The following is a 288,358-nucleotide window of genomic DNA, read 5'->3' on the forward strand; positions in this document are numbered from 1 at the left end:
AAGACATCCTCCCTGATCCTTAACTGTGGTCAGGAGGAGTGTAGGTTTCTGCTCCAATCTGCTTCTGGAGGAGCCCCCTCCTCCCACTGGCTATTTATTGAGAAGTCTCATAAATAAGGGGGTTAAAATCCCTGCTCTATTCCGTCTCCAGACATCTCTACAACATTTTATGTTGTGCATGCTTTAAAAGTACAGAATCTTGGTTCTTTTGGAGTCATCGAGCTTTACAAGCTGAAATAATTGCATCAAGTAGCAAGAAACATTGCAAATGTTGCTAAATGTGCTGTTGTTCTGGTAGTGTCCAGGTAGTGTCCTGTCACTGCCTGGAGGCGATTTCGGTGAGCCTGTGCAAAGTGAGCTGCAGAAGGAAGCAGGCAAGGCAATGAGAACAGGATACTGTGTGCAGTGTTCACTGGTTGAGACCCTGGCATGTGGAAAGGTGACTGGGTGATAAAACCCCTCTGCAAACATGAGGGTGCTTTGTGGACTCCAGTGTCATGGAGGACAGTTAACACCACTGACAGGGCAGATTTATATTAGATAGGGGGGAGAAATTCTTTACTCAGTGGGTAGTTAGCTATGATGATGGGATGCCCTATTCCTGAAGGTGCTCAAGGCCAGGTTGGATGAGGCTCTGCACAGTCTGAGCTGGTGGGTGGCAAGCAACTGATTGGAACTGGATGAGCTTTAAGATCCCTTCCAACCCAACCCTTCTATGATTCTATGGCCACTGCGGCCCCAGCCCTCATGTGGTGCCAGGTTTTGAGGAAATTTTAACAGCAGAAACAGGGGAATGCATCACAAGAGGACTGTAAATATCATTTTAAATTAACTGGCTATTCTACAGAGGAGACTTTGTGCAGCGCTGCAAAACATGGAACAAAGTTCAGCCTGTCCCTGTTACAAAACTCCAAATTTCCCTTTCCTCAATGCAATGCTAGCAAACAGATGTGCTCTGTGCCTCCTATTTATGCGCTCCGAAGAAATTAACACCCCGTTAAGCTGCACAATGCAGCACATTTATTTTTATTTCACTGTACTGCTGCTTTTCAGTGTTACTCTGAACTATTTCATACTGGAATCAAATCCAAGCTAACACCAAGGACTGATTAAGTCAGTGGCCTAGAAGGCAATTTATTTTATGCAGCAGAAATAGAACCTATGTTTTAAGATAAAGCAGTTCCGAAGCTGCAAAGTCCAGGATTTGATACAGGTCCATGAGAGAAAGGACAGAGGGAGAAGATTTAACTGCCAAGTACCTGAATCCGGGGCTGTGATTTGTCTGCAGATCCATTTTAAGGCAATAAACAGCTATATTTATATCTCTTGAATGTGCCTATTATTTCAAGATCTCACCCAAATGAGTGCAAGTGACATGACAAAGCAGCACTGTAGGGAGCCAGAAATGTATAAAAAGCAATGGATCCATTATAGATGCAGTCTCGGGTGAGCTCAGTCTATTTTTAATCATTTTAATAATGCAGCTGATTTGCTGCATCAAGGAGAGAAGTTGAAGGGGGATCCCAGCAAGCTGAATAATGGTCCCATGTGACTCAGTGGCATCTGGACATCTCTGGTCACATGCATAGAACAGCAGTCTTGGCATCAATATGGGAGCCTTACCCAGCAGGTCACCTTCAGAAATTGAAGGGCCCAAAGGCAAATGGGTGATGCTTTAGTGAAGTGAAGGGAGATACTAGAATCATAGAATGGCTTGAGTCAGAAAGATCATCCAGGTCCAATCCCTCTGCAATGGACAGGGTTTCCAACTACTAGATCAAACACTAGATTAGGTTTTGCAGTCTGGCCTTGAATATCTCTGGGGATGTGGCATCCACAACCTCTGTGGACAAAATCATGTGGGACATTGAATGGTGAAGCTGAGAGAAGTAGAATTAGAAAAGGGGCATTTTCTTGGTGTTTTTACATGAATTGTTTTGCATAAATTGCTGTCCTGGAGGCAGATTTGAGTACACATGAGAGTCTTGATTTCTTCAGGTTTTCCTTGACCACTGCTCTCTTTCTGTGGCTGAAACAGCCCAGTCCCATGTGAGCACCACTCGCTCAGCTTGCCTGTGCAGAAGATGAAAGGACACCATTGTCATCCATCTTCGGTGCCTTGTTTGTCCTTGGGGGAAGTCAGAGAGAAAAGCTGAGGTTTCCCCTTTCCCAGAGTGGCCTTCAAATGAGAGTGGATGTGAGAAGGACAGGAGACAGATGCCTTCCAGCCAAAGGATGTCTTTCAGGGCACTCAGATCATGAAAATAAAACAATGCCTTTGCTTCAGAGAGTGGTGTGGGCCACCTAGGGAAAGGGGGACCACCCAGCAAGAAGAGAGCAGCAGTCATACCCAGGAAGGAGATGGGATGCTGGTTGAATACAGCAATAGTAAAACAGAAATTATAACTGTGATTTTTAAACACAAAAGCCGGGAGCTGCATGGCACCTGGGACTCTTCAGAGGCAGTGTGATCCCAGACTCCATTTCACTGACACTGACCTCGCTTCATAAAATAAACAGATATATCCATGCTCAAGGCTGTAAAAGGACTGGAGTGAGTCCTGATGCTAAACCTGCCAGGGCAGCTCGACTCCAGTTATCTTTTTATTTCTTCTTAATACCTCAGGGCTGCTGGTGTTTCCCATGTGGGGACTTTCTTATCAAAACGTTTATCTTGTTGTCGTGTGGAAGAGACATTTTTTCTGCATTATGGAGTTATATCAATCCCACTGCGGGCAGGAGGTCAGGAATGGGACACCCACACTCATTCTTCAACTGATGGTGCTGGCCAGCCCTGGCCTGGCAAAGCCGTCCACTGCAAGAAATAACTTCTCCATCCTATTTAGTGAGAGGATGGACAGAATCAACATAACTGCAAGTCATTTGTTCCATGGAGTTCCATTGCTCTAGGAAAAAGAGAAGACTTTATAAATAAAGGTGCATAAATCCCTCTTCAGAAATTATTTATTTTTTAAACTAGCATACATGCTGCGAGAGAGACAGGCAGCTCTTGGTCAGTAAATCACAATTGTAAGTTGCTTAAGTTATCTATTGATCATCAGCGAAACACCGCTTCTACCACATGAGTATGCATATACCTCCCATGCAAGCTCATCAGTAATATCTAAATATCTGGCATCATCATGGAGCCTGTGACAATGTTATATTTTTGGGGTTGAAGGTCTTCATGGAGAACTCTTCTTTTCAGAGAAGAGCTTTCAGTTGCAAGACTACAGTTGCTCATGTTAAACCTCACTCACTCACTCACCATCATTCCATAGACCTCCTTCACTTATCCTTCAAGTATTTTGCTTTCCCAGACCATAGTTCATCTTGCTTACTTAATAATTTCTTTATATGGGCCTCTTTTTTTAGTTCTCTCTTTTTATTTTTTTAACTTTGAATCATAGTTATTGCCCTTCCTTGAGTTTTCTCTATCAGCACTATATTATTTCTGGAGAAAAGGGATCGGTAGATACTCTTCAAGATGTGAGTGAACCCTGATTTTATTCAGAGTCATGATAATATTCCCTATTCTGCTTGCCCCTTGGTAACTGTTAATATTTAATTTGCTTATTCCACCACTACTGAGCAATGAACTGACATTTCATAGAACTACTATAATCTCAATATCTTTCTCCTGAGTGAGCCCAGAACCCATAATTTTATACGTGAAGTTCAGTACATTTTTCCTGCTGTGAACATTACTTCAAGTTTGGCTACATTAAATTTAATTTGCTGCTTTATTGCTCATTCACTTAGACTCATCATGCCTTGCAGCAGGCCTTTGTCCTTGAATATCATCGTATCACCTGAAAATTGTGCTCCCTCATTGCTCACATAAAGAAGCATGCATTCCATCTCAGATGCCTGCAGAAACTCAAAAGGACATGTCCTTCTTGCCTTAATTGCAAGATTTGAGGTTCACAGGAATCCTATTCTGGAGATACTGAATCATAGAATAACAGAGTCGTTAGGGTCAGAAAAGACCACTAAGATCATCTAGTCCAACCATCAAATCATAGACCATAAGATCATAAGATCATCTAGTTCAATCATCTAGTCCAACCATCAAATCAAAGACCATAAGATCATCTAGTTCAACCATCATATTCAGAGCTAGATTCCTTCTTCGCATGAATTTGTTGCATTTCACCCTGGACATGGCTTTGAGGTTGGACCAGAAGCTTTGAGGTTGGACCAGAACCCTTTGATGTAGCATTAGGTTAATATGTTCATCGAAAAAATTATCACCCAGGCCTTCAGCTGATACTGAAAACTACTGAAGGATGAGATTGACTTACAGCTCCCTGAACCATGATGAAGGCAGATGGTAGCACTCTTGGCCCACTAGAAGGTCCTATGATTCACCATCAGCCAGAGACGCAGAGAATTACTGCAGTCCTCTTGGAGGAGTCAGGTGATGAGTTCCTATGCCCTGGGTTTTGTGTTGGAGGAAAGCTGAACCTGGAAGGAGGGTCTCAGAAGTTTGATGTTTCCATGTCTTCCAAGTTGACCAAGAGGACAAGACCCCTGTCTTAATCCTCCCTAAAAAGAATAGATTCATGCTTTGTTGGAGCAGAGCTATTATTTTCTCTGAAGAGAACACAGAAAAAAAAAATCTGTAAAAGACCAAAAGGACATTTTCAAAATCTCACCTTATTTAAAATAGAGTTCAAAAAGTTCCTTAGTTTTCAGGTAGAAACATGGTTTATCTGAGTGCAGCTGACTTTCCATTGCATACTTCTACCATGGGCTGGGAAAGACTATGCCCCGAAGGGGTTTTCACTCACATTTATCATACACATTCATAGCCCACATTTACTGGGGTCTTGTACCCTTGCTAAATCAATGGAAGTGATCCTGGTTCCCTTCTCTGGTTGGTTACATGACCGAAGTGCACTTCTTGCCACATGTAAAAATAATCTGCCTGTTCTCAGACTTTTCAGTTCCATTCTTTGGAAGCTGGGCCAGTCCAAGCACAACATACTGGGACTAATTAGGCTCAGATCTGTTCTTAACCCTTTCTTGTCTGTTTCTGGCTTTGCCCACTGAACTTCCCCCTTTCGGGTTAGCATCCCTGTTTGTAAGCCATATTTTGAGCTATCAATAGCAGAGTGGCTTCTTCCTACCATCATCAACCACACCGTCCCTGATATTTTCATAAGAAAAAAATTCTTGGACACAGTGTGTCCCTGCCAAATGTTTCATCCTTGAAAAAATTTTGAAAGTTTTTTGAAAAATCTCATTTTAGCAAAAATATTCCAGAAGTCTTCACTTTTCTGCTTTTTTTCTGATATCTTATTCCCAAAAGGCAGAAGAAAATTAGGAAGGAAGTAAGGGGAATGATGTGGGTGTAGAAGAACATCCTGTTCTGCAGAAATACATTGGTGTGTTGTCAGATGGATACTCTGCTTTAAATAGAAGAGGTCTCATTCTTGCAAAGGCCAACATAATAAATTCTCAGCCATTAGCAAAGATAGAAATAATGGTTTAATGAAAACATTGTTTGCGTTTACTGTATTAAAGAGTTGACCAAGTTAGAACATCTCACTATTATGTGCAATCTCAGTTTTATGTACCTATAATACACATGCACAGAAGGTTTATGAATAATCCCTGGGGAACTCAGTTAAATTCTTTTTTTTTTTTTTTTTTTTTTTTTTTTTGTATTTCAGTGGCTATTTCCATAAAAGAGGTTATTTGGGGTAAGCTAGGTTAAACTGAGAGTTGGAAGAGAGTCAACAGAATAAGATGTCCTTATTCTTTGTTGTGTGTGAAATTTCTGTTTAGAACCAGATTTATGCTTCTTATTCTTACTACCCACTACAACAAGGAGTCATACTCTTTTTTTTCCTCATCTTCTCCACATTTTCTGCAATTTAGAATGTTGCCATATTGTGTTTTATTCTGAATCTGAAGCTTTTAGTCACAATGTACCCTGCAGTCTAGGACTTTGGGAAATTCCACAGAAAGCAAATTTTTCAACCTACAGTATTTTCTCCACATTTCTGATCATCACTAAAGATGCTTAATACTCATCAGCAAAATTGCTATGCTGAATATTAAGAGTGCAAGAGCTTAAGAGCTTGTATATTTCAGAGATAATCATCTGTCTGATATTTACTTATGTGATAATGGAAATCACAGGCCACATAAATCTTAGTCTGGATGACAATCTGCAAACTCCTTCTACCTCCCTGTCAGCACCACTGGAGCACGTGCTGCCTTTAGTGCCACGTGCTTCTGGATTGGCAATCAAGGAAGCCATTCTTTGTCTTCCAAAGTCATTTTCTTGTGCCTGACACTGTGTTCACCATTGGTTTTGAAATATTAAAATTAATCTTTCTGGAGAGAAAAATGAGCCTGTGTTGGTATCAAAGAATCTGTCTCGTGCACACAGTGTTCTGACCCTGGATGACATCTCCTGTTTATTTCTGTGACCAATGCAACACAGATACAGGGGTAGTCAAGGGATCCCACAGAAAAAGATATTTAATCTCATACTTCAGTGTTTAACACAGAGCCATTGTGCAATCAATGATGGGTGTGTGAAGGGGAGAAGTGATCACTCATTTCTCAGTTCCAGTAAAGTTCTTGTGATCAGACTGGTTGGACAGTAGTGTCAGTTATAGGCAGATAAATACATAATTCAGTCTTAGTGGACCTCTGTTAACTCATATTCACACAGCTTGAGCACTGCTTGTTGTGGAGCAGAGATGGGGGAACTGTTAAATTACAGCCAAGAGTTCTTGTACGCAGCAGGCTCTTGTGTAAGCTGTAGAAGCTTCCTGGGAATTCTGAATTTCCACAGGTCAGAGGAGGTAAAAGTTTACCAGCAGTCAGGTCTTCTTCTGCAAATATTTTCCAGAGTGCAGAGCACTGTGAAATTCTGTCTTTGGGAAAATCCACATGGCCCCTTGCATGCTAGTTTACCCATCATTGTACTACAGCCCTGGAGTTAGTCTAGTCTTTGCTAGTATTAGACTGGGTGATCTTACTGGTCTTTCCAACTTTAATGACTCTCTGATTACAGTTCCGCAAGTTTTAGCCACCTCTAATGTCACTCTCCCAACATATTTCACACTCATTAAAACATCCCTCTGCTCTGACTGGTGAATACAGACACTTTGTCAAATTTTTAATGAAAGGGTGGCACATGCATGATGACCTGTCTTGCTCTGCAGCAGGCACGTGTCCTGTGATGGGTTTATTTCTGGAGCGACCAACCTATTATCTGATGCAGGGTCTTGTGCGGATGAGAGCTGGTCCATCTGGAAAATGAATTACGTGCTCTTCTTTGCTATTGGAACCATCCATCATATCATGTCCCAAATGGTCTGTCATGTTGTTGTCTAGTAAAACTCTGCCATCAAAGGCAGCTACTGTTTGGATGCTGATGCTAGATGTTTGAAAATGTGGTTTCAGCTATAACTCTAGGGACATTTAGTTCGAATTTATGACTTGAGGTCCCTCTAAGCTCTGTCAACTCCATCCATCTAACGCCATTATAAATAATACTGATCTTCAGTTTCTGAAACCTATAGGGCAGCCTTCTGTGGGTTGTTCGGATTTTTTTCCTGATGTCTAGATAAATATCACATGCACAATTTCACTCTGAGATTTCATACTGCGAGCTCTTATTAAACAAATATAAAAGACTTTGGCAGAGTAATGAGGACACCACGGTGAAACCATAGTTTGGTGAAACTGGCCCTGTCTAGGATCCTCAGAAATTTCAGCACTGTTTCTTATCATACCAAGTCTTCCAGTCCTTTTTTTTTTTTTTTTTCAGTTTCTGTTCTGTTTGGTTACAGTCCATTATTAATGAAAATCCTTGAAGTATTCCTGCTTGATTTAGCTTCAATGGGATCCAGATCCATCCATACCTTACTGCTACACAAAGTACAATGCGAGCTGCAGCCAAGAAATGCTCAGCAACCAGCAATGTCACCATTCCTCCATTGAATTAAGTAGGAGCAGATGTGTGCAGAGAGACCAAGTACTTAGGATCAGGCTTTACACTTCCCACAAATATATAAAAAGAAGGATCTTGCCCTGAGAAGAGCTTGGCAACTTATATGGGGATGCTGCAGAGCTGAGGGGCTGAGCAGTGTGAGGACATATCACAGGGGTGCCAGGAGTTCACAGGGTCCAACCCTGTAGGATTATGTGAGGTTATTCCCCTCTGTACACAACCCCAGCGGTCACCCCAGCACTTACTGTAGCTGATGCCTTGGGGAGTGGGTAAGGGAATCTATTAATACCCTTAAGAAAAAATTAGCGTCCAAACAACTTTTGTTGCCTTGTTTTTTACACGTCTGTGCTCTCCCCTGTCACTTGCTACAGAGCAGAGCCTGATATGCTCTGACAAAGAGCTATTGATGGTGTGCTTGTGTGAATTGGCCCAGTGCTGGTCACAGCCAACTTCTGCAGGACCTGCTGCCCCTGCTCTACAATACGCTCCAGTGTGCTGAGCCATTTGTAAAAGGTCAGAAATGAACAGAGAAATGGACTGGAGTCAAAAACAAGTAGTCCTATAAATATCAGTCATCGTCAAAAGCGGTTTATTCCATTCCTCCCCTCTCTCTCCCTCTGTGTGTCTCTCCCTCCCTCTGTTGTGGTTTCCCAGATATAACTCCATGATTCTGACTGTGAAGCTCTGAAAGGGAAGCAGCACACACACATTGCAGCTTCTGCTTCCATTTTGCACACATGGAATAATCCTCAGTCCAGCAAGCAGGACTGACAGCCGGCACTGAGTGCAGACATCATCTGCGTTCAGATGCTGTGTTTTGATTGCTTGGGTTTTCTTTATCTGTGTGAAACTCATTTGCTGCAGCTTAAGAATTAGCTTTGGCTGCAGACAGCTTGGATTGAGACTCCTGAGGGCTCTTCTCTGACTTCACAATGACTTTAGCAGCTAAATTAGAGGATATCGAAGTGACGCTGGAGCACCTACTAATGGATGTGTTCGTAAGTAAGCTGTGATTTCCTATTTAAAGCAGGATGCTAGCAATCCAGAAGGCAGTATACACAGTTAGTGGTGTATGCTAGGGTTGCATTGGTTTAATTCCTTCCTATCTCCTGATTAACAGTGTATCCAGCACTATCAGCCTTGTGGTACAGCAAAGCCTCTGCTGTAAGTGGCAACATGTAAGCTGGAACAGCGTGACTTCAGAACAGGATATACTTTGAACTGGTTTTGTGTATCATCTGCAGTGTTGATGAAGCACATGCAGCGGGGGAGAGTTTGGGTCAGAACAGTTTGAGGAGTAAAAGGTGACAGAGCTGTTAAGCTATGTAACTGCTTAGCATCAAGTGCCTTTTGCTTGTGGATTTTGATAGTTGTGAGGTTATGGTCTCTTAGTAGTTTGAGTTTTGGGTTAGCTAGAGATGAAGGAAAAAGCATAAGTGTTTTCAAAACATAAGGGTTGTTCCTCCTGGCTGTGTCACACACTTTAAAGTACTTTAAAAAATCTAGAATTGCTTCTTTGAAATCATTACAGTTCCTTAAAAATTTTAAAACATTTCAGAACAGACTCCTGATGTTTCAAACACAACTTGGTGTACTTTGCCATAGCTGGAGACAGCTATGTTTTGGAAGTTTGGGGGGTTTTGTGGGAGAAGGACGATGATGACAGGATTGTCAGGCAATTTACTTCTTTCAGGAAAGGTCACGCCAAAGTAATCTATGCATTTTGTGAATTCAAGTTGCTAAAAAATAAGATGGCAAGTGACATTCTGAATTTTCAGAAGAGCTCATTTAGTCATCCTTTAAATGAAATGCTTCGGATTTCAAGGTCTACTGATAAGGAATCTCAGGCATCCACCACGAAAGCAAAGAGCAGGAGAGCTTGCTGGCTTTACATCCTGTGGTGCTGTTAGTAAGGTGCCCATCTGTGCTGGAGGAGAAAGGGATCCAAGCTGCTCTGTGCTGCCATGTACACACAGCCCTTTGGGGGGTGCCCTATCCCCTTTCCTACAGGTTGCTGAGATGAGGGTAGAGGAAATACCTGGGGGTTGTCCTGTCAAAGCCTTTTTGTTGGGGTTGAAATACTAAAATGCTCTCAGGGCAGTAAGATGTGAATAAATCTAAAACCTATTACTTTTGTGGGTTCAACTGCTTTCCTCTGCTATGGATATCAAGCATTTTAGAGAAAAACCTGATCTAAACCCCTGTTCACAGAAAAACTGGGCTGTAAAACCCAGTGGCAAGCAAAGGCACAATGTCTGCACCTCATGACAGCAGCACACTGCAAACGTTACTCTGTGAGGGAAGGAGACAGGGCTTTCTTTGGGCTATGCTTGCAGAAAAAGCTTGGCACCATTAGGCTTTTTGTGCTATTTGTAGTTTGGCATCACTTTGTCAAGCTGAGTGCTTGAAGCTGAGGAGACGGAGAGCCCCCTCCTCCTTGAGGTAGGTGCCACTGAACAGTGGGTGATTAAAGGGGTTTTATCACTCTGAGCAGTACCTGAGAGACTGCCAGGATTTAGGAACCCAGGGATGTCTGAGTTGTCTGAGGCCAGTGTGAGCCAAAGCTGCATTCCTACAGGCATATGGTTGTGTTTGAAGGGCAGGAAAGGCCTCCTGCTCTGCTGGGAGCCACCAAGGAAATCAAAGGGAATCATTCTTTCTCTAGCTTTTTATGTCCCATTATTGCACAAAATTTTGGAACTGTATCTAGCCTTTGTCCATTCTTATGTCCATGTCTCACTTCCATCCAAGTGTCTTTCTTTTGGTGGAGATTTTTAGTTTTGTTTCATTTTTTCTTTCAGTGAAGGTACAATGGACAAAATAAAATATGGGCTAAATCATAAAATCAGAGAATTGTTTGAAGGGAGCTTTTAAAGATCATCTAGTTCAAGTCCCCTGCAATGAACAAGGATGCCTACAGTTGGATTAGGTGCTCAGAGCCCTGTGCAGTGTGGTCTTGAATGTCTCCAGGGACGGGACATTCACCATCTCTCTGGGAAACCTGTTCCAGTACTTCAGTACTCTTACGGTAGAAAACACTTTCCTTATATCCAATCTCAATCTCTCATCTTTTAGTTTTAAATTATTCCCTTTCCTCGTACCCTTATGATGAGTCTGTCCCCTTCTTTGCTGTAGCCCCCCCTTAGATACTGAAAGGCCAAAATTCTTCACAGCTGCAAGTGGCCTTGGTCCATGAAATGAATGTCTGTTTTCTCAGGTTGTTTTGAGCTAATCTCTCAAATGTGTGATTCCAGAAACCCAATGACACTTCCCCAGCTGGGACATTGCAGTCACAGCTAAAACTGTTATGAAGGGACATGTGTGTGCCATGTGCTGTGCAGTGCCATGCCGTATCAGACCGCCAGCTGGCTCTGGAAGAGCTGTGTGTCTGTACAGCATTGTGAAGGGACACAGAGCAGCAGTGTGGGCTCTGTGCTTCCTCTCCCCTCTTCTTCCTCTGTAGAGACTGATGCCTTAACATTCAGTGTTGATAGCCCTTCTGGACCTCACGGCTCACTATCAGGGCTGTGAATCTAATCCAGACTACATGCAAATCGAGGAAATAACTATTCCCTGATAAGCAATCAAGTTTTCTACTGGCTGGATTCTTCTAAAATCTAGCTACTACCTAAGAACTAAAACAGAAAGAATTCTGGATAACTGAGACCAAATATCCCAAACGGAGAATCATTCTGTCAGGCATGATTTTCAGGCTTTACTCATACACTGCCTTGCCTTGTGGCTATGCTTGATCTTAAACCACCTGCCCATTGAATGGTGATAAAAATAATATATACAGCTCAGTATGAAGCAAGGGAAAATATAAAGCTGTTATAAAGCACTGTAGTCGCTACGTTTGTCGGAGGTTGTTAACCTATTGCCAAGCAGTTTGCCATTACCAGCAAGACTGATATTTGTTTTAGGAGCATGGGGCCAGACCAACAGGGTTGAACAGGCTACAGGCAGGTAGGCTGCCAGGTGACGGGACCCTCCTGGAAATGATCTCAACAGTTGCTCCAGCCCATGCATCCTCATCCATGTCAGGTTTATTGCTGAATGAGCAATCTATCATTGTAATGTTCCTCTTCCAAGTTTCTGATGCCTTCCATTGCTCCAAACCAAACAATTACTTATAAAAGTGGGAATCTGTGGTCTGCAGAGCCTTGTCATGTCTTTTTTTCCTATGAAGATACCTAGTTTTAATGAATGTTGGACTGCAGAACCAGTGATCTACTCCCAGACCAGTGGACCCTGACAGAGCCTGCTTTAACATCTTGTACCAAGCCAGCAAGCCCACTGTATCAGAACAAAGAGAGAAAGGCTACAGTAGATAACAAATGAGAGGCAAGCATTTGTTTCTAGAGAAAAAGCCCTTGCTCGTCTCAGGCTATCCCACCTTGATGCCATTTGTTTTCAGTAGGAATATCAACTGAAGAAATGTTTGGCCAGTTTTTCTCTGGACAAGGATTTTAGTTAACTGATCCTGCAAGAGCTCATCTGGAGTGAATTTAACTGTGTGTGTGTGTGTGTGTGAAGATTTGCATCCCCATGGCATGAGCTGCCACTTTCCTCCAGGACATCCTGTACTTGCCACGTTGTCAGCTTGCTATCAGAAAAGCTGCTGTTGTTACACATAATGCTTCCTTTCCCCCATTATCAAAAAGTGTTGGAAAGCTTTTCTGATCCCTATGAGACAAGATAAAAGGGAAGCCTCTGACATGACATTTCTTAATTAGCTGTCATCACCAGTGGGCTGCTACCAAGCTGCTGGGTGAGCTGGGACTTGGCTGCCTCTGCAAACACAGAGAGGGAGAAGGAGCCAAAGCAGGGAAGCCATGTGGCAACAGACCCAGCAGAACCTTCGGGTATGCAATGTATAGAGACACCTACAGCTAGATCAGCTTCTCAATGCCTTCTTCACATCTGTCTTTAATAGACAGAGCAGTTGTCCACAGGGTACTTGCCCTGACCTGGAAGTCTGGGACGGGGCGCATAATGCACCCCCTGTGATCCAAGCAGAGACGGTCAGAGATCTTCTCCTCCATCTGAACTGCCACAAGTCCATGGGGCCAGATAGGATTCACCCAAGGGTGCTGAGGGAGCTGGCAGAGGTGATTGCTGAGCCACTTTCTGCCATCTATCAGAATTCCTGGTTATCTGGAGAGGTCCCACAAGATTGGAGGCTTGCCGATGTGACTCCCATCTACAAGAAAGGCCGTAAGGAAGACCTGGGGAACTACAGGCCTGTCAGCCTCGGTATCAGGGAAAGTTATGGAGCAGATGATCTTGAGGGAAATCACACGACACGTGCATGGCAATAAAGGGATCAGACCCAGCCAGCACGGGTTCACCAGGGGCAGGTCGTGCTTGTCCAACCTCATCTCCTTCTATGACTGGGTGACCAGACAGGTAGATGTGGGAAAGGCTGTTGATGTAGTCTACCTGGACTTCAGCAAGGCCTTCGACACGGTCTCCCACAGTATTCTCCTGAGCAAACTGGCAGCCCGTGGTGTGGACAGGTTCACTCTTCTCTGGGTGGAGAACTGGCTGGAGGGCCGTGCCCAGAGGGCAGTGGTTAATGGAGTTAAGTCCAGCTGGCGTCCTGTTATGAGTGGTGTCCCCCAAGGGTCAGTTTTGGGGCCCATCTTGTTTAATATCTTTATTGATGACCTAGACAAGGGAATTGAGTGTACCCTCAGTAAGTTTGCGGATGACACCAAGTTGGGAGGATGTGTCAAACTGCCTGAGGGTAGGGAGGCCCTTCAGAGAGATTTCGATAGGCTGAACAGCTGGGCTGAGCTCAATGGGATGAGGTTCAATAAGACCAAGTGCCGGGTCCTGCACTTTGGCCACAATAACTCCATGCAATGCTATAGGCTTGGGGCAGAATGGCTTGAAGAATGTAGAGAGGAAAAGGACCTGGGGGTGTTGGTTGATGCTCGGCTTAACATGAGCCGGCAGTGTGCCCAGGTGGCCAAGAAGGCCAACGGCATCCTGACCTGTATTAGAAATAGTGTAGCCAGCAGGAGCAGGGAGGTGATCATCCCCCTGTACTCAGCTCTGGTACGGCCGCACCTCGAGTACTGTGTTCAGTTTTGGGCCCCTCACTACAAGAAGGACATTGAGGCCCTGGAGCGTGTTCAGAGAAGGGCAACAAAACTGGTGAGGGGTCTGGAGCACAAGTCTTATGAGGAGTGGCTGAGGGAGCTGGGATTGTTTAGTCTGGAGAAGAGGAGGCTCAGAGGAGACCTTATTGCACTCTACCACTTCCTGAAGGGGGGTTGTGGTGAGGAGGGGGTAGGCCTCTTCTCCCTGATAAATAACGACAGGACGAGAGGGAATGGCCACAAGTTGCGCCTGGGAAGATTTAGATTAGACCTGAGGAAACATTTTTTTTCTGAAAGAGTGGTCAGGCACTGGAATGGCCTGCCTAGGGAGGTGGTTGAGGCACCATCCCTAGCGCTGTTCAAGAAGCGTTTAGATGAGGTGCTAAGGGATTTGATTTAGTAGTTGGGTAGAGATAGTGATAGGAGGATGGTTGGACTAGATGATCTTGTAGGTCCTTTCCAACCTTATGAACCTATGAACCTATGAATCAGGGTGCTCAAAACCCATTCCAGCCTGACACTGAATGTCTCCAGGGATAGCACAGCCACCACATTTCTGGATGATCTGTTCCAGTACTTCACTACCCTTATTGTAAACATTTTTTTCTTATACTCAAATAAATCTCCTCTCTTTTAGTTTGAAGCCATTTCCCCTTGCCCTATCACAACAGACTCTGCTAGAGGGTTTGTCCCCCTCTTTCTTATAGCACCCCCTCAATGAATACAAATCTGTATAAATACATATCTGTATAAATGCATATATATAAATGATATATATACATACGTGTCCTTAAATGTGCAGGAGCCTATCTGATGCAAGTGACATTTATGAGGGCTTCCTTACATGTGACAGGGCCGTGGTTACTTTGCTTTAGGTGAACGTAGCAGTCAGGGTTGAAAGAAAACAACAGATTAGCCGTGCTCCAGTCTCCTTCATCATCCTGAGAAACAGCTGCTCTTCTCCCTTCCCACACTGCCAAGTCCTGCCAGAGTTAGCAGCCAAATAACAAGGACATGAAACGTAATCTCTGTTTGTAATATCATAACTTAGTTAGAGAAACTCAGAGGAAAGTGCCTGGGATGCTGCACATACTTTTGCTCATTCTTCTGTCAGCTAGTTAAGAGTCCAAACCAATCTATAGATGACTCTTTTAAGTGGCAGGCATCAAACTCTAACCTTGAAGACTTCAAAATGAGGGTCAGCTCCCTTGACCAGGCAGTGGCACAAGGGGGCAAGGCTCTACGAATACCTTGGCACTCCAAGGCAGACCAGGCCACCTTGTTCCCATAAGGATTTGAAGTGATGCCCATGTTTTGCAGCCCCTGAAGCTGAACTATCAATGGAGGAACATTTAAGTACCTGACATTCATTAATAATAAAGAAGTGACAACAAAAGCTCCCATAATAAGGTACAACTCTTTTTCTCATCATTTTGCAGACAGGAAAACTGAGACAAAAGGGATATGAAGAAAACTGAAAAGCACCATCCCACGTAAAAAAAAAAAAGAGTAGAGATCTGACTTTTGTCATTCCTGCATGGTGATTTATTCCATTCTGACTATAATACTTAAACACAGCAGCTGAATAATCCACACTCATCAATGTTTAGGATGCAGATCTCCAGTGCCAAGAGTGAAGCATACCTTTGCATCTACTCCTGAAACACTCTGGCATACATAAATTTTATTCTTGGTCCATTCTTTCAGCAGTCACACCATTAACCTAGTTATTTTCTCACACCATCAATATTGATAAACAATAGCCATTCTCATGGTCAATATGGGCAATCTATGGAAAAGAAGGTTAATTTGCAGGGTGTAAAAGATGGTTGGGTGTAATAAATGGTTGTGATGAATTTGTTTCAAACACTAAGTGCACTCCGCATGCTACATTTTTCATCCTTACTGTGATCAAACAAACATGCTTGAAGTTACTACTGAGTCCTAGTATCTGAGCTATATTCATTTTAATAACTAATGCAATAATAAGACATTATCAACATGTAAAGTGATCCATTAACCTCTACAGCAGCAGTGAATTGTGAGACTTTGCTAGGCTGCTAGAACTTGCTAATCAAAAAGCAAGAAGCAAGTTGTACTTCAAGAAGTCACAAATCATGAATACATGAATAACGAAAACCTGTGAGTGCTAAACTCACCTCCTGCAGTATGATAGGTATTTCTCTCTCAAAAAAAGGAGAATTCTCCAGTTTACCCTCAGCATGTGGTTTACAGGGGTTAGGAAGCCTGAATATTGCCAGTAGAGTGAGTAGAAGCAGAATTAGGTACCCTAACCTACACTCACAGTTGAGGATTGTCAGCAGTACTGTGACATGAAAGATATCCAATTAGGTGACTATTCATGAGATTTTGTTTAGAGAGACGCTTCTGAAAATGAGAACATAAAAATGATCATAACAGGTCTCTCCAGTGAATCACCAATCTAGTATTGTGTTGGGCAGCAGACAAAATCAGGTGCCTACAGAAGAATGGAATAACAGGGCAAATATGATCTTCGAGCTACCAGTTCTCTGCATTCAGGGGTTTCCTGACCCAGAAGTGGTGTCTTTGGATTCTTATTCTATTTTATGAATTTGTTGAGAAAATTTTTTAACCTAATGGAGGGACCTGAGTGCAATGAAGAGTTCTGGAGCAGAATAGCCACAGTGTTGTGCTGCAGTCCTGTGCACAGTGCACTCAATTACAGATAACTCCTAACCTCCCTCATGTGATTCAGGTCATACTGTTGACCCTCAGAAAGTCTTTCTGGAGCAGAAGAGCTTTGTGGTGAAGTCCAGGTAGAAAATAGAGAATGAAGATCTGGGGAAAGTGTGGGAATGCCAACAAGGATGATAGTAAAGGCACAGTAAATAAATACAGCACCACTTCTAAAAACTGGGAGAAGTGGACCAAAGGTGGACATTTACTAAGCATATTCTATAGCCAGTGAGGACACACGGACACTTAGATATCATCCACCACCTTCCATGCAGGCAGCTAGAGTAGGCTTGGTGCCTCAAACCTTGCAGGTACCCAATTCTTTTCACTGATGACAAAAGAAATGCAGATGACAAGCTCAAGTGAAGGCAGCCAAAGTTAGAGGAGGTAGATGCCACTCCAGATGTTCCATACAACTGAGGTTGAGTGTTGATACAGCTTGGTAGGCAGAGGAGAGCTGAAGCAAAAAAAATACAAGCTGATAAGAATTACAAAGAGAGACCCAAGGCAGAAGATCCAGAAAGCCAGACAAACTTTTCACATTTCTTCATTAGTGTGCATAACTCTACACAAAACAGAACACAATAAATTCTTTTTGTATTTTGCCAGTGTTAGCAGTTCCTCCAGTTTTCTGCAAACACAGTTTTGTCCTCACTTAGAGGAAAATCATCTAAATTCTGTACCTGTGAGATCTCAGTTACAAAGAAAATCTGCCTGAGAGGCTGCTTACCAGTTCTGACAAGGCTTAAAAAACTCCAAATGTCTCTCAGGAGTCTTCTATTTCCCTTCTTCCTTTAGGGATGTGATGGCCTCTCTGCTACCAGTGTGGCTTTCTGGACTTAGGGCACTGTAACTCTCCTTCCTTTACATCCACTTTCTTGCAATACATAAGCATTAATCAAAACAGTATAACAAAGATGGAGTTTGAAAAGAGAAAAAATTACACAGCTCAAAGAAGCATTTATCTTCACCGTGTTTGACATAGTCCAGATGTCTTGTATCCTGTTTAAAGCTTACATTAACTCAAAGCTGAGTACCTTCAATGCCATTCTGAGCAAACCCTAATTTCTTTAGGAACTGAAGCAAGCTGGCAGTCCTGAGTACTACACAAAAAATAACTCACTAAAATTTTAGAGCTTGGTACTGAGAATGCACTGAGTATACTCCAGTTCCTTTCTAGTTGCCAGGATTTGCAAGATCCCAGATATCTTACAGAAATGTTACAGTCACATCCCAATTGAGTGCATGACTGCTGTCCTACACATCTCATTCAGCCTTTGCTACACATGCAAGATGTGGGAATGTGGTGCTGCTGCCAAATAGCTCCTCTTTTGTTTATATAAGCTCTGGAAATCAGAGGCAGCCTCTCCAATCTATTGGTGATGTTTACAGGGGCGTGTCTCAAGGGCAGTGGGGTCAGGCAAGTTCCCTCCCTAATTAATTACTTTATCTCTGAGTTATGTGGGAAAAGAATCAGCTTACCGACACACCAAAACTCAGGGGAAATGTCCTTCCATCGAGCTGAGGCCTCATTTGCCCTCTGCTGCTGTTCTTTTGGTCAGAAATTGCCAGCAGCCCATCCTTCAGGATGCAGAGGATGGATCATTTTCCCCAGTAAGGAACATGAGGAGGAGAGCAGGAGGTGGGACAGAGGCAGCTTCTCAAGCAGTAAGGGGAGAGGTGGGAGCAGATTGTTTTGCCCCTTTCCTGAAGACAGTTTCTGGAGTGTCCACATCTAGGCTTTAACTTTCACTAGAAGCCATGCCCACCTCAGCCTCTTTCAAGCAGATTTGAACACAGTTCTCTGTTTGGAGATATGTTCTCCTTTCTGAAGTCTGTCAAAACAGACTCCAACCTGCCAGACAAAATTGTTTTCTCAAAGACACGTAATCAGTGAGTTCCCAAAAGTGATTCCTCCTGAGGCTCCACGGGCACACCACATCCATTCCCTCTGTACTCAGCACCAGGGAGGCCAGACCTCAGTACTGTGCTCAGTTTTGGGTGTCTCACTACAGGGAAGACGTGGAAGACCTGGAGCATGTTTGGAGAAGGGAAGCAAAGCTGTGAGAGGTCTGGAGCAGAATTCTTAGAGGGAGTGGATGAGGGAACTGGATGAAGAGGACACTCGGGACATACTGTATCACACTCTACAACCACCTGAAAAGAAGCTGGGGTAAAGCAGGGGCTGGCCTCTGCTCATGGGTAGCAGTGAGATAATTGCCTTAAGCAGAACCAGGGAAGGTTCTGGTTGGATATCACAAAAAGCCTCATACAAGTGGTGAGGCATTGGCACAGGCTGCCTAGGGAGGTGGTAGAGTCACTGTCCCTGGGGGTGTTCAAGAAACATTTAAATGTGACACTGAGGAACATAGTGGACAATACTGGTGGTAGGTGAACAGTTGGACTAGATGACCTTAGAGGTCTTTTCCAACCTTAATGATTCTATGACTATAGTAGATATCAGAGATGAACTTCTGAGTCATGAGTTCATGTACCCACAAGTGCCATGCTGCAGTGCTTCTTATCCAGGGTATGGGGAGGTGTGAGGGGCTTTGTGCCCACTGGCCTTGCTGCACACAGAGGAAACCCATGGCTTTCTGTGGCTGGGAACCACAAGCAGCCCCTCTCACCTTAGCAGGCTTCTGGGTTATTTCCAGCCCTGATGGAAAAAGCTGATACAGGAAGGGAACACACCTGCTGTGTTTTTCCACATTTCTTCCCAGACTAGAGTGGTATATAAATCATGATATCTTTCTCTGAAACAATGTGTAAGACTGTGTTTTTCTGTATTTTTGTTGTTTTAATTTAAGACAAGCTGGGTTTGCAATGACAACCAGTGCTTATCTTGCACTCTCAAAGTGGCCGTTTCCTTTAGAGTCTGATTCTGGGTGCAGTGAAACACCAGAGCATTGCCCTGTTGTCATTGTCTTTCAGTTCTCTGCCATGCCCCAACATTCTCAGGAGATTTTCTTGCAGTGAGAAGAAATTCCACCGAGATTAATAGGAGCTGTTGAAGAGCTCAAATACAAGTGGCTTCCTTATAGGGACCCCAGGGAAGAATTTGGCTTTGCTATGGATAGAAACCATGGACATCATCCAGGACAGAATATACTGTCAGAAGCTGCAGTTACCAATGTTCTCCTCTTATTCTGTTGGCATACTTATATCTTCATGGAGTAGAGCTCTAAAGGGGTTATTTTTGTACTGAATGACTTTTCTGATTTACAAAGAAGTATCTAGTTGATAGATCTGATAAGATAGAGCACTTCAGTCTGTGTCACTGCTGTCACTGATTTCCATTTGCCAGTCTTGCTGGGCAGACACTGAAACTTGACTCTTCCACTGCAAAAGAAAGACACACTTTGCATGAGTAAACAAGTTTTCTCTCCTTTTTATTGAAAGAGAGAGAAAAAGATCTAGTCTAAATAGCAATGTATTGGAATGTAGTTTCCTCTGATGCATTGTTACCACAAACCACTGCTCCTGGCAGCATGCAATTAGTACTGAAAAACATCCACTGCTTTAAAGAGTTTCATCTTTCAGCAGTTAGTAAATATAGCATGCCTCTGTTGAGGGTCTGTGGTGACAAGGCCAGGATGTTTCCTTGCAATAATTTGGCTTTGATTTCCTACTATGCTGTTCAGAGATTGTTTCTGAAGTCAAACACAGCTGAATGGAGCCTCAGTGATGAGTATGGTCATCTCAATCTGCCCCTGCAGTCAAACAAGAAGGGAGATTTTGGCAAGAAAAATTCAGTACTGGATGAGCTGAAGTACCCTTGGGCGTGCCTATATTTAGTACCTTAGTTCATACCCAGCTTCTAGCCTTTTAATCACACTGTGTGTGTTAGTTCACTTCCAGCATCTCATCTACAATCAACTCTTTCTCCAGTAAGCAAACTCTAAAAGAAGCTTAGGTAATAAATCTCTTTCAGGACCCAGTGCAACATGAAGGTTTGAATCCCTGTACCCAGCTGGTCATCCAACACTATCACGGCCACCTGTGTAGCAGCCCTGGGTCTTCCCTCTTCCCCATGTCCTCAAGTTGCATTCCAGGGCAAATAGGACTTCAGAATCAAACACGAAAAATACAACAGGACCACCTTCACATCACTTTGGTACTTGGTCTGAAAAGCTCAGGCAGAAAAAAGAACTGAGGGTTTCTAACAGCAGTAGAGACCACAGGGAGCCCAAGGAGAGCTATTAGTTTATGTGGCTTTAAGGAGAACACGGTCAAGACTGAATTTCCCAAAATACTATCTTCCAATTACGCTGCATCCCTGTGAAACGTGGTCTTCAGAGATAACTTTACATTACCTATTCTATAGGAAATCTACCGATCTAATCATAATAGAGTACCCTGTATACCTGCCAGCAAATGTACCTTGAACAACTTTAAAAATAACACCAATGTTCACGCTTCCAAATGTTTCCCACAATTCTGATTACGCTAGTTTGGCTTCCTGCTTCCACAGTTGTGTCAACTGGGAAGTGAGGAATGACACAGAAGAAAGTGTCACAGGTTTGAGGCCTCCAGTTTTATGTATTTATGTAGAAAATACCCATAGGATTTTGCCCGGAGTGCAGTAGAGGAGGTGAGGTAGAGGTCAGGCCAGTGGTACATTATGCAGAGATCTTGTTGGAGCTGACTTCAGTATCATACATATGGATAGACTTCTATTTCTCAAATGCTCCAGAAGTTCCCTACAAAGATGAATATTTGTGTTACTATTCATCTGCCTCGAGCAATATGCAGATTTTCATTTCATTTACAAGACCTAAAAACCTACAGAAAAAAAAATGTAGGTTGTGCAAATGACTCCCTCATGAAGTAAATACGTCCATATGCTGCTTCATACAGTTACTATGATATTGCCTGCTTCTTGTCCCAGTATCATAGAGCCTGGTGGGCATTCATGTTATGGATATTTATCTCCTCTAGTGGATAAAGATCTATGCATAATGCTGACCTTTCTAACAGTTGAATCATCGAAGGATAGAATCATTAAGGTTGGAAAAGACCTCTAAGATCATCCAGTCCAACCCAACTAACCATGTCTGTCCCTCAGTGCCACATCTGCACTTTTCTTGAACACTTCCAGGGATTGTGATTCGACCAGTGCCCCAGGCAGCCTGTGCCAATGCCTCACCAAACCTGCTTACAGGAGGCCCTGCTTACAGGAATATGAGTGCTTCTGGGAAAGGGTCTGGTGTGAAAAAGAGTTCCCCAGCCTACCAGTGGATCCCTAGTGGCTCTGCTGGTACGAGCAAGGGCTCCCTGTGACCAGCTGAGAAATGTCAAGTACCTCATTCTTAAATAATCTGTGAGAGAGTAGGGGGGTTAACATTCATTTAAAAACTGCAAGAAGCAAAGACTGTAACTCTGTACCTATTCCATACAAAGAATCTATATAAGTCAGTCATGCCTAAGATATTTCCATCTTTTCCTGTCCCTCTCTTTCTCTTTGGCAAGAGCCATATGGAACTAATTATGAACAAAGGCCGATTGTTTTAATATTTAGAGTTTCCCACATCAAGCTGCTGTTTTTTTTCCTTGGCTGGTTTTAATGTATGTGCATATGTTGAGCAGATACAGAGTTCCTCTTCTCTTTTCTAAACAGTTGCTTTAATGTCATGTCCCCAACACCTTCATCCTCACTTTTGGACCTCAATCAAAACAAAGAATTTTTAGCTTTGCATTAAAATGAGAACAGTACATGGAGGAAGGGGTTGGCTCCGTAGCTGAGCAGAGTTTGGTCTCCTAGCTAGACAGCTCCAGATAACCCTAACGCAATTATTTCTAAGCATACACACAAGTTGTAGACAGCACTGAGCAGGTTTCACTGACATTTATATGTATAGAGGGGAACATGAGGGGCAATGTGTGGTCTCTGCACTTAACGCATGTGCTGCGCGTACCATACCCAGCACACAGCTTAACCCCTGAGTGTCTGTGTTTAACCGAACAGCCCAGAGGCTCTGTTAAAGCCCAACTGCTCTGTGTTTGTGCTTTCCAACCTCTCAGAGAGGGGAATATCTGAACGTAGGATTTAACATTAATCTCGGCACCAGATGGTGATACACCAGATATTCTTTTTAAGGTGAACATGTGATCTACTGTACAGCAAACCAGAGGGGTCTGCAGTCACATGACAAAATGTATAATAATTCTGATAGATCTTTGATGAGACAACTGACCTGGTTACCATCTGTAGCAACAAGAAGCAAGCTTGACATTTTTGGAACATTCTCCCCAGAAGCTTAATTCTTCCACCTCTGTGGCACAGCAATCCTGCTTAGCAAACCACACTGAGAAACAGAAGGAAGCTAAAGATACGCTGCTCGAAGCATGTTGTTAAGGTTACGAGACTTGGGCTTTCCTTTCCTTTCTTTTTTTTTTACCCTCCTCCCCCCCCCCCCCTTTTCTTTCAAACAAACCACATCTTGACTCATACGGTCTGATGTGAAAACCCGCTCAGCTATTTGATATTTGGGAAATCTCAATGAGCCTGTAAGTTATTTCCAAGGAAGCCTGTGTGTGTGCCGTGATCTCCCTCTCTTTTACACACACACATTCTAGTTAGCTCTGCACTATGGTAGTACAGACAGCTGTGACTCCGGGTAGGACCCGAAGACTTTTGTTCAAAATACCATATGGATCACTGAGGAGACGCAGTGTGGAGAGGGTAAGCTGTGATTTCTTTGTACTGAATGCATGCCCAGAGAATGAGGAGGGTGCCATGTGATAGCAATTGTCTGCACTGCCAATAGTCAGAACTAATAGGGGTTATGCCACAGCATGCAGAAATTACTGCTAGTGGGACCTGTGTGGGGATGTATGGGAACCAGCACTGGTCAGAGGCTGCGTGGTAATTTAGGGCATTAATTGATGCCAGCAGGAATAGTATGATAACATGAAGTCATTAAAACTAGTCAGAGGCTCTGAGATGATCTTTGGAGGTAATTGCTGCAGAAGAGAATTCTTTCTGATGATCAGTACTCGAGACAGTGTGATGGCGTATGGCAGTAACAACCAGTGGGGAGTAAATTATAATGTCAAATATCACCAGTAGAAAGCTCGGGGCAATGCAGAAAGGCACTGTGCGAGTGAACATAGATGCAGAAACCCCCCAGGTTTGTCCCAGTAGAGATATACAACAAGGTGACATAGTGCAGGATGAGTGGTATAGTGTATGATGTGTCACTCCAGCTGGTGCCAGGCGGTGTCACAGTGGGGCTGGCACTACCTGCTTGGCCAAGTGCTGCTGTCACTGGGAAGGAGCACGGTGGGTGTGAGCAGAGTGCTGGACAAGATGAGGGACCCTCCGTCCCGCATCTGGTGGCAGAAGTTCTGCAAGAGCAGAGCAACTCCAAGGTGCTCTGTGCAGAATGTTGGAAACCTCCAACTGAGGTGCCTGTTCTGCTGAAAAGCAATTTTGTGGCAGCCAAAGCCACCTATGAGCTTACTCTGCATTTGGTGCGTGCATCATTCAAAAAAATTACATGGTTTGCAGTATTTAAAAAAAAAATCCCTTTTACTTTTTCTTTCAGTTGCATGAATGTCTTGATTTTTTTAAAGGAATCTAAAAAGAAATTCTCAGCATTTCATTGCAGGTCAAAAGCTGTTTCAGTTGCATGCAAAACCTTTCCTTAATTCTTCTTTTTATGGGAGGGAAAGCAGAATCACTTTGAGTCAACATGAAACATATTTTCTTTGCCTTTCCAGTCTGTCAAGCAAACCGAAAATAATCAATTACTCACACAGCTTTGGTCTTCTATTGTTTGATTGTTGTTTGTTGCTCCGGAACACATTCAGAAATGTTCCTCCTGGTAAATTTGGGCTTTGCAGTTCAAGATGATGATTCTGAGAGGGGTCAGGGCAGGCTGTCCTGCCTGAAGGCTCAACCTTCCTTGGGAACAGGGTTTTATTTATGTTTCCCTGTACCCAGACCTGTTGTAACTAACACTGGCCAGGGTTTGCTGCCCCACAGAGGCACTGCTTTTGCTGTCCCAGATAAACAGATACAGATCAGTGTTATCTGACTTGGATGATGCTCTCGCAAGCATGGGGAGCCAGAGTATCTGCTTTCTTCTCCAAAGGGGCTTCTCATGGAGTGCAAGCTTTCTACTGCTCTGAGGTCAGCATCCTCAAGCTTCCTCCTTCACTGCCTGGAGGGGCTTCCAGCATCAGAGACAATGCAGGGATGTTGGAGGCTGAGTGTGCCCACATGCAGACCAGACTCAAGATGTCAAGGGCAAAGTTCAGGATGGACATTAGGAAGAATTTCTTCTTGAAGGACCTGGCCAGTCATTGGAGCAGGCTTTTCAAAGAGGTGGTGGAGTTCCTATTCATGGAGATATTTAGGAGGCATGTGGATGAGGCATTCAGGGACATGGTTTAGTGTTGGGACTCTGGAGGTTGTGAAGATGCTTGGACTTGTTCTTGAAGATCTTGAAGCATGCAGGATTCTCTAATTCAAAGGTACTCTATCTGAGACCAATGAGCCTGGAGAAAAGTCTTATAACAGTGTGGAAATGAGGAAATATACTGGATATGGAGAGAGCTGCCCACAGTGATCCGTCTGAGCAACAGCTGCCCACATCCTCTGGCTTGACCATGAGCATTAGTTTTCTCACTAAGAGTTATGAAAGAGAGCAGTACAATCACAGGTTACATTTGAGACAGCCCCATGGTAGGGATTACAGGAAACCATGGAAATACCTGTAAGAAAAGGTGTTGAAAAAGGTCATTAGTTATATAGCAGGCAAAAGCAAGAACGGACTGCAAACTGCACACTACCATAGTTGTGGCTTGTATGATAGCCATGCATGCAACATGCACACACTGTGGGGGAGAAACACACATTTTTATATTTATGGGTATTTGGATGCAGCTATATGTAAATAACAGAATTATAGACTGATAGAATGGCTTAGGTTGGAAGGGACCTTAAAGATCATCCAGTTTCAACCCCCTGCTATGGACTGGTTGCCACCCACTGGATCAGGCTGACCAGGGTCCCATCCAGCCTGGCCCTGAATGCCTCCATGAATGGGGAATCCACATTGTGCATGGATATGGGTATAGGAAGTGAGAAATATTAATCACAAGTGATAAAAAATGGGCAAAACTCATAACTCATGTAGTGGACAGCACACACTGACATGTATCAACTCATTGCTTATCTTAACTGTGTTTTATGAATGGGAAGGATCAGTGTGCTATTGATACCAGTGCTGTATCTCATATCATACACAGAGGTTTTGAGTTGGCTGGAACCTTATCGGCAAAAGCAGGGGCACAGTGGGTGGGTGTGCAGAGGCACATAGCCCCAGTTCAGAGACCAGCTGCTGTCAGAAAGTTTTGTGTTGTTTTATTTTCACTCACATTCACAGTTTATTTCTCTCCTTCCCACTCTCTGACCTAAGACTGAAATGGTTTAGACTTCTTGTCAGGCAAATATTGAAGCGTTCCTTTGAGTTCTGCTAGGGAATTTGTATGCTAGGGAGGTTTTTTGTAGTCAACCTCATTAAAGTCTGGCATTAAGCTCCCAACAAATAGAGTCCTCTGTTTCGGGGTACTGAAGCCACACAGAACCTATGTTTCCAAGCTCAGAGTCCAATGATATACCACTAAATGTGTTAACTAAGATAAAATTGAGCTATGTCCCTTGGAGCGCAGCAGAAGCTGGTGTCAGGACTGAGACAAAGGCTGGGTTCACCTATGTCATTATGGATGTCAATGGAAGACATCCCCATCTTGGCCAGCACCTCAGGGATCATTGCAGAAGATGCAGTGGTTACCTGACCACCTATGTTTGCTTGAATTAACTACTCCTTAAAACTCCAAGTAGCTCTCCTTTAGTCTGCATTTACATGGACTCTGTGGTCAGAAGGGGACACCCCAAACTGCTGACAAAGACCTCATCCCTCACACACTGTTTCTTTATACAGAGCCTTCCCCACAAGATCATCCATCCCCGACTTTCCTTCCTCCACCAGTAAACATGCACGTTAAATATGTAGTCCTTTCTCCCTTTGCATTATTAATGTGAGACCGTTTATGCCTGCAAGCTATCTTTATTACATCCATGTGCTGCGGATGTGTGTGAGAGGAAGATGAATGGAGTCCTGCTAATGCCTAACAAATGCCTGGTACCATTCAGAGATCTCTGTCTGCTGTTGCAAGGCATTGGCAAAGACGAGCACATACTTATTCCCTCTCTCAAGACTTCGCTGGCTATTTTCCAGCCATGGAAATGTTTCTCACCAGAAACTCAAGGCATTGTTTTTAAAGTTAGAAAGCTGAGAGAAAACACACAGCTTTCTTGCATTAAGAAAGAACAAGTCTGCCCTCTCTTCTGCCTCCAAGGCTCAAAGGAAGGTACAGACACTATGCAAAAAGGAAGGCCATCTCCAGACTAAATGAAGTGCTGTGAGAAACAAACCAAGATGGGCATGGTATGGCTAGATAAGTTGTTTTAAATTAGGACTTGAAGTCTGTACCTTAGCTTTTTAAGTTCCATGTCTCAGCAGTAGTCTATCAAAAGCCCTATGCCCAGTGATGTTAATAGATGTTTGCATCTTAGCAAGACTTCAATCTCAATCATTTTTTTTTTGTTTCTTGTGCCCCCTGGAGAAGGTAAAGTAAGATAGAAAAGCACCCAGAGCCCCAAACCGGAACTCTACATATATGCACATCTACTCCAGCACATATCTCGGACTGGTATTTACCTGTGACTCTTCTACACCAAATTGGTATCCATGAACAATCATTCATATCATGACTTTGAAACAGATCAAGCGGAGATAAATTTGTAATTGGATATTTACTGCCATAGAAAACAGATGGCAGAAGACAAAGCTCCCATGTTCTTATCCCAAGCTGCAAGCATGTTAAGAATGTAGCAGGAAACGTCATTCCTCCTATAAATAAATTTCTCTTGAGAAGAGAGAACCCAGGGTTAAAAAAAATCAGTCTATCAGCTCTTCAGGCCAAGTCTGAGGCAGGATTTCCCACGCTGTTCTGCAGCTTATGGCGACCTTTGTTTTCAGCAAGAGAATAGGATGCCTTCAAGCAAACCCAGCAATAGAGTTGGGGCACGTATTGCTACTGCACAAATTATTACTGAGTTATTGATTTCCTTTCTCTACTGGACAAAGTATAATTCAGCCTTTGCCTTGTGTTATTAATCATTTTCCAGTGTGCATTTAAGAGCAAAGTGGTTGGAAACCTCTCACAGCCAGGGCTGTAGTGAGGTCTGTAACAGGGTGGAATAAGGCAGTCCTCACAGTTTTCATGACAGAGTGGTCTTCATTTGATAATTCTCTCACACATAAATCTGAGTAATGCTGTGAATGCTCTCTCTGACACAACAACGAAGCAGCAAGGGCTCCAGGGGAAGTTGATCTTCCCAGTTCATGCTGCCTGTTTGCTGACTTGTACACTGGCATGCAGGTTCTGCTGACCTTTGTTTCTGTGACATTTTTCAGATGTGCCTCTTACCTTGGCATCATTACTACCAATCTGGTGGACTGTCAAGGTGAGAGCAGAGTTACTCAGATACTGTGTGTAATGGAAGAGAAATAGATAACTGAGTGTAGAGAAGTTGCCCAAGAGAGAAGAGAGACCTTGAAGCAAGGAACTCCTGTTGTCTTAGCTTTTTCTGCAGGTTACTCAAGTCTCAAAATGATGAATTCAATGTACAAACTTGGACCAATAGAAACATAAGAAGCAACATTCATAGGCACAGTTCATTTGTGATGAATTAATCACCACATATAGATAAATAATTGTGTGTCAAAATATAAAAACTGAATAAGAGAATAAGCTTAAGTAGCAAAACTGTCACCTGTATAATGCTCTGATATAATCATATGTGACTGCCAAAACATCAATTTTATCTGCTTCATCTGAGCTTTATCTTTTCTGACCTGTTCACAAGTATTTGGGGGGAATTGGTTTAATTTGAACTCTACCTAGACAGACAAATGCTTGGCACACCCTCTTGGGTGTCTGGAAGTTGTAATATTTTCTGACACTTCTAAGAGGTGTAACAAATCAAAACAGACTTTTCATGAAATGGATCAGGAGCTGTGCCAGACTTTATCCTCCCAAAATCTATTCAGGTTAACAGTGCAAGAGGTGAGAGCACAGCAGAGGTTAATAGATAGTGACTAGTGAACTCCACTGAGTTGGGAACCAGGATACTGCTTAAATGGGCTTTCAAATGGCTGGAGCTCAATTGAATTATCAGAAGTGCTCGAGGTCTGGAGACCTCATGAGCAGAGTCTCTTCTGTGAAATATCCAGTACTTTGTAATCTTATTTTAAATAGAAAATTAAGAGGTTTTTTCATTACATCTTGGCATTTGTTGCCTTTATGTTGACCAGACCCTCGGAGAGCAATGTCAGGCTGGGGGACAAGAGCAGCCCAGGCAACAGGAGTCAGAGCCAGAAATGAGCTGAAAGTTTTTGAGCTGGGTGAAGGGGGAGGGAGGTTGTATGAATTCAGTTACATGAATTTGGAACAGGAGAACTGCTCAGCCATCCAGCTAACAGTCCTGAGCAGGACTTTCTTGGCAACTAGTACCATGCCTGGATCACATGGCTCACCAAGAGCCCAGAGCTCAGGAGATGTGATGCTTTAGCAACAAACCAGGTTGCCTCAAGGTAGTGTTTCACAGCCCAAAGAGCAGGAATTTACAACTTCATTGTTTCAATCTTTTCTGAGAGCATCAAAGAAATGGTGACTTTTCATTCTACCAACAGATGTGTATGAACGATTCTTACACTTCAATTCTTTTTGTTGACCAAAATATCAAACTCTCCAAATTGCACAGGCAAGGAGTGCAATTAGGCTCTGTTTTCCAACAATATCCCATGAAAAACTTTTGAAAAGATAATGGGCTGTAAGTGATGTATTTTAGTCACCCTTGCACACTCTACAATCCAGCTGTACTGGATGTATTTAGAAGGTGTAATGAGGGTCGTGCAGGCTTTGGAATAGGTGAGCCACTTTCTTAACAGAGGTTGAAAATCATCTCAGCTTCCAGCATTGCCACTGTTTCCACTTTGCTAATTCCCAGTAGATGACTTACAGTATGTATTTTGGAGAAGCTCATCTAAAATATATTTAGTGCGAGAGTTTATATTCAGGTTTGCTGGTTTGTATTCCCCATGCTAATTGCTTTCAGCTTGTAATTTCATCCAGCCTACTTTTACAAGTTTATCACATACAACTATACTATTTTTTTACTATAACTGTAGCTCTCATTAGTAGAAGGAAAAAAAAAAGAGAGAGAGAGTAATATGTGTCTCTTGATGACAACTCATCCTCATATCTTCAAAACCAAATTAAGATGGGATGAATTGCTGTCTGTGTTGACAGCCGTCTTGCATTAACTTTAGAGGAAACGAAGCCTTCTCCAGTTAGAGAAGATGAACACCAGCTACTATTTCTGCATTACATTCTTACTCCTGGAGATCATTTGCAGATGTGGCGTCCAGGCTAGTCCAGCATCTCTTTTCCCCAGAACAGAGCTCAATGCTGTTACTGTCACCCGAAAGCAGAGCCCAGAGATCCTAATATTTGCAAATACCACCAAGAAAATCGTTCAAGTCTCATGTGGTGGTCAGGGTATTGCAAGAGGGAAGTTTGGCCATCCCAGGCCACTCTTTTAAGTGATTCCTTATACGCATCATATCACATATTATAAGGGCTCTATTAACTATTCTTCACCAGAGCTGTACAAGACCCAGACAGTACTTTTGTTCCTGATTGGCAGCCAGAATGCTCCCAGAGCAAGATCCAAGTTGAACTGTAGACACTATATCTGAGTGTGTTCCAAACAGGTCAATCTTCAGGGCTCCTGATAGCTGGAGCTGCACATCCGCGCTCCATCTCCTACATCTCTCCACCCAGCCCATGCTGCAAACCACACCAAGGACTGAGACAAGGCTTTCCAATTTTCATAATTTCCACACAGAATTGTTGGAAAGCTTCCTTTTTCTATCCTGGGCTTTGCTGTCATGCAGCCATCTAATATCTTCCTGTAAACTTTTAAATGCACCAATAGTGGCAGTTTCCTGCAGATGAAAAGGGATTTACTTCAGTTACAGCAAGAGGGAACGTGGCCAAGAAGAGTCATAAAAACAGAGGACGTTGATTTTTAAAAGCACAGTCAATGCAGTTACGTTAGTGCATTCCAACGCATTTAATCAGCCACTGGAGAGCAGTTGAAATGGCCTTGGGGCTGACATCCAGCTTCTGGGGTTGCTGTCAGGGAATAGATAAGTAGGCTGATGCCAAGTGATAACCTGGCCCCTTTTCTTTCAAACCAGTCGCAGCTGTGCTGCCCAGATTCAGGGTTGCAGCAGCATTTTGAATTTTTTTCACTCCTGAACTTTGCTTAAGTTAATAACAGAGTTATTAGTTAAGTTAGTTAACAAAGTTGTTAGTTAAGTTAGTAACAGAGTCTGCTATCCAACCTTGTTCGGAAGTGAAAATGCTAAAAGATTCAGGACAAGGGTATAGTCAGCGTGAATGCTTTTCTGTGAGGGCTGAGAGATGCTGTGTGGCCTCAGCACCCCTTACAAAGCAAAGCACTGATATTTTCTCTGAAGCCAACCACATCCCTTGCCCAAGAGTCATAGAATTATGGAATCATAGAATGGCTTGGATTGGAGGGGACCTTAAAGATTGAATTCTAACCCCTGCCATGGGCTGTTTGCCCCCCAGCAGACCAGGCTGCCCAAGGACCCATTCAGTCTGGCACTGAACACCTCTATGGATGAGGAATCCACAGCTTCTGTGAGCAGCCTGAGCCAGTGCCCTCCATAGAGAGGCTCAGTGTGAAAAGATTCTGCTACAAAGGAAAGAAGCAAAACTTTCCTGAAAGTCGTCATCTTTTAAAGAAATGCCAAATGAAAGCTATGGATCCAGAAACACTGAATCACTTGGAGATGGATCAGGCATCTTCTGCAGCCTCAGATGTGACACCATGCTCCTGCATGCAGGCCCTCTCCCATGAGGTCAGTGAGGCCAGGACAGGCTGTAGGACTGACCTCAAATTCCCCAGGCACCAGGCTCTAAGAAACCCTTAATTGTTTGTGTTTTGTAACTATTGCCCATCAGAGAGTCAGTGACCATCTCTCCCCCTCAGCTTCTAGCTTGCAAAGCCAAGAAGTGCTCGCATAAAAAGGCCCATGTTCTTTTATCCTGGAATGAACTGATCACGTCCGGTCAGATGGGGACGGAGCCCAGAATACCATCGACGTGGGCTTTTCTTTCCCATGACAGCTTCCCCAGTCAGAGCCTGAGTAAACATGAGATCATCAGCAATTTATAATTGCTGGGATTTATGACTCTTCTGATCATGGTCTTATACAAGCAATAATATGTTTTCATTATTGTTATTCTGTGCCGTCTTAACCACTCTTGACCACTTTATTTTGAAATCAGAATCTGGAAGCTTGTTCCCTTCCAAGGTGGTGCTTCTTGTCTGGCTGGACCACTGCCCTGAGCATTGTTGATTTTGGTGGTGTTCAGATGTAAATCTTCCCATTCCTCTCACTGCTCAAAATAAGAGCCCTACTGACAGAGCCACAGTGTACTTGAGACATACCTCCATTCCACTTTGGACTTAGGCAGTAGTTTAATAGAGATGTTCTCACAGCTGAGTACCCTGTTTCACATCCTTTCCACTATGGTGCACAGTAATCCCAAGAACTATACCTGAGACTGTAAGGGGCTCAGAATGGTGATCTGTGAGGTCCCTTCCAACCTGAGCCATTCTATGATTCTAGGATAAGTAAGAGTAGCAGAGTTTTTGCTCTCTATCCTCTGGTTTTGCCTGAGCAATGGCTTGGAGAAGTGCTGATGCTGCTCTAGATTATACTGAAGTCTAGGTAAATGCCCCTTCAAGAACCACCATGGTGGAAAGGTGTACTTCTCTATTCTCCTTCAGAATCCTTCAGTAACCCCAATGAGATCAATCAGGACCAGATTTGTCTTGAAACGCCAGTTTCACATCTTGGCTCTGCAAAAATTTTCCTCTGCTTTGGGAGGCTGTGGCATGACTTTGTTCACTGCTGTCTGTGATAAGGATGAACCCTAATTTGTAACCCTCCTGTCAGGACCCTTCAGAGGTTGTGGATCATTGCCAGAATGGCTCATTGAGTGCAATGGACACACACTGCCAATACATTTGTCCCAATTGTCTGTGGGGTAAAGGTAGTCATGCAGGGACCAAGAGCAGCTTACCATTAGAAAAACGGAGGGAGTGTTTAAGATGGTGAACATCAAGAGCCATGAGTGCAGATCAAAAATCTTTCAGCCCTGTGGGAGCTTCCTGCAAGAGCAGGGATCATGCTGTGATGGAATTGCTGAGTTGCACAGGGTGTGCTGTGCCTGACCTACAGGAGAAGGCCTGGCCTGGCATTTCAGGCAGGCACAAAGGACTGTGTCACATATGGCCTGGTAGGAGCTTCCCAGAAGGAATGAGGGTGATTTTGCATGTGGTTCAAAGAGAATTGCGTGGATAGAATATGTAGCCTTAAGCAGGGAATTGAGACTATTTCAACCACATAAAGCTATTCAACTCGGGAAAAACATTAGCTGAGTTTTGGTCTCTCTTTCTTTCCAAGCTAACTGTGGCTCTCAGGCAGAACTTCCAAATTCTTCATTCTCATAAAAGTTCCTATATTTGTTTTCCTCAGACTTGAGACCTCTTTAAATATATATATATATATATATATATATATATATAAAATCTGCCATATCCTTCAGCTGTAAATGATTTAATCATTCTTGGCTTTGTGTGATCTGAATATTTTCTTGTTCTCCTGCTTTGCAGCTGTGACCTACTTAATTACAAGCAGGAAACAAACCCCAGAATCATTAGACATTCTGCCTGGAATGAAGAAGAGGAAAAAAATAAAAATCTTGTGTTCTTAAATACTAGGATGTCCTTCTTAATAACAGGAAGTCAAGATGCAGATAGCAACAGTGAGCATTTGAGTACTTTGTGCAACGAGATAAGGATGGCAGTGATTTTATGGGTTTTATTTTTTATGGCATGGATGTTTTGGGGGCAGGGGAAATGACAGATGCTTCTAACAATGGTCAAAATGGGAATGAGTCATAAATTTCTCAAATGAAGAGCGTAAATCCTCTTTGTTTTAACTTCTGAAAGCTTTAATATTCTGTCCACAGAGAAAACAAAGTGACTGACTTGCTGCTTCGATCCAGCCGCTTTCAATCCATTTTCTGGAAGCTGTAGCAAATGAACTAGGCAGTGAGTTTGAATTCCACGTCACAAATTATCAGGTTAGAAGGCAGAATGTGAGGGAGTTTGATTAACTGCACTCCTCCTCCTCAGATGGAGTCTGGGCTACTATTTATAGGTCCTGGAGCTCAGCACCACATCCAGATATGCTGGTGGGTATGTGGGTGGAACAGTGGCTGCAGAAATAGCTAGGGAAAGGGAAATCCAGGACTGCCAGCATTAGGAACTGACTGTCCCACAGAAGCACTTCAGCCTGCTTGTCCCAGCTTATCCATAGTGATAGGAGATCAAGATACAAATCTCTCACAGCATCATGAGACAATAGAAAATGTTGTTTGTACAGGGTTTTAAGCTGAGCAGCAGCAGAAGTGCAAGTTATCGTCTTCTGTCAACTGTGCATGCATTATCACTTTAGGTGGCACAGATCCAATGCTGTCTTACAACGCAAATGGAGATTTTCCATTAGCGGGAGCAACAGGGGTATGTGTTTTGGGAGCAAACAGGGTAGAGGTCAACTCTCATGCTCTACCGAGAAGGTCTGACTGGTCCCAGCTGGGGAAATATTCTCAGCATGGAGATCTCTCGTAGTACAATAATCCCCCTACGCTGACTCTCAAGTTTCCCATCTGCAGATTAATTGTTCTGTGGTAACAGAGATAACCAAAACAACCCTGAGTGAGCCATCCCCATGTAGATGCCATGTGTAGCCATTGTACTTGGTGGTATTAACAGCTCAGCCCATGGTTTTCTCTGGGAGCTCTGTACTTCAAAGTCAGCAAAGCCATCACTTTCCTCCACAGCATTCTCCCTGTGCACTTTTAGCACCACCTGTGTATATGGAGTGATATTCCCACAGGGAACATACATGTACATAATCATTCTTCACCTCAGGGAACATTTATTCACCCACAGTTTGACAATCGACGTAGGATCTTTCAACACAGAGGTTGTGTTATTGATCCAAGATACCTTAAGCATTTCTGCAGAATATGACCATTTGGCTTTCCAGCAGGCTGAATGCATTTTTTTTTTTTTTAATGTAACATAGCTCCCCTGAGATTTCATGCCACCTGAAAAATGTCAGTGAAATAATATACTGAGGAAATGGAGACTTGTAAAGTTATCTGACTTGTCTAATATTACTCAGGAAACTGATGTCTTTTTTGGAATAGGACCAGATCCCTCCTTGTTGCTACTCAGAAGGTCAAATTTGACCAGCTTATATTATATCTATCCTCTCCCAGTAACGGTTACATCCTAAGTAGAAAGCATTTCTTTGAAATGATCATTTATAGGGAGCTTAGGAATAAATTTAATACATTTGATTTATCTTAGACAGGAACAGGCTGTCCAACATGCACGCAACATCAAACATATGAAATCTGGTCCATTGATTTTCTAAAATATGTTCCCTTTGCCCTCCTCCTTTTTAATGAAACGCTCAGCTCTAGCCTGTGAACAGAAAGAACTTTGTATTAGTCACTGAATGCAGTGAGTGTTACCAATGGGTCTGAATCAGACAGACCACTTAAATATATCTGCAGGAGAAGTTGTAAGAAAATGTTCTAATGAAACGAGACATTTGTGCTGTATGTACACAGACAGCAAGACTGCCCTTCATTAAATTATCCATCTTGCCACAGGGCAAGATAGCAGACTGGTTTTTTATGAGCCACCAAATTTATCTTCTCCCCCAGGCAAATAGCACCTGCAGTATGTAGCAATGTGTCCTCCAAACTACAGCCAAGGCCATGGACTTTTGACAACTTGTCAAGTATTTGCTGGTAAGGAGTGGGAAGCATATGCTAGATGTACAAGTAGAAATGATATGAATTAGAAATGATGTGAAAGGAGGTCTATAAGAAAGAAAGGGATAGACTCTTTAGCAGGTTCTGTTGTGATAGGTCAAAGGGAAATGTTTCCAAACTAGAAGAGGGGAGGTTTTGATTTGGTATAAGGAAAAGGTTTTTTACAGTAGGGGTTGTGAGGCACTAGAGCAGGTTGCCCAGGTGAATGCCCCATTCCTGGGGACACTCAGGGTCAGGCTGGATGGGTCTCTGAGCACCTGATGTAGCTGTAGGTGTCCCTGTTCACTGTAGGGGAGTTGGACTAGTTGGCCTTTAGAAGTCCCTTCCAGCTCCAACAATTCTATGATTCCATGATTCTGCATGGTTCTGGGGATCCCATTGTAAATATACACACTTGCTCCAATCTCTAAAGGGATAAAGAAAAGCTAGAAACAAGAAAAGTGTGCCTGAACAAGTACATGACTCTGGTGAACACACAGGTGTGTCCCACCTCGTCTGAAATTCAGTGCCTGCCCCATGGGCACAAATAGGCTTATCTGAGCTTCAATTCTTTCATCCCTGAACCTTGCCAAAGGCTATTTGAGGCACTGCTGAATAATATGGCAGGAAAGCAGCTCAGCTCCTGGATGAACTTTTCATTGCCCCCTGCTCATACGTGCCTCCTGAGCAGGCTGGGATTTACTTTTTTTAATTATTTTTTCTATCAGCCAAAAACAATTCTCCTGAGCCTTTTGGCAAACAACAGCAGAGAGCAGCATGGTGAAAAACCTTGTAGTGACGGGCATGTGTGAATGCATGCTGCTTTGATTGGACACCCCGGTCACAGGACGTTACCATCCCCAGCGGGATCAGAGTTAATCATAAGCTTTGGGTTTCCAAAGTGAATAATCGTATTTAAGATCTCGCCATTCACTTTCCGTGGCTGTTCTGCACTATTTACTTAATACATTGCTCTGACCTACATCCCCTCCTGCAGACTCATTCACTGCAGTACTCGCAGAGAAAAAGGATTAATAGCAAATCTCTGCACAATCTCTCTCACGTTTCTGCGCAGTAGAAGTGAAATCACTTCAGCAGTTTGAGCATTAGGGACAAGTATGAACCCAGCTTCATAGGACTCACTTACTTTTAAACCTTGTTAAATCACAAACACAGCTTACTTTAGGAAATGAAATGTGTATTATTTGAGGATATGACATACTCTCCTGTGTCAGTCAATAAAAATCCCTCCGAAATGAGGACACGTACAGTCTAACACACAAGGAGCTGCTGCTCACTAAATGATCATATTTAGCACTACCGGACCACTTCACATTTTCAGAGAGCATTATAGACATTATGATCAAAGTGGATGACTGGAATAGCAAATTTTCATTTGGTTATTACTGTAAAGCAGCAGTTTGTTTCATTATGGAACATTTTGGGCCATTTGGACTTGTGAGAACACCTGGGGAAATTGGCCAGGATTTCCGACTCGTGATCAGAATCTGAAAATTTAAGTGGCAGAGCAGCCTTCAGTTTCCAACATTTTCTCTGCAGGACAGTATTCAGTCTGCCATTGACAAGGGACTGTGGGGTGGAAGTTCTTTATGTTCATGTTTTGGGCAGCATGTGATGGATGAGGGTGAGAACTGAAGAGCAGACATAGCTCACTTTTCCGTAGGGCAGAATATTTTGGGGCAAATACTTCCAGAAGTTAATTCCCGATTTGCAGCTTGAGGGAAGTGAACCATGACAGCGATGAGACCTAAAGGAATGGCACAGAGCTGTGTCAGGGCAGGGTCATGTTGTGTGTCAGAAAAAGGTTCTGCACCAGAGACCACCAGGCACAGAACAGGCTGCCCAGGGCAGTGGGCACAGTCTGGAGCTGCCCAAATTCAAGAAACATTTGGACAATGCTCTCAGACACAGGGTTTGAATTTTGGATAGTCCTGTATGGAGTTAGACTCAATGATCCTTATGGGCTCCTTCCAACTTTAGGTTTTCTGTGATTCTGTAAAATTATTCAGAGGTTCAAGCACAATTATTGTTGGATTCTCATGTTCTAGTCACACAGGGGTTTTACAGTAACCCAGAACAATTACAGGGTCAGGAGAGTTACTTTTCATTGCTCTAATGGGCACTGACATTTGATCAAAACTGTTAACAGGTCCAGTCTGGACACCCACACTTGATTCTCATTTCCTCTATAAATGGAGGTAAGTTTCCTTTGCCTGGAATATATACATTGTCTATTAGAGCCTTCAAAGTCTGAGGATCTGTGACTTCAACTAAAAAACTATGCCAAGATCCCTATAAACTCTTTCTTCTAACATTTACTTATACGAACAGATGATAAGATCTGTCAAAAATACAAGAAATAAAGGTGATATTATCCAGACTTTTCCCTCTGGCAAGCTCCCACTGTCCTTCATTGACCTCACAATGCAGGAACCCTCCACTGTCCCTCCTTGGGTGGCAGTGAGGCCACTTGCAGTGGGAAAGAGGAGAATCCCAAATGGTCCAGCATGAGAGATGAGACCGCCTTGGTTGCAATGGGAACAGAGTAAACCCAGAGGCTCAGACTCCTGAATTACAGCTTAACACTCATTTAGAAATCCTCACAGTTTGTGATCCAGAGCAGTTACAGAAGAGATCTTCTGAAAGCTCCCACCAGCACCTCTTTGTAAGGACATAGGAAGCCTACAAAAAGACATGGGGAGACAGGCAGCTCCTTCTCCGTGTGCTTTGTCACTTGACAGTGGGTCATCCCTAACTGCTCCTGTCTGATCAACGAAGAAAATGATGTGCTATAACAGCACAAGGAAGAAAATGCAACTAGTTAAACATCTCAGAAAACCATTTCTAGCACAAGAAAGCATGAAGCTGGAACATGAAAGGGAACTTTACACACGAAGATCTAACATGAATCTTCTTAGCATTATAGAGAAATGAAGATCAAAAAGGATAATGGATTTGAAATAAGACTTAAAAGACCACATTGGCCTGGAGCTGCAGGAACCGCTGGGGCCATATGCTAAGCAGAACCAGGATTTTTCTGGTGTGTCTACAGCAAGCTCAAAGCCCTCCTTCCAGCATGTCTGTCTGCCAGCACCCCCAAGTACATCCACACCCATTGGAAAGTTGTGGGTAGGGAGCACACTTGGGAGTAATGCTGAACTCCTTCTTCCAAGGCCAGAATATGAAATCTGCCTAAAGGAAAAACACAGACATGTCTCTTGAGCTCCTGGTACAGGCAGCAACTACCTACATCAATACCAGGGTGGCTTTCAAGGAACCACAGTGAGAAGGAACACACTATGGGGCTGGGTTGGGAAGCCCACCCTCAGCCTTCAGTGACAGCCCTGTAATACAACACAAGCCCAGCGTGGTTCTACTCCATTTTTTCTTCTTCCTTTTCATGGAAAGCAAGGAGCTATTTTTACATCCCAGTAACAGCCTTTGGACTGTCAGTAAAACGTGGGAGGTTTCATATTAGCTGTATTGCCTGACGTTTTCTCAGGGACAGCGGGAAATAGTGCATAATTAGAGAGGCCTTGTTGGAAAGACCTACAGATCTATAGAGAGTGCAAATATCTATACTCAGTGTAGAATAAAAATGGCTTTATTTTTTCCTTTTTGAGTGCAGTGAAGGTGAAGATAAATGTATTTTATAGAAATGTAAGATGGTCTTACAGGTCTCAAAGTATAGACCTGCAGAAGAGCCAAGTTCATTTGACTTCCTCTCTCTTCTGCCATTCTCTGTAGAAAAGACTTCTGGGCTATTTGGATACAGAAGTGCACCTTCTATGGCGTGTCCCTGGAAAAGAAGAATTTCATCAGAAATCTACCTTATTTTGCTGAATTCACATTAAGACAGCTTGCAACCAGGACTAATTTTGTAGATTCATAGAATCATAGAATGGCTTAGGTTGGAAGGACTAATATCCCAGGACTAATTTCCTCCTTGGCTTCTGGAAGGCCTGGAGCTTCTGGGGTCTACAGGAGACAGATCTGTGCCTGAATAACATCCACTACTGCAATTCCCCCAGAGCTCAGCTGGATAATCCACATTCAGGCAGCTTTTACCCCCTCAAAAATAGTGTGTTTCTAATCAACAGGAAAACCTTGCAGGAAATCAAACAATCTGCTTTAATTATGGAGGTAAATCTACACATTCAGATGCCCACTGGGCCTCCTACAGGCTCAAGTGACTGCAAAGGATCCCACTCCAGCCTATCCGTTAAATAAATATGTAGGGAAAGAGTTTTCTAAAAGTCTGATTATGTCATCAGCAGAGTGAAAAGGCTTCTTCAGAGCTGTCCTCATCTGTTGAGTAATTACCAAGTTGGGACAGGGGCCAAAAGACTCCTTTTGAACACACAGAAAGACTGGAGGCACATGTAGAGCAGCTAAATTTAAACCTGTGGCATATCCTCCATTTCCCCTCCTCTCCCCCTTGTAGAATACCAAGGGGGTTACATCACATCCCAGAGCAAGTCATTGTGATGGTCTCTTACCCCCTGTATTCCTTGATCAGACACATCTTTTTCTTATGCTCCCAGGCAGAGATCTTATCCGCCAGGCTGTAGCCTGGAGCAAATGTTATATAGTCAAGTAATATTAAACAAGTCTCTCTCTTCCAAATGAGGCTGTATAGTACCTGGTCCCTTGTCTATACCACTGCAAATGAAGGTAGTGTGTTATTTAGTTTACAGGAAGGCAAAGAAATCATCAAGAGATTATTATGATGATGGAGCTGTTCTGCCTGGAGAAGAGAAGGCTCTGGGGAGACTTGAGAGCGTCCTTTCAATATCTGAGGCTGTAGGAAAGAAGGGGACAGACTCTTTAGCAGGGTCTGTTGTGCAGGATAAGGGGATATGGTTTCAAAACAGAAGAGAGAAGATTTGGACTGAATACAGTGAAAAAGTTTTTTACAATAAGGACAATGAAGAGTCAGAACAGATTTCTCAGAAAGGTGGTGGATGCTTCATCCCTGGAGACACTCAAGGTTAGTCTGGACAGGGTTCTGATCATCTTGATCTAGCTGTGGGTAGATCCTGTTTATTGCAGGAGAGTTCAACTAGATGACCTTTGGGAGACACTTCCTACTCAAACAATTCCATGAATGTGGGAGAGAGGGGAAGAAAAGGCTGAGCACCAAAAGAATAGACACATGAGATCAGAGAAAATATAACTTTGCAAAATAAATGGCATCTAACAAGACTGAAAGAAATATTATTATTTTTATGATGCCATTCTGAAAATGCTGTTCTGAAAAAGCAATCAGGCTGAGAATATAAATTTTGCAGCTGTGTTTTCCTGGCCCTTCACTTCCTCCTTGTCAATGAGCTGATGAGCATCGTTATTCTATGGCTGTCATGCAACACTCACTTTTTGTCCTCCAGTCCTCAGAGAATAAACCATGGCTGGGGAAAAGTTGGGACCCAGCTACTGCAAACCAAAATGCAATGAATATCTTAATTCCTTACCCAATCATGGAGCTGAATCAGAGAAACCATTCAGGGTGGTTCCTCAGCTCTGCTATGTGCAAAATCACCATCTGATATTTTAGGGGCTCACTGCTTGCATGACCCTTGTGATTTCAACCCAAGGTGGGGATTTCCTACACTTCTAAACACTGTTCCCATGTGGGCCCAGTTGACTCCCGTCTGCTCCCTGCAAGTCCTGCTGCATTTTGCTGCACATTCCAATGAAGGGTGAGTGAAATGAGTGAAAAATAGACATACAGCTGTCTCTGAGGTTGTTGGTTTGCATTGTGGGTTTGGTAAAAATACTTCTGCCTTATTTTCCCCACCTGTTCATTAAACCCATAGGTAGGAGGAGCAGAAGGAGCATAGGAGGAGAATTTAGCTGGAAACAAATGTTGCAATTTAATCACATTATTTTGTGATGATTTAATTGCACTGCAAAGCCTTTGAGTTGATAAATTATTTTCAGCCTCATCTAATCAGTTCATCACTTCATAGGTGTCAGCAGCATTGAAGCGTTCACCCAGACAAGCTGCTCTGGGCTCCTGCAGGGGAGTGGGCATGGAGTTGGTCTCTTCTCAACTCTTCACATCCATAGGCTTTGATGTCAGACAGGGAGAACTGAAAGATATTCTACCATTGTTGCTCGTATGAGGCCCATCTTTACTAATGCAGACCCAACAAGGGTTAAAAATATGTCCATACCAGCTGATTTTAAATTGATATTGTTTAACTCATGCAACTTGCCAAGATATCATCCACTGGATAAATGGGGGGCTTTGCAGAGGGTTACCTAAGACTCATATAAAGAACTCATAAAAATGAGTTAAAAATGCTCCAAAAGAGACAGTCAGGCAGAAAAAGACCAGAATGTATCTGTGCAATGGTTAGTCAACATGCAAAAGAAAAGGATGAAATGTTGCATGTGGCAAAACGGTCTTCTCAGCTGTTATTTGGGAGTGGTTGAAAGAGTTAAGCCCAGTACTGGAATGTCTTGGGAATGTTGGCAGAGGGAGAGCAAGCAGTTTTTTTCCTCCCTCTGGATGGAGTCCCAGGACTGAGCTTTCAAAGTGATGACTTTGGATTCAAGTTTGCTTCTTGGTTCTGCAGCAGAAAGCTGGGAAGTGATGCCTTGGAACCAAGAAGCCCTCTGCAAGGGAAATGCAACTGCCTTCCAAAGTCAGGAGAGGTGTTTTTATCTCCTCCCTACTCGCCCCTGGATGCAGCACAGTTCGCCTTGAGAAGATACACACAGGGAGAAACCACATCCTGAAGGGTGTGTGCAGAGAGAGAAAGGCACATCCCTAAACAATTTATTTTGACTGCTGGTTTTTGTTGTCGGATTTGGTTCGGTGGTTTTGTTTTGGAGCATTTTTTAGTGTTGGTCTTTTTTTTTTTTTTTTCTTTTTCTTCTCCTTCTTTGGTGGAAACTGCAATGACTCTTTAACCTTGCAGTTCATAAGACACCTGGGGACTAGCCAATTGCCTCCAAACAGGGAGCCCGGCATTTGTTGCAGGGAGCTGGCATGGCTGCCGTGCTCTTTGGCTTTGAGGATCTGCTCTACAGCTGGGACAGCCTGGTGTGGAGCCTGACATCCCGGGCTCTGAGGACTTGCCGCTTCGGGAATCTGAGGGTTCTGCAGCTCATGCTGAAGCCATGGTGCATTTCCAGAGCCGTTTATCAGGTAGGGTTTTAAAACACCAGGCCAGACCTTCAAAGTTGAGTGGTACAGAGGGGAACTTCCTGGGGAGATGCAAAGGGTCCCATCCTGCTCCCAGCAATGCAGGTAGTGGGGCAGAGGAGATGCCTGTTGGTAAGACCCAAGAGGGGAAATGTAAGGTTGGAGAACGATGGTGGGGTTTCCTGAGGCGCAGTGTGAATTAAGGGTCACTCTGCTTATGAAGCTTTTTCTTGCCCTTGTGAAGCTTTATGCTGTATGTACGGCCATCCTCGGCAGTGCTGCATCCTTGAGCTACCTCTGTGATGGCGAGAAAGTAATGTATAACTTGTCTGAATGAAAGGACACCTAGAGACATGTAATCTGCTGGTGGAAAATGGGCAAATGCAATCAGTTCTAAATGCAGAGGCACTGGTTATCCCTATGTGACTTACGCAACGCCTTCAGTCAGCAAATTCTAAGGTGTTTGATTGCCTAAACTTTTTGTTTTACCTAGTAAATGTGTTACGTGGCGCAGGCTGCCTTCCCTGTTGCTGCTCTGAATGATGGACATGGAGGTCTGTGGTTTATTCAGCTGACTGCTCTATGGAACTGAACTGCTGTAATAAGCTGTGCTTGTTTCTGTGACTGGCTAAACTGGGTTAAATCATTTGAATAATTATCACAGAGAAGGTGTTAGAACTGGATTCCTAGCTGAATAGCAATGCTTATTTCAGTCCCTAGGTGAGCCCAGGTTGAAATTTTGCTCTAAGCCAACCAATGTTCAGCTCATCTGCTTTTCTAATCAGCCTCAGACAACTGGGGCTAGACATGTATTCCGCTGCAGGGACAAACCCATTACAATATTTATCAGCTTCACTGGTTTGGCTAATGTGGGATGTTGGATTGACTGATCGGTGTTTGTGTTTGGAAAAAGCATTTTCTGCTACTCCCATTTGCTTGGTATTTTGCTTTTCCTGTGCTTTGGAAGTCTCCATGCGTAAAGCCAAGTTACACAGAAAAGGATAGATTAAAAGCCTGGAGAAACTGTGTGCTGCACAGATGGAGACTAAGGGATGGCTCATAGCAGTTTCAGCAAACTTTGAACCAGCTTCAAAACACATTTTTGTTACTGCAGACATCAAGAATAGATTTTATGGACATCTTTGGAGTTCAACAGGCATGGGAAGTGTGTTTATTTTAGGTATTAATTTGTCCTGGAAGATGTGTGCTGCCAATAACATGAACCCATCACCCAGAAGTACCTTCTGTGCCAGTGGTTATCCTGTTGGCTCTGGGCACAACTTGAAACTGCCATGGAACGTATCATATGATGGCTTCACAAGGACTGGCATTGACATGGGAAAGGGGAAGGAAGAGGAAGATGGCTCAGTGTTGAATCCCCTTTAACCTCTACTCATGTAAAACCATGCTCAAAAACTATGGAGTATCCTCGAAATGCATCCAAACTCAGGCTATGATCCACCAATCCCACCCTGAATACCAGACATCTGGAGGTGCTGCTGCCCATAGAGGTGTGATAACTCTCTTGGGATCAGGGCTATTACCTGATAGGGGCACTAAGCAACAAGAAGTAATGTCCTCAAGTAGGCAGGGGAGGTTCATGTTGGACATTAGGACAAATTTCTTCTCCAAAAAAGAGCAGTCAAGTATTGTAACAGACTGTCCAGAGAGGTGGTGGAGTCACTGTCCCTGGAGGTGTCCAAGAGAAGAGTACATGTGGCACTGAGGGATGTGGTTAGTGAGCATGGTGGGGGTGCATTAATGGTTGGATTAGATGAATGTAGTGGTCTTTTCAACCTCAGTGATACTATGATTCTGTGATTCTATGATTCTATGAGTGCACTCTTTCCATTACAAAGTGCATATGCCTTCAGCTGTCCCCCATGACATTATGTCACAGTCATGGCATGTTAACCCTCTTCCCCACAGCCACCAGAATAGGACTTACAAATGTGCCTACCCTCACACACATAAAAGCATCGATGAAGGCTGACATTCAGAAGGATAGGGTGGGACAAAACTTGCTTGAATAGCTGCCTATTTCCCATTGCAGAGAACATGTGCAGAAGCTCGTTAAAACCATGTCACCCTATTTGTCAATGCCAGTGAACTTCCATCTCCTTGGAGTGGGCCAGAAATGGTGGGTCTGGTACCATGGGAATCACTGCTGGATAGAGCTTTTCTTGGGAACAGCATCTCACAGCTCATCTCCACAGAAAATCAAAAGCAATGGCATTAGTAACAGCCAACATGAGCTGATAGTAAAGGCTTGTATGTTAATCCTAACATATCCTCTAGTAGCCACCATCCTCCAGTTTAAATGCTGACAGTATTTTATTTGAATACTGCCTGGACAAAGCCTGACAGTTTAATAACTTCCTACCCGGAGACAGAGAGTTCTTAAACTGTTTATTGTTTAGATGAGCAAATAATCTCTTGACTGCGCTATTCCTGTTGCTGTGATATTTAATCCCTGCTGCTACTGCATCCTGAGAGTAGAAAGTAGATCTACTGCAGAACCTCTGAGCTGTACCAGAACTGAAACATCCCTAGAAAGAAACATTAATATTGTAAAATTAAGAAAAGTGCTCTCATGTGCTATATATATATATATATATATATCCCCATCTTTTATGGTTTTCAGTCACCTCACAGTGCACCTCTGCTTCCAGAGTGACTTAGAATATTTTGGAACCTTAAAGATGAGGGCAGGCAATGGGGAAAATTGTGCAACTTCATGTGGATTTGAGCACTGAGACCTGGCATGAGTCTGCAGTGGTAGGGGTTGAGAAGGACATGGGGCAGTGTCTGGTTCCTGATGGCCTTCTCATTTTCTTTCTTTCCTGAGAGAGATCTGCATGCATATGTGTCAGAGACCATTTATGCATATCTTGTATCTCCTGTACCTTCATGACACCTGGATTTACTTTATGGGCTCTGTAGAATGACTGCAGATCTCCACAAAAGGAGTGGGATTTACCATCCCAAATGACATCAGAAAACTCAGGTGTTCAAGTTCACCCTATCAAAAAGTCTATCATTTTGAAAGTCAGAAAACCCAAAGATGTCATAGTCACTGCCTATCCCATGCTTAGATGGTCATACCACACTTTGAGCAGCATCCATCTTCCCATGCCTTGGACTGACCCATCCATGGTGAAGAGCTTGTATGTGCAGCAGACATAGCTGGTTTCAAAACATTAGAAAAAGGAAGAATTAAAAATTTTCCTTTCCCCTTGCATCTCTTTGCAAATATTTGAAGATCTTGGAGGGTTTCATGGCAACACAGGCTGTGCAGGATGCATACAGGTGTGTGCACGTCACTGAAGAGCACTGTGATTATCCTTTGCACCACCAAACAGGATCATGACTCTTGGGGTTTCTGCAGAGTTGGAGAAATGTTGGTATCCTTTCTCTAACTGCTGCCCCGACCACACAAACCAGAAATATCTATGGGGTTGCTAATCTTTATCTACAAATTACATGGGAACAAAGTCAATGCTGTATGGAGAGTGTGGTCCAGATGTACTACTAATGCAGCAGACAAAAGGTTTTTGAGAGAGAAAAAAAGGGAGCTCCAGGCTTCTACATAATCACTGGAACTTTCTTTGTTCCTGACAGGTGAGACTTTGTTTTCCTGGCCCTTGGGAAATCAGTGGCGATGCATTAGCAGAGGTACATGGAATAGTAATTCTGGGGTGATGTTATGCATGCTGATCAGGACTCCATCCTGTCCACCTGAGATTTCAGCCTTCAAATCCTAACCGACGTGGCGATCAGAAGTCTGGAGTTGCTCAGGCTGTGAATAGTAGTTATGAGAAAGATGGAAACAATCAAAAATTCTTCCTTCATTCTTGGTCTCCAGACTGGATTTGACTTTCAGAGATGCTGAGTAAATCCATTTCTTTAAGTCATTGTCTTTAAATGATGCTGCAGTACCCAGGACAGCTGAGAATAAGAAGCCCCAAGGCAAAGTACCATCAGCTGTATCAGACTGCATTTCTCTTCCCTGCAAGTAAATCCTTCTGCAAGTCTTTTGCATTCCCAGGGATGCATTTGCCTACTCTATTTGAGCAAATACTTAGCTTCTCGAAAGTCCACTCTGTTTCCTTTAATCTAATATTCACCATACATCAGTTCCTATGAATGCTTGCTGTGCTTTAATTTTGTTTTGTGATCTGCCACGTGGCTTTCAGACTGCATGATTGTAACCCATTTAAGAAAGGAGATTAGCAAGGAATAAACTTCCAGTCAAAGCTTTCAGACTGTCAGTTGTGCAAGAAGCCACTGAGCTGCTGGGTGTATTTTTACCACTGCCCAGAAGATGTCTGACTGCCCTGACCTACTAAAAATTGCCCTGTGAACTCACACAGTGGAAATTCTGCATAAATACTCAATTTTCAGGAACTGCTGGGGGAGGGCTGGTTTGTTGCTTGGTAGGCAGTCAGTGCTATATTTTAACATCCTGAAGATATTTCACTATTTATTTAATCTCTAAATCCATCAACAAATGTTTTAGTTTACTGACTATGCCTGTTCAGTGTCAAAAAACATTAGGCAGAGCAGGACCCACATCTTCAGTGAAAATGTGTTTATGTGACTTTCTGCTTTAAATCCCACTGCTCCCACCAAGTCCCAGATAGACTTGAGATGCAAAGCAGTCTATAGAGGAACTGCAGTACCAAACCTCACAGCTGTTCCTTTTACACTGCAAGCAGCAGTACTGTGCATTTTTTACACAGTGCATTTTATCATAGAATCGTAGGATGGCTTAGATTGGAAGGGACCTTAAAGACCATCGAGCTCCAACCATGTTGTAAAGCTGGTTAAGTAACATACTGTCCGTTACAATCATGTAGAAACTGAAAGATGGCCAAAATTACTCATTTGGGGCTGTAGATGCAAGCAAAGAATTGCCTTCAATACCTCTCTGCTCCCCATACAGGTAATGGGATAAACAGGGGAGATGAGCTGTAAAGACAAGAATGAGACTGTTTTTGCCATACTGGTAGGAGGATAAAGGCCCAGGATGGGATGGAGAATGTTCTGCAGGAATAAATGGAGCAGATGAATGTGTTTTTGCATAGTTTCAGCACTCTATTCCTCTTGTACCAGAGATGAAAGGCATCAAAGCCTAGAAGCCAGCTTTCAGTTTCTTCTTTCCTTGCTCCATCAGTGGAGGAGGCTCACAGTGTGTCTACCAGCATCCTTCTCATTCAGATGCAATCAAGCATATGGGTGTCCAAGCCCATACTCCTTGCACCTGGTGTTCAGCTACTTCATTCCTTTTACTTACCAGCCTGCCCCATAAATTTATTTTCCCTTGTGAAGACCCATCTCTGGCATGTTTCCCATGCAGTGCCCTATGCTGGCCACCGAGTGCTCATGATTTTGTAGCCTGCTGGCCCAGGAGCTGGGCTGAAGAGCTTAGATGCTTCTTCACCATTCAAGTGGGGGATTGCTAGCACACAATCAATAAAGGGGCAGACTGTTATCTGGTAGATAAGGACTTTGAGATAACCCTAGATCTGGGGGAGATGCTGAAATCCTGAGAAAAGCTCACTGAGAGGTCTTGACTTGGAAAGGAGCAATAGAACTCTTAGGACAATGTCCCTCCATTTGTTCAGAGCTGTAGTAGACCTGTAGGGAGCGTTGAATAACTCCGTTTACTTTGGCATCTTGCTGAAGTCATAACAACAAGCATGCCTGAGCCTTCTGGTGAGCAGCCAGCCATGGGAAGATGTTGCATTTCAACACAAAAACTTACTATTCTTTCTCTGGGAACTGACAACTTCTCACGTCTTATCAAGAATGTCATGTTTCCATTCATATGGGAATATTTTGTGAAAATCAGTTGTTTCAGTGTCATTTTCATCCAGCTCTCCTTGAAGACTTCTTGCTATCTATGTGTAAGCACAGTTAGGGATTCAGGAGCAAAAACAGCATTTGCAAGCCTGCCATGCTGCCATAAATAGCAGTACAAATCAATGTTGGGCAATAGGGTGGAAGGAAAGGACTGAAATGTTAAACACATCATTTCAGATTGGTAAAACTTCCAGGTTTTGATTTATGGCTTCATCGCCAAGTAGATTAATGTGGAATTCAAAAACAACAAGCTCTTTTCTTTCCTTTCAGGCCTGACATATTAGCATTTCCCATTAATCTAGTCAGCTCCAAGCATGATGAAAGCTGAGGAAATAGAGGATTAGGTGTATGAGAGCATTAGGTGGGCAAGAGAAAAGAGCCAGCAAAATTCACAGCTAGATAGCTAAAAACATATGCAGGTCTCAACTTGTGGCTAAGGCTTTTGGGAGCAACTCTCCTAAAGCCAGCAAACACAAACGCTTCCTCCTCTTGTTCTGAGCAGGGGGGGTTTCAGTACGGTAGTTTTAGTGGGAGGTGGGTGTGATTATTTTCCTTTGTTATTTTGCTGATGTAGTCCACAGGATCCAGAGCTGCCTTTGAGAAGTCTCAAACTTTATTGCTGCATATTTAAGCATTTATGAGTTTTGAACTTCTTCCTTTAAAAGAAGACAACAGCAACCAACAGTAATCACACACACACACACATTAAAAAAAAGAAGAAAAGAAGAAAAGAAAAAAGGAAGAAAAGAAGAAAAGAAAAAAGAGAAAAAGAAAAAAAGAAAAAAAAAGAGAAAAAACCCTCTGCCCAAAAGCCCCAGGGCTGCAGAAAGGGCTAATGAGTCTCATATGTTTCTAAAAGCTGCTGAGAGCCTTTGGCTCATAGAGTTTCTCACCTCATTTTTGTTACAGGCAGAAGCAAAGGAGGTTAGATGAGCAGGGGAGGGGAGATAAAATGCAAATGTTGAAAGTTCACCTTTGCCAGAAAGCATACACAAAAATAAATAAATAGAAAAGAAATCGTCCTGTGGAGGAAACCCAAGCTGTTTCTACTTGAGGTGTCTATGGATACAGCACAAGGAATGTACAACAGATTGCCATCCCAGATATTTTTACACTGCACCATAAAGCTATGTTCAGCATCTGATGCAGCCTTCTCCTGCCCTTGTAGAGCTGGCAAGGACTGAGGCAGTCTAGCAGGATCCCTGGCACTGCCACTAGCCCCACTGTGTGCTGCAGAGGTAGCCCCATGGAGTCCCTTGCTGTCCTTAGAGAGGAGGTCAAAATGTTAATGCTGCAAAACATCCAACTAGGCATGAGTGCTAATCACCTCTAAGCACGTCAAATCAGACTGTTTAGATCTAGTCTTCATCCCACACTGTGTTATGCAAATTGATAACAGACCAGTCCAGGAACAGGACACCAGGGGTTTGCTGGGCAGTGGATGAATCTGAGTCACTACAACCTCTTGGGGTCACCGTGAGAGGAGAGTGAGTTGTCGAGTCTCATGACTGAGGTTTTTGCTCAAGAATTGGCAGTCTTTTGAATTAGGAGTACTTAGCACTGTTTTTCTCCTTGTATGGGAACTGTTGAATCACAGCCTGAACCACTGACTGATCACCTGAGGTGAGCACTGAGTCAGCTGCAGGAGCACAGGTGAAGGCAATGCACCTGTGTGACCAGAAGGGGTGGAGTCTGGCTCCACCTCTCCCAGACCCCATTTAAGGGCTGACCACCACTGGGGAAGGGTTAGAGATTCCTCCTGTGTGGAGTTCCAAGTGAGCTTTGACCTCACTTGGTTTTACTTGAGCAGTGACAGGTAAACCCTTCCTAATTTGTCAGGTATCTTTGTACCATCTGGATAATCCAGCTGCAGACACAAGTGATACAAATTATTTCCATGTAGGAATGGTTTTGAATCTAACCCAGTGTTCACATGGGTGTTTCTGCCCCTGACTTTGCTTTTGTCTGCTCTACACGAGGAGTATGAAGCTACCCAAAGCTACCCAAACTGAGGGGAATATTAGTAAAATATTCTGAATGTTCTGGGTATTAGGAAAAATTCCCTCTCTAAATGAGTGGTCAGGTATTGGAATAGACTGTCCAGGGAGGTGGTGGAATCACCAATCCTGGAGGTGTTCAATGAAAGGACACTGAAGCACATGGTTTAGTGGGCACTGTGGTGATGGGTTTATGGTTGGACTAAACTATCTTAGTGGTCTTTTCTAACCTTAATGGTTCTATGATCCCTAGAGAGGATTCCCTGCTTATATGAGAAATGTACCACCAAGGCAAGAGGAATACTGGATTTGCAAAAGCCATGTCTGAACTGTGCTTTCTGAGGCTTAACAACTTTCTGCTCAGTATTTTGAAATGTGAAGATGGGATGCATCTAATGTTTCTTTAGTTATCAAAAACAAGGTATTTCATCTGAGTTATTCATGCTGGCTCCTTCCAAGATGCATCTGTTGGGTAGATGATACAAGTCACTGAGTTGGAGACACCTATCCTTTTGTGCCATAATCAGAACCCTAAACCCAAATAGATACCAAAATGTTAAACACCCACTGTTCTGTGAAGTGGATCCTAATCGTGTGATTCTGGTTAAATGTATATCATCCAAGGTTCTGGTCCTAAAGCAACAAATGCCAGAAGCCCAAAGGAAGGTTTGCAGCTCAGCAGGCTTGCAGCTTGGTCATTTGATATAACTTGCTCCATAAAGGGACTGGCCTCCAGGAAGCACTTTTGGTAAAGAGCTTTGCCTTCCTAGGAGACGTTTTTGTGAACAGTTTGTTCCTCTGAAGTAAAAGAGAACTGTGAGGAGTTTGCCTGAAGAAATTTTGTTTGATTCAACTCCTTTGCTGTGTTTCTCCTCCAAAAGAAATCCCTCCTTAACACAGGAGTCATAGCAGCCCCAGAACAGGTTCACTTCCATCAGGTTCTTGTTTGCTTCTTCTCTTGTGCCAACTAAAAATGATCATGGGGGAAAATCTACCTTTTCCTTCTCATTACCAAATGCTTTCATGGATCTGTGCAGTGCACATATCTTTAGGATATTCTCAGGGAGCAAAGGCAGAACTGAACTGTGCCATTCATGCCATCCTGTCCTCTTGTAGAAAGTGTTCACATTCAGTCAACGGGTATCAGCTATTTGAAGGAAAACAGTCACTCTAGAGCATGACACTTGCACTTTGGGGAAAAACAACCCCAACTGAAGGACCTAAAGATAACTTTTCTGATAGCAAGCCAAAAAAAAAAAAAAAGACAGAACAAAGACTTGTGATCTTATTGTGGCGTTAATGTCATAATGCACTGTGAAGTCTGGGCTTGTCTCCTTTCCCTTTCCTCACTCTTTACAACCCTCCCTCTCAACTTGGACCGAGAAGGATATTAAACACAAGTGGCTTCAGCAACCCTTTGCTGACATCTGCACATGAATTACTCCTGTAGTTTAAATCTGAAGAGTCGTTTCTAGTGTCCATTCATTTTGATTGATCTCTGATGTTTTTTAATTAAATGTACTATGCACTGTGAGAGTTCACGTGGGCTCACAGCGGAGGAGGGCTGTCGTTTTCCTAAATTGGAAGCTTATGGAACCAAGCTGGAAGGAAATAATCACGAGATTTCAAACCCTGACTTTTTTCCTCTCTCCTCTTTCAGTCTGGGAGGTATTTTTTTAACTATGTGAGTCCACTGAGGACTCCAAACCAGCTGACAAAGCGTACTCTTCTCCCCCACACCCAGAGAAGGCCTTCACAAGACAGCCAGTGCTAAGTCTCAAATACAAGAAGTTATCCAAGGTCAAATTCCTCTGTGTTGCAAACTTCCATCTGGCACCCCAATGGAACTTAGCATCCATCCAGCACCTGGCAGGAGCTACATGAGGTCTGCAGCATTGCACAACCCGCAGGCTCCGCAGGGCGTGAAACTTGCACTGGTCACTGCACCATGGGAGCCTCCAGCCATGGGCACTCCTACTGCAAGCAGCTGTACTTGAGTTGACCTCTGCTTTTTCTTTATTTTTTTAACATTTTTAATAGTCTTTATAGCCCCATAGGAGCTGAGAGACTCAGGCAGGTCCTCGCACATGTGGTCACAGCTGAGATAACAGCCCCAGGAGCAGCAGGGCCAGCACTCGGCTTTGCAAAACCTCAGGCAATCCGTCCGAGATTTTACAAAGGAGGAATGGTTCACACCAGACAGATGATATCCAAGCAGTCACTGGGATGAGGAGGAAGGAAAGAAGGAAGGGGAATATGCAGCACAGGGGCTGGATAGTTTCTAGTTAAAGTGAGAACAGAGTCACTGTTCATCGTGGAAAAGAGTAATTCTGGGAAGCTCACTGTGTCACATATTCTCAGGCGTTCATCATCTGAAATGTCTCTTAATTGCCACTATTATATCACATCACAAACATTCCTGTAATTTCCCAGTCTCAACCTCCTACAAAGGGATTCTTTCATTCAAGCGCTTTTCACAGAAAACTTTTCCCCTTGGATCCCCATCCTGTAACACACTCAGAGCAGGAATCTGGAAGTGGGATTTTTTTCATCTTCTTTTTTTTTCCTTAATGCCAGATGTTGCTTTGCAGACAATATGCTTCAATAACGCAGCATGTCCGATTTTCAACCTCTTTCTTCCTTGTCTCAAGATAATCAGCTCTTAACAGCTCCTCTTCCTCTTATGGTAAAAGCTGAAATGTAAACATCTGGGACATCCGCCGTGTCAGGAACCAGCTGAGTGCAGCTCACTCAGACACAGGGTCCCTGACACGGGGCTGCCTTCAACATTTGGCTCAGCCAACAGACGGTATTTATCATGTAGACTCCTCTGGTCACTTCCTAGCTCCTGGCTCTGGTTTTTGAAACTTTCACATTTCTGGGGGTTGCATTTTCCCACCATTTAGTCAGGAGCTGAATTTTTTCCTCCCAGAGAATACGCTTGCATGTCAAAGGCCAATGACCTTAAAAATATCTATAGCTTAGCAGCCTAAATATAGCACAGAGCTGAAATACTGAATTCCTGAGAGGGAGCCAGTGTCAACAGCGATGTCTATGGGACCGGAGGGTGGGCTGCAGTGTGGGGCTTTTTTCTGTATGTTATCACATACTGCAGCACCTGGATGTCCCAGCACGAGTGAGTAGCCTGGAGCCTTTTGTGCAGAAGTCCTGGCCAAAACAATTCCCATTTCAGTGCTTTGTTATCATCAGGTGTCTGCTTCAGCAAAGGGTGCTTCAGAGTCACCCAGCACTGAAAGCACTGCTCTCCCCTTGATTTTCACCCTTGTGTAGGGAGGGGTTTGTTGTATGTCTGCATACAAAAAGCCCCAGGTTCAAAGAGTTCCTATTGACTTTGCTAAGGAGTCATGTCACAGTGATAAGCCCTAACATTGCAGGGGAGTTGGGTTTGATGTCCTTTAAGGTCTCTTCCAACTCTAACAATTCTATGACATTAGCACTGAACCAGCCAGCAGTGGTTAACATTACAAGAGATGGTGATAAGGTCTGTCTCCAAGGAAAAGTTGGCACTTCCATCCCTGGAGTGGAAGGCTACTATTCCCATCTACATCATTTCAGAACAGCAAAATTAATCATGCATTTATCTATGGATACTTTAACAAGAACAATTTTTCTTGTGATTCATCTAATCTTACAGTTGATATTAAAAATAGATCAGAAATCTCTTCTGACAGTGCTGGTAATAGCCAGGAGTGACTATAGGGGTGGACTCATCTACCATGAAGAGGCCTGAGGAGATTGTCCAAGGTTCTTTGTCCTGCTCTGCTTTCAGCCTGGACCGGTACCTATCATTTATTAATGCAAGTGAGTGATGTGTTATCCATTAGCTGTGGATACAAAAGGAGTAATAGATGTTAGAGCTTTCTCTCTTTTTAGTGTTAGACTTGGGAGGGATTGAAGCAACTGAAAGCCAGCCAGGAAAATGCAACAGGGAATACATACACAGCATGGAAATGGCTTGCTAATGCTGAATGGTGGGCAGTGCTAATTTTTGTCAGAGTTGATAACCATTGGTTTACCTCACCCCTTTTCATTTCACAAACCCAAGTCTCAGTGGGTCTCGTTACCCTGGATGCTATTCAAGAAACTCCTTCCTCCTCTAAAAGGGCCCCAGACACCTTACAAATCCCCAGTGATTAACTATTGTTAATATAGTCTAATCATATTTCTCAATTGGTACTTTTGGTGCCTTGAAAATTTGCTGTGTTTTAGTGATGACTGTATCTGGATAGCTTCTTGGGATTTTCTCTAGAGGCTTTTTTGAAGGAAAGGTCTTCCCCAAAGCATTCTGTTTGCGTGCACTTTTTCTAAGAACATACTGTCCCTTTGTCGTTCTCAGACTCTTATTTGCTTATTTGATTTGGTCCTGTAAAAAGGAGACCTGTTGCCACCAGACTCCTGACTGAATAACTGCTATAGGACCTAGGCAGGGTTACAGACCCAAAATGATGACCAAATTTTGATGCTGAAAAGTTCTACTACCCTTGAAATAATATCTACCGGATTCATCTGGTCTTCCGTTTCTTCCCTTGGCTTTGAGTATCTTTTGTTCTTGTCAGAATGGATCATATATATATATATATATATATATATATATATATATATATATATATATAGGGCTATATAGCTCTATATCCACTCTATCTCTTGTTCATAAGCAAATTGAAGTGCTTGCAGATGACACTGCTTCGAGCTCCTCAGAGGCAAAAGCCAAATGCTACTTAGGGTGCCGAGTGCTGCTTCACGTCCATGGTGCACCCTAGGAGTGGGTGCAGCTGCTTGAGCATTGTGTTCCAGCAGCTGTGGAGCACACAGCCCTTTGAAGAAGACTCCTATTTTAGTCATCGCTGACCTACATTTGATCACCTGTAATACACATCTCTTTTTACATCGAAACACACAGAAGGCCTTAACACTAATTGAAATGCCCTCAGAAAAACATCCCAAAGTAATTTTGCTGGGTTGTTTGTCAGTTTGGGAAATCTGTAGAACCACAAATCATTTGACAGCTATGAAAATAAAGGAAGTTTTAAATTAGTAGCATCACAGCAGTGTAAATGATGGGGACAAACTGGAACTTGAGATCAGATTGGCTTTTTTCTGATGCTCCATTGGACTGGACAAGGCCTTTACAGGGTAATTGAATTGAATACCCAGCTGGAAAGTGCTGGATAAGCTGCTTCATTTTAGAGAGAGGAGGGACAAGGAAGAAATAAAAACAATGCTTTTAGTCTGACAGGTGAAACTACCTTGAGTCTATCTGTTGTCCTAGCCCAAAGTTAGGATACTGTAAGCTCTTCACCCAGCTTTACTAGAAGGACTGAAGGACCTCGAGGTCTCATATGAACTTGGTCTCCTGCACATCAGTGTTTCCTCATCACATAGTACCTTTTATCTGAGTGTATGACAGTGTAAAATTTTATACTTGATGCAATAAGCATAATAGAGATCTTAATGTGTGAGAGCACAATTGATATGTGCAACAGAGGTGGTATCACTGGCTCATGAATAAGATTAAGAGAGAAAATTTGAACAATGTGGGCTGGTATACCAGCAGCGTGACAGCCCTTCTTGGTCTGTTGTTCACCTTGGTCTTGAACCCCTTTTCACTCCCTTGTTTCTATACTAGTCAAGGACAGAGTTGTAAGTGTTCCTGGTGTTGTGGCTTGTGGCTTGTAAAGATTTTGGTACCTGTGGTGGAATCAGGCTGATCAAGATCTTTCAAAGAGCCAAAGGTTTCATTACAAGAATCAAAGATCTTTTTTTCTTCCCTTGTTTTATAGAACTATCCCTGGTTTGTTTGGGTTTTCTTTTCATGAGCCTGAGCATCTGGAGATGAAAGGTATCATCACCAAATGGCTCAGCAAGGCAGCACTGAGCATGTGATGTTTGACAGCAGAAACTCCAGTCAGGCACCAACACTGAACATCGGCAGTCAGAAATGTTTTATTGCCTTCAGCCTCCCTGTGTGTGAAGCCAGGAGTATATGAGAGGACATGGACAATGGGCTCCCTCTCTCAAAGCACAGTATTTACCAGCAAGGCCTCTAGCGCAGAGGATGGGCAAGCACAGAAGCAGGGAACTAGACACAGGCATGAAGCCGTGATGCACAGTACCACCTAGTGACTAAGCATGGCTACATAAGGGCAATCCCACATTTGGAAAGCATTTGCAAAACATGGTGTCCATGTCCCCATCCTATTTTTAACCCTCCCATCAACTGTGAGCCCATCACTATGGGCAAAGGCACGCTACTGATGAGCAGCCCTGATGTTTCCTATTTTATTCTGGCTTTCTTCTTGGAAAGAAAACTCAGATTATGAGAAATGGGGCTTTTAGGGGTGAGGAGTGGGAAGCAGCCTTGTTTTGTTTGCTCCACAGGGTGTGCAGGTTTGGCTTAGCGCAAATTGCCCACTGAATCACGCGTAAGGAAATTCTTATTGTGCAAAAAGGGAGAGGGAAAAATGCAAGGTCCAGTGAGTAATGCAGCCTTTAAGGGCATCCAAAATGAAAAGAAATGCCACAGACTTGTTCCATTCTCAGTAACGATGTGAAAGAGCAGTCTGACAGGCTCTGCTCAAGAGAGGGTTTGTAACCTTTCCCATTAATTTCTTTTCAAAGAATTGCTTATTGAAGGCTAAGCTGCTTTTTATAAGCCTTAGAGGCTGAGTGTGTCTTTGTCCTGTTTTATTATTATTACTGCTTCTCTCCCTTGGTCTCCCTTTTTAAGAGAAAGCTGTTACTGTACCTTGCTGGTGTTTCTCTCTGTATATCTATCTGAGATGAACACAATGCTGAGATGGGAATTTTGTCACTTTCTGGCAAAGATGAGGCTATGTAAAGCACAATGAATTAGAGGAAATCCAGATCTGTGGGATTTCCCTATACTCTATCCCACAGATTTACCCACAGTACAAGCAGCTGGGCTTTAAATGGATTTGATTCCTTCTCCTTTGGGTCTCTCTGCACATATATTACTGGGTTTGCCTGCTCTTTCCCCAGGGAAAGAACATTCAGCCCTTGTCCTGGACCTCGTCTGGAAGCTGCACCTGTTGTTAAGCAGCCTCTTACCTGCAAGCAGGTGTTCAATACTTGTGCCCCAGACAAGCTGACGGTTTAGATGGATTTCCCTTCCTGTCTTCATAGAATCATAGAAGCATTAAGGTTGGAAAAGACCACTAAGAACATCTAGACCAACCATCAGCCCATCCCCACCATGTCCACTAACTGTGGCCCTCGGTGCCACAGCAGAGGCCTTCCTCTGAACACTGGCTGGGAATGCCAACCTCAATGCTCCATTTCTTTCAGTCATTAAAATCAAAAAATCACTTGAGTAGAAAACGATACCATATTTTTGGAGCTACCAGCATGGGTTTTTTTCACCAGTTTATGCCTTCAGAAGCTAAAGCATGGCCACTGAGTACACTGATCCCAACAAGACCACCTGTTCCTTCCCAGTCAAGGGATGAGGCCACCTCATACATGTGGCTATTGCATGGTAAACATAGCATTTCCAACAGGACTTCTTTCTAGATTTTTATCCTCCTTGAACTTACTGCTTTTCTCTTTCCCACAATCCGTGATGCTGCATCCAACCCCTGTGCATGGCAGCCCTGATGAGGCTCCTGCAGCTGCATAAACACAACGGAGTGAATAGGGCCCTTCACAATGGAGTCACCAGGAAATCCAAACACTGTGACAGCCAACAATTCAGAGGGAACACAATAATGTCATTTTGAGACGTGCTCCTCCCAAGCACCAGGAAAGCACTGCTGTCTAGGTGTGTCATTCCTCAAAGAACAGGTTTTCCACCCCAGAGGTCTCCATAAATGGCTTTTTCTATATCTACTTCCTTCTGCCGTGCATAGTGCTTAATCACACTGAAGAAAACAAGCTTCTGGGATAAATGGGAAAGGTAGAAAGGCTAAATTCTGCCTGTGGTTGTGCAGGGGTAAATACAAATTATGGCAGTGGGTTTACAGTGGACTGAGAGTGGTCTGAAGAATGGTGAGCTTCTTGCATGGTGAACAGGCTCCTAGGTGCCAGAGACAGGAGCAGAGCAGAGGAGCCACCACTCCCTACACTTTCCCTTGCATGTCACAATAGATTTTGAATTTCACGATGGCATTTACTTCAGACCTCACATATATTTAGTGGTTCTGTCAACTGTGGTCTCTTCAGACTTCTGGGTTTGTGCCTGGGAGGGAGGGGAGGGGAGAGGAAAAAAGGAAGACATAAGTCCTGAGAAAAGAAAAGATTTGGGGATTTCTTTCCTCAGATCTAGAACTCTTATTTTTTCCTGAAATGCAACACTTAGTATGCTAAGTAATTCATATTAATTTCCATTCATTGTTGCAAGGCAAAGTTTTCCCTGCTGTAAATTGCTAATTTCACCAGGATCTGACCTTGAACTGAGGAGCTAATCTAATATATGTTGATATGGGCAAACTGGGTGGAGTCTCAAGTAAGTGTATACCAAGCCAAATTCTGAAGTCAGGAATTAGGCAGCTTTATACTAACAGAGGATCTGACTCGCCTTGTTATTGGCACACATGAAAAATAATCATATCCTGCAATAACATTCACAGGATGCGTTTGATTTATTACTAATCGCATACGCTCTTGCAGCTGCTGAGCCACTGCCAGAGGGTATCATAATAATGCAGCTGGCACTCCTGTTGTGATGGCCATCAACATGCCCAATGTGACACGTTGCATCCATTGTCTCCAGTAATACAACTGCTTTCGCCACCTGAGCTAAAAAATGAGTCCTGTAGCTGTGGTTTCAAGAATCTCATCTCCTGGGTGTAAAATAGGAATATATTATTCTTGTATTTTCTTATACAGTGATAAGGATACATATTATTAAACAAAGACAATGTATAATGTGCATAGGCCAGGGGAGCACATATAAAATCTAAAATATTTCAAAGCATTCAAATAGGCAAAAGGAAACTGCTTTTAACTCAGACTATGGGAGTTCTCAGGATGTTTTGGCATAACTGCTTTCTTAGCCTAAAAGATACTATTTCACCAATGTCCTACATCTTATTAAAGTCCTGCTTTTGCCCGGGGGATCACCACGCAGACAGCATTAAATGTATGCGCTAACTAGAGAGAAGTTGGGTGCATCTGAACCCCTCTGGGCTCAGTAGAGGTATGTACACCAAAAAGAGGTGAGACTGACATATTCAAAGTTATTCTCCATGGAAGAATCTGCTTTGCGTAGATCAGGAGAATCTCATTTTCTCAGCAACAGGAAGATATTTCCAGGGGTGAAGGTGGAATGGGAGGTGAAGGTAGCTATTTAGAGGGTCCAGATGAGCTCAAAGCTCCACTTGATTCTCACCAGGAAGATTATCTCCCTTACCACTGCCTGCTTTGCATTATTAATTTTCATTTAACAATGTATAGTGCAGGGAAAGAGCAGCCCACTGCTTCAAATGATCCAAACAAATTCTGTTGAAGCTGGGCAATTCCTGATACACAATTCCAGCCATCTCTGATGCATGAGGTCAGTAGCTTTGAGATTGCCTTCAAAATTACTTGAACACAACCATTTGCTCATTCTCAGTCAGATGTCATTCAACCATAAAATCATGGAACAGCTCGGACAAGAAGAGACTTTAAAAGATCATCATGCTCCAACCCCTGGCATGGCTGGGAGCCCCCACCAGTTCAGGCTGCTGGGGATCCCATCCAATCTGGCACTGAGCACCTCCATGGATGGGCCATTCACAGCTTCTCTGAGCCAGTGCCTCACCACCCTCTGAATAAATCATTTCCTCCTATTGTAATGATACATACATCATCAGAACAACAATATATTAAATGTATGCATAAACACATACATTGTATAAGAAAGAGGTCCATAAAACAAGAAAAAACTGCCACCTTTCTTGCAGCAAAGTGATTTTATTGTGTGTGCGAATCCAAAGAGAGTAAGGTAGGTTCTGAATTAGGCCAGCACTTCTTGTGCAAGGAATGCAGATCCATTTCTGAGTAGAAAAACCTAATTCAAATGTTAAAAAATATGTTGGGCCTCCCATCATTAGAACTGACCAACGTATCACCCTAGTACCTCACTGATGGTACAACAGAGATCAGGATTCAGTCAGAACTGAAATCTTCCAAATCATAACCTACCAAGTTCAGTAGGCGTCCTGCTTTTATCCCTTCTTTCCCCCTAGCTGTCTGTGGATAATTATAAGCCATAATTACAACATTATAATGATAAGCCAATTACTACAGTGAGGCATCTTTTCAAAATCACGTAATCAAAAGGGAAGTATGCACGTTCTCTAAACTCATGCTCCTGCAAAGTGATTCTGACAGCCACTCCCCTGCTGACAGTCCTTCACGGCCGTGGTCCTGAGCACAGCCTCAGCCTCAGCACGGGTCAGTACCTGCACAGTGCTTGTGTTTTGATTTTACTACACCGAATATCGCAAAACGACATCCAGCCAAGTGCAAAAGTACTGGATGTGTATCCTATCTGGCATGACTGTGAAGCTGGGAGACCTTATCACCCTCTACTACTGCATGAAAGGAGGTTGTGGCAAGGGGTTTGGCTTCTATTCCCAGATAACAGAAAGAGAGCAAGAGGAAATGGCCTCAGGTTCTGCCAGAGGAGGTTCAGGTTGGATAATAGGAGGCATTTTGTCTCAGAAAACGTGGTGAGACATTGGAACAGGCTGCCAGGGAGGTGGTGTAGTCACCGCCCTTGGAGGTGTACAGAAAACATGGAGATGTGTCCCTGAGGGATGTGATTTAGTGGGCATGGTGGGGACAGGTTGACAGTTGGACTAAATGTTCTTAGAGGTCTTTCATAACTTTAGTGATTTTATGATTCTGTCATTTATCATGCATGAACTTGGGCAGTCTTTAAGAGGAGCTTAAAGCACCTTGAAGCTGGCTCTGTTCCTTCCTTCTGTGTTTAAGCAACAAGTTGCTCCTCTTGGCACTCCCAAAGCCAGACCCAATGCACAGCAGTCTTCAGTGCTCTTTGGGGTGATTTGAGGTGCAGCCCTCCTAGGAGGTATCATCCCTGTAGGGTGCTGGGGTGGCAGCAAGATGCAAGGAGGTGTGCTGGGTGAACAGCTGTGGTTGCACAAATGTCTGTCTGCAGAGTGTTGCACAGCAGGGACCAGATTTGTGATATTTGCATCTATTTTGGTTCCCTTGGCTGCAGATGAAAAAGGGGCTTTGGGTGGTCCAGCTCCCTCATCTGTTCTGTAATTAACTCAAAATGCTACTTTTCACTCGGAGGCAACTGGAGGCCACTGCAGATTGCACTGGGGGTAAGCCACAACCTTCACAAAAACATGAGCTATAGAAAAACGAGCTGCTTTCCATCCTTGACAAAATGCTAAGCAACAGCAGTGCCAGTGTTGGTAAATAGTCCAGCATAGGCATGGGAGGCCATGAAGTCGCCAGTATGAAATTTGCATCTGGCAAAGGTCCTGCTGTGCACGGGGAGCCGCGTGAGCTCTTGGGGTTAGCACTGTGCCTTGAATGCATTTTTCAGCCAACCTCGTGGTTTCTAGGGATGCCATTATCAACAGAGGACCTGGTTTTATTATTAAGCAGCAAATCAATTTGGCTCTGCCTAGCACAGCCCAATTACTGCTTGTAGTTACTGTAGGCTGAAGAAGTCATAAATAAATGAGCATGCTGGAGGTATTTAACATTTCAGTCCTGCCATAAGCACCCAGCCCTTCATGTGCCAGCTAGGCATTGATCCTGCTGCAGATTGCTCCATTCTGGGAGGATTTTTGGTGGTTAGAAGGCAGGTGGTGGATCTGTTGCAGGGTAATCGGTGGTAAAAGCAGGCTGCTTTTTGCTTTTGTTTCCCAAGCAAGTCGGGGGCTGAAACAGGGCAGGGGCCTCTTCCTCCTGCTCTCTGCGGGAGCCAAGCAAACGCTGGCTCATGTGTCAGCCAAGAAAGGAGCCTGGTAAAACCCCAGTGTCTGCTCAGGGGGACAGCACTACTTGCTTTCCCTCTCCTACCACTATTCCCAAGGCACCGCAGCCGCTTGTTTCTATTTTTCACACAATTTAGGATTTCAGTTGTTCAGCATAAATAAAGCACCCTGTAATATACAGGCACCTACTGTATTTTTTCCCTTCCTTTCCTCTTTGGCACATGAGGTTAATTTTGAAGTGCCTGCTTTTGGGGACACAGGCAAAGCGTGCCCATGCTGTGCTAACAGCCAACAGGATGCCGGCTTTGACTCGCGCACTCATTAGCATTCAACCATCAGGTCAAATGAATCGTTCCTTCTAAGCGTTTTTATTATGATTATTATTCACTCTTTCTGCCAGGGAGTGTATAAAAATGACATTTACAATCATTTGCCATAGTTTATGTCATTTTGTCTCTGGTCACTTGGTTTTGTAGAGACCGTTTGTCTTTGCTAGTTTAGCAGAAACGTAAAGTTGGTTTTGCCTCGAAGCAGGTGACAGCTTCTCATCTCTCTTTGTCACAAGCAGCAAGATGGCTTCAACTGTCCAGCAGCTTGAGGATTTTGTTGAGGGGGAGCAAAAGGATGAGAGGGAAACGGGGTTTTTCCTATGGATTGCCTTGTTTGTTTGCATGGGCTTGCTAATTCTTTTTCAAGGGGAAATCAGCAGAAAAAGGAATTTCTAGTGAAAGCCATGAAAGGGAATGATTCCCAGATTTCCCTCCAGATCTTTTGCACAGTCCTACTTGAGATATTTGTAAACCTGCTATTGAAACAAAAGGTTGCTCTTTCCTCCCCTTATAAAAGCACCCTGGGCTTGACATTTACCATTCTGCTTGTGAGGAGCTCAGAGCCTTGCAGCCTTCTCATACTTCTGGTGCCATGGAAAGCCACCAGGGCAGAAACTAGCCACATTCTGATGCCCAAAGCTTCTCCACTGTGGTTGAAGAGCAAAACAATAGATGCTGCATGCTCCCCTAACTGCTCGACAGCTACAAAGCTGTACAAAGTGTAGAGCATGTGTACACTGATACCCAGCGTATCTGCCTTGAAGATTCAAAACCTAGCGACATGGTATGAAATACCTTCATTTTTACTGGGGTAGGATCTAACCACGAGGCCTGAATTCAGATGCTGTAGGATTTCTTGACTCCACCCCCCAAGTGGGAGAAGAAAGGTATAAGTTTCCATGGGGTGTATAGGTACAATCTTCACACTTTAATGAACCCACAGAGGTCTGTACCAGCTCAAAATCTGAATCTGTGTTCTCTTCCCTAGATGATTTACTGACTTTGGCCAGACACAGGTGGAAGGATCCAGGCAAGCTTTGGTGGCTGTATGTGTGATAGAAACAGCAGTGCTGTAAGACTCTGGGTTTGAGTGTGCAGAGACTCAGCCTATGTGATCGCCAGTGGAAAAACATCTCCATTCACCACCAGTGATCACACTCAAGGTCTCAAGAGAGGCTACAATCATTTCCTGCCTCAAGTCTAGAGTAAATCAGCATTTTCTCAGTAATTGCAGTGTAGTAACTATTGTAGATGTTGACTTTTTAATAGCAAACACTGCTCAAGAATTAGATTTACGGTCAGGTTAGTTAGCTTTAGTGACTTGAGAATCAATTATTATGCTGTACTACATGACCAGAGATTATAGGGTGGCCTATGTAATAATTTATACTGCCATCTAGGAGTGAAACCATAACTTCATCATTTCACATGGAAAGACACTCTGTTTGTACATCAATCATTCCAGTAATGATAATAATAGCTATGAAGAAGGAGAAGGGGAAAATGGTGATTACAACTTAGGGGAAGATCTGTGTACACATAGGACATTGAGAGGCATTGAGAGAAACTTCCATTTAAATTATTTTTCAGAGCAACAATACCAGTACTATTTTGTTAATGAAAATGTATTCAGAATTCAATCTGCTTGGATTGACAAGTGAGGCCAGGCTGTCCCAGCAGCAACAGCATCCCCTGCCTCCTTGGCCCTGCATTGGCCAAGGCTTGACTTGGGTTTTGGGTCAAGTTTTAGGCTACATTTTGAATTAAATGGGACTTGGACTTTGAGACGTGGATGATGATGGATGCATCATTTCCTCTCTGCTTGTGTCTGGCTGAGTGACTCAATCCCCAGCAGCAGCCCCGAGCATGCTCATTCTGTCCTTGAGTTGATCCTACTAATAGACAAGCATTGGAATTAAATCGCTTGCTGGCATGGTTTGGGATAGAGAGTGTGCATGGTGCTTTACAAGTGTAATCCCAGTGCTGGTAAGGAGACTTTTATACTGTGCTCAGCCATCATCAGCAATACACAGCTAATTAACTACTCACCTTTTTTTATTAAGGTCAGTACTGCTGATTTCTAGGATCAGTTTTATAGGCTGCATTTTTCTTGTTCTCTGCCCACCTCCCTGCCTCTCAGCACTTGTTTCCACACTTGACTCCTTTCTCCCACTTGGGGCAGGAAAAAACTTCTGCCTATTCTCCCAGGAGTGTCACAAAGCAAACATCTCTCCTCTAATTCCTTTGAAACAAGACCACCCAGGTCAGCATTTCATTCTGTGTTTCCAGGCAAATTACTGAAAAGAACTTTAATTAACTTCTTTTTTATTACCTGCATAGGACTTGCTGCTGTCATCTTTTAACTATTGGCTTTGTCCATTTTCCTCTCATTTATTTCCCATTTATTTCAGTCCTCACTTCACATGAAGCTGGCAGCTGAACTTTCTGAACCCACCAAGCACAATGCTCTTTTATGAACCACAAACAAGTGAACCTATATGAAAAGTGATTGCTAGTATTGAAAATAGGCTAAGATAAGGTCTCCCATATGCAAGTTTGCATACCAGAGAGTAAAAAATATAAGCCAGTGTGTCAAAACACTCTTTTAACTCTAACCAACAAAGCAAGCTCAATTTTTAAAAGTGCTAAGGCTCAGAAAGGACAAGGCTGCCTTAAAATAATGAAATCAATAAAAAAGTATAGCATTGGGCTCCGTTCTCCTTCACTTACTGGAGTCAGTCCAGAAGAGCAGATTTCCAGAAAAACGTCATCTATCATGAAATTCAGCACTCCTGTGTAGGGTCACTGTTACTGCAGAAAGGCAGCTGCCTCTGGAAGGAGGAGGAGAGGAAGAAGTGACTACAAGTGAGCTGGGGAATGGGAAAATTAGCATTTCTGGGGAAATAGAGCCACTGTCCCTCTGAGATGGTCCAAATGCACTAGGGATGGGTGACTTCATTCTGCCTATGTGCCCAGTTGATGGTCATAGACTTGGTCTTTGACTAAGCTATGGTCATAGAATAGTAGAATTGTAGAATGGCTTAGGTTGCAAAAGATCATAAAGATCAAGTTCCACTGACTTCTTGTGCCTAAAAATATGCATCTAACCAACATTAACTGCATATAACATACTGAATTGTTATAATAATAACAGTCCCAAAACGCTTAATCTGAAAATGCTTTAAATGTACTCAAAGTCTTATAAACAAAGATTGCAGTCACCATCATAGCATTCCTGCAAAGCCAAAAAAACAAACATTGCTCATTGTTGTGTATCCTAATTGCCATATAATGTATCTGTCTGACCTCTGGTATATGCCACTATACCTAATCTGAGAAAAAAAGATCCCCATTTTCTAAATAAAACAATCCCAATGAGTCAATGCAAAAAGTGTCAGCCTAGAAAATGTTGACTTACGTGTTATGCTGAAATCTGTATTAAATTCTTATGGTTTAATGACTTACAATTCACAGTTCTCCCAAGAGACAGGGAAGACTCGGATTATAGATGAGGATAGTGGGATAATGAGAGGCAAAACATCACAGAAATGGATAGAAGAGAACAGACCTCATCATAAACCCATTCTTCCCCATACTAAAAACATGCATCTAGTTTTCCATAGCCCAAAGACTGCAATGACATTACAGAGCTGCAGAAATTACAATTACAGTGGCCACTAAGCAATGATTTTGATGGTGGGTGAGCAATTGATGGAGTCAGTCAATCTTCAGAAATAAAATCCCTGTTGCTCTTTGCTTCTGGGAGAGAAGGTGATCATGAAGACATGCTTGCAAATTCTAGTTCTGAGTTAGGTTGGCCAGGTTAGACCCTTACCCAAAGTGGGAATTGGATGTTTAATGTTGATTTTATAGGAAACAGCATGCTGCCTGAAAACAGATGACTTCTAACACCTTTGGGAATTGATAAAAGGTTCTTCACCAGAGGGCAGTGGGCACAGCCCTAAGTTCAAGAAGTGTTTGGACAATTCTCTCAGACATAAGATTTGTATTTTGAGTGGTCCTGTGTGGTGCTGGAAGTTGGACTCCACAATCCTTGTGGGTCCCCTCCAACTTGAGATAGCCTACGATTCTATGATTCTACAGAGTGTCCTCAAAGCTGGCACTGAAATCCAAGGTTCCCCCTTTCCAAATAATATCCAGGCAGCATGGACTGCTCAGTCCATCAACAGGCCACTTCCAGTGTCTCCTGCCCCTTTCTTGGCTGGAGGTCTCCATGGCCCTGCGCAACCACCACTAGGCTTTGCAGAAACCTTGCTTGGAGCCAACTGCACAGGTCATGGGGCTCTCAGTAACCTGGCCATTGCCTACAGAGGGGAAATGAGCAACATTTATGGAGTGAATTAATCGAGCTCTTCAGTGTCCTTAGCTGAGGGTTAATAGTCTTGTGGTGTCTGTCCTGGACAGAGTATTGGAAGAGCTGGATGTTATTCCTGGTGTGCTTTGGTAATGAAAAGGAAATTGTGTTTGAATGAGCTGTAGAAGCCCATGCTCCCAGAGACTTCAGATACACAGCAATTAGACTCAAGTTAAACAATAAATCAAGTAACCCTGAGCCTTTGGCTCCAGAAGAGCACCATTATGATTATTGCTATGTTTATTTAGAAGATGCTCAGTCCATTCTAAATGTTTTCGTATTAAATGTAATTTGGGTGCTTGCTATTAAAGCAATTGACTGAGCCTAAATGCAAATACTATCGGTCAGATAAATATTTTCTGGCAAATGAAATCTGTTCATTGCACTTTTATGACACAAGAACTCACTTGCTCCTAGATTTATTTTGTTTGCTTCCTCTCTTTTCAAGGATTGCCTCATAAAGATTAAAAAAGCCAAAGCAAACCAAAGTGTAAAGTAGAAATCACTGATTAAACTGTCAGAAACGAAGCAGCCTTTGTTAATCACTGATTCATTAGCTGGGGGAAGAAGAAGGGTCTTGAGTTTGCACAAAGGCTTTGGTGTCACTAGGTATGTGATTTATTCCCAGATCTCTCTCCAATTTTCTGTGGGATCTTACCCAGGTAAATTGATCTCTCTATGGCTCCATTTTCCCATCTGTTCAGCCTAGGTAATGATCTAGCCTCAGAGACAGTGAAAACTTTCAATAAGGAGAAAAGGTTACCTTAAAAACCACACCTGCATCTGAAATTAGGCTACCCCCTGCTAGCACCGACAGCAGCTTTGGCTACAAAAATAATTACCTATGATAATCAGCTTTCCCTTACATTGTTTTGAGGGCAAGCAAAGGAGGAGTGAAAAATATTTCCAGAAACAGAAAAGTGTGTCTGAAAAGTAGCAGAAATTGGCAAGTAAGCTTGCAGAACATGTTGTTTCTATTGCTAAGACAGTCACTGGCTGTGTCACTTTAATATTGATCCCTTTTTTTTGAGAATGGCAGTTGGAAAAATATTTTTGCATAAGAAAGTAGAGAGGCTGAAATTCTTGTCAGGGCATTTGAAGTAGACATGAGCCTTTTTTAAATGTTGTAATTGAAACACTGTTTGGTTGGCTTCTGATACATATATTTTTTAATTCATTTTGCAAAAGTTAGTAATTATTTAAACATCCAGTGTTCTCAAGACTTCTGCAAAGTGTGTCACCCATAGTAATACAAAGCTTTCCCAACCAGTGTAAGTTTTGCGACCCACAGTAGAAGGCAGTGTAAAACTACTACAATATTCTTATCTGAAATCATGCAAAATAAAAATAGTACAAGAGCCAAATAAAAGATTTAGTTTGCTTTTCTTTTCCACGCAAAAGGAAATGCTTTATTATGCAGCTCCATCTGGGAGCTACATGTAGATTTCACTTAACAGGGGGTACGTTGCTGGGCCCAGAGAGCTCAGCTGACTCATTTTGTGTTCTTCACAATTACCTTTGCTGCCTTTCACCACCTGAGAATGCTCCTGGGTGACTAGATGTGACACCTGAGGAAAGGGTGAGGAGAACCTCCTCTTGCTTCAGCCTTGTTCTCAGTTATTTGCCATTTAATCAGTGGTTTCCCACATACAGATGGAAGTGGTCCACTTGCCTTTGTAGGAATTAGATTTCCTCATATTGTATGCATTTCGTTTCTTTCTGCATCACGTCAATGGTCTGAAGGCATCTCTCCAGGCCTCAGTTGCCAACAACGTGACTGGTTTCTAGTTTTTTTCAAAAACAAACCTATCCATCTTCTCCAGCAGCCCCTGCTCTTCTCCCCTGGGGTAAGGCCTTCTCACTTACCACTATGTAGTCCATTTTAGGGACAGAAGAGGCCCTTCTCACATTCACACCTTTCTGTATTACTCTGCTTTCAGGACATTTCAGGTGAAAATTGAGATACTCTGTCTCCTCCATCCCATAGGAGCTTTGGTGTGAAAGAGTTCCTATCACAGAGAGGAAACCCCAACCCTTTCTATTCATGCAGAAGCAAGAACATGGATGGCTCCCAGAACTTTCCATGTAGAAGGTTTCCTTATGTCTTCTCCAAGCTCACAGGTCTGGATGGGTGCAAAGCGTGAGGAGACCACAAGAACTACCCCTTACCCTTGTGTCACCCCAGAAAGGAGGTTGTCTTTAGTCCCTTGTGCACACTTCAGCTGTTCACTTTGTTTGGTCTCTTGAATGGCAGGATTATCTAACTGGGACACGGGTGACCTACATGTGACTTGTGTCCCTCTCTCAGCCCCAGGCCGGAGCTGCAGGCAGCAGACAGGATTTGTGACCCACCGTCCATTTTGACTGCCTTGTGAAGACCCAATTTTATAAATAGACCAGCTCAGCTTCATTTGAGCTATCTAATGGTTCAGTGTCCTCCCAGCATGCACTTTCTTCACCTAATGAATGGGGATTTATTGCACTGACTCTTTGGGAATGGCAAGGTCTGCCTTCTTCCCTCTTCAGCTCTTAGAGATCCTTTAAGCCTGTGAGAAAATTAATCAGATGCCCCAGAGGCTTATTTTGTCCAAAGCTAAATTCCTGTTTCTTCCACTCCCTCCTCCCTTTGTGCCCCAATTACTTAAGGGATTGTCCTGGAAATTAATGAAAGCATGGCAGTGGGAAATAACACCCACAGTTCAGCTCAGAAGTGAAGCAGCTCAGTGGAAGGCTTAATTAGAAACAACTCGTGCTCCACACAGCAAATTTGGAGATATTCCAGTTTGAAGTGTGCTGTGCCATGACAGTTGTTATTGCTCTTCCAGTTATATGAGTCAAGTCTTGCTGCTGAGTGATGGCATTTTGCATTTCTGAATGAGTTCCATTGTGGTTTTGACCTGGTTTCCAAAGTTGTCAGCACAAGCTATCTCAAGGACGTAGCTCATCCCAGAAGAAAAATGAGGTGATGGGGACAGATTCAGCAGAGGAAGAGACAGCTCTTCGTCTCTCTCACTGGCTGTGGTCTGTGGAAATGGAAAAGTGGTGGCCTGGAAGAGTGGCTGGGTTACATCATTAGTGGCTGGACTCAGCTTCTGCTTCCTAGAGTTGAGACATCCGTTAGATGGAGGCCACAGCTCTGTACTGTGTTCAGCTTTGGGCCCCTCACTACAAGAAAGACTCTGAGGCTCTGGAGCATGTCAAGAGAAGGGCAGTGAAGCTGTGAAGAGTCTGGAGCACAAGTCTGATGGGGAGTGGCTGAGGGAACTTGGATTGTTCAGTCTGGAGAAGTAGAGGTTCATGGGAGACCTTATCACTCTATACACCTCCATGAAAGTGGATTGTGTGTGTGTGGGTTTGGTGGGGCAGTGGCCTCTTCTCCCAGGAAATAGCCATAGGATGAGAGGGAATGGTCTCAAGTTGTGTCAAGGGAGGTTCAAGTTGGAAATTAGGAAAAAATCCTTCTCAGAAAGAGTGATGATGCACTGGCACAGGCTGCCCAGGGAGGTGGGGGAGTCACCGTCAGGGAGGTGTTCAAGAGACATGTAGATGTGGCACTGAGGGATATGGTTAGTGGGCGTTGTGGGGATGGATGGATGACTGGACTAGATGATCTTGTGGTCTTTTCCAACATTAATGATTCTGTGATTCTCTGTTTGTTTGTTTTTTAAGTTTTTGAGGTTTTCCTACCTTTTACTGCCACTCAAAAAGTACAAGTTATGCAATCAATAAAAGTTAGACCCTCAAACACCTCCCACAGGTGGCTGGCAGTTAGATACCTTCAGCATATCCTAAATGTTCTTTGAAAGCCTCCTCCTCGACTTCCGTGGGTCTCTGATGCGCCATAGGGAGAACAACGTTGACTTCTGTAAAGCACTGCACTGCTTATGGATGCAAATCACTGTCTTAGTGTGAATATTACTTCATGACATGACATCTCCTCCAACTCGTTAGTGCTAATTAATGCAGTTCAAGGATAGACAATATTCATTAAGCCTTTCTGAAAACGCAAGAAATGTTCATGTAACAGCTCACACATTCTGAAGGCACCATAATCCTATCATCATGTTTTCTGTTTCTCTGTAAAATATTTTAGTACTTTAATCTTTGCTAAGGAGAGTGGAAGTGAATTGTCAACAGCAGTTCTTCAGCACAAGGCCATGGTGTTTGTTCCTTGCTTTGTTATCAGGAGCCAACAAAAGGAATCAGCCTGTTGTTATTTTGGCACATAGGCATCTGGTTACTGGAGGCTTCCCTCTGTGTATATGAAAGCTAAATATTTGGGTTACTATTGTCTCTTTGGGTCATGCCATGATACAGAGCAGCTTGGAAGAGATGCAGCTATCGCCTGCTTCTAATCATTGTAATGACAGCAGCTCTGCTACCTCCAGAGTAAATGTTAGTTACTGGGTTGTATTGTTTGGGTATTGACAGATACAGAGACCTTGTGAAATTACAGAAGCTCCTTGAAGAAAAACACTCTTGCTGCTGCTGAATTACAGCTAGGATGTTAAGAGAGGAGGTGAATGCTTTTTTTGAGTGTGTGTGTGCGTGTGTGTATGTGTGTTTTTCCTGAAAAGATACTGTTGAGGAAACCTGAATTGCAGCATGTATCTGGGAGAGGAAGAAGGGGAGAGCAAGCTCTGGGTAGCACGAGGTATTGCCTCTACACTGCACTGCAGACAACCTGCAGGCTTTAATCAGACTGGGGTGGGCTTTGAGGTCTACATCCACTCTGAGTTTCTGTTTCTTTCTACATATAGACATAGAAACATCTGCAAATGTTGGTCTGCAGCCCTCACAGACCCTCTCTTCCACCCTGCTGCCCTTGTGGCTTGAGGAAATACCCTACTACTATGGAATTAGCCCAGATCTGGCCAGGGTATTTCTGGGAAGACAAACAGTGAACCAAAGAGTAGATATAGAGAGAGTTTCTAATCCTATTCTGGGAGAAAAACAACCCTGTCTAGTTTCTTTTTTTTTTTTTTTTACAGACCCTTGGTAGAAACAGTGCTCTATTTCTTCCATTTTGTAACAAACATTTCCAAGTTCTTTGCTAGACCCATAGTATACTATTTTTACTCAGAACAGTAATTTATTTTTATTACAAATATTTCATCATGAATTAGAGGATTAAGGAAATGTGAAATTGGGCCATGACCCAGGTCCTTCCTTATTGCTGCCAATGTCCCCAGAGGTGCTGGAGGATCCACTGGAATCGCACAGATACACTTTGGATGTAGTTGGATATTCTTTATACCTCTAGTGGACAAACCCACCAGAAAGCCAGCTCCTCAGGAGGCATGATAAAGGATGCTCTGTGGTTGCCTCCAGACTTGTCCAAAACTCATGCCTGTTTAACAAGGCTTAGTGCTGAGGGGAAAGGCTGAACTCTTGCTAGAAACATGTAGTTCCAAGCCAAGCCTAATGCAGCACCCCCCATACCTGCACTGAAAGATGGAAATTGAAGCTCTGGGCAGACAAAGCCTTGCTTTCCAGCTTTTTATGCAATGCATGAAGCAAATTAGTTTCCAATTAGAGGCTTCCAATCTCTTGCTGCTACTTTAATCCTCCAGGTGAGCTCTTTAACCACCAGCTGGATAACACTATACCACACCCCAGCTTCACTCTGGGTTTGGAGGCAGAACCTGCCACAGAAAAAGGGGTTAAGGAAGGATAATGTGTGCCGTTCAGTGACAGGTGGGGAAATTGCCTTGGGGCTTTGCTGCATGGTGGTTTCCCAAGGGCAAAGCCCATGGCCTTGGCATACTCCTGTTCCAAAACAAGCACAAGCAGGCACCTGCATGGTGAGCACTCCTTTGAAGCAGCTTTGCCTCCTGTTTTAGTGCCAGAGCCTAAAAATGCAATTCTTCATTGCTGGTTCCAAGCAGCATTCAAGATCTGAGCTGAACCATAGCAGGCTTTTAGGCTTACATGATCTTCTCTGCATCCACCACTGAAGATGGGAGAACCTGCTGGAGGTTTATCATGACCTCAGCTGAAGGAAAAGAGCAACACAGAATTTAGGAGACAACTTTAAGTTTTTCCCCTGCTTGAAATTACTGGGTTAAAATTCCAGGATGTTCTGAAATTTGTGTTTTGCTGGTTTGTCCCTCATGGCTACTTTGTGGATTGACATAGACCAGGAGTGCATGGACTCCATAAACCCTAACAGGACACAGCTTTACTCTTGCAATGTAGCCCTCCTCCCTTTTCTTTTCATGGGGCAGAGATGGGCATCTGCTGCCTCCTGTCACCACATCCTGACCTTAGATGGCCTCCAGAGCAGAGCTGGGACACCTCAGCCACTTGCTCTTAACCATCAGCAGCCAGAGCTACATCTATATTTAGCCCTTAAACCAAAGCCAGATACTGGCTGGAGTGAGCTGGACAGGAGAGCCTGTCTGTGGTTACATTTGTGACTCCGTTTTATGTCTGTGTCCTTAAAGAAAGTGGAGAGAATTGTGCTGATGTTAAAATTTTTTTGACTGTTGCACCCAAAACCACTTTGCAGCCACTCAGGTATGTTGCAGAAGAGCAGATGTCAGGGTCTGCATCATCTCTTGGCATGGTCTTTGCTTTCAGTCTGAGAGCGGATCAAACCCATGAACACCTCTAGCTAAATCAGACTCCCAGATCTGCCCACCACCATTCTAGGAGAGTGGCTGGACCTCCTTCCTATAGGACAAATAGGAAATTTTTTGTTTCTCCTTGACTAAGAACAAATGAAGGAAAGGCTTCACCTGCCAGCCTCCGCTCCCAGAGAAGATCATTATCTGGCCAGACCATGCCTAAACATGGCACAATGGCACCCTCATGTTTTTGACTCTTGGGAGCAACCCCAGGCCCAGAAAGAAAGCTCTGATGGGAATGCAAAGTGATGACAAGTCAGAGCCATACCCATGGGCATTGCAGCATGGGTGCTTCTTGATGTACTTGTCTGAATCTGCTAACCAGCAATTTTTCCTTACCAGTAGGCAAGCATGCATTTTTGACTGGGACAAGAGGTAATGGTTTTAAGTTGTGTCAAGGGAATTTTGTGCTGGATATGAAGAAAAAAATTATCCTCAGGAGGGGTGGTGAGGCATTGTCACAGGCTGCCCAAAAAAGGTGGGGGTATCACTGTCCGTGGAGGTGTTCAAGACAGTGGTAGATGTGGCACTGAGTGCCAATGTTAGTGGGCATGGTGGGGATGGTTGGACTAGATGATCTTAGACGTCTCTTCCAAGCTTAATGATTCTATCATACTATGACTGAGTTAATTAATAAATAACTATATCCTTGCCATTGCTAGTGCAATCAGTAGGGATTCTTTACTGTCAGTTAGCATCCTCCACTGCTCCATCCCATCACAAACTTCATCCTCTCCTAGTTGTGAGTGCAGAGGGAATCTGTAGCAGGGAATGGACACATCAGCCTGCTCACCCTGTGGCACCCTGGTCACTTGCTACCTTCCTCTTCCCCCCCAGCCAGGGCTGTGTGTGCACTTGGAGAATCCCCCCTATTCTCCTTGCAAGGTGTCCACACGTGGGTTTGAGAGGGGTGAAAGCTAGCATCCCCACTCCCTTCCATTCCTTCATCTCACTATCCTGTCCTCCTTCCACCCCTCCATCCCTCCATCCTGCTATTCCTCCATCCCGCTATCCTCCCCCTCCTCCCAGAAGAGAGGGGAGCCCAGATGTCGGCGGGCCCTAGCTGGGTTCATCTGCTTCACATGACCCAGCGCCAACTGCTGCTCGCTGCCCTCCTCCCGCCTTCCTCCTCCTTCCTCCCCCTCCTCCTCCTCCTCCTCCCTCCTCTCCCACTCCAATCTCGCAGCGCAGTGGCGGTTGTGCAGAAACCGGGTGCCGGAGGCTGGCAAGCGGGGAAAGGAAGGGGAAAGCGGTCTGCAGCGTCACAGAGCGGAGCATGGGGAGAAGCAGTTGCCCACAGCTCCGTTCCTAGGGAGGCCGGGGACCCTGTGGAGGGCAGCGGGGAAGAGAGGAAGGGCTGTGGAGCCGCCGAGGAGGTGCGAGAGATGGATGCGAGGCGATAGCACCGCGGCCTCCAACGCTGCCGCATCGGGATGCTCTCAGCCCCGGAGCGGAGCTGAGGAGCCGCCGAGGGACGGGAGAAGGTAACGGGGTCTTTGTCTGCAGCAGGGAGGCCCCGGGGTTCCCTTCCAGCCCCAACCCCACAGGGAAACCCAAGCCGCAGTGCACGAGCGGCTCCACGCCCCCTCTCTCCATTTATCTGAAATGGAGAGAAATGCTCTGCCCTTTGATTTCCTTCTCTGTTCCGCCCATCAGTTAAAAAAAATAAAAATGAATCAACCTTGAATGTGGTGTTCGAGTAACAGAGAAGAGCTGGGCAACTAGGTTTCCAGGGCTGTGGATTTTTGGGTTGAGGGTGTGGGGGAGAAGGGTTGGTGTGCGATTTTCCTCCCCGATCTGGATGCTTGTCCCTGCTAAGATGGACTGCTCCTTCCCTTTCCAAATGGCTGCAGCAAGTTTAACACAGAGCCGGGGGCTTCACAAGGGGTAAATCCCACGGCATGTTTTTTTCCTTCCCTTGTGCACCTTCGGCTATATCGGGGCAGAAAAGTTGCTGCAGATCCAGGGTTAGAAAAGACAAATAAATGGCTGTATTTCTGAGCAATGCCCGTCTGGGTGTATCTGCACGCCTGGCAGACACGCTCCGCGGAAGGAGGGTTCCTCGGCCTCATTGTTAGCCCCCTTGCTGCTGGGGAGGGCATGAGAAAAGTTGTTTCAAGCCTCCGTGTAAAATTTCCAGGGGAGACAATTGTTTCTAATAATAGCCCTGGCAGCGGTTTAGCGATGGAGCACACGCAGATGCGGGAGTGAGCGGGCAGATCTCCTCTCTCAGTCAAGCTGGGTCACGGGGAAATCAAACCCCCAGCTCAGTGCTTCGGTTTGGGGTTTTAAAACCTCATCCTGATTAAAACCTTGGCACCGCTCTCCCCTTCCGCCGGGAAGGAGGTGTGGTGCCTGCTCACCACACGCGGCGGCACTACGGAGGGGTTGGATCTCAGCTCTGCTGCTGCTGCTGGAAACCAGTGTGTCTCCATCCCACTGCTCTGTACTGGACCCCAGGGTCTGATGAGCATCTCCCACCCATGTGGGGCCGGCACTGATGTGGGTGGTTGTGCCATTTTTTCTGCCTGCCGGGCACCAAAGAGGTTTTGGTGGAGCTAAAATTGTCCTAACTAGCCTCTTCCTCCTTGAACCCCTAATACTAACCCTGACCAGGCAGTGGCTCACCTGGCTGGCTTAGAGTCACAGAATCTTAGAATGTCTTGGGCTGGAAAGGACCTTAAAGATCATCTAGTTCTTGGTGGCTCCAAGCTGCTTGTGCTGACTTTTCTGGAGTAACTTACCAATAGCTTCCAAAAAGATGAAACAAGTAGTGATTTAAGGAGGTTTTAATTTGATTTGCAGCAGCTGATGCGCTGGCCTCAGTGCACAGGAGTTATTGGGGGTTTGTCTTTTCCAGGCAACACAAACTCTGTTTCTGTGTGCATGTGATATCTTGAACCCCACTGCCAGGCCATGGGAGGATTTAGGGTTTGGTTTAAGGAAAACCATAGATGGAATATCCTCAGGCTGTGGGGGATGCTTTTGTCTTGGGATCCCTTTATTCAAGGCCATGAGTGCTGGAGTCAGGTGGGGTTGTGCCTTGTGTCACAGAGAGCTGTTTTTCCTTTCTCCCCTGGTATACAGTTCCTGGTGGGCTCGTTGTGTATCTGAACTCATTACTGCATTAACAGTGTGAACTGGTATTTGGTGATACCATGATCACAGTGTTGCATCACTCAGGACCATAGGGCAGTGTAGTACTGCGTGGTGCAAAGAGGATTTTCTGCAGAGATCATGTTGTATTGTTCAGCAAAGCTTCAGTTAGTGCACTGGGTGTTATCACCAAGGACATGGGTCCAGGAAGGACATTTTGAGTCATGGAATCTCAACCCATACCGTCACAGGTTATTACAGCCATACACATCCTCCTTGTTGCTACTGTTGCTTACTGTATAAAAGCAGAAGACCTGAAGGCGGTTTAAAGGACAGCAAAGTACAACTGTATGGGGAGAAAAGTATATATAGGAGAGAGCTAGAAAGGTGCTGTGGTGAGACTGAAGTATTGAGAATCAGCCTGGAAGGAGAGCAAAGGAGAAGTAAGGGTCATGAGTTGCTGGGAGGCTGAGACCCTCAGGGAAAGTACAGAGGGAAAGTGTTGATCCAGCACCAACTGGGTTTGGGGTCAGGGCTCAGAAGTGTCCCCTGGAGCTGCAGTAAGGCACTGAGTGACCCACTTCTCACCAGTGACACAGGTATCAACCATAGTAAACTGCCCATAAAGCCATGCTCACACTCAGTTCTCAGGGTCTGGAGGCATCTTACATTCAAAGCAGAACAGGTGATGATAGCTCCCTGAGGTTCCAGGCTTCACTGCAGGATGGGGTATACTGGGGGGTACAGATGGATCCCAAGGTCAACCTCTGGCCATCCTTGCTGGCTTGCTCCCTCCAACAGCAGGAGAGCAGCTTGCCCTGCAGCCCCAGCCCCAGGGCCCAGCAGTCTGGCAAGGCTAAGCTGTTGTTGAATTGCTTGCAAGCCCCCTCCAGGTCTGCTGCCCAAGCTGTCCCAGCCTCTTCCAGGGAATCTGGCTTCCAAGCCAGCAGCAGATTGCTCAGCATGGCCTCGGGGACCACCACAGCTGATAACATCCCTTGTTATTTCCCCTTCTCCTAGAATTTTAACAACTTAATCCTCAACACAGCTATAAATCTCAATATGTCCTATTTCCTGGAAAACCACAAACAACTTTCCAAAGCTACACAATTATTTGGAGTGCCTGTCTTTTGCTCTGGAGATGAATTCCACTAAGGGTCCAAAACGATTTCTGCTACTTTCCTCTCTGGTCCTTCTCTCTGAGCAGAGGTTTGATTGGCTCCAAGCTTCTGGGGGCACTTTTATGTCGATGAAGCCCTGTGCCTAATGCTAGGTGCAACTCCATGCAGTGGGAATTCAGTCTTTTCCCAACTTTAAATTGCAAAGGAGACCAGAGGAGCAGGCACAGATTGATTCCCAGTGCCATTAATGATGTTCTAGTTTAGGATTTCCTCCAGGTTCCTTTTCCATCCAACACACTGCCCTTCTTCTCTTGTCCTGAGCTGCTGTGTGATGTTCTCAGGTGGTGTTTAACAGCTGCTGTGTTCCACCCTCAAGAAATGGGTAGCAAAATGCCTTTTTCATCCCCTGCCTGGGGGATGTGATGTTGCCTAATGTAGTAATCTGAGGGACAAGTTTTTGTGGGCACGATTGTGATGGGTGGATGTCTGGACTAGATGATCTTATTGGCCTTTTCCGACCTTTATGATTCTATGGAAAAGATGCTAAGCCACCAACAAGGGAAGTGAATTGTCCCTTTTAAATTCACCTTAAAATGTCCACTGAAAATCTCCTAGAAAGCTGCAAAATAATAATAATAATAATAATTAAAAAAAAAGGTCAACACTCCCATTTTGGGCTACAGAAGTCCTTTGAGTGCACAGTTCTATATGTAACACATAACAGTTCAACAATGACTGCTGGGCTTGCCAACCTGCAAGGCTCAGGCTCTGTGGCTGGATTATTTTTGTTCTTTCTTAGAAATTCCCAGATCTCCCAACCAAAATAAATCCAACTTTGTTTGGGTTTCCTGACCACATGGGATCCAACGTGGCTGCATCCGTCCCACACACACTGCAGCACTGCTGGCATCCCGTCCATCTGAGATGAGATATTTCACACTGGGCTCCAGCAGGAACTGCTCTGCAGATAGGGGAGCAGCAGGAGAATGACCCTGCTGCTTTCACACTGGTTTTATGTAGGGTATACCAGTAATGGGAATCCTCCTCACCCAGTGAGCAGCTCTGAGAGACAGCACAATATCTGGAGCTGTAACTCCGCATTTCTCCTAGGGAGTAGAAAGTGGATCGAGTGCTTTCCATGTTTAAAACTCAATGTTGTCCTTGCTCTGCATGGATGGTCTCTCTCCTGGCTGTCTCCATTGTTGCCCATCATCACAACATGTGGCTGCCACATGAGTATGTATGCCACGGAAGAGCCTGGATGCTCTCATTTCCCAGTGAAATGTGCACTCAGAGGGGCAAGGATGATTTAGGGGATGTGTAATGAGCTACAGAGCCATGTCTTGTGCACGCACACACATCACACACACACACACACTGCAGCACTGAAACATGCTGGAAAACAAACACCTCGCCAAGGCGACTTCCACAGCCTCTCACACCGCTCAACAGGAAAGACCAAAAATCTGGAGGGAGATAAATAAATAAATAAATCACTGCCTGAAGTGTTTTGGGCTCCAAGCTATGCTTTGCTGCTCTGGTTCTGCCACCAATGGTGTCACCATCTTGCCTCTTTCACCAAGGGCAGGAAGGCTGGAGGCCTCAGTGTTGCAGCCTAGAAGATGTTTTCTGAAATGCTCTGGGAATGCCATTGGAGACTCTATGGGGAATTTGTAAAAGTAGAAGTACTGAGCTGTGTCCTCTTTTCCTCAGTGCCCCCTTGCAGGCACAGCCAAGAGCATAAATGACAGAAAGCCACTCCAAAATGGGCACTGTGTCCTCAGAGAGCAATGCTCTGAGGTATCGGATCCAACCGCTGAGTTTGCAGACATTGCATCAGGCTGTTCTCTCTTCTATCTCCATCCTCATCTCCTCTGCATTATTCTGCACATTACTGAAGAGCTGATGTGTTTTCTTCCAAAAAAGATCATCCTTTCCTTGCTCTTCAGAGGCAGAGACACTCAAGACAAAGATCGGCTCAGGCTGAGAGCTTTATTCCAGATTTCTCTTTTGCATACGTGGCAGGAGGAATACATTTATATTTTCATGAGTTGTCTTGACGCAGAGAGAACTCGTTTTTAAATCTTGCTCTCTATCCCTAGAGCATTTCTGCACGAGCAGGCAAAGCACTCCCAATATAGTCAATGTGAAATCCTGACATCACTCAGAAGATGAATGGACACTGAGGGCCATGGTTTTAGTGGGCATGGTGGTGATGTGTTGATGACTGGACTGGATTATCTTAGTAGTCTTTTCCAACCTTAATAAGTCTATGATTTTAAGTCCTGTAAAGTGCTGTTGGGGTCTGTACCCATCAGCCCAGCTTCATATAGCTGGTGGCTGCCCAGCCCAGGCACAGCCTGCAACCCTGGCTCATAGGATCCAGTGCCTGCCAAACCCAATGCTGAGCTTGAAATGACCCCGTGGTATATTTTTACACTGGAAGCATATCAGTTCTTACAGTGTTATTCAAAACAAGAAGGGGGGAAAAAAAAGCAATTATGTGTACAGATTCATGTTTTACTTTTTTTTTTTCACATCTGGAAAGACTTTTACTAGAGTGTTTTCTATTATGTGTTGTACATAACACTGTTTAGTGCAGCTTATTGAGCGGTTCTGCTAAAGACTGAGTGATACACAGCCCCGTGCTTGGCTCAATTGATCCAAGTGATCACCGCTTGCACCTCGAAGTGCTTGCTGATACAGTTGGTATAATAGACTCAATAAGCACTAAAAGGACACTTTGAGCCTTAAATCTTAATTTGCCCTTTAAAAATATTTCATGTGTACTACAGCTTCTAGTGCTTTGGGTCAATTTGGTCATCTTCCTATGAACCTACATTGATTTTTTTCTTCTCCAGCAAATCACGTAAATTTCAGTAGCAAATAAATTGTCCTATTCTCTAACTAAACCAAACCTCCTACAAATGTTTTCCCAGATGACTTGGATCCTCTCATGTAATTACCACCCTGTCTGCATGCACAAGTGAGTGATATCTGGAACAGTTTGCTGAAAATATGCCATGTTTGAAGTGTGAAACTGTACCAAAAAAAAAAAAAAGAACACCCAACAATTTTATGTATATTTACAAGGAATTAAAAGTCAGACACAGGAGAGATTAACAGACATCCTAACATCTTTGGAAATATAGTAAAGATCAATGGCTATGTACTTTAGTACTGCATGGTCATTATCACGCTGATGACTCATGGGTTTTGCTTCAGTACAGAGCAGAGAGTGAAGTGGAAAGTGACCAGGAATCTGAAAAGAGTCATTGATGCAACTTATAAAAGGCTGTGGAGTCCACTATTGGTAAAAGAGAGTCCTAGCAGATAATTTAGATCATTTTCACTTAGACCATACTATGTGCATAGCAAGCAGAGCAGAAGCTCTTCCAGTATATACTGTGCACATATGGAATGAAACAACAGTCAGTACCTTAAAATACTTCTTATCTAGAGGATAAATTTAGCATAGGAGGGAAAAAAACATTCTACACGGAGGGGGTTGGTCAAACATTGGAATGGGCTGACCAGGTGCATGGTAGAGTCCCCATCCCTGGCGATATTTAAGTGATGAGGCATTAAGGGATGTGGTTTAGTGATGGGACTGTTTAGGTCAGATTGGTGATTGGTCTTGATCATCTTCAAGGTCTTTTCTGACCTAGATGATTCTGTGATTCTATGAATAAAGATGTTCTTTATGCAGCTTGGCTGAGCTGAGCTAGCTCAGGAGAAATTTGCATGCAGGTCAACTTATCTGGGGTTTTAACTGGGAAGTTTACAGCAGGGAAGTTTTTCTACCTGCCATGTCATGTTAACTTAGGGATGAGGGGACCTTTTTTGCTACAGAATTTGTAATAGTGGCATTTTGATCATTTCGATCCCTTTTTGCTGCCTTTGTATATTACTTTGGAGTAGGACAAATAGCATGTCCCACAGTCAATTCAGTGGGATGAGCCATGGGCTGTCTGACCTGCATGCCTGCCACTTCCCATAGGATGTGACCCTCTGGTTGCGTTGCTGTCATGTGGACCAGTGAGTTTTACCTCGTGTAACAGTGCTCAGTGGTGCACAGTGCAAACAGCTTGTCATGTGACCCATCTAAAACTTGCTTGCACAAAAGAGAGCTCTGGCATTTTCTTCACCTAAAAGCATCGATCCGAAGCAAGTATTCACATTGAACAAACTTTAAAACTGACCAGCTCAGATAAGGTTTCTCACTATCAAGGCAGCAGTGGAACAGTTTTCCTGAGTACCAGATGGGTTACAAGTCTGTCAAGTACAAGACATCTGTAGCCAGTGAATCCTCTAGTCTGAAAACAGTGCCATCTCCCTGAGCACACTGGGATCTCCAGAGCTCAGAGGATGCTCTGCCCAGCTCTCTTAGATTCAGCTCCTGCCTTGTAGACAGCAAGAATCTTGCCTGGATGATGTTATATTTTTAAGCTGCCAGCTGCTTTTTCTTGCCAAGGAAGGGAACAGCAAGAGTTATGTGGGAGAAAGAGTCAAACATAGTAAGAAGTATGCACTGGGAAAGCCCTCTTCTTCGTTAACATCAGAAGGCAGAGCGGGTTCACGATGGCTTGGTTTCCTTCCATCTGAGAAGATTGAGATCTCTATTATTTTAAGAAAGAAAACAATACGTGACATAAGCCAGCACAACCTGCACTCTAGTGAGGAAGCCATTCCGACCAGGAAAGGGCTTTCTTATCTCAGGATATAGCTGAGAGCTGAGCTCCGTGGCCAGCCGCTCTCAGAGCGGTGATTTAGGCGTCTGCTGAGTAATGCCCTGCTTGGTTTAAAATGCGGCGTTGGAATTACATTTAATTCTAACTCCACAGCTCAAGCACTGAGTGTTTTAGAGGTTAAGAAGCGGCATTCCCAGCTTTAAAGTTCGCCTGAGAGTTATTGCTTGATGTTGTAAATGGACTTAAGGACCGTAGGAGACAGTTTTTCATTTCAGCCCTGATACAGTAAGCCACTTAAACACTTGCTTATGTCACGCTGAAATAAAAGGGATTTATGTGCATGGTTCTGTGCTTTGCTGAATCAGAACATTTTTGCTGATGGCTGTTTGCAGACAACATGAGAAACAACCTGTGCAGATTTCTCTAGGGGATCTCAGGGCTGGAAAACACTGCCTGGAGTCCTCAGGAAGCATGGAGCCCCTGGGCAAGCCAGGAACTCTTTTGTCAGCTCTCAGGACAAAACAGGGAAGTCACCAGGTCACTCAGCCTGCAGCTCTCCTTAGTGCTCATCTAGTCACTCTCCTTCAGTGCTCACACAGTGGTTGGGTAACGCAGATCTCATCCCAGTGTACACACCTTCCCTTCTGTTCCAGGAAGACTCGGCTCTATGAATCTGTGATTCTGTGACTCTATGATTCTATGATCCTAAAATTCATTCCCTGCCCAGTGGGATATGGACGTGGATTATTCAAGGGGTAGGACAAAATGCTTGCAGGAAAAGCCAGAGGACTTGCATTTGATACATTTCTTTGGTGTGACAGATCTTATGGGAGATGCAGAACTGTCACTGGCATATATTTTCTAGTTTTCATCTAACTATGTACCATGTGAGCATTTTACACAGCCTCAGGTTTCTGCACCAGGGAAGCTCACCCCTCTTTAGTAGACAGAGTCTGGTTATGCATCACCAATCACTCTGCTACTTCTCTTCATGTCAGCGCCATCTATATCTATGAGATCTCTCCCTACCCCAAGCTTTATGCTCCAAAGCTCTGTTTGCAACCAACTAGGTAGTTGAAAATGTGACATTTCATTTCTCCTATAGAAATGCTATGGAAAGGCTGCTTGGATTTGGAATGGAGTCTTACAGGGAGTGGCCAAGGGAACTGGGATTGTTCAGTCCGGAGAAGAGGATGCTCAGGGAAGATCTTATCACACTATATAATCACCTGAAAGGAGATTGTAATGTGGTGGGGATCAGCCTTTTCTCCCATGTAACAGCCATAGGACAAGAGGGAATGACCTCAAGTTGCACCAGGGAAGGTTCAGGTTGAACATGAGGAAAAAATTATTTTCCAAAAGAGTGGATGGAAAAAGATGGAACAGGCTGCCCGGGGAGGTGGTGAAGTCACTGTTTCTGGAGATGTTTAAGAAACATGTAGATGTGGCACTGAGGGACATTGTTTAGTGAGCATGGTGGAGATGGGTTGACGGTTGGACTGGATGATCTTAGAGATCTTTTCCAACCATAATGATTCTAACAAATCCAAGTGTCCAAGGGCATGGTTAGAATCTCCTTTCAAATAAAAAATAAATAAAATAAAAACTGGTTTACAACTGACCTGTCTTGCTCCAGAATACTAAGTAGCCTTTCCAATAAGAAATACTCACCAGTGAATTAACTGAATGGCAGAAGTGTTGACTGTTGGGTTTCTATGCATTGTAGTGAGAAACACTTGTACGTCTGTGGCGTCTTATTTTAGAATGCTGCCTATGCCATAAGGCTTCTGTCAAAATAAAATCACTCTTCTCCCTCCTGAAATAAATTTTCAGACCAGACATCCCACTTTTTTGTTAGGGTGCAGTCGTGGAAATAAGCGGTAGAAATGAGGACATCCAGACAGCATGGTAGTCCCTCTTTCTCGAGTTTCTCCTGTCTTTCTCCCCAATCTCTGAGCTTTGAGCCAGCAAGGATCAGGTGGAAATAAGCCTGCAACATTATTGCCCTTTCTGATAAAGGGAAGAACAGGGAAATGAGTGTGCAGGAGTGTTTTAGACCTGGAAAGCAAGCAGGGTGGAAAGCACTAAGAAGTGGTCAAGTGGGAGCAGGGTGTTTAATCTAATGCTTTGTTTTAATCAGCAGGCTGTCGTCTCTCTCTATCTCCTTTCATCGGGTCTGTCCAAACGATGGACAGAGTGACACTGATTTCTGTGTGCTCCGCACAGTAATTGCCTTCTATACATGCAGCGTCCGTTTATGAAATTTTCTGCCTCCAATTATAATTTCTGATTTGAATCGTGGAAGAATATGCTGTATCCTCTTTATTCCTGTAGTCACTGGATAATGAAACGTGCCACGACTATTTATAGAACTGCCATTGTAAATAGCGTTTGCATTTGGTGCCTTGGAGTTATTTAGTGTGATGGTGCCTTCACCAAGAGGATTTTTTCATTTTGAAAGGGAAAGGTTCCCTTTGGAGTCATTTCTTCCTGTCACCTTTGCTGTTTGCAGTGGATGCAGCAGTTCTGTGGACAGTTGCAGATAATTTAGTGACAAGATGACACACGCGCAGGGACTAGCAGAGCGCAATGCAGCAACAGACAGAGATGCTGCAGACAGTTTATAGGATGCTCCAAACCAGTGTTTGGAGTTACAGCAAAGATGAATAGGGAGGAGGGAAGTCACCAGAGTGGTTCGTGCAGCAGTGCAAAACAGCTGCCAGATGGTCTTTCTTAGGAAAACCGTCATATAAATATTTGGGTAGGAGCCTCCAAACAATATTTAGAGTCTGTTGCTTGTGACAAAGGTAACTAAAATGTCTTTTCCTTGAGAAAAGCAGCCAAGATACAGAAGATCCCACAAGTAAGCAGGAGTGATAGTTGCTTTCTATAGCATATTCACACGATCCTAGTGCATACATCAAAACTTGCCATTGATGCCTCTCAAACTGTCTTGCAGAGGAGGACAGAATCATTCTTCCCATCTTCCACATGCAGAATCATAGAATCATTGTTGTTGGAAAAGATCACAAAGATCATCTACTCCAACTACTAACCCACTCCCACCATGCCCAACTAGCCATGCCTCTCAACACCACATCTACCCTTGTCTTGACCATCTCCAGGGATGATGACTCCACCACCTCCCTGGGCAGCTGTGCCACTGCATCAGTACTTTTTATGAGAATAAGTTTTTTCCTAATATCCAACCTGAACCTCCTCTGGCACAACTTAAGGCCATTATCTCTTGTCCTATGGCTGTTACATGGGAGAAGAGGCTGATCCCCACCTATCTACAACTTTCTTTCCGGGAGCTGTAGAAAGCAATAGGGTCTTCCCTGATCCTCCTCTTCTCCATAAAGCCAGGGTGCAGATAGAGCATGGTGACCCTGAATGTGATCGGCTCTCCTGAGCATTCAGCACCTCATCCATGCGAATGGGTTTCTGCAGATTTTCATGTGCCTCACAAGCACCATCTGTGTCTGTGTGGTTGAGATGTGTTATCTTCAGCTTTCTAAAAGTGCTTATGTTCAGCTCTTCAAGCACTCTGGGGTCATACTACATGTACAGGCACTAAAAGAAGTGACAGATTTTCAGAAGAATGTGACGTATTGAGCTGTTTTGGAAAACAAACCAAAAAACTGTTATGTGTTTTGCTGGATAATTCCCATCTGAATTTGTGATCAGTCTGGCCCACAGAATGCATCTGGCCCTTCTTCACATATGAAGAATGCTGCTCTCTGCCATATGGGTGAACTGTTAGCACTGAGTTTGTAGCACAGCTCCAGCTCTTTGTGCTTCTTGTGAAGTATCAGAGACGCAGGGAGTCATTGTGGACACCACAGCCTGGATCCCATGTTGGAGAGTTGCCTGGGCTCAGCAATATGGCATGACTTCAGGTGTGGAAAACACAAGTGTTGGATGAAATTGGGTCAGCTACCTTGCCCAGGATGCAACTCTCTGATTTGAGCATCATAGACATCAGGACAGTCAGGAGGATTTAGACACATGAATTTTTACTTTCCAAAGTTAAAGTAGATGGTTCCTAACCTCCAGAAGGACTAGGAGCCTGTACTGATGATACAGGAAACTGAGCCACTGAGGTCACAGTGAAAACCAGGACATGATCAGGAGCAAACCTCTACACTTCACACCAATTGTCCTCGCCTACTATCAACAGTTCTGTCCAGTATTCTACTCTTCTGAAATTTTACTTTTCTTTGTTGGGAGGAAACCCATGCCTTTGTACCCTTAGATTCACCCATCTTTCTCAGGGTAAGAATTTCAGGAGTAGAGAACCTCAGCTGTCTCCTTGTAGCCTTCCTCTGTCCAAACTCTGGTGCTGCTCAGCTCATCATTAGTGACCTGCAGATCTCACAGTCCCATCCATAAAACTCTGGTGTTGGCTTTCCTTCTCATTACACAGAGAAGCAGAAGGGATTCTGTGTTCCTCGAGAGCCAGCCTCAGACTCACTGCTGTGCAACAGACACCACAGAGAAGTGGAATTGCAAAGCATCAGAATCACCATCTTCCACATGGACGGCCTGTACTAAAACAGTTCCTTCTTGCTGTACTGTAAAATGTTCCATTTTGACAATCTAGCAGAGTTTGTATTGCTCTGATGAAGGTAAAAAGCATATATTGTGGACTTTAAATGCCTATTTGAATAATAAAGCAGTGAGGAGGGAGGAAAGGGGTTGGGTCATTATCCTGTAACACAAACCTTCAAACCACTAAGAGGCACAGTAACAAAATGGCACTAAAGAATTAAAGAAGTATGCTCAGATGTTGCACGATCAAACTATACATATTAACATGGTATTTGAGAGCCACTAAGGATTTGCTGATGGACAGAGGTGCTCGGGGTGAGCTGATGTGGAAGCAGCATGATTTCCCTAGCTCCATTTCTCTTCCCCCTCCCCATTTCTGTGAGTGATGCTCATGAATTTGCAATTTGTTGATCATCTGTGCTGTATTTCAGAGTTTCACTACATTTGGATACTACCAGCTGTTTGTATTTGGGATTTCTTTAAGCAGGAGCTCTGAGAAGGGATGAAACTCTGGGTTGGGAAAGCATGGAATGTACTTTTCTGAAAACTAAATATCACCTCAGTCCATTTTCCTTCTTGCTCCTATTACCTTCATTTTTTCCTCATTTCCACTTTGTATAATTGATGGAGTGCAACATGCAAGTGATGGACTGTGCTCCTGTCCCTTCTGTCACATGTCACTGCCATGAAAAAGTCACTGCTTTCTTCCTTGCCTTGGGTAAACTCATGTTAGAACTTCAATATTGACGCGCACTCTCTATCTTGGGGATGCTGCAGATATCTGACAGCAAGGGCATGACAGGGAGATAGAAGCAGAGTGCTCTGAGCTTTGTCCACAGTTCTGCTTGGTGGAAGCCCAGAATGGCTTGTGGTTCCCTGTAGCCACATGAGCAGGACCTACACAACCACACTGAATGCTGCTTAATACACAGTTCACAAAAAAAAAAAAAAAAGCTCTTACCAAATAATATACCTTATGAGAAGAGATGTTTTGCATAGCATTTCTTACTAGATGAAATTCCCATAAGAGACATTTTATTGCCTTGGTGGTAAGTGGTTGATAAGAGAAGCCCTTTTTTATAAGGTTTTCCTTTGGCTGCAGTGTCAGGGCTTCAGTTTTCCTCATAGAAAACAAGAGGAAAACTGAGGTTATGTATGGTATTCTGGTATTCACCAGAGCAACTCAGGAGTAAGTCACCTCTCTCAGCTTCTGTTTGTAGCAGAGATACTCCAGTCACTTGATCATCTTGGTGACCCTACACTGTGCTCTTTCCAGTGTATACAGGTCTCTGATGTACTAGATGGGGGACAGAACTGGATACAGCACTCCACATGTGGCATTACAAACACTGAATAGAGTGGAGTTTTGACTGAAGTTGACCCATAATACACTCTCTGTGTTGTACTGTCACCTTGAGAATTGTTGGAGTTGTTGGCACATCTGAATTTTTGCTACAGGGAAGAGGCCAAGGCCTGGACAAGGTTTGATCTGTTCTGACTCCAGAAGGTGGGGAAGTGGACAGGAGACAGAGCTGGTGAAGAGGACAGGAGCAGCTAGGAGAGTCAGCCAGCAGGATGAGAAGGTAGTGCTGGAGACTAGATTGTTCAGTGTGGAGAAGTGAAGGCTCAGGAGAGACCGTATTGCTCTCTACAACCTGAAAGGAGGCTGTGGTGATGGGGGAGCAATGTCTTCTCTCAGGTAACAGGAATAGGATGAGAAGGTGTATGGGAACTGTTGAATCATGTCCTAAACCACCCACTGATCACCTGAGGTGAGCACTGAGTCAGCTGCAGGAGCACAGGTGAAGGCAATGCACCTGTGTGACCAGAAGGGGTGGAGTCTGGCTCCACCTCTCCCAGACCCCATTTAAGGGCTGACCACCACTGAGGAAGGATCTCTTGTTGGAGAGCCTTGACCTTCAGTGTCAGATGAGCCCTTCCTAATGTATTGGGTTTCTTTATACTATCTGGATAATCCATCCAAAAATGCACTGACCATCTTCATTGTATTGTGTGGGTACTATTCATCCAGGGTATTCACCTTACTGAAGGTATAGTCTCAAGTTGCACTGGGAGAGGTTCAGATTCAATGTTAGGAATAGCTTCACCTCCAGAGGGATGGTTGGACACTGGAACAGGATGCCTAGGGAGGTGGTGGAGTCACTGCTCCTGGAGGTGTTCAAGAATTGTGTAGATATGGTACTGACGGACGTGGTTTAGTGGGCAGTATTGGTGGTAGATGGATTTTTGGATGATCTTGGTGGTCTTTTCCAACTTCAATAATTCTATGATCCTACAGCTGAGGATGAAGACCTTGTGCTATGGCTATGTACTGCCTAGGCCATGCATGCTTGGGAGTCTCCCCTCAACTCATCAAACCCTCAGGATGTTCCTTGGATGGACTGCAGTAGGTTACCAGGAGCCTCAGCAGCACATCAGGGCCAAGGCATGTGTGACTGCCCTAGGGCTGCCTGAATGCTGCCCAAATCGTGCTGAGGAAGAGATTTCCTGTAGTGAAAGAGGCTTAGGCTGCACTTATCCCATTAGTGGATTGTGTGTGGGTGATGGCTTTAGGGGCAGAGCCTAGATCCATAATCGTGCAAAGCAAAGTTTTCTTTCTCCTTTGTAAGAGAAGAGTCACGAAAAGCCTTGGCTGTCCACAGAGGAGTTCCCTAAGGCAGTGGCTCATTTACTTCTTACCACCAAAACCTACCGTACCTTGGAAGAAGCAACCCTGTATACATAAAATTTTTATTAATATTGTCATACATGTTAAGAGTTGGAATAAGTCATGCTTGTATGGAAGCGCCGATGAACCAGTATAATAATTAAGGACATAAAGCTGTGCGTGGAACAGGCAGCCCAGGGAAACAGTCACACTGCATGCCAAAACAGAAAGCCACATGCCCTGAGCCACGTGTATCTTCTCTCCTGCAGATGACCGAGGGTCGCAGATGCCAAGTGCACCTCCTTGATGACAGGAAGCTGGAGCTCCTTGTCCAGGTAGGAGATGCATGTTTTCCCATCCAAGGATTTTCTCCAAATAGTTCAGGAGAGAAGGGGAGAGGAAAAGGTTTTCAATTGGGTTTCTCAGCAACTTCACACTGAGATTGCATGCTGAGCTGTATTTGTATCAGAGATTATTTGCTTGTAGGAAGGGCTTTGTGCTAATTCATGACATGTTTTGTTTTACTTTGTGCCAAAACAGTCCCATCCCCCACTGGTAGGACAGAAGAGCATGTCGGGTCACTTATGATGCTGTAACTATATAACTTAATTGAGAAACATATTATAACTTCTTACAATACCCTTATAGCCTGGGTTTCTACCCCACTACTAGCCACCAAACTTGGTGTATGATGCTCAGGGTACAGTGCTGGTGCCATGGGCAGACATCACTGAAGACATTCAGAGGCTAAAAATCATGTGTCAAACACAAATATGCATTAAAATACATCTTTGAACTATCCTCCTATTTAATAATAGTAATAATAATAGAGAATTAAGGAGAATGAGATTCTGGTGTTGGCCAAGGGCTTGTTAATGTTTCCATATCCTGAGCCTTCCTGACAATTCTGGCTCACCCCTCAGAGGTCACCAACAGGTTAACAGCAAGAATGAGAAGAATGCCTTTCCTTTTTGCAAAGCTGCTGGGCAGCCCCAGGAGCAGGAAATGAAACTTCCCATGTCTGCAGAACCAGGACGCAGCTGATAGCTGGGGAAGCAGGATCCTACCCAGGGAAATCTGAACAGGGATAGCTGGAGGTGCCATGAATCACCGGAAGCACATTCAGCCCCACTGCTGGAAAACTGCTTAAAAACATCATTAACAAAATGCTAAGGGTAGTGCAGTTCTGAATCCTTAATCACTGAAGAGATGGAGTCCCACAGCTCCCCGAGACACGCAGTGTGCACTGGTCAGAGAGCACCCAGGTGCTAGCCATGAGCCAGGGCTGGAAGGGGAATGGCTCGATAATTATAACTCATTAGTTAGAGTGAAATGCAATACCCATGGTATCCACTGAGTCCTCAGTGCAGGAGAGACATTGACCTGTTGGACTGCATTTAGAGGAGGGCCACAAAATGACCCAAGGGGTGGAACACCTCCTCCATGAGGACAGGCTGAGAGAGCTGAGGCTGTTCTGCCTGCAGATAAGAAGGCTGTGGGGAGACCTGAGAGCAGCCTGTCTAAAGGGGGTGTAAGAAAGAAGGCAACAAACTCTTTAGGAGATTCTGTTGCGATAGGACAAGGGGAAATAGAGTCAAGTTTGAAGAGGGCAGATTTAGATTAGATACAAGGAAGAAACTTACAGTGTGAGTGTTGAAGCACTGGAGCAATTTGTCCAGAGATGTAGTGCACACACCCCTGGAGACTTTCAAGGTGATGATGGATCAGGCCCTGGGAAATCTGATCTAGCTGTCATGTCCCTGTTCCTTGCAGGGGAGTTGGACTGTATGGCCTTTAAAGGTCTCTTCTACCTCAAACAATTCTGTGATTCTATGGTGCCAGATTCTGCACAGTAAGCATCCCTGCACAAGGCTTAACCCACCTCCAAGAGGCTTAGCAGACAGCTCAAGGGTTTCTGCCCATCCTTGTATTGCATCCATAGGCACAGCCATAAGCACATGTATCACAAGGATGTGGCACCTGGCTTCCTATTTCATAAAGATCCTTCTGAAATTTTTTTTGCACAAAAACAGTTGCAGAAAAACAAATTGCTTTTTGGAGACAGGCTCTGCTAAAGAATTGTTCACAGTATCAATCATAGAATCACAGAATGGCTTGGGTTGGAAAGGACCTTAAGGATCACCCGTCTCCAACCCCCTGCCACGGGCTGGTTGCCCCCCACCAGCTCAGGCTGCCCAGGGCCCCATCCAACCTGGCCTTGAGCACCTCCAGGGATGGGGCATCCACAGCTTCTCTGGGCAGCAGTGCCAGTGAGCCGTCTGAGCACATTGCAGGAGTTCTATATGAGCTGCATTACCCAATTGCTGGCTTGGGACTGTTCTCAGTAGCACTGTACATACAGGAAAGCACACAAATAGCCACAGTGCTGATGAGAGTGAAGGAGGCTGTGTTGGGAAACTCTGGGTCTGTCCACGTGATGTATTCTTTTAAGCATTTGATCACACCTTCAATGGGAATTTCTAGTGATCAATATAGGATGTGAATTGCTCTGTAAATCACACTAACTAGTCTGCAAGTGACCCATGGCTGAATTTTATTTGCACAATAAATCTTTTTTGCTGCTCTCAAGTAATGTATGAATGAGGAAAGCCAGGAGGTGTGAGTGTGAAAAATTCATGTCCAGAAAATGCAGTCACCTCTGTGGCACACAGCCTGACCCAGCTCTGAACAGTACCCTGCTGATGTATGCACAGGATTGCCCACTGAGGCATCTTAGGTACTTTCCTGGATAATTGATGGTGTTCAGTTGCCTTTGCTTAGGGACATAGCAAATACACTGCTCTGGGGTAGAGCAGACTACAGGGGAAGAGGATGTTTGGATTCATGTCTCCAATACTGATATTCTTTGCAAATCTGGGCAAAACACTGGTTTTCCTGCAAAGCTGCCAGCTTTGGGGAGGCCATAGGATGCTTCGCTCCAGGCAGCAGCATAGGGTAAGAAGAGTCCAGCAATGAGAATGATGTATTCTTTGACAAGGAAAACCTCACCAGCTGATCCGTGTAGCTCAGAACTGGTGCTGAGATTGAAGATAAAAGTTTTGTAAGGTCTGAACACCTTTATTTTGGTTATCAACTTATCTCATAGCCAGTCTGTGCTGGCTTGCATTGCTCATAAGGAGAGCTCTCAAATCCCCATGCAAAATTTGTCCCTTCCAACCAACCTCAACTTTTCATGGAAGCTTTTCCCAACCAAATTTCACACTGTTATGGCTTGCTTAAGGGAGATCACTGGGAATCAGTTGAACTGATCTCTTTGCCATGGGTGGGATCAAATAGTATCCTTACCTGGTTTGGGCTTCATGCAGCCTTGCAGCACTTGTGTGTGATCTCACATGCTCTAGTTACAGGAAGCTTGCAGATCCTGCTGTGTGAATGGGAATCTGTGTTTTGAGGTGGCAAAAACCAGCAGAAGGAGTTGGGTCTGATGGAATGAGGAAAATGGGTATGGCTCCTTCGAAGGGATGCAGGAGGGCTTCTGGAGCATCTGAAACTGCTTCGGCCACTGACTCCAGGGAGCTGAAATGATTTCCTCTGCTGCTGCCTGAGGGCCACTGGGCAGAAACAGATGCATGTGGGAACGATCAGCATGTTTGCACAGAGCAGTGCATTAAGCAAATATACTCCTTTTTGCCTGCGAATTAGCTGCGATCAGACTCGGGAGGTTATGAATACAACCCTGGAAACATATGACTGGATGGTTAACAAGGACCATACCTCAGTCTGCAGGAGGATGGCAAGTGGTAAATGATCCTGCGGTTGTTTGCAGGAGTCGGCCTTGGCTCCCTTTGACAGCTCCTCCAGACCACACTGAAGTGTTTCAACACCACAGATCCTCTTCCCAAACTACAAAGACCTCAGAAGCTGGCCACACAGATGCTTCTGGTGGGACCCCCTCAGGCACATCTGTTTTATTTGCATTGCTGAGCCCCAAAAGTCAGCTTCTGGCTCAGAGGCAGCATTTATAAGCCCTTCTGCAAATGCTAGGGTGATGGCACATAGCACAAGGGCTTTGAGTTACCACCACCAGCGAAGCCATCCTAGCTTTAGGCAATCAGGTGGTCTGGACTACAGCATTTTTCCCCCAGATTGGGTGGCTGCAAAGCGGTAGAGCAGCAGCTCAAGAAAGGCACAGACACAGGCTTGGAGGATAATGAAAAGCCCTCTCCAATGCATTTTGTCAGATAAATGCTGAAATTCAGAAGGTCTAATCATAAACTCAGCAGAGGAGGATCATATGGAAATCTCTTCCTGAGGGTCTGAAACTCAAAGCCTGTTTGACTTAGGATTATGAAGAGTTGCATTTGGTATGTGTTTCATTTGATAAATGTCTGTTGATGATGTGTTGTGTGTGGCAAGTTTACATAAGACTTTTTTGACAGCGTTTTCTTTGTGAGCAGGAGCAGAGCGTGGCTCCTCAGATCTTTGTACACCAGTTTTTTTCCTATTTCTGTGTGATGCATGTTTAGATCCTAATGCAAGAGATTTTTTTTTTTTTAGAAAGTGTTTGGCTTTATTCAGCTAATCCTTTTCAGCAAGCAAGTCCCCTTCGTTACTTCTAGAAAATGGATTCTCTCACATCCTCTGCTCTCAGCCTTGATATTCGTTATATTATTTTCATGTGGTTGTGGATCATTTGTCTGTTGCATGGGAAAGGCTTGCAGTGCTTTATTTGAAGAGTTTTGCATAATTGGCTCTTCATTCCTTTTCATCTTGATTTTTGTAAACATGGCTTTTTCCGTGTTGGCCATGTCCCACATCCTCACCGCGTCTGTGCTGGCTGCTGGTGTATTATCCATTTGCAGCTCCAGCCATCCAAAAGTGCTAAGCCTCCTAATTCTTTCTCTCTGTAAGAGTTATAGCAGGAACAGAGCTTGTTCAAGACTTAGAGCAGAGCTGTCTGTGGGGTCTGAAATTTGATCAGAGGAAATACTGGGAGTTTGATTTTCCCATAAGAGCACTGAGCACAATTTTGGTGTTTGGGTGGCTAATCCATATGAAAGTCCATATTTTCACCTCTTAAGTCATTGTTCAGCTTGGAGTAAACTTTCAAGTTTGGACATGCTTCCAAGCCAGATCGAGAGCCAGTGAGTGGTGACAGCAGCATGGGGGTCCTGAGGGAGATGCTCAGGTTAGAGCACACCAGGGACCCTCGCTTCTCCAGGTTCAGACTTACTTGCAATCCTAAGAAATTATACAGCACCTTTTGAGAGCAATGACTCCCCTGATAATGGCAAGAGAGAGGAATAAAATATTCTCATCTCCTCCCAAAATGCTGTTGGAGTTTTTGCAGTATTTTCAGTATTAGTCATGATCAGAAGATTGCTATCAGCTGGGGTTTACTGGTGTTTTCTTCCTGTGTCACTTTTGCATGTCAGTATGCATGGTGATTACCTGGGTTGGCAAGGTGGGAAAACTGCAAAGCTTCCCCTTCAGGTGGTATTGAGGATGGAACCTGCTGGGAAAGTGTGCCTAATTTTGAGTAGAGTATTTGTGTAAGTATCACAATGATGTGTCCCAGCTTCATAGCATGATAAACAAGCACCAGAACAGGCTGAATCCCCTTGGGATGCCACATAGATTGCAGAAGAATGGCTCCAGCCCTGCTCCACTGCCAGAACTGGCTCTAGGCATGGCCGTGGGAGCTGGCCTCCCCTTAAAAACACCATCTCCCAATGCAGAAATGCAGCAACACAGCCCTGACCGTAAATGGAGACATTTGAGTGCCAGGACAGGAGAGCCAGCACAGCTCCCTGCAGTGCAGGCAGGCTCTGCTCCAAGAGCACTTGTAACCATCACTGGAGCAGGAGGCAGCTCTGCGAGCGAGTGTGAGGGTGAGTATTACACCCACTGCAGAAGGAATATATTGCTGGGGTTTCTTATAGGGCATGCCAGTAGGGCATGGGATGTAGAGATGGGCTGGATCTCAGTGGAGGGAGGCTCCCTGCATCTCTTCTTCCCACCCAGCCCCTATGCTGCAGTGCAGCAGATGGAAAATGTCCTTTCATCTTACAGAATGACTTCATAACAGTTCTCAGAGTGGCACTGGAAGTCGTGTGGTGGTTTGCCACCCCTTTGAAAGAAAAAAATGTCTGTTTTGTGCAGGGAAATAACTAGAGAGCTGACTGAGCTCAGCTGGAGTTTTCTGCTGTGAACCTAACCAAATCCAGTCCTCTGCACTGAGAAAATGTGCAGAAACTAGATCTGAGTCAAATTAAAGATTGATCCAAAAATTTGATCTAAATTCTGTAATTTTAAATTGACTGGGGCTAAAGGGGTGCTTAGATGTGTGTTCCAGAATGGAGGCTTTCTTTACCAGAACTGCAGCACTAGGTCTCGGATATGTCTGATTTCAGAAGCAAAAACTGCAGCAGGAGTAAGACTGCAGCTGAGCTCAGAAGTGTATGTAAAATAGCAAAGTAGACTTCTGGCTTCTTTGGCATTAGAAATTATTCAGGTCTACAGCTCTGGAGCTTGGGAACTATCAACAAACCAACAAATGCCTCAACCACAGTCTGTCTCTCCACATGGATGAACAACTTGAAGGCTCCTCCTGTCCTTTCCCTGGCTCTCGAATTACCCTTGGAGGAGTTTGATCATCTCTACTGCAGTGAGAGCAAATGGGGCAGATGTCCTGTGGGCTTTGGTAACCATGAGATGGAGAAGGACAGAGGAAAGAGATTGCTCTGCAAACAGGGAGGTGGGAGTGAAGATTGGTGATTTGCTGTGTTCTTGCTGAGCGAAGAGTTGAGAGTTTTTCAACTGAAAAGTTGGCTGTTTACCAAAAAATAGCATTAGCAAAGCAGATTTACTGTTGCTGTGATGGTGCTGGGAATGTTATCGGCTTTATAGTCAGTTCACATCCTGCAGACATGGCTTCAGTGCAATATACAGACATTGCCTTTGACCAGGTAAATAAAATCATAGAATCATTAAGTTTGGAAAAGGCCACTAAGTCTAGCCAACTAGCCTAGACATCAGCCCATCCCCACAATGCCCACTAACCCATGTTCCCCAGTTCCACATCTATGCTTTTCTTGAACACCTCCAGAGATGGTGACTTCACCACTTCCCTGAGCAGCCTGTTCCAACACCTTAACAGTTACATGAAAAATGGACTAAAAGATCTGGTTCTTTTAGTCTGCAAGCTGTGATTGTGTTGAGCTTTTCCAGAAGCTTTGATAAATGCCCTCAGCAAGCATCCACCACCATCATCTATGGTCTGCAGAACATTTGGTGTCCATCTGGAGGGCACAGCAGCTGCATGGGGGGAACAAGGGAACACTGATGGTTGATAGAGACATATGGTGCCTCCTCAGTATGAGGAACCAACAAGGAGCATCAGATTGCCAGTGAGTAGAAGGCAGTTAAGAACATTTCCTTGGATTTTAATCCCTTCTAGTTGTTAGCTTGGGTGTTTCCATTTCTCAGCTTAGGCTCTAGTGAATATAGCAGCCCAAGCCATCCACCCTGGAGGGGGAAAGGTTTGCTTGGCAATGGAAATGGAAAAGCATAGGAGTAGAAGAGCAAGAATTTTGATGTGCAAAAGTAGGAAGTGAACAATTTGGCTTAAGTGACAAGAGAAATCTCAGGTGGAAAAGAAGGGGAGCTGCTGAAGGGGAAAGGCTTTATGATAAAGGCATTGTGACAGAAGCTGATAAAAGCACTTCAAAAGAAAATTCTGAGCAAGGCTCAGAAGTCTGAGTGTGGAAGAGCTGTCCATCTTGGTTTGGTTCCAGAAAGGTCAGTGTGACTATGGAGACTCGATTAACTGATCCAAGGCCAGCAGATCTGAGAGATGCTGGGAGCTCCACACTCTCCCAGGCTCTCCATGGGTAATCATGTCAACTCTGTGGATGGAAATAGCCCTGGTGCTATGAACATCACAGAAAGGATTATCCTACTGGAGGAGAGCACCAATGTTAAGTTCAGTCATCAGGAAGGTAGCTCATACTAGGTGGTGAGATTTAACAGAAGCAAGATTTAGAGAGGGACTGCAGGACAAGAAAAGCACAAAGCATCAGGGCATGGATCAGCAGTGAGCCCAGATGGACAAGGAGCCTGGAGAGCCTCCAAGAGAATCTGTACAGGCAGCAGAGGTCATTGGAATAAAGCAGCTCTGGAAAAAAGAAAGCTGCATATAGGAAAGGCAAGATTGGGAATTAATGAAACCCAGCAGGGATAGCTTGATTCCTCCAAATTTGTTCCTTAGCCACCTGCAGGTCTCTGGGAAGAGAATCTGCAGAAGATGGGACAAGTAGAAGCAGGAGGCAATGGCTGCCAACAGGAAAGTGACCCTGGAGAATGAGTCAGATTCTGGCTCACCTTGCGGCAAGGGAAGAAGGGCAGAAGGTAGTTCATGTCTTCTAGAGGTTCACCACTTTCCAAGCTGCATGCTGGTTTCTAAACAGGTTATGTCCTTGGACATCGAAAGACTCCCATAAACAAGCCCCACACATCTGTCAGGTGCCACGTCAGGAGCCTCAGGGAACAGAATCCCTCAGAAAAGTGCTTAAGAAAAGTGCTTACAGCCTCATAGGAGAATAAACAGGGAATGGCAATCACAGTCTTCCATGTGGTGAAATGTAGGTGTGATTTCCTAGGGCCTGCATAATCAATATCCCTATTATCAGTCTTCCAGAATAAATTGCATTTAAACTAAAACAGGCTGCAGAGCTATCCGTGAGCTGTCAGGAGACAGATAAGCTGAAGACATATGTTTATTTATACTGCATGTGCTGAGAGCTGGATATTCTTTACAGCTGACCAAATATGGGTGAAAATATTCAGTGATTCTTTTTCCATTGTTCTGCTAAAATTTGTTAGATAGCTTTAATTCTGAGCAATTACGGAGCCTCTCATACTCACTGGGAGTGCTGGTGACTGACTCAGTAAAGCATCTAATGGAGGGAGCAAGCTCCTCCTGTTTCGATGAGTTAGTTCTTAAAGTTTTGTAAAGCATCAGCTGTTTGACTTGTCCTGGTACCCTTCCACTGCACACACACCCCTACAGAAATTGCACAACCAGCATCTAATGGCTCCATCGCAGAGAAAAGCTCTCACTCACAATTGCTTGGATGAAGTTCAGACATTCACTATTGTTTCTGCCCAGCTCAGCTGCACCACGACTTCAATGGAGCTATTGTTCATAACCTGCACGTGTACAACAGTGGCTGTGAAATATGTTATTGTTGCCCCCAGCACACTGCTCCAGCCATGGACAGCACCACGTCACCCAACACCGCTCCCCATTCCCCTTGGGCAACTGTAGGGCTTAGCCACCAGGCATAAAGTTGGGACTAAATTGGGCTGAGCATTAAGGTGGTGGGGCAGACCAAACCCTCTTCTGCTTCACTCCCTCTTTCACATCCTTCTGGGCAGACAAGTTAGTGAATTCAAGCAGGAAAATGCTGAATGTAACACAAGACAAAAGATGCCTTCCAAGAGACTTCCAGTCCAATAGGAATAGACATAGAATATTATTTCTGTATAGCATGGTTTGAATGAGCAGCTTTTGAAAATAATATTGCACATAGTTGATGGTTTCTGTTTATATTGATTGGTCTAGAAGTGTGTAGTACAGAAAAAATAAAGACAAGTGAGGTGGAACAGCAAATTTTCTTTTGTTCTAAGGTAAAAAGATGCTCATTTTCAATTTCTAGTATTTCAAGATGGAGCATTTCCCATTATTGCTGCCATTGGACTGTGCTGAACAAACATGAGGCTGACAGTGAATGAAGGACTCCAGGCTTGATCTTCTAAGTCACATTACTCAGTTAATAGAAAATTCTTTTCTATTCTTTTTCCCTCTCCTGTTCAGCTCCCATTGAATGCAGCTGAGACAAAGGATCTCAGCTTCCATTCAAAAGACTCTACCTTCTGCACAACCCAGTGAGATCCTCGGCCACGAGTGGGGCAGTGGGCTCAGGACTGTTGCACAGAATGAGTAAAAAGGATCCTAAGCCATTGCCATCTCACTGGGAAGTGGTTTCTTTCCCCTTTGCCTTGGTGCAGGTGACTGCAAGAGGCAGATGAAGGTAGCATTGGTGTCAAGTTGGACTGGTTTGCCTGAGGGGTGCATTTGGGCTGGCTTAGGGCAGCATATGTGTGCTTGGTTTGGTAAAAGAAACTGGAAACAGCCCCGAGCAAGGCAGAAAGGTCCAACAACACAGTTCTACCTGCCCCTGCATGCAGCATGCAAGGGAAAGGAAACATCTCCGTCCTGCAGCTCCCTGCCTCCTCCCATCATCCTACAAGGGCTTTTATCCAGGAGCATGCCAAAGCCATCTATTTTTAGACCCAAACTCTTAGGAAATAATCCAAAATGCTATTCTAAACTGATAGAGCAAACCTTCATTCTCCAGCCGGTGTTCACCGTATTTCCAGTGTGTGCTCCACCAACTCCTTCCCATCTTCGTTAGGGGGAAGTGCCCCATGCCGCTTGGCTAGGAGGAGGATTCCGGGAGATCTGATGTCAAAATGAATTTGTCTCTCTCTTCGGTGGGTTATTTGCCCAAATCCCCCTTCCTCCCCCAGGGAAGTGCCAGCCTGCTGATTGCAACACGCACACAAGGAGGACGGCACAGAGCAGTGCCCGTGGCACTCATGTGCATGTGCGCCCATGTCAGCCTCGGGACAGGATGTCATCAGAAAACACATCAGCTTTTCTAATCTTCAGGACAGAGGAGATGGCCCATGGCTTGTAATTGGGCCATGTTTTTAAAAACAACAAATGCATGACCTCATCTTGAGAAGCAAGACGTGCTTATTCTTCCCCTTCATTCCTCTCCCAGAGAAGCCCTTTCAGATGAGAGCCTGTTCATACAGATAGGGCATCTTTTCCTTTCCCCACTATCTGTACTCGCAGTTGGTTCATCGCCATTATGTTTGAATGATATCTCTTCTGATATTACCTTTGCCGTGAAAGTGCCCATATTAGGGCAGGAAAAAGCACAGATCTAAACCTGCAGCGGAGGGAGCTTCAGTCTCTGTCCTGACAGTGCTGAAGCTTTCTTGGTAGCAGGTCAAAACAAATGCTGGGAGGTAGAAACATCATATCCAACAGCTCTGGAAGGTGTTTTCCTTTGGGAAAATTGATAGCAGAGATTTGGGGTTAGTGATTCATCCCTATTTTTGGAGATAACTCTTACCTCATCTGTGCTGGCTCAGATTTAGAGAGCTTGCCAGAATGCAACCTATAGGGTCTCTAAGTTACACTCATTTCCTTGAAAATGAAATAAAAAATTAAAGAGCCTTGCCCTGTTTTAAGAACAAAATAAACCAACCAAACCATTTGCACCTCATTCTCGACCCTTACTTTGAAACCATGACAAGCATGTGACGGATGGAGTCTGCCCAACCCATGCAGCAATGTGGGAACACCACTGCAGACAATGCTCAGCACCTGGGACTGAGAAAAAGGCTGAGCACCTGAGAATTCATGGAAGGCTGCACCATGCATCAGAGATGCAGAGCAACCAAAATGTTGCATGAGATGGGCACTTGCTGCTGGGCAGCTTTAAGGCAAAAGCATGGAGGGATTTAACTGTGCAAAGGGGACTCTTTTGGTGAATAGAAAGAACCTTTCTTCTATTAGTTTGGTTCTCTTTTTGATGACATCTCTGCAGTAGGTGTCTAGTGCTGGTACCCTTCCACTTGAACAGCCTTTTCTTCTTCCACATCTCTACTGGGATGAACAAGCCCATTCCTCACTGCTGGATTATTTTCTTTACTTGTTTGTTTTTCTTGTCCTTTGAGCACCCACAGTGCTTATACAGAGAAGTTGCATGTACTTCAATGTACTTTTTACTTTGCATGAGCTTTAAAGGTAAGCCATCATGCTCCATGTCCCTGACCTGGCGACACCCTCATGGGCACAAGGCACTCATATTTGAAAACACTCTGCTTTTCCCCTCCACTCTTCTCATGGGCAAAGTCAAACCGGGGCCACAGCTGGGGCTCTCATCTCCTCTAGCTCTGGTGTTCTTCTCCTCTGCACCCATATCCCATTTACAACCTTATGTCACCCCTTCATCAGCCACAGCTCAGCTGGTGCAAACATCTGCATGTTCCTGGTTTCCCCCCACACTGAGGCCAGGCTTTGGGTGCAAAAGATGTGCAGAGCACAACATCTCCCTAATAGGAGGTTGTAGAGAGGTGGGGGTTGGATTATTCTCCCAGGGAACAGTGATAGGATAAGAAGGAATGGCCTTAAGTTGCACCAGGCCAGGTTCAAGTTGGATGTGAGGAAACATTTATTCTCAGAAAGAGTGCTGAGGCATTGGCACAGGCTGCCCAGGGGGGTGGTGGATTCACCATCCCTGGGGGTGGTCAGAAAAGGGCAGATGTGGCACTGAGGGACGTGGTTAGTGGGCACGGCAGGGATGGGCTGATGGTTGGACTAGATGATCTCAGTGGTCTTTTCCAACCTTAATGATTCTACAGTACTATGAAAATGAGCACATGTGAGCCAAATGTTTCCAGAAACCAGGGTGGTCACTTTTATATATTTTCACTATTCTCTTAAATCAGTCAGCAAATGCCTCTGAGATATGGAGACTCACAGTCAGACGCGTCGGGTGTGACTCAGAGCTTGTCACAAGAATTTTGCACAGCTCTAGCTCTTGGGCTTCAGAGAGCAGTTTTAAAACACTTTGCAATCCTTACTCTGAAAAGCATTTTGGAGGCAGATAGCATGAATTATTATTTATTTTCACTGTGTGGACAGTTGATCAGTGGCAGATGTTTCTAATTGCATTAAGCAAGTGGAAATAATGAGAATTAGATAGCAGATTCTCCAGGAATTTACATTTAGATTGAGTTACGTTTTGCCATTAAAAAAGCAAATTCAGTGTCAGATACACTGATTCTGCAGCAGAAAGGGGAGCTGATTATTTTTAATTATTATTTGATTGCTTAAAAATGAGCCGTGTTACTGTACTTAAAAAATATTTGACTCAAGAGAACGATATAACGGATGTGCTTATGTCTTTCACAAATGACATGGGACAGTGAAGCTGTTCATCAGCCAGCATCTCCCCCAGTCCCTTTTTATTGAAGGGCAGATGAAAAGTAGGGGACCCCAAGCTGCCACAATTCTATGTCACAGCACTACTGCAAAATTGAGCCGACGCTGGGATGGGTTCAGCTGAATGCCCGCGTCGCTGACAAGCTGAATTAAGCAGCACTGATGGCAGATGAGCAGCATGCCCCCACGCAGGCACCACGCTACGCTGAGCTTGGCAGGAATTTAGGGTGGGTTTTCTCCCCGGCTGCTGGGCAAGTAGAGGAGTGGAGCTTGGTGTGGGGAGGAGCAGCATCTGCTACCTCCAAATGAGATGTGTGCGACAGCCATCTCCCACACTGTGCCAAGAGGAAATGAGCTGTGTTTCAAACCACTGGAGGTTTTCCTTTGGGCACCCTCTTGCAACTTTTCTCTCTGAGATTTCAAGTGCAGCTTCAGACACATGAATGTGTGAGTCTCCCATCAGCAGAGATGGGATTTATGTGTGGCACAGATTATTGTCTCTGTTAAGTGCAGAATCCAAGCTATGATATTCTTATAACTAACTAGCTAGCTCAGCATTTTGGGTTTTTTTTTTTCTTTTGCTTAATGAGAGCCTTATCCAAAACTCCTTGAAGTCAGAGAGTCTATCAGCTTCAGTAGGCTTTGGATCAGATTTCAAATCACTGATTCATTATTAATTACGCATTTGGGACTCCCTTTTCAAAGAGTTCATTGTTAAATAAATACACTTTTAGACGTTACAGACTTGGCATTCCTGTGCATTTAATAAAATTCTGGCAAACCAGCCAAGAGCCATAGGCCAGCTTCTCTTCTGGTACTGATGGATGAATCTCTACTGAACAGCAGTGGTTTGCACTGTACGGATATAATATATCTCCTTGCTCTCATATAACTACTTTCCATCTAAGACCAGATCTGCATTTGGAACTTCTGCCTGCCTAACTTTGTGGTTTACAGCTGTGGTTTTGAGTCTCTTTGTGGATTCAGGCACTGCAGGGTAAACTATTTTTTTTTTTAGTTTATTTCTTTTCTCTTTGAAGAGATACTGACATCTCCTTCCTAGGACAAAATAATGCTTCTTTAGAGACTTCAGAGAGAGCAGGCAGGCAGACAAACGCTTTCCAGACCCCTATGGTGAGTGGAATGGGAAATTTCATTCTAAAAATACTGTGTTTTTCCTGTAGTCCTTAATAGCCTAGACTGAGTCCATCCACTGAGACATTAAGATGACCAAGAGTCAGATCTGGAAGTTCTGTTTAGGCATTGTTTTGGGGGGATATGTAGGAACATCTTCCTACTGTAGTTGGTTCAATTTGAGGTGATGTCCAAGGTGAAAAAAGAGGGTACCACCCTGGAGATGATCAAAGCCAGATTGGATGGGGACCTGATCTAGTGCCTGATTTAGTGGTTGGCAATCCTACCCATGGCCAGAGGGTTGGAACTAGATGATCTTTGAGGTGCCTTCCAACCCAAGTCATTCTAAGATTCTATGATGATTCTGTCACAATCTGATTTAATGGCACACATTGCCTTCCACCTGAAGGCACAGTGTCCAGTTTCTAAAGCTTTCAGTTAACCTACAGCTGTTCAAGTTATTTGGAAAAGAAAATAGATAGAAACACCATTCCCAACACTTAAATAATAGAGTTCTGAATGCTTATTGCAGGAAGGCATCCACTTCATCCATGACTTCCTTTCAGTGCAAGGGATAAAAAGCACCACACAGTCACAGAAGGGACAGTGAACCAAGAGAGGACCACAGCTCTGCAGCACTCAAACCCTCCAGTAGCTAAAGCTAATTCCCCACTGCAAGATGGGCCTCTCTCCAGTTTTATCAAAGGGAAGGATGAAGCCCTCCCTCTGTCCCCATTCACCTTCCTCATGTTCTTACAGATCTCATTAAGTACAATATTTCAGTGCACCTTTGGATAAGAAATGCAGGTTTTTCCAAAACTGCAGCTCTTCAGCACTAGCAATGTTGATGTGGCATTGGCCATTTATGCCTTGAAGTGGTATCAGGTTTTGTAGGATCTGCAGCTATTTGGCAGTACATCTAGAAAAAGAGGAAGACTGTCAAGTAGTCAGGGTGACCACTGGCCTCTCAGTAGAGATGCCTTCAGTTCCCAGAAGACATCAAGATCTCTAGCACCATTTTCTGGAAGTCATGCTGCCAGCAGCATCTTTTGCTAGCAGCACGTCAAAGCTCTGATGAGTGGGCTCTCCCACTTTATCAGACTTGGAGCAGGGAACAGTCTCTCTGATTTTTTCCCATTGGGATAATCACTCTAGTCTCAGTTTCTTGTACCACACAGCAAGGAAGTGTTTGGGTGAGGTGCAGAGAAAGGCTTTCTGGATGCTGGCAGAGAGGTGTGACATTTCCTCAGCTTCCCTCAAGGACAGGCAGATGCTATCTTGTCCATGAGGGAAGTGTACACTCAGCATCAGCTGTGGTGGAGGACATCAGTGCCTGGGTCTGCTCACACAGAGATGTGCTAGGGCTTGAGGCACTGTGAGTCCTTATTCAAGGAGAGAGCTTTGGCAGCAGTGCAGGGTTTGGGTCAGTGCCACACCAAGTCATCTTCCCATTCCCCACAGTGCTGAGAAAGCTTTTAGATATTTTAAGAGACAAAGAGCTGTGCTATCCTTGGGTGAAAGCTGACTGCTCATTTTGGTAGCATATCTCACGTCTCACAGCTCCAGCTGACTCAGTCCATGGCTATAGCAGCTCCTTGTGCTGTGCCACCAGACTGCTGTTGACTCATCTGCAGTACTCCTGAACAGAACATGACCCAAATGTCATTTTGGGGACATGAAGCCTCTGGGCAGGCACATCGGGTTGGATATTAGGAAAAATTTCTTCTCGAAGAAGTGGTGAGGCACTGGCACCACCTGTCCAGGGAGGTGGTGGAGTCACTGTCCCTGGAGGTGTTCAAGAGCAGGGTAGATGGGGCACTGAGGCACATGGTGTAGTGGGCATGGCAGGCATGGGCTGAGAGGTGGACTAGATAATCTTAGTTGTCCTTTCCACCCCCAATGATTCTAGGATATCTCAGTTCAGAATACAGAATACCATTGGAAACCAGCCCCAGACCCAAAAGAGTGGGTAAAAGACCACTAGGACCAGCTACAAACCCTGTCCTCAATCTCCATTCTACACAGAGGTCAGAAAATGAGGCAGACAAGGATTTTCTCTACCTGAAATGGAAGCTCATGGGATGTGAAGTGGGTATATCCATTTCTGGCCATTGTCCCTTCCTCTAGGCTTGAAGGCGCCCCTGTCATCAAACACAAGAAGGGGTGGAGCTGGTATCAGCATCCCACCTAGATACCTTTCTTTAGCTGCTATTACACAAATATCCCCCCTTCACACAGGACATTATCAGTGATGGGATCACTTCTTTACAGAAACCAGATTGTCTTTGTTTGCTTTCAACCCCTCCCACTCAGAAAGACCTTCCACAATTCTCCACAAAATCTCCAAGCTTCTTCTTCCGCGGTTCATTTCTTTTATTGGCTAATTTAGTAGTTGGGTAGAGATAGTGATAGGAGGATGGTTGGACTAGATGATCTTATAGGTCCTTTCCAACCTTATGAACTTATGAACTTATGAACTTATAATTTCACTATTGTCCCAGTACACGGGTCATCATCCACATTTCTATGTGTTTACATTTTCCAATTATTTCTTCAGTAGCTGTTTATCACTAACAGTTTTTGTCCTGCCTGAGTTCTCTCCTAATCACTCCATCTTATTTCTTCTTTTTTTCCATCAGAGCAGAAAACAGATTTTTGTTTTCATTTGTTCTTTTTTTAGCAATGGGAACTCACTATCTCATCTAGTCTAGAAGCATCACTCATTTCACCCTCCTCCTTTTTAATGGGCTTGGTTTATCACCAGCACTTCTTTTTACAAATATCAGGGGAAATAATCCTTTTCTATCACCCATTAATTCCTATGGTGAGCAAGTACTAGATTGTGTGCTTTCCTTTCAACCTGCAGCCAATTATCAGTGTTGTCTCTTGTCTTCTGTTATTTATGGGGGGGGTCACTGTGTGACAATAGTGAGCCTGTAGTCAGGAAAAGAACAGTGTGAGAGAAGAAATATATTCCCTGTTTGTCCATCACCAGATTATGCCTTCAAGGGCAGTGGTTGGGGCTACCTGGGCTACAGGCAGCACTGAGGTGAGCACCAGTATGTCCATGTGAGTTTAACGTTCCCTGTAGTAATTCAGCAGGTATCTAAGAGAAATAGCAGCTAGATATGGACTGAATTGGGTCAATGGGCTGATTTGCAGATTTTCTCCAAGGAACTATTCTGTTGTACAAAGCCTGGAATGGATGCTGGAAGAGAAGCTTTAGGGTGTGCAGTAAGGCCTAATTCCACTGTTTCTAATAATAGATGTGTGATATCTACATAAAGTGAAGGAGAAAAATCCTCTCTGTGGTGTCTCATTTCCAGCAAACTCTGCCTACTCTTCTGTCATGTCTGCACGTGTGAATGTAATGGCATTTAGTACCAAATTCCTTAGTGAAATTTGTTAAGTTCAGTAAGTTCCCAGCGTAGCCTAATAACACTCTCAGAATACACAGGTGCACCATTGTACATTTAAAACTGCATAAAAACGGCATTAATTACATCTTTCCTCAAACTTTAGAGGGCTGTTTTAGTTTTATACATCACAGAAAATTCAGAACATCTAGAAGCAGAGCCAGGGCTTCCCTGTGCCCTACCTTTCCCTATTGCAATATGATCTTCTGCACCAAGGGTCCCATCTATTTTCTGCTGGCTCAAGCAATGCCAGGTGTGTGAATGATGGAAGGGACCAGGCCAAAGGGCCCAGTTAGCAGCTGGGCCATGTCCCAAGAGATGCTGGATTCAGCAAATGCTGCATCTCAGAAATACACACAGTGGGCTCCACATATACGGTCTTCATGTATGGACATATTAGGGAAGGCAGTAGGTAGTGTTTAAAATGAGTAGAAGAAGGGATGGGGGACTCTGTCCAGTTTTAAATGACAGCACATTGGCTTCCTCAGTTTTCCTCATCACAAGCCTGGTCCTTACTTAAATCAGCTCCTTCTGCTGGCTCAAGAAGTAAAGACTGCCTTGAGACCCTCTTCCAGTACAGGCGTGTTAGACCCTGCCTCCTAACCCATAATAGTTACAGGACACGTCCTATTCCTCACACTGGGGAACTCAGGAACCATGCTCATGCAAGTGAAATTAGAGACCAGACTACCATCAGTGGGAATGTAAGTGGAGCAGCACTGATTTACTGTGCTGTGGGAGCTGGACCTACACAGTTCATCATTCCTTTCTTTGCCTTTGAGGTTAGAGCAGTCTGTTTAGCTCTCCTATTTCTTGTGGTCCCCAGTCACTTGGTTCCCCATAATATCTGAGCTTTGCCATCAGGCATTGAGCAATGCAACCAACATCTGGCAAGTGACGTTCAGCTTCTTTCTCCTGACCTTCCCAGGGGAAGAACTGTCTGCCTGATGTGCAGTATTTTCATGGCATGTTTTACATTTGAGTGTTAAGCCAGAAACTTCAGAACATTGTGGTATTTTCTTAATATGGTAACTGCATATAGAGCAGATGATTAAACAGATGTGAGGATCTAGGAAGACCGACATGGTTCAACTCCAACCAAGCTTGTTAGGAGAAGGGTATCTCATATTGCTATATATTTGGGTAATCCAACAGTGGAGTCAGTCCCTAAATAGAAGAAGAGCTAAGAAGAATGCTCAAAAACCTGTGTATCCATTAGGCTTTTGAAAGCATTCCTGTTCCCCAAGTCTCAGCACATCAGGACACAGCTCTTCTTAACTTTAATTAGTCTCTGCACTCACAAATGGTGTGTAAGATAAAATGGGAAGATCAAACTCCATGCTTCAAATCTAGCATTATTGTTTATTTTATTTTTCATTGTCACTGGATTTGCTAAAACCTGAACTAGCTTGTCGTGATGCATAATGCAGTCTTGTAGGCTTTGCTGCTTTTTTAATAAATGATTTTAATGTACTTAGAAAATGTGCTACAATAATAAATGTCAAAAATAAATTGTCATAGCAGGGCAAGTTACTTACCTTATTAAATACTTTCAGCAATGAAGAAGTGACTTTGAGAAATGGTGGAAACAAATAACCTTATTCAGGAGAGATTCTTAAAAACAAATAGATTATATGAATGCAGCTCAGCTAGTATGTCTCAGGAATTTATTTTTCCTTTTCCACATGAGCAACAAGAGATCAAGAACCAAGTACCAATTTTTGTAGGCTAGATGAAGGGAGATAGACATTTCTACACTTGATTTGGAACTGCATGAACCAGAGTGCTTCAGAGGTTTACAGTTGAAAAGATAAATGGATTGTGTGAGCTGTCCAATTTCATTATGTGCCCCAACCAAACTCTTTCTTTAATGTTTGATAGAATTATGATCAAATATTTCAAAATAAAAAATGCTGACCTCTATGAAAATTGTTGTTGACCTTGTCAAGGTAGCTTTAATGCTTTAAAAGAATACCAACAACCTTTCAGTGATATAAAACTTCAACAGATGCTACCAAATCATAATAAATATAGAAGGCAGCTGGTTGCTCACACTGACCGAGCCCTTATCAAACCCTGTTGTCGACTGAGTGTGAAATGGATTCCTGCCACTGAAAGTTGGCTCTGAAGCTCACTTCATGCTTGAAGTTTGATTTGCCACATGTGATACAGTCAGATGGCTCAAAACACAATTGATTTTCCTGCAGCAGCTGACTACTCTCTTGCAAAATTATACAGATCTCTAGAAACTTGAAAGCAAGTACACATGAAGACCCAAAACTCTTTAAGCCAGCCATTTATTATACAGATTATCTGCATAAATTTGTCTTGTCAGAAATGCTTTCTTAAACTAGGCCATATAACTTTCAACCCAGCGTGCTGCAAAGAATGCTATATGCATGTCTTTTTTTTTCGTTTGCATTTAGACAAGGAGTTGAACCAAAGCCCTGTACTTAAACCCTCTTAGCTCCACAGCATGTGCAATTTGCATCTTGAGCTACTTCAATTTGTATTAACTTAGCTCCAATCTCCAATTGGAGCGCTTCGTCTAATCTGGCCTCTGTATCTGTCATGTGCAAAAGAAGGTGAAAAATCCTCTGCAGAACCAGTTCTGTGATAAAGGCATCAGATATACTTACTCTCACTAAACAGTCTGCTTGCTTAAATTGATTACAGATAATGACACTGGAATCTAAAATTCAGTCAGCATCTCTGCTAGTATCACTGTTTCAAGTTCCACAGGTTAGATGCCTTCATGATGCAAAATGAGATTCTTCCACCCTTTTTCAAGGATGACAGAAAGAAGATTTGGCTGGCTAGCTGGTTTTCTTCTTGTCCACTCACAGACACTGGGTTGTAGGCAGTGTTTAGGTGACAGAAAGGATGGGGTATACCATGAAAATCCATCCCAATCCCCCCCAAGAACTTTGCCTTGTAATCTGTGCAAAACATCACTATAGAATTGAATGCCATACAATCCAATGCTTCTGACTTAGGAATATTTGAAATCTGGGTTTGGTCACCTGGTTGTAATTGATGGCCAACTTGAGAACATCCTTTCTCTGACTTTACTCATGGGAGAGAAGAATCAATGGTTTTGTCTGTTCCAGAAAATGAAGCAGGCCAGTACTTGCTCACTGGCTCATGGGCTTTGCTTGCATCCATCTAGCTAAACTGTTCAACCCTTGAAAAACATAGATGGATCCACACTAGAAATGATCATCAGACTGGTCAAAGGATCACCATCATCATCATCATCACCATCCTGGTCAAAGCTATCCAGCAAATAGTGCTCAAATATGGCTTCTGTCCTCCACTTGTGTGAAACTGGTGGTCTTCAACAAGGACAAGGTCTTCATACCTGTGGGTATCATCCTTCCGCTCTGCTAATCTATTGTCTGTGGTCTTTCCATTTATACCTGGAAGTCCCACAGATGTTTCCTGTAGGAGATGTGAGGCTATTCAATAGATCATTAATGCATTTGGCAATGATCTGAAGGGCTAGCAAATATAGCCATCATAGCTGGGAATCATTTATCTGTTCCCTAGGAACTGAATTTGCATGAAAACTGACAGCTTGGATTCACATAACTGAGTACCTTTTTTGTATCGCTCTTTTTGATTTCGCACCCCAGAAATTTGCTCCAAGTCCCCTGAAAGTTGAAAGAAAATCTTAGTCAAAGTTGGGATGGATTTTCATTAAAGCCATAGAAAGCCACAGAATGCAACTCCTGACCATGTGGTCCAGAGTGCTGTCCTGCAAATACAATGTTTGCTAAACACATAGCAGAGCAAGCAGCCAGCCAGGATTGTCTTCAGAATTGTCTTGGAAAGGACAGAACAAATTTGATGTTCTGTCATGTTCTGGAAGAAACCCAAAGAGATAATAGAAGGATCTGTTTCCTCCAACCATCCGAAAACAAACCTAGAAAGTTTCAATAAAGAATAATAAAAGTTGTATGCACATATTGACTCGAGGCAACTTTGTAACTTGCTTCAGTGATGTTTTCATGGCTGATTAGCTGAGCTGGCAGTGACCTTGGCAGTGCTACAAAAGCAATCTTGACATCAGTCAGCATAATGAGTGCCACACTTTCTTCAGCCTTCTCCCCCCAGAAGAGACAACTGCTTGCCCATTCAGACTGGGTTTGCTTCTGAGGATGGCTAGATGTTCTCATTCTGTTCCTGCTCCTGGACACTAGTCAGCTGCAAAGGACTCAAGGGTGGCTACATTGTTGGTCAGATCCACCTTGGAAAATTTATTTTCTGCTGTTCAGGTGAAAGCAAGGGGGAAGGGTTTTAAACTAAAGGAGGGGAGATTTAGATTAGATGTCAGGAAAACTTTTCACTGTGAAGGTGGTGAGACACTGGCATGGGCTGCCCAGGGAAGCTGTGTATTCCCCAGTCCTGGAGGTGCTCAGTGCCAGGTTGGATGGGGACCTGAGCAGTCTGAGCTGGTGGGTGGCAACCCCGCAGCTGGGAGCTGGAACTCAATGGGCTTTGAAGTTTCTTCCAACCTAAGCCATTCTATGATTGTATGATTCTATGATATGTGAGATACATTATGAGATACCAGACCTGACCAAGTTGCTCCATGAGGGTAGTGTGGATCCAGTCAGCACATACAAACTACCACAGCACAGAGATACAGGTTCTTGGGGGACCCCAGGCAGAAATGAGCTTCTGGCAACTCGAACAAGGAGGAGATGGAGCAGGCAGAGGAGTAAGGGAGGAAAAGAAGCACTGAGGCTTTTGTCATGCATGAGAGGTGGTCCGAGCAGGGAGCTGTGAGGACGAGCACATTTCCCATCCCAGCACCAGTGGCAGCTGGCTGCTCTTTTCAGATGCAGTCACCTGAAAATACTGTTACTGTTGCTGGACCACAAGAGAACAACAAAGAGGACGGGGTCATTGAGCATCCATGAAGACTCCAGCTGAATGGAGTGAGCATGCAGCTGCCTCTGGGCTGAGCAAGAAGGAGAGGAAGAATGATACAGACCCAGAAGTGTCTTTTTCCTCCCATTAACTGCTTCTTATTTGGGCTTTAATGTGAATTTTTCCATGCAGACATGGCCAACACATGCTCTTTGTTTTCCCTGACTCTAAAAATATTTAAGCAGATTCACATTGCTAATATGTAGGGGAATTACAGATTGTCAGCAATGGCTTCTGACTTAAGATAGTGAGTGTCAGGTATTAGCAGAACCCAGAAACGCAGAAATCTGTGAATATTTCTAAGGCATCTTGTCAGTAGGGTGTTTCTAATCCTTTTACCGAATGGGCCTTTTTTAAAACTTGGGGATTTTTTTTTTGTCTTTGTCTCTCTGACCCTAATAAATCTAAATTCCCACAACTTGAGAATGTTGACTTTCCAAGAAAAAAAATGTCAGTGGTGCTCTGCCTCTGCTCTCCATGCTCCCAGGAAGGCTGCTGGAGGCAAGTTGTCTCATTTTCCTGTATAAATGAAGGAAAGAGGTTTTAGAGCCAGCGGCTGGCCGTGGGAATGAGGTGCTGCACGTGCCAGCACAAGCAATGCTGCCATCTCTACTCCCTGACGCTGATGGGGTGCAGCTGTGTTGTGATAAAAGATAAGGCCTTCCTTCCACAGGCATCTTACATTTCAATGAATCATTTTTCACATAACTGTATTTCAGTCTGTTTGATATGATCTGAAGAGAAACCAGAGAATCCCCATCCCTGGAGGCAACCCCATCCCTGGAGGCTTTCGAGGCCAGGCTAGATGGGGCCCTGGGCAACATGATCTAGTGGGATTCTATGATTCTGTTTTAATTATGTGCACTACATACAGCGACACAGCACTAAGGAGAGGCAGATCTATTCCATAAAGGGGCATTTCAAAGCTGAAGACTTCGAAGTTCTCAAGCGTTGAGCCTGAGTGATCTGTACAATTTTATTACTCTATATTCAGATGCTAAAATAGCTGAAAGGACCACTATTTATTTACACAACATTATGATGGAACAACTTTGGATTTTTCTTGTCTTCAAAGTGCATAAAATAGGTTAAAGAACTGGGTGATGGAGCTGCTGGCAGAGCCAATTTGACAAGAAGAGACATATTGAGTGAGTGACAGCTCAATGGCCCCTGGATGTGATATTTCAGTGTTTCATGCACACAGAAGTAGGAGGGGAGGGAGTTATGGTCTGTAACCATCACAGGGTGATGCTCTGCCTCGTGCAGAGTGTATAAATGCACCGCTGGCTGTCAGCAGATAAGGCTGCTGGACACTGAATAACCAATGCCTCAAGAGACAGAGCAGGAACACAAAGGGTCTATACAGGCATCTTTACTGCCCTTATTTCCTCAGTGTCGGAGCATTGCTTTGTGGCTGTTTTTAGTAGATGATCTAATCCAGAGGAGGCACCTGGACTTTGCTTCGTTAGCTAATTATTAGGGTTGGCAGACTGGAAGAACTGCATGTGAGTCACCGTTTTGCACTTTTGTTTCCTTCTGATTGCACTGCCCAAGGCTCAAGACAACTGGCGATGGAACATGGCACCCTGCTGTATGCAAGCCTTAGAATCATAGAACCATAGTACCATAGGATCATTGAGGTTGGAAAGGATCACTGAGATCATCTAGTCCAACCATTCATGCAAATCTCTCCGTTTTCCACCTCACTTTTCCAGGTGATGGACTGGCTGCACTATACCCTGAGCCCAAGCCACCAAATGGCTTTCTTTCAAGTGCCCAGCCTTTGAATGTTAGCAATACAGGACTGAGTCAGCACCCAAAAAGGCTGTTTTGAACAGACCCTGTCCTGCAGAAACCAAACCTGTTGCAAGATAGCATCTGCTATGTCTGTGCTAATCAATAATGTATGCCAGGGTTCACTGACTGGGCTAGGAGCAACATGGCACAGCCGCAATATGTTCCTGGGGGTCAGCTCCCTTTATCCCTCAAACAGTGGGATCTCTCTTGTGTTTGCCTCTGGAGTGAGCTTTGAGTTGAAGTGCTGCTGGGCTATGCTCACAGCTTAATGCCACTGATTCAAGACAGCCACAGAGCCTTGCATGACCACGGTGGGGTTATTAGCACAAAATATCCCTCCCAGCCCAATTGAAAATCACTGAGAATGTCAGGTTTGTTCCAGCAGCTGTCTCCACGCTGCCAAAAACCAAGTCCAGCATTTCAGACAATGCTGGCATATGCATGCCTTCCTCAACTCCATGGATTTTGAGGATGCCACTGTTAATGCCATGAGGGGCTGAGATGTTTATTGCATCATGGGAAGTTCTCCTCCCAGGGCTGAACATGAGCCTTTTTGGTACTACAAATATCCTTTAGCATCGCAGCATCTGTGTCCCGTTACGTATCGCACTGCAAAGGAGACAGTGGACAGCAGCAGATTTTTTTTAATCTAATGAAACGAGGCATCACTAAGCATGATCTAGTTACCTGGTTCCCACAGCTCAGTGTGTCTCTGTGCCGGATGGATGCAGGCAGTGCGTGTCTGCCCATATGTTGAAACTGTATTTCCCAGAAACCCTCTACCACGGAGAATTAGGGAAAAGTGATGAAGCGGGGGAGGGGAACAGATAGGCTTCCTTGACAGTTAATAAAACAATAAAATATACTTTGTGTGTGCCCACGTTTCCAGGGACATACCAGCAGCTGCTAGTACCCTGTCATCTGTTTTTTATTCATGGCACTGCTGGACTGTGGATAGATAATCTCTCTCTATAACTCACTCGTTTCTAAACGTAATGGGAAGCTGTCAGGGAGAAACATGATTCTCTGCCAGAAATGGGCTGCTCACCTCTCCACTGGGGAATCACATGGCTTTGGAGCTCTTCAGGCTGCTCAGTGAAATTTTAACAGTGTTTTTTAACTGTACTGAATCTTTCATACTGGAACGTTTGTGTTCTTGCTGTATTTCCCACAATGGCTAGCAGAACAAGCCACTGAAGCTTCAGAGAAATCCATCAAGTTCTCCTTGACTTTTAGCCCTTTTTTAGGATGAGATGAGCCATCTGCAGAAGCTTTGCCTGGGATACAAAGGAATTCCTGTCCCCAGAAGCCCTCTTCCTCCTTCTTCCATCCTATGGCTAACACAAGCCCATAACACAGCATTATTAGCAGTGAACTTATGTGACACCAGTTAGTATTAGGGTTCATTGGTCCTAGCCCAGCACGTCACCTCATGTAGCAGGACCTCACACCTTTTTCTCATTCCAGCACTAGTCTCCAGTCGTCTGACCCCAGCCCACTGCCCCAAAGGTCCAGCAGCCCATGTTTAGAGGACTCACATTGATGAGAACTCCTCTAATAACTGCAGGAAAGAGCTGTGATACTCTTTTCTTTCTGGCATCGAATAAAAATGACCTCACATAGCTTCCATTTCTACTTCCTTGGGGATGTGCTTCCTCTTAGTCCTGCTCTTAGTGCTATGCCATTATCCTGGGAAGTTGCCTTCATGTCTAATTGGGAAGAGATAGCCATGTGTGTTATTGCTCCCAGGTAAGGGCAGTGAATAGAAGAGCAATCCATCCCTCATGGTTAATTTGTCATTGTTCCTTAAAACACATCCAAGGAGATCAAGACAGGTCTTGCACATCACACACACCAGAGTTATCTCAGTACAGTTCTTTCTAGTACATGCTGTGCCTGCAACCCTGAGGCATAGGAAGCTTTTTCTTAAGCATCAGGGAAATGCAGGGAGGCAGCCCTGGCACCATGAGCTGTGATTCCATGAGCTGTGATTCTTTATACAGCTCCTCTCACTGTCTGCAGTGCTTTTACAGAGCAGAGCAGTTCTTGGTCTAGGTTCAACATACAAAGTTGCTACTGAGGCTCAGTTCTTTTCACCTCACCACACAATAAAGCACTCTCTTACATTATTTGCCAAAATGTAAGTTATCCTGGAGAGGAGGGAAGGAATGATTTTGCTGCTGTGAGAATGTGGGAGCAGTGGTTTCAGAGCCCCGGACATGCATGGAAGAGCTCCTTGCTGCCGTGGGCTTAAATGCAGAGCATTGCACAGCACTTCAGATTGACCTCTGAGGCATTGCATTGGGACATTGTACTAATAAAGAGACAGCCCTTAATAAGAATTTCTTTTCTCTCTTAACTTTCAAAGAGGAAAGTGAGAAAACTGGCTGAATTGCTGCCCCCGAGTCAAGTTGGTCTCCATACAGGAGTCATGCACTGTAGTTTGTCAGGAATACCCTCCATATGCTGGATCACGACTGGGACCCTGATGATTTTTCTGTGAAAGAACACCCTTTCAGTATACTGTTGTTCATATGCATTTCTTCAGAGAGGGCTCTAAAAGTGGGAGAGTGCAGCAGGGAAATCCCTTGGCCAAAAAACTTTGCTTTGACAACCTACCCCCACATTACTCACAGCTTCAGCTGTAAGATTTCTGCTGGTATACAGTCTCCAAGTTCAGGACAGCTGATACAATTCCAACATGCTCCCCAGACTTCTCTTTCTGAAGCAGGTTATATGGAGACTGCCAGGAAAGCCTGGGTAAGGAAGGACACAGTGAGCAGCGTTGCCCTGGTAGGACACTTTGTTATGGTCCACAGCCCAGAGTTCAACTTCTGGTTTGAAAGCCACTCACCATTCCTGACTTATGCATGTGAAATTCACAAGCTGGCCTGCAGACCTTCCCAATGTACAGAAAGCAGAAGGCCCTGTGCCCACTTCCAATTGATTTCCCTGCTCTCTGAGATCAGACCCCGTCTTCCTCAATATGTCCATGACAGCAGTTTTATTAATGCAAAATGAATATCCCACTGGAAAATGAAGTCCAGAAATTAATAATGAATTAAAACAACTTGCCACAGGCATCACTAATGAGCTCTTTGTCTGTGCAGCTGACATGAAAGGAGGTTATCACTCAGCCGATCCCATCGTGAACAGCAAGCAGATTAACCACTAACTTTGAGACGGTGGCTGTCTGCAGCTCACCTTGTGTCTGCCTGGGTTTTCCTGCCCTTGTCCTTGCTGTGAGGGATTGTCTTGAGGTGACTTTGCTACCTAGAGAAGACACCTACCTCCACCCTCCCTCCAAAGACTCAGGGTGTGTTGAAGAGACACAGAACTCATCCCGCTGGAAAGGACAGTAACCTTGCAGAGCTTAAGAAGAGAGTGGAAAGTAATCTTGGAGGGGACTATCAGGGCTTAACTTCCCTGCTGTAAGCCTCTTCAGGAATGCCGGCCCACTAACTAACCTGGCACCATTCCAGTGCTGGCTCTGCATCTATTGTTCTTCTGCCTTATCTAGCAAGGCTTTATCCTCCTTTATCTGGCACTGCAGGCTTGGGAAGCATCTTCACAGCAAGGGCAGTGGAGATTGCGTCCCTGCCACGCATGGGAGCAGGGCTGTGCTGGGAAAAGAGGGACATGGTTTGGTGGGCACGGTGGTGGTTGGCCTGGATGATCTTAGTGGTCTTTTCCAACTTCAGTGATTCTATGATTTTATTATTTGAAGAGCAGCAGGGCAGGGAACTCATGCCTTGCTGAATACCTCTCCATGGCTTTTTCAGCAGCCAGCTCTCACTCAGCAGAGGTGAAGGGGCAGTTCATGGCATTTCTCTAGCTCATCTAAGGAGGGTGGCTGAAGGCTGGGGCTTCCAGCTCCTGCTCCCAACTCAATGTCTGGGGGCTGGATGCAGCGGTGAGGAAGGGAAGAGAACCTGAGCAGCCTCATATCTGCTGCTCCATGATGTGGTTGGACATCAGGAGAGGATTCTGCTGTTTGTTCAGCATACCCTGTGACAGTGCTGGCTGGATGAACCCAAGGGACCCATTGCTTTTCCATAACCATGAGCAGCTTGTTTCACATCAGCCATTTATTGCTCTTTTCTGCACTCTTGTGAAATATGAAAGCTCAATTCATCTCTCTCCAAGCACTTATTCCAGGCTTGGGAAAATGCTTCTGTGTTTTAGGCATGTTCTTCCTCACCCTTCCTCACCTCTGCCATCTCAGGTGGGCTGGCTGGTGGCTCAGTGCCCTGCTTGGCATGACAATTGCCCATTTATCAAAGACTTGTGAGAGCAGAGGCACAAGGAGACAAGGGACACAGCCACAGCTCCATGCCTGGACTGCTCCTTTTGGGAGTTATGAGAGGCTGGGAAAAGCAATGCAGCATGTAATGTGGACATAGCAGAAACTCCAAAGTCCTACCTAGGAAATCTCATTTGGTTTTACAATGAAGCTTATTGAATCTTACTAGGGCTGTTCGTGTTTGCCTCTTAGATATTATTTGAAGGCTGCTTTAAGCCCATGCTGCTTTTAGGCACAGTTACTACTGTGTCACGTACCAGAACAGTGCTGAGTTTACATTTTTAGAAAGAGGTTGAGAGCCCTACAAGGATTTGTAGACCAAACCCCTGTGAGTGGTCACCAGGGATCTCTGATTCCAGCTGTGCTAGTGCTTCTGTGACCTTACAGCTCTGGGACCCAGGGTTTCTACACATCTGTAGGATCACAGACAGCATCTTGTATGGATCACGAATGGGAAACTATTTTGTTCTGTCATCTACTTCTCCCTGTCACATCCTATCTTTTGGCACTATGTATTTGGTTAGTGTTACGAGCATGTATCTATGCTGTGCATGTGAGAGTGGGTGTCTGAAACATGTTTGCAATGGCACTTGATAAAAAACTTTAACTATTGAAATTATCCCAGAGGCATGCACAAGCAAGTTGTGATAAATCTGAATACTGGTAGGAGCAGGTCATCTATCTACAGAGACATTTAGCACTGGCAAGGTCAGAACCACCTGTTTTCTATTTTCCTATAGACTGTAGCTTGTTTTGAGGAGTTAATGTTGCTTGAAGGTTTAGCTTGAACACCAGAGAGAACATAAAACCAAGAGCAGTGGAGTACCTTCAAGGATAGTATATCTGTCCATAAATATAGTACCTTACATCAAAGTTCTCTTCACTAATCACTTTCTTTCATTTTTGTTTTTCAGCCAAAGCTTTTGGCAAAGGAGTTGCTTGACTTGGTGGCATCTCATTTCAACCTGAAGGAGAAAGAATACTTTGGAATTGCATTCACAGATGAAACGTAAGTGCAAGGAATCAAAGACCTAAGGGGCAACTCTTAGATCAGAGCAAATCTCAGTGTTGTATCCTCCTCAACCAAATGACCAGTGTACCCCAAGGTACTAGATCAAGGCCTAGGGAGGCACGGGTCTAAAATCAGTGTAGTGGCAGTAACAAAACATTCCTAATCCCATCTTTTAGATCCCAGATTAAAGTTTCTGAAGAGGAAAAGAAGAAAGCTTGGGAAAGGAAGGGATTGACAAATCTAATGTGGACTAGAAGTATTTTTAGAAGTACAGAAATTGACCAACAGCCTTATGACTGAGCTAAGCCACAGAGTTGGATTCTGTCACAGCAGTCACTTCAGGCAATGCTGATTATTCACCTAGAACCCTGGCTCCCAGAGCTGTTTACAACAAAACTTGAACTTATGTCTTAAGACAAGACATTTCTACCCTTTGTTTAAAAAGTATGTCTAAAATTAGCACTGAATAAACATTTAAGGTCTGGCAAATGCTATGACAAGTCCTAGACTGTAATCTCTCAGTGCCATGCACAGTTGCTGTTCCTTTTTTCCAGCTGCCTATTCTCTGAGTTAGTCATTTCTCATTATGACAGCTGTTCCCTCTAATCCTGTCCACTCTCCTCCACCTTAGTCTGCAAAACCATTTTCTGTATGGCAAATCAATAGGAAGACCCACATGCTTGCATAGTCTCAAAAAGCAAGAATGTCAAGGGCATGTGTTGGGTTCCTGGGACAGCTGAGTCAGCAGTAGTGCTCTCATTAGCCATCTCCTCTCTCCCGCTGAAGTGGCGGAGAAATTAGAATTATCTGCTGGAATAATTATTTTGGATTGAGTAATTATCCAGCTGCTGGATAATTGCACAGACATACCCACAGTGAGTTCAGCAGCAATCACCCCTCTAGAGACAATCCCTTTGGCAAGCACCTGCCTTGGGCAGCCTGAGGCCACCTCGGGACACAGATGTTGTGTGGAAGGATGCTCAGTGCCAGATACATGCAGAAGCAGGACCCAGATCACAGAAGAGCCCAGAGTCTGTGCCATCTCATTGACATGAGCAGCTCAGCCTGTAGCAGATCTCCAACCCAACACCAATCAATGAGATTTGTCCTCAAAGGAGGAGCAGGAGGAACTTCAAACAAATCATATTTCCTCCTCTATTGTAAAAAGCTTTGAAGAAATAGTAATTGTTTTATTTGAACATGGTAAAAAAATGTACTTAGGATGTTGGACTTGGTCTTAGAAACGAATGTCCTACATCAACTTCAGAAAGAACACCTGTTTGTATGTACCACAGATATTTACCTGTAACATGAAGTGGAAGTTAAAGGAATTCCTATTTTCAAAATTGGGGAAAACAATCTCTTACTGTTTGTTTTCAGAGTGCCTAATACAGTCTTATACCTGATGTAGACCAGAAGCACAAAGAGAAAGCTTTGTGATGCATGCCCTCGGGGGTTTTATTCTGTTTGCTCATCCTATTCCAATGAGTTTTCCCATTTCTTCCTTGAAAGTGGCCCATAACCAGCTGAAACAAGACAGGCCTGGTTCATAAATGCAGTTCGAGGTTGGCTAAATTGCAAGTTTAGGAAGAAGAAAAGCTACAAAAGTATGAAATCAATTCTTCTATTTAAGAGTAAAAGCTCTATAAGAGTAATTTATTTAGAAATGATTTGGACTGGGGATTTCCATTCATTAGTTGTGCTCTATCATGACAACCTGAGAAGAAAATCAATAGGAACAACCTTTGCGTTGGCGACTTAATAGGTTCTTGTGATAATATAGGGTCATTACTGTGTTCAGTGTGACTAAAATTAGATTGTCAGACTATTACGGAGGAGAAAATAACGCCTCCTATTTTAATGATCATAGGAACGCTTTATACGGTATGAGCCATTAACCGAGGGAGAGCATAGGTCAAAAAGGGTGTCCTTGAATAGCATGTGAGGCCAAGCTTCTCGTGAAGCCAGAAGATCTATATGGTGTTTGTTAAGAATGAAAAGCAGTGGGGAACAAGCCTTTTTCTAATTCAGCTGAGTACAAATCCCCGCTAGCTGCCCTTTCCCTTGGCACCAGCTCCTCCAGTACTCCATGAGAGCAAGACAGAGCGAGTCAGAGCAGGTTCCCCTTCTGTTCACCACAGAAGGCCCTTCTGGGCTAGGGACAAGTTTGCCATGTCCTTTGTTCATCCTTAGACATGTCACCAGCACCATGGAGAACTAGCTACTTCTGCATTGGACTGCTCCCCCTCTCTATGCATTTGGCAAAAGCTGCTGAAAATCATTTTACTGATGTCTGTCTTTCCTTTGCCAGAACAGAACAGGGCTGAGGCCCTAAATGTTTGCATTACACTTGTGCTAGAGACTGCAGTAATATGATAAGGTAACAACAGAGAGTGCTCTTACTCCACTGAGGATCTTATGTCCTGGGTGATAGCAAGAGAAGATTGTGATAAGATGGACAGCGGGGCACTGCATCTCCAGGATTTGGGGGAAAAAATTTCAACCCTCCAGCAATACAGCAAAACAAGAACTAGGGAGCAGGTGTCCCAAGTCCTGGCTGAGCATCCTGCCCAGTGGGTGGCAGAGCTCTTGGAATAATGTCCTGCTCTGGCATGGGACCATTTCCATTGTCACTGGGACCGTTGTTTTGCCTGATCTGTACAGCTAATCTCACACAGCTCCCTGAGCTCTTCCACTCCTGCAGAAAAATATTTCTGTAGAAAGATTAAGACCTTAAACGAGAAAACCTGTGAGCTTATATTTGTTGGGTTCTGTTCCTGTAGTGACTGGTGGAAATGGAAAATTGCATAAATGGTTTCTATTGCTTGATTTGGTCATTTTCAATATCCATTCCATTCAGCATGAGTTTGACACTGAAGGGGTGTGAGTTGGTTTATTTATTCCTAGTATCTTTGCAACACAAATGTATATGGATTCTCTTTGCAGGAAACTGGACGTGAACCAGTAGAACTGTATAAACAGGTCCGCCTGGAGGCAAAATATTCATTGATGTACTGCTCCTTTCTGAAAGCTCTGACAAAAGAAAACAGAAACCACTGCTTGCAATCAACAGCACAAACCTTGGGCACAAAAATCCATACTTAGTCTATAACCTAAATGGACCCAGTTTCTGTTTCTAAAAAACAATTATGTTTTTGTAATTGACACATCAGTTTAACTGCCAAGATGAGTACAAACTACAGAGAAAAAATGATCTGGCTTCCAATATTCAGCCTCCTCATAGGTCACGCAAAACTGTTTGCACCATTGTTTGTGAATACATTGACATAAATACCTAAATGAACAAATCGATGGAGATAATGAAACAAAAGCTATTTTGTGGCTGTAAATTGAACTGTAAGGGCAATTCAACTGGACACAGGCATGTATGAATGGGATCCAAATGCAAGCTGCCTAAATTGGTCCATGAGAACTACTGGGATTACTACATACCTAGAGTTATATGCCATACTTTTCCTTGTCTTACTTGGGATTGTGCTCCATGAATAGTCCTGCTGAAGACAGCAAGACAGCTTCCAGAGCAAAGTGTTTTGCGGTGTTGCAGCATAGGAGTTTGGCTCCCCGATCGACCACATTCACAGGCAGATGCCAGTGATTATTCACTGCTGCCGTTTTGTATGTGGCACACATGAATGCTAGAAAACAAGGAGTTAGATGACAATATGCAGTACAGAAGCCCTCGGTGATGAAAGCTTGTAAGTGGTAATTGAGTACAGTGAGCAATTAGCTCCTGGCAGTGATTTAAGTGACCTTCTGCCTCTGAAGGAGCTTTGGATTTATGCTCCGTGCAGCAGAGAGTAATGAAACTTTTCAAGCCAAAAACTCAGTGAACATGCACGTGTAACCTGGTATGCCCACATATACCAGATATTCTTTTTGGATTGACTGTATCAACTGTATTCTTCAGTTACAATGCAGAGAGATTGAAAAGAACAAGTTCTATTCCAAATATGAAATATTTGGGAGGGAATTTATTCTGTGCACCATGGCTTCTCAATACCTTGTTGCAGGTGTTAGGCAAACCCAGACACTTCTGTTGAATGAACACAGATGAAGACAGTATGTCCATTGTCAACAAATTTGTCTCCATAGGAACCTGTGTGCAACACCATCAGCCACGGGTGGCTGCTGCTTTGGTGACACAAATACAGATGGACAGGTTCAGGACAGGATATCAGGCTAAGAGTGTTCTCTCCTTGCTCTGACAGCATTTCTCACCCTGGCCTACATAGGTAGATGGCCTAGATAGATAAACATTCAGTTTGTACTTTGGGTCGGAGCAGGTGAGCATGACTAGTTTCCGTCTCCATGTGTCCTGAGCCTTTGCAATTAATTTCAGACTTTCTGAGTCGACTTAGGAGGACCCAAGAGGACAGCAAGGAGCTGCATCAGGGGGGCCAGGGGGTGTTAGGAATAGGATCTTCACCAGAGGGTGGTGGGCATGGAACAGGCTCAGTAGGTCAGCAGCAAGCAGGGCACAGATGATGTCCCAGTGGTCTCCAGTCAAGATCTACCTGATCCCTGCACTGCCCACATCCTTCTGCATCAGTGTAAGCCAGAGCAGTTGTACAGAAATTCAGATGGAACTCAGGTGGTCTGAAGCTTCCTATTTTCCCTTTCTTTTTCTAGAAAAAGTCTGGTTGCATTGCAAAAGGGCTGTTGTTGCTTAACTTCCAAGGGTGTTCCTCAGTTGCCCAAAGTACACACACTGCTGAGGAGCAGTGAGCAGACCCTTGGGAAAGCTGAGTGTGTTTGCTGACAGGGAGCATTACTAACACTTGTGGAAACACTGGAACTTAATTCAACACTTCTTTTTTTTTTTTTTTAATGAAGCCTACTTTTTTTTTTTTCATTTTGGTGGAATGAAGAATTAATCTTGAGGATTAGCATGAGCTGACGGATAGACGCTCAGGACATGTGAATTCCATTTCCTGCTTTATTTACTGCATGATTCTCCCCAGCATTGTTTCAGTTCTCTCCTCTTGCTTGTCTGCCTTCAGCAGAGTGCTGAAGGCAGGGACTACCTCTCCCTCTGCGTGAAATCTGGTCTGACTGAAATCAATAGCAAAATGTTCACAGGATGCAGCCCCAGCATCTCTGAAGGCAGCAGTGATTCTGGTTTCAGTGGGTCCTGAATTTCACCCTGTGTATTTCCACAGCACCTAATTTAAGAGGGTCTTTTTCTCAGCTGGGGAGTGTGATGCCCCTGTAATACAAACAACAGTATTTACAAAATCGTGCTCACCTGCACACAGCAGTTTACCACGTGAGGAACATGACAAGGAACAGAGCTGCTGCCCAGGAAAGCTTCCAGCTGCAAGGCACAAATGGATAAACTGGAGCTGAAAATAATAGCTACAGGTACCATCTAGGCAAAAGAAGAGCAGCATGTGGTAATTGAAGCTGAAATGTTTCGTGGAGCAGCTGTTTTTCAGGAGCTCTCAGAAGGAGGAAAAGCAAAGGCTGGGCAAACCTAGAGAGGCTACTGCAAGCATGTGGGTGGCAAATAAAGTTCCTGGGTCTGTACACAGACAGATTTAGCCTCGAGTGAAATATTGCAGGTATTGTGGAAACTCTTAACAGTAAGGATTTCTAATGAAAATCTTGACAGACTCTTAATGATACAACTGCTCTGGGGGGTTGTAATAAAAAGGTGAAGCTCATAACATTTTGGGCTGTCCTGCCTGGTTGGTGCTGCCAGCTTTCACTCTGACAGATTGAACTTTAGCTGTTCAATTCCCAGACTGAAATGTTGCCAGGATGCTATCGTCTCTATCCCTCAAAATATTTGCTGTGTGTTTTCCAAATATCATGCAGTAGCCAAGGGCAAACAGCATGCACTCCAGTTCATCTTTTGTAACACCTTAGACCTCATAGCAAAGAGCAACAAGAAGTGTCTCTGGTGCTGGGCTCACATCTGTCTCTTCTCTTGCCAGGGGACATCTGAACTGGCTTCAGCTGGACCGCAGGGTGCTGGAACATGACTTCCCAAAAAAGTCAGGCCCGGTTGTTTTGCACTTTTGTGTCAGGTAAGTGCACGACAGCAAACTCTTCCATTGGGATATAGAATCATAGAATTGTTTGAGTTGGAAGGGACCTTCAAAGGTCATCTAGTCCAACTCCCCTGCAATGAACACCTACAGCTAGATCAGGTGCCCAGAGCCCTTTCCAGGTATCTATATAGGTACGGATGAACTGTTTCCTAGAAGCCATGAAGCAGGGCTGACCATTTGTCACACCTGTGGGCATGTAGGCACCTTATGGAAGTTCCTTGTGATCTTCTCATCCCTGAAAACTCCTCTGACACACGTGTAAATTGGCAGTAGCCACAGTAATAGTATCAACACTAGTGTGAGTGAAGTTTTACGTCTTTCATGGATTTGTGGGTTTGAGTTTTGGAAAGTTCGAGCTGGGCAGGACCATGGAACAAAGACCTCTATCTGGTGGGACAGCCAACTGAAGGGAGGGTACTCACTTCTTCACCAACAAGCCAGCTGTTTCCCCTGGACTGTGCCTAGTCTGTGCATTATGTCAGGGACCAAATATATCCTCTTATAGCAGCATCATTGTTTGCCTTCTGGGTTCAACTATGATGTGGTGCAATGAGTAATCTCTAGTGACCAGTCTGGCTTTTGCACATGTGTAGGACTTACTTATAGACTAGTCTGAACCACAGTAGAAAGATTTTAATGAAAATTATACCAGTTTGGGGAAATTTCTTTTCATCTGGTAATTTTGCAGCAACTGTCAGTGATAGGTGATGCTAGAAAGCTGTTGATGTTCTTCTGTACACAGCATTTTGCCTCCAAGGGAGATATTTTCTGAGAAGACAAATCTGCCCTTGCAACTTTAAAACACCCTGTGAGAGGCTGGAGGTGGGATGGCATATGTACAAAATTAAGTTGGGGGTTTTGACTTACTTTTAATGTGTAGCTCATGTCTAGAACTAGCCAGTGCAGCATTACTGCATCTTTCTCTGTTAGCCTTTCCGCTCCAGTATTATATTACATCTGACATCACTCTCATTCATTCCATCATACCCATAAAAAATGAAGACTTACTTTTGAATTTCTTCCCCTGAGTGCAGCTTTTTTCCTGCACAGTGATTGCCATTCATTTAATTCCAATTACAACGAAGGATTCTCAGGAGAAGAGCCTCTTTGTTCTGTTATATCCCCATACTTGCACAGAGCCCCATGACTCCAGAACTGGTCTGCTGTGTCCCACAGGAGCAGGTTACTACATTACAGTTCAAGCCATAAGGACAAATCAAGAGCTGAACATTTCTATGTATAAAATCAAGTTAAGTGCAGATTGCAGGCGTACAGCTGCAAGGTGTGAAAGCCAGTGCTCCAGAGCCATTCTCATATTCATTTCAAAGACCATTCAGCAAGCATAAATATTGCCATCTGTATTATTCTATGAGAGCTGGCAGCAAAATGGAGACAAGTCATTCAAGTGGGATCTCAGCCAAGAGACATCTTAGAAGTATGGATCCATACAACATTTAGAAAATGAGTGACCTCTCCTGTTCCGGAATCATAATCTGTAAGAGAAAACCACAGGGGAAAAGTCAGCATTTAGTGGTTGAAAAAAGAAAGTGTGAATAGCACACCAAGTTTGGATTTATACTCTTATTTTTGATAGTAGTGATTGGATTGTCACATGGTCACATTTTTTAACGGATTAGAAGGCCGGATGCCTCATGAGTTAGGAATGGGCATTATCTTACACTGTTTTTTCTACTGCTTTTCCTTCCCTGATGATGTCAGATGCTAAAAAGACACTGAAAAAGCTTCCAAGCATGTAATAAGTTCCCATGTCCACCCCCGAATCTGATCTGAGTAGAAGGCAACTGGAGAAGAAACTGATCCTGGCCAGCTAGAAAAGCCTCATGTCTTTCACCCAGCAGTTTGAGTTCTGGAACTTATTCAAAGTCTGAAGAAAAGATTGTGAAGAGACCAACCAATGGGTAGGGATATATTTTGGTAGTCCAGGGGTGCTCAGTGGCTTACAAAACTACCCAACTCAGACCATAAACAAAACATTCCCTTTCCCCTGCCCACATGAAGTGGAAAAAAAGAGATAAGTAATGCTGTTTCTTTAAAGAGTTAGAAACGTGATAATTTTTAAGGAACTGGGTGCTCATGAAACCTACTGCATCACCTGTAAGGGGCTGCCTGTGTCCATAAGTACACTTCTTGCATTGCATCTCTCAAGAACTGCAGCAAGAAAAGCTTTGCTTGGTGCCAGGAGTCCCAACTCGGGAAATAGTAATTCAACTAACTGGATGTGCCAGATGTTCATTGCAGAAAAGGCTGTATCAGGATTTAGTAATCATGGGTTTTTTCCTCAAAACTAAGTAAATGTACAAATCAACCACACCGGGTAACAACTGAAGACATGAGGCTTCAGGCAAGAACAGTATATGGTAGTTTGTGAAGAGGAGAACCTACAGAGGAACAATTTTCACCTTTTATGTGACTATCAAATTGCTTTTACCCTTCACTTGCCTGCAGCACTGTTGATGGGCAACATGCCCACCATTTAGATTACACTAAAAGTACTTTTAAACCAAAACACACCTTTTATGTCAAGGTTTCTTGGAAGAACCTTAATGTGTGTAGGAAGTTTCACAAGCTTCACAGTGACATTCTCCTCCCTTCCTTCAATCTCTTCAGCACTGTTGAAGCTTTATCTTTTGTCACACATTTCCTTGGAGCTTGCTGAGCACTGATGTCCGGTGTCTTCACTCTCTTCTGTAATCAAAGACCAAAAATTTCACAGCACTATCAAAGGAGGAGTATTTTATAAGGACATCCTTAGCATCAGTTCGGGCAGAATGGCTGCTGCCCTTGGACACCTGCATAACTAACTGTAGTCTTTGTTGTCACCTTGTGCTTCTCTGGAGCTTTCCACTGAGAACAACACAGGGATCTAGGAAGCAGCAGGATTGCTCGGGCAGCTGTGAACTGCACCACGTCTATCCTTGTGCAGTATTATTTTATGAGACTCTTTGCTAATATCTATTTATATGGTTTTAAAGCCATACAGAAAGCAAGAGGGGAGTGTGTGCAAGCACCTTGCAGGGGAAAGTGGGACAACTGACAGTGAGATGGGAGTGTTGTTTGTTCTCATCTCTGAATTAGCTTCTTGGGTTGCAAGATGCACTGGTCACTTGGTTGTGGGTGAAACTCATTCCCTGTCTCCTCTTTGCGATGAAGGAAGGAGGGGTTGTTCGATTGATTTTACAGAAGTGTTCTGAGATCAGAGGAGGACAGAGAAATTATACCTAACAACATGAACTGCACAGCAAAGGGAGGAACCTAAGTAACGTGTGGAGACCCAGGCAGCAAAGAGGTTGAAGGAAAGCAGAGGTAGCAGGGTTTCAGATAAAGGTTGCTATGCTTTTGACAGGGAAGGAGGCATTTTGCTCTGGTTCACATGGGCAGAAGAAAGGCAAAATTACTCCTTTTGTGTAAATCTTTGAAGTGAGAAAGGACTGGAGCACAGACATGCTGTTTGTTCATGGAAAGCAAAGTTGGCCTAGATTTGCAGAGAATTCTCATCCTCAAACAATGGCCTTGTGGGATTAGCAATCTTTAGCTAGGGAACCATCAGCATGAGTCTGATTTCTTTATCTTCTGAGTGTTTGTCCTGCTGTTAATTTATATGAAAAAGCTCAGCAAATAAAATTCATTTCACTGGTGGACCTTCTGCCAGGAATGCATACACCCATTCTCAGGGTGTCTCCACCAGTTAGACAGTAACAGCTCACTGCAGAAGTTGTCATGCTGAATGAGAGCAACTCTCATGCAGGATGGTTTTTCTTCCAGAAAGTGATAGAAAAGAATGTTAAATAAATCCTCAGTATTCAAATACGCTGCGGGGCAGTGCATTTGTCTCTAAGGCCATGCAGTATTCCCACGGAGGAATGTCTGTGTCCAGCGACATCTGGCATGTGTTCATACACAGTGGCTGTGCTGAAGTCAGCATAGGAGCTCTGGGGGCTCATGTCCCTTAATATTGAACTCAGACCCTCTGCCAGTTCACCACAGTTACTAGAGAACAAAGTGGCCTTAAATAAGAGGCCAGCACTGGAACACAGGGTGCAACACTCATGTTTTCGTTAACCTGATGGAATGCAGCTCTGTTTGCACCATCCTTGAACTTGGCCTGAGGTAGGTGGGACAGAAGTCTGAGATGGGACTCGCCACAACAAACCTGAGACACTTACGTGGTCAACTATTCTGTATCAGGATTTATCACCAGAGCATCTTCCCAGAAATAGGCACTTTTTAGGAACAGTTCCTCCAACCTGGTTCTAGATGACTACTTTGGAATTCAGTAAGTCGTACTCTAAAATAGCTACTTCTCTTTCCTGATCATATCTGCCTCTTTTCACTCTTCTTCAATGAGTGCTTCAACTGGAGCCTATAAATTCAGATTATTTCAAATGTGCTCATCATAGCCAGTGCTGAGGAGATATTCCCTATCTACAGAGCTCTGCCTGGCTACCCGAATAGAAGAGGACTGGATTTCAGCTGACAATGGGGCCTAAGGCTTCAGTTTTTCAGACTCCTGCATATTAAGTCTTTACACAGTATTCTGATAGATGGTGAGAGGTCTGGAGCACTAGCCTTATGAGGAGCAGCTGAGGGAACTCTGGAGAAGAGGAGGCTCAGGGGAGAACTTATTGCTCCCTACACCTGCCTGAAAGGAGGTTGTGGTTAAGTGGGGGTCAGCCTCTTCTCCCACATAACTAGCAATAGGACAAGAGGGATGTAGTTCCACAGCATGCTGCTCACAACGTGCCTGGATCACTCACACAACAATACCAACACGCTGTGGCTCTGCGTGCCACTCATTTCCAGCCAGCTTCACTTGACTCCAAGAAATCAGATTAAGGGGTGGTGATGACAGCAGGCTGCGGGGGCAGGAAGAGCTGAACAGGCCACACCAAATTAAACAGCGCAATTTATTTGTCTTGCACATAATGGGCTTTATTCCTCCATCTATAAGCTTCCCCATTAGAGATGGGTCTGTGGGGCCCCATTCATTACCTTGCTTCAGGCAGAAAAGAAGGGGATAGAGAAGCTGTAGGACCTCTGGTGTTTTACCCTGCATGGGGAGCTGCAAGGAGGATAGTGCTGGACCCCACTAGCCATGGGGTTTGATCATTCAAGGAGTGTCTGGAGAACTGCTCTGAGATGTTTAATCCCATTGGGATGCAGTCTTCCCTCTAAGCAGTCTCTCCCACCTGCTCTCATTACCAGCACAGGGACACTAACTCACTGCACCAGGCTCTCAGGCAGTTTATGCTACATACAAAGAGGAGACAGAGAGCCATCTACCACTCACGTTATATCTCTGCAGTTCAGAGCACTGCTGGGATACCGTAGAAATGGAAGCAAAAAAGCAGAATTTTAACTGCATAACCAGGCCAACACAACCAAGCTGCTTTCAGGGCTTCTGTCTAAAAAGTCTGGCAAAGCTGCACCATACTCCAGATCTCCCTGCACAGCATTAATCTGGCTGGTTGATGTGCATCAGCTGTATGCATGCAGAGGGGAAAGATCTGCAAAGCCCTTCCTCCCACCCAGTTGCAGTGTATAAATACAGCCGCTCAGACCTTGTTTGTGCTGGAAGACAAGGCTCCCTGCAGACAATTTATTGCAGCCTTCCCAGGGTGGCCCCCTGCTCTGTTCACCAGGGGGAAGGTGTAATAAATTGCCTGCGGGGAGGCTTTGCTCCTTGGAGTCTCTTTAGAGATATGAGAAACTTCTGTCCAGTCGGAAGATTTACTTGTGTGAAGTCTGACCTTTGCTTGAGGAAGGGAACTAATGGGGTTCTGCTACTTAGCACACAGCTCTGAGCGAAGCCATCCATTACACACACATCTTAATAGCAGTCTGGCTCTTGAGTCTCATAATATTATTTCTGTTTTCTGCTTAACTAGGAATATATTTGTATAAGTGTGCTGTGTTTAGAGAAGGGGATAAGCTGTTTTTCCTTTGCATGCAGCCACCCGAGGGGAAAGAAAATCAACATCCTAAGAATTTGTTATTTTGAGACACATTTTGAATGCGTTGATGCTGGAAGCACTGTCTTGTCTAATTTTGGCAAGCATTTAGACAGCATGATAGGTACTGTGCAAAAATGATGGATACTGTCAGTATAAGACTTGTACCTAATTTGGATCAAGGAGCAATGGCTGTATTGATGCCTACACACAGATTCTCCAACTGGTTCAAAGTCATACAGGCATCATTTCCATTTTCTTTGCAATTTGTGCATTTATGCACTCGTGGGTGTGATCTGCTGTCACCAGTGAAGCAAGCAGAAAAGTCTGCTATGAGAAACCCCACCACAGTAGCATTGAACACAGTGCTGGAAGGGTAGGTGCAGTGAGCAGGTAAACCCCATGCCAAACTTCATAGCCAAATCATAGTTCTGTGGGCTGCTGATAACATGGTGGAAAGGCTGGATAGGTTTCTACTCCTAAAGTGGTTCAAGGTCCTAAAATTAAAGATGACCCACAGATACAGATGGGTGGTGTTATGCAAAAAGTACAGCCAACGAATTACCTCTAACACCAAGATGTTGCTCTTGGTAAGGATCACAGAGCACTCAGAGCTGGGCTGGAGCTCAGGAGAGTGTGGAAATTCCCTGGTGGCTGAGGGAGAGGAGGGGAAGAAGACAGTACACTGCCGTGATTTGATCACTGCTCTCACTTCACACCTGGGACAAAAAGCCACATCATCCCAAGCCAAGCAGAGCTGCAACAGCCTTTTTGTATGAAGCTGCACTTCTCTGCCAAGCTAAGCTCCACAGGACATTTCAGGGTGAAGCAATGTGCGAAATATATTGAGCTGGCTGTTGCTTTTATGTCCTTGTCAGGGCTAGTACGCACCTGAGGGGCGTGAACAAGACTCACTGTACTGACATCAGTGCCTTTTTGTGTGATGTATGATGCTGTAACCATGCATCAGGGAGGAATGTGCCTGTGCTACCACCTTGACTCCTTTCCCTATATGTTTTGATACTGGAGCACTTAATGGTTTGCAGAGATTCCCAGGATATGTAGCCTTGAAAACAGCTGGAGCCCTATGCATTCCAAAGCAGATCTCTTAGTTTTTTGTAAATGGAGAAGGTGAGGCGCAGGAATGGTTAAATACCTCATGAGTTTTCCAGTTCAGTGAACTACTCTCTTAAAAATATGGAGAAAAGTGGATGGGCAGTAGGAAAAGGTGCAAGCAGCTTCACAGAAAAGTACAGTGAGTGTGGACAGGAGAAAGAAGAGAATGATACAACCTTTTGGGTTGGAAAAAATCTCTAAGGTAATCAAGCCCACCTGTTAACCTGGCACTGCCAAGTCTACCATGTCTCTAAGCACTGCATTACAAGTATAGAATATGTCCAGATTAAACAACATCCACAGATTTGTTAGCTGGTATTCTCCTTCTTCTTGGAATCACATTCATTTTCAGGGTTTTTGGCTTCCCTGCAATGAGAAAGAAGTCAACACAGGACTCTCTTGCTGCATCCTGTCCAGTCCCTGCTTCTGAGCAAGAAGGACCTGAGCATGACAAAGCACAGGCAACAGAACATGGGATCAGAATTAAAATGAATGAGGGAAGGGTAAATAAATTACTATTTCTGATTTTTACTCTTGGCTGATTACTTTACAGGCCAACTATTTAGCATGACCATTGTCTGCTTTAAGTGTCAGCACATAAAGTATGCACTCATGACTATTAGCAAACAGGGCTGGAACATAAAAGGAGCTTTACGGCCTGAGTGCTCAGAATACTCATTTAGCACAAGACAGTGGACATAATGACATCTGCATTTAAGTTCATTATACTGATGCATGTGATTTTTCTTCTCCTGGTTAGCAAATGGCCTCATATTTTTCACATTATCCTCTGAGGTTTTAAATGGCATAGTGAGGGATAATGAGCCAGACCCCAGGATGGATGAGACAGAAAGGGGGTCTCCTCCTTTAGCCATTGCTTTGTAATAATGAAATAAGAGAGAGCCCATTGACAGAGTCATGGAGCAGTGGTGACATCTCTGTCCTGTGTCCTAACCACAATGGAGTCAGCCAGCTGGGAAGGACATGGGAGCATCCCCTGCCCATTTCAGTCACTTCTCTTGGGTCTGAGCACATTTCCCATTCAGGGCAGGGGGAGGATGGGGTAAGGTGGCAACACATGAAAACCAACATCTTTTTGCTTCATTTTGACACTTTCCATGAATCTGGATTTACCTTTTATTTTCCTTTTTACATAGGAAAAAAAAATATCTTTTCAACAGAAGAGAGAATTGATACTTGAGGTTCTTATTCTGTTTTTTTTTTATTATTATTATTTGTCAGTGTGACACTGTTATCAGTCAAGGACACCGAGTCCTTTTGACCACGGTGAAATATTGATTCTGCTTGGAAATAAACTGCTTGTGAACTTTTATGCTACAACTCTACATTTGCAGAGTCAGAGCATGGCAACTTCCACACAACAGATGACCAAGTTCTTGTTGAGGGAATGTGTCTAGAGCTGAGCTTTAGGGAAATGCTAAGTACTTTTTATTCAATAGTTTCTTATGCTGGGTAGAAACTGGGAGTGCTGGTCAACTCAGCTCTGCTGCTAAAGCAAGTGAGCATCAAACTTGTCTTGCTGTTCAATGACTTATGACTATTTGCAAAAGACATATGAACATGAGCCTGAAAGGCATATGTAGGATCACAGAGCTAATTTCTCTGAGATTATACCATGTATTTAGTTCAGAAGGGCCAAGAGAATCCCCTTCTGCCATTGATACTCACTGACCACACAGACAGCAGCTCAGGAAGATGCTTCCCTGACAGTCCTGAGGCCACCTCGTCCACTGCAGGAACAAAGTATTGCTGATGATGCATCTTTCCCACCAGTGCTAGATTTGCCCTTGTCACACATACCTCTGGGTTTGCACAGGAATCACAAAGACAAGGGATTCTCAGCTCCTGAAGAGCCAGTAAACTCAATGGTCAGCCAAAGTTTGGGCATTTCTCCTAGCTGCAAACTAAGGGTAGGGAAATGTACAGTGCAAGGAAGAACTTGCAGCAATGCCAGTTTCCTGTCACCCAAGGATCAAGTTTCCACTGCTGCTTCTTGCCAGCACCACTGTCTAAATGCTAACTGCCTGTTCTTGGCTGATTGAGATAGGAACTGCCATTCATCACAGTGTAAAGGAGCTTAAGCTGTCTCAGAGCAAGTTGTCAGTTAACCAACACTTAATATATAATTAGTATAGTACAAGGCGTGTCCTTGCAGCTGAAAAACTTAAAAGTCTCAGATGCAGAAGACTCCAAAATCTTCTAAGATTCCCTCTTCAGAACTCATTACCTTCCTGCCATTGAGAGGGAGCAGTCAAGATAGGTACTCTGTGTTCATTACCCAGCACAATATTCACTGATTCATTTAATTAATCCTTCCAAATATGTTTGATGAATTATGAGTGACTGGGACCACAGAGGGGAGATTATGGGAAACACAGAAATAGATTAACATTGGCTGAGCTTCCTTCTTTACCTTTGAAAGCTTTTCAAAAATGATTTCTCTGGTTTTTATATTCACATAATCTCGTGGAGCTTTCTCCCTTCACGCACACACCTAATTTCTCATTGCAGGTGTTGCTGGCTATCAGAGGACTTCTCATAGGAGCTATTTGAGGCAGTGTTGATTGTTGGTTGTATTGCAGGAGATGTTAGTTGTGGAGCTAAGTTGTCAGACACATTGCACTGCCTGCATCTCTGCCCAACCCATCAGTTCAGGATATTTCAGCTTTGCAACACATGGAGGAATGCTGTTCTCTGGGGAGTCCTCAACAGAAAGCTGATAGTTACCTCTTAAAAGTGATGATCTTGAACTATGCAACAAGATTGGGTTCATAATCTTAATAGGCAAAACAGACACAAGGGGTCAGAGGAGGGAGGAGTATTTTCTAACCACAGTCCAACAGTCCCGAGCAGCTGCATGACTTGTTGGAGGTTACGAAGTAAACCTGTGTCACAGTCAGGAATTTAACACAGATCTCTTGCTTCGTTCATTTCTAGATTCTTTTTCCTGCCTCCTTAGGCACTGACACGGGACATTATAAAGTGCAGTTTCCCACACCAAGTTTGGAAAATACAGTAACAGGAGGAGGTCCAACAGAGAGTTGCAATCAGTACCAAAAAAAAACTGCTTCCTTCTTTCTGTTTCTTCAGTGCCGGCTGTGAATGTAAGAGTCTACTCCAGTTCAGGTTTTCTGAGCCTGCCACACAGCAAATCCCATGAGAGTTCTCTCTACAAATCTGGTAGTTGTTTTTAAGTAGCACCAATTTCCTGGTGCATATGCTTTATATTTGCCTGGGCGCATATGTGAGAGCCAGTAGCTCCCCGGCACACTCTCTACTCCGGAGATCACTTGAGAATTGGATTCTCTTTGTGAAGTATCATGTCCAGGCTCTGTGCTTTAAGAGACTCAATTTTGTACAGAAAGTGATCATTGTGTCTGTGGAAAGCCCTGGGACAGATCCTTGCGGCCTTAAGAAATGCAATATTGCCCCCTAGTGATGGTGAGGATGGTCTCATTCCATCTGCTGATGAAACAAAAAACGCTTCTGATAACCTTCACTGCATTTGAAAATGGAATAAACATTCCTGCTTTCTTCTGACCCTCAAATTAAAGATTCAAGCATCACAACGTGGAGAGCACTGGTAGTGCTGATAAGCAGAGGAGGTTCTTCAAGAATCATAGTAGGTGTAAAATTACCATTTTTCTCCCTGAATTCAGCAGATGGAAAGCCAGCTGCATTCAAGAAATCAGATCTACCAAGAAGGCAGCTTTTTAATGCAGCGTCTTTGTTGCATTTCAGAAGCCAAGTATATTTTTATTTGCCAAGAACAAAAAAAGATTTCAAGGACAGGAGGTGAAACCCAATGAAAGCTAGGGGAAAAAAAAAAAAAAAGTGTTTTTTTGTGTATTTTTTATTTTTATCCTTAATGATTCCACATTCAGATTTTTTTTTTTAATTTCTCATTTGAACTTTTCTGGTGGTGGATGAGGAAAGGTAATAGCAGGAACTCTTCAGCAGAGGAGCTCAAAATGTTTCACTCCAATAAGGAGTTGGTCATACTTGTCAGGAAATAAACTGTTTTGAAGGGTCTTCAGAAGGCACCTAGGAGCACTGCAAAGCTCTGACCTTTACTCCTGAGGAGGTCATACTTAAGGCCCCCTGTTCTGCAAATAGCTCAACACAGACAATCCCTTTAATGTTTGTGTGAAGCCCCAGGAGTTTCAACAGATCTCACAGCTCTCCTTCTAGACAGTGGAGACTGGGAGTGCGTGGAATAAGATTTCTCTGTAACTGGACCCTGTGTCTCTACCCAGGTTTCTAAGGTATCTCACTGTTTTTTTAAGTTCCTAATGCAGACAGCATTTCCCTGGCACCTTCTCTATCCTAATTGCTTCTGACAACGCACGATAGTACTGGAATTTATGTAAGGAACATTGCTGCCACTGTACTGCAACTTAAAGATTGCTCTGAAACAAAGTGGGCAGATAGATGTATTCCTTACTAAAAATACAACCTAAATGCAATATTCACCTTGATCACACACTGAACAGGCCTTCTCTGTTGCTAATGGAATCCTTAAAATACACAACATACTCATATGAAATGATCAGTTATTAACTTTGATGATATCTGGAATTTCTTTTTATCTTGATATTTTTACCCCAAGGGTCACAATGCAGAAGGGCTGAAGTTAAGTTGAGCTGGTGGCAAAACTCTCAGAAAGTTCACAGCCAAAGAACCAAAGCTTCAAAGCAAGCAAGACATGAAACACTGAATGGTTTAATATGTGTGATAAATTTTTAATATAATTCCAAATATTTGGCATAATCAGTTAATTCAAGAGTGTTGGGTTTGGGGCTTTTGTTTTGTTTTGGTTTGGTTTTTGTTTTTTGGGTTTTTTTTGTTTGTTTGTTTGTTTCTGGACACTGAGAGTTTGAACTGGGCTGCTTTTTACTGAGCTCTGAGAAGTCATCTCAGCCATTACTCAAAAAAAAAAAAAAAATTACTGCCATTCCCAGCATTGATGCCCATGATAATGGTAAATTGTGCAAGATCCTTATCTACTGCTGGTTAATTACTCTGCAGCCATAGCTGCTGCATGCTAGGCACAAAAAGACAGGAAGAAGGAATTCTAAAATTATTATGTGAAGCTGAAGACAACAGAGAGGGAACCCAAAAGTGAATTTCTGGCAGCAAAAAATGTATGAGATGTATACTGATGGCATAGAAATAGATTGGGAAAAGGAATGAAGATAAAATTCCAGAATGTGACATAGAATGAAGTTTAAAAACAAACAGAATAAGGGATTATTTTAAAAATATGAAGATAACACAAAGGGTTTTTTAGAAACAAGATAATCCACTTGATGATCCAGTTGCTTTGATAAGGCTGAGGTGGTGTTGAGTCATCACGTCCTAGAGCACAAGCTCTTTCATCACTCCATCTGCATCATAAACAAAGAAACTTCGATTTTAGTATACTCATAGTGATTTAATTAACCACTTTTTTTCAAGTAATGGATGCATTTTCAAGTGCTACCCTGGTTCTCCCATGCGTCTCACCTCTTCTGCTTTTCTTTTCAGGTTCTACATTGAAAGCATCTCCTATCTAAAGGACAATGCCACCATTGAGCTGTTTTTCTTGAATGCCAAGTCCTGCATCTACAAGGTAAGGACTAGGAGGTCTGGATGGCACTGAGGTGGGGTGAGGCACCTGGGTCTGCAGCTCCTGACCCAATCTACATTGGTTGCAGAACTGAATACCTGCAGCATAACTACAGAAGCAAGCAGTGGGTGAGGAGCATGGCTGGCACCACTGCTCACTGTAAGCAAATGGCAGGATGAGGAGTTTGGAGGAAGGTCTTGGAGGCAGCAGTAGAACCATAGAATAGTAGAATTGTTTGGGTTGGAAGAGACCCTTTAATGGTCACTTGCCCAACCCCCTGCAGTGAATTGAGATACCTACAGCTAGATCAGGAGCTCAGAGGCCTGTGCAGCCTGACCTCGAGTGTCTCCAGGGATGGGGCATCCACCATCGCTCTGGACAAGCTGTGCCAGTGCTTCACCACCCTTAGAAGGGCAGAGCTTGGGATGGACATGGGAATCACAAAGCTCTGAAAGATAAAGTGGTGTTGCAATCCCCCTGAACCTCCACCCTGAGTTACAAATCCCTCGATCATCTCATCCTTAACATGCACATCATCTCTAAAGTAAAAACAGCCTTCCAAATAGCTCTGGTGGTTGGCAAGGGGGAGTCTTCAACCACTGAAATGACAAACTAGCTGGTGCTTAGGAGGAAACTGATAATTCTGTGCTCAGAAGTCTGCACGCAGCTGAGCAGCAGCCGAGGTCGGCCCTTAGGGTGGTGGAGCAGCATCATGAGCTTTTCCCATCCTAAAATCCAGAATTCACTCTGTGTGTCCAAAAATGATAGAAGTCAGTACATGCTTTTTTTTTTTTTTTTTGCTTTTTTTTTGCTTTTTTTTCCAGCATCTAGAGGAAGGGCAGGGCAGAGCTCTGCATTCTGACAAAGCTGCAATTAGATGTGCTTAGTCAGCCCTCTCCAGCATTGAGCTCAGATCGTCACATTTTGGTTACAGGGGAAAAAGTTCTTTTTTGGAGTGTTGCCAGGAAAAGCTTACCCTGTTGTTCACTTATTTCTTTATTTTCCAAAGAAAGCTTAATAAGAAAAAAGAGGGGGGGGGGGGGGGGGGGGGAAGAAAAGTGCCTACAGATCTAGGTTGATCCATTTTAGTCTGACCTCTCCTAAAATCATTACTTTGCACATTTGAGCTGACTGTCATTTCCACCCATAAATAGCCCTGCTAGATTCCCAGTCTTCCTGAGTCCTTCTTCTGACTTCCAGCCCATACTATTAAAAAGGATGCTGAATTTGAAAGTTGGGTACAGGGTCTTTGATCATACACAAAGTGAGCACCCAGCCAGTGTGCTTGGATGGAAGGATCTCTAGGTGTAGAGAGAAGTGGTGGGTGCCCCACCCCTAGAGATATTCAAGGTCAGGGTATATGAGACTCTGAGCAACCTAATCTATCTGTAAGTGGCCCTGTTCACTGCAGAGGAGTCGGATCAGATGACCTTTAAAGGGTCCCTTCCCAACTTAAATGATTCTATGATTCTACCTCACACCTTCCCCTGTTGATTCTCCAGACACACACCTTCAAATGCCCCACACACAGGGGGCAAGACTGGAGAGAAGGATGCTAAAACTCCTCTAGCATGAGGCTGCTGGTCTCCTGGGCTGCTAGCTGGCTCTGTGTTGGGTACTGCAGCACTCCTATGAGTTCTGCAATTGACCCACACCCCCAGGCTTTTGTGCAGCACCATCCCAGCCAATGTTGCCCAGAAAAGCCAAGCTACATTTGTACTACCAACCTGGCAGGGTGTGGTGTTGGGTACTGTCCATCAGTCTGTTTCATTACTAACATGCTCTGGTACAGGTTTTGGCCTGTGCCAACTAGCCCTGTCCCAGGCATTGCTGGAGGCCTGTTGAAGGATGAGCACCTGTTCCTAAGAGGCAGTATAGTTGTGGTAACTCTGTTTGGGAGTGGGAGAGGGAGAAAGAGTGTTTAGTCATGAGTTTTTCTGTGCCACATACCCTTAGGGTCTGCGAATGGCTTCTGGCCCACTCTACCCACTAGTATGGACTTGCCATGACATCGACATGGGCTTGTAGAGGCTGGTTCATATGTGCAATGCCACGTGCACCACAGAGAGAAAGGCATTCAGGCTCTCTGCATCACCCCCTGCTATGGGACCCTCCTGGCTGCCCCAGCCTGCAGCTGCATTGATATCTTGCACCAGCCACTTCCCTTGGTACAAGTGCATCATTAGTGCAGATGCCTGTGTGAATCACAGTTTAGCTGAACTGAGGAAGGTGTGCTTATTGCCCTTAGCAGAGCTGGTCTTCCCTCCCCAGGGAGTCATTATGAAGGAGGTGAGGGAAATGCTTATTTTAAAAAGCTGGCACTGGTGAAAGCCAAGGACACCTGGATCTTATCCTCTGTTTTGTTCCCTTTGTTTTTGATTTTGCCAGAGACGAGTCAAAGCAATTGTGGCTTGTAAATGAGGTGTGGCCCTGACTTTGCTGGAGTACAAATCACAGCAGCAATCTATATTTAGATAACTCATTTCTTGCCAGATTAAATGAAATATTATAAACAGCAGTTTAAATAAATACAACAGAAGAGCCACAGGAGTAAGCTGAGCACATATATGTATGTGGCCACAGGGGAGATCTGCTTGTATAATTGAAGCTGTATCTCAGCAAAAGCCCACTGTCTCCCCAAATGCCAAAATTGGCTGGGACTAGAGCTCGCTTGGCCTCCCATCCCAAGCATTTCTGATGCTGTGTCTGCATCCCACATGTTCAGTGTGGAGCAGTGCACAGACCCCATAGCCCTGTGACCACTATCTCAGGTGCAGCAGAAGAACCCTGGGAGGATCGGGTGCAACCAGCAGTGTCCTTGTGACTGCAGCATCCAAGCAAAATGCTCACAATTTCACTTAACCCTCACAAATAACTTCTGTCAGGGTCCAGATTCTATAGAGTAGAACAGTGAAAATCTACCAAAAGATTTGGTTTCACAGTTTATTCTCAAAGTATCCCCAACCCCCACTCTCAAAGACACAGAGGGGCTGAAACCAGAGCTCCCATCCTGTTAGAGGCAATATGGTTCATTTTCCTATGAGTTTACCCTGGATGAGAGCCAGATGGGTTCTGTAAGGGCTTTGATACCACATCAGTGAAGACCAATTTTCTCATTTCCATGCTTCTGTGAGCCAAGGACAAAACTGTGTTCTCCTGAAGCATGGGTGGAATTTGGGGGAGAAAAAACCCTCTATTTCCTAGACTATCTTCTACTAAATCATGCTTGAAAATAAAAATGACCCTGATCCTCCCCTTCCACCTGCCTTCTCCTCCTTCCTCCCAGGGAGCCCCTTATGCCACATTGAGTTATACTTCATTTGTCAGGCCGTCACGCTGAATATTTGGCTTTCTCCACAACAGAGTGAGCAGGTTCAGACTTACTTTGGTCTCCAGGAGCACAGGGACTGCTTTGAAGCCTGGCCAGGGCAGAAAACTGGCACCACATGCTCCACTCTGCAGTAGACAGGAGGAGATGCATTTTCTTCTTTCAGGATCTCAAAGTCACTGAATACTTTTCCTTTTCTTCACTCTTCTAGGAACTCATTGAGGTTGATAGTGAAGTGGTGTTTGAACTGGCGGCATACATCTTGCAGGTAAGCGCCAGCCTCCTCTTGCTTCATGCACCTCTGTTTGTACTGAGTCTTTTGACTGGTTAAATCAAAAAAGGCTCTACAGAAGTGCAGGGATTCCCTAAATTACATGAGAGTCCCTGTGTACCAAAGGGAAGAGTCCTCGTTTGTGGCTGAAATTTGGATACATGTAACCTTCAGCTCCTTTTCAGGTTTGCACTGAAGAGACCTCTTAAATTTTCATCAGAAAAGCCGTGGAAGTTGCCATGACACAGCTTTCATCATTTATTCCAAAGCAAAATAAGTACAGAAGGCTCTTACACCAGAGCTCTCCACATGTGAAGCAGATGCCACTGCAAAACATTTTGCTTACATAAATGTATATCATATTAGCTCTAACACAAATATCCAAGCTTGAAGTGTGATGTAAAGACAGAAAAATTCTAAGCTATAAATGAGATTTCCTGCATGAAATATGTATCCAGTGTGTTCCTCTCCAGTGACTTCAGTTGCATTTGTTTTACCAGTGTTTCTTCACCCTCTGATGATCTCCATAACCTTCTATGTATATGCAACTGTCCATATTTTCCAGTGTGGGCAGTAGGTCTTAAAGCCTTTCCAAAACCACTTCTTCAGAAACAAAACTTGTCTTGTCATTTCTCTTGCCAGCAAGAGGGAAAGGGTCAGAGTTCAAATTACCAGCAGGGTTTGGTAAATCTCTTGTTCCCAAAGAGGAACCTTTTCAGGGCAGCAGAAGTGGTTGTTATGAAAGATGGCTTCTTATGAGCATGACTATGGGAGCAGATCATAGATAATTGTCAAATGATTCTCATTCCCCTTTCTTACAGTGTAGATTCTATTTTTTTTTCTCATCAAGCATGAAGCTGTGAGAATTCATGTGAACAGACAAGGCATCTCATCAGGCTACACTAATAAGTAACAACACAGTGTGCTTCTATAGCATTTACGTGTTAAGGAAGCAATTAATGTGTAGGGATTTGAGTCTTCATTAATAACATTTTGTGTAACAAAAATGGAGAGAGAGTCAGGATGGGGAACTCAATTAGAAGTGCATTTAAGAAATTGCTTATTGGTTCTTGGGGGAATACACATCAAACAAGAGGGTTATTGTGTGAAGTAGCAATAGGGTTATGAATCTATTGTCTGCTCATCCTAATGAATAACTTGAACAGTTAGTAACTGTACACCCAGATCCAGATCTGCCACTGTAACCCTCACTGCTGTGATTGTTTCTCATCACAAACACAGGATATTGCGTGTATTCCTGTAGTATTCTGATGTGTAACTTCATGAAAACAGTCAAAACAAGCCACACCTTTGCTGTCTGGGACCAGAAATTACTTCAGCCCATGTTTGTGACAGGATCTGTGCAAAACAAGAGGAATCACACTAGATTGTTTTATTCCTTACTGCAGCAAAGAGTTCAAAGACCTGAAGTATGGAGAACCTACCCTACAAAACTGTTTTCTGAATTCAGTATGTACATTCTTGTTCAGGCCAGGGCTAATCCTTGTATTGTACTATAATCATGATATGTTCAAGGATTCCTTTCCATGAACTACAGGAGAGTTTATCTGCCGTTCACTTTGCTCAAGGGGAGATGGGAAGGTACTAAAGGACTGTCAGAACTCAAGTGATTTAGTCTGCAGCCTTATTTGGAATTGTTGTGTTACCAGAACAAATTAAGGTACTACCAAAGCTCTGTTCTTTACCCTAGCCTCAGAAGCAAAGCACTGCTGATCATGGGCTGACAGGTTTTGTGTGTGGATGGGTGAGTGGAGACACAAAGACCTGAATACAGAATTTGAAAACTCCCTCACTGCAGAAATCACATTACTGACCAGTTACAGATCATGTTATTGTGCTGTCTTTGTGTGTAGCTGCCAGCAAATAAGGTGCTTAACATACATAGAATGAAATGTACACTGCCCATGGATAATGCAAAATGCAAATTGCATCTACTGAAGAGGGAACTCAAGAGCTACTGAGGGCATGATGGATATCCAGTAAGAACCAGATACTCATCTAAGTATTGTGGTAGAACATTACCCAATCCTCTAACATCAGTCCATGACATTAAGAAATATCTGGATATTTAACTAAATAAATAATACTTAAAATACTAAATACTTCCAGAAACACTCAGCAAGGTGCTGGGGAATTCTGAGTCTTACATCCCCTTAGAAGCTGCAGGTGAGCTAGATTTCTGAAAATCTACCTAATAGGAAATAGCAAGACTATTGTAAAAAGAGTCCTGAGGTTTTCAGAGGCTGCAAAGTTGCTGAGACTTTAGAGGTTTTCTAGTAACATAGCGTCCATTTTGACCAAAATAATTACTTAGTACCAGTTACAACAGAAAATCGCTGCTAAATGAATTTTACAAATGGAAAAAAATGTTAATAGCAGTTTTCTGCTTGTGTGTGTGTGTTTTAATGGTATATTTATGTTTATCCCTTATTTTGCAGGAGGCAAAGGGAGATTTTTCAAGGTAGGTGACATTAAAAGTTTTTGTGTGTTGTGAGAGTGAATCCAGTGAAATCATGGTGTGAGTGATGTGACTCAGCTGTAGCTGTGTAGCAACAGGAATGGGTTGCTAGGATAGACACCACGTTTCATTACAAAACACAGCCTTTGACCAGACCATGCCCTTGCAAACAGCATTGTTGGTTGTGTTGTTGTTGTTGACAATCCCTTTATATGCCCATGAAGTTCAGGAAACAGAATAGTCTTTGGAAGGGAACTACTAGGAAATGACTCTGCAATCACTTACATCACAGACCTAGCCTGAAGCAACATTAAAATTCCATCACTAATCAATATTTCAGCTTGAATTTGGACCCAGTTCTCAAAATCAGAATTTAAATGACTGGTTTTGTTGAACTCCTGCTATCCCTTGAGCCAAATCTTTGGAAGTGCTGTAAGAAATTCAAAGAGATGACTCTACCTAAAAGCGACCAAAAGTCAGGTGTCTGTTTGATGCCTCATGTGAGAAACATGAAAGTTCTTCTGTAAAATTCTATCTAAAGCCTAGGAGAACTGTCTGCTAAATAATTCACATACTCCATATATTTTTTTTCTGCTGACCTGAACCTGAGTTCATCCGGGGAACCACAATATCCACAGAAGTTAATTTCAGAGAAGAAAACAAGGTGTGAATGGGCAATGAGGTTGAATTGCTGGAGAAGCCTGAAGAGGTATCTAATGGTACTCTGCACAGACATAGAAGAAAAAACATGGTGACCCGAAATACATCAGGTCCCATCTTGTGGTAAATTGAGACTTCCAGCCCACTGAATTTCAGACAAAGCAGCAGAAGGGAATTGCAAATATTGCCTGCTAGTCTTGGAATCTGCGACTGATATAACATAACCCTTGTTAAAAGGAAGTTCAAGTTTTGCCTTATCCTTTCTCAAAACACAGAAGCACAAATGTAATGTTGCTTCATCTTTCAGTTTCACCCATTTGAAATAACTGAGTTAGAGGCACTAGAGAAATATGGATTTTTTTTTTTTATTGCAATCTGATCTTCCATGCACTGGCACCTGCTCAGTCTAGAAGATCTGGACCACACAGAATTTTCTCACTCAGATCTGTGCTAAACCACATATTCCATTGGTTTTGCTATGAGGACCAACATTTCAAGTTTCTCAGAAAATCTAGGACATGACAAATCAACTCATCTAAAAGCTACATGTTCAGACTATGAACCTGAGAACAGAGAAGAATCAGATGGCTCAGGCTAATAGGACTGAGAGCATTTTCTCTTCAAGTATTTCTTTCCAGACCTGAAGTAGAAATAGCAAGTGGAAAAGATACATCCTTGCTGTCCTTTGTAAAAAAAAAATAGTTGAGATTATCAGTGCACTTCTCTAGGCCTTGAGAGTACAGATGTCACAACACATGGTTTCTCCACGCTGATGTGACAGTCATCATTATCACTATTAAAACAGTTTTTATTCCTTTTCACCTCAAACATCTCAAAGGATGAAGAGGGAATACTTATGGCCAAGTCAAGCAGGGAAGTGGTGTCATAATAGCAGCTTGCTGACAGTCCCAGGGATCTTAACTTCTAAATGGACTTCGGAGACAAAGCAGTCTGCTGTATTAATGGAGTTTAAAGGCTGTTCTTGAAGAAATGTTGAAAAATCCTACCCTGACACTTTATGTTGTAGGAGACTTAATATCTCCAGGGACATCTGTCCAGTGTCTCCCTCATAACGTGCAGTGACAGGAGTTTATGTGCTGGGTGAGATCCAGGTGCTACTGAAGTCAATGTGAGGTCATTGTGGTCAAGACTTTGCCCGCTGAGAATTGTGGTTATTTGTATCAGTGGTGCAAAATCTGAGTTGCAAACCAAGCCTGGGGCCAGCAAAAGGAACTGCAGATGTAGACATACATACCAACTTCTGTTAGGGCTGTAGTTGGCTTTAGTGCCTGAAGTTTGTTGTTGAAATGTTGCTTGTTATACAACTGGCTGTTCTTTCAAACAGAGAATCTCTGCAATGGTGAATATCTTGAGATTTAAAGATAGCATTTTTTCATGGCAGCATATGTTGCATGAAAGCTGAACTCTTGAACTCTTGATTTGTTTTCAAAGAATGCAGACTGAAGATTTCCACACTTGTGTTGTCTGCTACCACCATCAGATTTATAGCCTATGCAACTGCAAGATTCTCTTTGGCCCTAATCCATAAGAGCACATAAGCACCATCTCATCTGTAATTATGGGAGAATAGCTGTTCCCAGGGGAGTCTCCCTATGAATTGCTGCTGATCACCTCAGATACTGGGATAGTCAACTTGTCACAATTTGAACTGTGGTCTCACACCCACCCACAGTGACCCGAGTCACCAAATCCCACTGCACCCAGGTGGTGGATCACAATGGGCCAGTTCAAGATTCCAGAATACAGTCACAAGTTTCGTTAGGGCTCAAAAAGACTGAATTGATCTTACAAGTTGTAGCAGTCAATTTTCAGGTTTGTGAACTTCAGGTTTATGAACTATGCTCATACTACTCTTTATGCCTATACCCAGAAGGGCTTTATATGCCATTTCAGTGACATGCTGTGCTTTCTTTGGTAGGACATCTTCCTATGTGAGTCTCTTGGCACTGATTTTCACCACCCGGGTTTACTGCCTAGTCTGGGCATCTTAATTACTTCCCAAGTGTTGCTAAGCCTGTAGAGCGTATAGTCTGCCTTGAGCTGGATCTGTCTTGAGCTGAGCTATCACAATTGCCCTAACAGATCCTTTTGGCCTCTATAGTGAACATTTCAGCTAGGTGGGTTGGGGTTTTTTTTTGTTTTTGTTGTTGTTGTTGTTGTTGCTTTTTTGTTTGTTTGTTTGTTTGTTTGTTTTCCTATTTCTAATACGTTCTTCATTTCAAAGACAAATCTGTCAGGGAACCCTGAGCTCTTGAACATTTCTAGGTGAATTCAGAAAAGCATTTCTCAGTGTTTGCTCCAAGTGGCCTGGTCAAAGTCAGCGTTTCACAAACAGATTTCTACAGAGGAAGCATCTCTGGGTTGGTTCAGATTTAGGTAGAATATGAGCTGAGTGAGCTTTTAAAACAGTGTTATTCTCCTTAAAATGTTTCTAGTCCTCTGCATTACCAGGTAAAGTTTTTCACGTTGTTTCAGACTACTGAAATGCTTCATCTGACAAAAGACCAAACAGATTTAGACTCAGCTTAGTACATACTACTGAATTTAGGGCAATTAGGTATCCCTGTTCAGTTGATTCTTGGTTAAACAGGACACCTCAGATTCAATATGTTCCTTTTGTTATGAGTTAGCAAAAAATTGGCACAGAATCACCTGTTTTGTAAAGCCACAAAATTGGTATACTGCAAACAGATGGAAAGGTTATTAGCTTCAGCCAAAATCATTTCTGGGTGGGAACAAAGTCACACTTGGTTGGCAGAGAATAGGCAGTTTCGAGTTTCATTTCTTTAGTCGAATGTAAATCCTACAGGTGTGACCCTCTTTAGGCCCTCATAGTTGAAGGAATTGTGGTGCTCTGGTTTATTTGAGTGGGGGGGCATAACACACTGTTGTTGAGATTTCCCCCTCTAATTAATCCTACCAGATTTAAAATCCTGTCTGATGTTGACCAAAATAATCAGGTAGCTCATGCCAACTTTCGTTTTGAAAATTCTGAATCCAGCTTCTCAACTTAAAACAGTCCCTGTGTCAAGGCAGCTAGAAATAACATATACTGAGCATTTGTCCCTTAGACTGTGGGGAAGAATACTAAATGAAAGAAAATCCTGAAATGTTGCAGCAAGTTCTTCAGGCAAACTCTCATTCTAGACTGCAGGTTAAACAATGTGAGATTTTTCAAGTGAACTCCAAGTATCTCCCTGCAAAATACGAAGTAACAAAGGAGGAAAGCTAGTTTGCTGCTTAGTAGAATTTTATAATAATGTCAACATCTGTGTGGATGGTAACCTAACATTGTTTCAGGCTTACTTTTCTTTCCCTGTAACCAACTGGCATTTAAGCAGCTGAAATTTATTAAGTGGTTACAAAACGCGGGCTGCACTCTTCCATCTTGCAGCCACGTGGAGGAGATCCTACACACTGTGTCTCCGATGGTACTCTTTATTCTGAGGATTTCGGACTCTGCATTTCCTTTTTCATTCAACTAAATTAATTGCTACTCTGAGAAGAGTTGAGAGCTTTCACTTGCAGTTTCGTTTCGTTACTGATCATTGTTATTACACATGGCTGGAAGAAGTATGGATTTCCTGAGACATAATTGCGTATGTAATATTGCTCAAAACTATTGCAGACAGTTTTAAATAAATAAATAAATAAGTAAAAACAGCTGTTTTTCACAAAATGCTTATAAATTGGCTAGGTAAGCCTTTACATTCATGTGTAGAAAAAATTACAGCAATGCAGACATGAGGTTTTTTGGCCAAGGAACTCAGGTGTTCCTGTTTTCTATGTCCATTCTCCAGCCAGTCAACTCTATTTCTGGATATCCTACCAGCAGCCAGGGTCTTGTGCAGATGGCTTTTCCAGTTCATTTTTTCACACTGTCATTCCATCTCCTAAATCATATAATTTCCACCATAGGGCAGGATTGAATTGGCCTGGAGGACACGGAGAGAGTTTCATTGGAGCATTTTACCCTGTATATTAATAAATCTGAATTAAAAGCATGCTTGCATATTTACCAACCCTGGAGGTACACGAGATGCTTTAGATATGAGATAAATACAGCACTGGTGACCAGATTAAACACTTCCTAAATACAGCAATAAAATAAACACACTGAGATATTTCACTAGAAGGATCTGGAAATGAAGTAAGTTAGAAACCACTTGTGATCCTGCCGGAAGCATTTCAAAAATTAAGGAGATTGGTGTTTTAGAGGAGACAAAAGGAAAGTGACCTCATGGCCACCAGTTCAAATGCAGTGTGAGTCACTCCTTTTTTCCATCTGCCTGATTTGCCATCCTCTCAGGAGTCTAAATTCAATTGCCTTGAGGCTCTTGCCAGAAGACAGTGAATATATGGACTAGGGAATGAAAACATCTTTTTGTTCCTGAAGTTATTACCTGAAGCACATTTGTCCCTTCGAAGTAATGCAGCACTACGTTTATGATATTTTCTAGGTATTGAGCAGAAATACTGATGCCATCCAACACCATTACCAAAAATGTCCTTTCTTTGGATTTTTAAAAGACTTTTTTTTTTTAATCATAGTGCAGGCTTTGTTCCTCACTGGCAGGAAAGAGGGAGCTGATTGGTATTAGCCCACTCTTTCATGGGAGCTGTTACTGGCTTTGGGTTTTTCCCAGACTCTCAATGATAGTTAGTCACTGCTAATCTCATCCTACTTGACAGTTGTCTGAGTTCAGAAAGCCCCTGATTGGAAATTACTCTCTATCTTCCCAGAAGAGTTTTGGAAGTTTCTCAACTTCCTTCTGTGAGCAGCCAACCTCACAAAATCTTCACTTGAGGGTAGGAACTGCTGCTTGTGCTCCAGTTGTTCTGGTTATTTTTGATTTTTGATTTTTTTTTTTTCAGTTTCTTTCATAATGTCAAAGAATTCATTAAGAGCTGAGTATGCACATGCTGTGGAGGAGATAACCTCTGGGCAGATCCTGTAAACTCTATAAACAGCAGCAGCTTGTTTTCTGAGCTATCAAACACAGCACAGTGGCCAGATCAGCAGATAGCATGAAGCAGAAGAGCTTCTTGTTCAGACTTGTGCAGATATTTACCTGCCATGGAAAGAAACGTCTGAATAGTTTTCAATCATTTGCATTTACAAAGGAAGATGTGATGTTCAAATGACTGTGAAATTTAGGTGAGTCTTCAAACAGTTTGCCAAGCCATTTGACTTGGCATAGGAGATGTTACTGAGTTGTTTACCATGTTCTTAGTATGGCAGTTGTTGCCTGTCATTTGGGAGTTCTGTTCTATGCATATTCCTCCTGCGAATCTCAAACACTTGGGCATCTCTAGCAAAGATCTGTCTTAACTAGAAGTCACAGTCCTGTTTTAGTTCTATTTAAATGATTGTCAGGCGATTGCCATGATAATAAATATCTGTAGATGTGCCAGAATGTCTGCTCCAAGGTTTACGTTAGTGGTTTATCCTATGTCTCAACCCAGCAATTAACCTGCAAACTCCAATTAAGACAAATGCACTTAGGTCCCAGGCAGAGCCTGCTGCTGTGATGCACAAATGAACAAACGCTGTGGGAAAACGTTTACAGCTGAAGCAGTACTACTAAGTTGCACTATGGGATGTCCTTGAGACCAGAACAAAGCTCGGGATAACATCCCAGGGCTCTCTGGGACTCTGATGGTCAAGTGGTCCTGTCAGGAGGGCCTGTCTACAGCTGGGGATGACAAGACTACCTGTCTGTCTGCTTAATGGTCCTGCTGCTCTACAAGGGAAGTCAGTGGGCTGGGAAACCTAGAGCTCTGGAAGAGGTATCTGACTCTGCAGCTCCAAGATAGCCAGAATTTTGCAGGATAAAGAGCAGGGTGCAAGAAGGCAGGAAAAAAAATGCTATTAAGAAGTAAGCCAATAAATATTCATATTTTTGCACTTCTCGGTGTCCCATCTGACCCTCTTAGCAGTGAATTTATCAGATCTTAAAAGCAGCAGCAACACTGCTTTCCCTCCCAAGCCTTTGAGAGATTTCTTTTTGTGTGCTTGCAATTCCTAGTGCATTTGGAAGCTGAAGGGGAGGCATTCTGAGCTGCTAGAAGAAAATCCCATGGTTTAATTTCATCTGTGTGAACTGGTCGGCCATTTCATGAGCTTTTCCTGCTCATTGGTGTGCAGTTCTGTTGCTCCACTTGGCTGGAGCTGTAGCTGGAGATTGCAGGGAGGAGAACATTAGAGAAGTAATTGGGCCTGGTCCCACTGAGGGTTTTGCGTAGCAGGAAATAAAATCAGGATGCGTTCTTATCAGTGAAGATGTGCAAAGGCCAGTTCACTTGTACAAGAGGCTAAGAGCAACCTATGATGCTAAGAAAGCAAATAATTACTTTTTGCAGCAGGCTGTAGACATTAAATAAAGATGTTTTACTGTAGATGAAACCACCTCTTCATTTTTTTTACTTTTCTTTTCCCCTTGTTCTGTTTATGAATGTGTTCCTGGGACATTGCTCAGATGCAGTGTGGCATGGTAACTTGTGTGTCAAGAGTCACTGGTAGGAAATGCTTCTAGATAACCATCTGAGAGAGCTTCTCTCCAATTTTGTTAATAGAGGGAAAAGTTAACCATAAAACAAACAGAGAGAGAAGAGAAAGGAAACCCCACTGCCATTTGTTAAGGAGGAACAGATGCAGAGCTGCAGCAGTCTGCCAGCTAGGTCAGGTCATATCATATACTGTGGTTGTTTTCTTGTAGCCTGATCCTCCTTTTGAATTCTCTTTCAGCAATGAAGTTGTAAGGAATGAATTAAAGAAGCTGCCAGCCCTTCCAACACCAGCGCTGAAGGAGCATCCTTCCCTTGCTTACTGGTAATGTTTCATTCTGTTGAGTAGCTTTGTAGTGTTTCATCCAGGGCCTGGCTGTGGCAGTGAGTGATCTGAGAGTGATACTGGGATGCAGGTATTCCTGTCTCCTAACTCTGGATCTGACACCAACTGATTGAATGATGCAACACAAATAAAACAACCACCTTGCAAATCAGTTGCTCCATGTGCCAAATATCTTCAGTAATGTCTGGCAAGAAGATTCAGTGCAGACCTCCCAGTCTCCCAATGACATCAAGAGACCAACCTATGTTGTTCACTTTTCCAGCATTTTATATCTGTGGAAAGAAAGATTTTTCCCAGTTTGAAATGTCAGTGCTTTTCACTGGTGTGCGTTGTGATTGTGCTTCACCTTGCAAGTCCTCTCTGAATGGCACAGTAACAGGGATATACTTCTCTAATGTGAACTAGAACCGAAAATGAAATACAGTGCAGAAGAATCACAGTTAAATCTTATATGTCCCAGAGATAGCTTCTGTACCACCCCACCCTTCCCTTTACCTGTGCAAATTTGAAAGGATTTGTGGAAATATTCTTAATTAACGGGGAGATGTTTTCACTTGAGTTTTCTGTTTCTTTCCCTTTCATGCTTTGTCTTTAAAGCATTCGCCTACAAACCTCAGAGTGGGAGTGACCTTCTTTATCTGCTATTCTTATTTTCTTGATAATCTTGACAATCTGAAGATGACAGGGGAAAAAAGTTCAATTTGTGGTTTATGATCTCAAGTCTTCGCTTTGCCAGGAAGTCCATTCAATTGCCATAGCATGCCTACAATACCAGAACTAGTGGTACCTGGTGTCAAGCTATAGGCAAGCTACTCTGTGAGGTACTAATTGCTTTCTAAGCACAACAGGAAAGAGGCAGAGTCCTAGGCTGAGATTAGGAACGTTTACACAAACTAACACTTCCATTAATCACAAACGCTTTAAAAATCAGACCATTTCCATCCAGATGTTTTGCCTTGGCCTGGCTGACAGTGCAGTAGCTCAGGTTAACAGCCACCACAAGAGAATAGGTGGGAACAACTAGTCATGGACAGAAAGCAAATCTGATCCTTCAGTAGCTATAAGGACTGAGGTCTTATTAAAGCACCCATGTAATCTTTGCTTCAGTTTCTTGTGATGGTATCTGTATATAGGAAAGCAGTGACAACCCAGACTGCCTGCCCATATGCCCATCAGGATCTGTCTGCCCCCACTAGCAATGAGAGTTAGTCAATATTAGGGAATATTAACTGTATTAGTGAATTCTGATGAGATATACCAATGAGGTCTGGGACTTCCTCTGTCCTCTCTTGCCTTTGGGCTTATGTTGAGTCACCTGGAGCAAGAAGAGCCAAGTGAAAACCTGAGAATGCAAGTATTTATGGTTATACAAAAGATACAGCACTTCTTGCAGCTGTACTTAATTTTGTAGGAGTTCCCATGTGACCGAAAACAGGTCACAGATTGGGAAGCTGATTGTTTCCAATGGGGTAATAAAACCAGAGGCTACAGTTGTGTGACTCACTTGTGATTTCATTTCAATGACCAGGTAGTTCATTATTTTTTAATAGTGGCTTTTTCAAAAACACCTACTGAAATGCTGAATGATCTCAAGAAGAGGCCTCTGGTGAATCAACCTTCCTTAATCTAAGAGGGCAACATTTAAAAATGCAAGTTGCTTACTGGATGCAAATTTAATCCCATCCCTTTCTATTTGCTGTCAGTTTTGTACTCACATTCTTCAGTATTAACACAAAACAATAGCAAGTGAATTTCTAGCTCCAGAAAGGAACATTCACAATATCAGGGGTAGGGCAAGCAATTGTTCTAGTTAGTTTTAAACAAATTTACAAAACAATCCGACACTATATCTGCAACTGTATCAAAACAGTCTGAAATTGACTAAAGAGTGATCAAATGGAAATTCAAGTAGATACTATGATACCTTCAACAAGTGACTGTCACGAATCTGCATGAAATCATACAGCATCTCTGACTCACATCATGAAAAAGCATCACCTATTGCTCCCATATAGTGCAGTAAGGCCAGTTCGATGAGTCCTGGCTTTATAGATTCAGTGAGGTCTGAGTGAAGATGGTTTGTGGCCCCAGCTCCACCTCCATGGAGTCTCCTGGTTACACACCCTTTCTGCAGGCACTCTAACCTCTTCTTGGAGATTTGTAGACCTCACAACAAAGACAGAGGTTGTAATGTGTGTATCATGATGTTGCTGTTTACAGCTCTTTGTAGATTAAGAAGTATTAGTTGCACATCTTGTTTGCAAGCCTATCTTAGCATGACTGGCTGAAGCAAGTAGGGTGGTGGTTGGTTTTTGTTGTTGTTGTTGTTGTTGTTTTGTTTTGTTTTAAATTGAATTTCTAAAATTGAGTTTCTAGTCCTCCCACACAGTCCAGGAACTGAGACCCTGAATTTTGATTTCTGTTGTCCATGCATGGAAACAGCAGATAGAATTTATTATTTTAGATTCAAAAATAATCACTGGAGACTGGAGAGAATGTGTTAGTTCACAGTGCTTTCCATCTATTGCCATTGCACTTTGTCTTAATCTAGATCCCCCCCCCAGCAAGCTAGCCCAGGACTAGGTTACCAAAAGAACCTAAGAAGCAGAGATAATGGCACAAAAGTAGGTGCCAGAATGGGATTTCTAATGAACTACAGAGAAGCCAGACTTGTCCCATGTTCCAACAGCCTTTGCATGCAAGTTTGTTTTTAGCACCCTAAAGCATCAGCTTTGCCAGAAAATCCAACTCAGAAAATATTAACTGAAAACAACAATTAAGTTTCTCTTAATAAAGAGCAAACCACAGGATCTGCTTCTCCTGTTGGTCCTGTTGTCCTGAGAGATGCTCAGCTGGCTTCAGTGGGGCAGTATTTGATTATATGGATCACTGCAAGTAGAGATTATGCTAGCAAATTTGAGAATGTCATCAAAACTGACAAATCTGGCTGGAAACAGAATACAGAAAGGTGCAGCAGTGCATGGACAGCTGTTTAAAACAGCTCAACCTGCTGGGTATAGAGAGGAGAAACAAATACGTTTGAAAAACTGGATCTGGTAATAAGAAAATCTGGCCCTGCATTTACTTGCAAATTGTCTGCCATTCAGTTCTGTAGGCTGCTGTGACAGGAGGGATTTGTTGGTAATTCTTAACATCTTTATGAGTTATTTGCTACAGGACATCATCCAAGTATTAATTTTTTCAGCTCTGGGGGGAGCATTTTATGATCTGACAAACAGACAGTAGTCCTTCAGCTGCCCCCATGTCTCCACACTAACTGTGAATGAGTTTCTGCGCTGCTGACACAGCAACAAGCCAGAGCTGGGCAAGAGGAGACATCATCTGGTGGTCCAGGCAGTGTCCTTGCACTCTCCCAGCTGTCAATAACACCATGGCAGCTGCTTAGAAAAGAACAGCTGAAATTACAAAGGAGAAGATCTGTAAGCTCTGCTGATCCTCCTTCTGACCTGTGAATGATTTTGCTTGTTTGCCCTGGCACATGCTGTGCTTATACCTTCATCCCAGAGCAGGAGGCAAAAAGTGATCTCTATGCTGGATGATCTTCCTCGCAGGACTGTGTGAAAGAATAAGGACTCCAGAGAACTATTTGAGAAGCCAGTGTCAGGCAGCTAGGGTGGGACTCATCTGGTCATCAACATTTCTTCAGTGCAGACAACTCCATCTGAGCTAGGCCATCTCTAAGCTCCCTTTAGTGTTAGTGAAGGGAAGCAACAATAATATCCTCCCAGGGAGGCCACTCAACAGATTGAATGAACTGTATTCTGGAATACCTCTTCCCACCATGTGACTAGCCCAGTGTTACAGAAAGGTGGAAGGCAGTCCCACTGTAAAATATTAATGCCTTGATTGATCATTCAAGTTTTATTTTTATCCAAAAGAAAGTAGAAACAAGGGTGATACTTTTCTTGCACTTAACATCTGTACATGTCAAAATATTATACAACAGAAAGGAACATATTTAGCATTCTGAAGGGCAATGGAGGCATAGAGAGTGTTGCTGTATTTCTTCAGGAAAACTGAGGACTATCCCACATCTTTTAGTATGGTTTGAGAATATAAGTTTATTCATCTGGGTTTTCAGGAAGGCTTCTTGGCATCCAGTCTATCCTTTTAAGGAAATGGGCCATCAATTGGCTTCCATCCCTGAGGGAAGTGGTCCAGAAATATATCTGTCATAATAATCATTTGTAAGAAAGCAGTGCGCAGCCAGAACCACATTAGGCAACCAGCAGGCAGGTGCATTTATCCTCGAATGGCACAAGTATTAGAGCTTGATCTATACTATAAAATGTGCAGAGTACAAACCAAAGCTAAGAACATTTTGCACTGGAGAAACTCCACTAGTTTTTGAGAAGTCATTCCTCGTTTATTCCTGTGTGAGAGAGGAATTGCATCCACATGGAATCATGGTTTAAAAGGTAATTTCAAAGAGCTGTAAGCTCTCTCTGTCCATCTTTTTAATTAAGAATGATGGTTATTGGAGATCTTCCAGTGCTGAACACTCTTGTAATTCAGTTATTGCTCCAAAAGTAATCCTGTTTATGATAATCATAGCAGGAGAGCTGAGCTCTGTCTTCATGTGCATGCCTGTACGTACATGGCACTTGCTGAGATCCGTGGGCTGAGTATGGTTTTATAACCATTGAATTTCCTTACAGCTATTTTCTGAGCATTTAAATTATTCTGAGGGATTTGATGGGAAAGGTGACCATTGCTTTACCCATGTAATTTGTCATGGATCCCATCAGCACCCTGTAACTGCTGTGGTGTGCTGGTGGGACATTTCTTCACCCTGCCCCAGTAAGAATCCTTTTATTTTCACTGGATGAGCTGGTGAGTGAGTGAGGAAAGCAGTTAGTCTCAGACAAATGCCAGGCTTATGGGACAACAGCTGGCCCTGGGGATGAACCGACAGACTGTCTCCTTTGAATCACTCCTTGGTGTCTGTGCTGGTGTTTTTGTTCCTCTGCCTTCTTCCTGGCTTTACCAGGGACAGACATACAGTCCTCAGCTCCCCCATGCCAGGGCCCCACTCCCCATCTGTGCACAGAACATCCTGTTTGTCATGTCACAGTGTGGAATGTCCTCCTTGAGACGTCACAGAACAGAGCATCCTGTGTCACAGGACAGTACACAAGGCCACTGCTTGTGTACTGAGGCATTATGAATAGTGTCAACAGAGTTGGGCACTGCATGGACAGGGGAACTTTTTTTGGCAGAGATACTGGCCCCAGATAGATGTGTAGCCATATTAGGTGGGCTGTGCTCAGTGAAACACCTTGCAGTTTTTCACATATGCTGACCTTTGACTACTACCTCCAGGCCCGTTTCCTCTACACAGTCTTCCAGCCACGCTGTCCCAAGCCTGTAACATTGCCATAGCTTCAGTTCTGCCTGTGGAAGGATTAACATATGATAGACTACCATGTGGCTGCTTATAAAGGTTCATATAGACATAGAAAATGCAGAGAGGAAGCAATTCCAGTTCACAGTGACTTAAACCACGTGCAACATGACCACATTAGATAAGACACTTGGTACAACTGCAAGCTTTTGTGGTGCTAGATGAGAAAGAAGTTTAGGTTTCCTTCTTCTTAATCCAGTAATGTCTGTAATGTACCTCTAGGAGACTCAACAGACTTCTTAGAGTTACAACATAAAGACCAAGAGTATGGGTTTAAATGTGAGGTCTGGAGTGTTCTGCTATGCTAATGCAGCAGAGCTGGTCTGGTGGGCATTACATTGCTGGAAGATAAAGAATCAAAGTCAGACCAGCATGAAAGTACCAAGTCTGTAAATTGTGATGTGTTGCAAATTGAGAGGAATGCTGTTGAAATCAAAGAAGTGCACTGTGAACCTCTGAAAGGAGATCACTGCCATGCTGTGACCTTGCTAGGACACCTGACTGTATGCATCCAATAGCTCTGGTTCTGTGTTCTCCTACAACCCGTTTACCAAAGAAATAGGTGTTATGGTTTTATGATTTCTGTTGTATTATTGATATGGGGACGTGGGGAGCCGCTCAGAGCTAGAGCATTAACTCTTTAACTCCCAATACACCACATGATGTTATGATGTGGAATATCAATAATACAACAGAAATCATAAAGCCATAACAATAGGTGATTCTTTAAAACTGAACTCAGAGATTTTTGTCATGTGTTCTTTGGATCATGTTGACTTACTTTCAGATCCTGCATCTCTAATGTGTAGGGTTGAATGTCTAACATGCATTCATCAAACATGTCTAGAACTGTTCTCTGACTGGAACATTCTTCTATACCATTAAACTCTCTTACTCTCCAATACAGCACTGGGATTAGGCTGGTGCTAACTCTCAATGCATGACCAAGTTCTCCCTGAGGGAATGCAAGTTAGTATGAGCCAGAAATATGCAAGGGCACATTGATACTTTAACATTAAAGGGACCCAACTTTGAGTGCCTAGGACACACTCCCTGACACTGTTTAACCTGCTGTTAAAGATATTGCTTCTGTGTATAGTGGGAATTTAACTCCTTGCTGAGAGAGATGACTCCAAGAGTGCTTCTACTAGTGCTCTTGTACATAGTTTTGTGCAGAAGTAATCTGTGAGGCTTAGGGACATTAGTGGCCACTAATTTAAGAAAGCTTTGCTAACTGAGGGAACTTGGTGCTCTTGGAAAGAAGTTGCACCACTAGGGCAAAAAAGCTTCAGCAGCTTTGATACACACAGTGTAACATCGTAGGCACCACTTGTATGTAAGGGAAATGTTGTGGAAAGGGAAAAATCTGTATGTGTTTGTGACTTAAAAAAGGTTGCTTCAGAAAAGCAACTCTTAGCAACCCAGATTTATTCTCAGCCTGTGAGCTCCCCTTGTTTTCCTTGAGTGACATCAAATTCCATCATCTAACATTTTCACTTGATTCTCTTGTTGGTAGCTGCATTAACAGAGCATTTATTACTCTTCTTGCATGCTTCTTGGTCATGATACTGCCATTGGATAAAACATCTCATTTCTTCCTTTCTAGCGAGGACCGAGTCATTGAACACTACAAGAAACTAAATGGACAGACAAGAGGTCAAGCAATTGTGAAGTAAGTGAAATAAAAGCAACTTCTGGTGACCTTTGTTTTATCAGGAAATATTTATACTGGACTGTAAATCTAATATGTAACCACGTTTCCCATCTTATCTAATGCTTTAAGTATTTATTTACTTATTATATATTTAAGCATTTATTTTTGATCATCCTCTCAGTGTTATTCTCTGATGTGTTGTTTTTCAGTTACATGAGTATTGTAGAATCCCTCCCAACATATGGAGTGCATTATTATGCAGTAAAGGTATGTGCTACAAAAAAGGGTTATTTACTGAATTAAGCAGATTTTGGAGGGGAAGGGGGAGAGGGGAAAACAACTGTACTGCTTTCAAAGTACAATGCACTATTTCTGAACTCTTGTTTTACTTCCTGTGTAGAATAAATTTATTTCAACAGTGTAGTGAATGTTTGGTAAATACAGTTCCAAAGAGGAAAATCCTGTTCTTCAAGATAAAACTGACAAAGTCCTTTGGCTGTGCTAGAGTTGTTCAGGCCGCATGCAGTGGCAAGCTGTGGTGATGCCAGAGCCACCACCAAAGGGACAAAACAGCCACTTTGCTGGCAAAGTCTGTTCTTCACTCCTCCTTGTAGTTTCAGGAGATTGGATTTTTTGTAACCTGCTGATGAATGAGCAGCTAACTAGGACTAGCCATGATCTGCAGACTGCATCTACTTTCATTTGAGATAAAGATGCATGCAGATATAGTGCAGAAAGATGCCAAATATCAATGCCAAATCACCAGTGCATACTCTGGAGATGGAACTTTCCACCATACACACACACACACACACACACACACACACACACACCATTCTCCACTTCTTACTGTGTCAGTTTTGTGCAGCTATTCATGAAATTCCTTATTTCTCCTGTTTAGTGATTTATCACCGTATCTTCCAATCTTGTACATTTGCATCCAGATCTCTTGGAGTTTTCCAAACCAAGAAAGATTGGATGGATTAGGCTGCATGTCCTAGCCTGCTAACACTTGAGAGCTGTTCCAGTGAACTCTTCATGATCAGTATGTGCCAGTGAGCAGCAGTGAGGCAATATAATTTTGCTTCTGCCTGATGTAGGGGTTTTGGTTTTACTGGTTTTACTCTGCCTTGCTCTATCACCTTAACAGAACAGATGTAATTTCATTGAGGACTCCAGTCCAGTAAATTGCAAAGAGGCTGGTATCAGATATCAGCCATTACTGCAAAAGGACATTTTATTGCACACTCAGACACAAAGCAGTTGGGTCCAAGCCTGTCAGACCTTATCACTTAGTAGCTCTCAGATCCCATTACTGCTGCATTTTCAGGATTAATGCTAAAATCCCTCCACATAATTCAAGTCAGCTGGATGAGTCTCCTTCTTTCCTCTCTGATTTCTGAGTGTTTGGGCTGAATAATTTAAAGGGCAGAAAAAGAGGATGTACCACTACACAAGGGACCAATGTCAAACTTCCCCTAGCAGCATTTTGAGTAACTTGATTGCAGATGATGCATTCTAAATGGTTTTATATGTTATAGCTAAAAGTGAAACAGATCTCCCCTTAACACCAAAGAGTTTAGTGACTTGAGGAAATTCAGATGGGGCAATTTAATGGCACCCATGACATTCAAAGATGTTGCTTAGAAACAAATCTTTACCTTTTACAGAGGAAATCTCCATAATTTTCCCCTCCCATTCAATTTTACTCTTTCTATTTTTTTTCTTTCAGGACAAGCAGGGAATTCCTTGGTGGTTAGGACTTAGCTATAAGGGGATTTTTCAATATGACTACCACGACAAAGTGAAACCAAGAAAGGTAAGCGTTTGTTTTTCTGTCAAGGTCCAGGCTTGCCTCTCATGTTATATCTTGATTTGAGGGTGTGATGTATGCCAAATGCTGGCACTGATTCATGTGATTTTGAAGGATGTCAAGTTTCTCCCAAATGTCTATAAATCTATATCTATAAATATCTAAAGTGAAGGAGGCAAAGGGATGAGGCCGCACTCTTCTCAGCAGTGTGTGGTGACAGGATGAGGGGAAATGGCCACAAACTGAAGCATGGGAAGTTCTGCACAAATGTGTGTGGGAACTCCTTCGCAGTGCAGTGATGGAGCACTGGCACAGCTGCACAGAGAGGTGGTGGGGTCTCCTTCTCTGGTGAAATTCAAGACCCACCTGGATGCCTACCTGTGCAACCTGGGCTAGGGAGCTGCTTTGGCAGGGGGTTGGACTTGATGATATCTAGAGGTCTCTTCCAACCCCTACTGTTCTGTGATTCTGTGTCTGAATGTCTGCAGGGAATTAATGGACAAAAGTAGCTCTTAATTTATTAAATGTTGCAGTATGGGGGGAAAATAAGCAACACGTAATCTTGTACCTCATGCTTCTTTACATCGTAGTTTATAGGACATAAATGAGAATGGCAATGCTGATCCTCTCAGGTGCTGAAGACCTTTCAATGGTTGTGATGGGATTGAAGGTGCTCAGCTGACCCTTAATAGTCTATTGTCAGGCCACAAATTATCAGAAAGGGAGAGAAGAGACAGCAAAGCTTCTTCCATGCTTTACAAAAAGAAAAATATTGCATCACTTTCCCCAGAGTAGCATTCTATTTGACAAGCAAATTAAGAGTTAATAGCAAGCTGACAGGGAAAAAACTTTTATCATATGCATTAAGAAGTTTCAGCCCAATACCTGATTTGTTTAGGAACTTGACTTTGTGACCATTCATGAAGTAAGGTATGGCATGCAAAGATCTGATCATCAAATTAGAACTTTGTCATTGATGATCAGCTGTTCTTGTTTTTTTACTGCTATTCTTGGTGAGGCTTTCAGTGTGTCTGAAAATCAGGATTTGTCTCAGTCTTTCCAAACTGCAGCTGAGAAATCCAGCTAACAAATATCCTGTTCATTTGGGAGGAGAAAACTTTTGATCCCCTGAGCTCATCTTACCAAGTAGGCTCACATGTTCTGATATTGCTACCTAGGATGCAGTCCAGTAAAAAAAAAAACCCTAATCTCTGAGTACATGCCCTGCAGGCTGATATGTACAGTCTGTAAGTAACAGTGCTTGTACTGCAAACCCATGGAGTTGTCAGGAAGCAAGGTCTGAGGCTTGTTTGCAGGCAACTGTGCAGAAATGGATGACTTGGAACAACTGGGCAGCTTTTCTGTGAATGCAAATGTTTCCATGCTGAATTAAAAAAAAAAAAAAGCATTTCTCTTTGCCTTATCCCTGTTGCCAAAGTGTGCCACCTCCCTTTCTCCTACCTCCTCTGATCACATTCAAGTTATACACTACCTGAACCTCAGATAGCATCTCCTGTTAAAATAAACTAGAATCAAGCTTTCAGTAGAAGACAGAGCTGATAAGGAAGAAGCAGGAGGTAGCCTGATCAGCCTTTTATTCACTGAAGGCTCTTCACTGGGGTTTTTTATTCACTGAAGATGTGAATGAGAATGAGAGAAACAAGGTGGTCTTCACAGAGCAACTGTGCTCTAAGAGACACGTCTATTCATAATCAATCATTGCCTGCAGGGCAAGTCATACTCACACATGATAGTTTGAAACATGCCTAGGCTGGGTAATTGCACCCACATATCTTCAATAGTGCCAGTTCCCCAGGGAAAATGTGTCCTTGAAACATGTCTTCAGAAGTCAATCATAGTGACAGAAACATTTCTTTGGAAGAAACTCATACATTGCCATGACAGGACTCAACCATTCAGAAGCCATAGCAATTTTATCAGCCCTGATGGTAAGAAAGGGTTAGTTGAGAGCAAAGAAGAATGGAGGTCAAGTACTCTGACTGCACGAGAGGGTACAACTATTCCTCTACTAGAAGAGTCAAGCCTCCTTACTTGGTTCCTCTACTTTCTTCTCACCTTTTCATGGTGATCTGGTCTGAAGCATTGGTTTTAGAGCTTGAGAGCATTTTGGCTGGCCTCTCTGTTTCTGTTAACCTGTCTCCACCTCTCACATTGTCTCAAGAATCAGAAAAACTGTAGGCACCTCCTGCTCTTCTTGTCCAAGCATATCCCTAAAAGTAGTTTTATCGGAAATTCATTATTTTGTCTCAGCAAATTATGTATGCAATCCAGAAGACTCCAAAGAGTAGTGCTGCCTTAAGAACAAACCACTGAGAACTTCTGTGGCTTAGGAGAAGTGGTCATATAAATCTTGCAGAGAAAGTTGGGTGGGAGGAGAGAGCAAGCATTTCCAGGCTAGAATTTGTCCTTTGCCACAATCCAGAGTCAGCATCAGTGAAATGGCAGTCTAGATGAGCATTTCTCTGTTATGTGATGCTTGCAGATCCCGTCTGTAGGCAAGGCTATTCCAAAATGCACAGCCTAAATCAGGGATAGAACACGAACAGAGTGACTGAGGCTTTGTTATTTCTCTGTAGTGTGCTTTTACCCTGTGTGGACCAAGTAAAAAGACTTTTTACCCTCCACAGGTGGTAAAATCCTTCTGACAAGAGCAATCCAGCTGCTTCAATGAGTTGCAATGTTTAATTCCTTGCTAATTAGATTGTAAAATCACATTTGATAACTCTGGTATCTGGAAGCCTACCATAGGATCTGGTTCATTTCACTGTAGCAGCAAGAACTGGTTCAAGTCTGCTGTGGAAAGGGAAGGGGTAAGCATTGATGAGCTTTCTGCGAAGTAAAATTAGAGGGGAGAAGGGAAGAAATTATCTCTTTTCTGTTATTTATGATTTTGTCCTACACATTGCCAACACCAAAATCAAGCTGAAAAATTGCAATGGAGAAATAAATCTCCCTAGAAAAAGTGCAAGCAGAAAATTGGAGCAAGAAACCAGCTGAAAATAAGACATTTATTTCAAATGCATATAAAAACTTTGCTTGTCTTACAAGGGAGATTGTAATATTTTTCTCTTATGTCATCCTAGATAGATTTTCAAGCTTATTGTGCTTGCAAGTAAAACTGTAACCCCCACTAAGCAGCTGAGCCTATCTCAGGCGATCCCATTAGCAGTCAGTCAAAAACACGTCGTTATTAAATTGCTGGAGTCAATCAGCCATGTGTCTCTAGAAAGCTAACTAGTTTTGTCAGCAAGTTGGATTAGTCCAGAGAGGAGAACTGGGGCTGATGTTGGGCCAGAAACTGATATTGCTCATAGTATTCTCACTCAGGCATAAGTCCTCTAGCATTACTGGGGATGCAGTTGAGATGGGTATCTGGCACCTAGTCAGAGGTGGTTCAGTCAGGAATGTGGGGCTATTAAACTGGAATGCAGCTTGTGTTGGGCCACAGAGCCTAGTATGACTCTGTGCTTCTATTTTTGTTTCCTCCTGCCTATGCTTCGATTCTGAGGAAGCCCCAAAACTAACCAAAGCCATCACTCTGAGGCCAATCATTCTCCCTTCTGTTTTTCTCCTGTATGTTCAGGAGCTAGCACAGACTCAATAAGCACTACCAAAGGCTTCCTCTTGAGTATTATAGAATAATAGAATGGTTTGGGCTGGAAGGGACCTTTAAGATCATCTAGTCCCTGCAATAGGCAGGGACACCTCCCACAAGACCAGGTTGCTCAAAGCCCCATCCAGCCTGGCCTTGAACACCTCCAGGGATGGGGCATCCACAACCTCTCTAAGCTACCTGTTCCAGTGCATCACCACCCTCTGAGTGAAAATAATAATTCATAATTCATGGTAAACCAAAGCATATTCTTTGGAGCCCAGTCTTTGGAAAGGACATGCCTGCACTACTTTCCCACTCACTACTGAGGCTGTCATGACCAGAGAAACATAATTTGTTTGGTTTTTTTTCTTATGTTATGCAGAGCAGCTGGAAAGAGCAGGACACTGCAGTCCCTCTACGTGACTATATTGTCCCTGTATGGTGTTCATTCATTTTAAGCAGCAGGTAGAGATGGAACTCCACTCCATTCAAAGGGACCCATACATGAAGCAGAAGCAGTGTAGCCTAGAGCTGAGAGATCTGCATGCTCAAGCAGCTGTGGCAGCACTAGGCATGCCTCTGTTGTTCTAGTGAGATATTCCCACTGATTTAAGAGCCCAAAGGCATCTTTCAGTGCACAGAGCTTAACAGTTAGTAAACAATTAACTCCATGCTGAGGAATGAAAAAGTAACAGTCAACTAAAGGACTTCCGTGTGGCCAGTAAACAGACAGAAATTGTTTAACTTATCACCAAAAATAAAATGACCTTAAAGAAAGTCTGATAGTGTTTGGTTGCTTTGCAAGAAATACCACTATTTGGTGTTATCCAATATTCTTTCACAGAAAGACAGTGGTTATGAAACTTAGGGTAAGCCTTTTTTTCTCAGGTTCATAAACATTACTGGTGTTCTTATTCTGCAGTTGACTAAAGAGAACCCAAAGGAATAAATAGTTTTGGAAACAGGAAAACATGAGGACATCCCAAAATTCAGATGTGACTGTAGCTTGACAAAGATTTTCCATGGCAGCTAAGAATCCATTTCTGCCATTTATTTCCAGTGTTATCCTTTCTCTGAGATCAAATGAAGCATGCTATGAAAATACTTTATACTGTATTGCAATACCACCACAAAGCTCTATGGACTCTCATTATAGAAGGACTTAATATGTAGTATTATTGTTAAGTCCAAAGCAATGCTAACATCCTGAGTTCCAATTTACACATGCAAAAAGAACTGAGTTGGATCCCTACTGCCAAGAAATACAAAGCACAGGTAAAATCAGTAGCTCTAAGTGTCTGATCAGAGAGAAATCACCTGCTTGTCAACAGCAGGAATGAAGTAATCAATTAATTAATTTTGTCCAGAAAGTGAAAGATTGCTGTGTGATGTCACTTGGCCTTTTCTAAACAGCAAGGGATAGAGTTAAGTTTCCCAATTTCAGAGGCAAAATGAGATATTTACACAGGAGGTGCAATAACCTAATTAAGAGCTTTTTTACTGCAGAACAAATAGCAAGCCTCTCTGCTTTAGGGCATAATGAAGCATTGTCAAGTCAGTAATTGCACTGATGGAGTGGTTAAACTTGTGCTTCCTGTGGTGAAGGAATGACAGACCAGTAACTTAAAAAAATATAAAGTAGAGATTGATGTGAAATCTATAGAAAGTAATGAGTGCTGGGGAGGAGGGAGCTGACAAATTGTCCTGATTGATCATAGAAGAACATCAAGACAGTAAAAAAGGCAAAAGAAACATCATTTTCAAATGGTTTAAAGGGAGCCCAGTTCTCACACATACATTAGAGATCAAGAGCATAGAAGGGTTACAGATAAGGCTTAAAGAATGTATGGGAAACATCCGTAGCTACAACACAGAATCGGTTATATTCAGGCAGGATTTCAGAAGGTGTTAGAAACTCTCACATTCAAGAAGGATGTTTGATTTGGCAGAAAGTTGGTTTCAGTTGTCAGAGGTACGGAGCATGTGTAACGCTCCTCTCAGTGGCATGCCACTCAGCCACAGCATATATTCAGCAAAGGCTGACCGTTCTCTAGAGCATCCAGCATCTGATGGGGTCAGACACAACTGGGCTCTTCTTGGAACGGCATCGTTTCCTAAGACATTTGGAAACATCTTTGCATTGCAGACAGGGATAAAAGATTTCACATTTACAAACGATGCAAGAGGAGCAGTTTGTAAAAGCCAGAGGAGTCTCAGTGGCATTGCTGTAATACATTATTCGCTGTGATTAGCTGACTGTTAAGGACTACCTGCTGACTCTTTCTGCTCAACACTTTTATTTCTCTTCCCTTTGCTGATCCTTCATGCTTTTTGGATTATGGACTTGGCTGTAAACTGAACCAGTCTTCAGGTCATGGCGGGTTCAACTCATTTTATAGCGCAGTAATTCAGTCTTGGTTTAGTGTTTGGAAATGCGGTGCACTGGAGAGGGAGACATATATATAAAGTGAAGTTCCTTACCCTGCTCTTTCTTCTCATGGAAGAGGTTGTTCACCCCATTTCTTTATGTATAAAAATGTAAGATCCAGACCTGTGACCACTGAAGAGCAGTGACAGATCTTCCTGTGCTGAAAGGGACTTATCCCATACCTGTTATGCTGGAAACCACTTTCTGTGTAGCACCTTATTTGCTCCTTTGTTTCTCCTGCTCCCACCTTTTCTTCCTGCCTCAGCACCTACCTCAGCCTGGCTGCTGCACCCTAGAAAGTTGTAAACAGGAGATGAATAAATCAGATGAGAGCACATTGGGCTGGAAAGCAGGATTTTGTCCCTGAGGCAGAAGATTTCCACAGGGTTTGGTCAGACATAACCTAGGCTTTCATTCACTGAATATTTCTTCTGGCAGCAGTAGTAGCTTAAGTGGCCTTCACTCTCCTACCCTATCCCATACCTTCTACCACTGTAACTCAGCCAAAAAGAAAACAGTCACTTTTAACATTGATCAATTTCCAAACTCATTCACCATCTGGTCCGCAGTAGGCAACACTGGCACAGCTGTAGGAGCTGAGTATGGGTGCAGGCTGCATAAATCACAACCACATAAATCAGAGAAAGAAACCTCTATTAAACTACACAATAATGTTCTGGAACAAGATAAGGCCTTCATCACTCAGAATATGATGGAAAGATTTTGGCTCCATAAACTTTACCATGGTTGAATCACAATGAATTAACAGCTACATACAGGTCATAATCACCACTTTCTTACACATATCAGCTACTAAAAGTTGGGTTTAGTGTCTCTCCCAAACACAGCTGGTCTCAGACAACTAAGGAGACTGTTAGCTAATCACAGAATAGTCACACTCAGTTTCTGTTATATAGGTAAATAAGTAGCTTTGTCATCTATAATACATGTAAACACCAATACATAGTCTAGGGCACCAGTGTCTTGTAAGGAGGCCAGCATTATTTTGGGTGGTGATACTGACAAGCATAAAGTCCTGGGGTTTTCTGCAAGAATTTACATTCACTACAGGCTTAGCACTATGTCCTATCCCTTGATACAGCCAAGTCAAGCCCACGACTACCATTAAATATAGGAGTAGTCCCATCAAAATAAAACTCTCTTGCTCTGAGTTGTATTCAGGTCTTAAAAGGGTAATTCTCTATAAAAGCAGCAGCCAAGTCTTAAATGATTCTGCAGCACACAGCAGGAACTTCAACAAGATGCAAAGACAAATCACTCTGAAGGCACAAAGTGAAACAAATTGGACTTCAGCACTCAGGATTTAGGGTGGAGATCTGGAGCAAGACTGAAACTTCCTCGAGCACATGTGCTTGGCTCTGAAGTGGTAACAGGCTTCTCATGTGCCCCACCATTCCCAGGGCTTATCACTCCAAAAGCCTGGGTATTTTTATTACCAGGTGAAGCCAAGCAAGAGCACAGCCATTCCCTGGCTATGAATATGAGGCATCTTTAAATGAGTGGCCTGGACAGTAGGCTCAAAAGATTGTGCACTGCAACCCATAGCTGCATGCATGTTCTGCGATCCTATATACAGACACTAGGCATGTTTTGAGTCACACAACCCAATAGTCATGTGCATCATTATCACATGATTGGGCATAGGATGGGAGTTCCTGTATTTTGGTCTCACAGTAGCTTTAGTCATGCTGTGACAGAAGGTAAGAGGATCTTCAGGAAAGAAAGTAGCAGGAATGGTTTTTGGTGGCATAAATCATTATAGTGAGCCATAGCTGACTTGTGTGCTATAGCTTGGGCATCCTTTGTGTAATACACAGAATACAGTGCTAGAACCTTCAGTGCAGAAAGAGTGCTGCTTTGATTTGCTTGTAGAGGAGAAAAAGGAGAAAATTTAATATATAAAAATCAGATATATATATATAGTGTATATACATATCACTATATATATGTCTATATATAGTGATATCGAATTTTACAGGCACCCAGAATGTTGACAGCAGTGCAATACCTAACAGTATTTGACAAATACATGTGCACTGAAGATGGATTCAGTCATGTATATAAACCTGAAGTCTGGTTTCCCAGTCTGTACACAGTTGTTATAGACACAAATATTGAGTTACATTATGTAGACAAATAATGTTTTGTCCAAATGACAGCTCTTCCCTCTGTGAGCTGATGCTTTGCTGTCTCTCTGAGCCAGTAAAGCACTTTGAAATTTAATAGAGAATTGTCTCTTCATAATGGAAATAAATGCAGAGTGGTGATTATACAGATATAGATGTAATTTCTGTTTGGTCAAGCTAGAAATGTTTGTTGGTGGGGCATAGTCCCATGAGAACAACACACAGCAAAAATGATCTCAAACTGAACTAGACACTGTCTGTCTGGCACAAAAAGAGTCCTGCAGCCTCAGGGGAAGTAATTAGATAGTGAGCTGGGGTTGCTGACAGACCACTGAAAGTCCTGCTTAGCCAAGCCACTCTCTCATTCCATGGGGAAAGGGAGGACAACAAGCCGCTGGGAAGATCATTGGTGGAGTTTTTTTCCCACATCAAATCACACAGGAAACCACCTATGTTTTTTTTCTGTTCTAGGAAGTAAAAAGAAAAAAAATTGCCCCAAACTAATTGAAATACAGGAATGCATGGAAGGCATGGCAGGATAGAGGGCTAAGTTACAGTACAGCAGCATCCTCATCTCACGAGACCTCTGGGGCACCCGCAGCAGAGGGTCAGGCTAATTCACAGGTGACATCCCATGGAAATCTCTTGGTAAATCTGTCCCTGAAACAAGATCTTGTTTGTTTGAGCTGAGTTGGTGCTGCCTGGATCAAATCCTTCTTCATTCATTCTAACTAACTAGTTTGACAGAGATATGATTGATGTGAGCAGGGTTGGCTCGAGGCAGAACACAAACCCATGCATGGAAACCATAGCCCCGCTGAAATAACTAGGACAAAACTGCCATTGACTTTACTAGAGCTGTGATTTTTGTAGAGTTTAAAGCCAGAAAGAGACTGCTTATAACCTCCACCCTGACCTCCTGCATAACTCAGCTCCTAGAATTTTGGTAGCTGGTTTGATCAGAGGAGGAAATCAACTATCCACAGAGGGATTTTTTGTTGTTGTGCTTGTTTCATCTTTAAACTGAACAACAAAAGACTTGGGAGTTTGTAGCTGCACTCATACAAGTTGTGTGAACATACTGCCATTGTTTGGTTTTACTGTTCAATGCCAGTTTTATGACCAGGATGTCACCCAGGGCTGGCTCTTGCCCATAACATAGATAAGTAAAGGGGTTGCATTTGGGCCATTAGAAAATATGTCACATTATTTCCCTGCCTTTCCTAGATGTCTCTCAGAGTACCCAGTCATCTAGGTGCTAGGGTGGTAATGCATGCATTTAGAGGGATGATTGTTCCTTCTACGTAGTATCATTTAACAAGGAATTAATCATTCAAGAAGCTGTGAAACTGGAAGGGCTGGGAGCTGCCATGAAGACCAACAGCAGCTGGTCATTTATTAGATGCTTAGAATCCAAGAAAAATATAGGACAAAGAGCTCAGCCTACTGCTCAGAGTTGGGCCAGCTTCAAAGTTAGGTTAAGCTACTCACAGCCCTACAGTACCGACCGTGTTTTGTTTTTTTCTTCATATATCCAGTTAGAGTTTCTGTTGCTGCAGCCTCTGCCTGTTGCCTCTTTTCTTGCCACTAAGCACCTCTGAGAAACATCTGGCTCCATTTCCTTAGTAACTACCCTTTAAGTCACCAAAGACAACAGAAAAACAGCAGGTAGATCCTCCATAGACTTCTGCAGATGAACTGATCTGAAACAACTACCAGGCTTGATATCTAAAACTACCAAGAGCATGTGCATTGCTGAGTAACACCCCTCTACTTCTGCTTAATCTCAGGTGCTTCAGGGCAAAACATGCACACAGAAAAAGGAAAAAGACACCACATACTCGGGCAGTTACATCTGGTTCTCAGTGTAACCTTCCAGTCCTTGAAGAAACTTACAAGCAGGAGGAGGACGGACTTATTACATGGTCTGATAGTGACACGATGAAGGACAATGGTTTAAAACTTAAAGAGAAGATTTCAGTTAGATGTTAGGAAGAATTTTTTAACTCAGAGGGTAGTGAGGCACTGCCACAGCTGCCCAGAGAAGCTGTAGGTGCCTCATCCCTGGAGATGTGCAAAGCCAGGTTGGGTGAAGCCCTGGGAAGCCTGAGCTGGTAGCTGGCAACCCTGCTCATGGCAGGGGGGTTGGATCTAGATAACCCTTTTGGTTTCTTCCAACCCAAGCCATTCCATGATTCTATGATGTGATGATTAGTGGGCATCAAGCACCTTTGCTGCCCTTCAGCAGCTGTCTCTGTTCTGTTCCTACCAAGAGGTACAGGGTGACACAGGAGCCAGCAACAGCTTCATTACTGCCAGGAGTTCCAAATGCATGGATGGTCCCTCTTCTGAGTGTGCAAAGAAGGCTTCCTGAGCACAGCCCAGTGCCTAGCACAGATTACCTGAGCTCCCTACATACCAGTGAACTGGTCACCCACGCATGAGTGACCAAGCCAGAAATGCTCCCCTATGCTCATTCAAAAAAAATGCTCTCATCTTTATCAGGAGCCTCTGGCATTCCACAAATGCTCACACACTGACCCTACCTCCTGCTGTGTTCAAACTCCACTGCACCAGCCCCACAGCCAATAAAATAGGTAAAAAACTTCTTCAGACTCATATGGCTGAAACGGATGCAGATCCCTGGGCCTCCTCCTCTCCAGGCTCAGCTTAATTAGGGAGCAGCTAGCAAACCAGAAGTGTGCTCACAAAAGAAGCTCACGTATGAAGGGCTTTGACTGCAGTTCTTTGTAAATAGTCATAAACATCTGGTGCCTGGCGAGCTTGCCTGCCTCTTGGAAGGGGTTTCCAAAGACAAAATTCCTGTAGCTTGCACCTGAATTCTCCATGGTGCATCGTACACCACTCAGATCCCTCCCCTGGCTCCTTTTCTAAGCTGCCAGCTTTGCAAAAAAAAGCCATTTCTGGCACTGCTTTCTGCATTGTAACCCCCCACCCACTCCAAACATCTGAAACAGTGTGCATAGTCTGACAGGGAACAATTGTTTCCCAGGTTTCCCCTTGCATGTCAGCAGCTTGGTAAGCAGTCTTGCAAATGCAAGTGATAGCTCTGGTTCCGGCTTTATTGGCACGATGAATCAGAGCTCACAGTGCAGTCTCCCTGACTCAGAGGAGAAGGAAATAAGGGTAATGCTTTTCTTCTCCTTCAGCAGTCCTTTCCCCATTCATGTGCATGCATGAGTGTGCAGCTGCGCTCTGAAGCCAATCTTGGGGAGGGACTTCCTTAAGCATCTATTGAAGGTTGAATGATCTCATGTGCAGCTTGTAATGATGGCAACTAGCAAAAATTGTTCCCATCTGAAAGCTGCATGATCCAAAACAGGCTGCCGACCTCAGAAGAGATCCCAGTGGACAAAGCACCACATCACAGAAGTTCACTCTGCCACAAGCACCACTAATTGTCCCCTTGTCTTCAGGCTCCAAGTGAGAGGAGCTTCTAAAGGGTAGGGGAACTGTGCTCGTATTACTGAATGACTTTCTCCTAAGCCTCATTTCCAGTGTGTTTGGGGACGTGCTGTCCCTCTCCCTGCTGTGAAGTACCTTTGGTCAAGTGAAGGACAGAACTGTGGTTGTCCATCTCAACATTAAGTCACCCCTAAGACAGATCCAAGCACAGAAATGTGGTTGTCCATCTCAACAATACAACTCCCACACAAAATCAAACTCAGCCTCAGCGTAGGAAAAAACAAATCTGCCACGAACTTGGATGCTGTGGCTGAAGCTAACCCCAAAAGTGGCACTCCAAAACCTGCATGTTTCTGTTGTAGCTGCATGTCCACGAGACAGTGCTCAAATTCTGACCAGCTCACTGCTGTGGCTCTTATTCCCCAGTGAAGGTTGTAAGCACCAGTGTAGTAAAAGGATCTTGATGGGTAAAAATTATGCTTCCATTTAAGACGCACTAATGGCACCTTGTGCATCTGTCACTGAATTAACAACATCAATTTGAAACCATACGTAAGCCAGGCAACTGGTGAACGGAACAGCTTGCTTACATTAGGGGGTCTGGCTGAAGAGAGAAATAAGGCATTGTTTCTCATGAGAGGTTGCCATGAGCTAGTAAGAAAGCAGATACTTTCTTGTGGGTATTCACAGTTTTGCAGACTGTATTCCCTATGTGTAGGAGGGGGAGACCTCTCAGATCAATATGGGCAAAATGAGTGGGAGGCTGCAGGGTAATATTAGGGCAGCAAAGGGAGAGTTATGGCAATGGTAAAAAAAACCACACACGTACGTCCTGGAGAGCAGTGCTATGAAAAAAAGACCCAAACTCAAGCTGTAAAGTCACATCCACATTCAGCCCCTCCTGGGGCAGCAGCCAGGGCCACACAGGGCACCCTGGGGCACGAGAAATAGCACTTGGCGCCTGCACTTGGCTGGCTGAAAGCTCCTCCAGAGCCGCTGTGTTTGGACAGTTGGAATTAATCATGGGAGGGAAACGTAGCTGCACTTAATGAGCTGAGCACTGTGAGCTTCGTTAGCAGAGAGGACAGAATAGGGCAGCACTAGTACGTAGGGGACAGCCCCAGACAGAAGAGAATGGGTTGCACAGGCATCTCATCTACCTGAGTTGCTAATTGCACGAACTCCCCAAGCAGAACAGCTGCCAACGGCTTAGAAAAAGGGGTTTCAAATTCCTAGTTCATGCCAAAATGACAACAGGGGACACAGGGACAGAGGGACGTTTTCCAAAGGGTGTGAGCTGCTGCTTTTTAGATGCTTATGTGTTCCACATGTCTGAGCACTTCCCAGACAGTTCTCTGCACACACTGAGTTACCATCCCCATGGACAGACGGGCATCTGGAAGCATGGAGGGATGTTTTTGGCCCACGTGGCAGTCTGATGCTTGACCCCTGTTGCTGTCAGTGGGAGTTTAGGCCCCAAACTTCCTTTCCTTGCCTTTGAAGCTCTGCTGAAGCAGCACTGAGAGCCTGTAGGGGAGACAGACTCTGCATTCAGATAGCAGTTCCCAGCTTAACCCTTTCACCCCAAGCCTGTCGTCTCTCAGTGGGTAAAATAATGGGTATTTCCGTGTTCTATTTTGTGATTACGGCTTTTATGCGGTGATTCATTTTTCTATGCAAGGAATAAATCAGTTCTCTCTGGAGAGTTCAAAATCCAGCCCTTCCATCTGCCCATCCCTCTTGGCCTCCTCCTCCCCTGCACTCAGACCCCGGGGACAGCCCTGGAGCACTGAGTGCCCTAAATGGACACGGATGATCACAGCCCCCCATCCTTCCATCCAGCTGCAAAAAGGCAACAACAATAGGAAAAAAAAAACCAACAAAAAAAAAAACAGAAGAAAACTTTTGATTGGAAACTTTTACCAACATGACTATTTGCAATCCCAGTGCCCTGGAATATTATTAGCAAGGGGAAAATGTTTGTGTCCCCACCACAGCTTGCTTTATTTTCTAGATTTCACCTCCACTAGTGGCTTAATCAGTGCACATCAAATCACACCTCCTGTTTACCTATCATCTCCGGAGTGCTGACACTGGCAAGCAGCTTATCTCAGCGCGGCAGGAGTCAGCTCCTTCCTTGGGGGTCGGACAGGAACTCACCAGCAGCTGCTTGTAGTAGGAGCATAAATCAGGGAGAGCTCTGCTGGCTCTGCTCCCAGCCCCGAGCGAGAGGCGATGCGGGGATGCCCGCGGGTGGACGGAGAGCCTGGAAGCCGGGGTTTGGATGTGGGCTCGGTTCTTTGCAAGGATGTGGAGGTGGGAGGAGCTGCCCACAGCGGTGCTACTGCCGCTTCAACGCTGTCCTCCGTCCCTCCTGGGGCTGCTGCGTGGCAAGGACTCCTGCAAGAGGTGTGGGTAAGGGCACCGAGACGCGGCCTCTGAGGCGTCCTTGCCCGGGAGCTGTACACTCAGAGGGCAGGATGAGTCCCTGAGACCTGCCCTCGCTTACTCAGCAGCGAGGGCATCGTAGAGCCCTGTGTGAGCACTCGGTGCCTCACTTCGTGCCTCTGGTTCCCCTTCAGCGGTAACATTTTGGCTGCGCGGTGCTTCGAGACGCGTGTGCAGAACAGAACCGCGGAATCGCAGCATCGTAGGGATTGGAGGGGACTTCCGAGGATCAAGTCCGAGCCCCTGCTAACAGCAGGATCCCTACAGGGAGGCAGGAATAACACGACTTGCTGATTTCAGTGCTTCGGAGCGCCGCTGGCACGCTGCAGCCCTACTCAACCCCCAGGCACCGCCAACACGGGTGCTGTCAGCACCCGAGATAAGCTCACACCGCTTTGCTTCCGATTGCCAGTGCAAGCCGGGGTAAAAGCAGGGAGGAGCGCAGAGTGCCCTTGCCCTCCTCGCACATCTCCGGCGCTGCAAAAGCCCGAGGGCTCAGTCGCGCACCCTCGGAAGCAGAAGAAAGCGGCGGAATCCCCGCTTTCCTGTAACTCTGTAGACAGCCCGTAAAAGTGAAAGCGTGCCGGGCAAGCTGACAACGCAGGGGGGGATCCATCCTCCCCCCCACCCTATACCGGTTCGCTCCGTCGCTGTGGGAGCGGGGCCGCGCTGAGCCGGGCGGGGCGGAGCGGAGCGGGGCGGAGCGGGGCAGACCCGGAGCGGGCAGGGCTGAGTGCGGAGGAGCTTCACCCCCTCCTTCTCCCGACAGATCTTCCAATGGAGGCAGCTGGAGAACCTCTATTTCCGCGAGAAGAAGTTCTCGGTGGAGGTGCACGATCCGCGCAGGTGAGAACCGTGCCGTGCCGTGCCGTGCCGTGCCGTGCCGTGCGGAGCCGGGCGTTCACGGGAACACCCGCTGTGGTCCGGCACTCGCTGCGCTTTCTAGCCAAAGCACCCATAGGCTGGAGCCCTTCGGCAAGGCAGCGAGCCGGGGAATGCTCCCTCTGTCTCGGGTGGGTACGTTCCCATTGTGTTCCCCCCCCGGCGCCCAGCAGTCCTTTATCCTCGGCTGCTTTGTGGTCCCGCTTTATGGGAGCGAGCTGTCGTGTTCCCCCGGAGATGGGCGCCAGATTTTGTACTCGCACGTTTTCTTGTAAATAAATATTCAGGAGTTCAGCGGAAAGAAATGGCACCGTACCAGAGGTTTACGGGCAGACTGGATGCAAGCCCATCAGTCTTTTTGGCACGGGACCCTTTTTTTTTTGGTGTTATTTTGGAGACCTAAACTGAGAGAGAGCGTGTTGAAGTGACTGTGCTGCGCCCAGTGCCTGCAGTCTGTGCTCCTGCATTTCTGTTAGTGGATGGTTACTGCAGATAGTGACCAGCGTGCATATTCCTCCATAAGTTTTTGTCACTAAAATCAACGTTCTGCTTTGAGATTAAACATGGCTCGGATTAACTGAAACTCTCTTCCCAGTCTGATTTGATGTGCTGCTGGTTGCGGCGTGTTTTGCTGATTGCTCGTCTGTGATCCTGTTTCACCTGTTCCCTGTGCCTATCTGTATAATAATATCTGTGCTTTTGTTAGGAAAATTTTGCATGCAGTTTCTGTATGTATTTAACCCGCTGTGAACGTGGGCACACCAATATAACGGCACCTGTGTCCATACCTTAGGTATGTTATCTTAAAGCAAAAACTGCAGAGAACCACTCAGACCAGGCTGCAGCTCCGGGTCAGCAGAGCCTTGAAGCATCTGCTTAATATTAAGCACGTAAATAGTTGCATGAAATCTAGCAAACTGAATTCCCAACACCGAGAATATTCTAGGACCTTCCAGCAGTGGGAGCTGGGGGTGGTGTGCTCCTTCCCCCACCAGAGTCCATCAGCAGCAAGGCATCAGGAGTGTGGGCTGTGAGCAGCAAGGAGCCCCTGAACGCTGAGCTGGCCACTTCCTGTGAGCAGCAATTCCAAGGGAGAGCAGTCAGCCCTGCGATGTTCAAGTCGTTATATTTGCTGCTCTGTGTCATGCATAAACTGTGACCACGCAGAGGAACTTCTGTTTCCAACCGTGTGTCATTTGTGTTTATTTGGATGATAGGAATTAATGATGCTGGAGAGCTGCTGCTTTTTAATCCACAATGCTTTTCCCTGAACCAACACCAGGAGGACAAAGCTTTGTCCGCTATCGACTGCTGTCTGCCTTTCTCACAATCAATTTTTGTAGGCAGAGTTTCACCTTTCACATCCAACTGTTGCTCTGACTTTCTACAGCCAGCTGCTTTGCAACGGTGTGCTGCGAGCAGGGCTCGGGTTGTAGTCAGTCTCCTCACCAAGGGGAACAGACTCCTGTTTGATGTATGGAGGCAGAGGAATAGCCACCACAGTGCTCTCTCTGCATTCCTCTCCATGTAGCCAAACCAGAGCCTGAGTCAGCAAAGCCACACTCGCAGGCATGGGAGAGCAAGCACAGCCCCATGATTGTGGCCAAGGCTGGGCAGCACGTTGCTTGTTTTTGAGCCCTGCCTCTGCCTGTGGCTTCCTGTCCTGTGCAAACTACTTAGCCTCTCTTCGTCTCAGCTCCTTATCCCATAATAAAGGAGGGCAGTCGTGTGTTTTTGTATCAGCAGGGTTAATTCCATAGCATATGTGGCATGGGTGGGGGAAAGTCACAGAAAAAGCACCCATGAGCCATCTCTCATAGGCTCCCATAAGCCAGCTGTGAAAGGCAACTCAGCATCTCTGAGCACATCTGCAGACTTCATCACAGGATCTACAAATTGCACAGAAAACACGTAGAGATCTCAGAAAGAAAGGAAGAAAAAAACCACACACACATCAAAAATCACTGCTTTTAAGATGAGAAAATGAATGATTTGGAGAATATCCTTCTGAGAGTTCAAAACCAAGAAACAGTTTGGACTGAAAGAGGTGGCACCAGAGTTAAGGCTCCGGCCCACGTTTGGGTGCCTGAATGCCTCAGAACCTTACATGCCAATATGCTGCAGCAATTTGTGTACCTGAAGTGAACACAGAGCGTTCAGAAACCCTGCCCAGCTTCAGCTCCAGGAGCACCTCATCCCAGCACTGCCCTTCATTCCCTGTCCAGCAATGGGGTTGAGTCAGCCCTGCACTCATCCTCACCACCACAGCTGTCAGCCTCCATCCTGCTGCACCGACAGAGAGTTTTCTCACAGCAATTACTCAACGATAGCATGAGGTTTCCTACTGTGTCTGCATGGCACAGGGTAGCATAGAAAGGGCTCAGCCGAGGGTAACACTGAAATGTGAGATCCCGATTGCCTAAGACCTTGCTTGCGTTGGCTGTGGCTGTTTGCTCAGAGAAATTTTACTCCAATTTTTGGCTCTGCAAGTTGATACAATAACACATTCTGCAGCACCGAAAAGTCCCTGACACAAGAACTCATCAATTTCCCAAGCAGATCCTGGCCAGCAGTTCATATTTCTTCACAATTTTATTTTTCTTTCACTCTTTGCTCTGTCCCAACTTCTTTCTACCTCCACCTTCACCTACAGTTTTGGATAGCCACACCAGAGAAGAGGTGGGCATTGCAGGTACAGGGGGGAACCAGTGCTTTTTAGTGGGCTTGAGTGCTTCAGAGCACTGGGAAAAAAGAGTCAACCACTTCTAGTGCTGCTCCTGGGCTGTCCTGCACTGTCAACTCCACATCTGCATTGCACAGAGGGCCTGCTGGCACCCCCACATAGCACACCCTGCTCCCCAGGCTGTCTCTTGCACTGGACTCTTTTCACAATGTATGTCCCTGAAGGAAAGACCATACCAAAAGTATCACATTTCTGTGGTCTGATTTTTGGATGTTCCTGTGTGGAGCCAGGAGTTGGGCTTGGTGATCCTCGTGGGTCCCTTCCAACTTGGGGTGTTCTGTGATTCTGTGGTTTCCGACCCAACCCCGTGCTCACATTTATTTCATAATCATATTCCACAACGAGGCTCTTATAGACTGGAGAGGAGAACCTCATTTACTTGGGGCTTGGTTTTCTCCAGCCACTGTTGTGTCCCTTCACTGGGAGGAGCTCAGCAGACCAGGATGCTGTGAGCTTGTGCAGTATTTATCCAGCAACGTGCCTGTGTCAAGGACTGTGCTGGCAAGGTTAAGAGTTGAGGGATAGGAAAGAATAATCAAGCAGTTTTGTACAGCTGTGAAAGCATGGGGAAACCTAACCTGTATTTTTTGTAACTATTTGAGGACAATTGGGAATCCCAAAGAGGAAACACTTAGCTCTTATTTTTCCTGTTTTTATATTCTCTCAGCTGATCACTGAGTAGCATTCTTCTCTCCAGGGCAGCCCTCTCTGTGCCTCACAGCTTCTCATACCACATGGCACGTCCTACTCCTTCCATTTACAAGAGAGAAAATCAAGGTTTTTTCAAAGAGTTTCTTCCACATTGTCTAAAGCAGCCATTGATCCTGTGCTCTTTAGTTATCATCAGGGTCCTAATATTTGAGACCCATCATCCAAAGGTAGATGTGCTGGAAGGTGTGAGGATTTGGCCTCGGGTGTCTCAGCACGTGATGAGACACACAGGATTCATCCAGATTTGGCTGGGCATTAGTGGCATTCACCCTGGGAAGAGTGACAGGCCAGCATCAGCTCAGCTGAACACAAGATTCCAGTTCAAACTGAATAAACTGGATAATCTTTACTGCTAGGCTTTTGGAGTATTTTAACTTTTACCTTTAAAGTAAAGGCTGTCTTGACTTGAGTAGCAGTCTACCACTGTTCTCTAATCATTTTTCCCATTAGAGCAAGAGTGTATTCAGTAGAGACAGCACCTTTCACTGTGAGGTTTGTGGTTGTTTTCTATGGCAGAATGTACCTAAAGAAACTGTTGTGTAACTCCAGCTCATTCTTTTGTCTTCTCTAGGGCATCTGTGACCAGGAGGACTTTTGGGCATAGTGGCATTGCTGTGCATACGTGGTATGCCTGTCCAGCACTGATAAAGTCTATCTGGGCTATGGCCATTAGTCAACATCAGTTCTACCTGGACAGAAAGCAAAGCAAGGTAAGCATGTTAGAAGTGAGGAAATACATGTATTGTATGGGTGGGTTGTTCTCACTCCTTGTGGCCCCAGCAAGGTCAAAGTGGCTCCTCTACTGCCCTCTATTTCCACTTGAGGTCAAAACAAGGCAAAATAACTCAAAATACATGCTGACTTTTGCCAGGCTGAAGGAATTTGTAATGAATTCGTGTCTGTGAAGTTTGAGGGGAAAACTGTACTGAACTGTGGCCAAATCAGAGAAGCCGAAGTTTGCAGGCAGATAGGGTTATGTCCATGGCTGGATGATTTCCACGTGTCCTCTAGTTCCTGAACTCCAGTAATTTAGGTAAAAGTAGCTCCAGACTACACCTGCCTTTGAAATCACTTTGCCTTTTGCTATTGTACTTGTCCAAAAATGAGGGACAGAGGATGTTATTTATTTCTCTTCCTTCGTAGAACCTCGCAGCAGATGTGGGGGCAGGATGCTGACAGCCTGGCCTTACATGCTACTGTCTTGCTGTGGTGCTGTACAAAGGGCTGCTCAGTACACAAAAGAAACCACCTTGAAACTGAAGGAGTGTGTGTATTCCCCCTAATTCCTTCAGTCAGCTGTAATTTTAGGCATACCCAGAGCAGCAGGAGATGGCTTTGATCACTTTAAGATCGCTTTGAGAAAGAAGAGCGAATTCTCATGCAGATATCCCTCTTTATATGAGCATGCTGGTGTAAAACTTCACAGATAAGTACCTGTCCATGAACATGGACACAATTGCAAGCTCACCCAATAGCAGATAAGAGTTTTCTGTCTCCTGTTTCTACTCAGCACTACCAAGGCAACATCACTCTCTCTGTTGCGCTCAGTGAAACAACTCTGCAAACAAACAGAAGTTTATGTTTTTACTTTTAGCCAGATGGGGTTGGCAGATCTAGCTGCAAGGTATTTAGGTCACTAGAAACCTATAAACAAAAGGAAGTTCCCTGCTCCTCCCATTTCTTTGGTAAGGAACTGGGTCTTTTAAATGCCCAGGACTTCCCTTCAGTCACTGCCTTTGTTGTTGGCAGATTGTGTTTCAATCTGATCTCCCCTCTCTCACACTCCTACAGACAGCACCACCTACCAGCCCTCGTTTGTCAATCTGTCACGTCCCAGGCTATGTCAGAGTGCTTTGTCACAATAATCCCAGTGGTCATGCTGAGGCTTTGAAGTTAAGGCACACAAATATTTTTGTCCCTTTTTCTTAAGGGAGCTGGTGTTTTAGTCTGTTGTCCTCATCTTTGACGTGACACTGCCAAGATTGATAGATCCATCAATTTTAAGTGATGTGTTTCAATTCATCTCTCTGGTCACTTCAGGACACTATATCCATGTGTGCTTTGCTTTTGAAAACCAGTAAAGCATTTGCTAGAGTGAGGCAATGTGAAATGTCTTTGTTTCAACTCTCAGGGGCTCAAGCAAACATTTATTTGAGTTTCAGGTCACGTGGGTTTGCATCCCCTTAAATCTCAGTCTGCACTTCAGATGAATTCCCAGCTTCAAAGCACAACTTAGATACTCCTTGCTTTTATGTCCAAACTTGGCATTTCACATAGTTTTGACAAAAGAAAAAAGAGTAAAAACAAACTGAGATGAAAAAGCCTGCTGGAACTGATCTCAACTGAGCCTTCACTACAGTGGTTAGGTTCTATGGCAGGAGATAAGGCATACTTGATGGAACAAGCTTGAAATCTACGCTCCTATAACTGGGCACCAGCTGGATTTGGGTCTTCTGCACAGCTCCACTGGAAAAGTTTATTCACTTGATTGTAAAATGAACTAAAATCATTTCACTGGATTTTGACCCCTTCTTGAGGAAGTGAGGTCCTAACTTTCTTTGCAGCTTCACACTGCATTGAACTGCTGCCAACTCACGGCGTTCCCAGCATCTCACTCCCTGCATCTCACTCCCCACTGGCTCTGTCTGTCTCTCTCTTCAGTCAAAATGTAACACAGACTCTGTAGAGATCCCCAGCTTTCTGAGTGAACATGTCAGCATGCAGAACCCCTCTCAGCTTTCTTTTTTTCAGTAGACAAATGTATCAGGACTTTAAGCCATGTCTTTTCTCTGTTGACTGCACTGAGTCAATCAAACATTTGGCCCAGAAGCTTTGAGAAGTCTCCTTTTATGGAAATTTCCAGTAGCACATTCCTCCAAGAACGGGGCTCTTTTGGCTCAATGAACTGTCAGAAAATAGACCCAGGCTTTCAGAAAATCCTGCTGAAACACCTGCAGCAAAACCCCATCACTCCAAGCAAGAGGGGGATAATTCATCCCTGGTGTCCCTCTACTCTCGCTTTTCACTGATGGATTTTCCTTCACTCCCTGACCCTGTCAGAACAGTACTGGGGATCAGTTTGGCCCCATGCTTTGAGAAGACTCATGAATGAGCTTGTCTCCTTTGTGCAAATGAGACTTGGCAGGTCTGCACTAAGTGCTTTACTTTTTTTTCTTTTTTTTTTTTTTGCCTAGAGGGACTGCAAGGCCCAAGGGAGTGCTAATGGGATGTAATCTAGCTTTCCACTATTGTGCTGTTGGTACAGTCTTGCCCAGGCTTTGCACAAGCTGCTGCTCAGTGGCCTGTATGAAATGAGCTGTTGGTCTGATTCTGCTGTTGATGAGTGGCTGTCCAAAGCACAAGACCACCTGACACTGATTGGCATCGCTGGAGGCAGCAGAGGCAGCAGGGATTGAGCAGCATGGAAAGTTCATCCAGTTCCCTTCAGGTGATGCTCCATCCCCACTTAGAGGCAGGGCTCTAAAACATTCCCTGCCAGCTTCAGCAGCTTTGGGCTGCACCCTCTGTGGTTCTTCCACACTGCCCTGTTGCTCCCCTATCTGCCGTTTTTTGGTTTGTCTTCCTTTGTCCAGGTTTGTCAGGCTTTGGTCTTACCCTGCTATTTAATTTGTTCAATTTTGGGCATACTTCCAGCAGCAGCTGGCTCGGTGTGCCAGCCAGGAGCACAGCGTCCAGCTTCGTTGCCTTCACTCAGCATTTTGGTTAGTGCCTGGTCAAACAGGTAGGGCCAGAGCGTGCTCTAATTTGCACTCTGGATATGAGTGGAAATAAACTAGAAGTCTTCCCACTGTAATCATTCTACAAATACAGGAAAACTGCAGCCTCACAGAGTGGGAGGACAGGATCTGTCTGTGCAGACATGGGGTTTCCAGCCCTTCCTAGACATCCCCTGCAAAGACTCAGTATAATGGGTTAGGTTTGACCGCTATGGCTATTCCTGGGGTTACACAAAGTATACATAACCCTACATAGCCGTAGGATTATACAGCATATATGTATCTGCAGGGAATAAATCATCAGGATGGCAGCAGCAGCCTGAAGGCTTGTTGCCTCCAAAGATCTGGCGTTGCAGCAAGACAGCAGGTCATGCTCAGGCTCCTTATCAAAACTCAGCAGGAGGAAATCTTGTCAGATAAAAGCAGCAACCTCACTCTTAGAGAGCCATTTGGAGAAGAATGTACACAAACCTTGTTGCATCTCACTTCTGACCAGAAACCTCAGATCAAAGAAACAGAAACCCTTCTCCCTGAAGTGAGTCTGGGGTAGAGCTGCTGGAAATTAAAGTTGTAGCGTTAGTTTAACATGGTCAGTGCTGGTTGCCTGATCTGCTGTGTTTCATTGGCAGGTAGTTCTGCTTTTGCACTCAAGTGAGTGGGTACACACACTTTGCTCTTAGAGTTGTTGTGGAAATAAGCTTGTGAGGCATTCAGGTATCTCTGAATGGTAATAACAGAGCCTATAAATACCCAATAATATCAAATTATAATAATACTTCTGTGGGTGGTTTCAGAACGAGGCTCTCCCAGTGCTATCTTTGTTTGCAGTCTTAAATTAATCTCAGAAACACAGTATGCAACAGGGAGACATTTTATTTCCATTATTATTTCAATGATGTGCAAACAGAGGCAGAGAATAGCTAGCAACTTAAGCTAAAGTGTCTTTCCCAAAGCCCCTCAGCAAATCAGTATCTAAGCTGAGAGTGGTGAGCATTCAGCCGTCAGTTCACCTTCAGTTCTTGTTAGAATGATCTCTCTTTTCTGAAGATGTGAAGGAATGCTGAAAACCCTGTGGAAGGAAATTTTCCCTGCGGGTCCATCTCGTGTTATCTCCTGTGGGAACAGGTCATGTGCTGGTACATAGGTGTTGATCAGCTTTTGATTTATTGGCTCTGTAACAGTCTGTCCATTACATAGGAGTCGATCTGAGGGTCTCTTCTGGCATTGCTGAGGTGCATTTTCTGGTAGTCTTAGTCTGGGCCTTCAGCACCCTACTGAGCAAAAGGTTTCATTATTCCACAATGGTTTAATGGGATGTTTCCTTACGATTCACTCTGAAGTGCTTGGAAATGACTCTGGTTGGAACTAAGATACAGGACTAGGGCCTCATTCTGATGTTTGTCCTTGTTGTTCTGAGTTGCTGTTTTAGGGTGATCCAAATGCTGTGCTGCTCAGAAAAAGGTCTGGAAGATTACTGCAGCCACCAAAACACCATCATATGTAGAGTTCATCCTTTCAGGGGTGCTAGGGCTGTAACTGAAGGGCCTTCCCCAGCAGCCTTGATCAGCGTGCTTGATCCTCATGTTTGTGTTAAGCAGGCATCGTGTTAAGATGTTGACAACAGCATGAACAGGAATCAGCTCCAACACGGGAAATTCTGGGGTTATCTCACCTGAGCTTTCAGGGCATCGTGCCTCAAGTTTTTCCTTAACAAACTGAAAAAGGATGACATCTAAGGAGATCAAGTTTTTCTCTTCTAAGTTAGGTTCACACAGTATGCAGGTTTCCTTTCCTCAGGGTGCACCTCTGCTGCTGACCTGTGGTGGTGTACGAGGTCTGACTCCTCATCCTGGCACAGCCAGTTATTGAGCTGGGGCTGGCTGTTTTCTGACTTGAGTAATAATAATGCTTTGGAGAGTTCTCTCACTGCAGGTGCATTGCGTGCTGCTTGTTAGTCTGGACTACAACTGGAACATGTTTTCCTGCCAATATTTTCTTTCAGCTTTTCATGAAAGCCCATTTAAGCTGCATCTCCATCTTGTTGGTCCAGAGCTCCTAGCAGATTTGGAAAAACCTTTCCTGGCTTCTTTTAGATACTAGAGGTGGTCTTTGGCCTTTGAGCTTATGCAGTAGCATTTTTGAAGGTTTCTTATTGTATTTGGTAACAAAGTGAATCTATACATAGTTTCTTTAAGAGAGAAAAATATCCATGGCAAAGCAAATAAACAACAGGAAACGATGCTAGAATTACAGCCACTTAAGAATGTAAAAAGTGCAGTCCTGAATACAGTTCTGGATTGATTCCATTCTTGTAAAATAATCCTAGTTTGCTGTGGAGGCTTGTTTCCTGCCACAGTGAAACGACTTTTTGCTTCTGTGAGCTTTAAAGAAGTGCTAGACCATTACTAACTCTTCTGTCCATGTCCAGTCGAAGATTCATGCTGCAAGAAGCCTGAGTGAGATTGCAATTGACCTGACCGAAACTGGAACGCTCAAGACCTCCAAGTTGGCCAATATGGGGAGCAAAGGGAAAATTATCAGCGGCAGCAGTGGGAGTCTCCTGTCATCAGGTAGGTCCTCCATCCTGTAAATGAAAGAATATGGTGGGAAGGGCTGTGATCATAACATAAGGGGGAGCTGCCAAAAGCTGCACTGCAGAAGTAGAAATCACTTCCCTTTAGTCCTCCTGTCTGCCCAGGTGTAAGTCCATCTCTCAGCATATTGCCCCGCATGCAGCACAGGACACAGCCTCCCCATCTCTCATTACAGCTGCTTGTTTCCTCTTTGGCCACGGGAAGCCACTCATTTCCTAGCTGAGATCTGGTCTCTCTTCATAGTCTGTACTGTAATCACCCTGTGGCACCCAGTGCATCTCAGGCTGTTGGCTGCCTGAGGCAGATGTGTCCATGAAGCAGTTCCCAATCCGCAGTGGGGAAGCAGTCAACCAGCTGAACCCAGCTGAGCCTGGGAATTGGTGACATCCCTCAGCACTGTCGAGGCAGGGTGGCTTCTTCACAGAGTGCACTCCTTTCTTGCCTCTCTCTTTCAGGAATTTACCAAGTGCCCCAGGCCCAAAAGAGTTTTTCCCAAGCATAGAGATATCTTTTTGTGCCTTAGAGCACCTTCTTGTATGAGGAGGACATAATCAGTGAAAGAAAATTGAGATAAGTTGATAAGGGAGAGAGATGAAGCATCAAAAGAGAAGGAGCAGGGAAGGGGAGTCAGGCACTCGTCTGTATTTCTTTGAGACTTTTCTGTTGGTATGAACAGGTAAAGCTGTGTATAGAACAGTGCTAAACACACTAGGATTGATTGTTTGCAAAAAGCTTGAAGCTACTCAAGTGCTAAGCTCTTTAGGAGGGCAAAGGTGCTGGTATCAACATAATTAACAGTTCCAGTCAATTAAATGTCCTCTGCTAAGTGTTACATCAGGTTGTCATAATCTGTTGTGATGAGATCTGTAACAGCAGAGAATAACCTTCTGGTGCTTGCCAAGGGAAGAGTCCACCTAAGAATGCATATGCTTTAAAACAACCCACCTTGATGCAGTAGATCAGCTTTACATCCTTCATGTCTTATAAAAGCCACCCTCTCCTGCCTAGAAAATGTCAAGCAAGGGGTTAAAACACTCAACGACTCCTGAGCTCTGGAGCTGCCTGCTGTGCAATTCCTTGCCTTGCCTTATAACAGAGATGCCTTTCTGCTCCTTGGGTCCTCCTGACACAGCACACAATCCACCATCTGTACCTCCCATCACTCAGGGAGTGATGCAGTAGCTGAGCAGTGCCCGGCCTGGTGTCAGGTTTTTGGAGCTCTTTGTTTGGCTTTTTTTCCAGGTTTCCTGGAGGAAAGTAAGTAATGTTAAGCACCCCAAGGAAGATCTTAAGGTCTTTCCAGGATCTCAGCCTTGCAGGCACCATTCCCAAATTTGTGAAGGCTGCTTGGTAGTAATCCTGTTTGCATGTTCATACACTAACTTTTAGCCTTCCTGGAAAACAAAACAAAACAAAACAAAACAAAACAAAACATAGAGGTCTGCTTCTGCTCTCACTCTGGGAAACTGAAGCAGCAAAGTGAAAGAAAGCAGAAAATCAAGCCCAGAAAGGCTCCAGTAAGGTCAGCACCTGGACAGGGCTGCACGGACAGAAATCCCAAATGGCCAGCTACCCTTACTTTTATTTTTTCCTTTTTTTGCTCTCAAACCCATTCTGGCTGAGAATGGTTTTGCAGATTCAGTAGAATTTCAGTACCAACCAGACCTATGCAGAGTTCACTGCCCAAACAAGTGATTTCTTCTGACCTGCAGAGTGTGCAGATCCTTTGTGCCTTTCGGAGATAGAAGCACTCTCCTGTAGGTAGGAAAGTGTAGAGAGAAGACATCTGCCATAGGAGGGCAGATCTCAGAGTATTGGAGACCCAGATCCTTCTGCTCCAAGAGCTCCTTCACTCAAGCCTGGACAGCAGAGTGACCCAGCCCTGCCCAACTGGATGGGATGGGGCATTCACTGCTTGTCCTGCTGGACACAGTCACTGGCTCCATCCCAGCCCTTGTGTTTCCTCCCATTGTGCCGACATTATCGGCACACAGTCACAACAATAATGGCTTATCGTGGTACAGCCTGTGTGCTGGAGAGAATAAGTGCAAATGATTGAGTGGCCACAGTGGATTTCCATGCTATAAATACTCTGAGTGACTTATAATCACAAGGGCAGAGCTGAATCTGTTTGCTGTTCCTGCCTCCACTTTGCTGCTGTTCTCTGCCCTTTTTTTTCCTGGAAATTACTTGCAGCCAGTTCCTCTCTTCGTCTTACTCCTCCTCAGCAAAGGGGCTGTCCCTGCCACAAGGAGCATGCCAAAGCTGCCATTTCTCCCCTAGATTTGCAGTAAGACTGCAAGGAAATAACATCTGTCGTTTACAGCTGTCACACTCACTAGCCAAAATCTTGCTCTGCACTGCTTTGTAGTCACTGCCCCACATCACTTACAGTCGCAAGATGCAGCAGAGGGGAAGTGGAGACTTCTGCTCAAACAGTGACTTCCTGTGGTCTCAGCAGTTCAGGACTAAAGCCTGAGCTCTGTATTTCCCAGACCCTCAGTCTCAGTCAGCATCCACTACAGTTCTAAGTTTTATGTTTATTTCAGCTTTGAAGGGACTGCCCAAAATAGAGGGCTGCCAGGATTTAGCTCAAGGATCTTCTGAGCCATCTCTGGGTATTTTGGGCAAGATTTGCTCGTGAATGAAAGCTCTACTTTCAGACTGGCAGGAACCGTGATCAAAACCAGCAGATAATTGTTGAGATGAAATCGGGCAATGGATTTTTTTCTTTGAAGCAGTCCATGCCATAAGGGCTTTGCAGTGTTCCTAGCTAGCAAGGAGTCCTGTTGTTACTGGGTTACTGTAGGCCTGAACCCCAAACTGCCTCTTTCGTAGAAAGACTCGTAAAATCAGTAAGGTTGGAAATGACCACTAAGATCATCTCGTCCAACCATCAGCTCATTCCCACCATGCCCACTAACCATGTAACTCAGTGCCACATCTGCACATTTCTTGAACACCTCCAGAGACAATGACTCCGCTATCCCCCTGGGAAGACTGTTCCAGTGCCTCCTCACTCTTTCTGAGAAGAAATTTAATAATACCCAAGCTGAACCTTGCCTGACACAACTTAAGGCCATTACCTGCTTTCCTCTCATTGGGTTGAGGAGAAGCCACAGAGGAATATCGGTGCTTTAGCTCTGAAGATGTGATAGAGGCCCCTGAGCCATGCTCCTCCAGCAGCAGCAGAGGTTTCCTGTGCAGGGACCTCTTTACTTTTGCAAATGACATAACTGGACTGATTGTGTAGATTGCACTGAATCCCCACTGCTCCATCCAGCAGGACCATCTCCCAGGAGTACCAAGCTGATGAGTGGACAACCAGCACCCACACAGCCCCCAGCACAGCCCACAAGCTGCCTGCAGGATGTAGGAGTGCATCCTGTGCAGAGCTGCGCCAGCTGGGCTCCTGCACGCTGCACAGGATATCCTATGTGTCTGGCAGAGCTCAGAGAGAGAGTAACTGTCTGAGGTTGCTGGCTGCTGCACGCTGACATCCTGGTGTGGTGAGTCAGCCTAGGCTCTGGCATGGAGCAGATGTGGGGGACCATCCGTCCATGCTCAGGGGACGGCCTGCCACGGGGATCTGGATGAAATGCCAGCAAGCTGAAGCCAACAGGATGTAGTGTGAAGGGACTGCTGTATTTAGATGTGGTTTTGTTGCAAAAGGAGACTCCCAAAGTAAGAAAGAGATGCCTGGATACTCCTACTTTGCTGCTGCTTGGCCACCCTTTCCCCTTACAGATAACAGAACCAAGCCTCAGCTCCTTCTGTTCTTCAGCATGCCATCTGACCTCCTCACTTGTTTCCATCGTTCTCATTTACCCTTCTGCAGACTGATGCCACCCTGATGCAATAGGTGGAGGGCACAGAGACAAACAGTGGGTCACTGGTAGGGCTTTCCCTTCTAAAACATAAATGGGTCAGCAGAAGGGTATTAAAATGCAGAATTCAGTACATCTTTATCAAGCAAGCGGAAAGGAGGCTAAACAGGAATATTCACTGAAAGGTTCAAAAGTTGTACAGAGGAATTACGTATTTCAGCAATATTTCCCTAGTTTACTGCATTAGGAACTACTCCTAACTGTGGGAGATGAACCTGTGAAACCCCCCCAGTCAGCCGTTTCTGTTGCAGCAGGACTGTTGTTTTTAGGGCTGATTTTTCTCCATTGATGGTGCCTTTGGGAGGCAGTGGGCAGCTGTGACTCAGTGAGCATCACATTTAATAAGGCTGATATAAGATAGTAGCTGCTCGGTTGGTTTGGTTTGTGCTGGTCTTTAATTATTTCTTTGATTGTTTTTATGGTCTTCTGATTTGTTCTGACATTTTGGGGTCAGTTACCACAGGGTTTAGAAGTGGTTCTGTGGTCACAGCCTTGCTTGAGGCTGGATTAATACATTTTTATAAATGAAGAGCTTCTAATGGAAGCTGCGAGCACCCTAGCGGTAGGAAGAGCACTGTTCTGTGTGTCTTTACAAGTATCTCACTCTGCCATGGTTTTCTTGACTGATCAAGTTGGTATTTGGTTTCCACCTGTGAAAATAAACAGAGTAGTTATCCATAAAAATCTAATAATACAACCTAAAACACTTCACCTGGCTCAGGCAGAAACCTCAGCCCAAGCCTTCTCTTCAGGAAGTTCTGTCGCGAGATGGGGGTTGGCCTCTTCTCCCAGGTAACAGTGTTAGGACAAGAGGCCTTAAGTTGGGAGGTTCAGGTTAGATATTAGGAAAAAAAATATTCTTAGAAAGAATGGTGAGGTGCTGAAACAGGCTGCCGAGGGAGGTGGTGGAGTCACCATCCCTGGAGATGTTCAAGAAACGTGTAGATGTGGCACTGAGGGACATGGGTTAGTGGGCATGGTGGGGTTGGGTTGCTGGTTGGACTAGGTGATCTCAGTGGTCTTTTTCAGCCTTAGTGATTCCATGATTCTTTGACTTCCAGATCTCTCCAAAACCCTTTGCAGGAGGAAAGGTGACCAAATATGCATTTAGCGGGCATTGCCACTGACCACGTCAGGGTTGAGGCTGTGTGGTTCTCAGGCAGGGTCAGCACAGCTGGGGCAAGTGCCTTGAACTGGCTGTGCTTGATTTGGGTCCGTACCAGCTCAGCCAGAAGTTGTTCATTTCCTTCTTGTCAGCACTCCCCAAATCAGGCATCTGGGCAGCACTTAGACTATTCACATGTTTTTAAATGTTTCAGCATCTTTGTAGCTGCTCTGGCAACCAGCAGTGCAAAACTGAATGGCTTTTAAAAATAAATCAGAGCCTGGTGTGGAGGTAGGGAGCAGAGAGAGGAAGGAAAAGGGAAGAGCAGTTGAAAGGAAAACACAGATCATTAAAATTATCCTAAAAGGGAGGGGGGAAAGAGAAGAAAAAAAAAAAAAGTGGGGTTGAAACATCTGCTGGAATCGTGAGGTACTCTTTACCAGGACTCAGCAGATCGTTGGCAATTAAGTGGAGAAATAAAGCAGTTCAGCTTTGCTAGAACTGCTCACCAGGGTTACTGTTAAGAATTACTAAACGCTAGAGAGGGCTTCCCCTGCCAGTGTAAATACAGGGCTTCTCTAGAAGATCCTCTGAAGTTCTTGCAGTGCAGATGTATTCACAGAATTTAGTTTTATTGCTCTGTGGGTGCAGACAAACCCATACTGAATGAGAGTGACTACAGCAACTAAACAGACACATTGCTGTGAAAAGGGTTCTTCTCTGCCTGATGATGCTCAACCTGGCTAACCCTCAGTGACCCTTTTTTCACCTTTCCCACTCCAGGACAGCCCAATAAATGTTGTAACAAATGGAAGGTGGCACTTTGCACAATTAAGTGCCAGCTGTCATCCTGTATGAAGACTGCAGAAAATAGTGGTGGAAAAAATCTGTGAGGTTTTCTGCTCTCACGAGGCCATTGCAGAGCTATTCCATGGCATGGGCTGCCCTGAACCTCTTTTGGTTTTGCTTTAACAGTCTGCTGGAATATTAGCAATGAAAGACGAAGCTGAAAGCACAAATTTCAATCTGGTTTGCTGCCAAAACAAAGAGTTGTTCCCAGTTTCCTTCCAGAGCTCTGTGGAATGGCAGCAAAATCTATAACGAGCTTTTGCTGAACATCTTCACTGTACACTCAGAAGCTGAGCTTTTGTATTTCACCCCCACTTTCTCTGAGCTGATGGTCTAAAGAGGTGAGGAACAACCCCAGGTGGACACCAGGTACCCAAAGTGTGGCTTCAGCGACTTGAAGTCATTGCTGAGTAACATTTTCTCTGCGGGCTCCAACCTACCTCCACAAGAAGTCCCTGAAGAGCTGGTCATGATCCAGCTGTCTAAATGTAGGGGTTTTGTGCACCTGTGTTTAGAGGAGAGTATCCAACTGCCAATTCAAAAGAGTTTAGGTCTCACAGAATCTTGTGTCATATCCACTACTCCATGGACGGCATCTCAGATACCTTAGATAATCTAGACACATCTGTCGAGGCAATAAGAGCCTCTAAACCACAGTATCTCTGTCAGTTCAGACCAGTTATAGCTGAACAAATGCCAGTGGCATGAGTGAAAAGCATGTGGGGATGGTATTTTCCCCTTCCAGAGATTGCCTTCCATCTCACAGTATGGCCATAACCTTTGTATCTTAGTTTGTAACAAAAGGATGCACTCATCTTATGCAGGCAAATTCATGAGTTCATCATAAACTCATGCCCAAGCCCAGAAATGCATTGAAGAGGGTAAATGCTAAGCACTTCCTAAAAAATCAAATCCTAAAAGCTCAACTCGGGGACTTAAAAATATATGCAACCAAAGTTACTTCCCTTTTGAGATGCAAGGAGCTGGATAGAAACTGATGCATCATCCCAAACAAGTGAAAAATCGTTAATAAGTTCCCCCAAAGGGCTGAATTTATGAATGCTGTCCTGACACCTGAGCAGGAGTCTGACTTAATTCTGGATTTGTACCAAGAGGTGTGCCTGGACTTTGGTGGTAGTTGCTGGGTAATTGCCACCTGAAAAGTCAAGTTGTTTGGACAGCCAGTTCAAATATTTTGACCTAATTCTTCCCAGGAAGCAGCTACGATCCTGGAAAGACCTGTGGGTTATTGTTGTTTGGTTTTGTTTTACAGCTAAGTGTGCTTTTTACAGGAATCCAGCTAGGTAATTTTAATCCATTACTCTGTTGTTTTTGTTTTTGTAAAGCAGACTCTAAGTGGATTGAATTAAATGCTTACTACCAGAGTAATTACAGCCCTTAAAGAAGCCGTCTGTGTTGTTAAATGGTTTCTCCTAGGCTTACTTTCCCTGAACTGCTTCTCCAGGGCTTTGTAAAGTGTGCTGTTATTCACTGTTGGGAACTTTCACGGGAGTTATTTTATTTATTTTTTTCTTAAGATCACTACAGGAATAACTCTGCTGCTTTGATTTTTCTGAATAACGAATGTCTTTGTGTATTCCACTGTCCAGCCTCACCATTAGTTTAAGCGTTAAGAATTTGCCATAAACAAACACCTAACACCTGCTTCGTATCATAGTCTGATTTCTTTCTGGACAGACCGCATCCAGGCTTTGGTACAATTACAGGCATCATTCCAGATGTGCGTTCTGCTGTCAGCTGCCATAGTGAAGTCATTGTTTATTGACAGGTTCCCAAGAGTCAGATAGTTCTCAATCTGCCAAGAAAGACATGCTGGCTGCGCTGAAATCCAGGCAAGAAGCCTTGGAAGAGACGCTGCGCCAACGCTTGGAAGAGCTGAAGAAACTGTGTCTCCGAGAAGCGGTAGGCAATGGATTTTTGTAGCTCCTAACTCTTATTGCTTGTGCATTCTCATCACATGCTTTTTGTTCGGAGGTCACAAACATCAGAAGGATGACATCCTTACCATCCTAAGCCAGCGCTACTTAGGTCTAATGCGCAGAGGGGAGGGTTTGCTTGTGCCACAGTTACAGGAGTTCACAGCCCAGTGCTTTCACTTCAACCCCAGCCCCATTCTCAGTGCACCTGCAAACGCTGTGCAGCACAGCCATGCCTCACTGGGGCACAGGGCCAGCAGAAAGGAGCTATTTTCTCAGTGTGCTGTAACAGGGTTGGCCAGAGCCCATCTGTCAGCACCTTAAGAGCTGTTAAAAAATGTTATTTCTTTCTGTGGATGATCTGACAGAGGCGGTTGATGGACACTTGGGGTTTGAGCCAGTCTTGCAACCTTACAGCTCATCCATCAGCAGCCTGCAGCTGGAAGCATTTCCTCTCAGGCTTCCTTTAGTCCTATCCGCTTTGCCATGGGAATGGCCCAAACACAGGGAGACAGGGGTGAACCAAGGGGGGAAAAAAGGGTTAAAAGTGGGGGCATAATCAAATAAGCATGGCCAGAGCCATTCACAGCAGTGGCATCAAGTTACCTCAGGCCATCACCAGTCCAGTTACTTATTAATTTAGATTACGTTCCAAGCCTGTGCCTGTGAATACTTTTCAGCTTATGGAGGCAGCGTGGTAGCCCACGTTCATTTTGTTCTGCTCCAATTTTGTTAATTTTACAGAAGATATTAACTCTTTCCCTTCTGCCCTGCTTTGTATTAAGTTCAGGGTTATAAAGAAGATATCCTCAGAAACAGATAACATGAATCTGTGCCTTGATAAATTGCGTAGAGCCCCATCAAACCAGAATGAACGCATTACAGAAGAAAAGCTGAAAGAACACAGGGCTGGAGGGGCAACCCACAATGGGACACATGAGATATTTCAACAGTGCCTCTCATAAAAGGGGCTGTGCACATCAGCACAGAGCAGTGCTACAAACCCATTTTGATGGGAACCGTTTAGAAGGAAGAATGTGAAAAGGCCAGACCCTCACTTCCTGGTGGCCTGAAAATTGCAGAAAGAAAAACCCCATTAGGGAGTGGGGGAGAGGCCAGGGCAGGCAGGGGCTGAGCTGTGCGCTCACACTGAGGTCAGATGCTGTTCTTTGGGATTCGGATGATTTAGGTTGTTACTTTGCCAGCTGGATCCTCTCAAGGCTGATGCTAAAGAACACAAAAGCCTTTTGTCCTTCATGGGGGGACTTTTGAGTACAAGGAGCTGGGCTGTTCTCAGAGTGAGGCTCCTGTCTTCTTCTGTGGGCATTTGGATACAGTTAATTCAGATATGTGAGGCTGTGTTCTGTACTCCAAAACAAGAAAACAAAAACCCAAGACAAGAAGCATTAACCTCAGTGTTGGCACTCACTGCTTCCTGTGTTTCAGGTATTTCTCAGTTCTGGGGGGTTTGCTTCAGATTTTGAAAAAATCTTTGCAAATAACTCCATCAATCTGACACAGCATCAGCTAATATCGCTCCAAAGCTGCCCATGATATCACCTGGCCTTGGAAGGGCCTCTGATACATGAAGTGTTATCAGGCAGGTAATGAGGTACCAGGCACTGCTTTTAGTGACTGTTTGCACTGCATTCCTCTCAGACACATCATGAATCAGGTGGGAACATTTTTTGTGCAGGTCATAACCTGCACGGCTGTTGCTGGAGGGACTTTCTGGTGCAGCGAGGACTGTCAGTTGTGTCATCTCCCTTGAAGAAGCAGTCCAGGAGAGAGAAGCTCTTCTTTTCCTCCTCGCCCTGTAACAGAGATGAAAGCGTGTGTGCTGCAGTTCGCTCAGCCCCAGGCCCCAACGCCCAAGGGATGGGCACCACCTACAAACCTGTACTGGGCAGGCCACAGAATCTCTATTCATGCCCAGGTTAAAAAAACTTCCCCACCCTCAGCAATGGAGCCTGGACCACATTCTCAGGGCTGGTTGCTCCGTGTGTTTATCAGCTGTCTGAGCTGGGTATGGTGTTAATGACCACCTGTCAGCTTAAGGTTGCAGTTCAAGAGTAGAGGTGTGCTTTGCATGTGCCAGGACTCCGCCACAGCATTTCCCAGGTTGCTAACAACGTTTTCTGCTTGCAGGAGCTAACAGGGAAGCTGCCACGAGAGTATCCCCTCGATCCTGGGGAGGAGCCACCCATTGTAAGGAGAAGAATAGGAACTGCCTTTAAACTGGATGAGCAGAAAATCCTGCCTAAGGGAGAGGTAAGGTTTGACCTTCCCTTCCAGCTGTGTGTTCCCACATCTGGTCTCCAAGACATCCAGCGTGCATAGTATAGGAGCAGTAGGCTTTCTGTTTTAAATGAATGTAGTTGTTCACAGTGTCTTTTTTATGAGCCAGCAGTGTGTCCAGGTGGCCAAGAAGGCCAGTGGCATCATAGCTTGTATCAGAAATAGCGTTGCCAGCAGGAGCAGGGAGGTGATCATCCTTCTGTACTTGGCACTGATGAAGCTGCACCTTGAGTGTTCAATTTTGGGCTCCTCACTCTTGGAAAGACGTGAAGGTCATGGAGCACATTCAGAGAAAGGCAACAGAGCTGCAAGGGTTCTGGAGCACAAGTCTTATGGGGAGCAGCTGAGGGTAATGGGATTGTTCAGTCTGGAGAAGAGGAGGCTCAGCAGAGTCCTTATCACTCTCTACAGATGCCTGAAGGGAGGGTGTGACAAGGTGGGTTGGCTCTGCTTACAGGTAACAGCGATGAGGCAAGAGGGAATGGCCTTAAGTTGCACCAAGGGAACTTCAGGTTGGACTTTAGGAAAAACTTCTCTGAAAGCATGTTCAGGCACTGGAAAGGGCTGATTAGGGATGTGGTGGAGTCACCATCCCTGGAGGTGTTCAAGAAACAAGTAGTTGAGGCTCTGAGGGCCATGGTTTATTGGGAAGTATTGGCGAGAGGTGGATGGATGGTTGCACTGAATGATTTTGGAGGTGTTTTCCAACACTGGTGATTCTATGAGGTCTGAGCCCTGCTGCTGCCCCATGTTGTTATCACAAACAGCAACTTGCTTTCTGCTTTGGCAGTGATCTGAACTCTGATCTCCCCTAGCCGGCGACAAAAGCATCACAATTACTCATCTTAGCCCTGCAATATCAAGATAAAAGCATTTACCTCCCCAGTCCTTAAACAAAAGAGCCTCCGTCCCTACCTACAGGGAGCTGGATTTATGTTTTTTTCTAAGTTTGCTAGGGAGTGTTTGTTCTTTTTCTTTGCTCCCACAATGTGCTGGGTCAGTGCCCTGAACCGTGGCTGTGAAAACAGGCCTGCAGCAGCTGTAAGGCGGGCCCGGATTCACAGAAGAACCATTGTCTGCAGGGACACATTTGTCTCAAGACACTTGTGTATATCCCAGTTTTGAGTTTCTTTTTCATTTTTGTAAGAGGAGAGTCTGAAGCTGGTGTGACCGTGTGGTTTAAGGAGCACATTAGTTGGGGAATTAACTGTGTCATTTTGTTGGCATATTTCTTCTGCTGAAAAAAATAAACAGCTGGAGCTCTTTAGTTTTGTTCTCAATGGAGCCTGGGAGAGGAATTCCACCAAAGTCAAATATTCATGAACGAGCACATTTAATTAAGCTTTTCAAAGGGAAGCACAGCTTAACTGAGTTACTCCTAAACACCCTGCAGTCTGTTGGCTGCTCTGTTAAAACCTGATCCCCGGTTTCCTCAGATCTTCATTTCTGTTACGCAGTTTCTGGGGCCACTCCGTGAGGAATCTCTACAGTGCAAAGCTAGGTTGAGCAGTGGGGAAAGCACGAAGGTAAAGCAGCTCCTCCTCACTGCAGGCACTCTGGCTTTTGGCACCAGCAGTCCAAACACGCTGAGTCAGCTTTTTTTCTATCCCTGTTTTCATCTGTCAAACTTTAGGAGTGTGTTGAAAACCATAAATTTCTGTTCTCGAAGAATAATGTCGGGCTGTGTTTACTTGGCTGCCACTTTGAGAAAGTTCAGAGAGGCCAGTGTTGAATTTCATGTGCTTTTCAGCAAGTGCAAGCACTAGAAACTGAATTTAAAACAAAGGTGAAATTTTCCTTCAGTCCCATAAATCCAGGACTGAAATTACCAACTATGACAAGGACCTGAAGCAAGGCACTTCCATCTGAAGGCAGGTGATAGTCTGCATTTTCTGAGGCTTTCTTTATAGGGGCCTTGGTGGATGAAAAATAGACAGTTAGGGCTGGGAAGAAAATTAAAAATGTTTTTCTCTTAGATGCTCTGAATGATCTTGAGCTGAAAAGCGTGGAGGGTTGAAGTGACAGCCTGCACTGAACTTTAAAATAATGACTTCAAAATAAGAGCTTCATCAGAGTACAAACTGCAGAGTAGGCTTCTACTGTATTGTTATGGTTCTATGATTTTTGTTGTATTATTGATATTCCACATCATAACATCATGTGGTGTATTGGGAGTTCTTGGTTATCACCTCTGCGCGGTCTGGAGTTCCCGACTCTGGGAAGCATTTTGCAAGGAGGCAGTGAGCCAGGTTCCAGGCCTTGCAACTCTGTTGTGTCACATCCACTTTTAACAAGCTTGGTGTTGATAAAATTTATACACTCTTCAGGGCAAAACAAACAAACAAACAAAAAAAGGCTCTGTTAGAAAGATGGAGGGGTGGATTCAGTCTTCAGAAGTGATAATTTGTAGTTTCAAGGCAGTGCTGACTCACCACTGACAGCAGAAGACTTTTTTCAAGCCAAAAGCCCAGAATAAAAACTTCAGAGAACAATTTAAGTTTTGATTAATGCCCACAGCATCCGTTCTTGCAGCATATGTCACTGCTAAATGAAGAGAAAGGATTTGAATTTGGGTAATGGGGATCTCCATGACTATGTGTCAGCCAGTGCTTGTGATCTGATCGCCCACAGTTCACTGGAAGCAGAAGAGCTTGGCTTTTCTCCCCCGTTATGCAGTGTATAGTGCTGCCCATTTTATCAGCAGACTAACACAAAAATCTGATGATGATAAACACCAAAATTCCATGGTAACCAAATTCTTTACAGATAACAAATACATTTGAAAATCATCACTTGAGGTCCCGGTGCAGACCAAGCTGTGTCAGCTTCTCTGTTTTTATAAACTGACCCATGTCTGTTGACTTGGGAGAATAACTAAAAATCAGTAGGTAGCTTCCAGGGTATACTGAAAAATTCTCCTGACACTCTGTAACAGCTAATGCTGGCTACACGAGCCCTTCCTGGCATACAGAAAACGTGCTTACGCTCTGATTGCTCTGAAATCACCCTCCTGGCTTATAACTTGAGGGGACAATTTTCTAGTGCAGTGCGTTGCAGCAGCCCATAATTACCTCAGCTCCTACTCTCCTGGATTTTGACAGTCATACACCAGGGAGGAATTAGCCCATCTTCACCTTTTCTTATCCAAAGAAGTCACTGAATGCCAAGACTGTCAAGAAGGTTAAAGCTGGAGCCTTGCATCCGTATATAGCACTGCTATCAAATAAGGCCCAAATATGAAGCTAGGAAATAGGGAGAGGGAATGAGGAGGAGGTGGATGTAAAAGGTTAAATGAGTCACTGGTAGAGCACCACTGAACTGGGCCAACTGTATGAAAAGGCAGACAGCATGGACTGGGGCTGAAGCACTCGCATCCTCTGTGTGTGGGTTGTGCCTTCCAGCAGCTGTGCTGCCAGGCACTCCTGTGGGCAGAGGGAGGTGAGGTGGGTCTGCTTAGGGAGGACCTGGAATGAGGGGAGCAGCATAGAATCAAAGAACCTTTAAAGGCAGACAAGTACATCTCTCCTGCAGTGAAGAGGGACACCTACAGCTAGATTAGGTTGCTCAGAGCCCCATCCAGCCAGACCTTGGATGTCTCCAGGGACAAGACATCCATCAGTTCTCAGGGCAGCGTGTTGGTGGATGACTTCCTGATGGCAAGCCTTGGCTGGAAGCCAGCGGCCAGACTCAGGGGGAGCTTCCCCATAGCAGAGCCAGGAGTTTGGTGGCAGCCAGAATCTTCTTGCCTTTCTGCAGGAGGCAGAGCTGGAACGCCTGGAGAGGGAGTTTGCCATTCAGTCCCAGATCACAGAGGCCGCCCGGCGCCTGGCGAGTGACCCAAATGTCAGCAAAAAGCTGAAGAAACAGAGGAAAACGTCGTACCTGAATGCACTGAAGAAACTGCAGGAGATCGAAAACGCCATTAATGAGTATCGCATCAGATCTGGAAAGAAGCCAACCCAGAGAGCTTCCTTGATCATAGATGGTAAGTGGGGCTCAGCACCTGCAGCATTACAGGAGGGTACATGGAGGACAGGAAGCACCATTTTTGCCTTGTCCTCATATTTGAGATCTGCCTCTCCTGTCTGGAGGACCCTGGGGGTGCTGAAGTTGGGTTCTCCTCTCCATCCCAGCGTGCTGTCAGATGGGTGTCTGGGCTCTGTGTCGTGCGTTAGGGATGTGCTGGTTCACAGCACAAGACGTGGTGTCGTGCTGTAGATCATAAGCATATCAGGGGAGCAGACCGTGGCTCCTTTGTTCACCTATAAGATAGCTCTGTTAACGTCTCCTCTGGAGTGCTGCTATACAAATGTAATTAATGTCAGCAGATTGAGATGAGCTCTCTAGCTGAAAGGCATCTGAAAAATCAAAGTGGTGGCAGTGTCATTACCGTGTTCAAATGCTTTTTTTCTCTTTCTATATTTTTACAGTGTAACTCTCAGGGTGCTTTCTGGTTTACTGGGTTGTTGATTGTTTTTTTTTTCATGAAATCCATTAACTTTCTGCCTGTGGTTCTTTCTCCCTTGCTGATTTTGCCCTTTCTCTTTGACTTGCGGAGCTTTCTCTGTGCCTTTGTAGCAGGAACTGAGATTAGATCTGCTGTATTTGTGACCTGGGTACCAAGTCATACTGCAGGCAGGGATGACAGACAGCTGTGAGGATATGGATGGGAGAGGTAGGATCAGAAGATGATCAGAAAGTGTTTCCCCCAGTTACACAGAACTGGTACCTAGTGTGGGCCATAAGGCCTGAGATCTTCAGCAGATACGAGTCTGCCCTGCTGGCAGGTTGCCATTTTACATCCACTGGGGATCTCAGCTCTCTGTTGTGACTCAGCCTTAATCCTCATTAATTGAAAAAGAGCAGATCCTTGAAAGGCAGCCTGCTAGCAAGAGGCCTGGCCTGCAGCTCTGCTCTCAGTCTGATTGGGCTGAGGCAGTTATCAATAGGAATGTCATTGCCTCGTGGCTTTGAGAGGAGGAAGGTGTGGGTGACTGCTTAAGGCCAACATTCAGTTGAAGAAGATCATGGCACAGTTCACTGTTTGGTCCATGTGGTTCTTGTGACCCTCTGACTATCTTTTTCTTCTCCTCAGAAGGAAACATTGCCAGTGAAGACAGCTCCCTCTCAGATGCCCTTGTTCTTGAGGATGGTACGCTGGCTGTTGTATATTCTAGAGGGCGGGGAGGGAATGGGGAGGGATGTGTGAATTCCTGATTGATGCTCAAAATGGGGGGCCTGTTCTTTGTAACGATCCACTCAAACTTCCTGGTACCAAAATTGCTCCAGCCTAAGAGCAAGGTGTGATACTGTCCCCTGGAACAGGGCTAGCACTGAAGGTGCCACATAGCCATCACCTCTTTTCCTTCTTCTCTCAACAGAGGATTCTCAGGTCACCAGCACAATATCCCCTCTCCAGTCCCCACACAAAGGACTCCCACCCCGGCCTCCCTTGCACAACAGGCCTCCACCTCCACAGTCACTGGAAGGCCTCCGCCAAATGCATTACCACCGCAACGACTATGACAAGTCCCCCATCAAACCCAAGATGTGGAGCGAGTCATCCTTGGATGAACCCTATGAGAAGGTCAAGAAACGCTCCTCACACAGTCACTCCAGGTGAGCCGGCTATCTCCAGTCCTTATCTCACAGACATCCTCCCAGACGGGACGTCTGTGTGTCCTTACAAAACCACCTCTTACCGAAAGGAGACGTTTAGGTTTTGGGGGTAATATAGATGTGATAAAAAGCAGGCTGCGTTCACGTGGCATGACTCAGAGCAGCATCTGATCCCACTCCCACTTACTCCATGAGATCAAAGGCACGTGCCTGAGACATGGAGTAAGGCAGGGAGCCCCTTCCCCAGATTCCTTCCCGACAACTGAAGCCAGGTGTTTGCTCTGCAGCAATCACAAGCGGTTCCCCAGTACCGGGAGCTGTGCCGAGGCAGGAGGGAGCAGCTCCCTGCAGAACAGCCCCATCCGGAGCCTTCCCCACTGGAACTCCCAGTCCAGCATGCCCTCGACACCAGATCTACGGGTACGCAGTCCACACTACGTCCACTCCACACGGTAAGTTCTCACAGCTTCACAACGGGCTCACTTTGCTTGCCCTGAAATAACTGTGCTTAGCTTTATCCTTCCCCCAGGATATTCATTAATTCCCCATTCAAGAAAGGACACAAACCAGGTCTATTCATACCAGATGCTCGAGTCCTGTTGCTATCAGGGAATCTCCTGAATTGAGATACTGAACTCACTACAGTTAAACATGATCCTGCCCCTTATCTCCCCCTCAAAGTAATCAAGCTTTTCTTTTACTGGAGCTCCTCGTCCCACTTAATGTTTACAGGCCCTATAAACCACACACAACTTTTAAAAAGAGATGTGATGATAGTGCTAAACAGCAGTAAACTCCTTTCTGGCTCCAGCTGGAGATAACACAGTTTCATTTCTGATACAAAATGTTAAGTAGAAATACTCTTGGTGGCACAGAAAATGGTTATATGTGTGTGCTCTCAAGTAGAGGGAGGCCATACAAAGCAGTCCACCCGAGGATCCAGGTGACAGTGACATAATGGCAGGGTTGGCATGGAAGACTTCAAATCTTAGAGTAAGGAAGGTGATTTGATGTTCACGACCCAATCTGATTCCAGGTTTTAGCAGGAACTGTTCAGCTTCATTATTATTTTGCTCCTGTGGTAAATTTCAGCGAGGGAAGCAGAGCTGAGTCAAAGCTGTGTGCTGTTAGTTGTCCTGCCCACAGGGGTAGTGCTAGCATCATTTAGTCTAGCGTAAATCAAGAGCAGTGGCAGCACATCAGACTCAGACAGAAATGATACAAGGCATCAAGGCCCTGTGTTACGTTGGTTACAAATTTGGGGCTGAAAGTGACCTTTAAGAGCACAGTGTTAAGGCTGGAGCTGAGCTGCATGAGAAACAAGCTTGGCTCGGTGCTTCAGGAGGGGCCTTGACCAGGTAGGGGCTCAGTGTGCTGCATGCCCCAGCCTTGGCCATCTGTCATTGGGGTGCGTGAGTCCTCACAGGGCAGTGTTCTTGCTCCTTGAACGGATGGCTGAAGCTCTCCCAGCAGCTGGGATGAATAGAGACCACCCAGGCTTGGCCATGAATCAAGCCTTGTAAATTCGTGATTTGGGGCGGATGCCTGAACAGCGGTCACCCGCTGACTGTCTTCTGCATGCAACCCAGGGCTGGGCCCCAGTAAATACAGCTGCTTCACAAAGGTGACTTTTTCCAAGGGTAGAGTTACTCTGTTTGGGGCTAAATGTGGGCACTCTGTCCTTCTATTTCTGTCGCTAATTTGAGAAAATATACAAGTGAGATTGTACCTGTGCAGGGGATTCTCATGCCACTTGCAAGGGAATCCCACCACTGAGGTGATGGGATTTGCAGAGCTGCAGCAAACTGAACCCAGTAGTAGCAGGATGGTGCCGATCCAAATAGTTCTGCCATGGCCCTGCCATGAGGTCACTAGTTTTTATCCTTCACACTGGGTCTTTCCCATGCTGGCAAGACACAAAAGAATTGGGCTGGGGATGGGTTTATTTCCAGCGTGGTGCTGCAGAGAGAATACTACCACCAGGGAGAATAGATAGGAGCCAGACCTGCACCTACTGGTCCCAAACCCAACCACAGTGAAACAGGTTGCTCTGCAGCCAGCAGCCCCATGCAGTACTGGAGGAGGTGCCCCCAAATTCCTTTTCCAGTGAGACTGAACCTGTGTGCAGAAGAAGATGAGTGTTTTGTCCTTGTGACTTATCAACTTGAATGTTTTCCTGGTACTTGCAGGTCAGTAGACATCAGCCCGACCAGACTGCACAGCTTAGCTCAGCACTTTAGACACCGGAGCTCCAGTTTGGAGTCACAAGGCAAGCTCCTCGGCTCAGAAAATGAGACAGGGAGCCCTGATTTCTACACCCCAAGGACTCGTAGCAGTAACGGCTCTGACCCCATGGACGACTGCTCATCCTGCACCAGCCATTCCAGCTCTGAGCATTACTACCCTGCTCAGATGAACCCCAACTACTCCACCCTGGCAGAGGATTCCCCATCGAAAGCCAGAGAGCGGCAGAGGCAGAGGCACAAATCAGCAGGCAACCTGGTCTCTTCCAATTCAGGGAGCATGCCCAACTTGGCTGCGAGGAATGGAACGGGGCACCACCGGGTCTACCTGCACAGCCAGAGCCAACCCTCATCCCAATACAGGATCAAAGAGTATCCCCTGTACATCGAGGGCAGCTCCACACCTGTGGTGGTGCGCAGCCTGGAAAACGACCAGGAGGGACACTACAGCGTGAAAGCACAATTCAAAACCTCCAACTCCTACACAGCGGGGGGGATGTTTAAGGAGAACTGGCATGGGGATGAAGTGGATTCTGTGCGGCTCACCCCCTCCCGCTCCCAAATCATAAGGACTCCATCTCTGGGCAGGGAGGGCCACGAGAAGGGCTCGGGTAGGACTGCTGTGTCGGATGAGCTGCGGCTCTGGTACCAGCGGTCCACAGCCTCCCACAAGGAACACAGCCGCCTCTCGCACACGAGCTCCACTTCCTCGGACAGCAGCTCCCAGTACAGCACATCTTCGCAAAGCACCTTTGTGGCGCACAGCAGGGTCACGAGAATGCCTCAGATGTGTAAAGCAACATCAGGTGAGAACCATCCGGGAGAATTGAGTGCCCTTGGTGGAACAGGAAAGGCGTGAGGAAGGTTGAGAGTGAAGTGGGGACGGTGTCGCAGCCCTTGTGCCCCCTGTGAAGATGTCTGCGTGGTGACATCTCTGTGCACTGCTGATACGTGGCTTTCTCATGCAATTCCAGTGCTGATGATATTCTGAAATCCAGTGCTCGAGTTTGTGCATTAATATATCTGTCATGTAGAGTGTTGCACATCTCTGTGCTGTTAATATTCAACAGTAAGAGAACAGCCAAATTAATTAACCTGAAGAGTTATAAAAGACCAAGGTGAAATAGTTAGTGGCCATCAGTCACAGTCGGACAGTCCAATCTGTAGGTATCAAGGACATGCTAAAAACCTGAACTCAGTGGAGATGAGAGAGCTGGTTAATCAGAATCTGTGCCATTTCCCCCTTCCTTTCCTCATGCCTGACACCACCGCTTGCCACCAACCCTTGTAGCCTTGAGCACACCACTGCTCACAGGTGCCTGGTAAGAGAGTGATTTATGTGTGATGCCAGTGCTTGCAGGAAGCCCAGATGTGCACCAAAGACAGTCAGGCAACTGCTGGAACCATCCTGTGTCTCAGTATGGGAAATAGTCTTTCCCTCCTTTAATTGATAAAGCATTTCTGTTCCTGCCAGCAACAGAAAATACATGAACACTCAGGCTCTGTTCTGCTTCAGTTTGAGGTGTACATTGATTCAGTCTGCAAAGCGAGGGAGTTCAGGGGGGCAAGACACCGTCATTCAGTCCATTCTCCCACCCTGTTGGGTCTTTGAATCTGAATGGGAAGTCTGGGCAGCACACAGTGAGCACGCTCAGCACCCGTGGCTTGCTGTGACCACCCAGCAGTACGGGCTGGTTGTGCATTCTGAGTCGGCTGAAATCTTTAGAGCTATCTTCCTCCTTTGCACACGAAGCAGTGTACATGTCCAGGCAGTACCAGCCCTGCCTCCTCAGGATGTGGAGCATCTCCTGTGTTCCCCCACCACTGGCAGCAGGAGATGGCCTGATGGACCCAGCGTCTTCAGCTGAGGTCTGGTGGAGATGTACAGCCAGGTTCTACTGTCCAGATCACGGTGGCAGGAGGAAAACCAGTCAGCTTTCGCACTGGGAGAGATGCTGTATTTCCCAGGCAAGGCTGAAACAGCATTCTTGCAGAGCTGAAGATTGATGCAGCCCGTGACACGTGGGGCAGGATCTGTATCAGCCCGGCTGCTCCTATGCCACATTCAGGCCGGATGAGTTCTGACTCCCCGGCTGTGTTTCCTCACAGCTGGACATGTTTCTGCTGCTCTGATCGGCTGATGATCTGAACCACCCTGACCCTTTTGTCCTCACCTCACCAGCTCTTTTTTTTCTCCACCCTTTCATTGTTTTTCAGCTGCCTTACCTCACAGCCAGAGGAGTTCAACACCATCGAGTGAACTTGCAGCCACGCCACCGGGCAGCCCCCACCACATTCTTGCATGGCAGACTGGGTGAGTGTCATTGGGGTCGGGTGAGAGGATTCATCATATTCAGTGCAGGAAGCTGAAAGCTTGCTAGCACCACAACAGCTGGTGTGCAGCAACCACATTTTACTGTAAGGTTTTTCCCAGTAACGTGACCTAATGACTGTGAAGTGCAGCTTTTTTCAGCTCCCACTAACTTAATGTGCTTCAGCAAAGCACGAGCGAGTCATTGCGTGTAGGTAGCCATTACTCACATAAATGTAGTAATTGGGTTCTTGGGCACACCTCCTTGTGAGGCCAGGAACTCAAGGAGCAAACAAAAAGCCTTTTGCAAGCTCCCCTGGGTATGCCCTGGCAATCTTCTGTAATTCTACCCTGTCACGCAGAATAAAGATCAGTTCCAAATCCCATCTAACTCAGCGTGTCCCAGATTTTTACAATTAAGTTGTTGGGTTTGGTGAACACCACTAGAAAGTTTCCAGCTTATATCCTCGAAATCCCATCAGCCCTGCAATAAGAAAACAGATATGAAGCCCTGAGTTGCAGACAGGGACCAGCAGAGTTAACTCTGTAAACATTTCACTGTGCAGCCACTGGAAAATCTCATCCTCTTTTATTTCTTTGGTCACTTGTGACCAAGTTTGACCTCTGGTTGTACTCCAGCACCACCTGTGACTGCACTTTGAAATGGAGATGAGGGGAACTGTAAGCACAAACCTTCTTTGAATTTTAAATTCACACAGTTGGCATCCAGCCTCACGTGTTTGTCTCCAGCTTTAGTATTTTCCAGGGCCCACTGCACAAAAACTCAGGGGATAGTAACATTGGCAAAATGGCAGCTGCTGTGACCGAATGCTGACATGTCCGCTGTTAAGGGTTTGACTCTAGACTCAAACCAACAACCAGTAGAGAAGGAAGAGACAAATCAGTACTTGTTTCGTGCCTGAGCACAGACCCAAGGCACACGTATAAATACGGCAGGGGCGGACAAAGTTTGCCATCAGAAGCACAACACAAACTGCCCCACCACAGGAACAGGTTGTTCCCTCCCAGCACGAAGGAGAAGATTTACAGTTCTCCCTGACATGTTTTTGTGTCACTAACTCTTTTTCTGAAGATGATTCATCGACTTGTTTCCCCACTGGATTAATAAGCTCATAACAATGTCTGTGTCATTTCTTTTCTTTAACATTTCCTCTCTCCTCTTTCCTCCTTTTTTGCTCTCCTTTGTTCAGAGAAGCAACAGACAACTCACCCACTATGGATGAGTCTCAGTCTCCAACCCACCAAAGTACTGATGAATAGAGGTATAGTAAGGGGGTGTTTTGTTCTTTCATCCTTCTGCCCTGTAGTCCATGCTCCTCGAACACAACGCGAATAAGCGGCATCCCACTGTCCCTGAGGAGCAGCTGTGTAATTGTGTGCCTGTTTGGCAACAAGGCTTCTTTCAGGCCTCGGAATAAGAGCTCGAAAGCAGCTCGGAGCCCTTTTCAGCACGTTTGTGGCTGTTGGCTTTCCCCAGTGAAAGAGGAAAGTTCTTCCTCCGCACGAGTGGGCCCGGGGCCAGGCGCTGCTGCGAGCATTCCTGTGGAGGCTGAGCTGGCACAGAGAGCAGTGACACGTCCGTGGCTGGGACGACTCAGAGCAGCGTGGGCAGAGCTCTGTGGGGAGACAAGCATGGGTGGGTGGGGACTTCGGGGAGCTGCACTGAGTGCCCCTTGCTCCTTCATTCACGCTGCAGGGCTGTGCGGGCTGACAGGAGCAATCCTGGCCCGGTTCCTGTGGGAAGGCAGAGGGAACAAAAAACCCTTAGAATTTTTCTGTTTTAATTAAACTGCAGTCACCGTCTGACAGTCTCATTTGAATCCACAACCATTCACAGCTGGCATCTGTTGAGTATTTCAAGCCCAGCTTTCTAGAGATAACCCATAAACCTCCGTGCTGCAGCAGAGAGCTGGGAAACAAAAGGCTCTTTAATGCGCAGCCGGGTCATGGCCTTGCTCAGGTTCCTCGCAGACATCAGTCCCAGGGAAACCAGGTGGAAAACGGGAGAGAGGAGGCAGGAACTGCTGGGCTGCATCAGTGCGAGCTCAGTCCTGCGAGGTGGGGAGAGAGGGCAGGAAGAGAGATCCCACAGGAAGCAAAGTGCATTTCCTGCTGATGCTCTCCAAACAGTCTGTAATTTGGAAGTTGGTTCAGACCATGAGAGAGAGATCAGTTCTGAATATTACCATGCAGATATAGCAGTCAGTCTTCAAAACCTCAACAGGGTTTTGACCTCAGTGTTTTCTTCTGGCACGGAGCTTGGCAGACTGAGCCAGGAGCTGACCCTGATCCCAGCTCTAAGATAAATGGCAAATTCTCACCAAGTCCCTCATCTGCTCCGTGCAAGCAAAAAGCCAGGCAGCAAGAGAAACAGCAGCTTGTCAAGGGAGGCACCCCAAGACCAAGCTATATATGGCAAAACATGGTCCTTCCTGTAGCATAACCAACATTTGCTGTCTCAGCCCCAGTCAGCCACGTAATTGCAGGACTGTCAGTGATGCAGAGCCTCTGCCCAGAGCACAAATCCCGAAGACAGTCTGTGAGGCACTACAAGAGGGCACCTGGCCCTCCCCCTTCCCACTGGGTGTCATGGCCAACAGCTCTTCAGATGTACTTCTTGTAGGGCATCCCAAAAATCCCTCCTCAGCAGCTGCCAGAGCTCAGCCTCCTGTCTCTGGGTTGCTGCAGGGAGTGGGACTATTCATAAGATGACATTTTGTGCCCGTGGTTGGACTCTCTGGCAGTTCTCATTGTCCTCACCAAAGTTTCCTTTCTCCTGCAGGACTTACAACGATAGCTGTTTCCTGGATTCTCCCCTCTATCCAGAATTAGCAGATGTCCAGTGGTATGGACAGGAAAAAGCCAAGCCTGGGACTCTTGTGTGAACCCCTGACCTCAATCACATCAATGCCATTCTGAGATCACCTCACTGCCTCTCATTTGCCTTACCCAGATGCACTGTCACCCAGCACCAGCTTCAACTCTAAGCACTTTTCTCGCGATGCAATTCAAGACGACATTACAGAGCGTTGGCCCGGGGACGCCCACCACGACCGCGCAGGATCGCAGCACACATCCCTGCAGGGCACAGCATGTGAGCAGCAGCTCAGGAGCTGGCAATTTAAAAATGGGTTGGTTTTCTTTTCCCCTTTTAAACAACAGGAGCCTGTCAGGGCTTACATCAGATCTTGCTGTTCTTTGGCACCTAACGGCAGTCAGATTTCCACGACCTGCAATCTGATCCAACTGAGTATTAATTTAAGGGGGGGAGAGGGGTCAACACAAACTGGGACAGAGGCTGAAAGTGCTTCTTTTATGAAAAAGTACAAAAAAAAAAAGTAAAACCCTCTCACTTCAAATACCTGTCAGAGTCTCGCAGTCAGATCAGCGCTGCCACAGTCACCCAACCCGTGTCAGTGGGATGAGTTCACTGAGTGAGCTCTTGCTACAGGAACATCTCCTGTTTAACTCCACCCCAGACACGACCACCTGCTGCGAAACAGCATTTCCTTCTTTGCTTTGAGCCCACGCAAACAGAACCCCACATACTGAAGACGCTCTGGAGGTCTGGGCTGGTATCACAGTGTCGACAAGCTACTATCAGACTGGACAGACGAGGTGTACAAAGGCATTATGCACAGCAGAGGCAAGAACTGCTCCTCACAGCATCTCCGTGGCAGCCAGAGCTGCGCACCAACACGCACAGCTTAGGGTTGTGCTGTTGGTTTTCTCATACTCTGGGGAAGATAACAAATGACAAAAAAAAACCACCTTTCCACGAGCAGATACAGCCAATAAGTTTTGACCTGTCTCTGCACAAAGCGTTCATGTCAAATCTAAGGGAACGCACATCACAATCTGATTGACACGGTGAAGCTGCATTAACATATCTGTTCCAATTATCTCACCTTCGTTAGCACCAGTGTAGCAAAGGGCTCGTCACCGGCGCGCTGCTGGCTGGGAGAACCGGTCTGTCAGGAAGCACGGAGCAGCACGGGTTTAGCAAGCAGCAGACAAAGCAAAACCTCGCATGGAGAGCGACCACAAGAAAGAGGAGTGATGGAATGAGGCGTTCAGCGCCAGCAGTTGATACCCACTGAGACCGCGAGGAATGGGATGGGAGAGCAATGGAAGAAGCTGCAAGTTTACACTTACCTTTGAGCAGTGCTTTATACACGTCAAGCCATGGAACTTTCAAAGGCCTCAAAGACACTTTTGTAACGAACAAGTGCACAATCTGGGCGGATGTTGAAGCTGGCACGTCTAGCCTTCATTGCGGTGCTATGCTGTTTTTATTGCCACTAGATGGGGGAGGCACCGGGCCGCTCCCCATTTGCACGTGCGAACGACGATTTCCTATGGGAAAGGCATTACAGAAACGGCTGGAGGGGGTTACTTAGCAAAAAGCAGAAACTGAAGTCAGCTTTAGTTTGAAAAAAACAAAAGTGCGAGTGTGTGTGCGTGTGCGTGTTCCAAGAGTAACAGTAGCATCTACCAGACAAAGTAGGGCAAAACGTTCAGAACGAAAACACCGTGACTTGGGGGCTGCCATGCCTTTCGGCGTTAGGATTGCTGGAAAACTGCATTCCAGGCTCTAAGAGAGAACGGGCTCTTCGTAATTAGACTTGGAAAGATGATGGGGTTTCTAAAGATGAATGCGAGCTGCTTGTGCTAATTCCTTTCTCCCCAGCATGCGGTAGGGACGTTCACTGCAGCCCTCAGTGCCGCTGCCTGGCACCCGTTGTAGGGCCGCCCTGACACGCCGCCCTGCAGACTTCTCCGTGTGCTTTGGGGTCGTTAATGTGGGAATTGGCTCAAGCTCCTAATTGGATTTTTAGCTGGAAATGGTGCTGATCGCTGCAGTGCGCTGAGGAGATCCCGTAGCTAAAGCGGAAGGATGAAATAAGGACCAAATGAAGCAGCAGCAGTTCAGCCCATGTTTTTTAGGGGCCCTGTCTGTTTTCTTTTTAATTTCCCCAGTGAGTGGCTTTGAGTTGGTTCGGGTTTTTGTTTTCTGTGTACCTTTAATTAAAAGGAATTCAACAGCAGCGGCACTGCGGGGCCTCCGGGCACGACGGGACAGAGCAGTAATTCCTCCAAGATGGGGTCTGCAGTTTTGCTGCAAAGGTTAAAAGGTGGCAGCCCTGAAATTAGGGGGGAAAAAAGGCAACCAAGTGAGCCTCAATTGCAAACAGGCTCGAGTAGAGGAAGAGCTTTGGAGAAATGGATCGGGTTTTGCTTTGTGTTCTGCTTTTCTGTTCTGCAGTCGAGGCACGCGTGAGCAGCCAGTCTGGTAGTAAAGACAGATTAAGTAAAACAGGTTTTACTGTTTAGCTCAATTCAATTAAACACAAATGTACATAAAATGTTAATCGGGTGAGATTAACATATTTAAGCGTAACGCGGAGGGGTGTATATATACAGAGCTGTTGCATACGAGCACTTGACCACCAACTCCACCCCTCCTTTAGTTTTTTCTTTTCCGAGGCTCCATCTGACACGAAGCCGCCGTTGGGTTCGGTGTCCCCGCCCGCGGGGCCCTCTTGTGGACACGGCCGCGTGCGCGGGGCTGTGCTGCCAGGCAGGGCTTGTTTTTAACCGCTGTTATACGCAGTCGAGTGTTGAAGATGTTGAAACGGTCCCATTTGTTTCCACTCTGTATTAGTTTTAGTTTCAGGCGTAGCCGATCCCCATTCAGGTGCTATCAGACGACCAGTTACTGCTTAGTTACCTAGGTGTAAAGTTTTACATATATATTCATGTCAATAGTTTTATTACGAGTTGTGTAAAACGGACTCTTCTAGTTTAAGAAAAAGAAAAAAAAAAAAGAAGGAAAAAGAAAAAAAAATTAGGTCTCTCCTGAAATTGACTTTAGAGCATGTAAAATGACTTTACTGCGTTCTGTCCGGCTGTAATCAAGGGAAAGATGTATGTTGTAGAAAAAGGTGCAGAATTAAAAAAAAAAAAAAACAAAAAAGATCTGCTTTTAATTTATTCTTTTTGTATTAAGAATTTGTATAGTTAACATTTTGCAGAACGGTGTTGTCAACACTTCCTTATTATTAAAGCGTTTTCAAAATGAAACCTCGCCGTGCTCTTTGCATCAGCCCGAGCACTCCTCCAGTGCTGCGCGGTGCCGGGTGCTGTGGGAGGAGCGGGCGCTCTCCTGCCTTAGCTGGGCGACAGGGCTCTCCCACACACACCCGTGCAGAACTTCCTATGCATCAGTTTGTTAGGGAGCTGCTCTGGCAGCGGGGTGGGCTCGATGACACGGGATCACGCCGAGCTGTTTCCGGCTAACGCGGGAGCTATCGGAAATAAACATCTGCACAAGTCCAGAGGGCAGTCAGAATCTGCCCTGAAACACAAGCGCTGTCCAACAGCGACAGCTGCACCACACCCACTCCTCTCCTGACACTTCTTTCTGGTAGAGGCCTTACTGCAGCAGGGTCTGGCGGCTGTGAGGTGGGGCTGTCCAGCTGCACAGTGCCTCAGAGCAATGCTGAGGAGCAGTTGCCATGACAGCACTCCTCTTGTGATCCCCCTGGGGACCAAAGCTGGCTTTCACGTGCTGGCCAGCTGGAAGCTCTTAGAGACACCCGTGAGAAAGTACTCGGGTTTCTTGGTTCCGCATGCAGCACCATTCCATGAATTGTGAGGGGATAAAGCTCTTCCGCCACGGGAGCCATGCAGCTGAGGTGGTGGCACTTCAGGGACCTCAGAGAGGAGACACGTTGCTTCAGTTGCATTCCTCGTGTGATGAAACGTTCCAAGCCTGAACTCACATCCCTACAGGAGGTGCATCCCCATTCAAATCAGTACTTATGGCACCGTGAAATGGGTCCTCAATAATTAGCTCTGAAGTGGGAGGGGAAAAAAACAACCCTATCTAACACTATTACACTGGGGAATCCAGTTCTCACTGCAGCTCTCACCATGCTTCCCAGGGAAATCAGAGTTCTCCTAAACGAGGACAACGTTGTACCTCGATTACTTAAACAGTTCAACACAAAGGTCAGGGTAAAGATTTAGGATCAGCTCAGGAACTCAGCTGGGTGGAGAATGGGATAAAGCGGCACTGTTACAAATGTTTTCTGTTGGAAGAATGCTCTCTGCACGCTGCAAAAAATATATATATATATCCCCAGATGCTGATGGTAATGAAACTCTTCCACGCTCTCAACATCTGCCTGACTTCTCCCCAAAATCCCCCTCCCTTTCCCTAAGGCCACTCCCCGGGCTCCACTCAGATCCTGTGAGCCTTAAGACTACTCGCCCCCCAAGCCCAGAAGGTTTATATTAAAAATAAATGTCACAGTAAAACAAACAAAAAACAAAAAAAAGCCAAATCAGATGTACTCAAGATCAAAAACCCTTTCTGCTGAAACTGCATGTACTTTTCAGCTGAGAAATATAAAAACTTTACCCGACAAACACCATGTGAAAGATTAGCCATTAAAATCTTCCCGTTTACAGAAATAACGAGGTTGAAACGCGACTGCTTCTCCCCTGATCATCTCCCCACATCAGCCTCCAGCAGGAAAGCAGCCAACAAACCCCAAATGGACTCTGTGCAGGGCTGAGTCTCACCTGCTGCACCTCTCTGTTCTGCCTCGGGGCTGATCAGTGTACACAGTGCTGCCAACAACCAACTGAAATACAAGTGAGGGCCACGGTCAGTCTGCTCACGGCCATCCCAGCCCTACAAAGCGCCGCGCTGGATACAGGATCTGTTCAGCATCAAGCACAGATTTAAAGAGAAATCTACAGTGGTGAGGCTTGTTCAAAGGCAGAGAAATCTGCCGCTTTATGCTTTCTCACAACACCCATCCTCAGTTTCTGTTGGTGTAAAGCACATCTACTCCATCCCTTCAGTGCTCTCCTGGTGCTGGAGATGAAAACTCGGGAGCCCCTCACAGAGCATTGTACTCCACACATTTTGATGGGTCTGTTGGGAAGTGCTTCTGGCAAATGGTCATGAGCCTCTTCAGCCCCTATGAACAAAACAGAACAAAGACAGTCCTCTGGTAAAACTGCAGCTGTTGAACAACAGTCTGTTCTTACTTCTCAGCTTAACAAGAAGAATTAAAAACAAATGGCTGCCATTTTGTTTCTTTAATTTACTCAGCTGGCATTCCATTACTTTAAGTTTTATTGACAATCCCCTTGCTAATTATTACAAATAAACCAAACAAGGCTGAACACTGGATGCTGCAATGTCTACCAACCCCACGCAGCAATACCAGCTTGGGGAAGAGTACCTGGAAAGGTGCCCAATAGGGAAGGACCCGGGACTGCCAGTCACAAAGCCAGCAGTGTGCACAGGTGGCCAAGAAGGCCAATGGGACTACAGGTGGACCTTCTTCATGGAAAAAAGTGGTCAGGCATTGGCTATCCAGGGAGGTGGCAACCCAAGGTCTCCATCTTTGGATGTGATTGTCAAAAAACAACAGGACAGAAATGCCGTCACTATTATCTTTCAAGTCACACACAGAGGTCTAACCAAGAAGAAAGAAAGCTTCTGTGATGGTAGCAAAATTTAGCAATGACACTGTAACTCTGCAAGAGTGGGAAGTGATGTGTCTGTCATTAGATGTTCAGCATTTAACTGTAAAGGAAAACAATTCAACAGAAGATGCTTTGGTATTTCCAGTGCCAGCATGAATCTGGAAAACATATCCTAGAACCATAAGGACTCACTATCCGAGATGCCATGGTTGCAAGATCACTGGGCACAATCCCCATTTCAATGCTGTGAGCATAGATAATACCCCACATGATCCAGTTTGAACCAGACCAGCTAAAGACCACCTTGTATTTAAAATCAAGAAGAATAAGAAATTAAAGCCAACTTTGCATTGGCCCATCAGTAAGTGGTGCGCTTCAGAAGTATTTCTACTTTGAGAAACAAAATGCACAGAGGGATGGAGAACAAGATCTCCCTGAATAGATGTACCCTCCAAAACAGGAGGAACAAGCTGGGAAAATCCATACAAGCTGCATCTTAGAAATGGTAGGTTAAGAGATTAAAAGTCATCACGCAGTCAATATCCTTCTGTAAGAAGAGTGGCAAACACACACAGAGGGTCAATTATTCACCAAAGTTAGAGAAGAAGCGTTAGAGCCCTGCTGGGGTCCCAAAGAAACCTTCTTTCACAGTTGATATATCTTTCTTAAGGTAGACCACCAATAACATGAGCTACTTCGTCCATCAGATAACTCCAAGTAAGTAATAAAATAAAGTGCAATCTGCCTCTGCAGATATGCAATCTATGAACCACCTTACAGTAGAACGACCACATCTGTTGGCTCTGCAAATATCTGGAGCTCCCTCTGATTTCACAGTGATATCTCCTCAGACTGTGATATTCAAAACTGAAGTTGAAATCAAAGGTTTTACTTGCATCCCCAAAAGAAAGACAGTCAAGACAGAAGAGGACATTGTACTTGGCAAGCAACCTGCAGAAGTTGCAGTGGGAGTCGCTGAGTGGCAGCAGAAGATATTTGAGTAAACCAATCCTGACAGTAGCCCCGAGCTCCACAATGCTGCCCTAAGCTTCACAGTTCAGCCAGGAGGGCTTAATGTCAGTGACACTTCAACTGGCGAAAGGCAAACACACCTCACTGAGGAGAGATGACCCACTCGATCCCTGCACACATTCAGTTACTCTGGTGCTAATACAGGATCACTAGCACTAAGATGTGAAAAAAAATCCCTGAGACTGAAGAACGTGCAGGCCCAGCTCTGTCCCTTAAAAGGATACTTGACTCTTGATGACTTGATGTTTCTGAAACTCTTCTTAACTGCATCACTTAGAACCACAAAACTAACATTTCTCAAAGATTCCCCAGTTTCCAAGCCAAAACAGTTGGATCTCTGTATGAGAACCACTGAATCATGGCCTGGACCACTGACTGATCACTTGAGGTGAGCACTGAGTCAGCCACGGGAGCACAGGTGAAAGCAATGCAGGCATGTGACCAGAAGGGATGGAGTCTGACTCCACGCCTTCTAGACCCCATTTAAGAGCTGACCACCACTGGGGAAGGATCTCTTGCTGGAAATCACTCCTTTGGAGTTTCCTAATGCGAGCCTAGTACACGGATGAGCATTTTCCTTTATTCTGATCATCTCTTTCCATCACAATAATCTAACTATACCATCTACAAAATATCTTGGCTACGATACTATTTGGCATTATTCATTCTGTTAACCATACCATCTCCAAAGTCAGTGTTACCTGAATGTATTTCCTTTGAGTTTCGTCGTTGAGGACATGGGCGACGTGCTTGGAGAAAATCTTCTCACGCCCCGTTCGAGCGTGGATGCCAACCATAGTGACACCGATGGGCCAGGGCGCATTCCCAATGGCCATCTGGAGATAGGCATCATTTGCCTGAAGAAATACAGTTTAGACACACTTAGCAACAGCAGGAAGGGCATCTTTTAACCATACCACCTTTTCTATTTTGGTTACAGACTATATCAGAGAGCTCTGAAGGAGAGCAGCTAGCTTCCAAAGAGGCCGAGAGCCAGATCCCCTACAAAACACTGGTCAAAGAAACACATTTTTAATAATGTTTATGAACAGAGTAGCAGCACTGAATGTATCTGCAATTTCACCATCAAGAGAGCAGACCCCATTTCTTACTATAGAACCAAAGCAGACACCAACCCTGTGGAAGAAAGGAAATAAAACATGAAGGGAAGAGAAACACAAAGAAAGGAAGAAAGGCACAGATGACAGAGCTTTAAAAAAAGAGGCATAGTGCATGAGAACCAGGACATAAAGGGGAAAAATACCCACATGCAATCATAGAAACACAGCTTCGAGAATCACCTGGTGCAGGACATTCCTCCCCTGTTATCAGTGAGCTTTCTGGCTGCTTGCTAAAGAGTTAATTTACCACCTCCCATTCAGAGACTACACAATCAGAAGTACCAAGCATGACCAGTGGGTGCAGCTTCTTCACAATTGGCACTGGCACAAACTGGGAGGTGAGTAACTGGGGCTTGCAAAAGAGAGCTGAGAGTAAACTTGAAGAAGGGACAGGACTTTGCCTTCCCCTAAGCAAGGCAGCACCTCAGCAGCCTCAGCCAAAGACTGACTTGCTGACTGACACATGGTTCCATAAGGAAGTACTGTATGTGAGTACACAAAGGCCCTTTAAAAAATGAGGGTTAATTATGGTTGAGTACACAACTTGTGTTCTGCTCTTTGCCTGCTATCACAAGTTGATTTCACAATTTATGTTTTTAAAGAACATCATCTAAGAAAGCAGTAACGATTTGGAGCTGATGGCATTTAGAAGGGGGCACAACAGAAAAAACAACAAACACATAAGCATACAAAACAGTGGGATGCAGAAAGAGACAAATCTCGAAAAAAAATGGAAAATGGTATGAGGATCTTTAAAAGCAAAAAGGCTCATTAAGCCTCATTAAAAACAAACAACAAAACAAGACAGCTTCCAAATGTGCACTTGACCTTCTCCTAAATCAGTCTGTGAAGTTTACATACAGCCAAGCACCTGTGAGAGCAGCAGAGATGATTTACTGAGGAGACATGCTACATTCCTGCACACTCACTGCTGTGCTGGGAAGGCAATGGAAAGGGAACTTCAGCATGATGACAGCCAAAGGAAAAAAAAAGTCCCCAAACAAAACGCCAGTATCATACATCCCGCACTTGTTGTTCTACTTTAAAATGATTTACATTAAACATGCCTGAGGCCATCTGAAGGATTTTTAATCACAACAGCACGTTTACTTGCTTACTAGACAAATTACCCCAAGTCCTTGCAAGTCCAATGAGAAATACTAGAAGACAGAAGGCGAAACAAAGGTGAACTTCTGCATACACTGGCTGCTTAAGCAAACACTGTCCCAATTTGAGTTCCATTTCTGGAGGCAGTTACAAACAAAAGCTGATGCTGCCTCTCATCTCATGCGCCAAAGGACTTCTGCCTCCTTCAGTAAGCAAACTTTGTTCAAAAACCTTTTCATTAGCTTGTCTTGATCTTAACAGACCAGTTAACATGAGCAAAGTCAAAGAAAGGGATAGCATCTCATATTCAGTAACTCAACCCCACAATTGCTAATTAATTAATTAACATCCCACTACTATTAATTCAATGCCTTCGTTTAACCTTTTGATATCAGGTTTCCAATTAATTACTCCTCTGCAATGGAACTATCTCTGACTGAAACCCTCCTGCTGCTCACAAGCTCTACAGTTTCACCAACCTCAGAAGAGCTTCTGACAAACTGTGGATCACACACTGTCTAAAGCCCAACAGTTAACAGCCAGATTTCATTTGAATATGTGTTGGGTGTATTTCCAGCTACATCTTTAAGATACAACGTGGAAAATGTTCAAGTGTAACTTCAGTCTATTAGAACCAGCCAGCCTAAACACGCTGGAAGAGAGCAAACTAACGTACCTTCACGTATTCTCTCTGCAACATGAATTTAATAATATCTGTTATTGATTCTTTGATGTCTGCTGGAAGTGTCTACAGGAGAAAAAGAAAGGAGAACAAACAGCTTTACATCAGAATATGCAGCTCAGGAAAATCACCCTACTCAGCATTTATACAAAGATTAGTACCTTCCCTAGCTTCAGGTCTTTAATAAAGGAAAACATCTTCCTTATTTAGATGGAGGATCTGAAGCAAGAGAGGTTAAGTGGTTACACGTAGCAGCTCGTGGCAAAGTGCAAAACACAATCCCAATTTTCTGTCATGTCTGCAATCCAATGAACAGGTGATACGTGCAGCAGCACCCAGAGAAGCGGGCAAAAGAATGCAAGGGTTGAGATAAAAAGGTCAACACCAGAAGTCATGGGCTTGGCCATAGAAACCCTGACCACCTCATTCATCCTCTCACCTTCCGCTGAAATAACATTACCTTCAGAAAGGACATTAACAACCTGATGCTTAGAAAGCAGCAATTAAAATAAGCCTTAAAGGACAGGGAATTTAGAAGTGACTCACCCTTTTCCGAAGTTTTCTGAAGAGCGGCCTCAGGTAGGACTCTGTCTGCTTCTGAGTGGCACTGTTCAGCTTTCCCTGCACTCCCCGCTTCACATAGTCCTCTCTGGCATTCAGCTCCTTCGCCCAGACTCCGAGAAGAAACTGCATAAAGAACAACCAAATTTGTGTCCTGCTGCCATCTAGCGACTGCCCTGCCAAGGCAGCTGGAACTGCGGTTTAAACCAACACACCAAAATGAATCTTCTTGTGGAGAAAACTGAACCCACAAGGCAAAAAGCCTCCTTCAGCAGCACAGGCAGACAGGGATAGGAAAAGCTATGCAACTCAAAAACTTGTGGAGGAGGTGGGAGCGTGTGGAAAAAGGACTGTACAGAGAAAACCAGGAAGCAACCGCAGACCTATCAGTGTTGGAGGAGGGGTCATTGAAAGAGCAGAAATGCATGACCATGACACGGATGTTTCAGAACTTTTGAGAAGGGACAGGTGGAGACTCCTTGGGAGTTTTTAATGCAATAGTGGTAGATAGAAGAAACTACATTCAACTGCCTCAATTATCATATAGAAGTCAAAGTTGTATCTGTTTGTCTGAAAAAGTAGAACCAGATTTTGAAGAAGGCTGCCCTCTCCTAAGAGCTCGTGGTCATGCCTCACATTAGACACTGCTTTGACTAACCAAGGCAGTGGAGTATCAAGCATGACAAAAAAAACAAAGTATCTTCACCACAATGAAAGTTTACCACTCCAAGCAGATGGAAGTTCACCAAATGTATCTGTAAAGTTATGTCACAGCTACGGAGTAATTCATCTGTGGGAGTGCCATTACCTTCAAGAATTTTGTGATAATATCCATATCGTAGTGATCATCACCTCGTCCTAAGGATTCACCCAAAGCCTGGAACAGGAGTAAAAAAGACAAAGATTTCCACGTTATCTAGATACTTGCCACTCCCACAGCAGAACAAGATTCGCTGAGGTATGAACTGTAGTAAGTTCTACCAGTAAAACTAAACATTAGAGTCAAAAAGCCAAGGTGACTATTTCTGAACATCTGGAAGGCTGCTACAAGATCTCCCCAGAGCCTTCTCTCCTCCAGGCTAAACGAGCCCACCCCTCTTTGCCTTTCTCCATAGGAATGGTGCTACATACTCTGATCACCCCCACAGCCCTCCTCTGGGCCCACTCTAACAGCTCAATGTTCTTGTGCTGGGGGCCTCATAACTGAACACAATACTCCATTTTACTTAATTCTTCCTTCCTTCCTTCCTTCTTTCACTTCTCTAATGTACTGGGGCTTTCATTTAATTTTAGCTGCAATACTGAGGGAATAAATCCAAAATAACAAAGAGAAAACCACACTACCATGCTCCAGTGTTCTAGCTTCCTGCCAAAACCTTGGAACTGTTCATATTAACATCAACTTTTAGAAACATTTTCCAGGAGATACACTTGGATTTATAATTTCTTTCCATTGTCCTCACATTTCCAAACTAAGCAGTATTTTTCAGGTCTCCTAGATGTGGGACATCCAACACAATTCTTTTTGAGCAAGGGAACGCAGTAAAAGCAGCATGCAATTGAGACTGCAGTTTACAAACTTTTCCAACAAAGCATTACTTTTGTGGTTCAAATCAAGTCTGTACTGCCCTCTCAAAAAGGGGATTCTTTGAGAACTAACAGTTTGATAAAAGCAGCCCCATTACAACTGGTATCCATTCTAAAACTGTCACTACTTTACGCCAGAACCCCTGGTGCCCTAAGAAGGGAGGGAAGGCTGCCTCCTAGGAACAACATATTCATTTCAACTCTCAGTTATAAATCAGATTACTTCTGATTTAAAGGGACATTAAGAAGATTAACTTCTGCAAAGAGTTTTGAAGATTAAGGGTAAAGTTCTTAAGCTCAAGTTAATGTGCTTTTCAAAATACCAGCCCAAAATAGCAGGTGCTCTCCTATTCTTTTCAAAGCACAGTTAATTGTCTGCACTGTTTAGGGGGCGTACCTACAGAAAATACTTTCTGTATTTTCTGTATTTTCTGTACTTTCTGTATTTTCTGTGAACTGCCTACTTCTAACCTTCACTTCCTTGCCCCAAAAGTCTTTCTATTAAACACTCTGTGAGCCTGTTTCTGAGAATCCACCTTTCTTGTACAAGGAAAATTAATCTGTTCTAAGCTTACCACCCCCTCAAATACTCATTAGAAAGGATTCAGAATTTGTCAACAGGCAATAGCTTTGTGTTTAAATCATTACCACCAAAAGCCCTGCAAGGAGAATACTATTTTGCCTGCTATTCTTTCCCCATTTTTGATGAGGTGCTATAAGCAAAGACCAACTGGTTCTAGGCACTTACAGTGTAATTCGAGCCTTAGCAGTCTTCATTTCCAAGCAGCATATTTGAGGACTTCTCAGACTGCCTAAGCTAGATGATGTACACTAGGTAACTTTGAACAACCCTGAAGCTTTCCCACAATACAACAGTAGGATACACCTAAAATCCCTCAATTAAAAATCAACCCACCACATACCTCTAATTCCTCAATAGTAGTATTCTCTTCGTGGACTTTCAAGTCATTCTGTGAGTCATCATCTCCTGCTTCTTGGCCACCTACAATTTCATTCAGATACTGCTGGTCGATCTTATCCAAGGCAGCCTTCAGGTCATTTCTCAGGCCCTAGAAATGATAAGAAATGATTCACTTAACCAACAAAAGAAAAAAAAGAAAGAAAAAAAAAAGGGAAAAAAAAACACCACAAAAAAATGAGCAACTTAAATCAGTTAAGAACAGTCAAAATAAGCAACCAACTTCTGCTTAAGAAAAGCCAAATTCCATGAAAACATGAGGTTATACATATGGCTTCAAACTGATAATAAAAGTTAAGAGCTGCTTTTAAATAGAAAAAGAAACTCAGCTTAGAGGACCCACATTCTTAATACTAAACATAAAATTTAAGGCTTTATAAAAGGAGAAGTTTCTCACCCTAAGATAAACTCAGTCTCTCTACTCAGAATAGACACTCAGTTATTTCCCCTCTTCCATCATCATCCATGACTCTCTGGCACATTTTTATCAAACACCTACCAGCTTAGAAATGTCTGAAACACAAACTGGTTGTAACAGCTATCCACACTTTCAAGTAACACAGTGCAATGACAGAGACTGAAGCATATCATGCAAAAATCCATCACAAGCTTATTTCTGACCCTGCTGCCTCCTCGAACTCCTACAACAGCCATCAATAATTTTACCACATATAACAATGGGAGGGAGGAACCTTCTGTCAGCAAAATTATTTCTAAAAACTGTTTAGTCCTTCTTAAAGGACTTGAAGGGGAAAAAGTACTCTTTTCCTGGACAGCCCCAGCAAACATTTGTCAGCTTATTCAGTTGGTTACAAATCACGGAAAAAAACTCAAGCTTCTCACTCTTAGCTGGGCTGAAAATTTGATCAATAATAAATACAAACCAAATCCCAGTTGCTTCTCCTTGCTTAATCGATCAATGTCAAGCCAGAGGGATTAAATCAGTACACTAGAATGTATACATTTTAGTCATTTCTGGAATCAATTACTGCTTTAGAAAGAAGAGGGGGGAGTGAAGTTTCTGAAAGAAGTTATAGCTCTGGATGCTGAGGGATTTGAAAATTTGTTTAGGTATGGGAAATACAGCCATCTCTTTCCTACCTACCAAAATAGGCTGGTTTTAACAGTAAATTGCTGTCTTCCCTGCTGGTTACAAAGCAGGCAACTGCATGTCTGGGGTTTCACTGCCACCTGGAGGCCTCTTTCTCAAGCAAAAAGGCTTGAAAGGTTTATGTGGTAGAACTGGCTGACTTATGGGATTGTAATCGTGCACAGGACATTAAAAGCACTCATCTGGTTAAAAAAAACTCCACTGGCTGCCCCACCATAAATTGGGAGCCAGCTGGTCTTACCTTGTTCACTTCAGGTGCCAAAATTTCTATCTTCCTCAGACGCTGAAATGCATCATAATCTGTTTCCCCAAACAGCCTGACTGGCTCTCCTCTCTCTCGTAACCTCCTGATAACCTGAAAAGAATCAAAGTATTCCATTACACAAACTCATAAAGGAAGGAAAATAAAATCCTGAAGGCTGGATTTATTTACTTTGCTTAAAATAACAAGCTGTGCTGGTCTAGAGAGGAAATGGCAATATTTTAAGCAGCAGAAAAACGTTCTAGACACTTTATAATCCAAATATAAAATTCCCACAGTATTTCAAGGAAAGGTCACTCCAAATATTACCAACCTAAATCTCGCATGAGTTCCAAACTGTTTCATGTATCCTAACTTCCTCCTGCTCTGACTTGTTAAAACAAATAGACCAAACTAATCCCTTTGGCAGAGCTTAAATACAATTTCCAAAGTGACAAAAAAACTTGTCAGTCATCTCACTCACTCTCATTTGTTGAGGGCAATAAAGTACTCTCCTGACTGGGCTGCATGTTGTTTGTTCCAGCACATCTGGGAGGTTGTTCAGAAATTCCCATCCTTATTATCTGGCAAATATTAAGTCCCATAATCTAATGTGATAATTATTTTAAGGCTAGCTATAACTGTGGTATAAACAGCCTCCCGTGACTGACCTGCAAGGTTACGAGCAAAGATGAAAAGCAAACTTTATTTTCTCAGTTCCTTATTGTATGCATTGCTCTTTCAATCTGTTTTCACTTATCATTCATTTGGTGTTCATTTGGCTTACTGATATATGAATCACCACGAAATACTCTGGTGACAGGGGAAGGGCTTGCACTTCATCTCATGCCATCATGTAATTAACTATACTGGCAGGACAAACCAACCAAATGTGAAACCAGACATGAAACCAATAACCCTCATTACAAATTCTGTGCTCCAAGTGTTTTGCAAAAGTAAAGGGACAACAATAACATCATCCTGAACGACCTCAGATATGAATTTCAGTAGTTGCAGGGTTAGATTTCGGATTTTTTTAGACATTACTTCTGAACTTCCTACTTCTATGCTGCTTTGTTATGCAGATCTGTTTTATGAAGTCACATTCACACAGGTGTTCTTATCTTCCAGAAGGACAAAACACAGCAGCTGCTCTAGCTTCAGGGCTTTTTTTTCCCCCTCACAGAAATCGAGACAAGTTTCCCAAACTCAGTTTTGAAATTTGGTTTGCATAACAAAAAGCTACAAAAAAAAAAAAAAAAAAAAAAGCTGGGGAAAAAAAAGGATTTGAAAAGTTCCTCATGCCATCTTCAGCATTATCCGAGCAACCGGATACTATTCTGGAGGTCATGTGAAAAAGCTGTAATACATCACATCACCTATGTGCACATTCACCTGACAAAAAGGCCGTACCCATCTGTACCTCCAGAAGCATTCAGGTGGACAGGAGATCCCTCCTGAGTAAATGCAACTGTTAATTGCTGACTGCACAATGGAAACTTTTTTGATACATTCTGACATAAAGAGTACAGTACACCAGAAAACAGTCCTACCACAAAATTTCAGATGTATATTCTGCAAACAGAACTCATTGGCTTATAGCTGTTGATTTTACCTCTTGTCTGGAAAGAGTCATTGGTAATTTTTCTTCTGCCAGTTCAAGTTCCAGCACTGGATTTGTTGAAGTCAGAGGCTTCTCCTCCTCTTCTTGCTGCTGCACCTACATATGATAGACAGAGTTACTCATCAGCAAAATAAACCTACACATTGATAGCAATGTAAAGGTAAAGGAGCTGTGAAACACAGATTGTAATATGACTATAAATCCAGTAGTTTCAGAGCTGTTATTGTCTATAATTGAATTTCACAGAACAATGAAAGTTTTCAGAAGTATTTACTGAAGACTGACTATTGGAGGTTGCAGGAAGCAACCTGCAACCGGAAAGGACAACTGCTAAGGTCTGTCAATCACGTGTCAGCACTGGTGCCAGAAACAGCAAACTCACCCTCTCTGCCTGTTGGTTCCTGCCCCTGCCTTACCCTCTTTACCTGTGCAAAAGCTTTGTGACGAACCAGATGGGAGAAATGATTCAAACAGAAAACAATCGGACAAACAAAACTAAAGGACTCCTCTCAGCCCACTTAATCTCCTTATCCAGCTCACCAGGCAGCAGCACAAACATGCCTGGGTACAAGGGCAGAAATGAGAAGCTAAGAGCAGAGAGAGAAGGGAGCTGCTGCTCGCAGTCAGTCTGAGGTGTTCTGTCACTTAGAACTTCAGTGGGCTCAGCACTGCCAGTAGGGATGCAAGCTTTGTGCTGGGCTTTGTGAGATGTTTGTTTAAAGTAACACTCCTTCCCACCAAGTTTGCTAAATGCTTATAGTTTCTTGCAGTTAAAAAAAAAAAAAAAAAAAAGAGAGAGAGACAGAACTACCCCAAAAAAGATGGCATCTCATTTACTGCTTATTTTAACCTAAAAGGAGGTCCTTGAATCAAGCAGTTCTCCTTCTTTGTTGCCCAATATTTTAATAATGCAAAAAGTCCTCTTTGATCAAAGGAACTTAGAGACAGCAGTCACGTTAACTACGGTTCCCTCTGTAAGCTCAAGTCTGACACTTCTGATAGCCTGAGCACATTACAGGAATGTTGGTTAACATTCCTATAATAGGAAACATTGCCAGTGCTCAATCACATCATGTTTTTTTCTTAGACTCCAGATTAGAACATATTTCCTTTCTGTTCTTGCTAAAAAGTAATAATCCTATTTAACCCTACACAGTTCTGCAGCATTCTCCACACGTGGGACAGGACATTGCCATTTCTATTGTGTACTCAGGTAGAAGAGTTTGGTGACTGTGCTAGAAAGATCTTAAAACCAGTTTATTCTCCTCCAAGGCAGCATAGCTCCGTGTGCACGCAGGGATCCCCCCACAATGGCTGCAGATACAAGATTCAGCCACAAATCTATATGCAATGTCATGCTATCAAACACAGAAATCAATCCTCCAGTTGCAGGTGTTTGGAGCAAGCAAGGAAAGGGATGATCAAATCAATGCTTTACACATAAAGGCAGGGCAAAAAATAAACTTCCATCAGTGCAGAAGGAACAGAAAATGTAAAACATGGGATAGAAAATATGGAACTGTGTAAATATAAAGAGACTCTCATGGTAGAAGGATATGTACAAATTTTAACTCACAAACATAAAAGAGACAGTAGCATTAGGGAAAAAGATTTGGTCCATTCTCTCAGTAGGATTCCAATTTACAAGTGGTATTTTTACCACAGTTATTTTGATTTCAGTGCTTTCTTTTTCAAGTAAGTCAAAAAGTCATTAAGTCTATGCAAAGCAAAAGAGCACCTCAATTGAAAAAGAAATCAGTCTGTATTTTACCTCTTCTTGATAAAGACCAAATGCAGAAATCTGGGAGGCTCTAAGACGTACTAAACAAAGGAGCTTATTTTAAAACCATTTTCAGGTTTACATTTTCAGTGAAAACACATTTTGTAGCAGCACAGATATCCCATTTAACAGCTGTGGATGGTTCTGAAGAATTCAGGCTAATACTCAAAAAGCATCAGGCAGTCACTTCCACTCAGAAGAGTGACTACATCCACAGACCACTTTCCCATGACTATACAACAGCATTCCAAAAGTTGTTTTGGCATTTACATTCCATTACAAATCAAGGTTTCAGAATAAGTCACTGAATGAGTAAAGTTCAATTGAAAACAAAGCTCCAGTTTGTGCCCAGTGACAGTAAATGAGAATGTGAATCTCTGTCTTTCTGAAGAGAATGCTTATCTCCTCACACATACATACAATAACCAGGCAGGCAGGCAGGCAGGCACACATGTGGCAAAGAAAACTGCATTCTTTCCTTTTCAGGAAAGGATTTCCCTGATACATTACAAGGCAGGCAAAGCCTTCCAGATCCCTCATTTATTTCAAAAGGCACCTTCAGTTACCAATTGTTTTCTATTATTCTGCCAGCAAGAAAACAAATGCTGTGTTGCACTCTTTCAGTGCTGGATGGCTGATGGCCAAAAGAACAAATATACACAGTATGATACGTGGCAGATCTTTTTCGTATGCATTATACTGATTTCTTTTGGACATTTTGGCAAGACTTTGAAAGTTATCTGAATGGACAACATATCCATTCCAGAGGGGTGGCTACATCAGATCCAGTGTTCATGTCTGAAAAGCACAATCTGAAAAGAAAGGAGACAAGCTTTGATCCCAAGCCACTTCATGCTTTCCACAAAATAATAAACAAAAAATAAATAAATAGGAAAAGCCAAAGCATAACACAAACAGAAGTAGCTGTACATCATGCATATCTTTTCCTGCATTGAAAATGGTTTTGGAAACTCATACCTCTCCAGGTGGCTTCTCATTTACAGGCTTATGTACAACATCAACAGATTGAACAGAAAACAACAATTATCATTAACAACATTTATACTGTTGATAATAAAAGGTAGACTACAAAGCAAACATACAAATTTCTACTAGAAGAGTTACAATACCTTGTAGCCACATCTCTGGAAGTAGGCCTCCTCTTCTTTTTTAGCTAACTCGCTGCGTTTGAAGTATTTCTTTTTTCCCTAAGAGACAGGAAAACTGTTAACATTTTCAAGTTGCAAACACTTCTGTGAAAAAGGCTCACATCTCCTTACTTGATCAATTCAGCTACATCCATTCACAGACATGGCTACTGTGCCACATAAAAAGAACAAGTTGAAAGCACCTCTGAAAATCAGCAACACTGAGTGACTTGTAAGTACAGCGTGTTCAGCAGTGCTTTAAAATGAACGTTCTCTTTTGTCTTGTAAGGTCACGGCACCAGTTAACAGAAAAGTTCCTTCAGATGTGAACAATGAGGGCCAGAATGCAGTATGTGTTTAAATATATGCTACCTAGGCCTTTTCAAGAACATTCTCCCTGTCTACAACCCGTGCTGTCACGCTGTGACTGGAAGCCAAGTCTCCAACCAAATCGCTCTGACTGACAACAGAAGCAAACTGAACTAAAGCCTCTCAATTTTGTGTTTAATTAATACATTTCAACTGCAGATCATCTGAATTCCAAAACACCACCCTAAACCATTTCCCTTGCTCTAACATCAAGGTTAAGGGGTAACAGTTTTAAACTAAAAAAAAAAAAAAAGTTGATTCAGAGTAGATACTAAGAAAAAATCCTTCACTCTGAGGGTGTTGAGGCTCATGCTGCCCAGAGAAGCTGTGGATGCCCCATCCCTGGAGGTTCTCAAGGCCAGGCTGCATGGGGCACTTAGCAGTCTGACCTGGTGGATGGCAATGAGCCCGTGGCAGGGGTTAGAACTGGATGATCTTTTCCCTTCCAACACAAACAGTCAAACAATTCTGCAGTTCTATGAACATAGATTCCTGGTTCTATCTCTGTTCTTCACCTATTTAAGCCGAAACAACCACCAACACTGAAATCGATCCTCAGACACTCCCAAAAGCACACACATACTGTCCTACAGCCCCAGCAGTGCTCTCTGTAGTACTGACAGATGAGAATCGAAGACCCTTCATCAAAGTGGGCACAGTCACAGAATCTCTCGAGATGGAAGAGACTACAGGGATCACCGAGTCCAACTCCTGGCTCCACACAGCACCAGCCTCGAGTCAAATCCTATGTCTTGAAAGCGTTTTCCAAATGCCTCCTCATCACCTTGGGATCACTGCACTGGGAAGCCTTTGTCCGGACCCGACACCCTCCGCTGAAGAACCCTTTCCTAATATTCAGCTTGAGCCCTACTTCCGACTCAGAAATAACCATAAGGAGGCTACAGGGCCTCAACGACCAGCGCAGCGACCCCAAGGCCGCAGTGTCCCCACAGCCCCGCCACCCGCCCCAAGCCGAGCCGAGCCGCACCGCCCCAAGCCCCCCGGGCCACTCCCGTCCGCCTCACCCCCACCAGCTCCTTGTCCTCCAGCTGCTGCCGCTTGCGGCTGATCTCCCGCTTGAGGATATCCATGGCGCTTAGGCCACCTCCGCCACCTCCGCCGCCGGAAGTGGTGTAGGAAAACAAACCGTCACTTCCGGCTGGCCGGACAGGCCACGCGCGCTCACAGCGCCCCCTGGTGGCTGGGGGTGGCGGCACCGAGGGTGTCTCGGCTGGCTGTGACAGCGCGCGAGCGGGATGACAGCGCGACGCTGTCACCGGCACCATGGCCTTTTGGGGCCGCACAGGGGTACCTCGAGCACTTCTTCCTTAGGTGCTCAAACCCACCTAAGAGATGGGTGCGGTGTCGACTCCCTGCATAGGCTCTGGAAGTAAATCCTGCTGCCCCTGTTAGCCCGAGTCTTTCTCCCTGGGATGTAGGCTGAGAAATAGCGTGAAAAGGTGCTAGGCTCTGAAGTTCCTCTCTTGTTTTTTCCTTCCTGACTGCTTTTGTCCACTGGTAGTCATCTTGAAGTCTGAGAGGTCCAGAAAGCACCTCGAGCAATGGATAAGAAAAGTCAGTTACAGGCTTACATTCATCAGGGCTGCACCTTACTGGAAATATGTTGAAGGTCAGCAAGCAGTGCAAAGTGAATATCGCTGTAACTTTTGTCTGGAAGCAGCCTGGCTGCTGGCTGCACCTCCATCTCACAGAATCGTGGAGTATTCTGAGTTAGAAGGCACCCACAGACACCACCAGATCCAGCTCCTGGCTTAACACGTCACCACTCAAAATCCCAATCCTGTGTCTGAGAGCACTGTTCAAACTCCAGCATCTCGGGGCTGTGCCCACTGCCCTGGGCAGCCTGTTCCACTTCCATGCCCTCTGGAGCAGATCCTGTCCCTAACACTCCCTGACCCTCCTGACACAGCTCTATGACATTCCCTGGGGCCCTGTTGCTGTCCCCAGAGAGCAGGGTTCAGTGCTTGCCCATCAGTTTAAGGGTGTTTTTAAGCCTAGGCTGGAGAGCTATGGATTAGAAATCATGCCCTGTTTTACCTCAGGCTGGAATGCAATCGCTCTGCAATGAGGAAGCAGAAACAGCCCTCCTACACTTTTTCATAGTTCCCTTAATGGAAATTATCTCACAACTGACAGTGAAAGGATCCAAGAAAGTCTCAGCAGAGAGTCCTGGGGAGGTGTGCCCATGCTTGTGTCAGGATGGTATAGACAGGCTGTGGAAACGCCCTGTGGGATCTATGGCAAACTAATCTGGACATGCACATATGAGTGACAGCTTATCCCTTCAATCAAGGTGCACAAAACCTCATACCTCTCTGTATTTCTTGCCTCAGACTCTTGCTCGGGTTTGACGTTGTCTCCATAGGAGACAGTACAAAAGGAAGGAGGAAAGCCAAGTGACAGACAGTGCTGCCAATAATGCAATTAATCTGAGATGGTACCTACTCCAGAAACTCCTCTGGTTTGTAAAAATCAAAAAATGAACAAAGTAATAATCAAGGAAAACAAATGAACAGTTTAGATAGATCAACAGCTTTGGCAAGCTTTAAAATTAATGTTGCACTTGTAAAAAATGTCTAAAAATTCTCTAAAAGTGGCACGAGCATCCACTCCAATCTGATGCCCTTCTTCCACTACTTCTAAGCTCACTTGCCTCCAAGTCAAAGTGTCATTCAATGTATGTCCCCTGAATATCAAAACAGTCATCTCATCCTATGGAAGATAAGTGACTATCTGCAAAACAAAGTGTCTCCAATAAGAATTGCTCTCTTTATCTAAATTTGTATGTTGGCTTCATGGAAACAGTTCTGTGAGGGCATTCACTAGTACCTCCCCGAAGGATGAAAGGAAAAATATGTACTCACTGTCATCCATCTCCTCAAGACTTCTCTTCCTGAAGAGATAAGAAACTCTTTTGATGTCTAAGAGGAAGTATTTCCTTCCTTTTCTTTCTCTAGCAACACACAAGGAGCTCCAGTCCAGCTTGCTCTCTGATTTCCAGAAGGGCAAATCCATTTGACTCCTCTTTGCCTCAGACTTTGGGCAACATTTTCTGCAGGACGTGAATCACTGGAACAGTTGGATCAAGCCTTGGCTGGAGTCTGCCCAAAGCTTATCTGTCCTGCAGAGCATATTCCTGAATGTGTATCTGTGCTCACAATTTGTTACTGTCTCTGTCTGCTTCGTAACCTACATCTCATCCTTTGACTACCTCCACTCAGATGTGCTGCTTTGCTGTGTACCTGAAACCTCCATCGCTGAAGTCATGGCACTCAGGACAGTTCACGCCATGAGCTCTGCTCCTTAGACAACAAGGTGTGGACATGCTGTTCTTTCACTCCATGGGAGGGTTTCTCCAAGACTCCAAGTACACTGTTGCTCTGAGAAGCCCCAACCAAGGACTACGGAAACTGCTTAGCAGTGTGTTAGGAAAGCTCACAACTCTTTCACTGTGCTGGTCCCTCATCCGCACAGTGATGCTTAGAATGACATCAGCACATCAGGTATTTTTAGCATGCAAAATGGGTGCTTTTCCAAGATGTATTGCAAACTGTGTCCTTCTCATTTATCATATATGGCGTTATTCTACTCATTAAATTCAATTAGATCACTGCTATAACATTTAGCTTGACTATTTTCTACTGCTCGTGTTTTGCTTTTCAGGGCAATGCTGGTGGTTTAGTACCACAATGCCTGCGTATTTCCATCTCACATGTGATTAATAAACGTTATATTTGCTGTCAGGCTGTAGCCAGGCCATTAAGCTCTTCCAAAACCACTTGCAGAGTCTCAAGAGCTCACTGCAGCTGAGCTCAGTCTGGAAGCAATAGTATTACTAGTGTTTTCCCTATACCCAGGTTTCCGCAGACCTCTGGAACAACCCCACAGAGTTAACCACAAACCTTCTTTGAAGTAATTCCCTTCACAACATTCCATATTAAGTCAAGATTGAAAAGGTAAATCTAGAAGCTACTCAAAATCTTGGAACATTCATAAGAGCCTTGTAAGTAATAGAAGTACAAGCTTAAAACATACACAAAGTGTTTCATTCCAATTTCTTGATGATTAACTGATTGCTCAGCTTTATCTGCTGCAAGCCAACTGTCAGCTTGCACAGAGATTATTGAAGGCAGCTCAGAAATACATCATTTCACTCAGACAACCCAGATGTCATCTGTTCCCCAAAGTGGTGGAGCCGATCAGAATGATTTCGGTTGTACTCGGTTGTTACATCCAGCTTATATTCAGCTTCATATTTGGTTTACATTCAGCTGTTTTCAGGTTGTATTCAGTATTTTAGGGGTATCCAGTTTCACTTTTCAATTTATATTAATACAGGGGAAAACCGCAGCTCAGCCACACACAGGAGGCAGGATTGATACCTTTTAGCTGATCAAGTCTGCAAAAGATTTCAGGTAACACTAGGAACCTTTTTCTGATAGGCATGTGGTTCCTTCTATTCATCTTCAGAACACTGTAACAAATATATATATATATATATATACATTTCAGAGAATGGGTTTTATTCTGTGAGCAAGTATGTTCACCTTTGGCAGTAAGACTCCACGTCCAGTCTCACTCTTTTCTTTGCTTATTAAAGCAGTAGTTCCTTAATATTTTGGAAGGGATTAATCCATCTAGTTCCCCATTCTCTGCCTCATGTTCACCAAGTTTATTTACAAGAATCTCCAGCTTGTCACATTCACAGGTCACCTCCAGATATGTGACAGAGAGTAGCACCTTTGCAGGTTGCATATCCCTAAAATTCTCACTCTGGGGATGTGGTTCTTCCCTTCACAAAGGGAATTTAAGATACTCTAGGCATGCTTTTCTTACTTACCTTTCAGAAACTCCTGTCCAGTAGCAGGTGACCTCCAGGAAGTCACAGACTGAGAAACACTCAGCCAGAGGGATGAGGAAAGAGGATCGAACTCCACAAGTGTCCGAAACACCACTTACACGGACTAGAAAAGCTCACAGAAGCAATGGCAGAAAAAAAATCCCCAACGTTTCTAACAGACATCTTCAAACATATATGAGGTTTGTGCATCATTTGGGCTAAAAGAGGCATGTTAATTTGTTTCAGTTTGCTTTTTAAAGCATCAGTTGGTTAGCTCTTGTGGCAAATCAACCCTCGCCATTCCTCTCTGCCAGGACAAACTTCTGCCAGATGCCACAAGATGCTCAGGAAAGCAGTGACTCCATGATGTTACTGGTTAGTAAGGCTAGCACGTTTTAGAAACATGCTTGTAATAACTGTTTGAATGATAACTGTCCTCGGTTTTGATAAAGGGATATTTCTTGTTCAGGTTGTCCGAAGGACACGTCAAATCCCATCCCAACAATGTCATTTTCTGTGAAACTGAGGTGTTGTAAAAACTCATCACTGTTTCCCAAAGCACTACATTTAAGAACAGCTAATTCTTGCCAAACAGGCAGGTATGGGAGACATCTCAGGATACTTTTGTTGCTTCAGGAAACAGTCCCCATGCCTCATTTTACAGCACTATGCCATCAGAGCCCCTGGTGAGTCTGTGTCTCAGGATCATAGACTCGTAGAATCAGAGAATAGTTTGGGTTGGACCTCAAGGATCATCAAGTTTCAGTCACCAGGGAGAGACTGCGCTCTTTTGACAGCAGCTGAACACGGACACCGACCATTTGTGACTGCTAAAGAAATCAAAAGACATTGCAGGACAATGATCATACCATTTTTCTGTATGCATTTCTGTAGATCATCCTTATTGATATCACTTGGGCAGTACAGGGCAAACCACATCTAGTGGGGGACAGTAACTCTCAGCATAAGTTTGCACTACGGATACCCAAGCAGCAGTTTTTTCCAGGAAAGCAGCAGTAACAGGACTGATCCCTGCAACTGCAGACTGGTCTGTCAAATTCCATGCCCTGACCTCTAGATCCATGCCACTGCCCCTCTCTTGCAGCTTCCCTGAAGGAGGGTCTATGCACCACTTCCTGTTCTTGAGACATTTTATCTGTATTCAAATTGAAGGTGAAGAAACACAATGGAAAGCTTTAAATGCCAAACAGCTTTTGGTGGATGGTAGAAAATCTCATAAAGCATCTGTTTTTCTTCTTTCTTTTGTGTGTATAGAAGATAAATCTTTGAGTGTATTATATTTCAAAGTTTGAGTCCATTAGTTTCTATCCAAACCAGGTAAGAAATCTCTCAGTGTTGTTACTAAATGATCAAACTTCAATGCTGTCAGTTTGATCCCTGCAGCATTTGCCCATCTCAGACAAAATACCCATTCCAGTACACCGGCTGCCTCAGTGGAGAGGTCAAGGACTGAAAGGTGATGGAGTCTTCAATATTTACACATCTCTGAAGGTAAATCCAGGGGGAGCCACACTAATGAAAATGCTGCTGCATACATCTTAGCGATGAACAAAAGCATCGTTCTCAGATGTTGTCAGTCTTCAACCTGACACAGATATTAAATTCTCATAATCGCTCTTTAAAAAGTGCATGTGTGAGTAGATTTTGAACCACGATGTGCCTTGCAATAAAACTTGATTTTTTGGACTGCTTTCCAGCAGGCAGGTAGTAATAAACATGTCTTCCACTATTTCCCCCTCCTGAAATGTAAGTACTATTTGAAAACACTTAGGGAAATCGAACACCTTAGTAGGAGCTGCAGCAAGTTTTCTTAAATTTATTTTAGCTTACATCAGTATTCTGAGCTACAAGGATTAGAATGTAGTAGAGAGACTCTCATTGGGAGTGGGGATTGAAGGAGCCGAGGCAGCAGCCCTGCGAGTTGACAGGGATGCTAATATAGCTGCTGTGGGAAGTGTAGAGAGCAGATCAGAGCAGCTGGGTGGGCTGATAGAGGGGATCAGGGCAGCCCAGAGGAGCAGTAAGAGGATCCAAATAAGTGGATTAGTAGCATACCAAAGCACACATTACTTTTAGTTTGCAAACTCCCATTGATTTTAGTGCATGTGCATTTACTAATGCGTGTGTGGCAGGAGAAATGGAGGAGGATCAAGGCAAAATCAAGACACTGAGAGCATCTCCCTGTGGCAAGCTGGAAACAGTAAGAAGGCTGGGTAGGGAGGCACAGCACAGTGCTCTCACATCAGTCTCAGGCAGGACCTAGAGGAGGACAGCTGTTGTCTGGGCTTCTTCAGCCTGCAGCCTCAAGGAGCCGTCTAATGATTCTAAATGCTATTGTTCCTGCAGCTGATTCTGCATTTGTTTTCTGTCTGTACCTCCAGTGACTGACTCTTTCCACAGTTGCAGTCTTACATCTGCCTTCAGCTGCTGCGAGTGAAGCAAACAGACATGTACATTTAAGTATGATCAGCAGTATAGCTCTCTCTGAACTTTTCCTAGAAGTGGACTTGCTGGGCAGCAGGACCCTGAGCCGAGCTTGCCAGTTTGTGCCTGTCACACTCTTCAGTGATGGGATCCTTCAGCCTAGCTGAGCTTGGCCTCTCACAATTAACACTGATCCTGAACTACCCCAAGCTTAAATGTGCCCTTTCCTAGAGTACCAGCTTGAGTGTATACTTCACCTCTTTAGGCAGAGCTAGTAGTGATGCAGAGACACATCCAGAACTTTTCCAAGATTTCTAAGCACTTTTATTCTTTATATAACACCAAAACTCCACAAAGTTCCTGGCAGAATAATCAGCCTTGCTCACATTGCCTTCAGTTATCTTGAAGCATCTTAGGCTTTAAGGGAGAAGTAGAGCAAAATTTGCACAGCTTATGATTTCTGCACATTATGGAGAAGCACAGAATTGATATAGGCAGACCTCCCCATTTTTTCACATCAGTTTTCATGAGAAGTTATTGAGATCTTTTTTTCTCTTTGTCATCCAACCAAATATGTGGCTTGGACATCTTGGTCTTCTCTCCCACTCCTCTCAGAATTCAGGTTTGAAAACTGACGAACCCTGCAGAAAAGCAGGTAAAGAATCACAGAATTATAGAATCACAGAATGACCTAGGTTGGAAGGGACCTTAAAGCTCATCCAGGTCCAATCTCCTGTCATGGGCAGGGTTGCAGTCTTTAGTATCAATTATCCTAGAAGTACTCACTCAAAATGGATGGCCATCAGACCTCAACTCTTAAGACTATAGTGCCCTTCTTTGCAATTTTAATCTAAGGTCCGTGTGAAACAATGGAAGAAAAAGTCTAGCTTTACAGTTTAAATAGATTTTGCAGTCTGATACAGAAGTACATAGAGGGCGTGTAACACACACAAAGAACACTTTGTACATAGGCTCAGTTATATTCCTTATTGTTGACCAGTTCTGGAATGCTTTAGCAAAGAAAGAGCTAGCAAAGGAATAAAAACATTGCTCCATCCTGTAACTTTTTCTTTTAAATTTGTGTGAGAAAGACTAACGAGCAAGGGAACAGAAAAAAAATTGCTTCAAAACAGTGTCCCAAAGGAAAGGAGAGTAAGAACAAAGATGTACTAAGTGGTTGAGTACTTGAAATGCTACAAGGAGAACTTAGAGAGGAATCAGAAAACAAGTTGAGCTACACTACTACGCTTCAGACTTCATCAGGGCATCCAGAAACCTACTTCTGTATTGACCCAGATATGGCAACATGAAAGCCCCCCAGAAGGGAAGGTTAGTATTAAGAGAGCAGGACATCAAGATGAGTTACTGTTGTTAGTCTGCAAGGTGAGAAATAGTTCTGCCAACACATTGTTTACATCCACAAAAACATCACTGGAAACCTGCAAGGGAAAAACACTACTGAGGTTGATAAAATCTCCAACAATATTCATTAAACATAACTAACTGGAATAGCTAACCTATTAACCTGTCACCTATGCAACTCCTGATCTCTAATTTACCTCTTCACTCTCCTCCCGCTTTCTAATGCTGCTTTGAACTTCCTCACATTCCAGAAGGAGTAGCAATCACATCAAAAATAGGACAGTCAGCAGATTCTTCCTGCTCCTCTCGACCTTATGTTGATTCCTGACATGGAAAGTAAAAGCTCAAATCAATTCATCAAGTTTTTAACAGTTTTTCTGTTTTTCCAGCTGAAAAGCTGAAGGATCTCTTCGTACACTTATACGATTCTCCTCAGTTCTAGGATTCTTCAGTCACTTTTTGTCCTACACAATCCCATTTTCTGAGTAATAGTCAAAATGTTCTAATTGACTGCATGCACCTGTGCTGCAGATGAGGCTGGAATCAAAGGAACGGCTTAGGACATCCTGATGTAAAAGAGCACTGCTGTTGTTAATACTGAAATATTACTGAATCATTGTATGCATTTGATTAGCTATTGATCTACATGTGAAATAAATTAGTAATTATACAAAGCAGACGATTGTCAGAAAAACTAGTATCAGTCAGAATGAGGAGGGGATGTTTTGAAAATAACAATAAAACGGTAACTAGGAAATTGCCAGGGATAATCAGGATGACTTGAAGTATGTTGCAAGACAAAACCTTTATTTAGTTAGCTAATTTCATGGCATCTTGAAATACACGTTACTCAATGACTGATCTGATTGAGGAAATACTTTGTGACTATTCTTGAGTACATGTAAAAGAGTGCTGAATTTTCCATATTTTCACCAGAAAAAAAAAAAAAAAAACATCTATGATTTGTTAACATGTAATCATAATAACCCAATATTGAGACATTAAATGAAATAAAAGATGAAACTGACAGCTGACTGAACTGTCCTTTGGATCCAGTACGCTTCATCGTAAGTCACTTGGCTACCAGAGGTGCGGTCAGCTAGCTGGAGCAACACAAGGCAGCAAGGAATGAAGGCAACATGCATCCCTGGGTTTCTCCAGCTACAATAATGATAGAAATCAGATACATCAGGGTGCTCAGAGCCTCATCCAGCCTGACCTTGAATGCCCCCAGGGATGGGGCATCCACCATCTCTCTGGGCAACCTGTGCCAGGGAAAAATATGATGGAACGGTGGCCCATGGCAAAACAGCAAACAGCCTCAGTCCGGCTGTAGGTTACCAGCCCCAAAACACCCCCAAAAGAGGCCCCAAATGGAGACTACAGGAGTCTTTGAGTCCTTGAGGTATTTTTTTCTACTTCATGGCTGAGCAACATCAGCAGTCCAGGACAGAACAATTGTTTTGCAGTTACAGGATCCTCCTACACATTCTGTGGATAACTAGAAGACTTTGACCTAAAGTCACCTTGTCCTAGTTTCTAATTCACTTTTATGCAGATGTGATTGCAGGATCACAGTCTTGGTATCCAATCTGGCTAATACTTTCATAAATGTAAACCACAATGATAAAAACTGATCCAAGTAAACGTAACTGGGTTTGTTTGACCATGAAGCTCATTCAGCATGCAGCAAAGGGGGAATCTCTTGGCAAACACACAAGAAGCAAACTAGAAATACTCAGAAAAAAAGGGAATGTGCTACCTTGTACAGAGTTAAGTGTCGGGCATTCAGCCTAAAACATCGTTTCAAATCGTGAATGTTTCTTTAAGTAAAAAATCTAATACAGAAGTGGAAGAACTAAAAGGAAAAAAAATAACAGCTGATAAGATACTTAGGTTTTTTCATAAATTACATCCCAAAATGCTTCACAAAATCGAATGAGGAAGGAAAAAAGAACTTTTTATTTTGGTAGCACATTCCAATGGCGAATGCAGGATAAAGCCCATCATGTGAGCTGAACAGTAAACGAAGCCCTTATGTTCCATAAAATTCTCCTATTGTCCCAGTACGGATGCAAGTCAAATGCCTCCATTTCAGCAATGCTTTAAGTCTGGTAAATAAAGTTAGCAGTTAGCAGACAGGAATCAGCAGATTGTTTGAGAGAAAGAACAAAAACCAAACAGAAAAACCTCTTCTTGTACACAAAATTCAGGCGCAGTGCTTCTTGATCTCCGATCTGACTTCACTGCACTCTCCCAGAGATTAATTGGACCCATATAATTTAGCAAACAGCATCTGACATCCAACTACCTTTGCTGCTTCAGCATTCACCCAAAAATATGTAATGCAGGATTTTAAATAGTACGTTAGCCCAGTTTCCTCTTACAAAGTCTTACAGCAAAGTTTAGGAAAATTCCAAAAGTAGCATATTGATTGCCTCTGGGATTTTCCACTTAGCAATTTAATAGAAAATTACACCCTTACCCAATCTGCGAGGTTTCCATAACCTCCCTCTTGAATTTAATTTTCCAGAGTCTAATAAATTTTTACCATTAGGCATATTTTTTTTTCTGATATTGCTTCACCATTAAGCCCATTTTTGCTTTTCTGGAACTGTGTGTATTCTTCATGTGGTGTATGGACAGCACCTTCCACAGGTAAGTTCAAGTCTGTGTCTTCAGGCACTACTATGATACAAATAATTTCGTTAATAATCATTACCATTAATATTAATTACTGTTAACACTCACATTTGTTTTCCTCTGAGCAATTTCCTAACTCCCCATGATGGGGTCAGTCAATACAACTGGAGCCAATGGAATTCTCCTGGGTACTCCGATTAGACTGAGAGAGATCAGCTTCTGCTCAAGTGTGCCTATGTAACTATCTATCACATACTGCTCTCCTTGTCACGACGCAGCCTGACTATATGTCAAACAAGGTGAACACTGGGAGCTGTGTTTCGGTTCACTGCAGAAATCTGAGCACTCTATAGGCGCACTTTGCTGTAGAAGCTAAAGCTGTTCTGGAAACAGTGCAATAAGTGAGCCAGAAGTATGGCTGGAGGCATCAGCTGGTGGAGAAAGCTCAGCTTTAAGCTCAGCTGCATCAGGACCATCCATACGGCTGTGGGTGATGGTCTGAGCATTGGCACATGCTCCTGCAGAGGTCTGGGACTCTTCCTACAAGACCTCATGTTTAACTGCTGAGCATGACAGCTGGTGTCGGAGTTCAGAGCACCGCTCGTCACGTTGGATGGCTCCTCGCCACGCTCTGAGCACGTGGCTGTGATGCTCACCCCTTGCATGCTCCAGCCCAGCCCTGCTCATGGGCTACATAGCCTATAGATATCTTTTCCCCACTCGCACAGCAACAACTCCTTATAATAAAGTTGAGGAAGTGTGAGATAGATGAGTGGACAGTGAAGTGGGTTGAGAACTGGCTGATTGGCAGAGTGCAGAGGGTTGCCGTTGGCCGTGTAGAGTCTGGTTGGAGACCTGTAACCAGTGGTGTCCCTCAGGGGTCTGTGCTGGGTCCAGTCTCGTTCAACATCTTCATCAATGACCTTGATGAGGGGATAGTGGCCACCCTCCGCAAGTTTGCTGATGATATGAAGTTGGGAGGATTGGCTGACACGCCTGAAAGCTGTGCTGCCATTCAGCAAGACCTGGACAGGCTGGAGAGCTGGGCAGTCAGAAAACAGATGAAATTTAACAAAAGCAAGTGTAGAGTCTTGTGCCTAGGAAGGAATAATTGCATGCACCAGTACAGGCTGGGGGATGAGCTGCTGGAGAGGAGCTCTGCAGAGAGGGACCTGGGTGTCCTGGTGGATGACAGGTTGACCATGAGCCAGCAGTGTGCTCTCGTGGCCAAGAGGTCCAATGGCATTCTTGGATGCATTAAAAAGAGCATGGCCAACAGGTCAAGAGTAGTGATCCTCCCCCTCTACTCTGCCCTGGTGAGGCCTCATCTGGAGTACTGTGTCCAGTTCTGGGCTCCCCAGTATAAGAAATACAGGGATCTCTTGGAACAAGTCCAGTGCAGGGCCACAAAGATGAAGGGCCTGGAGGATCTCCCCTATGAAGAAAGACTAAGTGAACTGGGTCTCTTTAGCCTTGAGAAAAGAAAACTGAGAGGGGACCTGATCCAGGTTTATAAATATCTGAGTGTGGGGGACAAAGTGGTGAGGCCAGACTCTTTTCAGCAGTGTGTGGAGACAGGACAAGGGGAAACGGACCGAAACTGCAGCACAGGAGGTCCCGCAGGAGTGTGCACAAGAACTTCTTTATGGTGAGGGTGACGGAGCACTGGCACAGGCTGCACAGGGAGGTTGTGGAGTCTCCTTCTCTGGAGGTATTCAAGACCTGCCTGGACGCCTACCTGTGCGACCTGGTGTAGGGAACCTGCTTTGGCAGGGGGGGTTGGACTCGATCTCTAGAGGTCCATTCCAACCCCTACGATTCCGTGATTCTGTGAACTCCACCACCACAGAGTTCAGCACCGGCTGAGATCGCCTCGTGTCCCCCCCCCCCAAAAGTTGTCCCCCAGGCCTGAGCGAGCCGCGGGCCCCGGGCAGGCCCTCAGGGAGCGCCGAGGCGGCAGCCGGCGCCGCCACGCCGGCACGGGGCCCTCATCCCGGAGCGAACGGCGGGGCGGGAAGCCAGCAAGCGGCTGTGTGCAGGGGTGGGCGGGAGGCGTGTGTGTGTACGTGTGGGGAAGGGGGGGACCCGCAAAATGGCGCTGCCCTCTCAGCCCCTCTCCCTCCGGCCGCGGGGACAACAGCCACCCCGGCCTGCTGCGAGGCGGCGGCCTGCGGAAACCGGCGGGGCGCGCCGCCTTCCCCCAGCAGGTGGCAGCGGGGTCCCGGTGGCGGCGGCACAGCCATTGCGGGCCGCGCACCCGGCGGGGGAGGCGGCGGCGCCGCTGGCCGGCATCGCCCCGGGCTCCCCCCCCCGCCGCCGCCGCACCCCGCTTCCCCCTCAAAGTTTGGGGCGGCCTGGGCGGGCGGGCGGCGCCGCGGGGAGGCGGGGGGGCCGGGGCGAACTTGTCCCGAATCCCTTTATTTGCAGTTGGAGCCGAAAGCTTCCCGGGCTGCGTTTATTTTGCTGATTAAAAAGACGGACCTTGGTCCTGCGGCTTCCCCCGCCGCGCGGCCGCCCTCGTCGCTCCTGTCGTCCCCCCTTTTTTTTTTTATCCTCCCTCCTTTCTTCCTCCTCCCTCCTGCCCGCACCATGGAGTTTACGGAGAGGAAGAGAAGCAGGAAATCCCAAAGCTTTAAACTGATCAACGAAGGTAAAGTGGCGGCGGGGAGGGGGCGGCTTTGTGCCGTTCGTGTGTTTGTTTGTGCCTGGAGAGGACTTTTGCATAAACGGGGCCGGGTTTGGGATCGGGCTGTTATGAAATGTGCGTGCTCCCTTCCCTCCACCTCGGCTGTGTCTCTCCCTCCTCGTATTTATTATTTAACTCTGGAATCAACTCTCCCAAGCGTTGCAGCTCTTCTTTATTTCATCGTATTTTTACCTCCCTTCTCTCTCCCTCTCGTGAAATATATATCTGTGTGTGTGTGTGCTGCGTTCTTCAAAAGGAAGAAAATAACAACAGCAGCAGCGAGAAAAAAGCCGCCCCCAAAGGTGGACGTGTTTGGTTGTTTGTTTGTTTTTTTTCCTTTTCTTTTCAGGGAGATCTACCGAATAAACTTGGATCGCGTTTCATTGCAAATCCTCCTTAGGGGTGTGGGGTGGTGGTGGGGGGAAAGGTGAAATGGAGAATTTGGCGAAATAATGACACTTGGGCAGCACCGGAGCTCTTTAGTATTCCACTCCTGTGGGTTTGTTGTGTGTGTGTTTTCCTTCTCTACACACGTATTGCAAAGCGAAACCCCACAGAGGTGGCTTTATTAAAATCCACGCAGCTAATTAATTGTCCGTGGGCGAGGAGGAATTGCTGGCATGCAACTTGTTCGCTTGGTGCGTGTTTGCTTTTTGGAGGAGAAAAAAAAAAAAAAAGAGTATTTTAAAAAGGATCCCTGGGAAAATATTTTGGATTCATGTCAGGAAAGAAACGCAGCTCTCTGGTTCAGTCCTCTGTGTTGTTGCCGGTTTTGTTTTGTTGTTTTCTTTTTCTTTCAAAGCTACAGCTGCTGGAAGTCATTTTAACAGGTGGACTTCCAGCCCCAGGGTTGGTGTTGGCCGAGCACACCGCGCTCCTCCAGCTGATTGCCTCCTTTGCCTTCATTGATTTGGTGGGAAAAATTTTCTTTTTCCCCTATTTCTTCTTCCCTTTCGTGTCTGGAAGTCTTGGGCTGAAATATCTGCCAGAAATTCTGTGTGTGTGTGTGTGTGTGTGTGTGTCCTGAATGCCAAGTTCAGGGCAGGTGACTGCTTTGGGGGTAATGTCATGCTTAGGGGTGAGGAGAGGGTGACTTTTGACACTTGCTGGATGGAGGGTGAGGTCTTGGAGGTGTGCAGCAAAATCAGATGAGAAGCAGAGAAATGTGAAGGTGGAAATCAGCTCGCTTGGTGGGAATAGTAAATAACTGCTTTAACTCTGGGAGGATCTGGAGCACTGCACATGCTACTGCTCAGAATAAAGGGACAATGACTGGTCTGACTTGTCTGAAATTCATTGGAGGTTTTGTAAACATCAGCAAACCCACCGTGGGAGGGGGTCAGGGTCATTTCTATCAGGGATGGGTTTGGTCTGTGGGGTTTCTGGGCTCTTAGCATCAGATGTTCTGAGGCAGTTAGTGCAGCTGGAAAGTGAAACATGCAGATGAGCAAAACTGAAATTGAAGCCTTGGTTTTATTTCTCTCCTGAAAGTGCTGTAAAAAGAGCATGTGCTACTGTCACAAATGTATTAATATTGTGAAAATTCTCAGTTCTAACAGGATTAAATATTCTTTGACGTGTAAGGTGATCTGTTTAACTTTGTTTTAATTGGATAAATTCATTTCTGGTGGTTAATTATTAGCAATTCTTACTTTATCTGGGGTCTGCTTTTGGATGTAGAAATTCAAATAGAAAGGTATGCTGAAAAAAAGGCACATCCTAGAGAAATGCTTTCGCACTTTGAGGACAGAGGGCATAAAAATCACATTTCGTATGTGAGTCTGTTCTCACATACCCTTTTTCTATCACAGTTGATTATGAAGATAATTACAGATAAATAGTTGTCTCTTGTAATTGGCCTTTGCCTCTTGCTGGAGTCGTTCAGTAATGTCACAGTTTGGTGTTTACTGTTGTGAAATTGATATGGATTTCACAGCGCCTGGACTGTGACATGAGGCATAAGGAGGAGACCAATGTGAAAATGGGATGCTGGGTCGGTCTGTAACACAATCTGTTAATAACCCCCACGTAGAAGATGCTTAGTCCATCCCCAAAAGCTTCAGAGCACCTTATCAGTGTGCGAGCAGTGAGCAGACTGAGAGGGAGTGTACCTCTGGGGTGCAAAGCAGTGACTTCCAGGCAGCAGCTGTAGGGCAGAAGAGGACAGTGCCCAGCTGCACACACATACACACACAGGCAAGTGCTAGAGGAGAAACCACATGTCAACTATATGTCTGAGGTCTGCAAATCTGTACATCATCTAATTCTGCATTCCTACGTGCTCGCTCTGAGCAGAACTTGTGAATAAGAAAATGTAGAGAAAAGCTATAAATTCTGTGCTTTTAGCTTTTACTTCCTCAATACTGTGGTTCACATTTCACCTTTACCCCATGCACGTCAGACAGCCCATACACTTTTCTCACTCTGTGTGGCTCAGAAAACCCCAGCACTTGGTTAACACCTCACTGCTGACTTCAGTACGTTCCTTTCTTTTATTCCCCCCCCCTCCCCAAACTTGCTGACATTTCTTTCTTTTGTGGTGCTGCATTATGATTGATTCTGGTTTACTTACTGGGTTGTTCCTCTCTTGAGCCGTCAAGACAGTCACACTGTGCAAATAAACAATGTGTAACAAAAAAATGACTTGTTGAAGACCTTTAGAATTCTGTAGCTGATTGTTTTGTCAGAAAAGCAGGTGTGTTCCTCTTCACAGGAGGAGCTGCTGGTGCTGCCCTTCCTTTCTCTTGTGCCTTTTAACTGAATCCCTCCAAATGCCCTTCCAGGAGTTAGTCCTTACCTCACTTATTGTGAGGCAGGTAAACGTACAAACTGGTTTTCAGAGGGACTGACAGAGAGTTGGGAGGGCTTCAGCTCTACAAGAGCTTGGTGATGAGGCAGCTATTTCAAGACACTGAATATATTGTTCAGTCTTGAGTGACTTGCCTAAGGACAAAGTGCGTGCCGGTAGCAGCATCGGAAATAGAATCCAGGAGAGTTGCCCTTAGATATATCTATTTTTTTTCTTGTAATTACAATTCTTCCTGTACACACGTGTAAACAAAGCTGTTTTTACTGCATGTATGCCAGTGATTTACAGTAGAGACCCTCACAGCAAAATATTCTTTCATTTGAAGTAAATTTCATTTTTTGTGTGTGTACCCTGTAACATCTCTGAACATAAGATGCTGATGTATATTTTTAGGAGTCATCACAGACATTAGTTTCCATAAGTAAATATCCCTCAGCCTCCTTTCCTCAGAATTCAGAGGCCGTTGACATCGAGCTAGAGCTGGAAGATGCTCCTCTGATGTACATTGCTGATTTTCTTATTAAGATCAAGTTTGAAAGTTTTCTTGGTCTCTAGGAAGGTGAAGTTTTCGTTGTATATCTGCTTTCTGTCTGTAAAGCAAGAAGCCAGATAATTGGCATCTGGTGGGATAATTTGCTGTGAAAATGAACACAGTAATTTAGGACAGGCACAGCCATTCCCTGAAATCTGTGAAATATTTTATCTAAGCTCTCTAGCGCAAGCAAAGTTGTTTTTCTTTTCCTTTTTTTAGGAGGTGCTGATACAGAGCACATTTTCTGTGGTTAATTTGATGTACACGAAATAAACTGTAGATATATTGATAAATTATGCAGTAAAACTGTAGCAGTGTGTTCAGTGTTCATTTTTTCCAGATCACTTGAGTTCTAATTTTTTTTATCGTTTTTCATTCCAGATTACCATGATGAGATATATAAGATCTCTGACTACAGCAATGATGTTAATGGGGAGACCAAAGAAACACAACCCATTTCTTTAGGTATGTGCTTGTGTTGATTAATTTCAGAGCAACGTAGTGTGGCCATTTGCAATTAGGGAGGAAAAAAATCTCTGCGCAAGCACAGGAAGTGCCTGCCATTGTTTAATATGACATTCCTTTCAAGACCCTTTTATTCTACGAATTGCCAATATATCCTTTATTAACGCTGCTAAAAGTTGTAATTTCAGACGTAAATGTTTATTAGTGTCTACACACAGTGCTAATTATCACTCAGTCAGAGAGCCAGATGCTGACTCTGCAGTTTTGCAGCTCTGTGCTCACCCCATTTACATTGCATATTCGCTGGCATGCTTCACTGGCAATAGTTTGTGTAATTGGGGTATTACATCTTTGACATCTGGATAACAGAAATTCAATTTCCAGGAAGCTGCTATTTGTTTGGTTTTGCTTCTGCCTTGGGTGGGATAGAGGATTAATGTGCTGTCTTAATGTAATGTCCTTTCACCTCTGCAGCCTGCCTTCTAATCCCGCCATGGGAAAATTAAATTAAATCAACAGTTAAAAATGTGTAAAGAAAACAGAAGTAATAAATAGTCTGCAGCATGATATATAGTGTAGCATGATAGGACTAGTTATCTGTGAACCTTTATCTTTCCTGTCTGTGTGCTTGTTATCCTCCATAGCTCTTCTGCTGTAGAATGCATCTTCCTGCTTCCAGACCCCCTCTATCCCATCGGGACCTCTTCTGGGTGCTGATCCTCTTTGTGAAAGGGCAACGAGCAAAATTCAGAGGAATCAGGGGCAAAGTTTTAAGCTACAATAATGACTCGTACCATACAAAGCAAACTCTTGGTCACCATGCTCAGGCTTTGGAAGAATCAGGTGCCTTCAGAGCAAGAGATTTGGGGTTGTCTGTCTCTCCTTAGCTGTGTTAGGAGCCTAAACGTTTTTGTAGGGTGATTTAAGGTTTCTGTAGTCTGTGTTTGTTGCCCCCCTAGAGTCAGTGAGGAGCACTGACCCTGAGCATGTGAAGCAGCACCTTATGTCAAGCCGTGGGTAGAATGCTTTTGTCTCCTTAATTCATTGTGCCATATGCTCAATTCATTGGTGCCCTGAGTCAGACCAAGTGATCTGGTTTAGTTGCTTCCTCTCCTGAGGCTTCATTTGTCTTCTGAGGACAGTCTTCTTGTTTGGTTGAGGGTATCTGTGGAGCCTACCTTTGGCTGCTATGTAAAGAAGAAGGAAGAAGAAGGTACTTTCTAGAGATGTCCTGAGTTTCCACCTTCCATTAGTCTTGGCACAACTTCTAGCTGTGCAGGATTTGCAAACTAGGCCTGTGGGAGATGGGTTCAGTAGGTTACTGAGAGCTCACGTCCTCAGTAGCTTCCATTGGTGTCCACTTTTATCCAGATTCTTAATGACACAGGCAGTGATCTGAGGTTGAGAAAAGCAGTAGCAGGGACTGAAAGCACTTGAATTCTGAGCTCCCACCTTTCAGACAAGATTTGAAGTGTGTTGAATCTGGCATTCCAGCTTTCCTTTCAAAAATTTCATTCACACAGGATAATTTTTCACTGTGCTCCAGGGGTGACAGGAGAATGATACTTTCCCCAGCTTGCAGTCCTGCCCAATAATCATTAAGGTTGGAAAGACCGCTAAGATATCCAGTCCAACCATGAACCCATCCCCACTGTGCCCACTAACCTTGTCCCTTAGTGCCACATCTGCCCTTTCCTTGAACACCTCCAGGGAAGGTGACTTCACCACATCCCCAGGCAGCCTGTTGCAGTACCTGACCACTTAAAAAATGAGTCTAAAGTTATGATCTCTGCTTCACTTAATTTTGAAGATTTATGCCAAAAATCAACCTGGAAAGTGTATTCACACAAGTGCTCTGCTGCTGCTTTAGAATTGAGTTTGTTCTCTGATGAAGGTGTTTTTAACTGATCCATGGGATGACTACAGCTGTTGAGACCTAAATATGTTGCAACCTTTAGTATGTAAATGTCTGTTAAAATATGTCACTGAAACTATTCACTGCAGAAAAGGGGAAATGTTAATGTCATTTTACCAATGAAGCAGTGAGGCTTTGTTTGGAATGTAATGTGCACGTTTCGGTTGCACACTCCGGAGGTGTGCCTGTGAGAAGAGGGGAGATTCTAGGGTAAATCACAGAATTGTAGGGGTTGGAAGGGTCCTCATGAGATGATCTAATCCAACCCCCCCCTGCCAAAGCAGGCTCCCTACAGCAGGCTACACAGGTAGAAGTCCAGGCAGGTTCTGAGTATCTCCAGATAAGGAGAATCCACAGCCTCCCTGTTCAGTGCTCTGTCACTACACTGTGAAGAAATTCCTTTTCATATTGGCAAAAATTGACTTGGAGCTTCGGCTCAAGAGCAGTGTGGTGCTGGGAGCAACTTCTGTTGGCTGTGTGAGTGTAAAGCCCAGCTACTTTTAGACGGAGCCTGGATGGATTATGACGTTGAAGTTTGTGATGCAGAAGCTGAGTTTGTGGGAGACATGGTGGCCTGTCACCTTTCCTGATCCTTTGCTCTGATAAGGTGATCAATGAGAATTTGCATCTTTCTAGGCGACGGATGCACAGCCTTTGCAGAATTTGGGATCAATCTATGGCTACTGTGTTTAGTAGGCAAGGACTGCCATCTTTTACGTTTTGAAGGAAGGGCTTATTTATCTAAAATCAGGAGAGAGCTTGATCTGAAAAGGAGGAGGCAGCCCAGAATGAGGTGCTTCAACCTTGAGTGTGATGGAGATTGAAGACAGATGTGTGCTCAGCTTTAACCAGTGATCAGCATCGGTGTTCTGTCAAGACTGCTAACTCAGACTGGGAGATGCTAGCCTGCGAGGGGACAGTACTGGTTTGTGGACAACACTGGTTAAAGGTGGCTTGTCTGTAATATCTTTTGCATATACCACATCGGGTTGGGTGTTTTGTTGTTGTTTTTTAATACATTTTTCCTTTTCAGTCATAATATTTTATTATCAACATGAAAAGAAGCAGAAATATGATCTACCTCCAGACCGAATGTTTTTACAATGCTTTCAACTTGAAATTCAGGCTCTATGTTTGAAAGGTTAATGTAGAAAACTAATTATATTATCCTGGTAACCAAATGTGTGATGAGACATTTGTCTGTGTAATTAACAGTGAAGAACTTTTATAGTTTCATAAAATTGAATGCTACACACAGTGTGCTTGGAGCATTTGTTTTGGAGAGATGTCCAAGGCAGAGATGTTTATGACTGATATAAAGTGAAACTGAAATGTGCTGTAATGCAGGTGTCTGTGCATTTTACAGCATTTCACATTGTTGAAATGGAAGGCAGCAGATTAATAACTTTACTGTGTCATGATAAAATAAAGAATGTGTTCTTGGAGCGGGGGAATGATGCATAAGTTACTCACTAATTCCAAGAATTTATTCTGTCCCAGAAATAATATCCTTTGCAATTTATTCGTAGAGAGAAAAGTTGACTTAACACTGTGAAGTTACTTGGTACTTTTAATAGAATTATATCCCAAGTATGATTGTTGCAGTAATTGCTTCTATAATTAAGACTGTATAAAGGATCATTTGAGAACACATATAAAACAAACTAACCTTGCAGAGCATTTCCCTTAGGGGCTGAAGTGTGATCTTGACCTAGGATATTTCCAAGCTGTTGTTGATGCATGTCTGTTACTATTATTATTTTTTAATTATGTGACCTTGGTACTGTATCAATGCATTGAACAGTTGCTCGCTTGTAGCTTCCTGTGTGATTTACCTGATACGGTGTGGCATGGAGTTTGCAACTTCTGTTTGGGTGTTTCTGAAACAGATTCACCAAACTCTTCAGAAGAGTTACTTTCTTGAGGTGCTTCTTGGGTCACCTCTTCTGATTCCTCCTCCAGCAACGCCTAATCCCCGAAATTCTGAATGGTCCCAAGCTCTGACCTGTGGCTTTGATTCTGCAGATCACTTTGGATATACTAATGTTTGGGATGTGTATTAACTCCGTGGGTCTTTCAGCAGGCAGATGTATCAATAAATCCACGTGCTTCATGATTAGCTTTGGATCTAAAATGGATATTTTAGATTTGGTGGGGGTGAGGACATCTAATTTGTAGGTGCTTCTCTTTACCTGAGGATATAGTTTTGGTGCTTTGTGTGATGATGTGAAGTGCTTCTAAATGACATTTTAGAGTAGTGGTAAGATGCCTTAACTAGGATTGCTTGAATATCCCTCTGTCTGCTTGAGGTAGCGGAAGTCTCCATCTCATAACTCATGTTCCTTGCCTGACCCCCTGACAGCGTTCGTGACTGCTGCTCTCCCTGCTGATTCGGGTTTTAAGTTTATAATTTGAAAAGCGTGTTGTTGCCTGTGCTATTTCAATGTAGGCTCTTGAACACCAGCAGAGACAAGGGATCACTTATCTGAGAAATGTGCACTTACCCAATCAGGTTAGCCACGCCATTGCCCAATTCACGTTATCCGCAGAGCAGTCAGAACAACTTTCCATTTGATTTAGGAAACCTTTGATCTGATAAGGAAGCATGCACGTGGCTCCTCTGTTTTCTCTGTGCTGATCGTCACAATTTTCAGCTTCAGGAGTGCTACAGTGCAAGATAATAGCAGCAAAAATAGCTGTGTTTGAAAGTTGGAATTTGATACGGGTGTACTTTTGCTGAGAAGGGCTGCCTGTCTTTCTCCAGGCTAACTGTTGTTCTTTAAGGAACCATTTGAACACCGTGTGATACGCACAGAGGTGTTTTGGTCAGTTCAGGCTATGCACTGGAGGTGTGTGCCTCCTCCATTCCCTGCAGATCTCTGAATTAGGCCTTATGAGTTCTTCAGACATGGGCAGCTGAGTTTTGCTGGCCCTGCTCCAGGCAGAGCAGCATTCAAGCGGTGCCTAACGAACTGGCATTTAATATGTTTGATTATATAACCTGTGTGCTCCGTTGCAATTAGTTTTGAGCTCTCGGAACTTTCAAGCCATGTGCACTGCCTTGTTCTTTTCCCTCACCTCTGAAGCTCTGTTTCCTTACAAACCAGGCAGATACTGTCATCTCACATTTGTTTGCCTAGCGGTCTCTTGCTGCATTTCCTGCCCTCAGGGTGATTTCTTGACTGGTTCATGGGCTTCAGCCTAGTCTGACACAAGGGTGGCAATCTCTGAGATAGAGTTCCCTCCATAGGCAGCCTGATATGTAGGCAGGGAAGGAAATTTTCCTTAGGAGTTGCATTTGCCAGAACATGGAATGAAACATTAATCTGCAGAAAATCTGGCTTTATACAAAGTCAGCCAGTCACAAATATTTCCCAAAACATTTTTCCTAAGTGCTAAAAAAAATAGAGAAATTAATTTCAAAATATTGAAATCATTGGGTCAAGAGACTGTTACATCAAAGGAGGGGGAAAAAAAAGACATTGTATGGCCTGTTAGCCAACCTTCACTCTACTCATTCATATATCCAAATCAAAAGACTCGTGTTAATTATGTATTTGGTTACCACTGTGGGGTTTTTTTGCTGGAATATAATTAATGTTTTAACATATGAGTGTGCTTGCATGTCATTTTGTTGCTGTGAGTAGCACTTTGATAGTATTTGGCAAGTTATTTATAATATAATCTGTTTGTAGGCATCTAGCCATATGTATGTATTAAGTTTAATAAGCATAATAATGAAAAATGTTCGGAAATCTAGGGGCAAGAACTGAATTAATGAATTATCAATGATACTTTATTAACTACAATTGTTAACAGTTCTGTTAACAGATGTCAGTTCTTACCAGGACACTTGTTTCAGATTTGTGCATATGAAATTTGCAGCTTTCAAAGCAGTCAGTTTTAGCATTGCACGTACTTTAAGGAAGGGAAGAGATTGAATTTAATTTAGGGGAAGATTACTTTTTATGAATAATTGATTTAGAATTTATGAAAAGTTTTTTGTCTTTTGTTTTATAAGACTACAGTCAGCCCATATGAAAAAAATAAAGAAGTTTCTATTTAGGGGGCCATCATAGTAATGACTACAATAGTAATCTTTTTAAAGAAGTTGATAATACATTTCTGTTACTACTATGATGTTCACATGTGAGTTCCTAAACAGGGCTGTAATTTGCCATGCTTATCTATTTTGAGCAGTACTTTGCAAATGAACTCATTGCTTTGAAATAAAACCGAAGGGATTACATGGACAATCTAAATAGCAAAAGCTTGGCCTTCAGTCTGCTGATAGGAGGCATCCCCACCTCCCCAGGAGAGGTGAGGAGTCCTCAGTGAACATCCATGTGGCTTCTGGAAAAAGGCCCAGGTGGGCCCCAGGGTGATAGGAAAGTTCTAAAGAGGGAAGAGACATTGAATTTTGGCATATGGGCTGGACTGCATGCTCCAAACACTGTTCCTGATCAGCATTTGCAAAGGAGGGCTCTGGCTTTTAGGATCATGGAGTAATTGGGGTTGAAAGGGACCTTAAACCCCATCCACTTCCAACTCATGTTGGGTGCTGGTTGCCCCCACCACCTCAGGTAGCCCAGGGCCCACCCAACCTGGCCTTGAGCATCTCCAGGAATGGGGCACACACAGCTTCTCTGGGCAGCAGTGCCAATGTCTCCACCCTGAGTAAAAAATTTCCTCTTAATATTTAATCTAAATTCCTCTGCTCTTAGTTTAAAACCTCTTCCTTGGGATGTAGTAATTTGAGCTTTGTTTTTTTTCTTGGCACCCCGTCTTCCTTTTATTTTATTTTACTTTTTTTATTATGTTGTTGTCATCTGTGAAGATGATTAGCACTGGAATTGCTGGTAGCAGGATGCTGTCATCGGGCTTTGGAGCTTGCAGCCACAGGAGATAGGATCATAGAATCCTTAGAGGTGGATGGAACCTCTGAGGGCCATCCAGTCCAACTCCCCTGCAGTGAACAGGGACACCACAGCTAGATCAGGTTGCTCAGGGCCTGATCCAATCTTGATTTGGAAGTCTTTAGGGACGGGGTGTTGCCCACATCTCTAGGCAGCCTGTACCAGTGCCTCTCCACCTTCACTGTAAAAAATTTGTACCTTGTATCCAACCTAAGTCTTTTAGCCTGTAACCATTTTCCCTTGTTCTATCACCACAGACCTGCTAAGGGCTCTGTCCTTTTTTTCCCTGTGGCTCCACCCTTAGATACTGTCAGGCCACTCTCAGGTCACCTTGCAGCCTTATCTTCTCCAGACTGAACAGCCTCAGCTCTCTCAGGCTGTCTTCATAAGAGAAATGCTCCATTCTATGAATCATTTTTGTGGCCCACCTCTGGACACACTCCAGCAGGTCCATGTCTCTCACGTACTGAGGACTCCATATCTGGACGCAGTACTCCAGGTGAGGCCTCACCAGTGCAGAGAAGAGGGACAGGATCACCTCCCTCACCCTGCTGGCCACACTTGTTTTGATGCAGCCTGGGCTACATTTGGCTTTCTGGGCTATGAGGGCTCTTTGCTGGCTCATGTCCAGCTTGACATCCACCAGTGGCCCTAGGTTCATAGGCAGGGATCTAATGATCTACCTAAATGCAAATATATTCTTAACCTGAGCTTCCAGCAAGTTCTGTGTTTGTTGTGGTATGTATGCAGGGTTTTTTCTGTTTGGAAGTAAGTGTGCTCATGTCACTAAAGAGGAAGACCTCTATAAAAAGAAACATGTGACCTGAATCAAGGCAGAATAGGCTCAATTAATATTTTATGTAATTGGGTAAGGGAAATTTAATCTTTCAGACAATGTGTCACCCGAGCAGCAATGGAGCATAGTCACTAAACCCGATAGAAGGAAGTGGGTGGGAAGTTTTTTTGATAACTGCCTATATGTTGCTATTACAGGCCAATGGGAATTGAGAACATAAAGCTCTGAGAGCACCACATGCTGCTGAATGGGGTGATGGTAAGGGATTTTATGGGAGCATTGGGAGGTCAGGGGTGGGCAGGAAAGGCAGCCCTCGGCTCAGGGCGAGACGTGAGCAGTGATTGTGGTCTTGTGGTGCTCTGAGGCCTCTCATTTCCCATTGAGGCTGAGAACTGCCAACAGTGGACCCCTGGCTGGCTTGAGTCCAGCGAGCGTCATTTGTTAATTAAATCATACACACTCATAAATCCGCAGACAAAATAGCAAAATACACGTGATGTGGAACTTCTCTGCAGATGGCTTTTACTCAGTGCTTCAGCTGGAGTGAGGGTGGTGTTCTAGTATCACTGCACGGGGCTGACAGCTACTTTGTAAGTTCAGACCAGAAGCTTTTCTGAAAGCTGCCCGCTTTCCTGCTGTGGTCGGGGTGGGCTGGAGCCAGCTGGGAGCCAGCTAGTGCAGGGGGAGCTGCCCTGATTCAGCACGGGTGTGCTGTGACCGTACAGCTCGTTTATAGGCCCTGTCTCTGGAGCAGCTCACTCTCTGGCTGCTCTGTGTCCCTGTGCATGCTGAGCTTGGCCAATGCGTGCTGCTGCTTTTTTAACTGCCCGGCTTAGCCAGCTATCTAAGCATGTACCTAAGTTTAGGAGAGCAAATGTTGCTGTTGAATTGATAAAATAGTTGACATGCCTGGCTCAAGCACACTTTCACATGTATTGTTGTTGTACCACACTCAGCACACACTGTGTTTTGGGTTTTGGAGAATTTTGTTTTTGTTTCTCCTGAATTTTTCTCTGCTCTTCTGCTTCTCCAGAAACTAAGTTTATTTTGGGAAGTGGGAATGTAAATTGGCTCAAGAATACTAAGTATTACTGTACAAAGTATACCGTGTAGGAAGAGTTGATCCATCAGTTTCTTGATCTTTGTTATTCCGTTTGCTTAGGATGTTTGATTTTTCTATTACCATTAAAAAAGAGAAGCTTCCTATTTCAGAATTGGTTATGAACACTCCCCTATTACTAGTGAAATGTAATGTATGCTTTTACGAGCAAAATAGCTACTGTCTGCTCGAAGCATATATATTCATCGTGTGATCAGCAGTTTCCTGCATAAAATTAATACTTAAATGGAGCCAGGAGTATTAAAGTATGTAATTGTTATTATTTAAATGTCTTGGATTTATTTGAAACAGTCACATTTTTCTTGTATATATTTTCATTTTGTGTTCATAATCTACGTTTCGAAGACATGCAGCAGTTAGGCTGTATACAGTTATACACGTTTTAGCTGCTTTTTAATTTATTCCTGTATAATCTGGTAATATTAAATTCTGTGGAATAAGGAACTGATCCTGTTTATTAAAATCAATAGATGCAGTGTTACACTCCGTGTATGTGTGTTATGATTGCTTTGTGTTTTTTCTTTGCAGGATCTATCCTTAAGCATATAGCAAACTGATATATAAAAGTCTGATTCCTTAGGCTGTACTCAGAAAATATTCAGCCATGTCAATGTCTGAATAGGATCAGCCTCTTAAAAGGATAGAGTGCTTGAAACTGCTCTAGCTATTATTATTTCCTTCTGCAGAAAAATAATCTTGCTCATCAAAGCTTTAGAAATGGCATGAAGAAAGCCAAGTTCAGCAGGTCTTTTAACCATGCGAAATCTCAAGCATTGCTGTGTTCAAGCCTAGCCTAGGACGGACCGACCCGCTGCTGTTCAACCATGACTTTCTCTTTTTTATTGATTTAGTTTTGTACTCCAGCAGCTAGAAACGTACTGGCGTCTAAAATCACTAATCTCAACCCATTACCGTTTTTGCTAATTTACAGTGATAACTGTGGCTCTGTTTTCATTAGGAGATGAAAGCCGGGAAATTAAAAAACAAATTACAGGGATGAGAAGATTACTGAATGACAGCACTGGAAGAATCTATCAGCGAGTTGGCAAAGAAGGAGAAAAACTGAAGGAGGAGCCCCTGGATTTAGATTTAGCTTGGGCCCAGCGCCTGGATCCCCCTGCAGAGTCCCCGGAGAGCCTTCATCCTTGTGAGAGTGATGCATGGAATGAATTATCACCCCAAGATAACCATTTTTCAGGGCAGTACGGAACTCGATCCAAAACGTTCCAAAGTCAGACACGAACCATGGCATCAAATGGTATGATCTATGCTAGATACTGAGAAAAGTACTTCTTCTTTTTTCCTTGTACTTTACTAAATTTCTGCCTCTGTTCTGATGATTTATTGTACCACTGCACTGAAATCAGTTACGGTTCAGAGTCAACAAAATGAGCACATAGTTATTGCTTTGAAAAGGTGTGAAAGTGGGCATAGTGCATTCTGCTACCATCTGTCTTAGCTTTTAGAATGGATTCCTGGTGATAGGACAGAATTACTCAATTCTGTTATATAGGCCTAATTTCTATACAATACTTCTTAAAACAGCTTTGGCTATTGTTATTGCATTCATAGCTAATTAAATGTCAAATGCTACCACTCCTCTTTGCCATGAGTAATGTAGCACTGTTGTGACACCACTTGTGGAGCAGGATTCTACTGTCATAAGCTGATGGGATCGGGCTTACGACTCACTGCTGAACTTAAGGTACAAAATCCCAGTGTGGCCACAGGGTCTTATTCTGATAAAAGATAGGATGGAGTCTACCTGTGAGTAGTATGTATGAGACAATGGTCCATCTTGTTCTGGCAGAGAATTCTATCTTAAAGTAAGTGGGGGGTGTGTCCTTTAAATGCGTTTCTCTTACTGTCATCAGTCCCAGAGAGAATGGAGGTTTTACTACCAGAATCCTTAAGGTCTACTTTAACAATCTGAATCAAAGTTGTTCCTCCTGATGTTCAGCCCTGTACTTAGAAAGGTTTTCATCTGCAAGGAAGAAAAAATGTCAGATTGCATCTGAAAACAGTATCAGTTATCAGTTTCTAGTTGACTCTGAAAGTACTCAGACTTCTCATAGAGTTGTGTGTCCTTATCTAAAGGCAAACATGCTCTCATTGCTTGTAACGTACAAAAAAAAAATTCTATTGTTATTCTCAGTAATATCCTATAGGAAGTGTCATCCCTGCACTGGAAGGTATACAGACTTAAGTTTCACAGGGCTGACTATTTCTCCATACGGACAGTGATTCACTCAGCTGTACCAGGTGATGCAGAGAAAGAGGCTGCAGTATGTCATGCTTGGTTTGTTTGCTTTGGAACACTTATTTGAAAAAAAAAAAAAAAAGAAAAAGAAAAAAGGCCACTACTATTTAAAGATATGCTGTTACTTAGAATCAGATGCAGGGGCAAGGAGGGAGCTAACACTTATTTGAGACTTGGATGCAAAATCCAGTCTGTGTATGCTGTGGTGGCATTTTAAATGTGGAAGGACCTGGCTTCATTGCACATCTCCCTTCTTTGGCCTGAAAGTTCCTGGGCACCTGCAGGGGCAGTTCTCAGCACGCATAGAAGTGCCCGAGCCTGCACAGCTTAGGTGCCTGGTTCCTGCATCCAGAAAGTAGGTGGAGCAGCACCTATTTCCCCCTCAGGGGCCTGATTCAGCCTGTGAACTAAACCGTGTTGACAAGATTTGGCCCCATCTGCAAGAGAATGTCAGCTCTTTAGTTTTTTGTATTTTCTATATGAAAAGAAGAGATTTTTGGCTGACTGTTGATATCCCACAGGCTCCAATAATCTCTGAGAAAGTCAGTTGGGGTTGAGTGGTCTCACCGTCCCTGCAGGATGGATACCCAGATCTCCCATCTGTTGGGGAAGTGCACCGAAGGAGCCTGGGTGTGGAGATACCTTCCACCCCTCCCTTTGCAGTTCTGCTGCAAAAAGGAATGTAATCTTTAGGCTATTACATAAAGCCGGGTGTGGGCCCTCTCCCCTGGCCACCTTTGGGAGGCAGCTTGCCCAGTTCTTTGAGGGCAGATTATAGCTTCTACCTCCAGCTGGATGTTCCAGATCCTGCTGGGCATTCTTGCTGCTTGGGTTCTGGTGCTTGGTCTGTTAAAGGAAAGCTACTGACATGGTTCAGGATTACAAGCAGTCTCTGAAACTGCTCCTCATCTAGCATCTTTTGGGCAGAAAAGCACTGCTCAGGAGGTAGTATTATTACCTAGGCCTATCAGGCTTAGGTCATGACTGGGAAGGTGTCCAGGCTGGTGATAGGAGTAAAAAAACTGCATCTGTCCCATTGGATGAGAAGATATTGGTGGAAAACAGAACAGACAGAAAGAGGGAAGGAGGAATGAGATTAGGTATTGCTGCAACAGAGGGATGAAAAGGCAAAGCTGAGAGATTTGTTCCAAACTAGACTTAAGGCAACAGTTCTGCAAGTCAAGATGTCAGGTAGATGTCTATGACCTGCTGATTTTAGCATCTTAGGGCTATTAACAGTGATAAGCATGCCTATCCAATTGTAGCCACCAGACTCGAGTCTGCCTGAAAGAGTTTCATTTCTTCTGTCCTGTAGGAAATCTGGCAGTGATGCAGCAGCTGGATTTCTTTTTTTTTTTTTTTTTTGTTATGCTAAGACTGTTGCAATGGATTCTACTTGCATGCTTTCAAATGTAAACTTGCATAGCAATGCTACACCAAATGAATTTGGTCACAGCAGATCCAGCTGTAAGAACTACTGTCCTGGGCTGCTTGCAGCTCACACAGGGGAAGCAGTGTAGTTCTGTAATGCATTTGTGTCTTCTCCTTTCAATCATACAAGCCAGTATCAAATTCGCATGCTGGCTGGGTTCCAAAAAAGAAGGAGATGGCTCTTTAAAGACTCCTTCATAAAAATAAAAAGTCTGTTCTCTTTTTAAAATTAAAAATTGATTTATAACAAGTTGAAAAGGGTGCTTTTGTCCTCTAAAAATGATAAAGGTAGTGCTTGGAACAATGACTGAGAACACTCTAAAAGATGTTTCTTACAAAACAGTAGCTGATCAGAAGAGGGAGGGTAGAAGTAAAATAAAAAACCCTCATGAATATGTATGAAGTCAGTAGAACCTTGCTTTGATATGAATTACTGGTGGTCTCTTTTCCCATTTCCAGTATCTATGGTAGATTTACATGGGTAATTTCTATCAATGCTAATGGGGATTATAATGTAAATCTCCCATACCTCAATGGGAAAATAGACCTTTTGGTTTTCCATTGGGAGCCTGAGTGCTTACATGCTTTCGTTTGGATTGCATTATATTGCAACAAGGAAGATGTACAGGTATTTAGTGGTGGAATTTGCTTTGTCTGATTTTTTTTTTTATGTTTAATTCACCACAGTGTAGAGTTTTTGTAAAGAAAACAAAAGCCACTAGCCCTGTCTCCCACTGCAGTCTCCCAGATGCTATTTCCAGATTCACAGTTTGAGTACTTGATTCTGATGAAGAGATAAGTCCAATTCTAAGGAACATCATCATCTAAAACAGCAGAGAAGTGAGAAAGGTGAACCTTGGAGGAAGGGATGACTAGGGTTTTCTTACTATGCATTTTTCTAATAAATTAACTCTCCTAATTTTCTGGGATGCTGTGTTTCTGGGAAACACATGCTCCATTTCTTCCATACCTGCTTTTTGTAATAAAAAGTACAGAGTTATGCTGATACTGTTAAATTTGAAAGTGGTCTTGACCTTCTACTTAGAAAAGTCTACAGAAAGAAAAAGGTAGAAGGGTTTTGGACCCAAAATCAAGGATTCCAACTTATCTGTTGCAATGCTAGTGTTTGTTTTTTTTCCTCTGTACTTGATTCAATGGGCTAAAAACACTTTATGGGCCAATGAAAAGATAAAATCTTGTCTGTGCCTCAAGGAGCTTTCAGTGTGAGAAGACAGGGTACGAAGGAAGGATGAGTTCAAACTAGGCAGGGTTGTGCTGAGTCAGTAATCTGTTTTTGTTTCAGTAGGAGGCTCTCGGCCCGTTTTCCAGATTTGGTTTCACAGATTAGTCTCAAAGGTAACCCATTTCTGGGAGAAAAACCATCAGTTTTCTCAGGTGTGATGGATTTTGTATGAGGCCCAGAAGGCTGAATGGAAATGGACAGAGAACAAGAACCTGGAAAGGGAGTTTTGAGGAGCATGGGGTGCATTGGAAGACCTAAGAAGGGATTGGATCAGTTCAGCTGTGTCTAGTTCACAGTTAGCTATTGCAAATGAGGATTGGAGTCGCAGAATGTATGCAGGTCTGACATCAGTGGAGCTCTGATGAAAAGAATGCAAACCAAACCTAAAAAGGTATTTATTAATAACTGGTTTTGGCTTCAGAGGGAAAGCAAAAGTAATAATGAAAAATGGAAGGATTTATGAGCAAAGATTAAATAAGTTGCTTATGTTCACTTTAGCTAAGAAATGATTAAAGGGCACCTGATAACTGTCAGGATATGGGAGAAAAAGGGAAATACACTCTCTGAAGCCCACCACATGTGACACCAAGTGAGATGATTTTTGTTCCATCCATTCGTATATGTCTTCATAAAGTCCTCCCTCTTGCATGCTTTGATGAGCAGTAAAATAGCCATCAATTTAAATGGCACTGAGCACATTCTGAAATGAAGGGAGGTACATTTCCTCTGGCCTCAGTTTCAAGCTAGGAGTTTTGCTCTATTTTGAATTTCTTTCTTTGTTTGTTTATTAATATTAAAGCCAGGAATATTGTTATTTTAAACTGAAGTACAGGATACAGCTGTTCAGGTAAAGCTTGAAAGCTTCAAGCTGTTGCAGCCTGTCCTAATTCAGCACCTACCATGCAAACATCTGCAAGGCAGTAATGATATCATTACAAAGAGAACTGTGTAAATCCAGTTAAACACTAGTAACAACTACTAGAAAAGGAGAATCTGTTCAACTACAATGTGAATCATCAAAGAGAAACCACAGAAACCCCATCTTGTAGGTTGCAGTATTGGAAAACATGCCATTAGAAACAATTCCCCCCCCAGTGACAGGAGCAAATCTGCAAGATTCCCTTGCTGGTGGTTCATTTCTAGTGTGCTTTTTTATTTTATTTTTCTTTCCTTTTTTTTTTTTTCTTTTCTCTGAATAGAAGATTTTTATTTTCATTCTCAGTTCTTCATGTGGTAAAGAGTCACGTGTAACATTAAAGCAGTTTAAAAATTCTGAGGCGCTCATTTAAGGTGCAGTATAAACCTTTATTACACAGCCTGTCTTCATTCTTTGTAGGACTGTTCTGAGAGATGGGCTTTTTTGTGTGTGATAAAGTGAGTATGTTTATAATAAGGTTTGGTGCTATTGTTATTCAGGATGAACTAGCCTGACAATAGAGAGCCCTGCTGTGAAGAGTGCATTGTATTCAGGCTCTGAGCCATCCCCTACTGTATATAATTGCACATACTAGCAATTGGGCAAGGCCTAGCAGCCTCTTCCTCTTAAAGGACCACATAGAAAATTATTTGCTTTTTTGCTTTGGATCTAATTTCATGATCAAGTATATTGATGACAGTTTCAAATGCTCACGGGTCATTTCTGTTTTTATTTTTTATTTTATTTGCGAATTACATAATCTCTCCTTTTCTTTCCTCTCCTCTTTCAGGAGAAATCCCAATGGTGAATTCATCAATTGGACCAAACTGCTGTACTTGTAATTGCCAGTCAACTCTACAGGCTATTCTTCAAGAGCTCAAGACCATGAGGAAACTGATGCAGATTCAAGCAGGTACAGTGACCGGTCCCACGCGTGTCCATGACTAGCATCTCCTTGTCAGGAGAAATGGTCTGGTAGAAAGAAGTCTGCCTCAGCAAAACCTGATTTGTTTCCTCCTTTAATGACTCATTGTTCAAAGTGAAACTTGCACAGGCTCTGTGGAACTGTGATTTTTATCTCTCAGGGCCAGATCCTTGCTCGTAACAAGGGACATTCACTTGTAAGAATCTTCTGAGGCTAAATTTGAGAAAACTAATGTGTGGCTAGATGCTCTAGTAATGGGAGCTGGACGGTAGGCCAGGTCAGCTTAGATGCCATAGCTACCCCCAGTTTGTATGTATTTGTTCAGAATTGCAAGAGGCTGCTTTACCTGTCACCACCTAGTTCACTAACATTAAGGAAAACAAAACTAAAACAAATTTGGAAGGCAATTTAAGATTATTGTGTAACATGTCATTCAAAGATCTTTCCAGCTTCATGATAGCCTAAGCTGAGCTAGCTGCTGTACATTGTGACCTCTCCCATTCTTCAGGCTGGTTTACCAGCTCCTCTGTTAAGCTATGTTCAGCTTCCAGTGGAAATAGCAAAAATCTATTCATTGGGGGACACTTTGGGGGCTAGCTTTCTGCTAGGTTAGGAGCTGTGCAGTGGCAGAAGAGCATTAAAACCAGGCATTCAAGAAATGATATGGAGTTTATGCCTGAAGAGCTGGTTCCTCAACAGCAAGAACAGTTCTTATTCGTTATGTATCTAACATATAAACAGTCTGTGAATCTCTTTATGAAAAGGCCAGGGAATCATTCATATTTTCTGTTAAGTATGGAAAATAGTTTTGTAAAGCAAGGAAAATGTTTGGTCTTTTTTTTGTTGCTAATAGAAAAAAAATGAAAAATGTAAACATGTATGTGAAGGTATAGTAACTTCTCTTGGTATTCAGATAGTCTTCTGTCCAAATGCTAAACGAAAAAAGTATGTCATTGTAAGTTCTTATCAGAGATGAAGTACCCTGGAAATCATTTAATAAGAAATATAGTAAGGTTTCTTTTTTTTCTTTCCCTAGTCTTTGCAGATGAGGACCGTTTGTATTTCACTTGTAGTTTGGAATGAATTTGATTTGTACATGGTGAAGCAAAGATGTACAGCACTTCAGATTTCTTTTTCATTTTGCCCTTGATCTTATTAACTGATCCATGGAGACAAGTAGCTGTTTCTGTGTAGTGTTCTGTCACCGTGGTGTAGATTCAGAACTGGTGCCTTAATTTATACAAATGACCATGGATACTGGGTACTGGAAAATACAAAACATTGATAGATATAAAATTTGATCTCTTAGGTTTCAAATGTAAGATATGAACTGTAGGTTTCTGTGTATGAGCAAAAAAAAAAGAAAAACTGATATAACTTTGGATTAGTTTTTTTCCTAAAAATTAAACTATTTAATAGTGTTTTCACTCATTCTTGACATAATACTTAAAATGTTCTTGCTGAGCTAATTAACTTGGCGACTACACCCAGAAAAATAAATGCAATTGCATTAGCACTTGTGCTGTTTTATCATGAAAAGATGCTCAAAGACAGTGAGATTCTCAGTTGTTCAAGAGAGCATACAAATTAATCGTTACTTCACTCCTTCGTGTCACTACCATCCAGTGGCCACTAGGAAGAAGAGCCATATATTTCCAGTTTTCCTAACGTACTATTCATCAGTATGTCTTCAGATACCTCATACTGAAGCTTGGTGTCATTATCTCCATTGTACAGACTGGAAAATTATGCAAAGGAGATATAACGTAACTGTTCCACGTGCACAAACAGCACTGAAAACTGTACCACTTATCTGGAAGATGAGTTCAGTATGCCTGTAGTTTAATGGTGTGTCTGTGTGGTTATACATGTTTCTTTGTCTGTAAATTTAATTCATTCCTTTTTTCTCATTCAGTTGGGACTCAAAACAGACAACAACCTCCTGTTCCTCTGATGTGTGCGCAGAAGTCGACAATATCGAGAAAGAGAAATAAAAAGAAAAAACTACCCCTCAAAACTGTTGAACCAATTACAATGAATAAGAAAACCAGCACTGCTGAGAGTGATAAGAAGCTGTCAGCAAACTCTGAAAGTTCAAGTCTGCAAGCAGTTGAACCTCCTCTAAACATAGAAACCCCTCTTTCAGGATTTGGAATTATCCTTGAATCAGCTTCATCAGATGTAAGTTACATTTCAGTACAGAGAATCACAGGTTTTTAAAGCACTGATCTGGGAAGATCTGTACATGTGTCCACATGAAATGTATTCCCTCTTTGTGCTGAATAAACAAGAAAACCTTGGGTAGATTTGAGTGGAGATGGGTCCTGCAGTTTGGATAGTTTTTTGTTTTTGTTTTCCAGTTTTCACAAACATGAAGTTCAGTCTTGAATTCAAGGCTCCCTGTTGTCTGAGCTTGCAGTGGACATTTGTTCTTCATCATTCCTGGTCCCAAGAGCCACCATGAGATCAGGAAAGTGCTGCATGTATAAGCAGTTCCAAAACTGTCATTTATTGATTAGCTCAAGTAGTTCACTTATATACCCTTATCCTACCAGGATGTAGTCACGCACTTGATTTTATGACTGGATGGTTGTGCTGGCTTTAGAGATCTTCTCATATCTGTAAAGCTCATACCTGAATCTGCTGAACTGAGTCCTTGAGTCTTCATCTGTGGTTGCTAGATAAGTGCCTTGGAACTATTGATAATTTCGCTGTAATTAAAGGAACCAAAGCTTCTCACTCTTAAAACTTGTACTTGTCACATGTAAAACTGCACTAAGCCTGCTTTCTTAATTTGCATAACGTTTGCATTGATAGAAACTTCATGTACTTGGTGTCTGATTGGCTTTGTTTAATGACCAAACAGATATTGTTTGTAGGTTCACTGACGAGTACACTGATCATTAATTTCTCTAATACATTTTTAATTTTGAGAAGGTAATTTCCAATTTTGTAAATACTGTGTGATAGAAAAGCACAATTAAATTCAGTGTCAATAAATGGAAACAATGCTGCAGATACTGTTCTACCTTTCTGAAAGTGGGAACTACTAATATAAAAGAGCAGTGGTGATAATTCAGTTATGTAGATGCAAGCCACGCCATTAATTAAGTTGCAGTCATGCCACAGAGTCTCTGTAGTGATATGAAGTAACCAGTTCCATGGTTTCTCAAAGGTCCTTTTGTAGTATGATACTTAGTGATGTTTGAGGGAATCTTTTGGGGTGAGGCCAGTAATTTATTGCCAGTGTGTTTTTCCTGCTTATAATTTGTCTTCGCTTGTGGCACTCTTTTCAGTTTTGAAAACTGCTTTTGTTTTGTGCTTGCAATGGAATTTAATTTGACATTATGAATGTGTTGCATTGCTGGGCACAATCCTTTGTAGATGCCAATTTGAACTTAAGAAAGAACAGAAAACGTGTGGTTCATAAATCAGATCTTCATCTGCCCTCCCATGGCTTGGACCATGTTTGCCACAGCAGTTGTTTGAATACAGTTACAGAACTCCAAGACAAACAAGATGATTTTGTTTTGCCTTTGGAAATAAAACTTTTGAGTTCTGAAAAGAGATATATTTAACAGTGAAAATAAAATGTGACCTTAAACACTCTGAGAAAGCTAAATGAAGTCATTTCTTTCAGAATGAATGGTAGTATTATCTTTTTCTGTTTAGTCATGAAGATCTCTAGTGGGCTTGCTACCAGCTTGTCTGAGTGCCTAAGGAAACTGGAAGACATTTTGCATAGCACTGTAATTTAATGTTCTCTTTACAATATCGCATGAGTTGTGGGTTATACACAGTACTGCTGCCACTGTTGTTTTCCTGATGTTTAATGAACTTTAAGGTTGTAGAATAAACCGAGTTGGAAGAGATCGTGAGTTGGAAGTATTGTGGAGTCTCAACTCCCAGCTCCACACAGTCCAACCCAAATCCAGACCCTATATCTGAGAGCACTGTCCAAACACTCCTTGAACTCGAGCAGCTCGGGGCCATGCCCACTGCCCTCTGGTGCAGGCCCTTACCCTAACATCCCCTGCCCCTCCCCTGGTGCAGCTCCATGCTGTTCCCTTGGCCCTTGTTGCTGTCCCCAGAGAGCAGACCTCACTGTCTGCTCCATGAGATCTCCCGTCTCCTCTTCTTTAGACTGAACAGATGAGGAGACTCCAGCCACTCAACATCTTAACCTCTATACCCTTCACCATCTTTGTAGCCCTCTAACAGTTTGTTGTCCCTTCTGTGCTGTGGCACTCAAACTGTACCGAGTGCTGGAGGTGAGGCTGCACACTGCAGAGCAGGATGGGATAATCCCTTCCCTTGCCCAGTGTCAGTGCTGGGCCTGGTGCACCCCACCCCAGGCTACAATTGACCCTTTTGACTCCAGGGTGCACTGCTGTCTCAGATTCAACTTGCCATTGACATCTCAACTGAAGATCTCAGTTTCATTTATATGTAATTTAGAGCTACATAACCAAAGCCAGTGCAATTAGTTCATATTTGCTAAGATGAAATAGTGCTGCTTATGGACATGGAAGAAGTCTTTGTTCAGTTCAGTGAGACCAACTCTTAAAATCCAACTCTTAATCTGGGCCTTGGGTCAGATGACCCATTTCTTAAATCTAATGATCTGTTACTCTTAGTTAAACCTTCTTGTGTTTGTTTTACTGTTGTAACGTTTCATTTATAATCACATCATTTCTAATCTAAGCAGTGCAGCCTACTGAAATGTTTAGGATTAATTCACTGCCTGTTAATTTTAGCATAGCATAAGCCTTTGGCATTCAGGTCTTACTTATTTTATTGTAAACGAGTAGTTTACTCAGCAGTTCCTTATGTCAGGATCATTACCTGATAACAAATGCTTTTCCTTTTGATAAATCACATTCAAATCGATCATAAAGTTCAATTAGGTACTGATTGACTTTGATGGAAGAATAATTTTCAGCTAAAGGAAAGCAAGTATAAATCAGTATTTTTCCTTCAACTAATATAGAAATTGATTAAAAGATTTAATATGAGGAATTCAGAACTAAAATAATATTGACTTCTCGATGCTGGTGCACAGGTGAGGTTTCAACTACATTTTACAGCTGTGTTAGTGAGGGTGACCTGTCTGTTCTAGCCTGCTTGTATCACTGAGGTCATCTTAGATTACTATCTTAAAACCCAAGAGGCGAAACTCCTATTTGGGTAGGATACTTTTGACACCATGACAGCTACATCCTGAAGAAAATGTGTTTTTCAGATTATTATTTTTATTACTATCTGTGCATTTTCAGAATCTTCATTCTGGCTTCTGAAAGCATCGTGGTCTTTACTTTTTGTGTGCGCATCACCCAGTAAGCATGCATGTGCAGTGGTAGTGTATGCTTTGAAAATACTTCTTGCTGTAACTCTCTTGATATTGATTTTAAAAATCCATGGGAAAAGAGTTATGCAGCCAAATCCTCCTGCAGTTGGCAGCCCTTTCCTCCAGCTAGACTCAATAAATTTACAGGTGATTTGATGTAGGCTGGCATTTGCTCTCGCTCTGTAAACATTTTCAAAAGTGCACCGTCACTGGTGAATGTATTTTCATGAAGGGAAAAAAAAAATAGAGCAAGTTGTTAGGAATGAGGCTGTAATGTTTCTTTATTTTCTGATATCACAACCATACATTTAAAAAAAAAAATTAAATTTTTTTTTACCCCTTTCCAACTTCTAGATACTATCTGAAAAAGTGCAGTTTTGAGGCATCTTCAAGCTATATATATAATTATTCCATGCAGATGCCTCATGTAAACTTTTTGTGGTGATGGTCATAGAGAGAGGAAAATGCTATAAATACTCTTTGTGGTTTGTACAGACAGGGCAGCAAAAAAAACTCTCAGAAAGTGGACTTGTTTGAAGGCCTTTGTCTGCTTTGGCCCATGGTGTACTTCAAGTCTCATGAAATATGTGATTTTTTTCCCCTCTTCTGCCCCTCCATCACACTTTCTGAGATTTTTTGTGCTGAAATAAGCCATGCGACATAATCCTGTTCTGAGGATGTATTTTGGGGATATGAGCCCAAGGGAAAAGTAGCTGATCAGCAAACCCAGGCAAAGAGACAACTTCCAAGTCATCCTTTACCTCATTTCATATAGACAGTGTTTACACTGAAAGCCCTCCCGGGAAGTTGCATGGAATGGGGCTGTTGGCCCTGCAGTTGTCCTTCCTGGAAATACCTGGCTGCCCCACAGTGTGCTAATCAGCATGGTTTGCCAAGGAAACAGGTCCATAAAATGATTAGATAAATGTCCTAAGAGCTTTGTGTAGGAATATTGCTCTAGGATGATCATCTGGTTTGTAATTATTATCCAATATTGAAAGGTATCTCTTTTCTTTTTGTTAACTGTATACCTTGAAATAATGTCAGTGATTGTTAACTATTACTGTGGCTAGACATAAGTATCATTATTTGATTTGCCTTTTGAGGTTCTTATTCACTGATGGAGTTTGATTTCAATGTAGTAGGCTGCTGTGGTATTGAATAGCTGGAAGGAGATTCATGGTTTGATTATTCAAGTGATTGAGAAATCTCACTAGATACATGATTGAAGTAAAATAATGTGTTTGAATGCCATTTTAATTAAAACATTTGTATTCTTTTGGTAGCCAGAAGTGCAACTTGCAGAAGGCTTTGATGTCTTCATGCCGAAATCTCAGCTGGACTCTATATTATCAAACTATACTCGCTCAGGAAGTCTGCTATTTAGGAAGCTGGTTTGTGCATTTTTTGATGACCAGACTTTGGCTAACTCTTTACCAAATGGCAAAAGGAAAAGAGGGCTCAATGACAACCGGAAAGGACTAGACCAAAATATTGTGGGTGCAATAAAAGGTATGTTTTTGCTTTCTTTCATATGTGTAACTAGAACATATTCTCAGCTCAGGAGAGTGTAAAGGGATTAGAATTTCTGACGTGCATTAGGTCTATTAAAATATGCAGTCTTATTTTTATTCTCTTTCATTCACTTGTTAAAAATAGAATCTACAGGGACAGCTTGTGTTAAGTTTAAGCCAATGATTCTGGTTTCTGAAGTCAGGCTCTAAGGTTAGAATCTCAATGTTCTTTTAAGTTAATTTTTTTTTCTGGATATCAGAAGCACAAAGAAATCTTGAAAACATAATGACATCATAACTGTTCCTCTTTAATCAAAATTCTGAGGCTTGCTCTATATCTGACTGTGTCTGCTCTGTAAATAGTTCAGTACTTGGTGGCTGAATGGAGAAGAGGAGCTGGAAGATTATACTGAGACCAAGAGATGAGTTTGATGCTCATAAAAACTGTGGTGGTTCACTTTTTATGGAAACAAATTTCTTAGTTGGATGTTTCTTATGTTGAGTGTTTTTTGTTAGTGATCACTACTTTCCAGGTTCCAGAATAACACATCTACCTTCAAACACTGGGATCACAACATATAAAGAGCTAGCAGTACACGAGAGATTCTGAATTGGATTCTGCAGCTTCGAAATCTCATATAGCAGAAAAAAAATTCAGAAGCTTTAAAAAAAAACAACAGGCTGCATTGCAAAGCAGAGCAAATACAGGCTGCCCAAGGTCAAATATAGGCTGGTTGGGGAATGATAGCTTGAGAGCAGCCCTGAGGAGAAGGATTTGTGAGTGTCTGCTGATAAAAGACTCAACAGGAGCTGGCAATGTGCTCTTGCAGTTCAGAAGACCAACTGTATCCTTGGCTGCATCAAGAGAAGTGTGTCCAGCAGGTCAAGGGAGGTGATTCTGCCCCTCCACTCTGCTCTCATGAAACCCCACCTGGAGTATTGCATCCATTTCTGGAGCCCCCAACACAAGAAGGGCATCAAGCTGTTGGAGTGGGTACAGAGGTGGGCCATGAAGATAATCAGAGGGCTGAAGCACCTCCCCTATGGAGAAAGGCTGAGAGAGTTGGGGTTCTTCAGCCTGGAGAAGAGAAGGCTCCGGGAGGACCTTATAGTGGCCTTCTGCCAGTACCTGAAGGGGGCTACAGAAAAGCTGGGGAGGGACTTTTTATGATGGCACGTAGTGACAGGATGAGGGGAAATGGCTTTAAACTGGATGAGGGTAGATTGAGACTAGATATTAGAAAGAAATTCTTTACTGTGATGGTGGAGAGACACTGGAATGGGTTGCCCAGAGAGGCTGTGGATGCCCCCCTCCCTGGAAGCATTCAAGGCCAGGCTGGATGGGGCTTTGAGCGACCTGGTCTTGTGGGAGGTGTCCTTACCTATAGCAGATAGGTTAGGGCTAGATGCTTCTTAAAGGTCCCTTCCAGCCCAAACCATTATATGATTATTGTAGGGCCCCTGACTTGTCCTGAGGTACAGGACATGCTAATTTAGGTGACATAAAGCAACGAGAAGAACTCCTGTAAGCACACTGGCAGCTAAAAGAGGAAAGGAAACCTTTTTCAACCACTGCTGTGTGTAGTTTCACCCCCCCATCTCCATGCAAGAAAGCCATTGACACATTGGAGTGAGTGCAGTGGATCCCACCAAGATCAAAGTAGGACCAAAGTTGGTAAGTGGTGACGTGTGTGAGTGAACTGACTTGTGAGAAGAGGATGAGAGAACTGGGATCAGTCACCCTGGAGAAGACAATGCTCAGGAGAAACCATGTTGCTGTCCGTTACTGCGTAGTAGAATGACATAGAGAAGGTGGAGCCAGATTCTTAGAGGCACAAGAAGCATTGGACACATGAAAATTTCTACCTGATACAATAAGCTTTTTCAACATGAGGGTAATCAAGCAGTGGAACAGGAGCTTGGAGGGGCTGCAGGATCTCCATTCCTGAAGGTATTCAGAATTTCATTGGACATAGGCCAGAGCATTGTGATCTTGTTGACTGTGCTTTGAGCAGCAGGATGGATGTGGAGACTTTCAGAGGTCCCTTTTGACCGTGTAATTCTTTGTTAAAGTGTCTGTATCATAGTCCTTATACACTACCTTTTTTTTCTTGAGCTCAGTCATCTGTGAAGATCTGAAGTTGAATTCCCTTCGTCTGTATCTAGTTCTTCCCAAAAAGCTTTAATAAACAAGTGGAAGAAAAATGAATCAAAATTATTTTTTGAAAAACCCTCTACTTGAACCAGCACTGAGGTGAAAAATTGTTTTTCAGTGGATGCAGTAGCACTACTAAAAGACCAGTCATCACCCACTGTAGAGAACAGTGTTTCTCAGTAGCTAAGCTTGTGTTACCAGAGCAAATTCTGAAGTCTGGCTCAACCTCTTCCCTTGGTGTCAGTGGGAAGAAAGGAAGGAGTTGTAGTTTCAACGGATAAAATTTGTCTGTGGTGGTACTACTGAGTACCACTGTAACAACAACAACCTTCACTGGTATTGACAGTATTGTGCAAACTCTGGTTCATGATTTGTGATAGGGGAGCCCGTTTCTGAAAGCTGTGATGGAATACAATGCCATGGGCTGATGTACTGTGGATCTTGACTCAGCCTGGCTCCAATAGCACCCTTTTTCCTTGGGCTGTCCGGACTCTGTGGTTTCATTTGTTCCAAGAAATGACTGAGTCAGTATTAAATCTCCATGAGAACAACAACATGTTGTTTGTATTACTTCATTGGGACGTTCCTCTGCCACGTGTTCAAGATATCCTTTAGTGGCACTTCAGTCCTTCCCCATGACAGAGATACAGAAGTGGAGAAAAGGCTACATTCATGACAGAGAGACTGTTGGCTTGAAAATTCTCCTTGTCTGAAAACATTTTAACTACCAGAAGTTTAACGCTGCTGCAACAGGATGATTAGCCAGGGAGAAATTTTTCTATCCAACTTGTGATATTCAGTGGCACTTGTTGAATCAGTTGCAGTGTTTCTCCTGAGCAGTCATTTTCTCTTGTGAGCTGCATCAATTTTCACTTTCAACTCAGAGGAGTGGGGTGAGAGAGAAGAGAGATCAGAAGTAGTTGTTTTTTTCATTATGTTCCTGACAAGAAATCCAGCCCTGCATGAAGGTCCATTCCAGCAGAAGTCAGTGAGCTGTCTTCTGAACTGCTGGGGATTTAATCTGATTTATGGCACGGGTGGTTCCCACAGTACAGCTCAGATGAACTGGAACAACGAGGTCCCACTTCTGCCTTTTTCCTACTACATTCCTACTTATTTTTTTTTTCTGTCCTTGTGCCTTTGTAACCACACATGGAGCAATCAAAGTTATTCTGTATTTCATTAAAGAGAAGAACTATCAAGGCCACATACAGACTCCCCAAGGCTGCCATGATTTAGTTTCCCATGCAGTCTACAGCAAGCAAAGCCATAATTCCACCTTAGGCACGTGCAGCAGGTAATCTGGCTACAGCTTGTTGTCACAGGATGACCCCCAGACCCTGGTCACCAACACAAGCTGCTGTCACGTGTTTGAAGTACAAGTCTTAGGACATCAGTCAGGCTCCCATTGTGTTCGGGACCATATGGAGTTAGAAGGAAAAGATTATTTCTGCCTTCAAAGAGCCCCTAAGTGTTGCAGATTGAAAGCTGGCAACGTGAGAGGCTGTACTGACTTCTCTGAGCTCCTGAGCTGCTCCTTCATCTTTGCTGAACAGACTGCAGAGAAAAATATTCTTCATGCTTTTTGTGCAATGATTTTGTCAAATTGTTAATGTGAAAAGAATTTGGAGAGTGCAATTACTTTGGACTCCTTTGTAATTACCAGCCAGCACTGTGTCAGAAGTCTGTGTACAAAAATACCAAACGGTCAATTTTTGTTACATGTTCCCTCATCCCATTTGTGCAACATTTATTTCCAGGGATTACAAATTCCTTCAGCTGGAACCAGTTTTCTTTCTTTATCTGCTGTTCATAGTAGACAGCTGGCTCTGAGATCCATGACCAAGTCTATGACAGCAGTACTAGCAGTGATAATGTTCTTTGTAGTTTGGCTCTTGTTGACTTTTCACACACCTCTCAGTTGTATGATGAACAATATTTTTCTCAAGAAAATCTTTTTTTTTCAGTAGCTTTATAAAAATGTTCTTCCATCTCATTTGGCAGTCTGAGAACAGCAACTGCAGAGATTCCTGGCGTGGTGGGACTTCGTGTCTTCCATGAGTTTGCTTCCAGACTTAGAAACGAGACTGAGTGGCCACCAGCTGACCAGATGTTCAGTTCTCTGCATATACCATATGGAAAGCAGCAATTAGAAGTGCCTACCACATCTGGAGACTCAGTTCAAAGTGCAGTGTTATTTTTTGAGTTATTTTTGTGTGAAATTCATGGCTGTCAGATGGATGGTATGGACTGTTTCCTTAGGATAGGCTTTTGTAAGTAGTAACTACGATATTTATACACACAAATGACTTCTGAATGATGAATTTGACCAGATTTGGCCATTTAGTTTTACTTCTGTTAAGTTGATATTTTGAAACATTTTCTTTGTAATCCTCTTCAGCCTCCTTTTTTCAATTGTGGTGGCACTTTTAAAAAAGATGGTATCTTTTTATTTCAGTCTTTACGGAAAGATACTGCACGGCTAACCACGTGGATAAACTTCCTGGTCCCAGGGACTGGGTCCAGATTCTTCAGGATCAAATTAAACTGGCAAGAAGACGATTAAAAAGAGGCTCAGGTATGTATGAAAATATGAGGAAAAACGAATGAGAGTAAAATGAAAATCCTACAGCCTTTCTGCCCTCAGAAGGGTTTTTCTTGTTAAGTGTAATTATTGTACGTGTTCACTCTGTGAAAATTTGATCTCTCAGATTTAGCATGTTTCTGTGTACAGGGTAACAAGTTGAGGAGCTGTTTTTGCAGCCAAGTTAGCTTAGAGCCGTTCTCAAATGTTGTCTCCAACCTCCTTCCATGAACAACCAAAAGCTTTCTAGAAGCATGGAATATCCTGCAGTGGAAGGGACCCATGAAGGTTATCGAGTTCAGTGTGTGATTCTCAGGGCAGCCTAAAAACATTCTTGCCATTGTTCTGTGGAATCTGAGTTGTAAACTAGCTCATTCAGCCAGGTTGCAGGTAGATGATTTTAAGTTCTGTGTTATGTGTCCAAACTATGCATGTCTAGAAGGACAGGTGAGTTTTCTCACATTCCTTGTGAAAGAATTGACATAACTGTAGCCAAAAAAAGAACGACCCACACTGATTTGTGCTTGTATAGACTTACCAAAGCACAGGAGTGAGCTTTCTAGCTGAGAGTAACAAGTGATTTGGGTAGGGATTTGCAGCAAGGTTACTCAGCTTTATAGGACAGCATACATGTTTGATTCTGGGACTAGCCCAGCACAGTTGCTCATCAGTGAAGGCATGAAGTGATGCAGTTCCAGCACTTTGCCTGTGAGCTCTCAATTGAGCTGACAGGCAGCAGTGTGCAGTCTCCAAATCCCCTGTGGAGTTCATATGAATCTGAAAGCAATATCACTGATTATGAGATGTGTAATTACTTTATAAACCTTAACTAGCTTCCTTTTCATCTTCATGCTTCCTATCCTACCAGGGACTTCCTTTGGCTTTGCTTGCTTGTCATACAATCATAGAATGGCTTGGGTTGGAGGGGACCTCAGAGATCCATTTAGTTCCAATGCCTCTCTCCTAGGCAGGGTTGCCAACTACTAAATCAGGCACTAGATCACTTTTCACTTCTAGTGTTCCTTAAAGCTCTCTTGTGGTCATATTTCCTCCCTATCTCTCCCTTGGAGCATCTGATACCTGTTAGCATCCATGAGCTTAAGGAATTGAAAACCCAGTGGCTAAGCAGGGGATGCCTGTGGTCTCTCTGGCTACAGAGAGGTGAGCTAGGCCACGGGAAACCAGAAGTAGATTTCTCTCCAGCTCCGTGTGTCAGAGATCAGCATTTTCAGAAATCACACAGGACAGAAGCACAGTATTAGGCTGAGGGGCACCGTGTGGGAAATAGAGGGTCTTTGGGTTGTGTGCAGAAGACCCTCAGGAAAGAGGATTGACCTGATTTTGTTTAGATTTTCATTTTCTTTCATCCTTTTTTTCTTTGTGCTTCTTGGTGCCTCTGCAGGATATTAATTAAAATGACAGTGGTGTTCTGCTTTTACCTTTTAAATGACATTTCTATCTCTGGTCCTTTCCTGTGATGGGAGCATCTAAGTGGAGGATATTGTCCCCAACTTAACAAGACTATGAAGAAAAATAAATGAAGTTTAGTGAAACTGAATGAGATGGGCTCCAATCTCTGCAGGGGAAGCTAACACATCAACCATTATGGGAATGAGTAGTAAGCAGAAATGTACCTAGCAGAAATGTACCTTATTTACTAAAAGAAGTACTCAGTAACTGGATTGCTGGAAAAGCTCCATTTTGTTCTGATGTTTATTAGTTTGCTGACTGTTCCCTGAAGTGCATTGTTTTCTTTCTGCCATTTGGACACAAGCACACATGTTCCTTCTTATCTAGCAGGAGTGACTGAAAATGTTACTGCTGTTCCTGTCCCCTGCTTGGAGGTTCCCCCTTTTGTGCCAGAGCTGCCAGAGCTGATCATGCCAGCACTCTCCATTCTGCTTCCAATGCAAACTCAGCCACACTGATTCACTGGTGGCTCAAACTAGCCCAACCTGAGCTTGCATTGAAGCAAATGAGAGGTGTTAGCATGTGGCAGAAGAGCAGTAGACAGCAGCAAAGAGGAGCAAACATTGCAATAACAACTTCATCTTGCTGAAACAAGATTTTTTAGTACTTGTTCATTGTAACCATGAGCTTCTGATATGAGACGTAGATCTGATCAGACAACAGATCCACCCAGTCCCATATTTTGTTTCCAACAATGGCCATTAGCAGGTGCACAGGCAGGTCCACAGACCCAAGGGTAAACCTGGCTGTGTGGGAACTGTGCAGATTTTAACTATTAATTGAGAAGGCTTTCCAGAATTGTCAAAGCTGTGTATCATTTAAAGAGGCCAAGATGCAAGAGGAGGGCAGGGATGGACAGAGGTTTGATCTGCTGAGGGGAAAAGATGTTCTCTGACTCCATGTTGCAGAATGTTGCTTTTGAGAACCTGAAAACTACTGGAATCACAGCCACTGAGCTAAATACTTGTAGTCCCTTGGAAATCCATATGGAGAGCAATAACTGAGAACCAAACCCATAAATGAAGTGTTCGGTTAACCAGGACTTGAGTCCTACCAGAGAGTGGGGTAGAAGCTGACACCTGAGCCCAAGCAAGTGTCCTACTCCCAGATCATCCTCTATGTTCTGTCTGCACTTACTGAGACATGCCACCTAACTTGATGCAGGCTAAGGTGCCCAAAGAACAAATCTGAGCCAGCATTAGTCTGAGACTTTCTAAGCCAACATGAAGTCTGTTTCTAGTTTGTTTTGGTGTAAAAGCTTTACCTGAAAAAAAGTTTAATTTCATATATTTATTTCCCAGAATCCACAAAACAACTTTCTAGTCACCACTGAATTGTGCTAAATTTGTACAGCAGAAAAACAAGAGGCAGGCTTTCCATTCTGTTTGCCTTCCCCTGAGCCATTTAGTCCATCCTCTGATTAGTTTTTCTTTTCAAACCATGCAGTAAGACACTGCATTCATGAGCAGCCCTCTGTGCTTTATCCTGTGCAACATTATTTCAGTCTGATAACATAAATCCTGTTCCAGCTTTCAGTGATATTAATAATATCAAGGAATTCTAGTGGAGGAGTGTGGTGGATCTGATTTTTGTACTTCTTTCTCTAGGGTATATTCTCTTGAGTATTCCCAAATTAAATGAAATCATGATCATTGGATGATAGATGCTGTCCAGCTTCAACCTTATTTATCATGTTTGGCTCATCTCCTAGGATTAGGGACAGAAAAGCTCCCTACTTGGAAAGCTAATTAAAAAAAAAAAAAAACACTTTAAAATTGTGCTTTCTAGAAAATAGTTCCCCAGTGTAAATTCTGAAAGGTTGTTATCCTAAGACAAATAAAAATTCATTTAAGTTCTGAATCAGTGACAGTATTTCTCCTAGCTGGAAATGTTATTTTTTAATTTATTTATTTTGCTTTGGCTTTTTCTCAGTTCTTTTAGATTACTGCCTGAGATCTGAGACTTGGGTCGTTTTTGTTTTTTTTTTATTATTTGTTAGATCAGAGAATAAAGCTGTCACTACCATTAAATTTTCATTGGCCTTGTTCGGTCTGTTCAGAATTTCACAAGTTGGCTGTCACAAAGGGGAGAAGAGACTGTGAGGTTAATGTTACAAGCAGATGTTATAATTAAAATTAAATAGTATGATAATATTTTTCATCCCTGAGTCTTGTGGGACCACACAGCCTCGTGGGGCACAGCTTCACAGTGCCATGCCTGTCTCCTCCCAGCACAGAAGCTGAGCCTGCTTGGCTTTTGGGATTGGATGCAAAGTGGGCCCTGGAAAGGAAGAAGTCAAAGGAAGCCACATATGTAGTATTTCCTCTTTGGAAGCAGTGTGAATTACTGTGCAAATTGCCTTGTAATTTACGCTGTGTGTTTCCCACTGTGTGGTCTTTCCCACCTACAGAGAGAGTACTGGTAGGGGACTGGTGGCCTTGCCAGTGTCAGTGCAGAGGCAGGCAACCATTAGCATAAAGATCTAAGGGCAAAATCAGAGGGAACTGACTTGCTGTTCATGTTGCTCTGTGCTAGACATAGTATCCAAGCCTTTTGATTACTAAACTCTTCATCCATTAATAAGCAGTAGGTCAGGGGCAGCACATCTCTTGCAGTCAGTTCTTCCTCCCTTTTTATGTTCTGAAGAGTGTAAGCCATTATGCTGTAATGTCTGTCCATTGCATAGCCAGGAAAGCTGATGTTGTATGACTAATGCTCCTGAATCTGAGGGTAAGAGCTGCTCATGCAAAGTGATTACATTGTGCTTAACCTGGAAGCTTTTGATTGCCATACTCAATAAAGGAAAACATAGCACTGTTGGAAAACACGCTGAAACTTTTCAGGCAGAATTAATTTAAATAAATTGCATTCCATGACATTTCATCCTTGAATTGTTGTTTAAAATCAACGTTACCTTGTTGCAATGTAAAATAGTAGGAACAAAGGGAGAAGAAATGCTTACACTCAAGAAACGTGTCTTTTCTCCCAAATCCTTGTTCAAATTGCTGCTTCCATTGCCTTGTGTGACGATTTTGTTTTGCTTTTGTTTGCTTTCTATTTCTCTTCATCCTTCTGATGTCCCTGGTTTGTGGTGTCGATATAACATCTCTGTGATGTGAGAGATCGCGTTGATTTTTTGCTTAGCAATAGACACGAGACCAGGAAAGATGTAGGATGTGAGTCCAAGATGTGGTAACAGTGCTCTTGTGGCCAGTATCTCAGGTAAAGATAGCAACAATAAAATAAATTACTTTCCAGCCCTAGGCACACATGTACTTTAGTCCAAGGAGCAAAACAGCAAGTGTATGCTTGATGAACGTGTACATCAGAATCTAAACAATTTCAAGGGAAAAAAAAAAAAGCAAAAAAGACCTCTAAGGAAATGACTACAGGGATTATTTTGCAAGAGCTACTGAGCTCTAGCTGTGCAGAGGACAGAAAGGAGTCTGAGAATTGCCACAGCAGGGTCTATTCCTGCTTGCCTTGTCTTGCAGGCTGGCTCGGGACACTTGAATTTTGGCTGGCAGACTCTGGGTGTGGTTGTTGAAGGCAAATCTTTCCCGCCTGGAATGCAACATGAGAAGATGCTGGTTTACATCCATGTTAGGAGGTCAGGCTGTTTGTCATGCGTTTGTGAGCAGGAGCTGAACTGGCCGTAGTTCACTTGAAGCTGTGGTTACGTATCCAGTTTCATAAAACAAATACAGACAGCTACTGAGAAGAGTAAGTAGGTTCTCAGTGTTTTTGTCTTTTTTGCACTCCCTTTCTGGCACTGGCAGAAGCATTGATTTGGCCGTACTGTCCGTTTTTAACTCTGGGGCTGTATGAACATTTGTGCTGGCATGAGGAACAAGCCTGGAACGACTGGTGACAAGCTTTATCTCCTCTTTAGAGCCATATCAGTATTGTGGCATTTTGACAGATTAAAATGGCCAGGTAATTACTATTGTCACCATCACTGTTGGTTCTCCAAATACAGAGACTCAAGGTGTTACCTCCTGAAAGGCAGTACTTGCTGGTCTCCACTTGTTACTGTATTACTTCATTCCCCCACGTTTAAACCTCAAGTTTAGCCAGGTGTGAGAAGGGCAATAAGGTGGAGTGATAACCGCATCTCTAGGGCTACTCCAAGAGTTTGTGCAGGGACTTCCAGTAAAACCTGCCACTTGAGTGCACAGCATGGTTGGCACAGACTGATATGGACAGAGGGATGGTTTTCCAACCATTGCCAGCACTCACATCTTGCTTCCTCTGTTTTCATAGCTTGAGTCCCACGGGGCAATTTACTGTTTTTCCTCTCTTGGATGCTGAGTAACCATGCCATAGAAAGCTGCTTAGTGCAGGTGCTTCTTCATCACACTGCAAGAAGCTGGCCTCAGAATGCCACTGCAGGAGGATGTTTCCTACCTGTTCTTTCTCAGCTGCTCACCTCACCATGCTCATCAATCACTGTTAGTCCAAACCAGATGCAAATGAACGTAGAGACAGCGAATCATGTAACCTCTTAGATGTGGCACTGAGGGACATGGTTTAGTGGGCGTGGTGCTGATGGATTGATGGTTGGACTAGATGATCTCAGTGGTCTTTTCCAACCTTAATGATTCTGTGATTCTCTTCTCATTTATTCAGCTCCATGTTCTTTCCAAAATTAAAGATTTGTGCAGTAAGTAGGACATGAGGTCCCAAGTTGCTATTGGATAGAGAGAGGTTGGCTAGGAATTGGACTAAGCTGCCCAGAGACATCCCTGCATGTATTTATGAGACATACAGATGTGACAATAAGGAACACAGTTTAGTGTTGAGTTTTGGGAGGCCATGTTGATGATTGGACTTGATGATGCTGAAGGGCTTTTCCAACCCAGGTGGTTCTCTGATTCTTTAGTTCAACTAATTTTGTAGAACTGAGTAAAGAGTATAAGTAAAAACTGGCATCTATACAAGTGAGAAAGGATAGCCAGGATAGCAAAAGGAAGGGAACTCGAATGTAGCTCAGCAGCTAGATTGTTTCTTATGATATCCTCCTCATAATGGCAACAACTCAGTATCTTCTTGTGTAGCTCCAATAGAGGTGACCAGAACAGTTAGCTTAGTTTCAAGTGGGAGCTAAACTAAGTTGTTCAGTACATCTATAGCCTTGATCAAAACTTGATGTCTATGAATAATGTGCAGTGAATGGATGTGATGAGATGTATATCCACCACGGTGATAATGTACAATGTCAAGGATTTCTTTATGACTGTAACAAGTTTGCTTAAGTGCTCTTGAATATCTCATTGTGTTTTAGAGGCCTTAAATATCCTGCTGAGTTGTCAAAAGACAAAGGTAATAGGATTTTGAATAGGACTTGTGTACGTTTGACTCCTAACTCTTGGTGGATGCCTGTAATTTACTCTGGGTTCAAACGCACGCTTTGGAGTACTGCAGTCTAACAAGTTACTGCACATCTGCTGAGCCAACTGAGCTGTCTTTATGCATACCTTTGGCCAGTGACAAGTATGAGATGAACAAATTAAGCTTCCAGCCTTCTTTTACCGTGGGCTAAATTAAGTCAAATCTTACATAAGCTATGGATTAAAAGCATGTGTGTATATATGTACTGTAATCACCTGCGTACCTGCGTGGTTCCATGCTTTTGTAAGTATGCTGGGTGACTCCTTGTAGCTTCAAAGACATTCTGCCCTAGAGTATCCATCCCTCTCACAATGAGCTTGCCTGTGGTCACAGGAAGTTTGGCTGCAGAAATGAGAGTACACACGCTTTTCCCTTAGGAATCTGGTGATGGCAGCTGCGGGAAGATCAAGCACCAGCCTTGGGGGCTCCTACTTCGAGGGCTGCTGGGGCTAGCTTAACAAACAGACTGCTGTGATTTTGCGAAATGATTGCAACTCCCCTTATGGCTTGAAACCTTACAATGAGCCAGTGTCACTCCAGCCTGTTCCTGGCACAGCTGCTTATTAATACCAAACTCCCTCTTCTAAGTTAGCATTTTTTATTTTATGACTTTTTTTCTCCAAGCAGTGAGTTTTTAACTGAGCAATAGCAAATGGAAGCTGAGGAAAGGAGATAGAAAATGCAAAATCACTCAACACTGTGGAGCTTTTTAATCGCATTCCTGTATTCAGTAAAAGTAATGAGATTTCTTGTTTATATTTGTAATCAGCAGAGGCAACTGACTATGATGAGAAGCCGGACATTTCTTTACTACAAACAGGTAAATGCATTAAAATTTTTATCAGCTTTCAATGTGTGTGTTTGTTTATTGCACAGCAGTGGTTTTCAATAATCCTGGCGTGCCATATGCAGTCAGTAATTGCACAGAGGAGCCAGCTATCAGAGTTTTCAATACCCTGCATTAAAGAAAACAAAGGCAGCAGAATCTTACAATTTCCCCCTCTATTTTGTATTCTTAAAACCTCAAGGTTCGTGGTAGCAGCTAAGCCAACGAGGCCGGTAAGTTACCATGATTATCCTGAACAGGGACTTCTGCTCACTCCTGATACCTGTGGGAGCTTTTTGAGTTCTTAACAGTGTTATTGGTAGGGACAGACACGGTGATTTCTGTTGAAGCATCCGTTCAGCTGTGTGTGGTATTAGTAATAATATCTTCAGTTTATGGAAGGATTGCAAAGACAATTTTATGGTAGGTAAGTGTTGTTTTATTTTTTCTTAAAGAGCGTTCACGCCACTTCAAAGCCCGACAGTTGTTAAAAGCAGTGGCCATGGGAGTAACTTTTTTTGCGCTGAGGCTGAAATCTGAACCACCCTCTCATTAAGAGTCAGTTCATTAATAGGTGCCCTGGTGGTAGATGAGCTCCCACAACTGATTGGAGGCTGTGTCTAAGGAGATGATCGTTTCCCGGTCCTCTCACCAGGATGCAGCCCAACACTGACAAAGCCAGGGAGAAAGGAGGGATGCTGCAAGAGATGCTGCAGATGCTGCAAGACCTTTAGCAGATGAGTGGGGTCAAGGGTTGCAGTTCGTTATAATCGGGTTCTGAAGGTGTAACAACAGAGGGTGGCTGAAGATCAGCTGCGCCATTTGTGTGACGATCAGAACGTGACTGGCATTGCTCTGCTGAGCACGGGGTGTAGGATCTGGAGTCTCGGGGTGGTTGGGAGAGCAGCAGTGCAGCATCTGCCTCGGCAGGATCGCTTCCTAATCTCTCTTACATAAGGGCTGGAGAAGGAGCTTTCATCCACCAGCACTGCACGCTGAGGCCAGAGCAGCAGCTGCCAGCCGCCCAGCGCGGCCGCTTGAAATCCTGCTGTCAGAGCACGTGCAGTTACTAAGGAATAGGACCAGCGAAGCAGCAGTGAGGACAAGCAGCTATAGTCTGTGCTGGCAGAGACCCAGTGGGGGCTGGGAGCACGCGCTTGCTCTGAGCCGCCGTGCTGCTTTCTTGGCCAGCCACTGAAATATTGCAGGGTGCTATTGCGATCGTAGACGCAGGAAGCTCTAGTTTGAAAGATCTCTTCCAAGTGACATCCTGTTTGTTTCTTTTATCAGGGAGGGAAGCAATTCCATTGAAAGAGAACCCTGATAAAGCTTGCTAGTGCTACGGGCCGTTATCTTTTCATTGCTGGTGTAATCGTGTTAAGGAGCAGTTATCGGATTGCTGTGCTTTTCTTTGGAGGCAGCCTCTGTAGCTACTACTTGCATCTGATGTTATCGATGGGATGAGCGTGATGAGATGGTTGTGGCAGAGAAGATGACTCTCTTTCCACTCTGCTATCAGTGCGATTGCTCGTACACCTTTGAGCATCTGTGCACACACACAGTCCTTGAGCTGCGGTGTCCCTCTGTGTGTATACGTCTCCATACTCTCTGTGGAAGCACGCCTAAATAAACCACGCTGCGATTTGCGTTGGTGGGGGAGGTGATGCTTACAGGCTGCACGCCAAGCATTTGACTCACACCCATTATTATATGTGTGCAAGTGTCTCTTTATAGTACGTATCGATGTAATATCATACTGTTCTTGGAAGCAAGTGACTTAAAGTGATATACAGACAGCCTAATGACAGTAATTACAACGGAGAGCCAAAATACAGATGCTTTCTATCTAGGAGTGTCACATAAGAGGTGAAACGTAACTTTTACAAAGGTCTTTCCCTGTCTTAGTACAGCTGGCTTTATGGAGGATGTTATTGACAGGGCGTTAAAAGAGAGTTTTAATGTGAGGTATTCAAACTGTCTTTTCTGTTTGGCTTGAAAATACTTTGGGGAAGAATTTGTGTGTTTGTGCAGTGGCTGCCCTGATAGCTGACATCTACCAGGAGCTATTATGAGAAAGATCAGGAACAAGGAGTGGTTAATGTGGTGTGGTGGTCGGGTGAAACCACACTGAGTCAGATTGCACAAGGAGAGTCTTGCATGAGGACGGACTGGGGTGCTGAAGCTGTTTGTGGCAGACATCAGATGGTCCTGAATCACAGAACTGTTTGAGTTGGAAGGGACCCTTAAAGTTCATCTAGCTCAGCTCCCCTACAAGCTGGATCAGGTGCTCAGAGCCCTGTCCAGCCTGACCTTGAGTGTCTCCAGGGATGAGGCATCCACCACCGCTCTGGGCAACTCATTCCAGCACCTCACCACCTTTATTTTAGAGAACTTCTTTATACTCAGTCTAAATTTCTCCTCTCTTAGTCTGAATCCATTTCCCCTTATCCTATCACAGCAGACCCTGCTAAAGAGTCTGTCCCCTTGGCCTTCAAGAACTGGACAAATGAAGTGAAAGCATGCAGTGTGAACTGAATCGATGGTATCTATTGGTGCAGGAAAAGAGCAACGAGGCTGTCTTTCATCTGCCTTCTCTGCTCAGTCAACACTGCCCGTGACCCCAGTGACTTTATAAATGGGATCTGGGTACACGTGTGCTATTGATGTTGCAGTTCTTCAACCTACACATTTGCAGATCACAGGCACTTTTTTTGAGTTGAAAGTCTGCTTGCTCTCATCTCTCTTCATACTTGGTAGGGAGAGGACTAAGTTCAGATGAGCTAAGTTTGTATTTGGAAGTGACTCTTCTTTGGCACTGGGAGGACTGCGCTCTGAGTGCACTTAATTTACCTCAGTGCCTAGAGCCAGGTTTGATTGTGCTCCCTCCGGGCCCACAGGTAGCAAAGCCGTGGGCTTTGGGGAAGGGAGGGGTGTGTTGTTTGCAAAGCTGTCCTTTGGAACTTAAAGTCCTTGTAGAAAAGCATAGCTGGTGTATTCTCACAAAACCAGGGAAGGTGTTTGTGCCCAATTATATTTTAGCACTTCAGCGCAAGAATCGTGCTCCCGTTTTAAAATCACTGGAGATGCTAAGAGTGCCTTTGCTTTGAAGGCTGATGATTGAAGGGTGTTTAAAGAAAATTGGAAGAGCTGTGGCAGTTAAACTTGCTGGGAACTTTGGCGGAATAACAGATAAATCTCACGGAAATACCAGAAGAATTTGTCTCTAACAAACCTTCTGCGAGCTCGGGTCTCCCACAGCTCCAGCTTTTGCACACACTGACACAGCTGTTGCTTAAGCTGAAGTCTACGTCCAAACCTGAGCTGAAACAGATCAGACAGCTCCCAGGCTAATGGCTGTGTGTAACTGAAAGACTGATTAGCTTCTCGGTGATGTGGGAACCTGAAAGGTGTGAGATATCTCTTTATCAGACTGGAGACACGGTGGCTTTCAGAATCTGTCTGTATCAGCTGGCATTGCAAAAACAAAGCTCAGCTTATTTTGGTCTGTGATTTACACAAAGCATCTGGATCATATGATAAAAAAAAAATGGCATAACCTTAAGTTGTGCATGTGGAAACAAATTTAAGCCAGCTGCAGCACCCTTTTCATCAATTCTCACCTCAAAAATCACATTTGGAATAGGTATGCAGCCCAGGACCGCGAGCCTTATACCCGTGTTCTGGACTTCAGCTGTGCCGAAGGTTTTGTATGGATTCTCCACACTTGGGTTAATTTCAAGATGAGAAATATTTTTGATATCCCAAAAAGAATCAGAGACAGTAACATCCCAATCCTCAGGTTCAGAGGTGATACGGCTTTGTGAAAAGATGATAACAATCTCTTGGTAAAGAAACCAGTGATAAGAAAATAGCAGCAATCCAATTCTTTGTAGGATGTCTCCTTTTCTCTCAGAATACAATATCAAGAAAATGAAGCTTCAAAAAGACCCCACCTTTTTGAAACCTTAAATATAAATCCTTTATTGTCATATAAATCGTGATCCTTTCAATGCGTGATTGTATGAGCCTTCCCTTTTTCACTGGGTTGTATTTGCCTCGTACGCTGATTGATGTCTGTCTCCTGTTTGCCCTGTGTTCTTAGCACTGCAGTTGTAATTCTTCTGTCCATCTTTCATTGTTCTGTTTAGAAAAAAAAATGAAAAAACCCACCACAACCTTAAAGTGGATTCAGAAAGATGGGTTATAATCATACAGCGCACCTGCTTTTGTTCCCACTGCCATATGCATTCAGACGGCTGTGCTCTGGGTTTGGTTGGTTTTTTTTTTTGTTGTTTTTTGTTTTATTTTCCCAAAGAACATCCCAAAATACGCAGTCTGGGTTGAAGATTCATGTGGTGCTTTCTTTCACTCCTTCAGAAACGTAACTTCAAAGTGGGAAGCATTGCAGTGCAGTTTGCGCCGTGGCCTAATGCAGCACTTGATGTCCAAAGTGGGGTGTGCTGTATTTTCAGTGGAAAAACGGTGCTCACAGATTCAGTATTAAAAGAAACCCATTCAGTTTGTTTTCTTTAGGCAGTTGGGTTCTACTCTAGAAGAAATTCAGCAGTCGCTGTCTACGCGCTCCACAGCAGTTCAGCCCCACTGCAAATTAAAATTAGAACTCAGAGACATTGTTCCTATAACTTGCTTTGCTTTTAAATGAACAGCTGAACTGGTGTGAGAGGGACCTGGGTGTCCTGGTGGATGACAGGCTGGCCATGAGCCAGCAGTGTGCTCTGGTGGCCAAGGCCAATGGGATCCTGGGGTGCATTAAGACGAGCACGGCCAGCAGGTTGAGGGAGGTGATCCTCCCCCTCTGCTCTGCCCTGGTGAGGCCTCACCTGCAGTACTGTGTCCAGTTCTGGGCTCCATGGTGCAAAAAAGACAGGGATCTCCTGGAGAGAGTCCAGCGGAGGGCTCCAAAGATGATTCTGTGTCTTCTTGAAAAAATCATTTTAAGCTAATTGCTTCCAACTCTCCCTTCCTTCCTTCAGGTAACCTGTTCGACACCACAACAGATAGCCTGATAGATGCAAGCCTCGATTTTACTATTTAAGTTTGACATCCCACGTCAGTGGTTTTAGCAGATATGAACCTCCTCTCGTTTAAGTAATGTTGGTGCAAGGTCGGCGTGGGGATGTCGGCATACTGCGACACGTGGACGTCCACACAGTTCTCCCTTCAAGTTTGTGTTGCCTCACGTGTTTTCCCTCTAACTTCAGGTAGCAAAACCGCCAGATTGTTTCACTGTTCTTCATCTTAATTAAAGATGATTTCCCTCTGTATCATGCATTATTTAATTGGTGTGGTATCCACTGTAAGCGAAGTCATTCTCTTGCCTTGTTTTCCCATTGCCTTTGTACCGTTCCACATGGCTGTATGCTCACCAGCACTGTTTCACCTTAAGCTATGCAGAGGTGAATAAACACAGTTGGATGACTCTTCCCCTCCCTTGGGACCGTGGTGTCATCTCTCTCCTCCCCACACCCGAGGGGCTCAATGAGCACTTAAGAGGTGAAGCACTTTGCTCTTGCGTGTATGCAGACCCATTTTTCCCTTCTGGCTGCTGTTTCTCTGTTTAGAGACCTGTGGTACAAATGGCCAGTCATAGATAGCTGTAATTCAAAGGGCACGGTTGGATTTAGGACCTGAAAGAGCAGGATTCGTATCATCGGCGTCCATTTCTGGATGTGTAGCAGGGGAAAGTCGTACCTCAAGCAAGCTGGAGTTCCCCTGCGTGCTCCCAGTGTGATGTCTTGAGCAGTTTGGTAGTGCAGATCACTGGAGGAGACCATCCTCTCCTTCTTTCCCCCCCAGCTTTCCCCACCACCTCAATCTCAAGAGGTACTGCTTTGCTAATTTCCAGGAAGGGAGTCTGCACACTGTGATTTTGTTTGGGGACAATGTTCAGCCATTTGAAAATAACTCCTAGTCTCAGAGTGGCACTCTGTTGGTATCTCAGTAGTCAAGATCACTGAATCGATCGAGAAATTGCACTGCCCTCTTAGATGTGGAAAGTGTTCATCCTTTCAGGGAGGGGCGAAGGTAAAATCACACACAGCCCCCCATGCAAACTGCTGCTTCTGCACCTTTCAACGGCACTAAATTCACTTTAAGAACGTGGGGGAAAAGTCGAGAAGGTCTCACTCTCAACATCTATCGACCAGCAGAGAACTCCAGAGCGTTCCCTGCGACTCGAGGGAGACGTTGCCATGGCCTTCACCATTGCGCTCCGCTTCCCTTGGTGTATTTTACCTGCATCTTTTCTTTCCCCCTTCGAAACTATTTGGCCTTTGAGTGTTATCAACTGAAGTGCTATTACAGAGCTGTCATTTTTTTTTTTTAATTTTTGAAGTATTTAAAGATTTCTCTCTCTTTCAACGACCCCGAATTCCGTTTCTCCACCGCCGCCGAACGCCCACAGACAACAGCTGTGACGCGTTCTCCCGGCGCCCGAGAAACCGCGTGCTCGCAGCCCTCCCTGCGCCTAGGCACGGCCGCGCCTTCCGCAAACCTGTGGAATACGTTGAATGTGCACTGCAAACCTTAACGAAGCGTTTCCCCACACGACGGCGCGTTGTGCAGGGCCGGCGCTGCCCCCGTCGTGTCCGGCCCTGTAACACCTGGGCGATGGGAGCTGCGTTCTGTGAGTCTGGGAGGTGGCGTTCGTGTTTACTTAACTGTGACTGCTGTGCGGACTTTCTTCGGAGATCTTTTTATAGGGTTTGTTAGAAAAACAAACAAACAGAAAAACCCAACAGCGATAAAAAAAAAATCATTCCATATTTAGGTAAAAATGTCTCAATCTTCTGTATATAAGTTTTATTAATATGTAAATATTTAGATATTTTTAAATGACTATGTTCTTAATAAAGCGACGAGGGACTAGTTGTGAACTGGTGTATAACATTGTGTTGTGTTATCGATCTCTGGGAAACCCTCTTTGTCAATACAGAAAAAAAAAAGAACAAAAAAAAAAACCCTACAATAAATGACTTTAATTGAATGTGGCTTTCTGCGTTCTGTGCTGGATTCCCTATCCCATCAAACCAAAGGATCACAGAATCGTTGGAGTTGGAAGGGACCCTTAAAGGCCATCTGGTCCTACTCCCTGCAGTGAGCAGGGACACCTGCAGCTGCATCGGGCACCCAGAGCCCTGTCCAGCCCGACCTTGAGTGTCTCAGGGGATGGGACACCCGCTCTTTGGGCAACTCGTGCCTCACCGCCCTTGTTGTAAAGAACTTCTTCCTTATATCCAGTCTGAATCTCCCCTCTTTTAGTTTGAAACCATTTCCCCTTGTCCTATCACAAAGGAATGACTGTGGACCATATAAAAATGTGAAAAACCCCAGAAGTTGCCACCATGCTGAGGCCTCGCATGGAGTGTTGTGTAGCTTTCTGGGCTCCTCGGTACAATGCCTGGACGCCTACCTGTGCAGCCTGGGCTAGGGAGCTGCTTTGGCATGGGGTTGGACTCCAGGATCACTAGAGGTCCCTTCCAACCCCCTACAGTTGCTGCGATTTTTCTGCTTCTGGAAACAGCTCTGCCTGTCAGTCAGAACAGTGGCTATATCCAATCACACAACACGTGAGCATGAAGTGCTGATATGCTTGAAGCCTGATTTTAATTGAATTAGGTGCCTT

At 44.0% G+C, this 288,358-nt stretch overlaps 3 protein-coding genes across 6 annotated transcripts; 2 read left to right on the forward strand and 1 right to left on the reverse strand.

Moving 5' to 3' along the window:
- Positions 1 to 8,890: 8,890 nt before the first annotated feature.
- FRMD4A (FERM domain containing 4A) lies at positions 8,891 to 209,286 on the forward strand. 3 transcript variants are annotated; one of them, XM_065743729.1, is made up of 23 exons: positions 8,891 to 8,976; positions 90,585 to 90,650; positions 119,860 to 119,954; positions 125,915 to 126,007; positions 138,664 to 138,748; positions 142,285 to 142,341; positions 144,804 to 144,826; positions 152,253 to 152,336; positions 159,389 to 159,454; positions 159,646 to 159,703; positions 161,169 to 161,255; positions 176,084 to 176,160; positions 180,222 to 180,360; positions 185,816 to 185,957; positions 193,612 to 193,745; positions 195,908 to 196,030; positions 199,814 to 200,042; positions 201,153 to 201,209; positions 201,439 to 201,676; positions 201,964 to 202,128; positions 203,866 to 204,725; positions 206,137 to 206,233; positions 209,034 to 209,286. In XM_065743729.1, the coding sequence occupies exons 1-23, from the start codon at positions 8,911 to 8,913 to the stop codon at positions 209,134 to 209,136; spliced, it is 3,144 nt and encodes a 1,047-aa protein (XP_065599801.1). In that variant the 5' UTR covers positions 8,891 to 8,910; the 3' UTR covers positions 209,137 to 209,286. The 3 variants fall into 3 exon arrangements, with proteins under 3 accessions (XP_065599801.1, XP_065599802.1, XP_065599803.1); XM_065743730.1 differs by lacking the exon at positions 8,891 to 8,976 and adding an exon at positions 75,583 to 75,672; XM_065743731.1 differs by lacking the exons at positions 8,891 to 8,976; positions 90,585 to 90,650 and adding an exon at positions 96,133 to 96,167.
- Positions 209,287 to 212,621: 3,335 nt separating this feature from the next.
- PRPF18 (pre-mRNA processing factor 18) lies at positions 212,622 to 229,237 on the reverse strand. Of its 2 annotated transcripts, XM_065743761.1 has the most exons (11): positions 229,127 to 229,237; positions 227,715 to 227,792; positions 227,563 to 227,589; positions 224,796 to 224,900; positions 223,181 to 223,294; positions 221,773 to 221,919; positions 220,071 to 220,139; positions 219,248 to 219,388; positions 218,696 to 218,767; positions 216,493 to 216,648; positions 212,622 to 214,245 (listed from the first exon to the last, which is right to left on the reverse strand). In XM_065743761.1, the coding sequence occupies exons 1-11, from the start codon at positions 229,190 to 229,192 to the stop codon at positions 214,165 to 214,167; spliced, it is 1,056 nt and encodes a 351-aa protein (XP_065599833.1). In that variant the 5' UTR covers positions 229,193 to 229,237; the 3' UTR covers positions 212,622 to 214,164. The 2 variants fall into 2 exon arrangements, with proteins under 2 accessions (XP_065599833.1, XP_065599834.1); XM_065743762.1 differs by lacking the exon at positions 227,563 to 227,589.
- A 12,678-nt stretch (positions 229,238 to 241,915) lies between these two features.
- On the forward strand, positions 241,916 to 286,599 carry BEND7 (BEN domain containing 7). The gene is made up of 9 exons (XM_065743757.1): positions 241,916 to 242,062; positions 245,821 to 245,904; positions 255,610 to 255,909; positions 261,292 to 261,414; positions 263,342 to 263,607; positions 268,060 to 268,285; positions 272,901 to 273,020; positions 280,657 to 280,707; positions 285,708 to 286,599. Exons 1-9 carry the CDS (start codon positions 242,002 to 242,004, stop codon positions 285,767 to 285,769), a joined length of 1,293 nt encoding a protein of 430 aa, XP_065599829.1. The 5' UTR covers positions 241,916 to 242,001; the 3' UTR covers positions 285,770 to 286,599.
- Positions 286,600 to 288,358: the final 1,759 nt, after the last annotated feature.

This window comes from Cyrtonyx montezumae, unplaced genomic scaffold (assembly GCF_038088225.1).
Source record: "Cyrtonyx montezumae isolate F1298 unplaced genomic scaffold, pur_monq_1.0 scaffold_3, whole genome shotgun sequence".
NCBI classification, from domain to species: Eukaryota; Metazoa; Chordata; class Aves; order Galliformes; family Odontophoridae; genus Cyrtonyx; species Cyrtonyx montezumae.

Bases quoted from the DNA above. Each gene is read 5' to 3' on its own strand.
- FRMD4A (XM_065743729.1), top strand. From the start codon at position 8,911: ATGACTTTAGCAGCTAAATTAGAGGATATCGAAGTGACGCTGGAGCAC. The intron at 144,827-152,252 runs GTAGGTGACATT...ATTCTCTTTCAG, and splicing joins GCAAAGGGAGATTTTTCAAG to CAATGAAGTTGTAAGGAATG. The intron at 159,455-159,645 runs GTAAGTGAAATA...GTTGTTTTTCAG, and splicing joins AGAGGTCAAGCAATTGTGAA to TTACATGAGTATTGTAGAAT.
- BEND7 (XM_065743757.1), top strand. From the start codon at position 242,002: ATGGAGTTTACGGAGAGGAAGAGAAGCAGGAAATCCCAAAGCTTTAAA. The intron at 245,905-255,609 runs GTATGTGCTTGT...TGTTTTCATTAG, and splicing joins AACACAACCCATTTCTTTAG to GAGATGAAAGCCGGGAAATT. The intron at 261,415-263,341 runs GTACAGTGACCG...TTTCTCATTCAG, and splicing joins ACTGATGCAGATTCAAGCAG to TTGGGACTCAAAACAGACAA.
- PRPF18 (XM_065743761.1), bottom strand. From the start codon at position 229,192: ATGGATATCCTCAAGCGGGAGATCAGCCGCAAGCGGCAGCAGCTGGAG. The intron at 220,140-221,772 runs GTATGTGGTGGG...CTCCTGTTCCAG, and splicing joins CTACTATTGAGGAATTAGAG to GCTTTGGGTGAATCCTTAGG. The intron at 216,649-218,695 runs GTACGTTAGTTT...GTATTTCTTCAG, and splicing joins TGCAGAGAGAATACGTGAAG to GCAAATGATGCCTATCTCCA.